Source organism: Hippocampus guttulatus, chromosome 4, assembly GCF_054856545.1.
Source record: "Hippocampus guttulatus isolate MCC_2025c chromosome 4, RoL_Hgut_1.0, whole genome shotgun sequence".
Taxonomy (NCBI): domain Eukaryota; kingdom Metazoa; phylum Chordata; class Actinopteri; order Syngnathiformes; family Syngnathidae; genus Hippocampus; species Hippocampus guttulatus.
This window is the reverse complement of record NC_141264.1, coordinates 16,651,358-16,922,052: the sequence shown is the minus strand read 5'-3', so window position 1 is coordinate 16,922,052 and position 270,695 is coordinate 16,651,358. Positions and strand designations below refer to the sequence as shown.

Genomic DNA, 270,695 nt, shown 5'->3' with positions numbered 1-270,695 from the left:
AGGTTGATGAAGCACTCTAAATTGTCCCGAGGTGTGAGTGTGAATACGGATGGTTGTATGTCTATGTGTGCCCTGCGATTGGCTGCCAACCTGTTCAGCCAGAAAATGTCCTGCATGAACCATTTGATTTTTTTTTTTTTAAACAAAATAGTGTGGGCTCAATCCCCAACCAGAGTCCAAACACCTACTGAGAGTAGTTTCATCGGGAAGGGCATCAGTGTAAAACAGTGCCCAATTAATCATGAAGGAGTTGTGGCAGGCAGGAGAAAACCCTCCACACCCCCACCCCTTCGAAAAAAAAAAGGAAGTACATTTTGGGAATCCCGGACCTTGAGCAGTGCTTTGTCCAAAAATATCTCAACGACAGAATGGCTTCCCATGATTTACATTAGTTTTGCAGAGCGGATTCATTTTTATGACTTTTCTTCCTCTAACTTGTGAACTGCTTTCAATCGTAATTGCGGGGCAATTCATCTTGTTTACAATGATACGGGAAGGAAATAGCTTGTGTATAAAACAGTAATAGTGCAGGCAAAGGCCCACTGTTTTCCCTGGTGTGTTCGAAGACTGATAACAGTCAGGTTGTTAATGTGAGGTCCTCATTAATACATTGATGAAATGTATTAATTTCAACCTGAGACGCAGAAGCCATCCCTGCGTTCTTGAGCGTTCATTAAAACCCACAAAGCGGCAAAAAGATGGCTAATTAATGTGCATAATTCAGCCGAGTGAGTGTGAGGCCACGCTGCTTCATCTAAGGCACATTAAAAACTCAATGTAAGGGTAAAAATGCTTAATTATCCTCGCTCAAAAGCAAAACAATCTACAGGTTATTCTGTAATAACATCTGAAACATGGAGAGTAAACCCATTTTTTCGCTAAACTCTCCAAACCTGTCCACAGGTATCAATGGTTATGTAAATTGAGGGGTTCGTTGTTTATAAATGGATGGCTCTACTTTAAGAAAGGGCAAAAGGTGAGATGATGCTACTATGGTGGACTTTAAGGGACAAAAGGGGGCCCTTGTGTTGTTAAAATTACAATAAGAACAGTGAGTAATAAAGAAAAATTTGCAATATTGACCATTTTGTAATCCTTAAACATGTATTTCAATAACAAACTCAGATTACCCAGATTATCTCACTATCTCACATTTGCATGAGATATTTTTCTCCTTCGCAAAGTGGAGATTGAGTGAGACGTGCTGACATTCATGAAACGTTAGCAGTGCACATGAAAATGTGACAGCCCTCTGGGGATCCGCAATGAGAGACGACTTCCATTACACTTCCCCTCAGTGCTTTATTCATGCAACACAAACACACTATTTACATTGTCTGAATAGTCCCTAATAGCCAACAAGGTCAATTATTTACGTATCACATGCAGTGCATCTACTTATTGACAAGGGCAATGTACAACTGAAATGTAGCACTTAGTTTGGCGTTCAAACAACAGTAGTCCTGGGGTAGAGGCCTCCACTGATTTGCAGTTGGCAGAAAAGCTACAGTACAGTGTTACCAAAAATCACACTTGGGGAAACAACAAATCGGTTGGACTCTTTTTTTATTCCGCTTTAGTTGAGTTGCTCGTAAAACTGGCCACTTTCAGTGTCACTTGCAGCCAGGAAGAAAAAAAAGTTCTTCAGACAAACATTTAAATAATATCAATATATTACAGAGTTGTAATCTCGGTAATGTGATACTGTAAAACTGCTGTGTGAAATCAGTGGGTGTGGTGCCCATTTTAGCAAAACAGGAGTTTACTGAGTCAACTGTATTTAATCACCCATTACCTATTGTAAATACCACAAAAAAATGGTTTAAGGTTTCCACAGGCTAATCGTTTTCCATCCATCAATGAAGACACACAATAAAGTGTTCTGATCAACTGTCAGTCCCGCAGTGATGCTGCACTGAGTGGGAACTGAGCCCACAATAGCTCCAATGACCACATAGTCTCCAACTCAGAGTCAGTCAAAGATAAAAATCTGTACTTGTTCCATTTTTTTGTACTCTCTCAGTGATCATGGAATTAATGGAGCTTCACTTTGTACTTGGCTGTTTAGCATGCTAAGTACAATGTGAAGTGTATTATTTGAACACAGCCGCCCTGCCTAATGTATTTTCCCAGGGCTTTAATGGGTAATACACCACCTACACACTTCTAACGTTGGCTTCAACTTTTAAACTTTTTTTTTTTTAACGTCAAGATGTTTCATTAGTCAAAAGGTCTATTCAGGCTTTTATTTTATTTTTTGTTTGTTTGTTTATTGAACATAAAACATATATACAGTAATAATTTGACAGAAAATAAGGTAGATAAAAAAAGTTAAAAAAAAGAAATCAATCTTCATTCAACACAGTTATTATGTTCAAGGGAGTAGGAAGAAGTAAAAAACTTATCTAGTCCTACCCCGTTATGTGATTGTATCTAATAAATCATTTTTATATCAATCAGAAAAGAAAAAAGTAAGAAGAAAGAAGTCTCCATTAAGGCTCATACTTTACCCTTAACCGTGATATTTTTACAACTTTTGGTTTGTATCGGGATTATATACTTCCACACCCTGACACTCTTGTGTCAATTTTCTCTTGTATTCATAATGGATATTTCAATACCTTTCTCTATTTATCAACTTAGTTCTGATTTATCATTATATTTAATGTTTTGAATTTATCATTTTAACTCTGATTGATGTAGGTTGTTTGTACTATTTTTTTGAATTTGTTTTTGAACTCAGCAAGCGATTTACTCATTTTCAGGTCCGTTTCGAGATTATTCCACAGATTAACACCTTTGATAGATACACTTCTTTATTGTCACGCTTAAGTGGAACAAACATGGAAATGATTGTTAGCTTCGAAGGGAAGAGTGTATTCAGCTGTGACCAGTGAGCTATAAAGGGACCCGCAAGACATTATTCACATTTCTCTACCAGCTTCAATTCAACAGTGTAAATTAGTCACGTCAGAAAATCTCAGGAGACAAAGAGAGGTGCGTGAGATGAAAATAGAGAACCGTGAGGATTCAAATTGGCTCCAAGCAAAGCATCGAGTAGGAGGTGAAATGCTCTGAGGAGATTGTTCCAAGCCATATTTCAAACCTTATTGTCATTAGAAAAGGAAATGAAACTTCATTTGTAGCTTTATGGATTTTCATGTCATGAAGAGAGCAAAACTATCAGAATCTAAACACGCTTTTCCACCCTAACAGCTGCATACCAATTAGCACTTCACGCCTGGAAACGACGGAAATGCATTGGAGGTGGTTGTAAAGAGGTCCAGGAGGAAGGTGATTTACAAGGCAGAAAACTAATTGTATTGGCCACCACTGATGATCTGCTCGATGTGTGTAAGAGGTAATGCGTTTGTTCGTTTACAACAGTGCGGATCTCTCACGGATGCTATTTGATGTTATGAAGTGGGAGCTCAATACCGGTCCTGTATGTTGACACAATGCTTGAACGTAATTGCCTTTTCCCCTCCATGTAATTGATTCTAGCCTGGCTAGAACTTGAACTGACCCTCACTAGATCGTAATGGTGCATGTCGCAGGTGGTGGATGTCTGATGCAATGGCAACAGCACGTTATCCCTTTAATGCAAAATACAAATCCCGCTCAACATCCATCCATTTTTTTGTACCTCTTGTCATCATATAGCGTAAGTGCCTGCATATCCACAAGCTGACTTTGTGTGCAGGGTGAGGGTACACACTGGACTGGTCACAAACCAATTGCAGGACATGTATAAGCAAAGAACCTTATCCGAGGTGACTTTGGGCAAGAGGGGGGCGGGTATTTTATAATTCTCAAGATTCAACATGAATACAGCGAAGACTTTGACATTGCACCTGCAGCTGCAAAACCAAGACCTTATCAGTCACAGGCTCTGGGGGGTAAGGAGAGCAAATTCGGGGGATAGGGCTGGCATCTGTGTGTTTTTTCCATCCAGGGGAAGTCCAGAAAACAACTGTTTTGGTTACATGCCCTCAGCAATTTCAGACCGCCTTGAATGTCTTATAGGATGTGACTCTCCGTGGCGTTAATCTGCCGAATTCTTGCTCAATCGGTCAATCAATTTTCCAAGACGGTTGGTTCAATTACTCTCAATCTTTTCCATTTTGCGAAGCGACTCCAACACCACATCCACTTTGCGGTTGACTTCGGTCAACGCATGCATCTGAGTGTTGATCACCTGCCTCACAGTGATCTAATTTTGATGAGCAGACACGATAATATAAAATGAATGATGAGTGAAGTTGTGTCGCTTATGTGTATTGCTTAATGATGCACAAATCTTTACTCATTGACTCTTGTTAAAGGTTTGACATGCGCAGTAGCTCTTCAATGCAGTAGAGCAGGGATGGGCAACTGGCTCCCACACTCTGAGTGGACATTTTGTTGTGTTATAGAAATAAAGATGTATTGTATTGATTAACCAAAACAATGATAATTGTGGCGGCCCGGTAGTCGAGTGGTTAGCACGTAGACTTCACAGTGCAGAGGTACCGGGTTCGATTCCAGCTCCGGCCTCCCTGTGTGGAGTTTGCATGTTCTCCCCGTGCTTGCGTGGGTTTTCTCCGGGTCCTCCGGTTTCCTCCCACATTCCAAAAACATGCATGGCAGGCTGATTGAACACTCCAAATTGTCCCTAGGTGTGGGTGTGAGTGCGAATGGTTGTTCGTTTCTGTGTGCCCTGCAATTGGCTGGCAACCGGTTCAGGGTGTCCCCCGCCTACTGCCCGAAGACGGCTGGGATAGGCTCCAGCACCCCCCGCGACCCTAGTGAGGATAAAAGCGGTTCGGAAAATGTATGTATGTATGATAATTGTTTTATTTTTATACAAACAAAAAAGGTGGGGAGAAAAGGGAGAAAAACTGAGAAAAAATCTATTTGTGGAAAAATATTGAAAAAAAAGATTTTAAAAAATCTGTGAATATGAAAAGGTTACTGGTAACTGTTTTTTTTTCACCAACTAACACTGGATGACAAATCTATCTTAGTAGCAGTTGCACTTAGACTGCTCTATACTACAACGTGAGCAGGCTTAATATATTTTTTTGCAGGCAGGACAAACATAGTACCTCATTAACAATAATAAAAAATACATTGAGTGAGTTGGTTTTTGTGAGAAAAAAAAAGTTCCTTCACATTGGTTTCTTGTTCAGCATTCTTGTGCCATCCTTAGTCCTTTTTATGCAAGAGAGTCCCTTGCACTGGCAAAATGAAATATGTGTTATTAAAAAGGAAATACGTTAAGAGCATATATTTTATGCACATTTCAAATAGCCTTTTTGTCATAAATCTGGTTAGGAAATGCACTGACCACTTTGATGATTTCAATAATAAAGAAAAATGTGTGAAATTCACTTGTCGTCTGAAGGATTTATTTATTTGAAGTTTGACGTCCCACAGTACGTCTGCAACTTTGAAGGTAAATTCACTAACATTGGTTGCAAGCTTACTCTGATGCACCCGTGATGCAAAATTTGTCTTCCTCTTTATGTCTGTTGTTTAATGTGAAACAGACATTTCATTAAGTTGTGAACTGGAATGATATCGAAGCTCCGTAGCTCCATCAGACAGTGTTGACTTGTCTTAATACATATGCAGTCAGTGTTGACTTTTGTACCCATAATCTTTGCTGTATGATGTGTCTACTTACTGGAAACTGCATCGAACCTCTGACCCATTGACTTCACCAGACTGTAGCCTTCTTTATTTGAAATGCTTTTTTTCGCTTATTTCAGTTCTTGTTTGGTCCTGGAGGTTTCCCCATACAGTCACCTCTCCTCGAGGTAAAATGATTGCTCTATTGCAGGGGTGCCCAAACATTTTGGACCGACGATCGACTTTTCGTTCAACCAACCTCCCTGGATCGCCCCTTACCGCGCACACGCACGCACACACGTGCGCACGCGCCATGATGCGAAGCCAAACACGGAAGCAAGCGATGCACTTTTGCAGCCTGTAGACTATCGTAGCTCACGCGTACCGTTTTAAAGTGCTTCCCTCAGCCCTCTAGATTCCTATTCTTTGCCCGTGCCCTCGGTGAATTGTACACGAAGCAAACTCTGAATGAGAATAATGATGATCAAAGATATAGCGCAACAGCTCTGATCACAAGCTGCAATTGCAGACTGCTGAACGCTAACAACTTCCGCTGACGTAAGTCACGCGCCACCGTAGGTTAAAGATTTACCTGCTTTATTTTATTTTTAAAATATTTTTTGGGGGAAAATGAGACTGATAGGATGATTAGTGTGCAGTGTACATTAACACAAAAAATATATTACTAACATGTACAAAGACACACAAATGTGCTTTTTTTTTCTCCTCTACACCTTTCGGATCTAATTGGGACGAGTCCTCGATCTACCGGTCGATCAGGATCGACATAATGGGCACCCCTGCTCTATTGGGGTAAGGTCCTGTGATTGGCTTGACCAATCTAAGACCTTCCACTTTCCGCCCCCTGATGAAGTCTTGTGTTGTGTTGGCAGGGTGTTTTGGGTCATTAGGATGTTGTATCACAAACCTTCTTCCCATTAGTGCATTTGTCTGCATATCTCCAGACAAAGTGGTTTTGTGGACTTGATTCTGTTGCAAGCATCATGAGTACCTCTCCATATGTACCCATCATATGTCACCGCCGTGATAGCCTCTTTATGAAATTAACTTGCATTACATAGAAAGTAATAGTGCAAAGCTGAGTATCGTAAGGACACACGAGGTAGGACATTTGAGGTCTTTGCAAGTCAGGCGTACGTTGACATGCGCCTTGAGGGCAGAGCAGCTATCAGAGATGCAGCAGGCGGGAAGAGGAGGGTTATACAATCGCATCTCATCTTTGCCAAGCGTGAACGAATCCGTTCGATGAACGTGTCCTTGACAAAGATGCAGACTCCGAGTCGCCTCTTTGCTATCAGAGCCCCCTGCTCAGATGCTCTGCGAAGAGCCAATCTGTCGTCGAAGAAAGTGGCAAGTGCAGCAGATTCCAGACAGCGTATTTGAAATGAGCGAAAACCACAGTAAAATGTTTGCATAACTTTGCAGACAGAGAGGTGGAGAGCACTTACAGGAAGAATGAGCACCTTGTTGGCGTTAACCATACTGATAGATAATGGTTTACAGAGTGCTTGTGTGTGGGGCATAGCAGAGAGGGTGTTCAAATAAAGGCCATGGTCTAGTTGGCGTCACTGCTTTAGAGTGCCTCGTTGTTGCCCGTGAATGCACAGATCTGCAGGGAAAGGCGGACATAGCAAGAAAGCGGACAGATATATATATATTTTTTTTAATCGGATTGGACACCAGCATGTTGACCGGGGCTTTTTTTTTTAATCGGATTTGACACCGTAGACCAGGGCTTGGGGCTGACATGACCCACTTTAGAGCACCTCATTGTGAGCCATGAGTGCGTGCACATTGCAGAGAGAATGTTGTTGGTTTTTTTCTCTAAAATGAAGGTCAGTGAGTGGACAGGGGCTTTGCACTGGTGTGGCCAATTTAAGATTTAATATCTCATCTTTTATGTGTTTGTCATAGATAAGACCAAGCTGAGAGGTTGTCTGCTTATATTGTAACTAACATCTTGTAAATGGAATTCCTCCATTGTGAGAAAAATAAAGGTTTTCTTATTTTATCTTAACCATATCTTGAGTTTCATAAACACAGAGACTCCTGTTCCTGTCATGTGTATGTGGCCCCGAGTAGAAAAAGTTTGGACATCCTTGTGTCAGTGGATTATTTAATTACACAGTGGCATGTGATACTGAAGCATTTCCTTTAGAACTGGCATGCACTAACAAAATTTGGATAAATAGCATCGCTGATGAAGTCATGAGGTGAGCGCAAAATAAACACAATTGCCCAGAGGCCAAGCCAAGAAGGTGGTGGTCAAAAAAAAAAAGCCGTCGCTAACCTCGTCTCACATTTCCAATGACTGTGCCAAACCAAGCCTGCCAGGTGACTCACAACCGAGGCTCCCCGCTCACCTGAGCTCACCAGCTGTTGCTATGCCAACGCATGATATAGCCACAAGGCATGACCACCCCGTGCACGCCCCTGCTCCTCACATTTGGTCCCAGCTTTTGCTCTCTCTCAACAACTATCAGACATTATGAATCATGTCGACAAAGATGCAATGCGATGAGGTTCCCACTAAAAATGACATTTTAACAGACTCACAATTGTAGACTTATACCGACAAAACAGATCAAAATACAAGAGGTGTATCACATTGCTTATCTCTTAACAAACTCAATTTCAATGAAGTTGGGACATTGTGTTAAACATGAAGAAAAACAAAATACAATGATTTGCAAATCATGTTCAACCTATAATGAATTGAATACACTGCAAAGACAACATATTTAATGTTCAAACTGATCAACTTTATTGCTTTTAGCAAATAATCATTCACTTAGAATATTATGGCTGCAACACATCAAAAAAGGTGGGACAGGTGGTAAAAAGAATATCCCACAGGTAAACAGACTAAAAACAGGTGGGTGTCATGATTGGGAATAAAAGGAGCTTCTCTGAATTCACAAGCAACGATGGGGTGAGGTTCACCTCTGTGAACAGCTGCGTGAGGAAATAGTCAAACAGTTTAAGGACAGTGTTACAATAATGTAGAAAAGAGTTTCCAAAACGTCCTGAAAGAGCTGAACCTCTTGACATTGGAATGTAAGAGGGGAAATTTGTTGTTGCTTGTGCAATTATCTCTTCAGCATTCAAACTATTAGAATGTCATGTGAAAATGGGAAAATTCAAAGTTTTTGGCTCTAGTCTATACAAACAGCCCTCAGGCTTAATAATAGATTATTCTTGTACCGTCGATGGCCAGCCGCAGACAAGGCAGGGTACAAAGGCCCGGTAAACGCGAGTTTGGAGAAATGCAATAAGGCAAGACTGCCCCCTGGTGTTGAGTTGAGGAATGTCAAGGAACGCTCCGACCCGCTACAGCGTGTCTGCAGTCTCTGGCATTGCCGTCTTGTTGTGCAGGGCGTCCAACTTCCTCCTGTCACACGTCACGTACCAGGAGGTTTCTTTCTGTTATGAACTTTGTTTCTATAATAAACTAAAAGTGGATGACTTACAGTTTTTGGTTTCCTGTGACAAAGGACTAGAACATATTGTCATGTTTAGTTATCAGTCATACATAATGACATATCACAATTAAATTATTTTTCAGACTCGTTCAGCCCTAACGTGTACTGTATGACATTACATTTTACGACGACGGAGTCCAACGTTCGCCCGACGCACAGATAATACAGTACTTGGTCGCAGTTTCCTGCGACGATTCCACGTTGTCGTTCGTTCGTGAATCTGGTTTTGTTTCTGTAGTTAGAAAGCTACTTCCGGGATGACAAACAAGGAGGCGGGACCAAAACAGTTTGAACACCTTTTTCTGCTACTCTTAAAGGGACATCTTCCTTATTTGAAACGTGTCTCAGTGCCTTTTGTCAAAAAGACACTTTCGGTTTCGTCTATTTATACGCAACAACATTTTATGTTTTCTTCTGTGTGAAATCATCTGTTGAGGCACCGGTTTTTTACCACTTTTACAGTGTACCACCTGAAAATATTCATAATTTCAACCTCCATAACAGGGGCGTGTATAGGGTGGTTGATGAGGTGGGGTGGGCTGGGGGAGAGGCAACGGGTTGATGAGTCCGAGTCAACGTTCACTGAAGCTCTCTGCTGCCCACTGAAACTGGTACGAAATTGTACTCGGCTCATTACATCACTTGACCAAACCCAGAAAAAAAAAAAATTCCTAGCAAATAATACAGGCTTTTTGACACAAAAGAAAAATGAAAACAATTATGGTTGTCATATCTAGTTTCATTTTTAAACAAACTGATGGTGTTTGACTTACGACCCAGGTTTTACGCATGATTTAAAAGAGTTATATCCAAATGCAATAATTGCTAATAAAAACACATCCTTATCATCACCGTCTTCATCGTTCCTCTTCTTTTCCCCTGCGACGTGGAATGATCTGCGGAGCGCACGGCGGACCGTGCAGCTGGTCGGATGGGCCGCGTCGCGGTCACCCCCCTTCCCATTCATCCTCCCCCTCATTACATGTTATGTCTTGTGACTTGTTGTAACTGTCATATGCTTATTTATGTGCTAGGGTCTTTCTTTTATCCTGGACTTAAATTATCCTCAGAAGAGGATAGTTCGAGCGTGGGTTTTTTTCCCCTCTCCCTACCTTGTGGTTTCCTTTCTGAACTCTGACTGTAAATTTCCCCATTGCGGGACAAATAAAGGATATCTTAATCTCTTAATCTTAAATAAATAATTGCTTTCACTGGAAGGACTGGACTTCATAACCCTTGGACTAACTATGTATTCTTTGTCTATGATGAATTGAATGGGTAACTGAGCAGCAGTTGATCATCGTGTACTCTAGTTCAAATGTGGTCCGTGGTAAATTTATTTCTTTTGTAATCTCCACAAAATTCTTGTCCTAATGGTAGTGTGTACATGTGACTTTGCTAAGACGATTGTTACTTGCCAGTGAAATGTTAAGCTTGCTTAATCTTACAGTCAAGTTTTTCCTCCTTCAAGGGAATCCTGTCGTTTCAGTGTTTTGGTAAAATTCCATATTTTATATGACACATACTTTTTATTCACAATTCAAAACAATTCACACATGTCTTTTACACAAGTCTATGGCATGCTTTCGTCAAATTACCCCAGGATCAAGAATCATAGCCCACTTTCATGTGTCTCTTTTGGCACGCAATTAAGCGACCCATTCACACGACAACCACATTCTCAGGCCTACATAAAAAGACAAAAGTGATAGAGTCAAAATCTTTATTATGTCTTGATATACATAATCTTAAAGGAATCTCTTTAATTGCTGTGAGATAACCCCTGTCTATACCTATTTACACAAGATAGGTGAAGCTAAATCCATTTCATCTCAACTTTACACATGACCCACATCATTAGATGACACTGCATCCTGTTACCCTGTTTGCACTCACCAGTTAGCTCATTTGTGAGTCAAAGCGAAACACAACCAGCTAAAGACATATTAAAATAGATACAACAGGAACATTGTGTGTGTGTGTGTGTGTGTGTGTGTGCGTGTGAATGTGTGTGTGTCTGTGTGTACTATACAATACACAAAATATGACACATTCACACAAGCTTGCACACCGGTGCTCATTCGGCCATACATTCACACAGCAGCTACACATCCTGCAACAGGCGGTCTTCTAACAACCCCATCACAGTGTAGATACTAGAGTTAAATACTAAAAACAACAGAACTGAAGCACTGTGCAAAGTTAGCTAGACGGGCATAGAAGGGATTGAGTCCCATAGCATCTTAATTTTCTGTACATACTTCAATCTACAGAGAATATTAGTTAAATGTGAACAGAGAAAGACAAATAAATGGTCCAAATCCTTTTTCGTGTCATTATTAAGCCTGTACATCAAAATGATGAAACACTGTACATGGATTCTTCTCTTGATAAATTGTGACACAGATGTTTACAGTGGAACATACAGATCATTGTCAACATAGAGTATAGTAGTAAATGGGTTGTACAGTACAGTAAGCATGTGTGTATTGGATAATGATGTGTTGGTGGTTGTTGCTGTTTGTGCTCAGTCCACCCCTGTCATTTAGTAACAGTCTGCGCCCCCGCCATGGTCCGTCAATGCAAAGGGGGTTGCATTGCAGGCTCACTGGGTTGAATGTGTATTATAGGGGCTTGGTCTAAATGTTGGAGGATGACGTAAGGGGCTGCAAGCAAAAAGGAAAGGGCAATGGCTGAGGTTTTTTTGGAGAGTGGCTGCATGGTTTCCTCTCCTCCTCCCTCCTGTCGTGTGATGTTGAAGGGATGACTCTGTGGACCATAGGAGCCTGGAAATATGACAGATCAAAACAAATTATTTAGAATGCCCCCAAAAATGTGTGGTAGAATAGCCAATACAGTACTCAAATGATCTCAAATTTTAACAAGATGTGTCGAAACTAAACTATGGTGTTAGATGTGGTCGGGGCAGACGTAAGGTTTATACCGACTTTCTGACAACAAACTGTTACACCACCAGTTACATCTCCAAAATACTTCTGCTGTGCTGGTCTGCTCAGCTTGGTTGAGGCGGGTCTGCCAAATTAGCAAACACGAGTAGCGAGACTTGCGCCGATATGAAAATCTGAATCGCAGGGCATTTTTAGGCGTGGTGCAGATAAAACAGAAAACAAAATTAGAGACTATAATCTATGCCTAATCAAAAGAATATTCAAGAGTACACCACGCCAAGCTTATTTGGCATATTTTTACATGATAAACTCAACTTGCACATGCAGTCACATTATACTTCGTGCAATTACATATGTTAATGCATGTTGTGTTCATCTGATCTTTTTTTAACAAGATGCAATTGCACGAGCGTGGTTTACAAGAAAATACTGTATTAATGTCAATACATTTTTTAAAAAGTGAGATGTATAAATAGTTCTCCATGTGAAAGTCAAAAGCTTCAAGGTAAATTGTTTGTGTTATTTTTTTGACATTACGAACACATGACTACCAAAATACCAAATGTTTGGTTACATAATGTAATAATACTTGGATCCACGTTTAAAATGATGTCTTACTCACCAAAATGTTGCTAAGCATTGCCTCCTTCTGCAAAAAAAAAAGAAGAAACAGAAACAGGGAGACAATATTAATTAAAATTCATCTGCACGTTGTCAAGGTCATGCTATTAATAGACTCCCACGTTCACACTTGGCCATAAGCATCCTTCACATTGACTGCTTGTAATGCTCACATACACCAGCAGAGGGAACCAGGGCTGAACTAATTGTACTAAACAACATCTCTTGTGCTGGCTGGCTGCTGGGTGTGAAAAGAGGAAAACAACAAAACATGACATCATCGTGAGGTTATGATGTCACTTTCACCCTTGCTCTCAGCCAGCAGCTCCTCTGTCATGAGGCCGTCCTGACGATTGCCGAGGACAAAAGCCAGGAAGGAGAGGATGAGCGCGTCCAAGATGCCCATGATGGCGAGGATGTAGGCCCAGCGCATGGAGCAGGCCCCAAGGCTGTATTTGTCCGTCTGCTCCCCGCACATCCGCCGCACTTCATCACTGTCCCAGCCATCAGGGTAGACCATACAGCCCAGTACCAGACACACACCTGCAGGGAAGGAACATGAACGTGTGAACGAAGGTCAGCATATAAGAAAAAAATCATTCAGGAGAGATGGATGTGAATTGTGTCGAGAACACTTTGTGTCATAATAAATGGAGTCAGTGATAATGACATGTTGCAAGAAAGACACAAAAAAAGGCCACTTCAAGTGTTTTTTTCATATATATATATATATATATATATATATATATAGAGAGAGAGAGAGAGAGAGAGAGAGAGAGAGAGAGAGAGAGACATATAAGGGTTCAAATCATTCACTTTACAAAAAAAAAACCATTTACATATTAATGATAAAACAAAAAAGATTTCACTTTGTTATCCCCATTGCTCTCGCTCTCACATTGAGTGTTTGGGTGTGAGGGATGAATGCTCCCGCTTTTCAACATTATCACTGATTGCTACATAGAAATTGAAAATGCATCTTTAGTGCCTGTTTACCTTCTTTGATGGACTCGTCTTTTAAATGTAAATGCAATTTCTAATTGTATTCCACCCATTTCCATCACTGTGGCTCCTCTCTGGCCCTTGGCATTTTCAATAAATTGCTCTGACCATCTATAGTAGGTCTCAACCATTGCATGCAAACGCGCTCACACACACACACACACACACACACACACACACACACACACACACACACACACACACACACACACACACACACACCCACACACACACCCACACACCCACACATTTTATCGTTCATTGAAGAAACTAAACACTGTTCTTCACAGCCTCATGCGTCAGACTGTTTTCAGAAGGTCAAGTCGGTCAACTTTACAAAACAAATTGAAAGTTTAATCGGTTGAAAATACAAATTAGATTGAGCCTATACCCTGAAAGGATGTGAACGCTTCAGAATTACAGAACCTGGATATCTGCATAAAGTGGTCATAAATTGTGATCTGATCATCTCGGTTAAAAATAAGGCACAGTCTGCTGAAGCTAATGCAAGCGCTGGAGAGTGCAGCCTACTGCAGGCTACAGTGGCCTAGAGCGCGTTGTTTGAATTTGAATTGGCGAGAACAAAAGGATTTGCCGCCGACCCAGGGGTAAATAAGTCTGAAGAGCTCGAGATGAGATAAGACGAGTCATCGCTTTTGACCAGCAATGGCGGTGCTAGCAACAGAGAAAACAAGGTCAGTGGTGGTGTGACTTTGCAGACAAATCATTTGAATACAAAGTAAAAAGCGGTGGAAAAAGCTGTCAACTGTACCAATGACATATCAATGGCAAAAAAGGAAAAACATTGTGAGGTGGATTTATAGAATCCCAGGTTTTAATAAAGACTCAATCAGGCTTGAAGTTTGCAAGAGTCCATGGATGTTTGAGAGCGTTACAGGAAAATTAATGTGCGGACAAATGAAACCAAAGTTCATTTATTTAGAAGGACCACTAAACACTAGGAGTGGAGAGAAAAAAAAAGACCCCAACCCACCAGTATCAAAACATTTCAATTCCGAGGAATGCTGGGGGAGGTCGCACAGTTTGTGACTGCTTTTCTTACACAGGGCTTGGACACATGGTGAGCAACTGTGATGTAATTTTCAGCCGACAGCAAGTGGCAAAATGGCCGCCGCTGAGATGGACGAAAACGGATTTGGATTTTACGATTTCACTCATGTTCTACAAATGCAATATAAATCAGGATGTTGTGTTAATGTCAGGTTGCAAGGTGGTGGTGGACCCCAAAAAGCAAGCAGGAGGGAGGAGCAGGGTGAATTTGACGAATTGTATTTAATAAAACACAGAGAAAACTGAATTCAAAACAAACAAAGTGCTATCAACCAAAACGAATCCAAAACAAAAACCATGACTGTGGCAAAAAACTAACAGGAACAGAACCATGACAGAAACAAACATGACAGTTGCAAGCAAACAAACAATGACCTGACACTGAGTGGTTGTGCCTGGAGTCCTTTTAAAGAATTACATAACGACATAACGACCAACAGGTGTGCAGCTGCAGGGAGAGCCCTACAGTGCCACCTGTTGGTCACAAACCGAAACATGACAGTTTAGACTAGTGGTGCTGCACAGAACATATTCTTGTAAAGAAAATTTTGGGGTTGACCTCCCCTTTAATTAATAGAATATTCATTTCGCAACACAGCAGTGCCCCAGCACAGGAAGTAGAAGAAGTAAATCAACAAGGGAATGGCATCAACAGAAGAAAATACAAACTTCTGAAATGCTGTGGCATAGAGCGATCCTCACTAGATATCCCTAAAATATTACTGTTCTGAAACAATTTTGCAAAGAGGAAGAGTTTAAAATTCCATACCTGCATTCTTGCTACTGTATATAATCCTGAATCCTGACAACAAGGGACATTTCAAGATGCTTCAGTGAGTACAAAAGGGAATGACACAGCAAGGCATGCAGGAGACAAATTTAAAAGAGCAGAGCATCCTCCTCTCGCTCCCCCATGGCTCTAACTGTCATAAGCAATTCATGTGGGCGCGCTAGTTCACAGAGCAAAGACTCAGACACTGGCTCTGATTCAGGTGGACAGCGAGCACCCTGCAAACACACCAAGAGGCATGAACACGCCATTTTCACTCCCTTTGAATCCTTAAAGTGAGGGCGGGAGCAAGCTAACTCTGGTGATTAAACAACCACAGTGAGTCGAGTGGAACCTTTGGCTGGACCTATCTTTAGTGAATGAAAAAGTGATTGCCTCCAGGTGGTACCAGACAAGACCTTTTCATTCAGGCAAGATTGAAGTCGGAGCTGACGGGCTGTGTACTTGGCCCCGTGTCACTCACTTTACTGTATCACAGCCTGCCAAACGTCCTCTAGAATCCTGTGCATGATTCTGCCCTTGGCTCAAGTCTTGACATATACAGGTTGTGACTGTGGAAATGTTGCCGTTTTAGACAGAGGTAGAGTCCACGGTGGATTATCGCCGTTGCAAAAGCCTCCTTTCACCTGTATGTGCTGTATGTTAGTGTCACTAACACACAGATACAGTGGCATTTTATTGGGTGAAGCAACAACCACTTTAATAGACTTGATCAGGGGCGTAGCTACAGCCACCACTCGCAGGTCTCTGGCCACCCCACTGGCAACGCTCATATTTAGGGGAAGTTTTGATAAATATGATTCTGGGGTGGGGATTGTTATTTTTGCTTTACTGCCATTTGCACATGGTCGCATTACACTGAGGCACTTGGATGATCCGTCACCAAACATTGACATTGACCTTCTATATGAACAAGTATTAATGCTATGGAGCTGCACAGAGAAAGTGAGCACTAATCAAGATTATTACTTTCACTCAATCAACATGTCCGAATCGGTGCATGAGATATGAACTACATGAATAAGGAATATGTACAATTTTGCAACTGCACAAGCTCAGAACTGACTCTTTCGTGTGACCTGTCCACGAGTGGTATACAGCTTGTGATTGGTGAGCTCGGGCGAATAAGTGTGCTTTGAGGGGGAAAAAAAAAATCAGCTTAAACGAGCACAAAATCGTGTTGTCTGAGCTCAACATTTCTATCTCAAAATGATGTCGTTCAGTCCTGTCCAGCAGCGAACATTTTCAAAAATTTGTAAACATCTGCTTAATTTCACATTTGCTGGATGGGCAGGCACTTCAGAGACCCATTTCTTTTATAAAACCAACTAAAAAGTCAATTTCCTACTTTGATACGTTACTTGAGGGTATTGATCAGCAATATTATTCTCATAGTAAGTATATGCAATTTATATTTTTTGTTGCAATATCGCATTCGATTGTACACGAGGACCTAATAATCTGAGTGGTGTGGGTACAGTATACAGTATTACATTTCACACCAAAAAAGTAAGCGAGGCAATATTATGGTTCTCACTGCCTCATGTTATTTTTAATAGAGTAGTAACAAGAGCTGTAACAGATCCTCCTGGGTGTCTCCTGCATGCCTTCAGTGGCATCATGAATTTTACATGACCCAAAAGGATTGAGCGGAGGCAGAGGAAGAAGAATAGTAGCCTGTCATGCAGTGATAGCATCAGGGGACCAAGTGGAGAAGAGAGCGGTAAAATATCACGGCAAGTCATAGAATGTGGTCTACATACTGTGCCACATGCCTGGTGCCTGCATGGTGGCCTCTTGTGACTCGAGTTGGAGACAAGTGGCAAGAGCATATCCACAAGCACTCTTCATGCAGTCAAACACTTTTTTTTTTAAAAATAAAATTTTAAGCCTGGAGTCAACTCATCCACAAACACAGAAGCACGCTCATTGCAGAAGTGCAGAATCCTCTTACATAACCAAGTTTAAATTCAGAGCGCTTTAACTCAACGAATGCCTCAATAGACTTTATACACCGGCAGGAAAATGACCATATCCAGCTGCCACCGATATTACCTTAGAAAGAACAAAGAAACTGTGTCTCGATTCATGACCTGCTCTTTAGCCCACCCCAAATCCAATCTTGAACCCAGTCTGCTCAATCAAAATACGAGGTAAATATAACCCAATCTGGTCATGTCAAGAGTGGTGCTACAAATATTATCGGTTGGGTTAACAGTTATCCTCCAGGCCAATAAAGGGCGCTGATATTTGGCATTTTGACGCTGATCAGCATCAGCCCAATATATTCTTCTTCTTCATTTCTTTTTTAAAATAAATCAGTCGGCCAATAAGACACCAATCTAATTTTTGTTGTTCTTGCTCTGATACAACTGTGTCTCTCTATCTGCTGTGACATCTTGGTCGGCGGGATTATCCCACTCATAGCACTACCTGGTTGGATACATGTAAACCAAGGCATGAGTAACAGCCAGTCAGTGTAGTGAAAGCCGTGAGCTGTGCATTCAGGGCTTACGCAGGTGGTGGAAAGGAGATAAACTTTTGCTCAAGGAAGGTAGAATTTTAAAACAAAGATGTCTACTGTCTACGATTAAAAAAAAAAAAAACACGGCAAAAATCAGTAAAGTTGTGTAATCAACAGATTCTTGAAGGCATTTAAATAAAGTTAAAGGGCCCATATTTAACTAAACCAAAGGCATATACTGTATGTGATTATATATGTTTGAGCTGATGGCCTCGTGCTACCTTTCTCGCTTCTCTTATCTTGAAGACATGCAGAGAGAAGACATGAGATTAGCAAGCGAAGGAGGTGGTCTAGATGGTGAGGGAATGAACTACGCATGCAGGGTGACATGCTCCATCCCTGTCTATCTGTCTGTCTGCATGCAGCCGCTGGCGAGCACCGCGCAAACATCAAGAGCACTGGACACCATATGCCGAAGCCGCCTTTAGCACTGCTATTTTAAGCTTTTCTTCACGTCTATCGTTAGCACATTCACCTCCCTTACTTGCTGCCATCCTGCAAACACTGGGATCATGCGAGTGGAAAACGGGGCGGAGAAATTCTAGAATGCTAGCAGCCGCTTATGTAAGAGGATGTAGGTAGGGCAGATGACGCTCAAACGGCGTGGCACGAGAGTCTGACAGCAGACCGGCAGATGGTACTGCAGATTTGACAGCAGCACATTGGCTCATTTGGACAAAGAGAATGGCAAATCCCATCGATAGTACAAGAAAAATCCCATTGACTTGTGAACTCTGAGCATCATTTATTCATAAGCATTGTGGTGGAGTTGCACGATGGGATTTGGCGAGACTCAGTCCGTCTGCTTCATTGCCTAAAGAAAGAAAATATCTTTTTTTTTTGTGTACGTACAGTACGTGCAAACACAAAGATGTGACAAAAAGGTTTCAGTCATTACAGGGTCAGCTCTCATATCCAGATTTTGCCACTTTGCAGATTGCTCATATCAGTATTTTCAAACTCTTTGAGCCCGTGCATTTGGCATATGTCTTTTTGATTGATTGTCCTGTTCAATAAATAGCTAAAAGTGCATCATCAACGGGGTCATTTTTTCCACTTCACTTGAATGGTGCAGAATCGACAAAAACATCCATCCATCAATCCCTCCATCCATTTTATGATCCGCTTTATCCTCACCAGGGTCACGGGGCATGCTGGAGCCTAGCCCAGCTGCCTCCGGGCAGTAGGCGGGGGACACCCTGAACCGGTTGCCAGCCAATCGCAGGCCACACGGAGACAAACAACCATCTGCGCTCACACTCACACCTCGGAACAATTTTTTGGAATGCGTGAGGAAACTGGACTACCCGTAGAAAACCGGAGAAAACCCACGCAGGCACGGGGAGAACATGCAAACTCCACACAAGAAGGCCAAAGCTGGAATCAAACCCGGTCCCTCTGCACTGTGAGGTCGATGTGCCAACCACTCGACCACCGAGCCGCCTCTATGAAGACATATAAAGCTTCCTTATAACAGGCGGATATTCAGCCAAACTCCTGCAGCTGCCATGTCATAAGCAGAGAAACTGTGTATGGGCGCTTGTTACGTAAATTAGTCAAACTGTTATATCCCAAATCACAAGATTCAGAACGGCTCGTTCAGACACATTTCCAGGAACGGGCAGATATAAGAGTCAGTTCACCGTTTGAAAAAAAAAAAGCTACTTTGTTTTCCTAACCCGCTTGATGGGTAGCTGCACATTTTTGGGCAGATTGGGTGACTACTTCACAGGAGTTTTGGGTGCTTCATTTCATACTTGATGGGTGGGCAGGACTCTTATCAACAAAACAGTCAAAGTCACTTTTCCAAATTATGTTCACTTTCACCTTCCACTGTAAATCTGTCACCTACAGGGCCTGTCAGTATGGTTGTGCTCTCCCACTCACATTTACATTAAAGAGCAGTATGCTAAAACTAAATGCACCCTCCTCTGCTCCAAATTACATTTTCATACTGTGTACACTGGTCTGTGTCAGAAAATGATTAAAACATTTGATGGAGTCCTTCCAGTATGTGTTGAAATAATGAGTCCATAGAACAAGACAGATTACCGTAATCCAATCTTTCCCATGGCTGGTCCAGGCACTAATGAAGTGTTGTACCGCTCTTCAAACTGGACAGTTAAGACTCTTATCAAGATCCAAAGACGAGCGCACAAAGTGCCAAAGAGATGGCGTAGCACCATGATATGCTTTAATTGCACTCATATAAAAGGGGCTGTTTCAAAACATCAAGAAATCCCGCATATAGCCAGACTAAGTGGGGATTTCAAGTGTGTCAGCGCTGGTAGTTTTTGGTTGATTTTGGTACTTGAAAAGAGAATCATCTATCATTTTAGAGAGTGCCACCCCACGAGCAGAGCCGATGAACCTACTGGACATTTTGTACAAGGAACATTTTCTAAATACCCTTCATTCTGCTTGACTGCAATGATGTTGTGATAATATTGCATGAGTGACTCATCAGGTGACAGAAAAAAAAATCTGCATCTAACAGCGGAGGAACAAGGAACGCATCGACCGAACGATTGAGTAATGTCTTTTAGTCACCTACACCCCGGCGGATGTACTTGTTAAATAATCCAGTTATTTAATCAATGCATAAGTCATGCAATGTCTCTCAACAAGCTTCCTTGTATAAACCAAGCAAACCACAATGCATCTGGCAATTACTGTATTGGCCCGAATATAAGATGGTGTTTTTTGCATTGAAATATGACTGAAAAAGTGGGGGTCGTCTTATATTCGGGGTCTAGACATTATACCCATTCATGACCCTAGATGGCGTTAGATATCATTGAAGCGAATGCTGAACTTGACTCCCCAGGCCAAAGTGAGCCCCTGTCAAGAAGAATAAAAATAAAAATAGCAGTAGTATGAAGAAGAAAAATAAAAAATAGCGGTAAGAAAGAAAAGAGAAGAAAATAATAGAAGAGACAACAGAAAATGGAGAAGCAGCGACAATCTGGAGAAAAGTGGGTCGAAGTTTGGCCAGGTTAACCGGCAGCTGAGGAGAAGTTATGATGTAATTTACATTTTCAAAAACCAGAAGCCATTCATTTACGAATGTGATTGCACTTTAGTTTACATATTTAAATGTTCAGATATTAAGATGATTTGAATGGCAAAAAAAACATGCTTTTTCTCTCAAATATATTGTTATAATCATTTGTTTCAGATGTACTGTAATTATTTTCTGTATAAAAAATTATTTGGTGTTCAAAAAGTCTTTTTTCAAACTTGAGTCTTGAAAAAGAGGGGGTCGTCTTATAATCAGGGCCGTCTTATATTCGGGCCAATACGGTACTGAGTTGATTATTAGAATATATTTTTTCCAAACAATTATTAACAGGAAATGGTTGCGCATTGGCACACAAAGCGGGGATGCAGTGGTGATTGGCAAGTGGGGGCGGCGGGGAGGGGGGGGGGGGGGAGTGTTCAAGTACATCCAGCTCAGAGATGGAGGGAGCCAAAGCTTACGTAACAAGTCCAGAAAGAGGTTGCAGACCTACACTCAGGATAAGCACTGGCAAGGGCAATGGGGATCAAAAGCATCTTTCAAATTTTGTGTTAATACTGGCAGGTTCAACAGACGCAAAACAGCCACAGAATTGAGAATGACTTCATTATTTGGTGATTACTGGCTTATCATTTACAGCAACAATGTGGATCAATTGTAGAATGATGGCCTCAGATCACCTACAGCCGTGTTTCCAAACCTTTATAGAGCAAAGGTACATCTTTGACATTATACACATCTCAAAGACCACCCCCAAATCAACATCTAAAAAAAAAAAAATCTGAAATAATAATGCTCTCATCTCAATTGACTCAATATATTGTTATTCTGTTGTATAAATGACAACTCATGAATACACGGGTTACCTAAAGTGCACCTCCTGATCTCTCATGACACCACTGGAGTGGAGAATCGCTGATTTAGTGGAGAGCTATAATTATTCTGCCGTTCGCTATGTGTCAATGGCACGGTAATAAAATCTTCCCACAGCACACCTAACAATATCTTACAGCACTCATGTGCTTCGGCACAATAGTTGGGAATCACAGACTTACGGTATGTTACCGAACCACCTTTCACACGGTATTCGTAAAAGTGTTTGCGGTAACATTTGGCTCATTTTCGAGCCACAACAACGATAACACAATTCTTGTGTGAAAGTGGAACATGTTGCTACTTGTTACATTCATTAATTTTCAGGAAGATAGCTTTTGGCTACCTTACACTCTTGACATTTTGTGGTCATTCATCCATTCATCCGTTCTCTTCGAGGTCGCAGTTCGCTGGTGTCTATTTGAGTTGACTGACTTAAGGTGAAAGGCAGAATACACCCTGCAGGGTGTGTGGTATTTAAGTGGTGGTATTTCGCTACGAAAATTTCATATAGTGCAAGTAAAATTTTAATCTACTTGGCATTTGCAACCAGTAATTTTGCATGCTTTTTTTTTAAATTAGTCTTGAAGATTTCTTTGTCGCTCACAGTAATGCGCCACAGTTCAGCCCATTTTATCAGTAATATAGAGAAAATGAGTGGATTGAATATTTACCCAGCAAGTCCACCTGTAATGTGCACCTCTAAAATATCAGATTAAAGGTGACTGTGCTCCCAGTAAAAAAACAAACAAAAAAAAGTCTGCAGCCCTGCTCTGAATGGTCTCCTGTTAGTCATTGTGCAAAAGACAAACTGAGGACGAGAGACTTTGTTGTTGCACTTCAGCACCTTCACGCTTGGCTTCATTTACATTCACGATTTCATCGTTCGCTTCAGAATGCAGTCCGTTTTAAAATCGAATGACATTGGTTTGAATCTGAAAATTAACTAATGAAAAGGAATTTCTATTATGTTGATTATCTTCTATAACTCGAGAGGTGCATATATTTGCATACTATCCATGATGTGTTAATTGACAGACAGAAATTGTCTCACCCTCAAAGTATCCTCTTGCGAAGCGAGGACTATTTAGGGTGAGTGAGGGACACTGCAGGGGATTCGTTTTGCTCTCATTAAAAAAAAAAGAATCTCCTTTCTACTTGTTTTTTCATACTTAATCCTGCTGAACGGGCATAGCCTATATGCGTTGCACGCACATCTTCCACATGCTGATGCCTCTCACTGCAGTAGAATTTTCCCCTAAACCATATTATTGTGTAACACTTGATACGGACTAAAAGTAAAAGGCCTGAATATGCAAAAATATCGAACTTGGTGGTGGTTTGTTTACCTCTGAGGGTTTAAAAGTTTGTTCTCTCATTTCCCCGTGGCAGAGGACGCTTCGTGCATGTGAAGACTGAAAACCCAATGCATCACGCTGTAATGGTAACAGTTTGTGCATTACATAAATCTGCCCCAGTGGGTGTATCCGACTGGATGTGATATATGAAAAAAACGCCACCATGTTCTCTTGTGTGAAGCTGCAGCGTCATTTCGAACACGACAATGCACCGTCACACAATGTGGTACAAATATTTTAAAAGGGTCTCAAGATGGCAGCCTGGTGGCCCAGTGGTTAGCGTGTCAACCTCACAGTGCAGAGGTACCGGGTTGAATTCCAGCTACGGCCTCCCTGTGTGGAGTTTGCATGTTCTCCCCGGGCCTGCGTGGGTTTTCTCCGGGTACTCGGGTTTCCTCCCACATTCCAAAAACATGCATGGCAGGCTGATTGAACAGTCAAAATTCCCACGAGGTGTGAATGTGAGCGCGGATGGTTGTTCGTCTGTGTGTGCCCTGCGATTGGCTGGCAACCGGTTCAGGGTGTCCCCCGCCTACGGCCCGAAGACGGCTGGGATAGGCTCCAACACCCCCCGCGACCCTTGGTAGGATAAGAGGATTCGAATATGGATGGATGGGTCTCAAGATGACAGCGAGCATGCCTAAAATGAATCCGAGTACGTACCTTAAAATTTTCCATCCATCCATCCATTTTCCGAACCGCTTGATCCTCACTAGGGTCGCGGGGGGTGCTGGAGCCTATCCCAGCCGTCTTCGGGCCGTAGGCGGGGGACACCCTGAATCAGTTGCCAGCCAATCGCAGGGCACACACAGACAAACAACCATCCACGCCCACACTCACACCTAGGGACAATTTAGAGCGTCCAATCAACCTGCCATGCATGTTTTTGGAATGCGGGAGGAAACCGGAGCACCCGGAGAAAACCCACGCAGGCCCGGGCCGAACATGCAAACTCCACACAGGGAGGCCGGAGCTGGAATCGAACCCGGTACCTCTGCACTGTGAAGCCGACGTGCTAACCACTGGACTACCGGGCCGCCCCCTTAAAATTTTGAGCATTACAATTATTTTGGGATTCCACTTCTATGTTGTCGGTGAAAAATTTGGGTTACCATCGTGCAGTCTGACGTTTGATCCTGGAATTGCCCGTGGGTCCATATATTACCCTGGACTCCAAAGTAGTGTAGACCGGCACACTGTAATGTGTTCCTGATATTGTGCTCCTCCAGTCGGACGAGGTAACCACTAGAAACAGACGTAAAATTGGCCAACATGTTGGTGTGGCTTCAAAGAGCACTGCAATGCGTTTGTGTACCCAGGTTGGGTGGTATGGGTTGTGGGTTTGATCCCCCGGCCCTTGTGAACACATCAAAGTGTCCTTGAAGCAAGATGCTGAACCCCAAGTTGCTCCTGATGGTGCACAAGTGCAAGGCCACGCCAAGCTTAAGATTGTTCTACCAAAAACAAAGACCTCACTGACAGTGTCAATAACAGTGTCCTATTTGAACAGAATCAGAGTCAATGAAATTGTGGACAAAAGCCAGCATAGATCCACTTATGCAGTTGAATAGACACGGGTTTGATCAATACAGTATACTAATTGTTGCTGTAATGATCTTTTGTAGAATTAGGATGCAAGTGCAGGTCTCCCCGTCGTGTATCGAATGGGGTAAATGCAGCGTTATGAGAAACGCTCACAACACAATCAGAAGTTTGGCCAATGAAGCACTACAAATGCTTGCACAGACCTGATTTGGAATGAAAGTATTCATTTGCAGCACTGAGTCTGGAGAGTGAAAGGAGAGTGGACAAGGGCCAAGACTGCAGTTATTATCCGTACCGCTTTCTCTTCAAAGTCAGAGAAGTGTTGGGTTTTTTTTCTTTTCTTTTTGGCTCATTTGAATATACCTCAGCTGAGAACCTGTTCCCAGAGATGTGGCTATTTTGAAAGACATTTAACTCCAACCCTAATTCAGGTTGCTTTACCACAATTGGAATAGTGTAAAACGATGACCCAGTGTGAATGTAAACTGACTTCAGGATGGCAGAGAATCAAGCAGCTCAGCTGAAAAATTTCCCAAATTTTCTTTTCAGTGTTTATTTGGAGATCAGGGAAACCGAGGAGGGCCTGAGGCAAAAAAATGCTCTAAGGAAAACTGTTGAAATTGCTCTCAGAAAGCTTGTTTGGGAAAAAGCGAAGTGACCTTGATGACAAACTTAAACATTCAGGATAATCAAGATAAAAGCATGACTATTTTAAATGCAACTACAGACCCACAGAAAATCCGGACACATGTAACTAAATATATGCGTCATGATATATTTGGTATTTTGTGGAATTTGTGGAAATATGTACAATACAGATAAATGTGAACAAATTCACTCTTTAGGACATATAGCTGAATGAAGCATTTTTAGTTTTTCCACATTTTATGCAAAGACAGACATAGGCTGACAGAATGAGAAAGACTGTTTTTAAACCTTCTTACTATATGAGGATATTTACAGTATAATGTATAGATCCAGCAATAATGTGTTAATCAAGTAAAGAATAGACTCACCTTGACTATTGTAGGTGCTATACTGGTAATTTTTTTCCATCTGACTGGCTAAACTGAATTGGACAGCCTGCCCATATAATTTTCATATTGACTCAAATAGGGGTTTTTTTAAAAATTTTTATTGAGAGTCCCCTTTCATATATGTGTGTGGAGTTATTCTGAAAGTATCTTGGTATTGCGTTTAGAATTGGAGCACAATAGGCAAAATGATAAATGGAGCTCCACAAATAAGTCCAATGGCTGGAAAAGGGTAACTGGGCACAAAGTTTCTGCTCTAATGTTACAAAACATTCAGTATGTCCTTTTTTCTTGCGGGTTTGACTCATCTCTGTCTGCAAAAAGGGAAATATTGACGATATGGAAAAGGCTACAAGAGAGTGTACTGTAAGAGTGTTGCGTATAACTGCAAGAATGAATTTTAAGTGACCTCACGGTAGGGCTGAACGACTTTGAAAAATAACCTCATCACATTTTTTTCTTAACATTGCGATTGCAATTTAATGTGCAATCTCTTTTTTCAAGCATCCTCCTCCTATGTAATTTTTAACAATCATTGGCAATACATGAATCTGTATTACAATAAACAATATTGCATTTATTATGCATATATGTTTTGGTCTTATATGCTAAAATGAATGCAAATGAACCATGAATTAATATAAGAAATAGTTATTTGTTTATGTTTTGCGCCTCTCATAGCCTGTAAATAAAGAGAATGGAAAGCACAGTTTGTTCTCCTGAAAGCAAGGAAGACTGAGGTTCTTTTTTTTTTTTTAAAGACGGACAGGGGCCATTGCATTGCAGGAAAATATTCTACGAGGTCAAAATGAGTGGGAGAGATGCACAGATGGGTGAAATTATACGAAAGTAATAGGAGGAGATAAGGTAAGAGGGTTTTGATGCATGGACAGAAATAGCTGCGCCAAGGCAAAGACCGCAGGTCCATCAAATGTACACGGGAGCACTCAACTTTGCACTCCCCCGCCTTCCCTTTTCGACATACGCGCAGAGAGCTCAGGTGTTTCTTGGTGGTCTGTATTTACATTAAACATTCTTATCTGAGCATCAGAGTCACAACACCCCTCCTTACGGGAGACTAGCACTCACGTGAAATGAAACACTGGAGAAAAGTGCTGTGAACCGAAGTGCATTTATCATAATACGCCATAAGGAATATTTGGGTTGAGATTTATAAAAAGCAGCTGCAGGAGGGGGCAAACCTGGCCACGATATTGCATGACCTTAACCCTGGTAATGCTTTTGGGTTAGAATCGACACAAAGAATACCACCCATAAGATGCGAAATGCATTAGTGAGAAATAAAAAAACTGAATATGATCTCCATTCATGTCCTTGAAGTGGGCATGGATAACAAGCTCGGGCCAATCATACACAGTGTATACTAACATCATTTTTAGTTTGTTTGAGACAGTTTATGTGTGCGCAAAACAAGTGAAGAGAGACAACGAAAATGATGTGACTGAGCTATGCAACCAGAAACTATTCACAAGTGCTTCACTTTTTCCATATTTTGTTACATGGACAGCATTACTGTATTCCAAAATGTAATCCACGTATGTCGATACACAATACACCATAACAACAACATGATAGCAGTTTCATCGGAAATCGTTGCAAATGTTTTGAAAATAAAAACCCAAGAAGTTGCATGCACAGTGGATATAAAAAGTCTACACACCCCTGTTGAAATGCCAGGTTTTTGTACGCTAAAAAGTAACAGGCCAAGAAGAATCGTTTCAATTTTTTTCTACCATTAATGGTATCTATAATCCGTACAACTCATTTGAAAATCTCTTTTTGAAAGGCAGAGTACAAATACGTGACATAAATGTAGTTGCGCATGTGTGCACACCCTCTTATAATTGGGATGTGGCTCGGTTCTTAGTTAAACAATTACATTCAGATTCATTTTAGATGTAAAGTGCCTCAGAATAATCCCAAAAAAAGATCAGCTATTCTAGGAGGCTTTTCCTGTCCATTTTTTTTCTGGGGTGGGGGTTAAGGCAGAAGCCTTGAAGGTTTCGTGCTAACACTGACTGGCATTTGTCTGAATGCCCCATTTCCAGCCCAAGAATATCAGCTCCAAAGCATAATCCTGGCCCCACCATTCACTTAAACTGTGATGTTCTTTTGGTGATGAGCGGTGTTGTGTATCCACCCATTTATTTCCCTTTTGGAATCATGGACAAAAAGACCAACCTCACCATAACACACTTTTCTATTTGCATTTGGGAGATTTTGTTGTGGTCCAATGAAACCGATGTAACGTAAAATGTGCAGAAAGTGATATTTTAAAAATAATAATTAGCAAAGTTAGAGTTGTCACAACACGTTTGCGCTTGACACTTAACCGTATGTTTTATCAAAAGTTCCACAAACTAGGTTGGTCACCACTCCTCCACAGAGCAGCTACGTTAAGTGATGGCAGTGGATGTTTAAGCTTCATCAAAGAGAAATGCCTCTCGACAGTGCTAAGCAGTCAGACTTGCTCATTAGACATCAGCAGCTTGTCATGGTCAGACTCTCTCCTCTCTGCTTTCTCTTTCATCTCGTTGCTGCAGCAGTGGCCTGCTCATTAAAATGCCCTTAATGCATTAATTCAGCCCATCACGCCAGACGGAGCTGGACCTGTTCCACATAATACCACTCTGCTGGCTGCCTCAATAACTCAACACTCAAATTGCATGGATGGCATTAGATGGTGACAATGACAATATCAACACACAAACACTCACACTAACTGCAAAGTGAAAACATCGGAGTCTGACGGTTACCGGTTAAAGCAGAGAACACACATTTGTATCTTAACTGATTTGCTTTGCGGGACACTCTGGATAGGGTTCGTCAGTCTTGGCAGCCCCCTCTGGCAATTCATTTAGCTAATCAGTGGACCACTCACATGGAAAGGAGTACAAGTGTTTACATACAGAGTTATTACACTGATTGTGAGGCAGACAGAAATGTAAGACTGTCGTGTACCATGGCTATCCTTGCATCTTTGGTCGTACAATGGTTTGGCAATGGAGTGGTCAGGACCAGATGACTACTTCCCAACAAATCCATGAGACCTCAGTTCAGTGAGCAGTTTTGCGCATCTTTCTTTGTCCTTTGCAGCCTCATCAAGGAGCACTACTACAAGATAAACTCAAGAATATACAGAAAATTACACTACAATGATCACAATCGTTTACAGAACTTTTGTTTATAAGATTTTTACGATTAATCACGGAGTTGTGATAACGGCAGGTTGACCCTAGAACACGTTTCAGTTTCCTTTACTTCCATCCACATCTATTTCACCGACTGATTTTTCTCCTCAGGATCCCTGGCTAACTGGGGCCTATCCCAACTGACTTCGGCGAAAAGCGACATACACCCTGGACTACTTGCCAGGCAATCAATGGTCACATAGTGAAAAACAATGGTTCACACTCAGGTTCATATCTATTACCTAACATGAGGGTTTTCGGAATGTGGAAGGAAAGAAATATTTTAAATCAAAATAGAATGGATACGCTCGTTTGTTCAGTGTGATTGGGACAGTTTTAAGTGATCCTAGGGGCTAGATTAGATTATTAGATGAAATCAGATAGATAGATAGATAGATAGATAGATAGATAGATAGATAGATAGATAGATAGATAGATAGATAGATTTTTAGTGTGGGAAAGTAAATGATCACACCAGTAATATTCAATCAAAACACTCATATAAATAAAATAGTATATCCAACAAATAATCAAAACGAACAAAAAGAGCCGCATTAAATACATTTAAATCTAATCCAAATAAGAAAAAAACCCCAACAGGAGTTTCGTGTTGGTACATGGTAAGTAATAAATAGTCTAATTATGCTATTTCCATATAGTACATTTATTGCAACTATGAAGTTTTTCTAGCGCATCCGTTTTTTTAAAGTTTCCACAATATGGATGTTACCCTGTGTTGTAATTTAGGGCTATGACGTTTCAGACTAAAATTCCACCTGTTGCTGAAGATGACTTAATTCATAATAATTACTACACATATTACAGAGTATATTATTATTACATTACTATGCAAACCTGATGTGCTAGACTCTAAAGAAAAAAGATGCGGGCAGATTAAGAATCAGAATCAGAGCAAAAAAAAAAATCTAAAATAAGGTGACTTGCATCTCTCATTGTAGCAAAGATTTGTTGACTAGTGTAATTATACCAATTGTCTACATTATCTCCCAACTGAGTTTGTTGACCGTTCTGGACGCCTTACCTGCTGCAGCCTGCATCCAGCCGCAGATCTTGTACACAGTGGAGGTGCTGAGGAGGAAGAACAGCGAGAAGCATCCGATGCAGGTGACCACCAGCATCATGGACATCCCGATGAAGAAGGAGGCAGCCTTGAAGGCTCTGGACGGGATGGCGGAGAACTCGGTGAAACTGCCTTGGCAGGCCAGCTCCCTGGAGACCCCGTCCCCGATGCAGTAGTGAAAGAGCCCGAAGTAGCCGGCCTGCGGCGTGTCCACGCCATCACCGATCCAATAGGGCTGCGAGAAGATAGTCACGTTCACGATGCCGAACAGGATGGTGAATATAGCCCATAGGAGTCCGATGACGCGGGAGTTTCGGACGTAATTGGTCTGGTACAGTTTGGCAGCTTCTGCAGACGGTAACATTGATGCGGCGCTGGCGGGTATCATTGTATGCACTAAGAAAAAAGAAGAGACGCTAAAGCTGTTTTCTCATGAAGTGAGGAGAGGGGGTGGTGGGGGGGGGGGGCGGGGTGGTCCCAATCTATGGCCGTGCAAGTGCAGCACAGCAGCATCTGTCTGGCGCGATCATCTCGTGACGTGGCATCGTCCAAACGGGCGCTGGTCCCCGTCAATGAAACTCGATGAATCCGCGATCACACCGTGCAGTCGTCGTCAGACGTATGCATCGCCAGTGTCCTTGGAATCCGAGCGACGTCCTACACGCGCCGCGGTGCCCCACACGAACAACGAATACGCGTCGGCATGCCCTTGCAATATCCAGATATGAATGGCAGGGCCTGCATGGGTGCTTCAACCGGATTTTATCTTCCGGTTTGATGACAGCATCGCCGCCGGTCAGCAGTGATGCTGGCAGCCGGAGAGGGAGGGGCATGGGCTGTTTGCACGCACATCACACACATTTCATTGGGCAGACTAACTTCTTTGTTTTTTCCCCAATGTCGGCTCATGGGCGTTGATGACATGAATAAATAACAAAAGAATGGGATGCAAAACAAAAAAAAAGACGACAACTGGGGAGCGAAATCGATATTCGGATTAATCACGCACAGCTGGCGGGGCAAGGTCAAGGAAGGTGGTGAATGACACACAGAGAGGGGTCGGGATAGAAAGCGTTCGATTATTCCAGGGGTAATTATTAATAATGACGTAACTGGATGAACGACACGTACACTTTACACAACAGTGGGCAAAATCAGCCATTTTAAATCGCAGTCGAACAGAAGAGAAAAACACGTCTCTTAGTCCAGAGATTGGTGGTAACTGAATGCTTGAGGTCAGAACTTAGAACCAAAAGCAACTTCAATAATTTTCTATGCATAAAAAAACTGTTGGAAAGATAAGTAAGCGATACAGGAACCTGAATCATGGAAATGAATGGCAATACACCACTGGTAGTGTGTGAAATAATCATTGAATTAAATGGGCACATTGTGCATATTACAGTGTGGTTATTTATGTATTTATTATTTGTTTAAATTTTTTTTGCTTCTTTTACAACACTTTGTATACAGTGGTGGTTGTTTTAAACTATAAATAGAGTTGAGTTGAGGTGAGTTAAATCCAGTGCAGATAAGTTTTTAACTTTTAGAAACAATACATTTGCATTTACTCTTTTAGAATGGTATGTTTGCAAATATTAATTCAGGTTAAAAAACAATATATATATTTTATTGAACTTTTACATTTTGATAGAATTATTATGTATCGTAATTTTAGTTTGCTGTATTTAATCACGGTCCTAATATTACGGCGGTTCATACTTTTTCATTGGTTTACAATTCGCTAAATGCAATTTTTAAGAATCAACCCCTGCATCGTTTTTGAGCCTACTACACAACTGTATTTAAATGTTGGTCGTAATTGTAGTACTTGGGAGGGCTATGTATTTTTTGAGGTGGTATTTGGTGTAAAAACAATAAATAAATAAATAAATAATGGGGTACAGCAGTCTCATCATAAAGGGTATAAAATAATGACTATCTACACGACAGTGAAGGGCTGATCTGAACAATTGAACAAGCATGAATGCATCCGCCGCACACCAGCAATTAAACTGTATTATCCTGAATATAGTAGTGTCCATCCATAATCCATACATTTTCTATGCCGCTTGTTCTCATTAGGGTCATGGATGAGCTGGAGCCAACACACACACAGTCGCCTACCAACGTATTGGAAAGGCAAAGATTTATTGGGCTCATTGTAAAATCTGGAGGTTTGACAGATTATCCTCCTGAGTTTAATGTAACAGACATTTGCATTATTAAACCCATATTAGCTGTTATGGTACACAGAAAATACTTTTTCGACCCCACTGCAGCTGTTACTAATGGCATTAAAAAGCCTTGTAGAGGAAAAGCCTTCATTAATGTGATTAGCACCACATATCTTTGCTCCTTTCATGTTTAAATAACTGAGAGGACGCATGATTGCGTATAAAAAACAGAAGCCCGTGAGCAGTAAGCGAAATCTGTTTACTATGATTTAAGCATCAAATCAGCTTTTCCCGCCAATTACCAGACCACGCCCATTCATGTCTTATCAGCCTATCAGAAACCGTTTTCTTCGATTAACGTTCGTACCACATTTAACAGTCACCTAAGCAGGTAGCTACTGCATTTACCACCCAACTGACCGAAGAAAGCGTTTTTCCCCCCGCTGGTGAAAATTATTTTGAATATTATTCCCTCCAGTTGGACATAATTATTTGCCTCTCGGGTTCTGCATCGCCGCCAGGGTTGTCAAACCGTCTTGAAATAGGTAAGTGACCAAATGGAATACAAAATAGTTTGTTGTCTGATGTTGTAGTAATATAGTTGCCCAGAAGGGGTCAGTGGAAGCTAATGTTAAAACTAGGGCGAGATGAAAATTTCCACTGGAAGAGATTGAGGGTGTTCTTTAGAGATGTTTTACCTTTAATCTAAAAGCCTTCTTCAAATCTAAATCTGTAAAAGCGTAATCTCCCCGGCACTTGTAACGACATGGGAAAAAAAAACAAGCACCATTCTTATGTATTTTACGTTGATGCCGAATTGTCTAACTAAATGAAGTCAGGAAATGAATTACCACCCAAGTTTTTTATATCAATGAGAGTAGTTTCTTCCACATTTGTACTTCTTACATATTTCCTTGTGAGGGCCAGGGCCACAGACTTGGCATGGCAAAATGCAGATTGAATTAAGGGATTTGCTCGAGCTTATTTTATTTTGTTTATTTGACAAAAAAGGAATTGGACAAAGCTCCAAAGCGGAACTGCTCAGTGTTTGCCAGACTGGAAATTTCAGATGTACTGTTGGGACTTAGAACCGAACAGTGTCTGAAAGTGTTGAAGAGGAAAAAATGGCTGGTTGAGGATGAGAGAGTTTTCCCTTCATGAATTTGGGGATGAAAGACAGGCCTGTCTAAAGATGTGTGTATGTGTGTGAGTGAATGCCAAAGAGGGAAGGGCTGCATATGTTGAGATAAGCATGGTTTCTTGTTTTTGTTTTTGTTTTTCATGGGCATAATGTGTGTTTATGTGCATGTGTTAATAACAATTGACTTTTTGTAGCATGCCAAATGTTTCTAGCAAGTTGAAGTCTGCTGAGTTCCACTAACAATCACAATTTTTTTTACCAGCTTTAAAACAGTTTGTCTAATCTACAAAGCTAAGAGATTCAAACAATTATAATTATTTTAGAAAAATTGAAACAGTGCTTCATATAGTGGCCAGGGTCAAGTTTTACTCCACAACATAGACTAACAGGACTGTATTTTGGGTAAGGAATTTAATGGGTGGGGCGCTGAATTTGTGTGTTTCTGTTTTTGTGCATTCTAATAATAATTTAGAACAAATAGTATTTCCTCAAAGGAGCAATATTTTCTATTCAGTCATTGGTTGGTTTTCTTCCTTTCATATTTGGCGATACTTCTCCCTATTTATTGGGATCTCAGAGCACAGGAAATGAAGTTCAAGCTCTTATTCAAACCCTAAAATAAATGCACTTCACTGACGTGCGGAAGTCCCATGAATTCTTTTTCTAAAGCAACCAGCTGATTAACAAAAAAATAATATTTAATTACAGTCCTAATGTATTATTCATGCTATTCATGGCAACCAAGGGATACATGGACAAACATAGTTTTACTGAACAAAGAAACCTTTGTCTGTGTATTATATCCCCCACCCCATTACAATCAACTTCAAAATTTTGTTGACACAAAATCAACCCGCTGAGTGTCCCCTGACAGCCTGAGTGTCTGAAAGGGCTTATTTCGATTGTGAGGAAGTTTCCGGACTTTTTGTTCCTCAGTTGGCACTCACTTTTGTCTTTTGTGTTGTGACTCCCACTGTGACCCACAAATCTCACAGGATTCATCACAATGCGAACACTGACTCCCAGTCTCGTCGTCAGAAAGGCTCGCAATTATGTATTTCCATAATTACACTGCCATCTACTTCCAACATGCCATTGTTTTCCCCCCTGCTATTGCTTTTCATCTACCACCATGGCTCAAACAGAGCTTCTGCCAACAATTTGCTTCCCTAAACCACAGAGAATAAAAGATGACACGAAAGACACAAACGGTCCGAATGAAAGCGCAACACAATGACTTTGCCGTTGTTGAGTAGTGGTTCGTTCTGAGCTCATGTGGGTAAATGTTCACATGCCTCCTCTTGTTTGTGAGTGTGAGGCAGGGTGTATACACACACACACGTAACGTGTCCACTGACAATGGCACTGAACTAAGCAAATGGTGTCATTGGCTTCTTTTTGTCAGATAAAATTGCCATTTGTTTGGACATTCAGATATGGTTCAAGGCCAAACATCGGTATGGTCACACTCATGCAGGTCATGTTGATTACTTTATGACCTAGGATTTATTTTTTTGAAGGTTGTTAAATGAGAGGAAGTCTGCCTCTGCTTTCCTCATTTTGATCCTTACTGTTCTTTCTCCCTCTGGAGCACTAAGGCTCCGCATCACACTAATGAGCCTTGTGTAAGTGCATGCCTGTCTGTTAGTTGAATGAACACATAAATGAGTTCATTAATGCTGACGATAAGCATTAATAAACTTGTTCGTCCTAAAATAATGGCAGGCTGGACCAGTGCTTTGTGCACTTATTGGATGGGGTTTTGTGACACCAATTGATTCCGTCTGCGACACAGGTAAACGTATTTGTTTGTTCAGTTGGGAATAAAATAACCCAAAATATTTTTTTGTGATGAAGGACGTCATGAACTGTAGTAAAATTACTGGATGGACATGAACCAGATGCCTGCTGTGGAGGTGGAATGCTGTGGAAATCTCAGACTCAATGTTTGTTTTGTAATCCGCCATTAGGTGGCACCATAAGAGAAGGACGAAGCCCTCATGACTTGGGACACATTGAGGGACATCATGACTAATTCAAGAATTTCTATTAGAGCCCCTTTAAAATATTTTTTCAGTAACATGACATGCTTTTAGGAGTCTAAACGGTTGATATCCGAGCGTCATGTGGTGGTGCCATTGAACCTTGTGGAATGTAGAAACTGGGGAACTTCAGCAGGTTGAACATTTCTCAAAAGAAATATAAAACCTTTGGAGCGATTAATTTTATTTTACAATGGTAAATAGATGCACCTAGGAGATACGTCGTGTGTGTATATTCAATGTTTGCCTCTGTGACCGGGACAGACCGGCGTGACTGTGAACAGTAATTGAGCAGTGTGCTGAGTGCGCACAAGTACCAAGACAACATATGGAAATGTTTCACACCACCTTTCGTTTCCTGAAACAGCCCTCTATAACCTTTAAGAGGGTGATTACTAATCACTAACTGTTTCTTTCCCCATTCAGACATTTGATTTGTCCATACATGCGTCACCTTTTCTGTCGGTTGCACTGTGCTGACTCTCTTTTCCAAGCAGATCTCTCATTCATTATTGAGACTTGTTTTTTTTCCGTCTCAGAATAAAGAAGGGGAACAAATCTTTTGAATGATTAATAGCACACATGAAAAATGGATCATGAGTCATTTTCAACAATATGAACGGTTAAAAAAACAAACAAAAAACAGGTCTGGCAAAAGAGGACGAGTAGGTGGGCTAACTAAGGCAATGTTGTTGCAACTTGTGAAACTGTAAATTGTCGCTGATGAGACACGGTTAGGAGAGCATTGACAGCCTGACTTCTTAGCAAATACAAAGGTATTACTAAATGAATGCATCCTTTAATAGTCTATGCCTCAAAAAGCTTGCTTCCATATATCTCTCGGGTCTTCTGACCCATCGACCCCCACGACTTGAAGCAAAGATCATGCTCCCCATCTCTTCAAACAGTATCTTGGCAAAAAACGTTATTCTGTAATGCTAAAAAAGATAAATAAATGCAAATAAATAAATACATCAAGTCTGGTTTGCACTTCCCCTCATAGTGAAACATATAATGACAGAACAGTCGATAAAGAGCAATGATGAAGAAAAAGTACCATTTGAGATTAATCATTAGAGAGCGTGAAGAAAATTCGAAAAATGCAAGCTATTTGTAATGACTGCATACCTTGCATCTCAGTCATGACACCAGACTCAAACCAGAGTCAAGCTACATGAATCAAGCATAGGACATACAACACTGTAAGCTTTCAGGATGTGGCTGACAGTTTTTGGCATCCATCTAGTTATCATGATCATAAAATTTTCCACTCTCAACACCTCCATGTTTGATCCATGCATATATTTGAGCTCGAAGCTCAGAAACACAAATAGATCAATAGCTGGAAGAGGTCATACAATATATTCATGCCACGGGCCTGCAGCATGCCATTTATATTTTATGCACTCATTTAGTTGTGCGGGTCTACAAATCAGCAATGGCTTGCCACAGCTCTTGAGTACTACCAAGCCAAATTTCTATAATAATGAATAAATTTGACATAGTAAAATAAATGACGTATTAACACACCTAAGGGAAGAACTTTTATAGCGACCGTATTGGGTGGAATAATAGTAATGAAAGATATACTGTGATTTTGAAATGTCTGCGGCGAGTGGTGGCTTTGATGCCATTTTTGACGAGTAAAGGTGAGACTCGAGGAGGAGTTGGATTCATTTGTAAGAGATTCCAGCTTTTTGTTTGGTTTTCATTTGCATCAACAGTGATTTACTTGTATTACTCTAATCTACCCTTGGCCTGCTTCTGTGTGATTGGTAGAGTGAAACAGGGAGAGAGAGAGATGGCCCGAGATCGGGAGAGAGGTGTTGTGGAGGACAGGGACAGGGACAGGGTGCGACCCAGTGCTCACAAATCTTGGCTTGTTTTGAAAGGCGGGAAGATGCTTCAAGGACCTGGCCTCATCTAATATAGGGCCACCTCTCTGTGAACTCAGGTTAGCCCGAGGTGCTGTTCTTTGGAATCAACAGCAACGTTTGAACGGACGTCATGAACGAGGTTTACACTGAAGACTTGTACGTTCAACAACCATCTTTGCCAAGTGAATGACTTTTGAAAGCATTGACGTTGTGGTCTTCAAGAAAAAAAAATAGCTATTGATTGTATGAAAATGAATGATGAATTATATTTCTTCCTCAACTTGAATCCATTTTGAGTTGAAAAATGTTGGCGGTTTTCCAAAAGATAGTAACGCAGGCAGAAAAGCAATCATTTGTCAATTCTATTGATCATAGCACTTACTGAGCATCCAATGAAATTGCTGCTACTAAAACTAAGTTAGATTTACATCGTGCCTTTCTAGGGATCCTGGTATGCTCGACCTGCTTGCCGCGCGTAAAATATGATTGGATATACTGTACATACCTGCTCTGTAGTCTTCAGCGTTTTTATTAATCTAGCGTTTGGTCCTGCTAACCGCATCAGTCAACACTCATACAGAATTTTGCAAATTTACCAATTTTAAAATAAATCTTCATGTTACCTGTAAATCACTAGTGTAACAGCGTCGGATTAAAAAAAAAAGTCATATTTTACAGTGTGTAAAGCAAGCAGGTGTTGCAAATGTGGGTTTCATGTACAATATGCAGAATGTATAGCCCACGGCTATCGACAGAAATAGAAGCAACAGCCTGTCAATGAAGTGTCAAGAGAACAAGGAGCAACACGGTTCAAATGAGGAGGAGGAGGAGGAGGAAGAGAAACGGTGCAAGAGCATCTAATGAGAGAAGGACTGAACCTGTAAAATTCCTCCATAACAACAGGAGGCAAAAAAGCCATAATTCATAATCATATCTGACAAAGTTGAATGTCTTCCATCTTCATTTAAATGCTATTCTGCCCCTCCTCCCGTAGAGATGAGATTTAATAAGGAATTGATTTTTTTCTTTTTCTTTTTTAAAGCATGACCTCCTGACCTCAGCGCTCATTGGAGGCTTTGCAGAAGACGGTCCTCATCTCGGAGAATCGATGCAGCAGACCTTCAAAAGCCACCCCGCCCCCTCGACTGATTTCACAGGCCCAAAGGTGTCATTAATGTGTCATTGAGTAAATGTCTTCGCCGGGGGCGACAGGATTGTTCCTCACCCGGACGCTCGCCGAATGAAAGGGCGGAGACCGGCATTTCCCTCCCAATTCTGTGAAATGGTGCAGAAAAAAAGAAGAAGGGACACGCCTGACGGTGTCTATCAGTCCTGACCTCCTGTGAAACGTCATCTCGCTGCCCTCATCTGTCAGTGAATGGCAAAGGAGTTAAAAGAGGAGGGGGTGCTTCCGGGATACATAATTCAGTGTTTCTCTCACAACAGCCTGAGCTTGGCAGGGCTCAGCTCCTCCAGCCATGAGGCTGGCAAGTCTGTTCATATGAAAAAGACTAGCAAACCACTCTGTTGTTCCTTCAGGCTTTCTGGCTCTGCACACTCCCAGTCATACTAGCAGAGCTATTCTGACTCCTCATCCATGGAGTGTGGCTCGGACCCCAAGGGGGGGGGTGACTTGGAAAACATTTTTGTCCTTGTCAGGATCCAGTTGCAAAAATTTGGCATAAGTAATGTGCCAGCATCACTGTTGGAGTGACACCGCAGGGGACCGCCGCTCGAGCAGTGAAAAGCAGCCCTGCCTTGGCCTCAATAAGCAACAGAAGAAAGAAATGCAGCGGGCACAGACGGGACACCTAAATTTGCAAGGCAGACGATCAGTCAGTGACTTGCAATTAAAGCCAGCTGAACGGGACTTCGCCGCTGTCACCAACGTGTGGATGGTTCTGCAACTCATCTTCATGAGTTGTCTGCTGCCTGTGTGGCCGTGATTCCAAACATCAAATCGCAAGTGAGTGACGTCGCAGCAACATCAGCCAATCAAAATAGTGGGTGCAACACCTGTGTGCGCACAAGGCAAGACCAAGATGTACCAAAATACCAAACTATATTGATCATTTCATATCGCTCGTGTCGAGGTGAAACCTCTTTAATCCAAATTTGGTGAAGTTGATATATTTTTTCCCCACAAATCCACACTATTGGTCAGTACTGATGTGTGTTATTTGTACAAATTGATGACCATTCTTATGTATTGAAAATGGATTGCTCGCTTTGGTGATGCAATTTTAATAGCTCAACAAACACAGTTTTTTTTGGTCATTCTAGAAAAATTATGGTATTGGAGATACGGGGCAAAAAAATTGGCTAAAAATTTAAAAATTATGGCGAGTCTGCCAATGCCAGATGCACAAATGTTAGTGTTCATGAGGTCAATTCATCAGGCTATCATTCCCAGAAGCCTCTCAAAGACCACCATCACCGTTGAGAGAACTAGTGGCAAGATTTAAAAAATCATCATGGAAACATAGGTGGAATTGGATCACAAGTTCCAAAGTCAAGGGCCAGAGGCCTAATCTGGCCCACCCCATCATTTTATGAGGCCCGTGAAAGCCAATAAACATGTCAACTTCCATGATCTTTCCGAATACCTGTACCAAAATGTCAAATTCTCATATGTGTAATAAATAACAGAGATCTTGCAAGGTTCCGGCCATGCACGGCCTTCCTTGTTACCCGATACAAACGCTCAGGGCATCTATATTAATGGAATGATTTAAAGTACAATATTTATAGTGCAAAGTGCATAAGGGATCTGCACTATGCTGCACTATGAAATGCAAAAAATGAAATGCCAAACCTTGTTTCATATCTGGATTGGCCTTTGGCTTTTTGTTCAGTGTTTTTTTCCCCTCTTGTGTAGATTTTTGTGTTTAGTTATGGCGACAGAAAACACAGAAGGCTATCTCCTCATGACCACCAAAGTTGCCCCGTAGGCTTCTCCAACATCACAGGCTGTGTGCAGCTCCAGGTCAAACATTGTGCTGTGATGTCAAATGTAATGAGAGAACATGATGACTTGTTTAGTAGCTTGGCGGGAAATGGTGGTGCGCAGAAGGGTGGCAGAGGTGAAAATACAAGCCTGCCGCTGAAAGCGAGCACGGGCTCATGACCATAATGTGTCAGCTTCTGCTGATGACCAGAATTGACATTCATGATTAAAATTTGCATGGAAAGTTCCCAGATGAGAAAACTGTGAAGCGTAGACAGACTATATTTTAAATAAAAACAAGTAGACCATTTATGTGAAATTCAGAATGACTCTTTTTTTAAAAATAAAGTCAAAAAGGCTCATTTTATCTATTTTTTAAAATAAAAACTTCATCCTTAAACATTACTGTTAAAAATACACTTTCAATGAAGTATTGGCAAGACTAGTTGTCATTTTTAGTTCTACTGAAAGTAACTTGTAATCTGACTTTGATTTACAGTTAACCCTTTCATGCACCCTGCAACCTGATCAGATGATAAGCTGTCCACTGTAGTAACCATTGTCCCTGAAAGGGTTCAAATCAAGTAACCAGTCAAGTAGCAAAGTTACTTTTTCAAGGTAACTGTGACAACACTGCCCATGCACACACATGCTTATACAAAGGTTTTGTTGTGCATACAGCATCACTAAACTGCAATTGTTGGACCCGCTCATTAGCTGGCCTCCATTAGCATCTTGTCTAATTGAACATTATTTACAGACTGTGATGATCTGCTGAGGTGACCTTGATCCAGCATCTGTGTAATGGTTCTGCCAGTGCAACAGAGTGTGCTTCTCCCGTTTATGCTGTTATGAACACAAATTGCAGTCAGGCCCATGTTTGGCCATAAAAGTCTGCACATCATTAGTCATAATTACACTGCTGTTGCCAGGAGCGTTGATGAGTTTCTTTGCTCTTTGTCGAATGATGCCGGAAGAGCGAAATTCATCAGAAACTGAGCCAGAGGAACAGATACCTAAAAATCCTAGCTCTCATCTTTTTTTTTCATTCCTCTTATAATTGCGCACTGTACATAAACATCTCTTATCAGATGGTGAGAAGGGCATCTGTAAATCTGAGGCGCTCAGGCGAGACAAGAAGCAAATGCACGCCGGAGGAGGAGAGTGGAGGGTGTGATGCTTGTTGCTGTGATGGATTAATGAGGCAAGGCTTGTCAGTGTAGGCTTTGTGGTTTCTGAATACAGGATAGGTGCTTGTGACTGATACAAGGCTTTTGTTGTTTATTGAATTTATTAAGACACTTTTGCATACATTAGGGCGGATGCTCTGAAAGCATATACTTGGGGCAGGACTGGAATGCAGTACATGTACTCGCGGCACAGCGTTTTTTTTTCCTCAGCATGTTTAACCTGTCAATGGGGCAAGACGATTATTGCTGTTTTATGCATAATACATTTTTCAGTTAATCGCCCGATTAATCGTTAGTATGTATTTTTTTTTCCCTGGAAAAAATCTGCATCGGCTACAAAAAAATCCATATCGGTCGGGCACTACTGAGGAGCAAAGGTGAGGGAGCGTTGGAAGAACGATGGAAGTGCGTAGGAGAGCGCCTGGAGAGGTGGGCAACCATTGAGGAAAAGCCAACCGCTGAGATGAGAGGTCATCAGATGAACTGTAGCAACAACATTTGCAGAAGTTGTTTTTATATACCTTTAAGAGAAAAAAACCCCAACTCATTCAGGCTGAGAGAAGCCAAAGATGAACGACTCATATGTGTGGAGTCCCTCTGAGCGGGCTTGTGAACATACAAAAGCACATGATTGGCAGACACATTTGCGATGGAGCCGGACAATGAGCTCAAGCTCGATGAGCACAGTCAATGGCTATTTAGAGGAGATGAAGTGAGAAATGACCGCTGGGCAAAAAAAGGGTGTGAAGGCGGTGAGTGAAAGCAAAATGCTGGGAGGATGGGGGAAGAGAGTGGGAGGTCCTATTGTAGACGGTGCTTGGATAGTTCTCTCTTGTGATCTTTGACCTGTAACGAGGTCGATGGGAGCGTGAAATAAGGTTTTGCTATATTGTACCGTCCACGAGAATACGGGTATCATTTTACATTGTACACGATGCTTAATCGATCTAAATAGGACAAGTAGTGCATTATCTGTGTCAAGGAAGTCAAGGATCCAGCACCAATCAAAACTGAAAATGAAGCGGTTCGTGGTTGGGCCCCTGCAAGCCGAACATCGGTAATTGATAAAATGTTATGGTGTCAAATGTGTTTGAGCTGCACTGCCTCACTGCGCTCTTCTCTCTGGGATTATTTTCCACGAATATTACCTTACTTAAGCACAACAAACTGTGGAATGAGTAATGAACCTGTATGAATCTGCAGTCCATCTGTTGGTTGACTGTCATGTGTCAGATTGTGCCGTGGTCTCTGCTTCTGCCAGAATTTCCTTCAGGGATCCGTCCCTGTATCTGGAGGAATACGGTAGGTGGGATGGAAGGAGATGAAGAGATGGTTGCTGTGCTTGTCTGTCTTTGTGCTTCTCGAGAATGAAACATGGATGCATGGGAGGGGAGATGAGGAGGGGTTTGAGGGGCTCTGAGCCATGGGCTCAAAATGAGATTTTCACTTATTTACAGTATATATTTAGTTGGCCTCCCAGCTCGAGGCTGTCTGCTTGCTTTTTGTTTTGTATGTTCTCTGGACCCACTGGCCCAATTTCTCCTCCCCCCCTTCTTCCTGTGTTTCGATCAGAGTGTGAGTGTGTGCTCGTGGAAATGTGTGCACAGGCTCTTTGACACTTTCTCCAACTGCGACTTGTGATTCTTAGTTTCTATACATTTCGGCCATGGCTGTCAGCGTCTGTATGACTGTGTGCGTCCTCCAGTGCGGATGAATGGCATCCTTTGAGTTAAACTTATTTTTATTATGATTGTGCCAAACATGCTGTGCATCATTACCGAGGACAATGCCTGAAAGGAGACAGAAACCGCTGTTTTGTCACATGTTCATGGCTGCACCACGCACACTAAAATCAAATTTGTATTTATGAGGTTAGAAAGCATCGCTATCCATACCATTTCTTTGTGAAACACATATTCATTGATTATGTTCGATACCAGGAAGTAATTCTTTGTAAAATAATTAAATCATACCTCAGGAACAAATTAAAAAAAACAATTTTCACTCATTCTGCATGTCATTTTTCCTCATCCTAGTTGTTTGCATGCTGGAAGCTCAATTGGGGTAAAGGCTGCTGTAATACCACAGGGCACTCGGTCTGTCTGTGCGACAATGTGGCCTTGTGTCGGTCATTTTCCTCGTTGATATTTCTCATCTTGTTCTTTCACAGCTCTTGTTACCATGACGGCAATGTGAGAGGGGGTGCTGTGGTGACAGGGAGCTCAAAATGCGGAATTTGGCATTCTGTTTCTCGCAAATGCAAAAGAGGTATGAGGCCAACCGTCTGTGCATGCTGTAGCAGCCCCGAGCGGCGCACTTTGCTATGCTCGGAGCTCGCGACGGTGACTCACAGCTGTTGAAAAATGTATCACACATAAATGGTGCCAGGCCATGTGTCTTCCCCATTTAAACGCATCTGCTGTTGGCCCTGTAGACAAAAAGGCCCGACTATTTGACTGGTATTAGAAAGCACACTTTTAGTTATACCAGTCAAGTCTCTGCAGTCACATTCGTCACTCGCTTTTTCACATTTCACTTTTCGTGGCTTCATGACATGGCATAGTTTTTATTTATTTTTATTAATCACACTTATATCGCAGATTATTCGCTATATTGCAGGCTTCTGTGGTGATTCTTTTTCCATATGGACCGTTACTGCGGAAAAGTCAGCCCAAGCCAGGAGCAAAGAGCTTGTAAAAGACGCTGTTCGAAGTGTGGGATCCTTTCACACCAAACAAAAAGTCTAAAGTGTCATATGCTACTGTGAAGTACAATCATCTTAAAGTAGACGACTTCATGACTCTGGCAAAGTCAACAACATTATCGAATTTAATATAGCCTCCCACTGGATCGCTAGCTCGTACTAAATGTAATTCTTCCAACTGAAGAGGGATAGTCACTGAAGCTGGTGTATTGCTTTACTGCTCAAAGGTAACAAAATAAACACAAGCGCGTCCAGTATTCATACACAAGTACTGTGATTGGCTAGCAATCGGTTCAGGGTGCACCCCGCCGACTGCCCGAAATCAGGTGGAATAGGCTAAACTACTCTCACGACCCTCGTGAGGATATGCGATTTGGATAATGGGTGGATGGATATGAAAAAGGATATGTGACACTTAAAATTTACATCGGAATAGACATTTCATTGGAATCGCAGTATAAATCGAGTCGACCTATGTAGTGGGCAAGTATTGTGCAATGGAAGTCACAATCGTCACAATCTCTATTCAAGGTCATCTCGCAGATGTTTGATGATGTTGAGGCTCTCCGTTTCATCCACACCACTAAAGTCATTCCTGCATGAATTTGTGGAACTTGCTTTGTGTCCTGGGACACAGCCATGCTGGAAGAGAAATGGACCTTTCTAAAACTGTTCCAGCAAAGTTGGAAGTTAGTCGCTTTGGAAGTTACAATTGTTCAGAAAATCTAAAATTAAAAATGACCGAATCAATGAATAAGTCAGTGTGAAATTAATGGGGTCAAGCATTTGGCGTCAAAATTTGATGCTCAGTATTCATTAAGTGAATTGTAGGTTTCCAAGCAGGCCTGACCACAATCAAAATTCTTCTTTTCAAATATGTTGAGTATCTAATTTAGTTATAAACCACGGTGTGAAGAAAAACATGCTCTGTCTTTTTTCATTGCCTGTGGTCACAGCAGGTCTGACAACCAGATGGAGTGGTTCCTTCTATGTCACCAGTAACTATGTGAATCAATGTGAATGGACAAGCTTGCATTCTGATGATCTAATCTTTCAATCATAATTATTATAATAGCCTTGTGCATTTTATTTGAAGGTGCCTTTCTTGGCACTCAAGGACATCGTACAATGTTAGATTATATTGAATAAATGAACAATAAAAATTGGAATTTGAGAAAAAAAACTGAGAGGGGCGGATCAAAATGACAGGTTGAGTAGGCCGTTTTAACCAAGTGCGTTTTGTGTTGTGATATGGATTGACTGAAAGAGTCTCTTCCGAATTGCCATCATTCTGTCGTGGTGTACTTGGTGCAAAGCCTGCATTTATGCTTTGCCATGTGTGCAATCAGGGAGGGGAACAGGTGCAAACTGCACTCAGATGTCAAAATTTATGAGCTTATTGAGCTGGAATGTCCTTTCGCGCAATAACCTTTGTGAATCGGATGTGAAGACGGAGTAAACTGCGGGTGCAAGTGAAGAGCAATTAACCCTTTCATGCACCCTGTAACCTGATAACAGAATAAGCTGTCCACTGTAGTAACCGCTGTCCCTGAAAGGGTTAAAGGCGCTATGAGCGCCCACAGTTCATTCTTTGTGGATCCAGCCCTGAGGTTTTAGGGGAGTCCCAGGGAGGTTTATTCACTTATGATGAGCACCCTTCTCCTTATCCATTTTTGGGGGGTGGGTACATTGCTTTTCATGGGACTAATTGAAGTGCTCAGGCCATCACAGCTGAAGTGCTCCCTCAGGGGCTCTCTTTTCTTTTTGCTTGTTTCCTCCCCTCCTCCAACACAAGTTTTTTTTATTTATTATCGTTTTCCATATCCGGTAAACAATCTGTTCGTGGAAATTAGGGTCCGGTGAGTGATGAAGCGACACATCATGACTCTCCTGCCTCCTCTGCCTCTCTCTCTTTCTTTCACTGTCATACTCCATGCATCCCTTTCAGCTCTTTCCACTTTTGTGCCCCCACCCTCTGTTTTGCCTTGTTTGGCACGCAGTCTGTATTAACAGTGGTGGTGATGATGGTGGTGGTGTGTGTGTGTGTGTGTGTGTGTGTGTGTGTGTAGGGATGCGGGCAGGGGGTCTGAAATGAAGATTGAAGTGGACAAAAAAGCCCTGGTGCAACCTGGAGGTGGAAATTAATAATGATAAAAATAATTACTGCCCCATTCCTCCCTGACCTAGTTTTCATAATGGAGAACGATTGCCCCCAGTCACACACTATGGATGTGTGTTTAAGTTTTAGTGTGTCAGTGTGTGCGCATGGCCAAGAGAATGGGTGTGGTGTCATCGGGATGGATGTAGGCCAGGACCTACTGTACATGGAGAAACTTATCACCAAAACCTGGCACACGAATGCACATAGGGAGAAAGAAGGTGGTCTCTAAGTACCCACTCCACAGCGGCCAACTTTAATTCATCCACAAATTGAATTCTTACAATTTTATTTTATTTTTTATGTACTTTGCATACACCACTCTCTGCACTGAATTTAGGGAGAATGAGGGGAGCCACTTCCCTTGGATGGCAAAAAAGTTGGCTGCGGTCTCTCCCACCACGGTGCAAACGCCCCCTTCTACCTTATCCCGTCTAGGAAAATACAAAAAGAAAAGAAAAAGTCCACCCATGCGCACAGTTAGACACTTTGCGGTACACTTGAAAAAAGTTTCTTAGCAAGTAATATAATTCCTTTGGGCAGGCCAAACCGGGTCGCCAAATTTGCCTTTCAATTCTAAACTCCTGATGAGGCAGTTTTATTGTTTCTGGTAAAAAAAAAAAGTATGGTTGTCATCTGACAGGGACGATTTGCAAAAATAATATCAAGAAATAACTACCATGTGTGAAGTCCGTTTTTTTTCTTGGCTGTTTTCTGGTCCGTTCATCCTCAACTTTCTTGTCAGCCTGTCTCGCACACATCCACTCACAAAGCTGCTCTGAATCAATATTTGGCAAAGCCGCATCACTTGGGAGAAGCTACAATGCACATAACCGATTTGTGTAGTTCCATCACAACCAGAAAGGGCTACGGCATAAGTTGTGCTCTTCGAATTGTCAGCATTTGTCAAAGGCATCCATTAGTTCTGGGTCCAGAGGAAAAGGCATTGTCATGATCACGTTCTGTTAGTGTCCAGCAGGTGGCAGAGGCATTCCCGGTTTTTCCTGGTTGTGCACCTGTCTGGCATCACAATTATTGGGATTACTTAAGGACCTCATGGACCCACATAAAGCTGTCACAGAACGTGATCATGACAGACATCCGGACCATTCAGTAATTCATGTATTTTCAAGATGGACAACACTAAGTTCAAGTCAACTTTATTGTCAAATGTGCTCTATGTGTAACATACAGCACAGATGAAATTTCTTTTCTCTCAGAGCATCATTTTGGCCATTGACCTTATCAATTGACACCCTGGTAAAACGAAAACTCAATACTGGGAGGGAGGGTCTCAAGGCTGTTGGTTTGCCATCATTCTGTCTCAGCCCGTTCTGTTCAAATTCCGAGGATCCATGGTCGCAAATATGTTGTTCTTGGCGACTTTTTACTGCAGTATACAGTTTATATTTACGACTTTATTATTTCGGCGACATTGGTATCAGAATCTTGACAGAGTCCATTTATTTCTCTCACACCCAGTCTTATATTTATACAGCAAACCAGAGCAGCAGCAGGAAGAATTTTTATCTACTCTTTTTAAATGTTCTGTTTATCATGGCAAATTCTGAACTTAAAATTCTCTGGAATGAGGCAAGCAATACTGCAGTGGTCTCAACTTAACAATGGACCTCAAATGATCACTCAAAGCAAGCGTATGCATATTTGAACATTCCCAAATTTCAGTCAAACGTATGCTCCTGGTCATTGGCACCTCTCTCTGAATCTTGATGATCAGCAAAGTGCAACACTGTAAATAAGTGGAGGATGACAACACGATCGAAAGGAATATAGTCGCTGCAAGCACATTAAAAACTTCCAGCCTGCACTCTTGAAGAAGTCCACCGTCAAGTTAATTAAAAGTGCTTAATGATCGAGAGCTTTAGGGCTGGTTGTGACTGAGATAACCGTTCACCTCACTCCTCAATCTCGGCACACTGGGCCGTCCAGCTGACCTTGTAGGACCTCTGGGATTTCACATCCTTGGAAAAGTTAATGCCTTGCTAGAACATATTCTGTTTGTTACTTTATCATCATAGCAGTCCAGTACCGATGCTCAACATGGGTTTAACAACACAGTAAAAACAAACTCTTGAAATGGTAGTGCACCTGCTCCTTGTCACGCTCTGTCTCACTTCTTTGCATCACTTCATTTAGTCTGCTGATGTCATGCAGTAAGGGCCTAGATTACGTCTGAACTTTGTATACAAATTACATGTGAAATGTGCTGCTAATGGCTGAATGGAGTTCACTTGGTCACGAAATGTGACTTCTGCATACAATCTATCACAGTCGTGAACATGGCTAACACACGCCATTAATGACTAACTAGAGCAGCTTTCAATCATTCAGTGAGCAATCGGAGAACTTAAGTTGTTCAAGGGTACCTTAGCTATGCTTGGAGGACCATGTTCTTGACCCCTTATTCACAGTTTGTATTTTTTGCATAACATACCTGTACATTATTTCAATGTTTCCTAATGAGATGTGACCCCCACGTTAGAAGCAAACGACATAGTGAGTGAGGCTTTTATAAATATTTTCTTCCCTGCCAATCTGCCAGTGTGTGTACTGGCCTGTGTTGGAGTTGGAGAAGCAGCTCGTCTGGCAGGTGAATTGCTTCACTTGAAGCGGTTAAAAAAAACAAACCCCAAAAACATTCTATGTTGTCAAGCGAAAAGAAGCAGACATCGGCAAAGTTGTAGTGTGTGGTTTGTTTGAAATTACAAATGCACTGAGCCTCTGTTTAACTACGTGAAAGCATCTGGCCTGAATGCACGACTGCTGAGGGTCAGTCAACCCGAGTGTGTGTCCAGCTTGATGCTTTGTGTGTTTGTGTGCATTTAACCACAACATACAGAGTCAGCAGACACTGACCTAATCTCACACGTAGTTCACAGGTTATCCAATCTAACATTGGGCACTGTATTTTGCTTGTTAAGAAACTTTTCATTTTGGGGTTCTTGGAAAATGTTGAACTGTATGCATGCCTACCAATTTGACACTTTCATTTTACATGATAGCGTTTCTTTGAGGTATGTTACATCATCGATCCAGTTTTACCACAGCCTAAATGTACATGGAAATGAGCTTTTAACGACCACCACCATCGCAGATGACGACATCAACAACACACAACTGTTGAGCTCAGAATCTGCCTGACTTCACCTCGATCAAATCCATCAAAATCGCGTTGCACCACTGCCACAACTTAGACCTGCTTTTACCGAGAAGTCGACTTAAATTGTCAGGTGCACCGGGGGGTGTAAAAGAAAACACCCTTGGTTCTCCAGCATGTCAAATTCCCAAACATGCTAAAATAGACTTGTCCCGGCATGAAAATCAAGATGTGTCAGTTTTCACGCTGAGCACACCATGCGCATTCTCCAAAAATGGGGCCCTCTCGTCCAAAACCGCAACCCCAAATTGAGAAAAGCTATGAAGGAAAGGACACTTTTTTCTCTCTCAATAACCATTAGAATATTTTGTTTATTTTACTTACAATAAATCTTATCTTTCAATTGATCCAGAATACATAAAATCCAACATTGTAGCCATTCAGTCAAATATTTGACAGCTGACTGATTTTGATGTTTAAGAATTGGCTTCATGGGTGCTTATTGCCGCTACTGTGATGTCTATGCACGGCCTTGAACTGCACAGATCGTTGCGTCCTCATTTAGGAGCATGCGTGTGAGGATTAAAAAGAGGAAGGGAAGATACGTTGGGTGTGTACACTGTGCATGTGAAATGCTCATCTATCAGATCCCTCGACCCAGTGGGGGTTACAAAGCAGCATAATGGCTGGTGTCTGTGGTGGAGCGATGGCTTCATCTGTAGGGGTTGGTTAAAAAAAAAAAGTTGGAGAATTCCGTGGAAAAGAAGATTCTGATGGAAAACCCATGAAAGACACAACGGAGGGTGGAAAGGAAAAACAAACAGTGCCGTTGCAGAAGAGGGGAGGAGAGATGGAGAGGTTGCAAAAGGGGGAGATTGAACGTGGGGAGCGATTATGGGAGGAAAAGAGGTGTGATAGAGGGTGGGAGAGGAGCAGACAGTCTCGTGGATGGGCAAAAAGACAAAGGGAAAGGAGACGGACGGGCATGAGAGGGATCTATCAGGGGGCTGGTTAGACTTGAACACACGAAGCTGCATGGAGATCTCAAGTCTTAAAAGAGAGTTACCGGGGTTCCAGAGCAGTGCTCTAAGTGAGCCTTGAAGACACTGTGGAGAAGACAGCACCAGGAAGGGTTTAAGGAAAAGGCAGAGTGATAGACAACTGAAGAGAAGGGAGGAGGAGAGGGGAGGCCGTCCGTCTCTTGGAGCAGCACGCGAGGAGCTGGTGTTTGAGTGAGGCGAGCGCAGAGAGGGAGGAGAGAGGGAGCCGCGCCACAGGGAGGGGGTGAGGTATTTAAATGCTGGAGAAGGACAGTGCAGCCGAAGCGCTCAACTCCCTGAGTGAAGGTAGGATAGGGAGAGGAAGCGACAGAAGAACTTGAGCTTCCTCCACACTTTTTCAGACTTTGACTCAACATCGTAGCACACACGTACTCCCCCTGCACGCACTTTTGGACTTTTGACTCATCACTGGACTCCAAAAGGTTCTCCTTGGAATCCAGCTACCTGCATCCTCCTTGCTCCCGTTCATCCAGCGCTCTCCTCAAATCCACACTCTCGCCCTCACGCTTTGAGGGCAGATGGCCGCGGCGTGGGCCTCTCTCGGGGGCGCCTTCGGCTGTGCCCTGCTGGCCCTGGTCCTGGGGAGCGGCGGCGTGGACTTCGGGGTGCCCCCCGCAAGCTTTTACCCCCGGTTCAACCCCTTTTTCTTCCTGTGCACCCATCACGCAGAGCTGGATGGAGTTGGGGTGGCTGAAGGTGGGGGTGAGGTGCTGCTCACCCTCCAGATTATGGGTAACCCCACCGTCTACACCCCAGGACAGGAATACCAAGGTGTGTCCACTTTTGTTTTTTTCTGAAAGGTGGAAAAGAACCACACTCTTTATTGTTGTAGTTTCTATGTATTCTCTTTTTCTGATTGTGAATTTTCCTTGTATTATTTAACCCTTTCATGCAACCAGATAACATGATAAACTGTCCATTGTAGTAATCGCTGTCCCTGAAGGGGTTAATGTGAGTTCATATTTTCTGTCTTTTTTTTTGTAGATAGTTTCAATTGCTCGATGACTGAAAAGTCCACCATTCTAAAACGATCAGTGAAGTTCTCATCGTAAAACTAATCAACAGTTCATTGGAGGGACGAGAGAGAAACATGAACAAACCCAAATTCAATCTCAATTGACACAGATGTTTCTAGCCAAAAATAGACATTTCAATCCCATAACTTGTACTTTTCTTTCCGTTGTTGCATGTGTGAGAGGCCCGTTTCGTTCAGATGGTTGTTGTTTGGAAGTGTTGTTTATGTAAGCGTGAACAAAAAACAATCGTGATACTGAGTTGGACTTATTCACTGTGTTGAGGAGCAGCTTTGGTGTTTGACTAACCTGTGATCTGGATGCTCCGTGCGTAGGCAGCTTCTCTACAGAATGTGAGAGAAAAACAGAGAGAGAGAGAGCGAGAGAGAGAGAAATAACTGAATGGCAATGGACAAAGAGAGAAAGGATCAGTCAAAAATGCTCACGATTTAGGTTCAGTTAAACCTTGCTTGGGGTGCAAGAGGCGACCGATTAATTAGGCTTTTCCCACAATGATGCACTGGCACCTGGTTGTGGAAAAGTGATCCCCCCCGTGATCGCCGCAACTGTGTCGCCGCTGCTCTGCACTGGCTCTCGTAACTTACTTAACACTGGGGACAGTGACCCTCACGGGTCAGCGCTGTTCTACAGAGGTCACTTTCCCATGCTACTGTCCTCTCCTCAAGAGCCCTGTGTATATAAATATGATTTATATGACTGATTTGATCTCACTCCCAAAGTAAAATAATTGACACTATTTGTGTGTTCGCCTCGAGTTTCATTTCATTTTCGTCCTCGCTCGCTTCACCATATTGTGTTATCTGAACAAACAAACTTACTCAATTCAAATCGCATCTGTTCGACACAGTTTGTTGTGAAAGACGTGGTAGAGGCCAAGAAAAGCCTGGAGGCTGGAAGAATCAGTTTTATCCTTCTGGAAATTACCCAGGGATCAAGCCTTGTGTCAAGCACCTTTTAACTGAGGGATTGGAGGGAGAGATTTGAATAACTGGCTGCTGGATGGAAGGGATGGCGCGCACAGAGCGGTTTAAATAATTAGCATTAGAAACGTGGTGGACGGGGAGGAGGGGGAGATTTAAATACGACCCTGGAGTGAAGGGGAGATTTGAATGACGATGAAAGGATCGAGCAGATAAAACAGGAGCAGCGTGGCTTACACAGGGAAAAAAACCACAGGCTTCCAAGACGCTCACTTTTCTTTTCCGGCCCGTGTTTTTGCCCCATGATGGCGACTCATTGTTAAATTTCTGCAGTTTTTCCAAGGAAGGGTGGAAGGCTGAACGGCAAATGACCAAGTGACTGGATACGAAGTCAAGAAATAACTTTGCCTCATCTTACTTGACAAGTCATATCTGTGCACACTCGTGCTTCCAGACATCCGAGTGGAAGGAAAATTGTGGTCTGAGGGGTTTCACCGGGGTCTTAAATTCACAGACATTGACTAACAACACAGTAACAATCCTTTCTGGTGACACAGTGTACATGTTAAGGCTCAATATTATGATTTCATGTTAATTTCTAGATAAATAGCTGCCATCTATTTGCCTTGGCTTGATCTGAATTCCTTTTGCGAGATCAGCGGCCCTCGCGTTTGGATTACATGTCGTTTAATCTCCTAAAAGCAACGTGTGATCTAACCAGTGAGCGAGCTTCATGAGGAAATGGTGGGAGGCAGGCATCAGAGATGCTGGCCATGTGCTTGGCGAAGGCTTGCACAACAGAATTTGAAAGAAATGCTATCGCAGGGTGTTTACAGAAGAAGTTAGACGACCAAGATGACTTGGTGAACCTTTTAATGGCCGAGACAAGAGGTGAAAATCGGACAAAACATCCCATCTTTCAGCAGCAAGCAGAAGTAAGATTCTGCGCGGCCCATTTGCTTTACTGTAATTGAGTTTCTGACCTGACCTCTCTGCCTCCTCCCGTGTTGCTTTGGAACGATAAGACTGGGATGTGTGGGCCGTGCACTGTGCCTGTGTGTGTGTGTGCTGCAGATCACTGTATTAAGTTATCAGAATGCGATGGCCAAGAAAGGTTAGTGCTTGTGCTGCCACTGTTGCCAGGATTGTGGTGGGAAAAAAATGCGGAGAGAAATAGAGTTCTTGGAGACTAAAGAGAAGAAGCAATGTAAAGATGATGCACGCTTCAGGTCTGCGCAAGACAAAAAGCAAGTGTCACTCACACATATAATCACAGTGCCTATGTTTGCCTTTATCTTCCAGAGGGCAGCGCGGTAAGTCAAGTCAAGTCAAGTCAACAGTATTTATAGAGCACTTTCAAACAGCCATCGCTGCATACAAAGTGCTGTACATGGAGCAATTTAACACGCACAATAAACAGTAAGACAAATCGGTAATAAAGGCGGTAGAAAGCACCAAACAGTAAAACCAAGAACAAATCTAAGTCATGCTGAGTCGAATGCCAAAGAATACAAGTGAGTTTTGAGGAGGGTTTTGAAGATGGGCAGCGAGGAGGCTTGCCGAATGTTCAGTGGGAGGTCATTCCAGAGAGAGGGACCAGCAACAGAAAAGGCTCGATCCCCTCTGAGCCTCAGTTTAGTTCTTGGTACTTCTAATAAGGTCTGGTCCACAGACCTGAGGCGCCGGGCAGGTGTGTAGGGGCGGATGAGCTCAGAGAGGTAAGGTGGCGCGAGATTATTCAGAGATTTGAAAACAAATAAGAGGATCTTGAAAATAACTCTAAAATGAATGGGGAGCCAGTGAAGGGATGCCAGAGTAGGAGTTATGTGCTCCCTCTTACGAGTACCAGTCAAGAGGCGAGCAGCGGCATTCTGGACCAGCTGAAGGCGCTTAATGGAGGACTGGCTGACTCCAAAGTAAAGGGCATTGCAGTAATCGAGCCGGGATGTGACAAAGGCATGAATTACTGTCTCAAAGTGTTCATGTGTTCATGTGTTCGAGTTTGAAATCACTGTCCAGTTTAAGGCCCAAGTTTGAGACTGTTGACTTAAGAGAAGGAGACAGGGGGCCCAAGTCTACAGGATGGAATGTACAAGGGCCACTGGGACCAAACAATATCACCTCTGTCTTCTTTTCATTGAATCTCAAGAAATTTTGTGCCATCCAGGTTTTGATTTCTTCCCGACAGGATAGGAGTGGTCTTAATGAGAAGGCGTCTTTCTTGCTCAGTGGGACATAGATCTGGCAGTCATCTGCATAGCAGTGGAAGGGAATACCATGTTTCCTTAAGATGGAACCCAATGGGAGCAGATACAGCGAGAACAGCAGAGGCCCCAGAATTGCGCCCTGTGGAACACCACATGACAGGGGAGCAGTGCGTGACTCAGAGCAGCCAAGGCTGACACAGAAGGTTCTGTCAGCTAAATAGGACCTAAACCACTCAAGAGCACTGCCACCAATGCCCACCAAGTGCTGCAAACGAGTCAGCAGAATACTGTGATCCACTGTATCAAATGCTGCAGTTAAGTCCAATAAAACTAGACACACGTGGTCTCCAGAGTCATTTGCCAGGAGGATGTCATTAGAAACGCGTAACAGGGCTGACTCCGTGCTATGCATCGTCTTGAAACCTGACTGGAAGACCTCCAAGATGTTATGTTCATCCAAGAAAATTTTCAACTGCATGTGCACCACTTTTTCCAGAATTTTGGAAATGAAAGGCAGTTTGGAAATGGGCCTGAAACTTGACAGCACATCTGGATCAAGACCAGATTTCTTGATCAAGGGTTGGACCACAGCATGTTTAAACTGTTGGGGAACTACACCAGAAGAGAGGCTGCTGTTGATGATATCCAAGACTGATGCGCCAACACTCGGGAGAACCTCCTGAAAGAAGTGCGGGGGAAGAGAGTCGCAAGAGGAGCCAGATGGCTTCGTCTGGCGAACTACATCCTCCAAAAGCGCCAAGGACACAGTTTCAAAAGAATTTAGCACAGCTGAACATGGAACATGGACAGAGGGGTCAGATGCGGTATTTGAGACCGGAGTCCTAGCTGTAGAGACCTTGTCAATGAAAAACTGAAGGAGTCTGTTGCACATCTCGGGTGAAGAATCCGAGCAAGTAGGCAGAGGGGGTTTGAGTACAGAATCTATCGTTTTAAATAGTGCGCGTGGGTTGTGACGGTTAGCTTGAATAAGGTCCGACAGATATGCTCTTTTGGCCTCTTTTACTGTGAGCTGGTAGTTTCGCCAGCAGTCTTTCCAAATTTGATAAGAGACATGCAATTTGTCTTTTTTCCACTTGCGTTCGGCTTTGCGACACCCCTGCCTAGCTGCGCGGGTAATGTCGTTAAACCATGGCTCGGGTTTAGGTTTTGGGAGCACAGTTTTTGAAGGAGCCACCAGATCCAGGATGGCACGGCATGATGAGTTGAACCAAGAGGTGAGTTCCTCTGTGTTAGATGAGGGTACGCAAAGGTTATTAAAGGCACCAGAGAAACTGCTAGCAGTGCGAGGGTTAAAAATTCGGCGTTTAAAACTAGGAGCGGCAGATTTCACAGCAGCATGCGATAAGACTACGTCAAATAAAACTGCCATGTGATCAGAAATCCCATTTTCAAGGACTTCCAGATTTGACACCGGTAGACCATAAGCAAGGACAAGGTCTAAAATATGACCTTGTTCATGTGTCGCGCTGGTCACATACTGCACGAAATTAAAAGAGTCGATAAGTCTTAAGAAGTCCTTTGCTAGCGTTTTTTCCGGACAGCACACATGGATATTAAAATCCCCCATTAGGAGGATATGATCATATCTCAGCCTGATTTCCGCAAGAAAGGTTGAAAAGTCGCTTAAAAAGTCTTTGTTGTATTTAGGAGGACGGTAAATGACAGCACAGAGCACCGGGAAAACACGACCGACTTCAAAGAAGGTTGCTTCAAAGCTGGTGGCCGATGTGGTGAATGTGCACCGTTTACATTTAAAATTGTTCTTAAAGATGCTCACCGTTCCTCCACCACGGCCTGATGTCTTCGGGGTATCGAGGAAACCACAGTCAGGTGGCAACAATTCAAGCAAAGCGTTGTACTCACCAGTACCTGCCCAAGTCTCCGTCAGACACAGGAAATCCAAGTCATTGGAAAGGAAATACTCCCTCAGAATATGGGTCTTGTTCGTCAGCGACCGGGCGTTTAACAACGCGATCCTTGTGGGAGTAGCAACGGGAGGGATTGCCTCTTCCGATCGCCGAGCCCGGGGGAATTCCCTCAAAAGCTTTCGCTGGATTCCTCCCCGAGAAAGGCGTGGGGGTAGAAATGCCGTGGCGCGATGGGAGAGCCAACGACTGTTAGCAAGCACGAGGCGACGGGGTCGAGGGCACACCACGCCGGAGCGATCGAAGTGTGTCTCAGATCCCGCTTTAGCTTCACGAGCTGACCGCTACGTTTGCCGCGGCGGCGGCGACGGTGGCGGCGCTTCTGTGAAGGGGCGAGCGAACGCGGAAGAGATTAGCCGGCAGGTTAGCCAAGAACGGAGGTAGCGTCTTTTCACCACCGTCTTGCCAAAACGCGGCCGAATCTCCGACGTGTTGTTGAATCAATAACAACGATCGGCGATCATAAACCAACCGAGACGCTGTTAGGGAGGTAACAAGCATTGCGAAAAGTAAAAAAAACCGAAATGGCAGGAGCGTCACCGAACACACTGGCGCACAAGCGGCCATCTTGGGCTTGTAAGGTCACGCTGGGATCTGACCTGGCCTCAAAAATAGACAACACATCGTTTGCTATACTCTGAAAGCAGATTTGCTGGTTGCATTGTCCTGTGGATGACCAGAAAATCAATTTGCAGTTCAATTTTTTGATTTTGTGCAGCTCTGGATGAAGGTGAGAGAAATTCACAGGAGACTTTTTGTTTTTTGGACATTTTGAGGCACTGTGGTGAGAACTGAAAAGTCAACCGCCCAATTTAAAAGATATTCCTCTTACATGTATAACCTCATACTGTATGTCATATTCTATTGCCATGGAAGTATGTCATTTTGGCACATTTTTGACGGAGATCTGCACTGTACTGTATCTCTTGTTTCCTATTGTGAAGACTGCAAAGATGTTGCCCATACAAAATCATGTTTGCAGGAAGCAACCAAAAACTAGACTTTAGTTGAGAGTAATTATTAGATTACATTGCCAGACTGAATTTTTTTATAATTTTTTTTGTGGCCCATCACAGTAATCAGTCATGAAAGCACAATGGAAACAATTAGTTGAGAAATGGCAGAGAGATGTCCTGCGAGTCACTAGTGAATATGCTTGAGCAAGAATGGGGCCAGTGACTTTTTGTTTTGGGGCACTTTGTTGAATGTGTTTAACATGACGTGTTTCGTCATTGTAAAAGCCGCAGTTGTGTCAGCTTTTTCAAAACCGGGATATGTCGGCACAGTACACCAATAGAATGTCACTTTTGTCTTTTGTGGCATCGAAAGAGCTAACTATCATAAAGTGGTTTGGGTCTTTTTTTTTCTAAATGTCGCTTGGCATATGGTTTTGGTGTATTTTGTTTTCATGATTCATCATGCGTAATGACATACAATGTTTGTTTCTACACATGATTTGACTTTTTTTGTCACCCATGGAAACACATTGGATTTCTTTTTAAATTTCAGTCGTCCGTCTCTCGCCACAGAAATTTCATTTTGTCCACTAGACACAGGTTTCAGTCAAGGGTTGCTCAAATATTGTGGGTTTGTAACAGAATCCAAGAACTCAATATGAGCCAAAAATGCTATCCCTTTTTCCAATTTTGGAGAAGATCATTTTTCCCCCGAGAATGAAAAGACAGACAAGAATTTCAATTGGGCTGAGCCTGATTTTGTTGAACAACTTCTAAGATATGTGCCTTATCGTAAGCAATATGAGAATCTCGGGTTTAGGCGTGTCCAATACAGCATCTCATAAGATATTCCGTTTCTGACAAGAACAACTGGGCAGCTGCACACTTCACAAATGCTGGGAAGAGCAATAAACTCTATTGTTTGTGTTCAAATCATGAACAGACCGGGCGACCACAGAATAAATCTGCGCTTACCCTGGCGACGCCTTCAAAATACAACAAAAATACAATTTCTGGTGTGTGAGAATATGTCTGGCATGGGCTTTCTCCTTATTTGTGCTAAATGTCTCGAAGCACAACAAAACTCCGGTCCAGATTCTCAGTTTTAAATTAGATAATTTTTGGCCAGTGTTTTTTGCAGTAGTCGGACTCCTCCGGAACTTCATTGCCAAGTTATTAGACTACATTACAGAATTGTGTGTTTTTCAAAAAAAAAATTCAACAATTTATTCAACTCTAACCAGTGAAAAGTATTTTCGTTACTTGGATTTTACAATATTTTTTCAAAATGCCTCTCCAGGCAACCACCTTCATTCTAAGTCTGTAGATGAACATGGCAACCATGTTGAAGTAAAGGTCAGCAGTACAAGGCCTTTTTTAGGCTTTGGAAAAGCAGATGTTATCCGAGCAGCACTTGGCCCTATCAGTAAAGCAACACAGCGATGCCATGGAAGCGCGTACTCCCATCTTTAAGTTGTCAGTTGCGACATGCCAAAATGACATTACTGTCATCTGTTGTGACTTTAGTTTCCTGTCAGATGTCATGGTCACCTAACACAGTGCCTAGCAACATTGAGAGCTGTTATGGGTCTGTTTTCAGCCCTTTTTTTCTTTTTTTTTTGGCCAGCGCTGCCTTCTTAGCATTTGCAATTTTTTTTTTCCGGGCAATTTTGCCCATCCCTTTTTCTTCCTTCCAGGTTCTCACCTCTCTGTAGCGCATGCTTACTTAAAAGAGCTGTTGCAGGAATTGGTCTGTGAACCAACAAAAGGCCTGGCCTAGTTTGCATGCAGTCATCCAATTTCGGGGAACAGGGGAGGCAGAAAGGGGGGCGAGAGAGAGGCAAGTGGAGAGGGGACAAGGGGCTAATGGTTTAATGGGGATCTCCTGTGAGCAAAGGAAAGACCAACATGCGGCACATCGTTGCACTTTAAAGTGTAGCAAACCCTTTGAATTCATTAACTTCCCAGCTCCTCAGTCACTCAGACTCCCGCTGCTTTTTCTGAATGGGTCACTTCACTGAGTCGAGGGAAGTGTGTCAAGTGCAGTACTATTTGTATGGGCGTCGTGCGTGTGTTTGGGTGTTCCCTTGATGTGGACGATGAATGATGAAGCATTGAAGGAGCACTGCTTTCGCCAAGATATGTCCGATGTTGGTTTCTTTTGTGTGGAAGGAGCAGATGGGCAAGAAATGAGAATGGATATGCATTTGGAATTTTCCCCATTGTCACACACGCACGCTTGGCCGTGCACGCAACTCTCAGCTCGTAGTGGGTGATCCATCATTACAAAGAGACACGTCAGATGTTGCGCTTGCTAAACAGATATGTCCTGATTATCAGGCTTTTAGAATTTGTTCTGTCAATGGAGCAGGAAAATGACAGGGCTTTTATTTTCCCCCTGCCCGAGTGCCAAACTGGCAGTTCATTGATATTTATGTAAAGTTGCATTCAGTTGGTTTTATTCTGAAAAAGTGGGAAAGAATCTTCTCCAATCGCTTCATTTTTTTAGTCTGTGTACTGCAGCTTGCGTGATGCAGGTTTGTTTGAAAAGTAAGAAGCCTTTCAGTGCATCTCAGTGATGAGGTGTGTTCCTCCTCCAGGCTTATTTAGGCAAGCGGCACTGAGCTCTTACATTTTTTATTGTCCGTTTCCTCAATGGATTCCATTTTTTCCCTTTCTTTCAACCAAAGCATGCAAGCTTTTAACAAGCAAATGCAAATCGTGTTTTCAGTAACTTCCATGAGTGGGCAGATGAGTGGGTGTAAGTACTCTCAGGATGTTGAAGAGCGTGTATGTCTGTTGACTTCCAAACTGGGCTGTGCTGATAGGCGCAAGGCTGCCACCACGGCTCAAGCATGCACTTGCTTCCTCTGTGACTCTTTGTGGTCCGCGAAGGATTTTTTAGGCAGCTTAGGCATCCACAAAAATTTTAGAAAACAACCCTTCTAAAACATTATTTTCCACACTTTGCAGCACATTATGGTGACTGAAAAGCAGTGCCGTTTTTCATTAAAAGTCATTCACTTCTTCACATCTTCAAATCTCCAAAATCAATATTTTTCAGCAAGCAAGCAAGCAAAAAAAAAAAAGATGCTATCATGCTAAACTCATTCCCTCCCAAAGACATATTTATGTCTTTTCACACTCCACACGTTCAACCCCAGATACTTTTTTTTTTCAATTTTTCCAAGACTTAGGGTAAAAAAAAAGGGGGGGGGTCCTAGATTTGGCTGGTACTGAATGAGTTAAGGTACCAAATGCTGCATCTTTCAAGTTAATATTATCCCAAATATTGCTATAACATAACATGAGTGTGAATAGCAACACAACACCAGCCCAAACTCATGTTCAATTTACGGAAAGTTGCAAAAAAAAAAAAAAAAAGACTGTCGTTAAATTTTTTCAAATCATCTTCCAGGACACTTTAAAAAAGGTCTTAGAGAGCCATGAGTAATGCAACAAATAAAATGATGACTTGGCGAAGCAGTTTTATAGGACTGGATCTATAAACATTTAATTTCATGCCGAACTATTTCATTCTGCACCAACGTTTTATGGCCACCCACCTTTTTAAAATAACAAAACAAGCTTCCTCAAATGTAACTAACATAAGTGTTTACTCGTTATCGAATAAAAGACATCCAAACTTAAAATCTTGAGGCGACATAATGACGCGCAGCCCCCGCAGAGTGAGGACAGTTCAGTGTTCAAGACAATTAATAGATTTTGTTCTCAAGCTTTTTTCAAAACTTGAAATCATTAATAACGTGTAAAAAATAATCGACAAGAGGATTCAGATGCCGTTTGTCATTAAACCAGAGACTGTAAGAAAGCTCACTTCTGTTGATGCGTAGACCGTCAGTTTTTTTCTTAATGTTTCCCATCATTTGTTATTTGTCAGCAAAACGTCTGTCTGTGAAATAATCACGGACCTGGCGTCAGCTCTTAAAATCACGCTTATTCCTTTTCCTTATTCCTCCTGTTGTTTTGTCACAACACACACACCACGGTGTGTCTCTGCAAACTCATGCTAATGATTACATCTTAACAATGGCTCTGTGTTCACTTTTCTCATGTCCTTTGGGTGCACTTGAATTGTGATGGATCCTTTTTAAACCATCTCCTCCCTCTTGGTCACCCCAAATGCTTGTGTGAGGGTTATTATTATTATTTTTTTTGGCGGTAGTTTCCCAGCCGCTGTTGATTTCTGTGTCAACCTTACCCATGGCCTCGTCCTCTCAGAGAATGGAGCTCCTGTTCGTGGATTGTATTCCTCTCTTTGCCACTTCTTCTCCCACTCCGGAATCTGGAACCTCCCCCTGGTGCCTTCATTGACAGCTCGGTAATCCCCGCTTGGGGGGGCAACGTGTCGTCTGTGCTGATAGCATTCAACGGGTCTTGTAGCGCCTCAGAAGACCAACTGCAGAGTAGGCAAAGTGGTGCAACTAGCAGGGTGCTGGTGACTCGGCGCGTGGCGCTGGCGGATTAGCCTTAGCCCCACACCCCCCTTTTTTCCACCACCGGCCCCCTTCAAAAAGCCTGGCCCACTCAGGCTCGACTTGGCAGGCTGGCAGAGGCAGATTACACAGCCCCTCGCATGCACAGCTCACACACATCCTCTGTCCAAAGTGACAGCATGGGTGAGGGGGTTGGTGTTTACAGGGGTCTGAAAATATCTAATTCTCCCAATACTCTCTTGTGAAATACCCCCATCCCCTCATAAATGACATATAACTCCAGACCCCACAGATTTGGGTCATAGTTAGCTTAGTACAGCTTGGTACTTTTCCTGACCAATCTTAAAGGGAATAAAATAACATTTCCATACAATACCACCTTGTAGCATCATTCATTCTGGAGGCCAACCAATTTAATACCTGCACACCGATTAAAGAATGAAGTCATATGCTAGTCATATGCTATTTATTGAATGGTCAACTGAGAATTGGAAATGGTAAAAAAGTGGTTAACATGTCTGCCTTCAGTTGAGGTTTGTGGTTCACATAGTTTGGCATTCATGTGTGGATTATATTTGTCCTCTCCGTGCATTGCGCCAGGTGCTCCGGCTTCCTCACACACTCACAAAACATGAATGTTTGGTTCAATGAATACTTTGAATGGTCTCGACTGTAAGACTGAATGTGAGTGTCAATAGTTGTTAGTCTCCTTGTGCCCTTCGATTAGCTGGCAACTCGTTCTGGATGTACTTTGGTCCAAAGTCTGCTGGGGTAGGCTTCAGCTACACCATGATCCTAATTAAGAGGCACCCATAATACAGTAAATTATGACACAGGCATGATTGTTTTTAGATTGGTGGTTCTCAGAAAGTATGGCCCAGAATGTGTGATTCCTAATGTGTGCCGTGAGAGCTCTAACGGAGTGCCGCGGGAACTTAGCAAATGTCACTTAATTGGTGAGAAAATTATTGATTAAGAACAAATAATGTATCCTTATCTATCTATCTATGCCAGCAATTTATAGTGACAGAAAGAACAAATAAATGATCTATGAGATGGCAAAAAGTATGAAACTGACACATGTATCCTCTTTTTGTGCCAATTTTGTTTGGTGGCGTTCCGTAAAAAAATGTGCCTTGCCTCAATAAATGTTGGGAATCACTGCGGTAGACGATCTAAGATCTCAGCTAGAATTTCGAAAAAAGCCTTGGAATTTACATCGCTAGACGATGGTAATTAACGCGATACTTTCCTAATTAGTCCAATTCAACTAGATATAAAGACAACGACTTTTAAATGGTTCCACCATCAGAGAAAAGTACACTTTGGTGTCTTTAATTACTCCAATTAGTGCTTGTAATCAGAAGTCAATCCCTCTTTTTCAGTTTATGCACCCCACCTCCCTTTGCATGCTCACTTCGATCTCCTAAATTTCACTCCATCCTTTCATACCTCAGAGCCATCCAGGCAAATTTACTAATGTCAATAGTTCACTCAGCTGGCCATGATTTGTAACCTCAACACCAAGAAGGAGCAGAGCAAGGGGGAAAAAAGACATGCAAAATGTCACTTCTTCCTTTCCAGCCAGCAGGATGTCTTCCACTTCCATTAAGAGCCATTCTCCTGTACAGCTTTTAGACTGAGAGAATAAAGTTGTCATCGTTTTAATGTTGAATGACATCTGTGTGCTGTCTGAAAAGTCTGAAATTCTGACTAACCACTATATAAACCAGTCACATGATGACTGGCTGAGTTATTGTTAACGGATCTTTAGTTGACATCTGTTCTTTGAGCTGCTGAGCTAACTGATTCATTGATTGGACAGAACTACAAACTATGTGATTTATATATCCATCCATCCATTCAGATGAAAATGGTGAACGCAAGTGCGGGCATAGCTAAACAACTTCTCGTAAGCCCCTGCGGCCCATGCAGGGTTGCAAATTCCGTAAAACCAAAGGCAGCAGGGATGCGTCTCAGAAAGGCTTGGAATGATAAAATGGAGTGGAATGATAGTCATAAACAATGGGAAGATTCTGTTCCCCGGGGTTCTATTTGTGGTCAACGACAAGCATGCATTGCTAGTTAACGTGTTCAACATTTCACTAATGGCATGGATTGTGGTCTTTTCCGACCTCATGATTGAATGTGTAATGTGATGTTGCAAAAGGGAATATCTTTCAAAACAATGGTGGTTGTGTCCTCGAAGAGTGACAGTAAATAAACAGCTCGAAATCATTCTTGCCATGTCCTCTAAACTGGAAACCTCAAGGATGGTGATCGGCGGTCAGTGATTTACCTCTCCTGGAATGTGGCTTGTTCCAAAACTCAGTTCCCCAGCAAAGTAATGTTCAGTGAGTGTCTGCAGTAGCGCTGATCAAACCAGTGGTGGAAAGTCCAAATAATTTCTTATGTCACTTCAGTATTTATATTCGTATTTTTCTGATGACTCCTGACCTTGTTTCTCTATGTTTGACCACAGCTAATCTGTAGTTTCTTCTTGTTACGTTGTCAAAACAGACTGGTAACCGCTACGGATGACGGTACCAGGTAAAGTCTGCTGTGGATGAGATCATGATTGATTAGTTGAGCTCTTTGGCAAGGGAAAAAAAGGACTAAGCGTTAATGACGATAACACAACAGATTTGTGGAAGACATATTCTCCATCAATGCCTTCACAAATTTTTTGTGTCTTGCAAGAGTCTAAAAACCACATACCTCTTGCATTTGAAAAAAATCTCATCTAATAAAATACAGAGAAAATTTAATTGTTAGGATGAGCCTCTCTAATCATTCGCGCTTTTTCTTAGAGTTCACTTGAGCAAAGCTATCAGAAAGGAACACCTTCTTTTGATAGCAAAAAAAAACCTTGCGCGAATGCTAGCAAGCGCTTGGTTTAAAAACAAAAAACAAAAAAAAACTTTCTTCATTGTGCCAAGTTAGCAAAAAGGGAATTGTCTCATCTTAAGCAAAGCCGTACAGTTTCCCATTAGGGATGCCAACTCCTCTCTGTCAGAGGTTGTGCGGTCACGGCTCGCTAAGTTGTGAGGTAGCGCTGCGGTAATGGGAGGTTGAGGACAGTCCAGCTGTGTTGGGGGGGGAAAAAAGAAAAGGAGGTCAAGTCGCTTCGCATCACGTAGCGGGACCTTCGCCCCTCAGTGGGAGAGAGAGGCAATGAGTTTATGCGGTTGACATCTTGGCCAGATGACCTCCAACTTCTTCCCGATCAGGGCGGCTCTTGGTGGTCATACAGGAAGGAGTAACCCTTGGTGTTAGTACATTTCAGATTTTTGTACTTCCACAACTACTTAACATGTTTTAGTTTTTCATTGATCTTGAAATAATGCTTTCAATTGGAAATGCGGCAGCAGCGATAACTCAAACGACTTGACCGAATTATCCAAAGTCAGGGGAAGGGTGAGATATAATACACAAAACCCCCACACTAGATTTAGTCAGATATCTCTGATGCTTGAATGATGGGAGTTGCTTGAATCTTAATCCAAATTCAAGCACATTTGTTATCAATGAATGTGTACAGTTTGGTGCTGATCCAAATTCCAATAAAGGATTATCGTACCAGAGGTTTGTGCTCAAGTGTTATTCCAGTTTGAATGTACTTTTTACGTGCGGTATTTCCTCATTTGTGCTGAAATGTGAATTTCCACAGAATTTGTACAGGGTTGTGGTTTCATGTCTTAAGCCAATTTGGTCCTTGACTGCGTTTGTGCATTCCTTCCGATTTTTTCTCGCCGTTGCTCATTTAAATTTCTGCAGTATGTGTGTGCCGTATGTATGTATACATATTGATTGTTTGTCTACTGATTTATGTGTCCTTGTGGCTTTTTGCAGTGACTTCGTTATATCTTGTGTAACTGAAGGGTGCATGTCAATCTGGAAATCTGAGGCCGTGTCTTGGTCTGCAGAACACATGGTGTTGATCATGAGCACAGCTCACTCTCCAGTCCTGGCAGTCACCAAGCGACAGAGGGAACAAATCATTGCGTTCCTGAACCCTAATCCAATATAACCATTTGCAACAACCGCTAATGCTGCATATTTTGCTGAAAAATATGCAGATGTTGGGGGGGGGGGGGTTATATGCAGGATATTACTGTCTCAAGTCTCTGATGTTTTGTTGCCGTTTGATTTTACAAGCACTCTGCCCCTAATTCTCATGTCATATCAGCCGGATTTAAAGCGGCCATATTTAGAATTTCTTTTTCTCAATTTTAAACAGTATTGTTGTGTCTTAATAACGTGTCTGTCACACGCTTTTGTCAAAATACCCCAAGGATAAAAAATGTCAACACTGTTTTTCCAGATGTCTTTAAGCCTCCCAGAATGCACCCTGTGCTAAAACTTTGTGAAGACTTAAAAATGAGTGCCCTTAAAGAGTGACCATCCTATTTGAGGCTAATGCTAATCTGTGCTAGTAAAACTCATTTGAGCTCTGCTCGACTTTTGGTTATGGCATCGCTTCAGGCAGCGTAACCCAGGCCTTGATCAAAAGTGGCCAGCTGTGGCACCGGTGAAGAAACTCACGGTATTCTGTAAATTAATTGCACGGTTATGTCACAATCTGACAAAATTCAGAACGCCCCGTTCACAGAAAGATTTTTAGAAATAGTCTCCTCACAAATAATTTACATGGTTGAAAAAATGACACTCTTCACGAGTGGGAAGGCACTCTGACTCGACTATTTGATTACAGACAAGTAACAAGAATATTTTCCAGAATAAGTCCGTTTTAAGCAGAAATGATGGGAACTGTAAAACTTACAAGTGTCTCCTAAATCTTTGGAGCAGAATGATGTTAAACACTTTTGCTGAGTCATGTTACAGATTCAGTTGCACAGCCTTATATGAATGCGGACAGACGCATGCATTTGCATTGTACCACGATGGAGTGTGATTGTGACACATCTTAAGTGTGAAGAACAGGATGCTTGTGACTGAACCGCACGTCTCTGTCTTCACGACTGTCGGAGGGGTGAAGTGAAGCCAAACTAAGGGAGACGGAAACATCGTTAGCCATAAAGTTATCATGCTACGACTCTACATTGAAATCTCTGGCAGCCTTTGTAAAAGCTCCTGTAAACTGCACCCCTGGGAGACACTGTTTGGGGCCTTTCGCATAAGGTGTTTGGATGTGTCGTCATTAAGCAGACCTGTAGAAACTCAGTGTCCAATAGGTTGCCTTTGATCGAATGTCTCACAGCAGATGGCTGTGCCAGCAGGCCACAATGGTGCCAGAAGGTTACGCAATGGAATGATGCTTCTAAGACCTGACTGCATCACTGCATGACGCATTCATTTGCGGGGACACACTTCACACACAGTTCGTTGACAATGTGTTAGATACAGTACATCCATCCTTAATCAAAAAATAATTTTGTGGAAGTTGCTGAAAAAAAACATTTGGGATCCTTTGGTCCTTAATGGTGCCGTGCACAGGTGACTGACAGTTGGAAGCATTTCAGGAAGTTCACAGTGAAGTGGCACCCTGACCCTGCTGCCATGGCCACAGAAACAGATGGATTTGTAGATTCCCCACGGGCCTTGTCTCCATTTCCGGGTCCTCTCTGGGCACGTGTGTGTCTGCCTGTGGGATATGGGTCAGATGGTCAGCTATCTTTATCGAAAGCGTTGCCAAGAAAAGAGCCATTCATTTGGAAACGAAAAGGGTGTTCTCTTGGCTTCTCTTTTTGTGTTTTTTCCGTCTGAGAATATTTGGGTTACTGTGTGGCTTGCTCGTACATTGCGCTCGCAGAACCTTTAGCGCGGCGTCTGCGGTGAAGCTCATGAAAGTGGGTGTGTTTGTACACAACAGCATTAAAAAAGGAACCATTCAGGCCCTGCCAAGCCCGCCAGGGGGACTTCAATGGAAGCAAGCAAGGTGGAGATGTAAATCAGTTCTTCTTACTCTCCAGCGCCGCTCTAATCCTCCGCCATGCTTATTCCTAAGAATGAGCTGATGCCAACAAGCTTTGCCAACCACAGTGGCGAGCAAGCTTTTCAATGCCATCAGAAGACGTTATTGTTGTTTTAACTTGCCAGTGGGCGATGTTAAACAGGAGCCTAAAAATGATAATTTACCCAGCATACAATAATCCATTCACATTAGTAAAGCCTTCTTTGAATATATATATAAATATATATATATACAGTCAAACCTCGTTTTTCCACGTCTCGGTTCTCAACCAATTCAGTTTTCGAGCAAAAATTTAGAGTTTTTTATGCCTCGGATGACGAACAAATTTTGGTTCTCGAACAAACTGAGCCCACTTTAATGCACCACTTGACTCCTCTTGCTTTCCTTACACGAGGAAATGACGCCTCCTCGTCTACCCGAGGAAGTGATGCTTCCCCGTGTTGCTTTCCATTGTGAACAGACAGACGTGTTCAATAAACATTTTTTTTTTTAAAGAGCGTGGTTTCGGTTTTCGAACAATTTCGTTTTTCGAACAGCGTTCTGGAACGGATTATGGACGAAAACCGAGGTTTGACTGTGTGTATATATATATATATATATATATATATATATATATATATATATATATATATATATATATATATATATATATATATTGTTAGTGGATTCAAAAGCACAGCTCTTAGAGATGAGCTGGAATGTACAGTATAATATTTTATGCAATACTCTCTCAAAAGCATCTTTTCAGAAACCTTTTACTGCAGCAATTCGCTTCCAAGTAAGGTCACATATGCACTGAACACAAAAATTAAACATGGGATGAACTTAAAAAAAAAAAAAGTACCGGTAATCCGTCAGATCCAATATTTTAGCTTGGACTCATGTCAATAATTTACTGCAACCCGAAATTTTATACTTGACAGGAAATAATTTTTTAAGGTGCAACAAAGAATAAAGGGTACTGAATTTGCGGAGATTTGTTCTCTTCTGGAGTGTTAATGTGCTGGCTGGTATTTTATGCCATAATATTACTCCTGGTGGTGTTGAAGAAATCAATACATGAGCAGCGGTGTGGTTGTGTGGCACTGTAATGAGGCATACTATATCTTATCTTCAATATTACATGCTGGCTTTGGGCCGTTGGCTCTGCTCTGTGCTGCACTCAAATATAAACTAATGCTTGACCAAGCTGACCAGGATTTATCCATCTCTTGTAGATAATTTATGATTTATCATTTTACTGATATATTAAATGATACCTACACATTTAAAACAGTTCCCAGGTTAGTTTTTTTTTTTTGATAAACGGTTCTTGACAAGCTTCAGTTAAAAGACCAAAAACATAATGGCATTACTCAGTTATAGGTAAAGGTTCTGTCTAATGTTGTTATCTGTCCCCTTTTCTCCGGTGCCGATGGGCTTTCGTTTTTGCATATGTAATCCATAAAAGTTCGACAAGCTGTCAGCTGGGGCTGACAACAAAACAAACAAACAGACAGACATATTCATAGGAATCTTTTGGACTGCAGTACTTCTTATTACTTTTACTTGAGTAATTTGTTGGAAATAACTTTTACTTTAGTACAATTGTGTTTACTCGACCAATTTATGCGATGGGTGGAGTTGCGACAATGGACATGATAAATGTGTTGTTCTATGATCTCTGTCAATTTCCAAGTGACCCACACTTCAAATTGTTCTCAAAGACATCCTGAGTAGACAATGACACTTGGTTACTGTTTTACTCAACATTTATAGTAGGCATCGGCTGTTTGTACCATGTTTAAATGATGAATGGGCAGATATTCACTCCGCATTTTTGGTTGCTTCGACTGAGCCCAGCTACTATTTGGTGAATTCCCCTGCTGCTCCAACACACGCACGTGTGCACGCACGCAACTTGCCTCTCTGTTGAATGAGATTGTTGGCTCCCACTCCTCCATTGTGGCTCCTCATTCCCTTCGGCCAAGTGAGCACTAGTCAAAAATAAAAGTGTGGATGAGAATCATAAAAGCAAGCATCAAAGGCCGCCAGCCTGCGCGTGATTTGTGTGTGTGTGTGTGTGTGTGTGTGTGCGTGTGTGTGTGTGAATAGTAGCCCCTCAAGTAACTGGACTTGATCAGATTGGCTCATTTGATCGGCTGCAAATGTGAGAGGAGTGTTGATGAGGGTATGTGTAAATAATTTAGTTCTTTCATTTGTATTGATCTGGTAGCACTACTCTGTGCAGACATCACCATTTTTTCATAGCTTTCCCCCCCCCCATTTTTTTCCTCAATGGTAACCTTCTGCTCACAGCTGCCCTTATGCCTCCACATCAAACAGAGCAGGTACTCTGCTACATGGGATAGGAAAGTGCAGAAGCTTTTTTTAAATTGCTTTATTGTTGATTTCTCAAATGAGAAATGGGTGATGAAGAAAGGGTGAAAAGAGAGGTGGAAAAATCCTTTCCATGTTTGCAAGTAACACTCTGTGTATGTAAAGACTAATGGAGTGTGTGTAACCTTGGAGGTCAATGGAAATGTAGAGATAAGCGTATTGTGTATATAGAGCCTGGTGAAACCAGGGCTGACACCGTGCATTACATCTATTCTACCACGCCATTAAATACAATATAACATGGCCTTGGATCAATGTTTGTAATGCCAATATGTCTCAGTGCACCATGGATTGCATCTGTTGAATAGATAATGTGTTGTGGGAAGCAAAAATAGTGCAAAAAAATCTAACAAACAAACATGTATACACAGCACAATGAAACTGCTTCCATGAATGAGAAGGCCGTTTTTCCACATTGAATGGATGTTGACTAATAAGATGATGCTGTTGCCAAGCAAAATAGACCGCGCTTGTCTTTGTGCTACTCATTTCGATAACCAGTCGGACTTCATTCAGACCAGACTGAGAGAGAGATTTGAGAAAGACCTCATAAAGTAATGGAGCAAAATCTGAAGTTGTGACTGAAAAGTTCATAATTGATGACACAAAAGGTATATTACAAATACCAGCTACAAGTAATACTAGTCTTCTCTGCCGCACCATCATGTACTCCTGGAAGGATTCATCGGAGATCATTGCCGCTCTTCATAGCACCCATCCTGATGTCTTTCAGGTGTTAAAAATTGATCCTCTTGAGCTTGAGAAAGAGAACAAGAAATCACACTGAGCCAGGCCAGGTGGGAGGTTGCTCAAACGCATTGCTTTCTTGACCAAAAACGGTAAGATGCTCAGGGTACAGTGAGCAGGCGCGTTGATGAAGCAGCTGCAACTTCTGCCATAGCTCTCTTCTTGTCGCGCACTGAACAAAGCTGTTGATTTTCTGCCCAGCATTAAAGAGGACAACTTGTAGTTGGGGTTTGAAATATAGTCTTGGTGACACCGGACCTGGAAAACTACTTCGTATATTAATATGCTCTCATGTGTGACTGTGAATAGTGTGGAATATCAGCTTAGGTAAACAAGGCTTGAAAGAAGTTGTTTTGCATGTCGAAACATGTTGCAGCGTCACCCGAGTCAATAATCATCATCTACATCATATTTTCTGGTATTTTAGAAAAAGAAATATGTAATTTTGAAAAATAAATACCCTTGAAGTAGAATGTACTTGTTTTTTTTTCTTCCAAATACAGGACATATGAGCTCTAGCGTCAATAATATATGAGGACAGAAGAAGAAAAGAATGAGCTGTGAGCTAAATTATTGAGGCTTTCATATGAAGGAGCGATGAGCTGAAGTCTACTCTTAAAAAAAAGGACAGAGCACATTAGATGTTCACAAAAACACAGGACACACATTCAGACCGGCACTCGCATATACAAACATTAGGCGCCTTGTGTGTGGCAAGTCTTAATGGAGTCGGCCAGACGCACAGACAGGCGGGCAGGGTGGGAGACTGGGCCACACAGTCTGCTCTGCCTGGGAGCACACATCCAAACTCAGCAAGCCTCAGAAGAAGCACCCTGAGAGCAAGCGAACATGTTGCCATTCAAAAACTGAAAACATGTCGACGCCGCGGGCATTGCTGCATTTTCTTATTCCCCGAAATGCAGAGGGGGATTCCAGAGTCCGTCACTGTTTGTTTTTCACTCCTCCTTTTGTAAAATGTATTTTTTAGGAGCGGGTTCTTCTTGAGGCCAGACTTCTCCCCCGTGTTCGGCTCCGTCTGGCTGGAAGCCGTCCAGCGGCGGCGCTGCCGGCTCTGTGGTCCCATCACTCAGGGTCTTTGTTTACAGGGTGGATCAATAGTTAACTTACGCGATGCTGTAGATCTCCACCGTTGAATAACAGACCTCTGGCAAATTTCTGCCCTGATGCCGTTTGTGGTGACCCGAAATGACTGCAACCCGAGCTTGACGATCAGGGTCACCGCCAATTAGCTGTAGTCTGTGTTGTTGGTCTTAGGTAGTGACCAAAGCATTTTTGTTTGTCTTGTTTCAAGAAAGAAACCTGAGTTATTAATAAGAGGATTTTTTTTGTCTATATGAAAACATGTATCCACTAAACAGTAATTCGTTTTTTTGGAGCCTAACCCTAATCTGAATTTGTTTTTGCGGAGGTATGTGTAGTTGGGATGAGCTGCGTTGGCTATGTAAAGTTTGCTATTGCATAACCAACTCATTAAATCATCAAAGAGGAGGCCCTTGAGAAAGGACAATAGAGTCCCTCCATTTTTGAATTGAAGGACATTTTGGGTTCTTAAAGTTCCAATGATGATGTTGACCTATAATTAGAACTGTGTCACACTTCACTTCTTAAGTACCAAATCACTTCACGTAGCTCCCAAATAGCAGGCCTTGAAAACTTGGAGCATTGATAATCAAAGGATAGAAACAACAACAACAACAAAAAAATCTATGATCAAACTGAATCTTACTCTTCTGTTTGATGAAAACTACGGTACAAGGCAGACTGTGTGTTCAAGTGTGTGCGTTTTCACACCTGCAGTCATATTTTGTTTTCCTCTCCCGCATTATTTTATTCAGTAGAAATTTTACCTTGTTGACGTGTGCTCATTATCAGCAGGATTTACAATCCCTGATCAGGAAACAAGTTAACTCTATCACGTCTACATCACACATCTAAACAGCTACACTGTGTAATCCGTTAACACAGCCTGAGATGTTTTATCAGTACAATATCAATGAAAAATTGGAATTTAGAACAAACCAAAATAACGCAATGCTCTTTTCTCCCCAGTGACCATCTCTACCAGTGTGTCATTCGACGGGCTGTTGGTGACGGGCCTCTACACCTCCACACCCGTCCAGTCTGCTCCCATCCCGGCGCCGGCAGCTTTTGGCTTCGGTAAGTCTGAGATTAAACCCGCAGTGTGACATCCTCACTTGTGATCGGAGGGCCAACGTAAGCGCTTCATTGCATGCTCAACTTAGCAGACCCTCACCAATGACTGAAATGATGAAGTTTCACAGGGTGCACGACCCAGCTCACTGATTCACATCCGTTCCCAGAATGAGGAGAAGACCACTTCCTCGCCTCGTATTGTGACAGGCTATGATATAAGAGTGGGAAAACCAAAGGAGTTTTGTGTCATCTCTGGGAGGGAGAAAGCAGGTTAAGAAGACTTGAGAGTTGAAGCACAGTGTACTAGCGGTTAGCATAGCTGTTTCACGGTTGGGAGGTTGCAGGTTTGAATCTCCACGTGTCCTGTGTCTTGAGGATGTGATACATGGAAAAAAATAACTACCACACTAGCAAAAAAAGAAATGTGTCTGAAAAGGGGGAACAGGTCAAATAATGAAAAAAAAGAAAAGAAAAAAAGATTAGTCCTAAATCAGACCTTATAAGAGATACTAGCACTACGTTGGTGAGGGTTTTTTGGTTTTCTTTCTTTCTGTACAGTAATTGAAAACAGTTCGTGGTACAAAGAAATTCAAGACTGCTGCGGTAACACATATGGTTCATTGTTATAACAAATTGTTCCAATAATACGTTCCATATTTGGACGATAACTCATTTTGTAAAACAAGATTACCAGACCAGTCTACTACAACATGCGGACAAAATATTTGTCATGATGGCTGAGAGCAGTCAGCATTCTCATTTGATGGTGTTGAGGTCAAGAGTCTGAAGTTCTTCCACACTAAGCTCATTCTAACAGGCCTTCTTATCGACCTTGCCCATTCACACTCGGAGAGACAAAAAAAAACCTTCCCCAAACAGTCCAACCAAAAATCAGTGACAAAGAATAAGGCTTTGGTGAGATATGCAGAATTAAAACAAATCAGAACGTTACCTTGATTGATTGATCAATTATTTTTTTTCTGACTGAACGGATACTCTGACTTTCATACACCTGGCCCAGTCCAACTGTATTTTTGTCAATTCTCCACCAACAATGATGGAAGACTGAAAAGTGCAAAGCGTAGTCTGCCATGATCGCTAAATCAGCTTGGAAAAGTGTGTGGGATTTTCGATCACGTGTTCACTTCATATACGACAATGTTTTCTACATTTAGTCTTGGGGATAAATGTACTTTAAATGTATATACGTAGCCAAGATGTAGCTGAGTTAAAGCCCACCTTGACCTATTTCTAGACAAACAAAGAGAATGTTCAGTCTGTCAAGTGTGAATAGATGCAGCCCTTGCGCGCATTGGAGATTTCTTGAGGCCATTTGACCAACAATGAAGAAGTCCTTGGAGAAGAAGCCGACTGGCCCAGAATAGCTGCTCGGCCGGCTCCTCTCACCCAGAGGCTTATTTTAACTCTGGCAAGTGCAATGTCTAATTTTTCGGAGATGCAATGTAACACCTTCACTCACTTAAAAAAAATGAGTGCCTGGCAATAGCCTATAAAGCTGCATTTCCAAAACCCTGTTACAATTATTATTTTTTACTCTATTTCATTACATGGGTGGGTGGGGGGGGCTTTCAGCTGTGTGCAATTTGAGTATGTGCCACATCTGGACGGAAAAAAACAAACAAACAAGTCTCCTCATAGACAATGCTTCATCAGTTTGCTTGAAGAAAGTTTCTGATGTTTAAGAGAGCCGGAGACTCTTTGAAGCTCAAGATGTGGACCAGCACTATCATGATTTGCATTGTTGTTGTGACAAGGATGTGAGGGGCCCGAGAGGGTCGTCCAGGTCAACAAAGGAGTTTTATAATGCTGATGTTAGTGTCTAGCGTCTCGGAAGGGGTGTGGCTCTAATCCCTCTTAACTGAGGCATGTGATGAACAAAGCTACACACATACAGAGACGTGCACACAGAATTCAATCAAGAAATGCACATGCACACACACTCCAGCTGTGAACATCTGTTCGAGAGGCGAATGGCAGGCGAGCATGTGGCTGACAGATGTATCGGTGCAGGAAGCAGCATGAAGCTTTGGACACGGCGACTGAAACATCTTTGCACCAGCATCATTTATCCGTGTCCTATTTTATGGTCTGACTATTATTTGTAAACGTATTACATCCTTTTATAACAATGTTAGAGACACCTTTAACATCCAATGACACCTCAAGTGGAAAATAGTTGCATTTGTGGTTCGCACGCATGCCTCATAGTCGAGAGGCTGGCTTCGTACATTACAAAAACATGCATGTGAGGTTGAGTGAATACTTGAAATTGTCCGTAGGTGTTAATGTGAGTGTGAATGGTCGTTTTACATTCATATTATATGATGATGACCAGTCCAGAGTGCAACCTTCCTCTCGCCCAATCACAGCTGGGGATGGGCTCCAGCACGTCCGCGACCCAAGTGCACACTCCAACCGCAAAGGGTGAATGAATATTCAGTACGAGGGCCGACTTGGGACAATTTCATTGGTCCGTTGTGACGTGTTTGGTAATTGCATTGCTCAGATGTGACAACACTAAAGTAAATCTAGTGACAGCTTGAAGCTCGCCAGTCAAAATTTATCGATAAACTGCATTACATTAAAAGCGGCAGGGTTCAAAGTGTCGGGGGAAAAAAGTAGCGGCCTATCGTCCGGAAAATATGGCAGTTAAATTCCTATCACTTATGACTGATACCCAACATAGCTGAAAATTGGAACAAAAATATCAGAAACACATTTCAGTATAGTTCGAGACAATTGTCAAGTCATGTCAAGTCAAGTCAACTGTATTTATAGAGCACTTTCAAACAGCCATCGCTGCATACAAAGTGCTGCACATGGAGCAATTTAACATGCACAATAAACAGTAAGACAAATCGGTAATAAAGGCGGTAGAAAGCACCAAACAGTAAAACCAAGAACAAATCTAAGTCATGCTGAGACGAATGCCAAAGAATACAAGTATACAATTGTAAAGTAAAAACGTCAATAGTAAATTGTTAGTGTCATAGATATTTCTGACACTGGTCTTAGATTGGATTTCATTCACTTATGTACCGAAAAATGTGGCCAGTGAGTGTAGCGTGCAGCAAACAAGGCATTATGGATGTTTCAACAGACGAGAAAGGGTGTGTGGAGGTTTGTGTTAGACAGTTGTTTAGTGGTTGGTGTGGTCAGACGAGCCTGTAATTCCCCAGTTCACTGTGTCACTCTTACTCAAACTCATTAAACCAGCACCATGTTGCAATGCTCTTGTTCGGTGTGCCTTTTATGTGGATTATTGGCGGGTGGTTGGGGGTGGGCTGTGTATGTCACATCCAGACGCCACAGCATGGAGGGAGTGAAAGGGAACATTTTATTGGCTTTCTTTCATTCTGAATAACAAGGCCCTTCACACTGCATTTGTAATAAAAGTGTGAGGCTTTGGGGGGGCTGACGTTTTACTGCATCAGAGCTCCTCAACACCCACTCATTGTCAAATTAGCTCAGTGGCGCAATTGGGCTGTTAGTCAGGGTAATGGGAATAATGTCACATTTGCTACTTAGAGCTTGGAGATTCACCACGAGCCGCTGGGTGGCTCACCGCAGAATTTTTAGGCTGCCGTTATTACTCAGCTATGGCGAGTGCGCAATCAGCCAAACTGGAGAAAAAAACATTGTTTGTAGGAGCCAGACGTGGTTAAGAAAGAAGTGGTGTAGAATGACTTAGGTTTTTTTTTTTTTTTAAATATACCACCTCATAAAATCGCCTGACACCGCAGTGGAACTGTTTCAGTGTGGTATTTGGGGCATTTTACAATCATAACATGCACTTGTAATGTGGGTTAGTGTATAAATTGATTCATTTTGGTCTGTTCTACTGAGCATTGGAGATGCTGTCTCAAGAGCGACGTCAGTGCGGCCTGAGTCAACTGCTGGAGAATTCCGACTGCTCCATGTTTTTCCCCCTTTTGACATTTATTCCATTTAGAGCTCTTTGTTTCCATTCCAGCCGTTTGGCTTTCCCAAACGGAATTCACGCAGTCTTCAAACCGTTTTCGATGAAGGACAACAGCAAACTGCCCTTCTTTTTATGCATCTGCGTTTTACACACCAGTTAGTTGAAGTGCTATACTACATTGATGAGATGATTAAACCCCAGAGGCAGGATTCTTGATGGAAATAATATCTCGTGGTCTAGTTGCTGCTGTAATGGCCAAATGTTTTCTATCACGTTTAAAAAAAAAAAACGCTCTTGTAAAAGTCTCCCTCAACGTTGAAATTATGGGGATGAACCAAAGTCTTGATTGCAGAGGCCCAAAATTGATGAGCAAACAAGCCAAGCAAAGTGGTGAGATTAAAGTGAAGGCAATGAGTGCAGTGTGTGTGTGTGTTTGTGTGTGGGTGGGTGGGTGGGGGGATCGATTTGGACAAAGAGTGAATGAAAAGTGGCAAACGGCGAGCGATGAGAAGCAGAGAGTAAGGAGGGGAATGAGAGAGAGCGGATGGGAGCATGATGGAATGGTGTTCCATAACACCCGGTATCTGCGTGGCTGATTGGTGTTGCCGTGCCGATGCGAAGCTTCTCGGAACACGGTCACTGATGGATGGCTCATTCATGGGGTGATGTTTATTTTGTTATTAATTTGCATATTTGTATGCATTTGCGGCACTGCTCTTCTTTTCCAGCAAGGGCCAGTCCTCATCTCAGTATGATGGAACTGGCTGACTGACAAACCGACAGCTTAGTGACAGGGACATTCAGCCCCCAGTCTGTCCTCATGACGGATGGCCTCCTGCTCACGCACGAGCTATTAGAGATGAATTTCGGCTGCACCTTGACCTGTGGAGGAGGGGACAACTAGCGTGTGTGTGGTCAAAATTGCAATCATTCTGCATGAAAACACGCACAGAAACATAGACCGGCTCACTTTCCTATTACAGTGAACCTCAGTTTCCCATTTAAACTTATTATAGCACTTATGAAAGTCTTCCTTAACACTTGTTCTCACTCTTGATGTCAAGAAATTGGAGAGTGTTGTTTGGCATCACCTTGAGGATATCAGAAGACTCTCTCACAGTTCTTCAAATAAGGCAAAGTGTTTTTGCCTCAAGCTGTTGTTTTACTCCCATTTGAGGTTTGCTGTAAAACAGACACCCAAAACAAAAGAGTAGGAAATGCTGCCACCAAAAGTCTGCTAGCTTAATGCTAACAACTACTGTCATGCAAAACACCATAGACAGGCTAACAGAAATTCGTGTAGATGTTACCCATAAATAATAATTATAAAGACTCAAACTGCTGTTTTAACACACAGGGAGTAGCAACACATACAATGATGGCTTGAGATTTGAGTGACAGAAATTTTTTCGAGCTATTCCTGATACGAGCTGTGGATCAGTTGCTGGTTTTTGCCAATCTCGGCTGAAGGCTACTATCAAACCTAACATAAAACAAACAGACTTACACGTTGCATATTTCAAGCAACCACAATGCCTCCACTGCCTTAATGCTAACATAAAATGGAAAAGTCAATAGGCACACCAACTAACAATTCGCATCTGTGTTGGCAGTGTTGACTGAAAAGGACATCAAAGATGCTCAGGGCTCAGGCAAAGACTAATCACAGATCACCTTGAGAACGTGACATGACCAAACTCTTAAACAGTTGAGTTGTGATTGGTCATGACCTGAGCCCTGAGCATCCCCCTTGAGATGGATAAAACCAAACAAACAAACAAACAAACAAACAAACAAACAGGTGCATTTTGCTCCTTAATCCATATTCCACAAACACACTTATTAATCACAATGTCGTGTTTAGACACATGAGGCAACATAATTATTGGAAAGAACAGTGGCTTGACCTCCCCTTAAAAAAAATGTCACTGTATATGCAATCATGTTTTTAAATTGCAGTTTCCACCGTCATCCATCTTATGACTGAAGGTCGGCTGTCTTCGCCCACTCACCAGCCGAGCCCGATTGAATGTCGCCTGATGAGCGATGGCGGCTCGTCATGTCGCTATTTACGCAAACGCACTCACAATGCTGAACAGAGCACCGACCTATTCTCACCCGCATCTCCCCTGAGAGTGCAAGTGTGTTTCCTCATACCCAACATACCACTCTTACAAATACACTTCTCATCATGTAGCTCCCTGCTGAGTGTGTGTGTGTGTGTGTGTGTGTGTGTGTGTGTGTGCGTGCATGTGCAGGGAAAGGAGGAATGCTGTAGTGAAAGGGTGGTGCGGGGCGAAGGAAGGGGTGAGGGAAGGCGCTCCCATGAGGGAGAGAAGCTGTCAGTCCCTGGGAGACTTCAAACACGTTGCATCCCTGTGATCAGCCTGCTTCCTGGTTCTCTGCTGACAGCTCCCTGACTGCGCCACTTACGCTTGCTCAGACACACACACTCTCACCACCGCAAGAGCCTCCGCACGCTCTAACTTATCTATTCACTCCGCAACACATCCTCACATTCAAGATGCACACATTTGCTCTGACACCCTTCATTACAATAACCTTGAACGCCGACACCAGTTCTTAAGAGTCCCAAACTGTTGATGCTTGGCTAGTAGGTGAAAAGAAGGGAAGTGAGCTGGTGCTGGCAGCAGCAGCAGCTGGAGCAGAAGTGGTGAGGATGTTAATCATTATGATGATGACTTAGCCATTACTTTTTGCCCGCTCAGAGCTGCGACGTCGCAAGGTGCACGGCTCCTCGTGACGGATTCATTAGTGTAGAAGATGAAATGAGTTGTCAGGAACAGGGCTTTATTTGTGCTCTCTGACGCACAAACTTGCCTCAGAGAGCGAGTGGAGATCAACTGGGACGGCTGGCCTCCTCCTCATGAGTCTTCTTTCCGTCTCCTTCACAATGACAAGAGGCTAAAAACAGGTTGCTCAACATTGGGCTCCTCCTCTGAATCCCAAGGACGCTTGGGTGATGATGCATCACAAGCCAAGTCCGTCCGTGTGCTAAGCTCCCCAGCCTGAGAGTTAAAAGCAAACGCACCTTCAAAGAATTCAGAAAACTGTCTCCATGATTAATTCAAGCGATATCAAGAGCAGAGTCGAGACCAGCGCATTAGCAATGGCCATACCTCCCAGCAGAATAGTTCGTTCCTCTCAGGTGAGATGGAGGTACACCTTTCACTTTCCCCCGCTGTTCACTGGACCTTCATTAGATGTGCTTGTCTTTGGTCCTGCGTGTTTGACCACAAACATGTATAAACCTTATAATACGTAAGCACATTTTAAGCTTTGCTGTGGTTCCTGCATGCAAACAAGACAGAATGGCGGCCTGTGATAGATTTCAAAGCAGCGTGCATCTGTGTACTGGCCATTTTCTAATATGTATTATTCCATTTCATTTTTTTCCCCCCGTGTTGGAAAGCAGTAGGCGTAGGCCGTTGCTCCAATGTGTGGTCTCACTTGAACTGGAGTTATTTTCTGCCACGCCGAGAGATTGGTTCCATGCCAGAAATCAGGAGCGGTAGAAATATAGATGGCATTTGAGTTCGAGACTGGTATTTCTGTGCACACAACCGGGTTTGCGTCAGTTCCAGCACAAGAGGCGAGTTGACTTTGAAGTGTGTCTTCTGTGGTGTCATGTTCCATACCTCCACATGCACCTTTCAAAATGAGTAGGCAGCTGTGGGCTCAGCGTGCAAACGCAGGAAAAGTGATTTTTCAAAGCCTTCTCGGCCTCTGAGCACTATTCATATTTAAAGTTCCCTTGCAGGGCGTGTTAAAGGAGTTGAAATGCTTTCTGCTGCATGATGAAGAGGATGTGTAGTGATTCTACAGATTTCTTCTTTCCAAAAGGACTTGATCGAATCTCTCCGTCCACTCTTTTAAAGCCTCAAAGATCCCCTCTGCCACCCAGATTCAATCTGACCCATATTTGACAGGAAAAAAAGTTCTTAACCTCCTCTGTTTTTTGCTCTCCTCCGGAACCAGACTCTGGTCATCATTAGTCCTCTGCCTCTCAGCTCCAAACCTCGTCTATATTCACAATAAATCACGCTAAAACGCAATTAGTATGTCACATGCATGATGCGAAGCAAGGGCGACATGCTTTGCTTCCCGTTGGCTTTGCACTGGCCCTTCACCTGTCGCCGTGGGTGTCGCTCATTCCCAACATGTATGTCAGCACACTGCCCGCAAGAACGCAGCCCCACCAGTTTGTTTATTTGCCGTCTGGCGCCGCACGGACGCGGGTGCTAGAAATTAGCACAAGTCAAATCAGATTAATTAATCCCCGGCTCAAACTATTAGTTCAGGAGTCGTGTTGAATTAAAAATCAAATTAACCTCGGCGCCTGCCGGTAAAGCTGCTGTGATGTGTGCCTGCCAAGCCACGGTGACACACATCCACAGAAGGCTCATGGCTGTCACTGATGGATGGACATGTAGCGGGACGGAGAGGGAAAAGTGGGTGCACAAGGACAAACGGAATGGCAACTTGGTGACTTTGCCACACCGTGTGGAAAGTTTCTCCTCGGGCTCACAGTTGGCCGACGTCCCATGGTTGTGCGTCCGCAGGCACCGGTCAGTCCACCAGCACCAAGTCTAACATGGCCTTTCAGTCGGTCCCACTCCACCCTGATGAATAATATAACACTCTCATCTTGCGCTTGACCTGGTCCAATTTAATAGTAGACTTCTGTACATAATAAAATCAGAGTGTGAGCTAAGATGATGGCAGTTAAAGTTCGTTAAAACTACTAACCTCACTGTTTGAGGGAGCAACAGTCCACCATGTTCTTACATTTGCAAAGCTTCCTGATCGAAATGTCAACTTTCCGCTTTCAGCTTCTACCATTACATGCCGTAGAACTAATGCTTGTAAAATGTTGCATTGGAACATCTGAAGTGGGACTCAATCCCTTCTGGGACACCGGTCAACTCGCCTTTATAAACCTTTTTATTAACTGCGCAGGCATTGTTGTAAGTAACGTTGCCAACTGCCATTCAAGTGTTTGGACCGAGAATCTGGGAGATCACTTGACGTGCTCTGGAGATGATTCATATGAACGACTATTTTCAACTCACTTTCTGATTGATGTTCTCTCCATTCTATTAATAATATTGTTGACTGAGCCATATTTTGCATAATGTGTGCTGTACGTTGAGCAGCCAGGGCAGATGCTGTTCTGTCAGCACACGGTCAATTGCCGGTTCTTTGATGACATTTTTTCCCCCCATCCATGCTTTTACTGTTGCCCTTCTGTGGCGGCTTCAATTAACAGAGATGTGCTAAAATCTTTGGACATGATCTGAGGTCTTGCGTGACATTTTCGCGGTTTTCTTGCAGCCCACCAAATCTTGGTGATCAGACGTCAATATTTTCATTACTGTTTACCGAGCAGTAAATGCGGCACGCTTGTGTATCTAGTTGCATGAACACATAGAAATATACAGTACATAATATATGTGCATGCGTGTTTGAGAAATGCCCTGTGAGATGGATGGTAATGGCTGCACATTAAGGTGAAAGTGTCATTCATCAAACAGGGTGCAGCTCCAAAACAACACTTTGTTTCATTCAGAACAACATTAATTTCAATGATGACACATTCAGGTGGAATATTATTAAGCCTCGCTGTGCTCCATTCATCATTTATGCTTGTAAGACTCTTGAAACATGCTCAGTGCTGCTTGTGTAGTCTATACTTTTTACTCTGGTGTTGTTTGCTATTTGACATTTTGAGAAAACTTGAAAAGGCTCATTGATGTGTGTAAGTGTGTTATAACTGTGTACTAGCTGTGAGACATGCAGGCCTAAATAAAATTATTGAATTAGAGTATTGTCCTTTCAAAATATGTGTGTATGTTAGGACAAAAGAACATTTTCACATCTTTTTATGCCTTTAAAGGAAATTGGTGGAAAACATTCAATTGTGCACAGTCAGCATCTCACCCCCAGGTGTCCCTTTCTCTTGCCCCTCCACTCACATTTTCCCACAATATGCTATACCCTTTCTTTTGCCGACCACTGGCATCTTTCACTACCCACATTAATGCACAGCTTCTTCCTGGCCATCTCCGCGGTACAAACATAGATGGATGCCAGTCCCGGCCAATGGCGGAGCGCAGTCAAGTTCACAGCCATGAGACGAAAGACTGGTTGAATGCATCACAACACACAAAGCCATACACGTATCACATTGGCTCATTCAGCAGCACAAAAGCGTACGGGGACCCTACTGGAGCTGCCAGGGCTTGTGTGATGTATCATTTAATGTCACCATTGTGTGGCCTTGTCTTCATGTTGACAGACACCTTCTGCCTCCATGTTGGCAGATTCCCATACATCCACGGCCCTTTTATATATATCGGAATGCTCCAGCAGCTTTTAAAGACTATCCCATTAATTAAGAGTTGTTTACGGGCAGGTCTGTGTTCCTGGGATATTTTTTATTTTTTTTTAGAGATGTTATCAAGTGAGAGTATTGCATGGGCACGCATCATAAACACACTAAGTGACCTTGGAGCACAAGATACATACATTTGCATCATAAAGATCAATCTGGGACTTTAAAATTAACCTCTCACTGTTAAAGGAAGGAGCGATTTTTGTAAAAAGAAAAACTTAAATGATCTGATCTGCTCACTGCACATTTAACAGGAGCTAATTAGAATGAGAAATACTTTTGAACTCCAGCATGAATAGATATTAGCTCCGAGCCAGATGCGGAATGCAGCTTACTCTATAAATAGGATTTGTGCCCACCAATTTGAAGGGTGCTTTTCTCTAACTGTGATTTCTAGTGCCAATGCGCTGGCACCTGCTGTCCTTGCAGTGTGAAGTCAGTGCCAGGATGGGCAACCAATCGTCCATCTGCTCCATCGGAAGATTCTCACTCCATTTAGTTGACTTGATTTGTGATTTGACGCTTGGCTGTGGAAAGCGGTGGCTGTTAGCTTTGCATCGTGAGAAGGCGGCGGGGGCAGACTGATGAAAATGCTGTGTCACAAAAGACAGATGCCAAAGAGGACAAAGACTGATGCGAATTTGCTGAAAGTGTTGACATATTTAAGTGAATGTACGTCCACTTAGGGGAGAAAAATGTGCAGACATCTGAAGACACCGGTGAGCACATTGCAACTACGTTGTTGACCACAATTAGTAGTAGATATTAGCACAGGGAGAAACAAATGCCACAATAATTGCCCACATTCCTCTAGAAATGAGCTCATTTTCATGTCTTTGGAGTGAATTCAAGCATGTAATTGTACATATTTATGAAAGATTGGTCCATAGCCAGGTGCACTGCGGCCGCGAGGAGGTCATATCCTTTTGCCATTAATCACTACCGGCAGCTCATGACCTGCACGGGAAAACAGTGTTGCTTTTTTTTTTTTTTGGATTGTGCCTAGCCTACTAATATTTGCATGTGTGCTAGTTGACTGAAAAAACGTGTGTCTGATAACCGAGCAAGATGGTCTTGTGGCGAGCTGCTTGTGGAGTCCTGCTTGTCCAGGGAAACTAAGACAACAAGTATTATATAAAATGAAATTTATTTAAGAAATACATAACGTATATTTGTGTCAGTTGCTACAAAGTTTGAACAAACTTCAATGTTGATCACTACTAAATTACATTTGCTTGGGTCCTTCATTTGAAAGAACTATAAAGATTCTTAATCTTTCAAGATTTTCAAAGTTCTTCACAATTCCAAAGTGACAATGAACATTTCATTATGTTTTCTCTCTGGCCTAAGTGTTAGCAATGTGTGCGTGTGTGTGTGGGGGGGGGGGGGGGGCACACGAACGATCATGGGTGGGGGGGGGGGGGCTGTCTCCCAGTGTTTCCGCTGTCAAGACTCTAGTGCCCGACAAGCGCACCACATTTAAAGGGAACGAAACAAACCGCTTTGATTGGTCATGATTGAAGGCGGCTGTGACCACTCCCACAGCGGCGCAGTTATGCCATGCAACACACACGAATCACACATTGACCTAGGTGGCCTTACAAACCCTGAAAACAAGTTAAATTTCATTTCCTAAGGTCAGCAAAAAGCCCTGAATGTTTTTCAACCCTTGCTTAAGCCTGAGTTTGGCAACAGGATTCATGTATTTCATTTTTTATTAATTTACTGAGAAACGTAGGAATGTAATCTTTCAATGTTGACAAAAGAGAGAAAAGCAATCCTCTGTTAGCATCTTTGTATGGGCCACACTTAAATGAGTAGTTTTGAGAAATGTTGAAGAAATCCAACATCAGTTGTTGAAATATGTTGCTTTGTTATTGAACAGAAGAGGAAATGAACAAGGGTATGGTCACAGGGGCTTAGCGTTTTTGTTTTATATTTGCATTTCACAGTGATGAAAGCGCCTGTGTCTCCTCCTTCGCTCACCCACCTGCGAAGAGCCAAGCGTGCCGGCTCTCCAAAGTGTATTGTCGAACTTAAACATTTGCTGTTTGGATTTCATTGAATACTAGTGATCTTTTCTCCCACTCTCTCCTCAACATGAAAGAGGGCGAGTTTGGTTATTTGCATTTTATGCCCGAGTGTATTTTTCCCAATGGGAAGAGACATTTTCTGAGTTGTCCTGGAGTGCGTTAGTACTCCTTTTCATCTTCACCTCAACTTCTCTGCAACCACTTATTTTCCTCTCCTTTCCAACGTGTCTCTCTGCGATGTGGGCATTGTTGGTGGGCATTTGTTGGAGAGCATTTGCCCAAAAATTCTCTCTGGATTGAACTCGACTTTTTTCTGGCTCGTAAGATCCCACGTTGGAGTTTTCTTTTTTGTTGTTGTTGTTTTCACAGGAGACAAATACTTCACATGTTCTCCTAGAACCCACACTTTGATGTTGTGCGTCAGCTTCTGTTGACTGTCGACTGCAATTGTGTTACTTTCCAAATAGGATTTGTGTTGAAAGCAAGTATTTTCTTCTATAGAGGTCTACAATTATTGCCTCGAGTGCACAGCCAGTTTAAAAGTAAGAAACATGCACTTGTGTTTCATTGTATGCTTCCCAGAGTGTTAAACACGTCACACTGAAGGGATCAACAATGCAAAGCCCTCAACAAAAGTGTTTGTGTTTTATTTTTTCCCTGAATGTATTCAAGAGTGACTTGTGGCCACACACTAAGGGCTTGTAACCAAGGCGATTATCTGTAAGTGTGAAATCTGTACACTGCAGTAGTGTCTTTGTTTGAGAAAAATGTTGCTTTGCCACATGCAGCATCACACACGTTATCACACGAACATTGTCGTAAGTCAAGTGGTTCTACGGGAGAAGCTTTTACGCCCACTTCTGCAGAACTGTCACCCTGTTGTCTCACTGCTCAAGCATGCTGCACATGCGTGTGAAAAGAAGTTATCGACAGTTACATGACATATCTGCCATCGGTTGGCACTAAATTCGAAATTTTGTGAGACTTTACATGTAAGGGATGTCATGACCCCGCTAAATGTTTGTGCCCGTTCAGAATTCCACAGCGATCCACTTGGTTGTCTTTACTTGTAGTTGGTAGTCTTTGCAGAGCAGTTTACAAGTTGGCGAACATTTGGCGAGCAAACGAATGAATGCAAAGGACACATACTCACGTGCAGGTGGCAGAGTTGAATTGGAAGATTTATAGTGCTGCCAACGTCGCATTATTTACATACGTAAACTGTGGGGTCAACGTTATTACAGGTGGCAACGGCTGGAATGATTTCCCTTGATGTCATTTGTTTTGAGTCGCGCGCACACACCATTTTGCATAATGTTTTGAACAGTGATATGCGGGATATGACGGTTTTGGCGTTATTAATCATTCCATGAGCATGATTATGTTCTCCGTGTGTTGAGTTACGACTGAGGGGTGCAGTGGGGAAGGGCCGAGATCATATGCACAGGCGATATAGCTCACAGTACATTTATAGTTGCAACAGACTTTTTTTTTTAACCGTCCTGTCGGCTGTGCGCGCATGCTGGCCTCCAAATGGCGACTTGGAGTTGGAGGAGGGTGATGAATTCCCAGAATTATCACACAATTATCTTTTGCATCTGAATATTTACCGCAGCTGTATATTTACCACGAGGCCCAGATACCTCTCTGCTGACACGACAGCCATCTCGTTTCAGTAAAATATTAACGCTCTCGAAATGTCTGCGTAGCTATTGATGAATCAGCCAGTACCGCGTCTTGGCCCTATGTGACATGAAGATTATGCACATGATGTAATTTCTCCGGTGCAATCAAGGGCAAACATGGATAAGAGCGATGGTTATGTCAGGTGGCACGGAACGGGAGAAAGGTTATGACACAATGAATGAGGAACGGACAAAGAAAGGTAGAGAAGGAAATATGGATTATCCGCAAGGGTGAATGAAAAAAAAATCAAATCAAATGTTGGCATACCAGAGGATGGAACAACATCACTCGGTGCAGGTCAAGCTAGACAATTTCCTCCTTGCTATGACATTATCACTTGTCTAATTCCACACAACTGTTGAAGTTGTACATTTCTTTATCATAAAAAAAAACCTTCGGTTGGAAGTTTATTGATGGCTTATACACACGATTTCTGCTCTATGCTTCTTACACATACAGCCAGAAAAGTCAACATAAGCAGACATTCTTCACACAGTGTCATCTTTGAAGTAACATAATGAGCGGTCTTAATTAACAGCAACTTCTCCCCCCCGCCCCCTCACATTCATGCTTCAGAGTCCCCGTCTGTCACTTCAGTTCATCAGTTTTCTTCTAAGGGCGGCAATGTGACCCCAGTTTGTACATTTGTACTGTTGGTCGAAACACGCTGTTGTTTTTCACTACCCTGTCTTGACGCATTAGAAATGTCATTGTTACGTAAATATTTTTCTGGAAAATAGTCCAGGGCCACACAACGAAACAATCACAATAAAATCAGTAAATACGGTGCTACGGTAGCTGAGCGTGCCTTCTTGTGCCAAATTATAATGTACTTTTACCCTGATACACAAACTACTGTAATTGATTGCGGCTTGTTAAATTTGCTTAATATTGGTTTGGGGCAATATCCAGCGATGGTGGCCTTAAAAGTTCAAAAGGCGTAATCCTGCCCTGGTGGCACAATCCAGGGCTACAGGTGCAAAGGTTTTGTTTTCGGTTGTGTTAAAACAGACAATCATTTGATCACCATCTTTGTGTGTTCTTCCAGGTGGGATGCCAGAGCATCAGTTTAGCGGCACCCAGTTTGTCTGCAGTGTGGTCGCTTCCCATGTGAGCCACCAGCCTTCAACCAGTTTCAGCTTTGTCTGGATTGCACCACCCCCTGGCACTGGCTGCGTCAACTTCTTGTGAGTCACTTTTTGTGTACTGTGTGCGTGTGTGTGTGTGTGTGTGTGTGTGTGTGTGTGTGTGTGTGTGTGTGTGTGTGTGTGTGTGTGTGTGTGTGTGTGTATGTTTTCAATGGCTGAAAGAGGTATAGCAAATGAATACCCAGGTTTGTTCAGACATGCGTATACCAACCAAGACATGCACACAGTACTATTCATCATTGCGATGTCTGGCCTTGTTTTGACCTAGCGGCTGTGGGAATACTTTATGAGCTGACAGAACGGGTGTTCTTCCCTCCGTTGGAGCAAAGACTGGATGCTAAGCAGGCTATGGAGTCAGCTGGAGGGCACTGGGCTACAAATGGCCACCTCTTATAATGTTATAAACAGGGAATCCCTGCCCAATCGTGAGTCATCATTGGCAGCTATATGCCAATTTTACTGTAGAGCAGCTATTTGCTAAAATTCCCGTATTTTATTTTATTTATATTCGATAAGCAATACTTTAATTGTTATCATATTCATTTTCACTTTTATTTCTGAAAGGTAAGACTAAGTGAATATTTCACTCTTTAGTGACAGAGGATGCTTTTGACTTCACTCTTCCACTAGATGTTCCTAATTTTGCTTTCAATGAAGCACCAAAGCTCTGAATTTGAAGCCTCAAAGCTTCATGAAACTTCACCCGCCCATCTCTACGGATCACAGTGTGATGACTCGAAGCAGAAGCTCCACCTTGTGTTCAATTACCCGCCATTATTGCAATGAGTATTCTTTGCGTCTTCTTTTATACCTTCGCTTCTTCTGGTATTTGGAGACTTCCTGTGGCTGTGCTACATCGCCGTTTCAGACTTACACATTATAGCCTTTCAACATCCTCAGCACCTTCTGGTGTTCACATACATTTCTTTAAATGAATGAGTGTTAATCAGATTTTTTTTAATGAACAATTTTGGCTCCATTTTCGTGTGGGCATGGCTTGAGAGAAAGAATTGACGAGACAACGAGGCACACCCTGACAAGACACGAGTAGCTAGAGGGAGCTGATTGCTTGCTACCAGGAATAGGGCTGACGAGAACAGGTGAAAATGAAAATCTAACAAGTACACATGAAAATAGGGCACAGGAGGTCATGACAGAGCATGAAACAGACAAAATTAAATCGACTCTTCGTGAACAAAAAGACATCGACATATAGGGCAGCATCCTCAGATCTCTGTTGCATTCTTTTTAACAATTAAATAATCTGAAAGCCAGTTATGTTTAATAATAACATTTATTTTAAAGATGATCAATAGCGTCATGAATGAGCTGGAGCCGATCCTCTGGGATTGTGGGCTTGGAGCGCCGTGCACCCTAAAATTGTTTGTCGGCCAATAGCGGAGTATCATATCATACTGTACAGTTAGTATATTTGCAATACTTTGTGTGTTCTTTTCATCATCATCATCAGATTTCTTGAATAGCATGTTTAGTCTCATATTGCTTTATTGCAAATGTGAGTGACATGTTATCTTTTGCCTTTGGTAGTCACACCAATACAAGTGGTCTTTTCCGTTCAGTAGGCGTGCTGTCAATTCAAGCCACATGCCTTTTTAGTCAGAAGCAATTAGCTAGTGCTGGAAACAAGTAGATTTAAAAAAATAGGACCAGTCAAGTGCTTCACGCAGAGTGCATTCTGTCAAATAATATAGAAGTACTCACTCAAATGAGAGAAATTTCACACAGATAAAAATTCAGTCACTTGATACACATCAACTGCTGTTTAATGTTTGAGCCTTCCTCAACGAGCACAATAAATGACTGCTTTTTTCTACTCCCCTCGGCGGGTGTCCTCTTAAAAAAAAAGGAAAACAAGCCAATTTCACTTCAGTGTTTCAGAAAAAAAAAACTGAATGAAGCATTCTGGCAGTAATCGCAAAAAGCCGAAATTAATGCACTTGTCTGACAGAGATTTTTATGGTCAGGCTGACGGAAAAAAAAAAAAAGCGGTGGACTTTGGTGTAGCCAAACAGATTTACTGGATTTCTCTCTCTGCCAGCAAACATATTTACTGTTGCACACGTCAGCTTATGAGGATGGTTGTATTTTTGTGTTGGTGTGCATTGTTTGCTGCGTGTCAGTATTTATGACAATGAAGTGATGTGTCGCCGCTGATGATGGAGGGCCACAACTGTGTCACGACAGGGGCCCCCCCACGGTTGACCTTATCAAAGTCAGTCAGTTGCACTCTAACTAACGCACGCACACGAGTTCCAATTCAGAGCCTCCATCTTCATGAATAATTGTCCCCCGCAGTGACGCCTCCCTGGTGTTCCCTCTTGGGAGGAATTCAACAGGTGACCTTGGCGGCTGCGTTGTAATTTTGTCGCTTTTTAGTTTTATTTGATATGTGGCAGCCTGATGACATGACACCTCTCTCAGGTGTAATGGCAACTTTAATCAAGCTTGAATTTGATAGTCAAGGGTGTGAGAAAATACAAGTGTCTCTGGCCATGTAGGGGTATTTTTTAAACAAGACATTTATTAGTAACTTGAGATACAAATTTAATTTGTTCTGTGATCACGCTTGCATCACAAAACAAATGGATCTCAAATCACTTTTTTCCTTTGAAATTAATGGAAATTAATTTCTTTTTTCTGTTCCATTGTTTTTTCCAAAAGGAAAAATAGCAATCTACGAAATGAGACTTTAAAAAAGATTGTTACAGCATAAATTCATATCATGTAAAGAATTTTCCAACTTTACAGTCATGATGAAGTCATTTTAGGACCTTCTGATGTACACGACTTGTGGGTGTCAGTATGATACAGTCACGGTGGCACAAACTAAGAAGAGTTTTACAACTACTCTAAGTGACTCAGGAAGTTGCAGTAATGATTGTCATTTTAAGCAGAGGATAAACAACATATGCCTCTGAGTTTTGTTTGTAATGTTTGGGTGAAATTAATGATAAATAAAAGGGTTTGTTTACTCCCATTCATTGCAACAGTGAACTTTGAACATCTGTTCAGACAAAATTGCTGTTTGACATCCTAGGATGAGAATGAGCTCAAATTGTTGAAAAAAAATAACAATTTAAAAAGTGGTGGTGGGTACCTCTGGATGTAACACAAATTACACTTGATCATGTCCTGCCCTTGCCGATAGCACTTGGTTTCTGATTGAGTGTCCACACAGCGTCCGTGAGTGTTTGAATTAAAGCCACAGACACCCAGCGTCCTTCAAAAAGGCCAAAGCCAGTCTGTCACTGCATTAAAATGTGACTGCGGCGCAGTTTTATAGCCGATATTGTGGGAAGGTTGGTGGCAGCACAGCGCTATGAGGAGCATGATGGACTGCATGGACGCAGATGGCCAAAAGAACTCATTTTCTACAGGGCTGTAATTTACCTACGGAAGGTAAGGGGAGGCCTTGGAGGAAAGGGGGGGAGATGAACAAGGTGTTCGTATACACAGAGATCAAAAACACAACTCACACTTCTGGAACTCAAACTACTTTTACAAGTCGGATGGATCTAGCACCTGATTTTAAATCCAGATGCCACCATTCTAATTTTTGTTGCATTTAGAGCGTGAGCACAAAGAAGTTGTAATCAATGTGTTTGTCCACGGTGGCGCAGTAAACACAACTGTGACCCACATTTGATTCTTTGTGCTCTGATGTGACAGTCCACGCCTCTTGATCACTTAGCGAATGCTTGGCTGCACACCTTTCAGGTAAAAATGCTTCATAGTTTCTTCTGTTGAATGCTGAGACATCTGCTGTGTCTCCTCCTTTCTGTGTGGCTTTATCCCGCAGCCAAATGATCAATTAATGTCTGTGTTCCTTTGGCCTTTCATTCAAGAGTTTTAACGTGTCAGTAATCTCCTCTATCTGCTGCCCCCATGAACACATGACAGGCTTGATAATAGACAGGTTCTGATTTCGTTCAAGGGTCAGAGTTCAGACCTCCAGCTGACAGCTGACCTATTGCACACTTAATTGCACCAGGTGATAGGCCTGTCATTGATTTCCTATATATGCTAATCAATAACCCAGTCCATATTAACAGGAAATGAGTCATTAAGGTCCTCCCCGCTTCATTAAAAGTCCTGGCCAGTGGCAATCTGACAAATCGACTGAAGATGATGTGGTAACAAACATGAGTGATGGTTTAAGGCAGGCATGTCCAGCTCCAGGCCTGTAGGGCCACTGTCCTGCCCGTTTTTCATCTCTCTGGTTGCAACACACCTGATTCATCAGCCAGCTCTGAAGCAGCATTAGAACGATCCTGATGATTTGAATCAGGTGTGTTGCTCCTGGGAGAGGCTGGAAAACAGGCAGGACAGCGGCCCTTGAGGACCGACTTTGGACACCCCTGGTTTAAGGGAATCACACGAAAGATGAAGAAAGTATGCAGGATGGTATGTAAATTGCATCATTTAAAAAAAAACATTCTCGAATATAGTCAACACCGACAGTAGATTTAGACATGTTCATACAGTGTATCATTGATGACAAAGTCTTTGTCATGCTTTAGGAATCAGTGTTATTTAAAAACAAAAAAGCCAAAGAAAAAAGCCATATTTTGACCTACTCTTTGAAATGTTTGAGTTTAGTGTGTGTGTAAACTCTACACAGGAAGGCCAGAACTGGAATCGAACCATGCACCTCTGCACTGTGAGGGCAGCATGCTAACCAATCGACCACCATGCTGCTTCTTTTGAACCCCCCCCCCCCCAAAAAAACACAGAGGATTATTTTTCTTTCAGTGTACTACAAATATTTCTACGGCGTTGTACCCGAAATATTCAGCAAATTCAGTTTTATGCGACCTCAGGGAACTTCTATTTTCCGAAGGGACTGACGCAAGACCCCAGTAATTGTTCATACACCTAAAACACACTCACATAGATCCAAGCATACTACACCTCAGTGTGGTGATCAATACTGTTGCAACGCGTCCTCATCTTATTCACACCGCATTACCGTCAAACAATCTCGCCATGGGGTCGCGTTCCCACCTGCTGGCAACTATGAATTCCAGATGAAAGAGAGTACGGAGATGGGGAATATGAACCCCCACTTCATTTTAAATGCAACAAAGTGACACATTCCACAGGGGGGAGGAATCAGCTCCACTTGAATTTTGTGTGAAATGATCCATTCTGGGATATGTTTCCCGCAAAATGGCTCCCCATTCTGAGTGACAAGATCGATAGTCACACGTTGCTGTTGTTGACCCGGCAGGGAATGGTTTTCTTTCCCCCCCACTTGTCTGAATCTGACCTCCAAGCAATGTGGGAAGGCGAAGGCTGAATCCTTCTTGATGTTTGTAGTATTTACCTTCACCTTTCCCCAATCGTGACAATTATTACCGTGACGGTAAGCTTGATGGTGCTTTTTGCGGCCTCCTTGGAGCTGTAACGCTCTAACACTCGTGTTAACAAGCAAGTAATGTGCAAAATAGCTCCCAAAGCCCTTCTTCTGATGAGCTCCATTACATTTACATGAGCTCAATTAATTTAGGGGCATAGGGACGAGAGGCCGAATTTGCACCTTCCCAACCATCGTGGTAATGATGAAATTACTGGAAATTCGCTAGAATTTTTAAGTGACTGAGCTGTTATTTCCTGAATAGAAGTAAGAAGTTTAAAATTAAAAGGGCTTTTAAAGAACAGAATTATACTCAACAGAATATGGGGTTTCCTAAAATATTATGCATATATGATTCAGCGAAATTATCAAGGTTTCACGTTGATGGTTTATTCACCCAAAAAATGTATTCAAAAACACATATTGATTTCATAAGCAATTTTGCAAAGATCCTGATTTAATTTTAATTGAATAGTGCCTAGTGTGTTGTGATTTTGTCTTTTGAAAACAAAATATTTGAGGGGAAGTCAAGTTAAAAAATATATACCCTATATTCTGCGCTGTCAAGTTTTGACAGCATGACTTTCTTTCCCATTTCAACTTGATTAGTTTATACACACCTCATGATGGACTTGGACAGACTTATATTAAATTAATGTAATGACACGACTCCAATGCAACACAATACCGTTTGGATCTAAGCCCCTCATATATGTCAGTTATACTCCATACACTGTAATTGGACCCCTTTGTTATGTTTCGGTGCCATAACCACAGCTGCTCCACAGCGTGAGAGAAAATACACGACACCAGTTCGGGTGTATGACTGTGTTTTGCTCGAGTGAGTCCAAATGCGCGCAGTTCTCATTTTAACTGCCGCAGCTCACAGTTTGGGGAATATCATTACGATGATGAATAACATTAAAGTAGACTTGTGATGAATGGAGGAAGGACAAGAGAAACGGTATTCGCATTACCCAAAATGTTCATTTCATCCCATTTGGATGCACATCTTTATGTTCTTGTAAAATGTTTACCTGCATGGGCAGCTTTAGAATAATCCCGCTGTAGTAGGCACAGTTAATGGATAGCGCGCACGTGTGTGTGTGTGTGTGTGTGTGTATGTTTGTGTGTAACTGGCAAAATGGTTCCTGGGGGATGCTTATGGCCGACAGCAACATGTAATCTTACATGGAAGACATGCTTCGTAATTACCCTCTCTCGGGTGCTCTTTGAGTGACAGGCTGTCCATCTGCATACAGTTTAAGCGCATACATGCCTTGGAGTCTGTGTGTGTGCGTGTGTGTGCTTCCATTAATTCACAGCTTTTATGTACGCTATATGTACCGTATTTGACAGCAGTCTATCGAAACCCGATCTGTTTTCTCTCAACAAATTGCAGACCTTCTCAGTCCTCCTTTGTTATCACTTTGCCCCTTACTAAATTCCGTGTTTCCTCTTTATCCTGTCTCCCTTTTCATCTCTGTGAATCTCCTTTAGTCTAATGAGCAAGGAGGATGACACTTATTTTCACAAGATGAATGATGCCCCCGTTTAAGGACGAAAAGGAAACATTTAGGCCACTAATAGCTTTTTTTCCTCCCTAGCCAAAGTCCAATTAACATTTAAATGTTCAATAGATGGTGTGTGTGCGCGCGCGTGTGTGTGTGTGTGTGTGTGTGTGTGTGTGTGTGTGTGTGTGTGTGTGTGTCTGTGTGTGTGTGTGTGTGTGTGTGTGATGAGGGACACACACCCAAGACGGTGAAGTGTGATTGCAGGGCAGACGCCAGTGTCACACTGAAACAATCACACCCATTTGGCGACGAAATGTACTCCCACTCGGAATCACTTTCATGAAACACATGAAATAAATTCCCTATTACAGTCTAATTAATCTAAATCGAAAAACTATGGTTGAGTATGGTTAAACTAGCCAGTGTTGGTCTTGTGCAAGGTAGGCAGAGCTGCATTGAATTTTGTTGGGTGCACAGATTAGCATGAACTTCTGACAATGGGTATTTACTTGATGACTCGAGTATTTGTGTGTGTGCTAATGCACACACACACACACACACACACACACACACAGAGTTTAGTGTAGTGCTTTCACAGTGACTGAACCCGTGTTTAGTACATTTTTAAGAGGCTTGTTCCTACTTTGTACATTGCAACCTACTGTCGGAAATGCATCATCTTTTATTCATAGATACCGAACTCAAATTAGTTCTCAACCAATTCTGAAATATGACTATAATTAAGTATGTTCTCCCCCGCCATACTCTGCACCAGCACAAGAGCTATTACTAAATAATGAGGGCTGTATTCATTATTCATGAGCCAAGACAAACGTAGCCATAAAAGGTCTGCACGCTGGGGCAGTTGTACATGTTGCAAAATTCCATGCAGAACATAAAAGGACGGTGAAAAACGAGCATTAACTAAGTTTAGCTGGATATCGATGATGCGTGACTGTTTCATTGCTTCGTAACCACAAATGGGACATTTTTCTCCCATGCCTCTGCAAAAAAAAAAAAAAAAAAAAAAGTAGCCCAAACCATGAAACAGCTGCCACTGGCGGTTGCAATCAAAGAAAGTCATCATAATAATTCTTAAAGCTACCGGTACATAAATGTAAGACTAAAATGCTTTCTTGATGTCAGATGGATAACTGAACATAATTTGAACTTTTCCATTGACACAAAAAAACAAGCAAAAGCACTGCTTTTGGAAAAGCTGCTCATTTGTGCTATTTTCTCTGGTTAGAGCAGGACTTCATGAGTCTACCAAATTACCTGTTTGATTTCTGCAAATAAATACAATACAATTCAATACATGCTGATTTATATAGCGCTTTCACAACAGCGGCAGCTGTAACAAAGCGCTTAACAAAACAGTTAACATAAAGTAAAATAAATAAACACAACACATAACATAAGTCAAGTCAAGTCAAGTCAACAGTATTTATAGAGCACTTTCAAACAGCCATCGCTGCATACAAAGTGCTGTACATGGAGCAATTTAACATGCACAATAAACAGTAAGACAAATCGGTAATAAAGGCGGTAGAAAGCACCAAACAGTAAAACCAAGAACAAATCTAAGTCATGCTGAGTCGAATGCCAAAGAATACAAGTGAGTTTTGAGGAGGGTTTTGAAGATGGGCAGCGAGGAGGCTTGCCGAATGTTTAGTGGGAGGTCATTCCAGAGAGAGGGACCAGCAACAGAAAAGGCTCGATCCCCTCTGAGCCTGAGTTTAGTTCTTGGTACTTCTAATAATGTCTGGTCCACAGACCTGAGGCGCCGGGCAGGTGTGTAGGGGCGGATGAGCTCAGAGAGGTAAGGTGGCGCGAGATTATTCAGAGATTTGAAAACAAATAAGAGGATCTTGAAAATAACTCTAAAATGAATGGGGAGCCAGTGAAGGGATGCCAGAGTAGGAGTTATGTGCTCCCTCTTACGAGTACCAGTCAAGAGGCGAGCGGCGGCATTCTGGACCAGCTGAAGGCGCTTAATGGAGGACTGGCTGACTCCAAAGTAAAGGGCATTGCAGTAATCGAGCCGGGATGTGACAAAGGCATGAATTACCGTCTCAAAGTGTTCATGAGAGAGGAGAGGTTTTATTTTGGCCAGTTGTCTAAGGTGAAAGAAGCTGGATTTAACAACGGCACCAATTTGCCGATCGAGTTTGAAATCACTGTCCAGTTTAAGGCCCAAGTTTGAGACTGTTGACTTAAGATAAGGAGACAGGGGGCCCAAGTCTACAGGATGGAATGTACAAGGGCCACTGGGACCAAACAATATCACCTCTGTCTTCTTTTCATTGAATCTCAAGAAATTTTGTGCCATCCAGGTTTTGATTTCTTCCAGACAGGATAGGAGTGGCCTCAATGAGAAGGCGTCTTTCTTGCTCAGTGGGACATAGATCTGGCAGTCATCTGCATAGCAGTGGAAGGGAATACCATGTTTCCTTAAGATGGAACCCAATGGGAGCAGATACAGCGAGAACAGCAGAGGCCCCAGAATTGAGCCCTGTGGAACACCACATGACAGGGGAGCAGTGCGTGACTCAGAGCAGCCAAGGCTGACACAGAAGGTTCTGTCAGCTAAATAAAACACAGACAGTATGGACAGCACTTCACATCAATTGTGACACATTCCAGAAGTTACACAATTCGAGTGGTTCAACTTTTGGCATTCAATGTTACTATGTCGCAAACATTTTACAATCTCTGTAACATTTTCAAGAAACATTGACTCACTGTTTTTCAAACAATCTGATTATCTCAGTTGCCATGTGTTTTTCTTTTCCGCTGTAGCCGTTCAAGTCCCGCATTTCTTCACGGTCTAACGGTTCGATAATTTTTTTTTAGATGTTTCTGCTGCAATCCTCGGGCGCTATGTGTGTCATTCAGTTGACGAGTTAAATCAATATATGCAACACAAGATTACAGTTTGTACAAGTTCACGTATTTGTAGGAGACTGTAGCAGCTGGCAAGTAAATGGTATGTATTCTTTCTTGGTTTGTTTTCATAAACTGAATACAAATCATTATTAAGTACTAAGCCATTCTTGTTTCATTGTTCTGGAAGAGGAGGTGTCAAAGCAGACCAGGAAAAACCTTTAAACGAGTTGTAATTATTAATGACTTTTGATGCTTTCGTGCGGAAAAACGCATATATGTAAAGAGATCTTTATAGCTTCATATTTATAAATAATGCACTTCATGTGCGTGCCGGGGGGAGTCTTATTGTATTCCACACATGCATCATATGTCCAGGACAATCAGCTTTCTTGATCATGCAACGATTCAGCAATGTAGTGCAGGGAATCTGACACGAGAAAATGTTTTATCCTCTGCACATATTTCTACCTCAGCACCACAAACACATTGCAATGATGTAATCATTAAGGATGTATGAAAGCACGTTTATATGAAATTGTGTTGCGATGTCAAACTGATTTGTTTTTTGTGTTTTCAACAATGAAAAAAAACTGACGAAAGGACGATTTACTTTTTTGTGGAATTTATGCTTGATGACTGCATAAATAAACATACTAGGTGATAACAAATTTTGTTCAAATTCAATTCATTCTTCTGATTTTTTTTCTCCCAAAATTTTAGAGCGACAGCCACACACCGAGGACAGATCCTGTTCAAGGATGCTCTGGCCCAGCAACTCTGTGAACAGGGAGGTGAGTACACACTGTACCCCCCCCCTCGCACACACACATATTAACACACCCACGCATATGGGGTCCAATATGATTTTTGAAGTGAAATGATTCATTTTTGTTGGATTCAGTGGGAATACGATTTTATCCAATATGGTACTCAAATTTGCAAATTTCCCTAGTGTGGGACGAATAAAGGTTATTTATATATATGTATTGATAGATATGTTAATACGTATAATTCAGTCCATTTACAATTTTAAAAATAAAAGCTGATTTACTACTCCACTGATATGTCAAAATAAAATCTGGAAATATTCACATATAATTATTATTATTATTATTCTTTTTTGTCAATGTAACGAACTATATGGACATGTATAATCCATCCAGAGGAATCGCTCCAAATGTCAAATTCTGTGTAAACAATGTGTCAATAACAAGTGCATTTATTTTCATCTTTGAGTCTTGTGAAAGCAGTCAGTCATATTGTTCCCCTTCTTGAGTACATATTGTTAAAGGGTATAAGGATTCCACTTCTTCATTCCAAAGGCACAGCATTACAGCGACACAGCTGAAGCTCAAGAATCCTAGAGGCGCTATATTGCCAGCTTAATTTCAGCTTATGCTCAAGTTAGCTTTTTAACCCTCTCCCTTGTTCTCCCTTGCTGTCAAGAGATTTCTACTTTGTGGCAGACACCGCGTATACGGTATCCACTTGCTGTGACAGCCTTAAGTAGCAATTGACAGACAGCACAGTCCAATTTCGCATGCTGAGTGAGTATAATCGCTTGTTTACAGGGAAGAACCCCTTTGCTTACTCGCAGGCTCCTCCTCACAGTGTAAATTTCAGAGGTGCAGTCATTTCACTCTTCATGCCTTTTTGGAGACAGGTTGGGGTGGGAAATGAAAGAAGATATTCTCTCAAGGACACGCCTATTGAAGTATTCCATCTTATGCGTGTTACCTCCTTGCCCGAGAGATCGAACACCTCACCACTATCTGCTCGCTGATTGTTTTATAATGCCCTAAAAGTCGTACAATTTGGAGGAATGTCGCCCCCACCCCCCCACAAAAAAAATCCTGGAAACATATACTCTATCTCTAAAGCCAAATAAAACTTCACAAAGCTTCCTATTCGATGCTATCGAAGTGACCAGGGGTTTCGATTTTTTGGAGACACGTCGTTCAGCCAATTTTTTTGCTTTGGCCTGCGACTTGTAACTTGCTTCACAAAAAGCAGCAGTTCAGCAGATAGGGAGCAATTCTTCAAAAACAGGACCCAAAACAAAGACAATGACATGTTGTATATATAAAACAACGCTACGGCTGCCTTATTTCAGTCTTTCGACCACAGGTGTCAAAGTCAAGGCCCGGGGGCCAGATCTGGCCCGCCACATCATTTTATGTGGCCCGCGAAAGCAAATCAAGCATGTCAAGTTCCATGATGCTTGCTAAAGTCTGAACCAAAAATTCAAATTGTCATATGTAATCCACAATAACAGTCATTATTCTTGACTTCTGATTTAGTGACTTCTGAACTAGTTATCCATCAATTTGTTGTCAACAAGTCAAGTCAAGTCAACAGCATTTATAGAGCACTTTCAAACAGCCATCGCTGCATACAAAGTGCTGTACATGGAGCAATTTAACATGCACAATAAACAGTAAGACAAATCGGTAATAAAGGCGGTAGAAAGCACCAAACAGTAAAACCAAGAAATCTGTGCACTGTGTATGTAATAAGGGGAGGTGATTAAACATTTATATGGTGGCCCTTGGCAAAAATGAGTTTGACACCCCTGCTTTAGACCATCTGAAAAAAAAATCTTCCATTTGAAAATGCAGACACTGACCTGTTTCATATAATATAGATTACCCTTTAACAATACTATATCACAATAATGTACCAGTTATAGCAAAGAAAAAAGGTGCAGTCATAAACTTGAGAATGCTGAAATGTTACTAAAACATCGTCTTATGTTCATGCTTTATTATGGCGACAGGGTGACTTTACACAGTTTCTTATTGGGAAAATGAGTTTTGAATTGGAAGTCTACCCCAACAACACGGTAGTGGATTGTGTCGGACATTAACGAAAGGCACAGCGGACAAGTCGCAAGGATTTCAACCACAAGGTCTGAAAATGTCGTAAGTGGCAGCAGAGCAGCAAGCAGTGACGTATCCATGATGATCTGTAGTAAACAAATCCAAGTGTGACACTGATAATCGGGCGGGGGCCATGAAGGAGGGATGCAGAGCTGGAAATAATCGCTCACAGGGATGACAGCTTTTCCCGACAGGAAAGATGACAAAGTCAACATCATCTGCACAAATCAGACTGTGCTGGCATTTTAGTGATGACCTCTCACATCTGACAGGATCATATTTTCAATTGCTCCTCCAGTATGTGGCCCGCTCAGAGCCCCAAGTTACTTGAAATCTCAAGATTAATATTCAAAGTGGAATCATCATTTCCGAAAAAAGAAATATGAAGCCAGCCCGAGCCTCTTCTTATGCTTAAGACTGACGCTTTGAAGAACCGCAGAAATGAAAGCGATGTAAAGCAGGGTGATGATCCTTGGAGGAGGGAGGAAGAAAAGTGAAAAGAAAAGTTGGAGGGAGATGCATCTATGGGTTGAAAAACACATATTCAGATTCGTCAGGTGAAAAGTTGAAGAGAAAGCGAAGGTTTAGGTGCCGAAACCGTTTGGGCATAGAGAGCAGTGATGACATTTTTATGTAAAATAATGTGTCAGCAGCCAACAATATCTACTTTATTGAGTTTCAGACTATAAACAACAACTTTATTCCCTTTACTCGCCAAAGATGCAACTTAATGGATTTTCCAATCCCAGTAATATCATGTTTTTATCTACTCTTAGCTTCTCTTTCATTCACCAAAATCCTTTTTACAGTGCATGAAGTTTTCAACGGGCGCCATGTCGTCGTGTTAACTCTTCATGTGTTTAAATCAAATCGGCACACGACGAAGCATTTAGATGGGTGTTGAAATCTTCGCTCAAGCTCACGCCCTCATCGTGTTGAAAACTTTCCTACAGTCAGGTGGGCCCTTCTTGTTTTCGTTCATGTTTTATTGGTGCAATATGAATGTTTGGCTCTCTAGACCGAATTTTAAGCTTGAGTCAACCCCAGCCTATTTGTGAGCCGCTGTTCATGAGTTCACATACGGACACTTTTTTTCTGTGGAGTTTGTCCTCAAAAAAAACATATTCTTGGTTTTATTCAAAATTTATCCAAAAGAGGGCACCAAAAAAAGCCTTAGCTAATAGGACACTTGTAATTTGTGTCTAGGTAGTAAGTTGAAAAGATACTGTACATCTCCACTCAAGCTAAATTTACCCCCACTGAGTTCCGACAAAGTAATCCAGATGAGAGAAGTTCATGGCAAGAGATGAGGAGGACTGCGCTGTCGGCTGAGGGCTCAAGTGTTTGTGCCTGTGGAGCCAACCGGCCGTCCATCAGCTCCACTTCCTGACAGCAGGCCAGCGGTCCCGGCGTTCTGCCCGCCATCATTTGGGGTCCTCATTTCCAGTCGGGAAATAAATCTGGTGTTTATGAGCCCGGACCAGTACACCGCAACCCAGATGGATTATCACGGGGATTTATAACTCATAGAGGCCACTGCTCCCTGAGGGACGCTTGTACGCGGCGCAAAAGAGAAGTAATGGAGGGCCGCATATCTCTCGTCACCTCACTCCCACCCGCCCTGCGTGTTCACCTTCAGCAAAGCTGAAATGAACCCTGTCCACTATTTGTGACTGAAATCCTTACAAAATGAGAAGGTAAACTTTTCCCACTCATGATCAAAATTACAAATTTGCTTCCTCCCGACAACTGGAATGTATTGCCAACATGTCATCAGATTGCATCCGTTTTCCACAACACTTGTCCTCGTTAGGGTTGCAGGGCCTTTCCCAGGGTGAGTTTCGGCGAGAGGCGGGTACACCCTAGACCGGTCGTGAGCCAATCGCAGACACATGGAGACACTTTCAATTACCCTAAAATGCATGGTGAAGTAAGCCAAACCTTAGAATTGTGAAGCACACCACTTGCCCATCTTCCTGCCCAGCTCTAGATCAAATTACAAATTTGGGTTGCTCCTTGGAACTCACATTCTCCCACGGAAAATAAAGATGCCCAGCTATCATCAGATTACATTATATAAATATACTGTATAATGTGGATCAACATTATGCCTACTAATAAGGAACACAACTGGGAGATATTCCCTAAAATAAATCCTAAAGCCATTTCCTCCAAAAAAAAATGTGCAATCGAAATATTGTCACTTGACCTGGGACACATATTGGGTCCCGACCCAGTAAAATGCTGTCGTAAAAGGACTATTTGTAAGTGAACATCAGTCTGTCTTGTCCTCTAAAACCACTTGACAAGTCAAAGAGTCAAAACAAAATCAATTTAATGTTTTCATGTGACAAAATAATGATAACAAATGAGCAAGACAGCCCAAAGCAGTTGAAGTACATTGTGGGTAACATGATTAGATCCCATTCTTCTTCCCAAAGGTGAGTTTCATTCAAGAACTGTTTATATTTGTCTTTTTGATTATTATTTTTTTATCAGATAAATACCATAGTTTATAACTTACCTACGCTACAAAGTAGTAGTCATAAGTCCAGCAACTAGTATTACAACAAAGTTGCAGGCCACCAATATAAAACCTTAAAATGTAAAATGACAAGTCTGCCGCTAACTTACATACTTAGCCTACCTTCTTGTGCCGTTCGTGACCTGGAACCTTTGCATGTTCTGTACTTCCACCCTTACACTTTTACCCTCATGCCCATTAAGGAGGGCAGCCGTGTAAGGAGTTATGCAGTTCTATTTGTATCTCACTTGGGAGATCTTTACTGGCATGTGATACTCCAGCAATAGAGGGTGCTGCAACTACTTGAGCTTCTTGACAGAGAAAACTCATTTTTCTCATGGCAAAAATAATCCCTGAATATATTTCCTCCTAAAAGCAATTTGCAAATTTTGTAACCGTGGCCAAAGCTTGTTTCGCTCTGTCGTGTTATCACAGCATTAGTTTCACCCATTTGGAACATTTGAAATGGGAATGTGGTTGTGAATGGTTTTTAGTTGAAAAAGGCACCCTGTCTGCCCATAAATAGAGAAACCACTGACACGTATTCTGATCCTGCGAGAAATTCACAAAACACTGATGGCAGCAGTGGGATTCGAACCCACGCCCCCGAAGAGACTGGAGCCTTAATCCAGCGCCTTAGACCGCTCGGCCATGCTACCGGTATCCTGCAAGCCTGTTAATATCTGACGCAAGCAGTCTAAAGTACGCTCAACCTGAAGGAGTAAATCTCTTTTTCCAACTGCACTGAAAACTCCTACTGGGGAAAATCAGGATAAAACGGGAAAGTATTAGTGTCTTCGAGTGGCTTCTTGCTTACCTCCACTCACCTATATGATTACTATAATGATGCCAATTGAAATCCAAACGGCGGCCCTCCTTTTTGTAGTGCGGGGTGGAGTGGCCTACAATCCGACCCCGGAGGATCGTCTCATCTCAGTAATTCATTGAAGCTCAAACAACAGCATCCTGAGTCCCGGGGATAACATAATTGCGACCGCCAGTTAGTGCGACTTCAAACGCGGCTCACCTCGTCGAGGATGTGAGTCAGACGAAGTTAAAAAGAGCAAACTGGAGGGGGGCGAGCAGGGCGGATGGCATTTACGGAGTGGCGAGAAAAAGCCAAGAGAGAGGGGAGATTAGAGAAAGGATCGGACTGAAAGTGGAAGAGGGAGAGAAGATTTAATATGACTTGTGCCCTGCTCCATTTGTGTGCAGATGTCTAAGTCTGCCAAAGCTTATGCTCATGACAATCATTCAACCCCCAAAAATACTCATCAGCACTGCTCCACTTTTAGTGCAACTTTTTTTTTGGTATTTTCCTGTTGATGGGTGCTTGGGAAAATCAGCAAAAAACAACAACAAGGCATTCAGGATTGCGCGTGCGTGCCGCTGTGTGTGCTCGATTATAAACCCTCGCTTGGAAGATACAGGCATTAGCAGAGATGAGCTGCTAATAGAAGATGCAGTAATTGAAGTCTTTAAGGAAGTGAGAGGGGATTAATCCTAGTGAAATGAGCACCACTGTCTGGTCCGGAAGCGCAGAGGGTGAAGTGGCTCTGCGTGATATAAGACAGCGAGACAGAGTTTGATGAAGCATAGAGAACGAAAACAGTAAATGAGGATTACCTACTCCAAAAAAAGAAAAGAAAAAGATTCTGTGCCTCTCTGCAGCCAGCTGGACTCAGTAGCAAGACCAAATGCAATTCGGGAGGGTTGTTGAAGAGAGCACAGTATCAACATAGCTTGTGCGTTACAGGGCTTTGAGTGCGTGGATTTGTGGGAATTTCTCTTTGCGCGCTTTTGTAAACTGTTTACACAACTATTTATCCCCTTCTTATAACACTTTAGGAAGGGCGCAAACAAGTCGCACAAAGAATGCACGGCTTGCACACATCAGGAATCCTACATAGCTGCCTTGAGTGTGTTTTGAATCAGGAGACGTTGAAGGATTAGAAGCGGAGAACAAGAAGTGCTCGGGAGGCCTTTGATATGCTTTTCATGGGCTTCATTGTCCCTGTGAAGCTGAGCAGCAAAGGAATGCCAGAGCAGCACCGACTGAATCACCCTGCATGAAACTTTAGGACTACTGGGTGATTCTATAAATCCTTTCCTAATTGGCATTCAGAATTGCAAACAACAATGTTGTCGAAACCAAAAATACTTGCCGAGCGCTCACTATATTAAGGCACGTTGTTTGTCGCACTGATTTCGGACTCACTCGATTATAACCCGTTTTGAATGACTGACTGAAGTAGCATAGTTACTTAACTTTAGATCCCACAGTTGCATGTGTTTTATCAGATGGGTTGGCTCATCCTGGATTGAAACTACGGAGGCAGATTATCCCTCTCTCCAGTCTCGAGAACGATGGCTTTATATGAGAGCCGCGCAAAGAAGCTCAACTGGTTTCAAGGGTGGCATTGTTCAAGAGGTCAAAGGCGATGTCACACTTAGAGAGATCTCACTTTTGGGCCCTCAAACCCTCATTCAAGAATATACAGTGCATATAGATGGTTAATTTGCACAAAACACAACTGGTGTTATGTGTTATGGATCAGCGTACAGACAAAATGTCCAGTTAGAAGACTGCCATCACCCTGAAACTGAGCTGCAAGACCAGATGGTCACAACGTCTTCACACACAGTTCCACTCAGACTGAAGCTTGCCATGGTCGACCAACGTAGTTGAGTGCACATGCTCAGCATTCTAACCAATAGTCTTTGGAAAATAAACGTGTGAGTAATGTCAGCATTGCTGCAGAGGCGAAAGAGGTGAGGCTCACCCTGTTGCTTCTCAGACCATATACTTCTACACCTAATCAAATTGGACTTGTAGGAGAAGGAGCCCTCTTCTCAAGATGATGGACCAGAAAGCAGGCCAAGTACATGGTTTATTGGAACCATGTCCTGTGGTCTGATGAGACAAAGATAAACTCATTGGTTAAGATGGTGTAAGTTGTGTTGTAGTTGTAATCAGGCAAGGAGCACAAAGACAAAGTGTGTCTTGCCGACAGTCAAGCATAGTAGTAGGAGTGTCGTGGATGGGTACAGCGGTGTGGGCTGCCGGCACTGAAAAGCTATAATTCATTGAGGGAACCTTGGAGGCAGACATGCTAACCACAAGTTCACCATGCTGCTCTACTAAAACCGTGCTTACATATAATTTAATGCTCTTACAGGCGACTAAATTAAGTAGCACAAATCAACGATTCTTCGTGCTCGGCAATTGCAAAGTAAAGAAAATAATTCAGAATCTTATATTACCCCGTCACCAATCCATCCTGAATTCTAAACACAACCTCTTCAGTTCCATAATTTGCAACTGCCTCAGCTTTGAAGCACAAAGGTCGCATATATGCTCTGTAACTTCAAGACCATGCAAAATGGCAGACTGTATGTTTTAATGGTGTTTTTAAATCATCATATTTGATTCATTAAGTCCTAATACTTTTCTGCTGCGGTACATCCCGAAGGAGACTGATGCTTTAGAATGTTCGCTTGGCCTTGGCCGCAGATTGCTGCATTCGAGCAAGCTGTCGCCTCCGGGGTGGACAGCAGTTAATTGGCAGTGAACCGTTAATCATGGCTGCCCGGCCCTTCGTGACTGAAAGGAATTAACATCAGCGGCCAGGAGACCACAGCTGCGGCCAGCCAGGACACCACCAAAGTTTGTTCTGCCACCACATGATTGACGATGAGGCCCACAAAAATGTATGCACTTAGTGACTGCTTGTACACACAGAGCATATTTGCCTGTCTGGAGTATTATGCAGCATTAAGCACTTCCAGGACGATTGTTGAGCAACTTTTAGTAGAAGCGTAACGACATATTAAATACATATATCTTAAGTACAGTACATTTGTTGTATCCCGCTGTGGGAAACCCGGGGATACTATAGTTCATAGCCGTCATCCGTCTGGATTTTTGCATGTGTGGAGCATCGCTCACAGTTTGATTTGGATCAGGTTCAAATTTTGTTACAGTGCTTGAACAGTCCATCTTTCTTCAGTTTTGATCCAGTTATGACATTTTTTGCTAGTTGTAGTGTTGTTGAAAGCTTCGGTTTTGCTGAACAACTTTGTTGCCCATTGAATGCGGTATTATGTATGCACATTACAAATGCTGACCGGCATACAAGGTGATTGAGATTCTATTGAACATTTGCATGTATAGGCATCTGCAAAAGAATAATTTAATGGTCCACTCCAAAGCCCAAGTCTTGACAAATAATTGACTGCCCCCCCACTGGGTGAACTCCATGCATTTAATCTAAAGACTAGAACATTTTAGACTACATAGATTATAAGCATTTTCCATGCTAAATACGTGCTGGCGGTGCTAACTGCAACATTTTGCAATGTGAGTCAGTTACAAAACAATTTTAACAATTTAAAGGAAGAAATGTACCATTTGCCACAGACTTTCATGTTTATTTCTGATTTGTTTTGTTTCTGATATTGACTTTTCTGTCTGTTTCAGCTCCAACAGAGTCTCCACTTAGACCAAGTCTGTGTGAGTCTGCATTTCAGCATATGGCTTTTCTTGTATTTAAGGTTACAAACATACAGGGAAGTGCAAATAGTGTTTAAAATTGAGCTTATGGTATGTGTGTGCACATGTAGTGGAGGTCCATGCTAACCATGCTGTGCTGCGTGACAACTTTGATTCAAACTTGCAAGGGGAGTTGGACCCAACCGTCTGGTATGTAACCGAACCTGTTGTGATCCTCAAATTCATGCATTGTCTTGATCGCCCTGTCTTTTTGATGATTGCTGTGCAGGTCTGAGTGCGCAAACTGTGTGCTGGGCGAGCAGTGTGGGGTCCTGATGCATGGCAGAGCAGTCACTTTCTGCGAGCCCCTTGGAGAGCGGGAGTTGGTAAGTGCCATTTGTGAACACTCTTGGACAGCTTTGCACCCCTTTTTTTGTTGTTGTTGATGTTTTTCCGCTCAAGCTGTCCTGTGTGGAGTTTGCATGTTTTCTCAGCATACTCTGCCTATCGATCGCGTTCTAAAGACATGCATGTTAGGTTCATTGAAGTCTATACATCATTCACAGGTGTGAATGATTGTTTGTCTATATGTGCCCTTTTAATTGACTCCATCTCTCATCCATTGTCAGCTAGGATAGGTCGCAATTCATCCACAAACCTAATTAGGACAAGCAATATTGAATGGATGAAACAATGTTTTGGTGGTTTAAAGGGAAAAAAATGGAATTTAGAGATTCATAGTTTGATTGTGATGCGCGAATGTCCTTCACCACCCTTTCTCTTTGCCCTATAGACAACTGTCCCTCTCAACGCCAGCACAGCATCCGTCCTTCAGTTTGCTCTGGGTGAGTATTAATGCAACTAAGGATTTGGGGCCCCTTTAAAAAAAAAAAAAAAAAACACTTCAGGAACCACCACTTCAATGTCACAAATTCAGATGATTCTTCAATGCATTTTCTTTGACCACAGCAAGTCATGGGCCTTTTGTATGATTACCAATATGATCATCACTTCTCTGCCTCTTACAGAACCCATTCATGCACGTTAACAAAATATGACATTAAACCACATTTAGTATTGAACAAGCTAATGTGAAAAACCTTTTATCATTGTCCGAACACCGAAGATACTTCATGCGTCAATCTAATCCAATCTGGAACAATACCTGTGTAGCTCCAGCAAATAGACATCTTTTGCGCTCGCCTGTCACTCCGCCAGCTTGTACGCAATACAGTTCTGCTCATCTCTCGCTCTCTCTGGTCTGCATTGCTTATTAATCTTTTACACGAGGCACCCAGAAGGCCATGGTAGAGTTTTTAGAGATGTTCTATTTTTCATGACCATTATATGCATCCGGAGGTTCTCATGGGAAGGCGCAACTGAACGGACCATTCCCATTTTCCTCTTCCTCTTTCTCTTATTGTCTTATTTACTACTGTTTTGTCATACATGTGAGTTTGTACAGCCAAAGCTGTACAGTTAAGTGGTGGCTGCTTCATGCTTGGTTGTATCCAAGCGGGGAGGGAGCAGTGCAGTAGTTTGACAAAACATGGATGCTACACCATCATGGGGGGTATAGCAGTTGAGGATGCAGGCATTGGGATCTTCCATTAATGACCTTTGAACCCACCGTGACCGCAAGCATCCACACAAACACATTACATACACACAGTGGTCTCACATAAAGGTTTTAAAGATGAATTTTACCTCTGGAAGATGGAAAGCCATTTCAATGGGGGTGTAAAAGTGTTTTATAATTATGAAAAACTCTGATCAATCATATATAATCCTTATTTGTGTTTCAAAAACGATCAGACAAGAAAATACAAGATGCCATGAATTTTTGAAATATTTCCTTTCACCAAACCCCAATTCAATCCTTGAACACCATTCTCATGTCACTTAATCCCATAATGACACCATTCAACATTATTTTCCACATGGGCAAAGTAATTTAAAGGCACTAAGTTATGCCTTTGTGCATTCTTGGAAAAAATGATCGTTTTCCAGCTAGTCTGGTTCATCTGATGTAAAAGAACCTTCAAAATAATGTACATTTGACACATAATTCATTCAAAAGTCATTGTATGTCCTTTGTGTTGCCTAGGTTCCGGCTCCTGTCGTTTCAGTTACTCAGACCCCAGCATCATCGTATCATACAGCCTCAGTGGAAATGCCAATACCTCGGACTGGATCACACTGGAGAAGATCAGGTCTCTCGCAATCCCTTCCTTTTTTATAAAATTCCTCTCTTTTTTTTAAAGTAGGCTCTCCACACAACTCTATCAAAACCTCAACACTGTGTGCCTCCAGAGCTCCTACCAACAGCAGCACCTTCGTCCACCTTCTGCCAATGCCACCGAGGTCCAGGGCCGAGAACATTCATCTTCGCTGGTCTCAGGAAGCACCTCAAGGACCAGAAGGCTACGAGTCCTGCTGGGGCTTGGACAATGTGCTGCTGCTCAACGCTGCTCATAAAACTCCCCTGATGGAGGACAACCTCGACCCCCCAGACACGGCCAACTGGCTCTTTTTTCCCGGTGCGACAGTCAAGGTACATGTTTACATGAACTAAGGCTCTGTATGACTTTCTCATGTATGATCATCGAGCACAATACACTGTGTTTTACAGCATGCTTGCCAGTCAGAAGGCAACTCTCTGTATTTCCATGGTGGTGAGGCAGTCGGTCACAACTTTGCCTCCAGCAGAGACATTGACCTGCACCGTGAGGAGGGAAGAAGTTACTGGGAGGAGGATTTTGAGAGCCCACCCTCAAAGTAAGTCAATCTAATCATATGGAACCGCCACTATCAGCTGATGTGTAGAGTGTCCCAAAAAAAAGAAAAAAAAAGACATGATTTCTTAGTCTAGGAAAACCCAGATTCCTCGTCCAACTCTTTGGCGTGTAGCAAGGAAAAGCATGGTAATGATGCCCTAAAAGTTCTTGTTTGTTTGTTTGTTTATTGAACATAAAAACATATACAGTAATAAATTGACAGAAAGTAAGGTAAGTAAAATAGTAAAAGGAAAGAGAAATCAGTCATCATTCAACACAATTATTATGTTCAAGGGAGTAGGAAGAAGTAAAGAACTTATCTAGTCCTACTCCGTGTTATGTGTTTATATATAAATAAACACATAACACGAAGAAGTTGTAAAAAACATTTACATTTGGCAAAGTCAACAAGTCAGAAACTTGTAGATACTCAGATATTCATATTTCAAATGATGTCAATTTTGTTGGAATGCCCTGCACATTAGAAAACACAAATGACTTCATTGGTGGCTTTCATTGCTATGCACAGTACTTTTTATGGTTTGTGTTTTTCACAATGCATTAATTCACACCACGACTGAACTTAAATATATTTTGTGACAGCCTTTGGTAACTCAACAGAAGAGCCGACAAGTAGTTTGAATCGTTACTTTGATATTGTTTAACTTTTGACAATGTAACTTTACTGACTTGAATCCATTCTTTGCTGCTTAGTGGAAATCCCACGACAGCAAATAGCAAGTTCTGTTTTGATAAAAAGCCATTAAAGTATCCGATATAATTCTGAAAAGCAATTGTATGACAAATACCATGATCAGAGATTATTTTACACAGCTAAACCACTTTACAGCTTTAAAAGTAATCTTTAGGACCTGAGGAGCACTGCCGGATGATCATTCCTGCCTTCCTGGTTTAATTCTAGCTTGGAATTTTCTGTCGCTCACTGTGATAAAAGTACAATGAGTCAAAAAGCACGCTGAGCTCTACTTAGCTTAAGACCTCATTGTGTTTGATGAGCACCACATCGATATGGGTGGAAAGTAAGACGAGTCTTAACTGATGGCTGTGCAGGAGAAAAAGACCGAGTTGATATTATGGATGAACAAGGATGCCTTGTGCACATGTAGCTGTCATGTGGCATGACAAGCAGGTGCATGCCATGCCACTGACGGCTTCACAGACAGCAGTCCATCTGTTCACAGTGATGCGCTGTGCGTACACTAACACAACACCGTCCAGGAGACAACTGTCATTGGCCCTTCGCTAATTGAGCACAGCGAAAAATAGAGATGATAGATGTGTTACTCGCGGACAACAATTATCGAGGTTTGCTTTTTTTTTTTTTGCCATCATTGAGGCAAGCATGACACTAAGTGGGGCTTTCCACCATCATGCTGCATGGCATCATGCCGGGCTTGTCACAAGCGTCAGGTGTCGCGGGATGTCAGGTGTCATGGGATGCCTTGTGTGTCGGCTGTGCAGGCAGAATTTTTATGGTAATGATACCCACCACCATTATTATTTACCTCAACATGGTGACTGTGACAACAACACACACACCGACCCGCATGAAATTTCTTCCATATCCGTAAAGGGATAAGGACACCCTGGAGAGGGTTGACACACTGAGTTAACTTCTGTCAGTGCTAATGAGGATCCTCCCTCTACTGTACACAAAAATGTCTGCATGTATTGTACGCTATCTTCCAGGTGATTTATACGCTGCAATCCATGACAAACAAAGCTTCACAGATTTTCCTACTTTCCAACTATCCTCACCTAACCGGCCATTTGTTTGGTTTCCCTCAGCTGGGACATACAGGGAGCCGTATACGGGACCCAGTGTGGTGAGATTGAGTCGGGCTCGGCATTGGTGTTTGAGATGGACGGTCGGAGGAGAATGTGCACGCCCTACATCGACAGCACCTCATATGGAAACCTGCGCTTCCACTTCTCGATGGGTACTGAAAACAAGCATTGATGATATCATAGAGCTTTAAATGTTACGCTCCATACATGTGACTGAAAGTAGCATTCTTCCTCAGGTGGTGGTGAATGTGATCCCGGGGAGTCACATGATCACAATGTAATTCTGTTTGGAAGGTCGGAAGGCCGGAGGGAACGTGTCATCCTAGATACCCTTCCATATTCTTCTTACAGGGTGAGATACATCCACAAATTTGATTTGAAAACGACTATAATGTCTGACCATGGGGTGGTTTTTCAACCTTGATATTGTAGTTTTTTTTCTGGTGGGTAGATATCGTTTAGTTAGTGCAAATACACAATTGCCCCTACAATTAGTTATTTTGTTAACATTAAAGTGATAATTATGTAAAAAAGTACTGTATTGCCCAGTTTATATTAAAGCAGTATTACATGGGAGAAACTGCTTGTAATATCTGTTAAAAGTGAATGAAAATTGCAAATTCGGGGAACGTTTTCTGCTCAAATGAAAAGAAAAAAAATCAGCAAGGAACATAAAGTACAAACACTTTATTTGCTTTAGTGGACCTCATAAAATGTTCTTGGATGGCCAAATTTGGCCTCTAGGCCTTGAGTTTGACACCTTTGCAGGGGTGGATCGGGATGAAACCCTAATTTTACCTGTTGAGCACCAACATCATGATTGTCTTCTATGTTTAAAAGTTGGTTCTCTACAGGCCCCATAGTTGTCGTCCTCAACATTCCAAAATAAATAATTTACAAATCACCTCTAGTAACCCTCTACTCCTTATCGCTCCCTCCATCTCTTCCCTCTTAGACCCCTGCAGTGGTTTCAGTGGCGCTGCCCTCTGAGCTGCAAACACCAGTCACCCAGTTCTGCTTGGAGCAGCACTCGCACGGAGGGGCCAACCGCCATGTGTGGGCCGTGGACTTTATGCAGCTGCTGCCCGTGCTGCCTGGCACACACACGCACGTTGTTCAGTTCTCCATCAACCTCGGCTGCGGCTCCTACCAGCCCTCTAACAGGTGGGGCCCATCTGGAAAATAAGCTCGAACAGTGTTTTTACACCAAGTACAACCTAAAAAAATTAGTACACCATTATGTCCAACATCAAAATAGAGTTGCAAATTAGGACGACGGGATGTGCTCATCACAAATAAGGCAGATGTTTTACTACTCACAAGTATATTTGTGATTTTTTAAACCCACTGTATCATTATGCGCAGTTTAAACATTTAAGATGTGCTTAGACATGGGGACATAAATAACTTTCAAATGTATTGTTCATGAATGTTAAAAAGAATTGTAGCTAAATAAATGTTTAAAACAGTTCTTCAAGAAATGCAAATGTAGCGAACTTACAAGTTAAATACAACTGAACTGTACTTAAGTAGTTGGTTTTTTTGCATATCACTAGAGGGAGGGAAATGGAAATAAATGTGACCGCAGTCATTTGTATCTTTTTTGTTTTAATCTGTTCCCTGCAGTGATCCAACCGTTTTTTTAGTTTAATAAATCACGCTTTAGCAGCATGTTCAGTGTGATTTGCAATTTAAAAAAAATTACCTGGTTAAAAATGATCTAATTGTTGTTAAATTGAGACATAAATGGAATATTGTGGAGACACACAGTATATGTCACTCATCGTGGCATAACTACAAATATGTTTCCTACTGTTTCAGTGTCAGTCTAGAGTTTTCCACAAATCATGGTCGTTCCTGGTCTTTGCTCCACACTGAGTGTCTACCGGAGCTTTGTGCAGGACCCCACCTACCTCACAGCACCATCTACTCCTCTGACAACTACAGCGGGTAGGACTCACCACCCAGTTGAAAGAGTGAAGACTCCACGTACAGTGAGAACATGCATCACCTCGAACCTTGTTTTTCATTTCGGCAGATGGACGAGGATTTCTATCCCTCTGCCCAATGCTGCCCTGACAGAGACCACACGCTTTCGCTGGAAACAGTCTGGCACCGGATTGGGAAACATGTGGGCCATTGACAACGGTCAGAATTAAATGCACTATTTATTGTTTCCCACGAGTGGTGAAATAACCATACGATACGCTTTTCGATTTCCTTTTATGACTACAGTCAAGACACAAATGAGTGTCGTAAAACACCTTTCAATTTCCATGTGTGTTCTTCAGTTTATATCGGTCCAGCCTGTCTGCGCTTCTGCTCTGGGAGAGGACATTGTTCCCGCACAGGCTGCAAGTAAGACCTTCTTCCTGTCTAGACGACAAAATGTAGCATCCCATTACCGACATCAAGCTTTGGATCACCATTTAGAATTATAGAAATGTATTATCTTTATCAATTAGTCTTCATTGATTGAACTTGCTTCTACTCAGATGTGACCCAGGTTTCAGTGGTCCAGCCTGTGAGCTCGCCTCCCAGACTTTCCCAGCCTTCCTGTCCGAGGGTTTCTCCAGCCCACGCCTTTCCTCCTACCACAGTTTTTCCTCCCTCCGCGGAGCGGAGGTCAGCTTTGGCTGCGGGGTTCTGGCAAGCGGCAAGGCGCTGGTCTTCAACAGGGACAGCAGGAGACACCTAGTCACTGCACCGCTGGATAGCTCTCAGGCCAGGTAACTGATGAATCGGCTCTCAGTATTGCGCAGGCCTCCTCCAAGGAAGAACAATTCTACTGCACGATCACTATCGGACACCTAATTTCTCGGGTGTTTTCACTTGTGATTGATCCAACAGATGCTCGAGCCATTCGGCATCCACTCTCCCGTCACGCCCTCTTTCAGTCATATTTATTGTGCTCAGTGGGGGATGGAGAGAAAGATTGTGATTATAGGATGGTCTACAGATGAGAGAGCTGGCAGGAGAGGATGAGAGAAAACGTTTGATCATGATGAAGTCAGAAATGGCATCTGTATTAGATTGATTATGCCTGTTGCGTCTCTCTTGCGTGCCACCTGATGGCCGTTTTTAATGCCAATTTTGTGACTCACTGAGTAAGCAGCTGGCTAAAAGAACAATCAACTCTGCTAATGAAAGTCCAGATCAGCCAAGGACAGAGAGGTGAAGGATTACTCTGTTGGCTTTCGAGTGAAGATTAGATATTATAGTAAATATTACCTCATTGCATGATTATTATCTCTGCTCAAATGGGAACTTCAGCCTCACATAAATATTCACACTAACCGTGGGTGCACTCATATGAACTTTCTCACTTTAGACTCTTCCCTTTACATTCACTATAGCTCCTTTGATTTAAGTCCTCATTTATTTAATCATCTCATCCATCATTTCGGGGCCCCACACAATCTCTGACTTGGTGTTTCTGTAACCTCCTCCTCCTCCCTGAGCACACTCCATCTTCAACACCTTTTTCCTTTCCTGCCATTTATCAACTTGACTTTGTCACTATTTGTGAATTTTTCCTTCAAGTGTTGCATGTGCGTGTGCTCTCATCTGCACAGATACCTCCAGTTCACCCTCCGACTCGGCAGCCGAAGTACTCTGAGCTCCTGCCCAGCTCCAGACCAGGCAGGAGAGGGTGTCCTGTTGCATTATTCCACAGACAACGGCATAACCTGGACTCTGTTGCAGCACTACGCTTACCAAGGATTCCATGAGCCAAGGTTTGTGTGTTTGTTTAGCATCCCAGTGGGAAGCAAAGACTTTATTAGCACTCATATCCGCATTACTGATGGTGTGCCGACTGTGTGGGCTACCGGGACTCAGAGAGGCAGTTAGTGCCATCTCTGTTTGCAATGAAGACAAAATAGGGCACTGAAACGGCCAGACACGGGCAAGTGTGTCTGATTGATGTGTGTCGTGGAAACAAACAGGCAAGTTAAGGCTCTTACTGCAAGATTAAAAACAGCAAATTCAAGAACCATGAACCCCAAATATATGTGGAATTAGTATGGCTCCTTGTGAACTGTGTCATTGGTATTCCTTACATTAGTGTTGTCACCATGGCTCATTCCCTAGAAGAGCAAGAAAATATCGAGAATTACAACACACTATGTTTCCCTCTCTTAGGATCGTGTCTGTCGAGCTCCCAGCTGGTGCTCGAAAGTTCGGTGTGCAGTTCCGCTGGTGGCAGCCTTACCATTCCGGCCGCGGTCACGATGTCTGGGCGCTGGATGAAATCAGCATGACGTCCGTGCTGTTCAACACCATAAGTCTGGACTTCAGCAACGTGTTGGATGTTACACAGAGTCTTGGTTTTTACCTTGGTCATGTCCAGCCCTACTGCCACCATGATTGGACGCTCAGGTGGGTCGGGAGTTTTCCTGAGATCACCTTGTAACCAGTCAGCCCCCCCAAAAAAAGGCTTATGAAAGTTATCTGTTTTCTTTCATGTTGTCCTACAGTTTCTCTGGTGAGCCCAGCCCTGGTTCCAGTAATCGCTATGTGGAGACTCAGTCAATGCAGATTGGCGCCTCCTATAGTCTGCAGTTCTCGCTGGTTATGGGCTGCGGTCGCGAGTCGTCCCCTCACATTGACACTCAGGTCCGCCTGGAGTTCTCCACCAATCACGGCCTCACTTGGCACCTGGTCAAAGAGGTAAGAAGGAGGAGTTGTGTCCACCCTCAATGTCATGACATTTCAGTAAATTGTTCGTTTTCAGAGTTGTTACTGTTTGGTATCGGAAGTTGTAGTTCTTCATTTACCTGACTCCCCGTGACCCTGAACAGGATCAGCGGGATAGAAAATGGATGGATGGGCTTTGTAAAAGCCTATAGCAGTATCTTCGAGGAGCAAGGAAATATATAATGTATTCATGATAATGGGTTTCTCTCATAAAGCTCCTTAATATTGTTTAGATAATGCTTAAAATGCAGCGCTTGGTGTCATCAAGAAATAATAGCAATGACTTTTAACCACTCTGCTTTCAGCAAATACAGAGGAAGACTTTAATCTTTAGGAAGTTTATCTTCTTACAATGCAGACAGATATTTTTGTATGATCACAATTGATTCATAAATATTCTAGAAGATAAAAATGTGCTGAGCGGGTTCAATACACGTGTGTGTGTGTGTGTATTGAACTGGTGTCCCAGGCAAATCCTTAACATGTAGTTTGATTGCTACACAGAGGTTAAAATGAACCAAAATGCAGAGAACAATTGATCTTGACGGTGCTGTCTCTTCAGAATAGTTGTGTCCTCTCTTCTCATCTCTTGTTCTCCATCACTTAGGCTTGTCTGCCTGGCATGCCAAGCTGCTCTGAGTTTACGGCTCCCAGCGTGTACCACCCATCAGAGTTCGCAAAATGGAGACGCATTACTCTATCTCTGCCTCAGAAGACATGGTAACAGAACTCACACACTACTAAAAATAATAGTAGAAGTAGTTGAAGTAGCGGTTCTTTCTGCTTAATCTTTGGAGTCTATATTCCCTAGAAAATATCCCTAAATTCCCATTTGTATTTATCCCACTTTACTCTTCATTCACTTGTTTTATAATCAATATTGGTAAATAAAGCAAATAATTACTTGATTACGACAGTCTCATTTTCAATAATGATGTGACCAAAATATGATTAAAGCAACAAATCATTTCGTGACAATCAAAAAGATTAAATATTTAACCACAACAAAACTTAAAAGTATCTGCACGGAATATTAATACAGGAATCCTGCGCTTTTAATCCTGACAATAATTTCAGGGTTATGTTTATATGTTGACCTAGCAAAGCGTGCCACTTCTTTTTACTAAAACTCAGTATCTCACCTTTTTTTGTTTCATTGGTCACATCTCCTTTGTATGATGTCACACTAAATGTTATGATCTCCTTTTGTCATACTTTTTTGTTATAATCAGTATTCTATTCACAAATTCGGCTTTGGGGACTTTCAGCTTGTCCCATAAGGGTGACTCACTCAATTGGAGTTTAAAAAAAAAAACGGATCAGAATATACAGTATTTGTAGGTGTTATTAACAGGACACAAGAGCCTCCTTTGACCCTGTATATAACATAGCCCACAAAGCATTCCATTATTCACAGAGTTGACATTGCCAAACGCATTGGCATTATGAACCTGTCATCTCTCCGGACATATGATGATTGCCTGCCGCATCAGCCATAGGTTGCACGTACATCAACACACATAAAGCAGGACACAGATCACTCTGACCTTCAAACCATTCTTACTTCTTACTTATAGATAAGCATCCTCTAATCTCCTGCAGTGTGGTGACAGGTCAACCGGGTCATGGCTGTAATTTGGTCAGGAGTGGTCAGGAGTGGGTCCGAGGTGATTTTAGGGTCATTTGTCACGGCTGTGCAGCTGCACAGGCAAGCACAATATTTATCCCTCACTATCAAGGTTGTCGACATGTGATCATGTTCTGCCGTAAAGATCAATTCCATGAAAACATGTTGATGTACTTGACATCAAAGACAGTTTCTATCGCAAATTTTGAATTTTTGTGCCATGTGAAGCATGTGCTTGTACCATCTGTGTTCAGGTCCAGTGCCACACGCTTCCGATGGATCCAAAACTACTACGGAGAGCAGGACGAGTGGGCCTTAGATGACATTTATATTGGCCAACAATGTCCGAACATGTGCCACGGACACGGCTGGTGTGACCACGGACACTGCAGGTCAGCATTCGAGGTCACCGAAATTGAGATCAATTGGACTTGTTTGTATTTTTGATACAAATGAAGCGCTCCTTTGGCAGGTGTGACGACAGCTTCTCTGGTACAGACTGCTTGCCATACTCCCCGCTCTCGTCCAGTGTCCTCTCAGACTTCGAGTCCCAGGATGCACTGCTGGCCACTTGGCAGGAAGTGATAGGCGGAGAGGTGGTCAACCCTGATGTCGGCTGTGGGGTGGTTTCATCTGGCTCCTCCCTGTACTTCAGCAAGGTAGAGAATAGCCTAAGATTATTTTCGACCACTTCCAAATACTTAATTTGGTTCTAAAAAAATATTATTATTAAATACATACTGTAGCTTATGTAGAAGTAGTTTGATGTTTGGAATACAGTACCAACATATCCCTCTGTTCCTCTTGTTATTTAAAAGAGACGCTATTTGTAATCTTGAGAATGCAATTGAATTTCGATGGCCACTCACTTCCCCCCAAAATTTAAAAATGCATAATATTTCTGGTTTAGATGTTCCGTGGTTACAAATAATCATCTGACATGGTAAATTTTTGTGTGACATCAGGCTGGCCTGCGGCAGCTGGTGAGTTGGGACCTAGACACGGAATGGGCGGAGTTTGTGCAGTTCTACCTGCGTGTGGGTGGAGACTGGGCAGATTGCAACCAGGCTGACAGCAGGGAGGAGGGAGTATTGCTGCAGTATAGCAATGATGGAGGCATCAGCTGGGGCCTCATCGCCGAGATGTACTTCACAGACTTTACCAAGCCTCGGTGAGATCAGCAGCGCTTATGTTTAACACAACTGGTAATTTCAAACCAATAATTTTAATCTTTTCCTGAACAGTTTTGTCCACTATGAGCTTCCTTTGGCCTCAAAGACACCCTGCACTAGATTTCGCTGGTGGCAGCCTCTTCACTCTGGGGAGGGCTATGACCAGTGGGCAATAGATGATGTCATCATTTTATCTGAGAGGGAGAAGCACATCATCCCCATAGCCAGTCCTACTTTGCCACAGGTGCATTACTACATTTGTATTAAAAAGGAGTTATTCGTCTCCAATCGAGTCTGTAACATAAAACGTGGAAAAAAATGAAGTGTTGGGAATGCTTTCGTTACATGACATGTTTCCACTAACAACTAAACCCCATCTGTTAGAACTTCTATGAGAAGCCGGCTTTCGACTACCCGCTGAACCAGATGAGTGTGTGGCTGATGCTGGGTAACGAAGGCATGGAGAGGGACAGCAACAGCAGCTTCTGTGCTCCGACCGCATCTTCCATGGTGTTCGGGCGCTCCGATGGGGACAGGGTGGCGGTCACCAGGGACCTTGCCCTTCGCCCTGGCTACACCCTCCAGTTTAAGGTGAAAACTCGGAAACTAAACCTACCCACAGTCCAAGACCACCTTACCGAGACTGGTTTGTTTGTACAATGCTGTTAACTGTTAATCGCTCATTTTGTTTCCCTCTACTAGTTAAACATAGGTTGTGAGCCAGAATTCAGTGCGTCTGCCCCCATCCTGCTGCAGTACTCCCATGATGCAGGTCGCACTTGGGCTTTGGTAAAGGAGGGTTGTTACCCTGGATCCCCCGGAGCAGGCAACTGTGAAGGCAGTGGGCGGGAGCTTCGAGAACCCACCGTGTACAACACCGGGGACTATGAAGAGTGGACCAGGGTCACAGTGGTCATTCCACGCAACGTTGCAGCCAGGTAGCTATGGTAACAGCCATCCAGTAGGATCTCTTGTAGGGCATGGCCTATGTATGGCCCCAAGGAGGTGTTACATTGTCAAGAGTCCTGTAATGTTTTTGCACAACTTTTTCCCCCCCCTAACTTTTAATTTAACAAATTAATAATTGCAAATAATGTAAAATATTAGAAAAAGAATCAATTTTACACATGCATTTGTATTTGTTTCACAAAATAACTTATGCCTAATTCTAATTACGTTGACTTTAAAAAATACAATTAAGGAAAGAGAATGAATAATAATGTATTATAACATTGACTATCTTCCAAAATGTACATAATGCATCAAAACTGTTTTTTTTTCATCTTTGCCTGGCCCATTTGTTGTTTTATAAATCAAATGTGGCCCTTGAACCCAAAAGTTTGGCTTATTCCTGATCCATGCTGTAAAGGTAACTTTTCACACATATACTACATTCATAGAAGCCTTGGTGTGCTCTTAATCAAGACAACGGAACAGTTTGAGGACGGCCTTTTTGATCCAATCTGCACCGATCCCGCCTCTACCATTTTCTATTTCATGCAGTTTTGACAGACTTTATGCATATCGCTGTTACCTCTATGGATTTCTCTTATTGAGCGTTTCTTCCATTCCTCCAGTAAAACACGGTTCCGCTGGTTCCAGGAGAGCAGCATTTACAGAGATGCTCCAGCTTTTGCACTGGATGGAGTGTACATCTCTGAGCCATGTCCGAATCATTGTGGCGGACATGGTGATTGCATTTCCGGAGTCTGCTTCTGTGACATGGGATACACAGGTAAGGTGACTGATTGAGACAGCGAAGTTGAAGTGTTTGTGTCTGTATGTAGTAAACCATAGTTCTTTTTTTTTCTCTCCATAGTGGAACAGGACAGCTGTGTCCCATCCGTAGCAGGTCCCACTGAGCTGAGTGAGGGTTTTGAGGGCAAACTAAGTCCACTTTGGCAGAGCCTAAGTGGAGGCCAAATAGGAGGTGGTTGTGGCATAATCAGTGAGGGCAAGGCACTTTACTTTAGCAGCCCTGGAAGGAGGGAGGCTCGCACAGTGCCCCTGGACACCACCAACACTCGGTGGGTGGATTTCACTCTTGTTCCTTCAAGTTTTTGAGTCAAGTCATTCCACGCGAGAGAGTGATTTCAAATCTTCTCATGTGAACAGGTTGGTGCAATTCTACATTCGAATAGGCAGTAAAAGTTTGGGACCCACTTGCACCAGGCCACGTTCACGCAATGAAGGTGCACTGCTATTATCCCAGGACTCAAAATTGTATTCATTGGAGACCCTATCTTTCTGCGTCATTTGGATTATTCTATCGTGATCTACTTTTTTCATTTATATTTGTCTTCAGGTGTCCTTGTGCAGTTTTCCACCAACAATGGCGTCCAGTGGCAATTCCTGCGGGAACTGGACTTCAGCTCTTTCTTGGAGCCTCAAGTAGTGACCATTGAATTGCCACCACATGCCAAATCCCCTTACACGGTGTTTCGGTGGTGGCAGCCCCAACAAGGTTAGTGCAATTGTTACATTAATTCTAAAACTACTCTCTTTTTTCTTTGATTTATTGTGTTTTGTTTTTTTTTCCAGGGAAACACTCATCCCAGTGGGCTCTGGATGATGTCCTAGTTGGTATGAACGACAGCTCCAGAACTGGTTTCCATGACAAGTTTGATGGCACCACACCTCTGAGGCACAACTGGTACCGCATTCAGGGTGGGGAGGTGACTGTGGACTGTTTGTCTCTGGACACGGCTCTGACCTTCAACTCTGAAGCCATCGATAGTGAGTCACACAAACAAACTCAAACCAACTTCCGCACATGCATTAAGAGGACTTTCCAATTCCATTTTCTATTTATACAGCAGAGGGGGAGAACAGTAGTGCAAAGGCTTGAGAGCAACATAACTCACAACAGGCTGAAACCGAATCACCCATTTACTGTGGCGCCATGAACGGCGCATTATAAATGAGGGCAAACTTGATTGAACATCCTGCCTGTTTTTATATGAGAGCACCAAGCTGTGAGCGCATTTACTTTCCGTAAATAATGCTTTCAAAGTGTACTTGTTCTTCCAAAGTGCACAGCATGAGTTATTTGACAACATCTATACACACGAAGACCCTGGAAGTACCCAGGAAGCATTTGAATGTCACCTTTGATGGCAGTTTCCTTCAGCATTTTTCAAAAAAAATTGCACTTGGTCTGACTTTTTGCTTTCTTTGTTTACCTGAGTATAAAGATGCCCATAGAGATGTGTTCACCATTTGAACAAAATTCTTACACAAACAAGATATGGAAGGTGATGTTTCCATGCTTTGCAGAGAAACCAAGGTATGCCGAGAGCTGGGACTTTGAGGTTTCAGGTTCTTCCTTCCTGCAGTTCGAGCTGAGTATGGGCTGCAGCAAGTCCACCTCCTTTTCCCACGGTGTGCGCCTGGAATACTCCACAGACTGTGGACGTCATTGGTCCCTAATTACCCCGGAGTGTGTTCCCCCAGCGATCGGTTGCGCTGCCTACACTCAGAGCTCCATCTATACGTCGACACAGTACAAACACTGGAGAAGGATAACTGTGTACCTGCCAAGTGCTGCCAAGTATGCACTATACACAACCTCTTATTACAATTCCTTTTACATCAGTACAGTATATTTGTTAATGCTGTATTCTGGCTCTTGGTACCTCAGGTCGCCAAGGACACGATTCCGTTGGATCCAAACCCATTTTACTCCAGGGGCTGAGGGTTGGGCTCTGGATAATGTGTTGCTTGCCCCCGGTTGCCCTTGGATGTGCTCTGGTCATGGTTTGTGTGAAAATGGACGCTGTGTGTAAGTCAGACAAGAATGTTGAGTTAGATGTGTTCGCTCTATGTCGCTACATTTATGTTGAGACGTTCTCATCCTGTCTAAGGTGTGACAAAGGTTATGAGGGTGCACACTGTGTGCCCTCGGCGCCCCTCCCGTCTGTTTTGAGGGAAGACTTCAATGAGCACCTGCAGCAGGAGACCTGGCCTGAGGTTTATGGAGCTGAGAGGGGAACTCTGAGTGGGGATCCCCTTAAATCTGGAACCGCCCTCATCTTTAAAGGGGTACGTCTCTCTTCAAAGTCAGTTTTGCTACTTTACAGTCGAAAGGCTTTTCTCATCTGAAAATGTTTTCCCCCTTTGCAGGATGGTCTGCGTATGATAGTGTCAAGGGATCTGGATTGTACAAACACGCTCTACATTCAGTTCTCCTTCAAGTTCATCACAAAAGGTATTTGATTGTTTTGTCCTGTTTGTTTCATGTTAATTCGTAATGTTGCTGTTTTTTTGTGTAGGTGTACCTGAGCGCTCCCACTCAGTGCTGCTGCAGTACTCGGTGAATGGGGGTATCAGCTGGCTACTGTTGGATGAATTTTATTTCCCAGCTTCCACGGACACTCTGTTCCTCCACCTGCCGCTGCCCGCCAGCGCTCAAACCAATGCCACCCGCTTCAGACTCTGGCAGCCTTACAACAGTGGTGAAAATTTCATGTCGAAATTCATTCAATATTTTCAAATATTATAGATATATGTGGACAAAATGTCTGAGAAAGACCTGGGGGTTAATTTGTTTCATGTTTAATAATAATCTCTTTCCTTGTCCATCAGGTAAGAAGGAGGAGGTGTGGGTGATAGATGATCTCATCATTGATGGCAGCTCCCTGCATAACCCTGTAGTGGTGAGAGACAGCTTTGAAGAAGGCCCGAATGAGTCCAACTGGCTATTCTACCCAGGGGGCAACACCGGCCTCTACTGCCCCTACCAGAAGACTGGCTTGTAAGAAAAGTGTTTCACTTTGAATGTTTACAAAGACAAAATCTCATTTTGCATATTCCTGTTTTCGATCAGTAATCAGTGAACCCAAGGGTGATATGATCTCCAAAATGGATGTTTTTAACCTTGACTAATCATTTGCTTTGTGTGTCTCTATTACAGAGAAGAGGATGAGTCAGCTATGGTGTTTGTCTCCAGTGAGCTGGGGGAGCACTCCATCACCACTAGGGACATTGACGTGAATGAGAACACAATCATCCAATTTGAGGTACACAAACAGTCTTGATGACTTCTTTCCCCAAAGTAACAATCGGCACACTCATTGAAGGCATGAATCACGGTGGGCAATCCGGGCTGATGTCTTGTTTTCTCCACAGATAAATGTCGGCTGCACGGCTGAAAGCTCTTCGGCCCATCCGGTGCGACTTGAGTTCTCCAGGGACTTTGGAGCAACGTGGCACCTTTTGGTGCCGCTTTGTGCAGGTGGGCCACAGCCGTCTTCGCTGTGCTCCACCGAGCTCCACCCGGGAAGTGTCTATTTCCCGGGCACCACACAGGGCTGGAGGCGAGAGGTCATCCACTTTGGCAAGCTGCGTCTCTGCGGGTGAGCACTAGCGCATCGTCACCAGCTACGCTTCTCTCGCGCTCTCTTTTTTTATATCTGTATCCCCTTCCCATCTATTTGTCCCTGTACTTTGTCCCTACAGGTCTGTGAGGTTCCGTTGGTATCAGGGCTTCTTTTCAACTGGGTCCGCTCCTCCTACATGGGCTCTAGACAATGTCTACATTGGCCCTCAGTGTCAGGACATGTGCAGTGGCCATGGAGCTTGTGTAGGGGGCACACATTGTATGTGTGACCCTGGCTACTCCGGAAGCGACTGCTCTGTGCCAGATATTCCCAACCCCGACTTCCTCAAAGAAGACTTTGAAGGTACAATGCGGGCGGAATAGCAACAGTATCTCAGGAGTTGCGTTGTAATTATGTCACATTAAAAAAAAATTGTTTGTATTTAGACGGAGCAGTGGATATAGACCTTTTTAAACAGCTGAGTGGTGGCAAACCATCCAGAAAATGTGGTATCATGTCCAGTGGGAACCATCTGTTCTTCAGTGAAGATGGACTGCGTATGTTGGTCACCAATGAATTGGACTTGTCTAATGCCAGGTATTGTTAGCATTGTCTTAAAATATCGCCATTTTGTTACTTGGAAGTCGATGTGCTGAAATTGGAAGGACTGTAATCATGACTTTCAATGGCACCAGGTTTGTTCAGTTCTTTCTCCGTCTTGGCTGTGGGAAGGCAGCACCGGACCCTCGCTCTCAGCCAGTTCTGCTGCAGTACTCCCTGAATGGAGGTCTCACGTGGGGTCTCCTCCAGGAATTTCTCTTCAGTAACAGCAGTAACCAGGCTCGGCTGGTGGCCCTGGAGATCCCACTGCGCGTTCGCACTTCTTCCACTCTCCTGCGCTGGTGGCAGCCCTCTGAGAGCGGACAGTTTTATAGTCCATGGGTGATCGATCAGGTACTGTGAGGCAAGAGGCGGACCATCAATGACTGTGCCTCAATCAACCAAACACAACGTTACATTTCATGTATTCTAACTTTCTTCAAATATCAGGTGGTGGTTGGTGGTAGTGCCAGCGGCTGGGGACCACTGGAAGATGATTTCTCCTCGATCGATACACGCTCATGGCTCCTCCACCCAGGAGGAACCAGAATGCCAGTTTGTGGCTCGGATGGACCCGCCTTTGCTTTCATAGAGAAGTCCAACACTCGCTACGCAGTCACCACTGACATCAGTTTGGGACAGGATGCCTTCATCCAGTTTGATTTTTCCGCATCCTGCTCTGTAACCAACTCCTGTTACTGTAAGCAACAAGATGATTTGAAGATTTGAATATTCTTTGCCTGAAAAAGTAAGCCTCAACAGTTGTTGCTGTTTCTTGAATGTCTTTTTAGCTGTGGAGCTGGAGTACTCTCTGGATTTAGGTCTGACGTGGCAACCTGTTGTCAGAGATTGTTTACCGACAAGCCCTGACTGCTCCTCCTACACCTTGCAGAGGCTGCTCGTTTCTGATACATACAACAAATGGGGTCGGGTGACTCTACATGTCCCATCATATGCAAGGTCAGGGCTGCTCCTTTCGAGTGTACAGTACGATAATGCCACAAATGGCAAAAAAAAAAAAAAAAGACTATTGAAACTGCAAAATCTGTTTGGAACTTTTTCTTGTATTTTAATCTGCAACGTATGCTTGTCCTCCATCACTTGCCGTAGCCCAAGCGGGTGTGTAGGAATGTAGCATTGGTTGAGAGAACAGTCGGTCATGGAAGCCAAGTGAGGCCAGCAGAGCGATGGAATAAAAGAATCTCCAAGAAAGCATCTTTATTTAACGTAACGCAGAATATTAGACTTTTTACTGCAGTAGGAGCCAAAGATGGCCATCTTCTCCTTGTAATCTGTTGGATGTTGCTGCGCCATGGTCATCCTTGCAGGATGGATAGATGGCGCCGTTTCATAAAACAAAAGCACCAAGCACCATGGATTAGTTGATCTTGAATTCTCTCGCGCCTGCTTGATTCCTATAGTCCTCCACGTAACTGATAGCTTGCAGTTAAAACTGTGCTTTGTAAGAGTGTCTTTTCGTCTGTGCCATTTTCCGGATGTTGTTTTGCACAATGCATATACTAGCACCGCATGCTTTTCGCGTCCTCTTTCACGCCCACCCTTATGTTTGTAGGTCTCCAGCAACAAGATTCCGTTGGTTCCAGCAGGCTCCATTTGACAAGCAGCAGACCTGGGCTCTGGATAACCTCTATATTGGAGATGGCTGTCCAGATATGTGTTCTGGACATGGAAGGTGTCAACAGAGCACCTGTGTGTAAGTAACACACACCAGTGTTTCTTAGGATGTATTTACACTGCATGGTTTAAGTGGCACAATTCAGATATTCTTCATTATCAAAACTCATGACAATGTATAGGGAAAAAAAATGCATGGAATCGGATATCTTCAGATCATTCTCAGGCCTCTCCTAAATGTGAATAAAAATCTGATATGTATCCAATGGAAAGGCAGTGTAAGCACAGATGAGCTTGACACCAATCTGAACATGACGTCATGAAAATACACCGATTGGTGATGTATACACAACCGTGTCTGCCCAAACAACACAGACACATTAAAAGTATGTACAGCCTTGGCTTAGTCAATTAAATATGCTCTAAATATTGGACCATCCATTTTCTGAGCAGGCTTTATCCACACCAGGGTCTGCTGAAGCCTATCACAGCAGTAGGCAGGTTACACGATGAATTGGTTGCCAGCCAATCACAGGGTAGGGCACACAAAGTCAAACAACCATTCGCACTCATAATCACACCTAGGGACAATCGAGAGTGTTCAAGTAACCGACGATGCATGGTTTGGGGATGTGGAAGGAAACCAGAGTACCTTTTTGAGAGGGGAAGTACAAAATGAATAGCTCAAATAATATGCTCAAGTGTGCATGCCCTCCTACAACTGGGATATGGCTGTGTTCCGGATTACCCAGTGAATCACGTTCCAACTCATGCTAAATGAGAGCCTGCACACAATAGCCACAAGTTCCCATGGCTAACCCCAGATAAATTTCAGATGTTCTTGTAGGCTTTTGCTGATATTTGATTTGCTTTGTAGCAGAAGTCTCAAAGTTATGTATTAACACTGGCTTCTTTTTCAAACTGTTTATAATTCCCTCCCTCTTGATGAATCACATGTGGTATCCACACCAGGTGTGATCCAGAGTGGGGTGGTGACTACTGTGATGAGCCGGTAGCTAAGCTCCCCTCCCAGCTGAAGGACAGCTTCAGTCGGGCTCCTTCTCTTGGTCACTGGCACACACTCACTGGTGGGAAACTCAGCACCGTGTGTGGAGCTGTGGCATCTGGCGCCGCTCTGCACTTCAGTGGTGTAAGTATTTTCTGTCTCTGTTATGGTTTTCTTCATTTAGCATCGATATTGTTTGTTGTGTGCCTCTACAGAGTTGCAGTCGTCAGTTGGTGACAGTGGACCTCAACCTAACCAACGCCGAATTCATCCAATTCTACTTCATGTATGGCTGCATGATCCCGCCTAGCAACCGTAACCAGGGGGTGCTCCTGGAGTACAGCTTGAATGGAGGAATCCACTGGCATCTGCTGACAGAGATTTTCTATGATCTGTACACAAAGCCAGGGTGAGTGCCTTTACAGCAAGTGATTTCGATGAATGGAGCTGCAGGAACCATGTTTAGCAAGTTGGTACTTTGTTTTAAAAGTCAGCATTTGACATCATGTGTTCAGGTTTGTGAATGTTCTGCTGCCTCCTACTGCCCGACAAGAAGGTGTGCGTGTGCGCTGGTGGCAGCCGCAGCATGACGGAGTGGACCAGAGTGACTGGGCTCTTGATAACGTCCTCATCGCGGGTTCAGACATGCGGGCACAGATTTCCGACACATTCGGCGGTGTGGCACTGCCAAACCATGAGAGAGCTCCTGCTGATGAAACCTCAGAACCAAACAGTGACCTGGGCGAGCTTGAGGAAACTCCAATCGGTAAAGCACAGTTGGTTGAAAAACTCAATCAAAACTTCATTCTAACGAACAAGAAAAGACAATGGCAGCATGTTGCTTTGTTTTGTTGGCAGTGAGTGACCATTGGTTGTTCTCCGAGGACTGCTCAGTGCAGCGTTTCTGCAGCTCCCCTGATGGCGTGATGGCGTGCGGCAATGCTGATGGAAGAGAGGTTTACGCTGTCACGCATGATATAATCCCTGAAAAGGGTTGGGTCATGCAGTTCAAGGTGATTCGTGAGCAAAGAATACACACGCTTACTTTGCGGCAGGGTCTGGCACACTTCTGTGTACCTTTGTGTAAAATAGATTATTTTTAAAAACATGCACTCTCCTTTTATTAGTATGATTATAATTTGATTATCATTTCATTGTAATCAATTAACAAAAATAAGATAATTGAAACCTCATTAATAAAATAAGAATAATGAATGTCAACATGTGTACGACACCCCTGCTTATTTGCACTAAATATATTAAATAAATAGACAATCATGGAATGTATATTTAAAATATTTATTTTTGTGTATTTATAATATTCTTTGCAATAAATCAAGTAACCAGTTCATACTTTAATGCACCAAATATCGCCGGACTTTGATGGGCCGAATTAAAGGCTGAAGCGGGTCATTTGTGGCCCGCAACCCATGCTTGGTTACTAATTCTTCAATATCACCAAAATGAGGAAAAATTCTGGAGGCCCGATGATCCAGTGGTTAGCACATCGGCCTCACAGTGCAGTGATACCGGGTTCAATTCCATCCCTGTGTGCAGTTTGCATGTTCTACCCTGTGTTGGTTTTCTCCGGGTACTCCGGTTTCCTCCCACATTCCAAAAACATGCATGGCAGGCTGATTCAACACTCTAAATTGTCCCTAGGAGTGAGTGTGAGTGTGGATGGTTGTTCGTCTGTGTGTGCCCTGCGATTGGCTGGCAACCAGTTCAGGGTGTCCCCCGCCTACTGCCCGAGGATAGCTGGGATAGGCTCTAGCACCCCCCGCGACCCTTGTGAGGATAAGCGGATTGGAAAATGGATGGATGCATGAATGGGAAAAATTCTCATTATATTTTACAAATGTTCAAATATCCTTCGTCCCGAGCGCCGTTCAGAGGTACATGGTTTAAATTTCAGCTCTGGCCTCCCTGCACATTCGGGTAATTGACTTGACATTTTCCATAGCTGCAAATGTAAGTGTCAAAATTTGCCATGCATTTAACTAGCCACGAGTGCAGGGTGTACCCCACCTCTCACCCAAAGTCAGCTGAGGTAGGCTCTGGCTCAACCCATGACCCTGATGACGACAAGCACAATGGATATCATTTCCTTGTGCAGGTGTACCAAATAGTATAGCTGTTCTGTGCATATTCACTTCCCTGCACCAATCAACAACATTTCAAACTTGTGTCCTATAGATTGCGGTCGGCTGCGTGGTTCCAGATCGTGCTGCGGACAGACAGGTCCACGTTCAGTACTCTGCAGACTACGGTGTGACGTGGAAATACCTGCTTCCTCAGTGTCTGCCCGCTGATCCCCGTTGCGGAGGACACGTCTCGCAGCCGTCAGTCTTCTTCCCCGCAGAGGGATGGAAGCGGGCTGTCTATCCCCTACCCGACGGCCTCGCTGGCGTGTAGGTCAACATATTTCTAAACATGCAGCGCTCTTAATATTTCATTGGCCGTCACGCATGAGCTACATTATTGATAGATCTATTTATTGTTACAACATCAATGATTTAAACTTTTGTCATTTAAATCTTGGAAAAGGCAGATGTATGTTCAGCTAAACTCTTTACATGACCCAAAGGATTCAGCCTGCTTCTCCTGGTCTTTAGTTCAGTGCGCTTCAGGTTCTACCAGCAGCACTCAGATGTTCAGTGGGGTGTGGAGAACTTTTATATCGGGCCAGCGTGTAAGAGCCATTGTGGCGGGCATGGTGACTGTTTGGATCAGCGCTGCCTCTGTGACCCAGGATTCACCGGACCAAACTGTTACGCCAGTGCAGCGCTGAAGGTAGCATTTTGCTTTTGAGATGCTTCTCTTACATTCAAACTATTGCGTCTTTTCCACCTAACAAAATAAGAACATTCTGTTCCTCTGAAAATGCTGGCTTTCAAGTGATGCCAACAGCGAGCAGCAGTGCACTATAATCCCAAACCGTAAAGCCATGCTAGAAATCAGATGCACGGAAAAAAAAAGGAATGGCACAATAGCTAATAATAAAACGGTGAAAGGTAGTGTTCACACTTGAAGACATGTTTGCTTGAGTATACAGGTGCATCTCAGTCGACAAGAATATAGTGGAAGTAAGTTGTCATTCATTTTGGTATTTCATTTCAAAAGGTTTAATTATGTGACATACAGACAGCCTGAAATGTTTCATGATTAGGGGTTTTTTGTCATTCTGATGATTAGTGCTTAGAGAAACCCAAAAATCATAATTTCAAGGGATTACAATATTACCGGTACATTAAAAACAGTGTCAATTATTAATACAGAATTTAAACAGAAATTGGGTTTCTGAAGAATATTTTCCTGTGTTTAAGATAATATGAGTTTCACATGTCACATGTAAAACTGGACACCAGTTCACAAAAACATATCAACAAGCCAGTATTGACTATGATTTGGAGTTTTCCAAAAAGTATGCTTTGAGCGATCTAAAATGGTTTGTGTGTGGACTATGCAAAAACAAGAAGATGTGTGATGAAAAAAATTCAGAAATACTGGTTTTTACGCAATCTTTTCCCCTGTAGGCATCTTTGAAGGAACGTTTTGACTGGGAAGGAGCGGCTGGGCCTCAGTGGCACGTTCTTGAGGGAGGTCGACCCTGCACAGACTGTGGTGTGTTGGTCGAGGGTACAGCCCTGTATTTTGGAGGAGCTGACGCCAGACAAGCTATAACCACTGACCTGGACCTTCGGGGAGCTAAGTCAGTATTTGGTCATTTTTCACAAGTTGCACACAACACAACAAGTTGCAACTTTATTTGTTTCTGACAAAAGCATAAGCTTCAGAACATGTCCTAATATGCTATTGTTCCGCTTAATTTCACAATCACATTCCACGCACACACCTCGACTCTGCCCTCATCGACGTTGCCCACACGCCTAAGGGTTTAAATTGTCACAATCTGTTCTGTGGCCAAAGGTTTGTGGAGTACTGGGCCAGGATTGGAAGTGAAAATAACATGTCCATGTGTCACCGTCCAACTTGTCGAAAAGAAGGAGTGCTGTTAGACTACTCTACCGACGGAGGTGCGCTTTAAAACATGTTCTATCACTGTCACCTTTTTGCCTCCCGCTCTGCAAATCTGTCCGTGTGCTCCTCAGGTGTGTCGTGGATCCTACTGCATGAGATGGACTATCTCAAATACGTGTCTGTGAGGAGAGATTACATCGTCCTGCCAGAGGGAGCCCTGACCAACGCTACTCGCCTACGTTGGTGGCAACCTTTTACTGTTTACTCTGGCTTGGCCTCTCCCAGCCTGGAACGAGCCCAGTGGGCCATAGACAACATCCTAGTAGGCGGGTCAGACATCAATCCGTCAAGCCTGCTTGACACCTTTGACGATGGTAAGTCTATGGAAAAAGAAAAGTGCATTGGTCAAGAGGTAAGCAAACCCCTTTATGTTTTGTCTTGTTTTCCAGAAGGTGTATCTCACGAGGAAAGTTGGAGCTTCTACCCGAATGCCGTGCGAACTGCGGGCTTTTGTGGAAACCCCTCGTTCCACCTTTACTGGCCCAACAAGAAACAAGACCGGACACATAACATCCTCGCCACTCGAGAACTTATAGTGCAGCCTGGATACATTTTACAGTTCATGGTATTAAAGCGATTCAAAATTTCTATCAGCAACTCTTATATGTATGTTGCGTTCGTTTGATGTTGATCGTCTCACTGTTTTAGATAGTAGTTGGCTGTGAGGCAGACACATGTCAGGACCATCATTCTGTCCTGCTGCAGTACAGGAAAGATGCAAGGTAGATCCTACTTCATAGCAATGGCCATGTTTGATATGGAATTGAACATTTGTCACGTGACTCTTTCAGGTCTGACTCGTGGCAGTTGGTACAATCTGAGTGCCTCCCCTCGTCAGTCAACAACGTGGGCTGCTCTCCCTTCCAGTTCCACGAGTCCACCATCTTCAGTCCTGTCAACAGCTCAACATGGACCAGGGTCACTGTTCAACTGCCTGACCACGTCTCTTCAGGGTAGCACTGGGCAATTCAATCCACTGAATAAAATGGCTGCAAACAGAGAGGAGCTACAGTAGTGTATAAAAACACACGTCAATATTGTCCCAGAATGGAAAAATGTAAAGCTTGTTTTGAATAATGTCATAGTCCTAATCTGTAAATATTACAAATCAGATTTTTCTGAAACAAATGAGATTTGATTTCAAAGCCGCGCCATGCAGCCATACTTCATTTTTTGTGTTGCATTTGTCTTGTAACTCGTCAACAATGTAGTTTTGTGTGCCATTTGTGGCGTGTTGTCCATTTCCAGGGCGACTCAGTTCCGCTGGATTCAAAAAGAGGGGGCGGGAGAGCGTCAGAGCTGGGGAGTAGACCGCGTTTACATCGGCGAAGCCTGCCCAGGACTCTGCAGTGGACACGGCTACTGCACAAGTGGAGTGGTCTGCATCTGTGATGAGGGATATCACGGTGAGTCACAAACAGTGGAAACTGATAAATACAGATTCAATTCTTTATGACTTTTAACAGAGCTACATGACTGGTGTCAACTCTGCTCAGAAAAGATGCAGCTTTTTATTTTATTTTGCAATATGATCACAACAAGCTAACCAATTTCCATCATTGTGCCCACATTGTTGCTTCTCCTCCCACCTGAACAGGTGATGACTGCTCCCTCTCTAGCAGAGACTTGCCAAGTTCCATTAAGGACAACTTTGAGTCGGGCAGCGTGTCCCCGGAGAGCTGGCAGCTGATTCAGGGTGGAGGAGTGGGCAGTGGGTGTGGACAGCTGTCACCGCATGCACATGGAGACTCTCTCTATTTTAATGGCTGTAAGATGAGGCAGGCTGTTACTAAACCGCTGGACCTCACTCGAGCCAGGTACAGGTACAGCCAAAACACAAATCTCAGGGTTTTTTTGCCTATTCATCACACTTAAACGTTTCATCTGAACAAGTTGTCCAGTATTGAATTGGCAAAGTAGCCACTGACATCACACTGCCCAAATCATATTTTTCTGTCAGTATGATGTTTGTTTTAACAAATGCTGTGTCATGCCAGACTGTACCGTCGAAAATATTTTCCCAAAAGGTTTGAGACTCATTAAGATATTTTTACAACAATGTGAGAAAAGCCTATATTTTATTTTATTTTATTTTATTTTTGTCTTAGCGGTGGTTTTTAGCTTTGAACTCTCCCACGGAGGTCATATGGTTAAGCAACATATTTACTTGTTGTCCTTGTGAGATATTAATATTTCTGATCCAAAATGTTTAAGTGTGATTAATACGCAAGTGAAATCTTAAATCAGGAAGGGGACAAAAACATAAAGTGTTTCTTAGAGATGCTATAATAAATGGAGCGAAAACTTGACGTGTCCCGCTAACCTTTGCCATCCCTTCTGTGTCTCCCCGCAGTAAGATCATGTTTGTGCTGCAGATTGGTAGCGTCGCACAGACAGACAGTTGTAACATTGCTCTGGACCGGGCTGACACGGTCGACCGAGCAGTACTGCTACAGTACAGCGTCACCAATGGAGTCAGCTGGCACGTCATCGCCCAGCACCAACCCAAAGACTTCATAAAGGCCCAGAGAGTTTCCTACAACATCCCACTGTAAGTGACTCCCACCAAAGCATTATTATCTTTTCAAATGTCATTTGATTGTGAGAGCTCTTATAATCTCATTGAATTATGCAGCTGTATCGAAGAACTGTCACGTGTTTATGGAGGTGTTATAATAATAATTTAACCAATACTCCAGCTGTCCTTTACAATACACACAGAATAAGTAATATGATTCTGAATACAGTGTATGCCTGCGTTCCCCAGGGAAGCGAGAGTTAAAGGGGTGATGCTGCGATGGTGGCAGCCACGCCACGACGGTGCAGGACATGACCAGTGGGCGCTGGACCACGTGGAAGTAGTTCTGTGAGTACCCAAATTCCCGGCCAGATGCTGGCCTACAACCCCACCAGAGCCCAAATCTGCCCTTGTCTGATCCCGCATCACCTGTAGATGACCCCCCTCCCCTTTTAATCCAAACATACACAGGAAGCGTGCACACAGATCGTAAGCGCATCGCCACACTTGCGTACACCGAACAGTGAAGTTCAACACTGCTTCTGCTGTCAGGCAAGCAGGAACGTTACTGCAGTTTGCTTTGCTTTGGAGGGATCTGTTTGTGGATAGATTCCTGCATGTTGCTCGAGATCTTGCTCTCTGCCAAAATGGGCACTTGTTGTTTATTCAAAACTAAACCCGACGCATTAGAAGCTGCTAACAACCAATTACGCACTTTTGCCCTGTTTCCTTTAAACAGTACAGTGCAGTTCAGTTGAGCAAAAACAGTACAATAAAGTACAATAATAGTTTCCCAATTTAGAATGAGCCAAGGTGGATGTTTTAGAAAAATTCTCAGGGCTAAACGCCAAACAAAAATGTCTTTTAAAGTATGAAGACTCTCAAGTTACTCACAAATATACATAATAAGTGTGAAATCTGTGCCTGGTGGATACACAGGTTGCCTTCTGCCGTCTCGCTGGAGAACGTGTGACTCTGAAGATACATGTTTTATTTTGTGCAATTTGATGACTTTCCATGGGTCCATATCACATTTCGGCGTCAGGGTGGAGCTGGTTCACTGATTGGTCAAAATTGGATTCATTTCTTGGCATGCTCCAGGTCGCATTCTTCTTAGCTGTAGCATTCATTACTAGGTGCGCACAGCTATGATGTCCCACCGTTGACGTCACAGCTTGCACCATCGCGCCGACATGAGTCACGTCAACTGAACTGTACTGTAGCTTTTGGTGGGAACCTGCTTTTTAGTGCCTAAACCTGAGCTGCCCCCTGGTCTCTGTGGCCGTGACCCCCTCCCCGCTACCTGTGCACGGCGTTCAACAGTGTCTGCTGACAAGCGTGACCATGATGCTCACACTCTTGTTTATTTCTCTCTGTTCAACACTTGTCCCCTCCTCCACACCCAATTTCCTTTTTCTTTTGCTCCCCTCCCCACTACCTTGCCGCTTCATGTGCTGCCTCGGATCCACCCTCATCTTCCACATCCATGCCCTCTGATTCTGATTTATGACTCCTCAACTTCCCGCCCCCATCACTGCCATTAATTCCATTTGTTCTCACTCTTTCTCTTCTCCTCCTCTTCCTACTCCTGGGGGCCCCTGCCCCATCCCTCCCCCAGGCCTGGGCTCCCACCCCCTCTCACCTTTCTGCGAGACAGCAGTCCCCCTCGCCTGCCCCTCCCCTCTCGCGCTCTAACCTCTGCTCTCTTCTGTATTCTGCTCCCTCTGGCATGGCTGTAGCGTCAGGTAAGTTCACCGCCTCTTCCCGAACAAACCCCCATCCTTCTCCCTCCTCTCTTTTTTGCCAGCCTCACTGCTCCTCACACAGCACACTCACCCCCGGTTTCACCCAACACTGTAAGCCTCGCTCATCATCACCGCAGTCATCTCCACGACCTCGCTTTTTCTCTCGGGTCCCCCGCAGACCAGCTGCTCACACAGTCCAGGTGGAAGCTCCGTAACGTGAGAGTCACTGAAACAAAACCAAATGAAATGGGCTCACTGTATGACAGAAAATGAGCGATAGCCATACCAATTTTTTCAATACGAAGACGACAAAAGTAACACAAATGTCAGTGCGGTGTGTTGGTGTGTACGGTATGTGTGACGTACTCGATTACAACACTTTTATCTGTTTTGTATGACCTGGCTGCTTATTTTGCTGGCTGTCTTTTGTGTTTCAAGTGGCTTTAAATGTTGGGTTTCAGGTTCAGCGTTTGTCGTTGAGTCCCTGGAACATTCTTTTTTCGTTTGAGTTCACGCACCAAACTCAGCTTTTACTTCCAGTATCAAACATCTGGCTGGAGCACTTCATCTGCATGGCTCAACGTATTGGGTCGATCTCATTCCCTTAATTGCAAACTCCGGTGTCTTCGATCCTCTGCTTTATTTTATTTTAGCAAGACCATCAAACTACTGCGCCAATGACGAGTTTGGGCCAGGGTGGAGCTAGCCATGGCTGCACTTCGGCCTTATTTTCCCATGTGCTTAAGTCAAAATGCCGAACAGCTATGCACTTTTCTGGCTGTGTGGACTCTACCATCCACTTAAATCTGACTTTTACTAATATTCATGCTAGATTGGCACATAGGGTGGAGAAGCTTTAGAATGTAGCCGTTTACTATCGCAATATGGTCATTCGAGCGTTCTTCCATCGACTCGTAAGTCTCGCGTCCCAGGAAGGTGTAACTTGAAGTTTAAATTCAGTTGCGGCATAGCCCTCCACATATTTAAGTGACTTTGGGAAAGCGACAACTTTTTGTGTTGTCTTCTAGTTGAGTAGATCAAACACAGGCTGTGAATCACCTGCCGAGCATTTTATTCGTTGACTTTCCTATTTATTGGCAGAGAATATTGGTGCCAAGGGACTTTTTTTTAACCCCATGTGCAACTGTGACCAGCAATTCTACTTCAAAGAGGGTGCCAGTGGCAAACATTAAATGACAAATGGACAAACCTTATTTAAAGGCCTGGTGTTTTTTTCTCGTGGATTTAACTGCCTTCCACAAGTCTCAAGAAAAACTCTGTGCCCCATGATTTACAGCCATCTTTGGAATTCAATGAATCTTGTAGTGTTTGTGCACTCATTCATTTGTCTCACATCCAGACAAGAGAATACACGATGAGAAATGCAGGCTCGTAAATAATGACTGACACAAGTACGTACATCCGCGCCGCGTCAACAACTTCAACGAGCGCTCAAGTATTTACCCTTTCTCAGACACTGTTAGCCATTAGCTGCAAGGTAATAGTAATCGATGCATCCAGCAAAAGTCATGCAGCTCTGCTTACCTTTTAGCTTTGATGTAGTCTTTCATCACTCCACGTCCAGATCGCAAAGGAATGGCGCTGGTGTAAAATGGACTAAATTTAACCAAAGACAGCTAAGTGACCAATGACTGAACCAACTGTTGTAGATCCTTTTCCGGCTCGCTGAGGAAGCATGGAGGACTGCAGGGGCATGCAAATAAGACAAATGAGATGGACCCATTGGCGTCTTTGTCATGGAGGGACCTCCCCTTTTTCCGTGGCCGTTGGCTGTTTTTCCGTCCATAGCCGACATGCGCTCAACCCTCCATCAAGCATCCAACCTTCCACCCCTCCCACAGCCTCTCCGCTTTGCAGAAGCGCCCCAGTTGCACAGCTGGCTCACTGGCATCACCCTACTGGACAGAAGAGGCAATGAACAGGCTAAGCGAGAGCGACGCGCCACCATCTCGTTTCGACCGCTTGTCTGCTCAAAACCATGCACTTTGTGTCGATTTTCTTTCCTCCCACTCTTTACTCTGACCTCAAATTCTCAGTGTCAGAGCGTGTGTGTGCGTGTGTGTCCCATGTCTTGTCTTGTAGGTTAGTGAAAATCTGGGTCGCGTTTCTTCTTTCCATTTTCAATTGGTAATGAAAATCGAAAAGTGACTGATAATTTATTTTTTTAATTTCACACACATAAAAACAAAAAGATGAGTTTGATTGATTCATTGGAGGCCCAAATAAAAAATACAACATAACCCCCCCCCCCCCCCCCCCCAGATCACTGGACTAAGTTTGATTTCAATATTTAATTGCTTGGGTTTATGAACCCAGAGGTTTGTTAATGGGCATTATTAAAGTTGCATTAGCTTTTTTCAGTCCAACAAGATACTGTCTACACAGAGTTCCTCGCGTATCATTGCACAATAGTTGCCCCAAGTCTACTATCGTCCTCATGCGGTGTACCCTTTGCATATGAAAGAGTGAAAAACAATGCGTGGAATGCAGGAAGCCAATTGCAGTCGCACTTCAAACTTGTTTGTTGTTGCTATGCAGTAATATGGCTGATGGATAATTCAGTGTATTGTGACAAGTAACAAGCTAATGTTTCTTGACTTATATTCATGACCAAACTTCCAGGTCATGTGAACACGAAGAATTGAGTATTAGAATCAAATTCAGTCCCCTGGCCTGTTTTTCTGTTTTATTCTTTTATTCTGATGTGAAAATTACAGTCTGAAAACTCTGTATCTTCAGTTTATTTGTGGTGGGTTAAAAACAAATGTGGAAACGTGATGTCATTTCTTATTTGTTTGTCTTTCAATTTCCATGGGCTCTTAATGGGTTCATTGTCGTGACATCACATCCATTGCGGATCATAGAGTTGATTTACCCAATTCCGTATTTATAGTGTTGAGTAAAAATGCCATGAACATTGTTGCGTTTGAATGTGCAAAGCGTTTTAAACTGCCACCAATGTTGAACTCACTCATGATTACGTGTGTCGCGCTGTCCCATAACTTGCTTTCCTGGACACAAAAACATATTGAAAATAGAAATAGACTTATAAAAGGAAGAAAAGCCAGGAAATACAAGTTAACTACATTTGAATTTCAAAAATCCGCAGTGCCTGATTTGACATTTGATCCGACACATTGAAGGTCATATGGGGAAAAGCTGTCCAGAATATTAAGCATCCCTACTTTTACTCTACGCTGTGAACTTAATTTGTCTATTTGGTAATTACCCTACACAGAACACAACGTGATATATTTTCTGTTTGAATAACGGGAATTGTTCATACCACACGCATTTTCCATCACCAACAGACAGAGTTTATTTGCACATTAAAAAAAGCTATATTTACTGTAGCCACAAGATTAGGAAAAATATTGACTTTAAGTCCTTTTTTTTAACCCTTTCGGGGACAGCGGTTACTGCAGTGGACAGTTTACCATCTTATCAGGTTACAGGCTGCATGAAAGGGCTAATTTGCTGCTCCTCGCTGCTTTGAGGGAGGACTTTGAAAGTTGATAGTTAGTTTAGTTTCGCACCGCCTATAACAATGCGTGTTTCTAGACCGTAATGGAAAGAGTCAATTGAAAACGGAAAGAAGGAATGGTCCACACATCCACATAGTTGTGGCACCATGTCCTTTGCAGAACATCAACAAATGCCCTTTTGTTGAGCAGCACGACTGGGTGCCAGAGTCGAGCGGCAGCATCGCAGCGACATCACCGCGTGTGCGCGCATGAATGAACCTGTGTGTGTGGAAACTTTGCACTTTCACTAATCACACATGTCCCTCCTTCCCTCTTTCACTGTGTTTGTATCCCTCCAGCACCCGTAAACAAAACTACATGATGAACTTTGCCAGACAAAGCGGCTTGCGTCACTACTACAGCCGCAAGCGACGGGCACTGCAGCGGCGTGCCTGAGCCTCCGGAGATGGGATTTTGCCTCCCCCCTTTGACCCGCCAATCACACACTGAGCCGTCCGCATTCATCCCTTTTGTCTCCTGACGACGTCATCACCAATTCAAGTTCGCGCTCTCGCCAAAATCTGTCCCATGTCGCGCCCGCGATGCTTTGCCGTTGGATGAAGATCGAAGACAGGAGTGTCGTGGCCATTTTGTTTACTTTCTACCATGGACGGTCAGGGTTTTGCTGTGGTTCCTCTTCCCACTAGGCTCCATCTCCTGCCACACAGAGCCTCCCCCCCCCACCCCTCCTTCATCCCCCCCCCCCCCATCCTCCTTTTCCAACCACACTGTGAAATTGAGAGATATCACTGCTGAACTGACCAGCCAATTTGAAGACGAGCCTCCCAATTCCACTGAGCTGCCGGGGGAGGATGTCTCCAAGGTGCCAGCCTGTACGCCAGGAGAAAGACCACCACTATGATACAGACCATGAGGAGGAACCAACGGTTTTGAAAGCGTTGGGTGGGAGTGGGTGAAAAAATATATATAATTCTTGCTGTTCTTGTGTGTCTGTGGGTTCTTTTGTGCTGAATTGACTGTGGTGTTTGTTCATTTGTTTGTTTTCTACTCATTCATATACTTTTAAGAGGTGGCAGGGGGCTCTGGGTTCTGCTTCCCTTTTCCCCAATTTTCCGGATCGGGCCGTTGTGGGCAGAGTGGAAATTCCACAGGACAGAACGAAAGATGGGGGGGGGAAAAAAACATTTTTTTAAAATGATGGACTGAACGTTTGTGCGTGTGTGAGTGTGTATGTTCATTGAAAAAAAAATCATTTTATATGTGTTGGCTCCCACAAAAATAGATATTTATGGTATATGGCTCTTCATGTGACCTATTTAAGATGCACTGTGCGTGAATTGTATGTTATTTTTCAAGTTGTTAAGTTATTAGGCAATCCAGTCCAGTCAAGTGTTCTACTGCATCTTCTCCCCCTCTTCTCTTGTGCTGTTCCCCCTTTTGCTCCATTCCTCTCTTCTGATTCCTGATACCTGGAGGTGAGGCTATTTACGTGTTGTTTTTTGAAGTCTGTGTAATATGCACCCTCTGCCCTCAGTGTACCCCCCGTCGAGCAAACTCCTGTACATACATGTATATCCATTTTGGGGAGACCCAGCAGCCTTATAAAAGGGAAATAAAAAAACTGCCTAAACCTCATCCTGTCCACCTTGCCTCAACCTCTTCATTGACCCTCTGCCAAACATTTAAATCATCTTACATTTGCAGGGCTGTAAAACTGGCTTTCATCGCAGGCCACTTCAGAGATACTGGAGTTGAAGTAGCGAAGCCACAAAAATATCTTGAGTAAGACTGCTGCATTGGTTGGAAGATATTTTCTTACAAAAATTCCAGTACAAGTTCCCGTGAACAAGTTTGTGCAGCTCAATAATTTGAGATAACACTGAAATTGAGTTTCTGCTTAGATCACTATTTTGATACAGAAAGAGCTGGCCGTGGTGGAAGGATGTTCAAATCCCATCAGGTTTCCTGAATTAAGAGAACCAAAGAAAAACACGAAGCCAAAAGAATTCGTCCACTCAAACTCAGTAGGGCAGCATTACTCCGTTCCTTTCGTCTGTTTTAAATGGGGCACAAGAATATCTGATCTATGTTGAACTCATTTTCACCAACACAGCACACCAAAGACATCCATCCATCCATTATCTGAACCGCTTTCTCCTCACGAGGGTCGCAAGCATGCTGGAGCCTCTCAGCTGTCTTCGGGCAGTAGGCGAGGTACCCCCTGAACTGGTCGCCAGCCAATCGCAGGGCACACATTGCCAAACAACAACAGTACACGCTCACAATCACACCTAGGGACAATTTGGAGTGCCCAATCAACCTACCCTGCATGTTTTTTCTGGAACGTAGGAGGAAACCGGAGTACCCGGAGAAAACCCACGCAGGCACGGGGGAGAACATGGAAACTCCATCACTTCTGCACCGTGAGGCGGACGTGTCGTAGTACCAGAACTAACCTGAAGGCTGAAAGGCAGCATGGATCCACAAAAAATACAAAGTGTCTCTGACAAAAAACAAAACAAAGCTCGGCTACCTGCTGCTTCTTGGTCAAGTGTTCATTCCTACAATCTCTTAGTGTCATTTATATAAGGTGAATGATTAAAAACATTGTTACATTTGACATCGCAAGCTCCCTAGATTGGCAGATAACACATTTTTGCCCCATTAACACAGAATTTGTGGATGTTTTTGAATGCGTGGTATGAAGTGAAACAAGTCATGGTTTATTAAAAGCTTTCATTTCTTGGAAATACTAATATTCAAAAATCAGTTATGTTAGAATATTTTTAAAACACCTTAAAACTATACAGTTCAATGTCTTTGGAGCATCCGCCACATAAATCCATGCTGAAAATTTCCCTCTTAACCCTGAGCGCTTGCTGTTCATCCGACATCACCTTCCGATCATTCCAGCAACAGTTACAAGTGTTACGGTGATGACAAAGGTGTTGGCAAAGAGGCCCGCACACGCGTTGCAATACGGCCGGTCACAGCAAGAGTAGCTCATTGTGTAGACGACTCCTTGGTAGGAGAGATCGTGCTGCAGGCCGCAGACCCTCCTCGGCATGCAGCCACTTGCGGACAGGGCGCTGAAATTGCCGTAGCGACCCTCCGCTTTGTAGCACACCTCACCCCGGGGACACTCGGTCACGATGGGCTGAAACTCGTACTCCTTCTCCAAGATGGGCCTGTAGAGGCAGCGCAGGTTGCCGCACAGCGTATAGGGCACCAAATGGAAGACAAAGAACGCAGTGACTTGCAGGACTTGCCAGATGCTCGCCCTGCAACAAAACCAGATGAGGCTTTCACAACGCAGCATTGTTTTTGTTACATTCTGGAATTTATTTTATTATACAAGATTAACTTAATTTCTCCAACTTGAAGAATGCTTTGTTAATAAAGACACAAACATACCAATGTTCGTTTATTTCATACACCTTCAACTTCAATACTTCAAATTGTCCATACGTGTGAATGTTAGAATGTGCGATTGGCTGGCCTCAAAGGCATGTATGGACAGGCTCCAGCTCACCTGCAAATCTAACGAGGACATGCCTGAAAAAAAAATGAATCGATGGACTTCTACATTACACTCGAAAAGTGAACACCTCAAGGCCCACGGCCGATGACGTGTGGAGTGTTGCTGTCACTGATAGGTACGAGCGCAGTCAGTGAATTGGGCGATTATTGACAAAAGCCCCACACTATTGGCTTATTTCGTACCGTGATTCCTCTCTTTGTAGCTACAACGATCGATTTACTTTTCCCCCTTACAATCACATCATGTTGTTTGTAGTTAAAAAAACAAAAACAATAGTGTCACAATAATACCACTAGGGGTCGTGGTTTTTCCTTTGTACTGAGTTGGTATGTGTGGGAGGCACAATCGCCGAGTGTGTGGCTGTCAGTTGTCATCAGATTTTTTTCGTTATTGTCAAGTTTAAGACCAAACCAAAGTGGCACTCCGTAGAATAAAGTCATGACCAAACTTAAGGAAATCTGTACTTCCCGGTTTTTCATGTACTGAATTGAAATAAATTACACAAAAGTGACACTGCAGGGATCGACAACAGAGGACACCTGCCCTCGCTTTCGTGAGTGTGGTGCATTATGGGATTTGTAGTACTAGTAATGCGTAGTGGCCATTTATCCATTCAGTTTCTATAGCCATTGTCCTTATTATGAGCCCTTCCGAACTATCAGTGGCGTATAACACACACACACACACACCTTCAATGACTTTAGCATGCATGAGTGCACATAAAATAATCCCCCCCACAAGCAGAGCATGAAGATACAAACACCACACAAGACTCCAGACCCAGGTGTTAAATAACAAAGCTCAAAAATGTGCGGCAGACAACTCAAATGACTTTTTTTAACCTTACCTTAACATGTTAAATGTTTTCAATTCTTATTATTACTTGGTCCAGTGTGAACATTTTCTTCAAAATGAATCCCATCACACCAGACCAAGTAATCCATTTGAGCATTCGTGAGTAAAAGCAATGAAGTCCATTAATCATGTGTAGGACAAACAGGTTTGATGCTTCCCATGAAGTCTCGCTTTCAGCCTGTTAATTTGCACAGTGATTTCATCTTTTCATACGTACAGTCATGCACATTAAATCAAAACTTACATGGTGGCCACCTTCGATGTGGAACTTGAGTTGGGAAAGCAAAGCCTCGCAGAGCTCGTCCCTGTCAGTCCTGGCTGCACTGCATCATCTTCGTAGAGAGGCCACACCTTCACTTTCACACACACCTGCTTGAATTGAAGTTTCTTTACAATTTAAAAAAAAAGTGATGAAAAGCAATTGGTGAGGTATGTCAATTAGATATATTGTACGTACTCAGTTTTAATGATATTGCATTAGAGTACAAGTGTCAAACTCAAGGCCAAATGAGATTGTTCTTTTTTCATTTGGCAGAAAATATTTATAAAATTGCAATGTCCTTCAAATTTAACAGATATAGCGAGTATTTCGTTTTCATGTAAATGTAAATTAAGCTATGGAGAATGAGGGTGGGCGAACCCCATTTTGTCATGTTGAGTTTAAGAAATGAACAGAGAAACCTGGTAGTTTTAGTTTTCACATATAGACAGTCCTTCATTACTTTTTTTTTCTAGCTTGGGTGCAGTTGTTAGTTCAAGTGACAGATGTTTGTACTTTGACCACTCGATCACTAAACCTTTCCTGGCAGCTAAATGCAGAATCACTCCTGCAAAATGAGAGAAATGAAGTTAGCCCAATCTAGTTCTCTGTGGCTCAAATGAATGATCGTTGGAGACTTATATGGGGGCCACAATTTTTGTCTTCTAACTTCAAACTTGATTTGTTAATCACATATTGAAGACTCCGTTTCTGGGTAAGCTGTGTTTAGTATATCTAATATGATTCGACAGTCACATAATGAAAGGCCCCGTCAGGGAAACCATAGCTATGATGACAAAAATGAGTTTGATTGTCAAATACTAGAGTTTATCAGGTACACAGTTGATGAAACAGGTTGTTAAATTGTTAAAAGGTTGCCATAAAAAAATGATTTTTTTTTTTTTAAAGAATATCCATATCCAAACTCGGCAAAACAGGAGACCATTTGTGCATTGTGCATGGCAAAAGAAATTTACAGCATGTCGGTGTCAAAACGAGGAGGGATAATCATCTTTTAAGAGCCAACTTAAATCTACTCATTTTAATTATCTGCAATCTTTTTTTTGTGTGATCAGTGTCATTCTCATAACATAGTTGCCCAAGTTATATTTGAATGTTTACACAGATGTCTGTCCTGTTGCCTCAATTCAACCTTTGTCTATTCCGATGACCTGAATGACAAAAATCGACATTTCCCCCCCCCCCCCCCCCAAACACATTCCTGGGGTTTTTTTCCATATCGTGACAACTTAAAACGACTTTGGCAGTGATGCCATTTAGTTTACAGATTTCAAACTCATGGCCCAGGGACCAGATCTGGCCTACCACATCATTTTATGGCCTGTGACAACAAATCAAGTCCATCAATTTATTGAGTATATGCGGTAATGTGCGATTCAACATTTACATGGATTGTCACGGTCCCGAGGAAAATCATAATTCCATTACGCTTGGAAAAAATATATATATATATATATATGTATAGACAACCAAGATATGTTAAATAGTCAAAAGACTTGATAGACATCTCGTATTGATTGACACCATTAACAACAAAGCGGAAGGTTCAAGAGTCTTTTATTCGTTTTCTAATCCAGGAGGAGGGTTGTCAAATCCACCTTTTCTTTTTCTCTCTGGAGCAATACACATCACGATTGTGATTCCTGCCAGACAATCACTTCATGATGATGCGATAAAACAGTTGAGCGCCCATGGCTACCTGGCCTCTTCTTCAGTCACGCACACCGCAAACACATCTACGACACAAAGGCCAAAGGTTCAGGGCTACCGGGATCATCTCCACAAGACCCCCAGAGCTTCTCCCTGAGAGCGCGAGTCGCATTGCCGTTCTCCCCCTTCTCTGCCAGAACTCCCAGCAGCATCTTCAGTACGTCTTGGGACGTGGGCGTCATGTTGCACTTGTCCTTACAGCAGCAGCTGTGCCTCAGCCGGTACTCCACCCCCATGTGAGAGACAGCCAGGCGGTTGCCGCACAACCGGGCGTCCACACAGCCCTGGGAGGACAGCACGTGGACGACGCCGTAGTAGGCCCTGGAGGTGGCGCAGCGCTGGCCCGGCATGCACTCTGTGCTGAGGTTGGTGCAGGGGGACTCTTTGGGCTGCAGGGGGCAGAAGTGACACAGGAGGCTCGTGGGATGGACCAAGGCTGGGAGGAGCAGCACTGCTGCCATCATGATGCAAATCAGAGTCAGGCTACAGGAAGAAAAAAAAAAAAGCACTGTGGTTGGAATCACAAAAATTAAAATAAGAGACCATGCAGAAGTGATCACCTTCTCTCGAGTACATTTGTAGGCATGTTTGAGTACTAGTTTTTCATATTGACAACATAACTCCCAAATTTATTGTCATTCAGTCTGAAGCTTTATTTGCAGGTAATGAAAAATGATCAAAAGCACAGCTGCAACTCATGACTATTTGAACATTTTAATCAGTTGATTAAAACATGTAATTTCCATCCCTTGACTGAAAAAAAGACATTTTGAATTGACAACATAGAAAATTAACAAATATATGTCAGGAAAAAAAGGAACAATGTTTAAAGCAGTTATTTGCAAATGTCCGTTTGATTCAACACATGGATATAAATCAGATGGCTTTCACGTAAGACAATAGAAATCTGACACTTCCCGTTAAAGGGTCGAAATGCCCAGCATTGAGACAATTTTAACTTAATCTCTCAACAATTAATCGACCAACAAAATAGTATTTTAATTTGAATATTTACTATCATATTTACACTTCATAAAAATTCCCCATCAAGCTTATTGGGGAGTTGGGAGTGAGTGAACAGAATCATTCACTCATTCCCTTCTCTCTGATTGCTAGATTTTTAAATTAGTTTTCTTTTTGCCCTTTAATACAGTGGATTAGATCGTTCACATTCGATCACTTTTCATTTATGGATTACCTCTGCTTTCTTTGCGCTGCCATCTTAGCATCAGAGGTCCTCGATGAAAATGCTGCAACTGCTGCTCCTCCTGCTGATGGTGACGATGATGAAGACATGCAGCCTTCGAAGATTATACACCTTGTGATTGCCAAGTAGCGACAGGTGTGCTTCACAGCTTTCAGACACGTGCCAGATCATTTGCGGACGAAGTGTGGCAAATAGGTAAGTCTTTATTTTGATGATCAAATAACAATTAGCATGTGTGCATGTATGTATTTTTTAAATTCTTTTAATTGCGATTCACAAATTCATACCAAAAAAAAGAAATCAACAAATGTTTACGAACTGTTTAGCTGACAGATTCCATTCACAAAATATTTATTGACAATTGTTAGGATGAAAGAATACAAACTAGTTAAAAAAAAACAACCTTCATTTTAAATATTCAATAAAACATAAATGTATGAGCAAAGTTGATTTGGGTTTTTTTTCCGGACCGGTTGACCGTTTCAAATTGGGCATTCATATCATATGCTAATGTCGCCATCTGGTGTATGTTTCTGAAAATGCATTAGATGGACAAAGTGTCATCTAGAAGACCATTTGTCATACCTGTCACCTCATACGGTTTAGCCATTGTTCATACGGATTTTGTGGTGAATCTTACGTATATGGCCGTATCGCACAAATCATACGGATTCTGAAAATTTCCGTTATTCCCCCCGCCCCCCTAACAGGTAGTTCCGTTTGCTTTTGCCCAGAATGGTGCGAGTCTACTCGAATGCTTTCATTTCCGGTAACTTTCCAGTAAATCACGTGGTTCCTAGTTGAAAACAGCAGAGTATTCATTGCATACTTCGGCCAGACATTGTATTATGGAGATCTACAATAAATATCATTGAAAATTTCGTGGGTTTTTTTCTGCCGTTATTTTGACATATAAAATGCTTTGGTATGTTATAAGGATTTTTTGCTCTTTATAAGGATTGTTTTGGTAGTTTATACAGGTTGGCGCTCCGAAAAGTTGACAGGTATGATTTGTCATGTGACTCATGTCATACTGAAACAATCCTTCATCCTAAAAAAAAGTGATTATTATTTTTTAATTTTTTTTGTATTAATGGTGTATTGGCAGCACGGTGTGCAACTGGTTAGCATTTGCGCTTCACAGTGCAGAGGGGCAAGGTTCGATTCCGGCTTTGGGCTTCCCTGTGTGGAGTTTGCATGTTCTCCCCGGGCCTACGTGGGTTTTCTCTGGGTACTCTGGTTTCCTCCCACATTCGAAAAACATGTACCCTAGGTTAATTGAACACTTCCTGATTGTGACTGTGAGAGCCAATGGTTGTTCGTCTATGTGTGCCCTGCGATTGGCTGGCAACCAGTTCAGGGTGTACCCCGCCTTCAGCTGGGATAGGCTCCAGCACGCGCCTGACCCTTGGGAGGATAAACCTACTTAGAAAATTCATGGTTAATGGTGAGTTCTTTCACAGCCAAATTATTCAATCCAAGTATTCATTCTTGACCTTGTTCATGCTGGGACACAGAAATCGTCTTCAACCCAGAGAGGCTTTAAAACATTATGTTAAAAAAAAAAATTGGTATTTCACAGATTTCGCCAATCGCGGGTTATTTTTGGAACATTACACCCGCGATAAACGAGGGACCACTACATACATATTAAAATGATATATTGAATAAATGGCTAAGATTGTGCTGTAAAAAATGTTTTTAATCAACTAATCTGGTATTTTCATAACTAGTCCCAATCAGCCTGTCCATATTGCCTGGTTGATTCAGAGGTGTGATGTTGAAGCAATCCAACAGTTGACACATTTGACCTTTTGCCTTTGGTTTTAACAAAACACATTGTTTATTATTGATGTTACGAACTATCATTTACGTATTTCACACTCAATCGCCTCAATTTACAGTAAATGAAGTTGTCCTTCCTTGTACAGTGGTTCCTGTAAGAGAAACATATTTAACATGAGCTCATGTATTCAGACCACTTCATTAAGTACACTTGCCCAACGTCCAATAAAAAAGCTGTCTCATTAAATTCTCTTTCAAAGATAATTATGTTTCATTGACACTGTCAGATGGATCATAATGTCCCTAAAGTTATATTATGTAGTTTAAAATATGTTTTTTTTCCTATTAACTGGAATAGGTGAACTGTAAAGGCAGAATTTTTGACGCAGCTCTTATATTAAATCTCATTTGATGCAAATGGCCCCAATGTTGTGAATACATGATGTTGCCCTTTGTGAGATTGCGTCCATACTTTCGACTCTTCGTCAATCTCCAGCTGACCATCCACCCAGCGGTGATCTTCCTCTGCAGGGTCGTAGCTGTACACAGGAATCAGCTGGTGGCGCAGCTCATCTAATCTAACACAACAACCCACAGAATGAGAAATAAAAATTCAAACTAGTAAAAAGAAAAAACAAACGAGGAGCTTGAATTTAAAAAAAAAGTCTGACCTCATTCTCTTCTTGATAAACACAACCTGAGGGTGAGCACATCTGAAGTCATGTGACTGACAAAGAGAAGACGAAAAAAAATGTCGAAGCCTTCTTACCAAGGCTGCCACACTCACGAGCAGTGTGAGGAGGACGAAAGGGACAAGAGCATAGTAGCCAACAAATCCTCTATCAGCGTTTTCAGATGAAACGTGAGGAGCACTTTGGTTGTAACACATTTTGATCTGCTCACTTTCTTCCCGGGCGGCCTCACATGGCACCTTTGTGACACATTCAGTGGTGCGCCTGTCGCTTCTGTGCCACTGTAGTATATCAGGGCAGGGTCACCGACCTTGATGAGAGCTGAGAGCTACTTATTGGGAACTCATTCATAAGATAAGATCAGATAAGAAAACCTTTATCAGTCATGCAAAGGGCTATCAGTTTCGTACACACCCCTGAAAGGAAAAAAAACTTTCATTATCACGAGCAAGCAGGATAACATAAAAAAGCAGGGGTGAGCAACATCGTGCATGTATTGGGGAGTTGAATGAAAACAATGCAGGATCACTACGGAGTGCAGATCATCCCATTGAGAGAAGTAGTGTCATGTCAAAACATTGCATTTACTTTAAACCTGTTTAATAACATTCCTGGGGAGGGAGTGGGATCAGGCAGCCACCTGATTTGTTTATTTACACACACAAAGGAAGTTTCTGGCGTGTGCCAGTGCAGGATTTTTTTCCACTTTTATTGACCGTTTCAATTTCCCTTCCCATCAAGGTTGAATCGTACAACTGTTTAAAATAAACAGAATCAAGCTTGTTTTCCCGGCACAGGTTCCAACATGAGGTACTTTGGACATCGTTATCCAAAATGATAATATCCATCCATTTTCCGATCCACTTATCCTCACAAGGATCGTGGGGGGTGCTGGAGCCTATCCCAGCTGTCTTCGGGCAGTAGGCGGGGGACACCCTGAACCGGTTGCCAGACAATCGCAGGGCACACACAGACAAAAAAAAAAACATCCATGCTCACACTCACATCTAGGGACACTTTAGAGTGAGTGTTCAACCAGCCCGCCATGCATGTATTTGGAATGGGGGTTTCTGGTACCCGCAGAAACCCCCCGTGGGCCCGGATAGAACATGCAAATTTCACACAGGGAGTCCGGAGCTGAAATTGAACCCGGTACCTCTGCACTGTGAGGTCGACGCGCAAATCACTGGACCACCGGGCCCCCCAGAATGATAATAATAACATATATTTACTTATTATTATTATTGTCATTATAAATACTGTAATGTGATCGACACTGTCACAAATATAGCACTGACAGATCGAGGAAGTCCTTCCTTATGCCACACAGCTTTTTAATTTCATCCTGAGACGAAAATGCTAATATTGTCAGTATCCTGAAATATTCACTTTCTTCTGTCTGTTCACACCCACAGGAATGATGACTGTTATTTTATTCTATTAAGAAGGAGACTTGTAGAGATGCGGTCGTTTGCAAACCTAGCTAGCTAGCGAGCTAGCTTGCAAGTACCCTTGTATGGAGTCACGGAAAGCCTAGTATTTGGAAGTTTTTACAGGTTGTTATTTCCGAGCTTTTCTGAGCTTTTTTTTTTTTTAATCGACTGAGGCCTTGTAATTGCTGACTTTCTTTTTTGTTTTACCAACTAATTAGACATTTTGAAGGTTTAAACCATGGGTCGTGTTGGAGGATGATCAAGCAGGTGGAAGCGCGTTGTTGTCGACACGGCGGGATCCCTTGACCGTTCTCCACTTCCCCAGGTCCTCCGCGTGTTCGTTTGATTCGGGCTGAGTTGATGTGCAAAAGTCAGAGGCTGGAAATGGAGAAGTTCTTGCAAGATGTTTTACTGCACATTCAGGGCACAACACGAATCGATTCGGGCTCCTGTGAGTCTCAGATTTCATCAGGAAGCCCCGAGCAACTACAGTCACACGTACATATAGGCATAGTATGTTAATTATATTAATTAGGGGCGGGCAGTCCTTCCCCTTATGTAAAAATCAGAAACAAAGAAAGGTCAATGTAGTTCAATCTTGGCATTTTGACAAAGTACAGACCATATCTGCTGGTCCATAAATCTCGAGACAAGAGTTCCTCCTCTAGGGAACTTGACAGCCTTCAGGAACTTTCCCAAGGTGGGAGACGCAAAAGAAAACACTTGGGGGGCTGTTAATTACTCAAGGGGAAATAGGACCCCAGCTTCACACTACATTCTTTGTTTTAAGTAGCGGATGTTCAGGACAGAGACCTAATAGTCAAGGTCGACCTGTCTATGATACAAAGTTTTAAGCTAAACATATAACATAGGTGATATCTTCAATCGCCAGTAATGGGATTTTCTCTGAATGTCATAGAAGCGGTCACTTGAAAATGTAAACTCTGGCAGAGAGTCATATGAGTAACGTGTCATATTTAACACACATCAAGATCAGTGTCTTCACAAAACTGAATATCATTCATTTTAATTGAAGTGGAGCAAATTTGTTATTTCATTACTCTGTGTCAAACTGGTAGCCCTTCACACAATCAGCACCGCAGAAGTAGATGTCAGTTTCAAAAAGGTTCGTGAATGATCACCCCTGACTTAAACCTTCCCTAATTTTTTGTGTTCATTATTTGTGTTGTAGTTTTGACCCTCAACAACTCTTTTTTGGAAATCATAGCAAGCAAACTAAGTAGACCAACGGAATAGTGTCAAGAATCAGTGTGAAAAGACACATAATGAGTTTACTTTTTACTTTTTTGATCTTCCCGGATTGTCCCCACTTCTGGGTCACAGTTTTGGCTGAAGTTATGGTCTAGGTTTTACAGACTGATGCCCCTCCCAACTCCAACCGTCTGTGATTGGGACAGAGTTGTCCTGGCTGGCCCGCCAAGGCTAGATTTTCATTATTAATTCAATACATTGTTTATTTTGCTTTAATCATGAGACAACTGAATTCTCCCAATAAGGCAGTCGAAACATTGTATCTTCTTCTCCCAGCCAATAAGTGAAAAAGGTAATAAATGAAAATCTTTCAGTATAAAATTTCAATATGAACGTAACATCCCTGTGATAATGTGTTTCCTCCAGCAGAGAGCGTGTCATCGGTGTTGTAGACCAAGTGAGCGAAGAAAAGGAAAGTGCATCCAGTGGGAGGAGTAAACACATGAGTGTCACCAGCAAGTGTTCAGGTCTAACCCGCTGAGCATGATGGCTTGAAAATGGGACCACAAACAATACCTCTGATGGTAGGTCACTAGCAACTCGGTCTACTTTCATTTTATTTGCAATTAAGGAGTATTTGGATTATTTTTTTAAAACCTGCTGATAAATATCATAAATCTGTGGAGATATTTGAATTACATTTGGGAGTTGAAGTAAACGTCCTCCTTTGAAGCAAATGGCCCAATGTTGTGGCTCCTGTGTTTTTCAGTAAGCTTATCATGTTTTGGCTTGTGAAGCTTAGAGGTCCCGAGAAATTGTGGAGCAGTGCAGCATTTCCTGTTAAGATTTGAAAAGCTGTTAATGATTAGACTCAACCCTTAAGCTTCGGTGACACTCAAAAAGTTCGGGATAGTCAGCCCTTAGGTTGAATTTTAGGATGAACCTAAAATGCATTACAACCTTTACAGATGAACTTAATTTGACTTCTGAATACTCATGTCCAACTGTTCAATGCTTCCGTAGTTTTAGCAATAACTTTCTGGTTGCTAACATAGAGCTGAATGGCACAACATGTTGGATCCAGGAATCACCCAACACATTTCCTGGTTCAATTCGAATCTATATTCAAGCAGTCCTCCTCAGCCTGATGCTCGCCTTTTCACATCACAATTTATCATCAGCATGTTGTGACAGAGATCGAGCGACACTGAAACAGTCACCGAAAGGACGTGTAATGATTTTCCTGTCATTTGATGCAGCGTGCCCCACTGTGACCTGACATACTGCGCCATCAAGACGCACTCGAGTTACAATGTGATGGATCCTGCTGGACCGCAACCAGGACCACCCCCTATACCAGCACGTAGACTGCTCCACAGACAAAACGCAAAGCGTGACCACCCCGCATCTGTGACAGAAACTGAATTTGCGTCTCATGTTTACGAGGAGATCGATATTAATGTCGAAAGTTATCAAGTACCAAGAGTCATACCCCCGCCTCTTCCGAAATCTCGGCCTGAATCCCAGACTCAAGGCCGAGGACGTACCCAAGGTGCTCAGCAAGAGGGATATGTGGCTCTCCGACCCCGCCGTGCCGCCCCACCGGTCCCGAGTGCAAAGGCTCCAAGTGGACAAGACCACATTTCCCCACCTGTACCCCCCAGGAAGCACGCGCCGCTCGGCCACAACAGAACCAGGTTCTCCTGTGATCTGACTGTCCCCGTCCACAAATTGGTCCGGTCCAACACACAAATAGATGACCTGGTGAGTAACTGATAGCGTTTTTCTGCCTTGACCAGGATTTAAAATTGACAGCGTGAAGGCCTAAACGATTGTCTTTCACATTAGGATAAATGGCTCATCAAACTGACCGACGCTCCAGAAGGCAGCACAACAGTGATGGCTGCATTCTGTCAGGCCACATCCAGGTAAGATGTCACCTGATATGCAAGGCATAAAAAAGTATTGGCTTTGTTGTTTTATTGCACATAATTTCTGGACAAATACAATTAGATTATGAAATGACCATATTTTGTTGATGACCTGAATCGGTTTTAGATTCAGGAACTTTGCATTTTGACTCAATATGGCAACAATGGAACAGAATCATAATGGCATGGATTAGCAAATGCTTTGACTGTTTTATTTCGTCCACTTAAAGTCCACAGAATGCGCTGAAACCATGCATGCGCCAGTTGTCTATTAAGCACTTCCACTCTGACCTGAAAATATGGATGCTACTTCTACATAAGTACAGGATATGTTTAATCTAGGAAAATCTATCCATTTAAAGCCTCTGCCTTTCTCACCACGACATGCACACACCCACAATGAGGCGCTCTAAAATAGGCGTGCCCGTAGATTACCCAAAGCATTTATAATGGGTGTCGCCTGAGCAAATCTAGCTAACTGCACATCACTATGCGCCGGAAAACCAAACAAAGGTGCTGTTATAGATTTTAAAGGGCACATTTCCGGAAATTATCTTAAAACATGTGTCAGGTATTTCGAAACAAATCTCTGAATTCACTTTACAGGGTCTTTAGGGTTTTTTGGTGGAGATCTATTAACTGTAGTCGTGTATTACAGTATATCATTGCTAAAGTAGCAAGTTTAATGTTTGGCCTTTTTGAACCTGATCATCTGCAGTAATTTCCCAAATAAAATCTGAGTCAGGTGAAAAGAATGTCTTTGTTTTGCAAGTCTGGGTTTCGATTTGACAGGCTGCTGTCACGCTACAAGCACACGCAAGTGGCTCACAACACAGGTGCGGTGTGTGCTCGAGTGTCACGCGTCCATCCCGCGCTGCTGCAGCAGGTCGAGCTGATTGTCAACGTGGCCATCGAAAATAAAAGTCACCAGCTTCCAATCCCAACCACAGGTACAGTATCGTCCATCAGTCAAGATGCTACACATGCACACACACTCACACATGCGCACACTCTCTTACAAAAGGCAAAAATAAATCGGTCACTTTTTGTGAGTACATACAGCATATGCAGGGTTGAATTCGTATCATTTGTCCAGTGAACAGGACAGTGCAAAGTTTCATCGATGAGATCTTCCAGCTGTTCGAGTTCGCTCGCAAACCCACCGGCCATTATGTTCTCAAGTTGTGCAATTCGGAGGAGTATCTCCACAAGTAAGTCGTTTCATTGAGCAAACTTTTTATTTCCTCCACTTCATACTGACACATCGGCGCCGCATCGTCAACAGTGACGAGCTGCTGGGTGTGCACGAGGTCGTTCAAACACACTGCAAGTTCAACATGGACCTTCCCCTCCGACTGCTCCACTCCAGCAGCCGAAGACGCAGCCTGGCCAGGGATGTGAGTCACCACCCACTGTCTCAAAGGTTAACCATTGACCAGCAATGAGGCCTGCCCTGCAAACTGATTATCAGGGTTGGTGTGGCTGTGAAAACACTACCTGCTTTGATTCTTTAAAAAAAAATGTTTTTTAACTTTGTTCTGTATACAACTCACATACTGGCTGCTGGCATTTGCGTGACAGATGGAGAAAAAAAAACACTCTGATCTATTACATGGTAATGTGTTGGGATGAACAATTAATTGAATTCATATCATTCGTTCATCTCTATTATTTTATTTTTTATTTTTTCCCCTCATACATCATAAAAATTGTAAAAAATGTTCCAATGCGGAACTGTCACGATAATGATTTAAAAATATTCATAATATGGACAAGGTTTTAAGTAACATTTTAATGTTCATCTTTAGGATAAACCAGAACAGATATCGTATACTTAACCAAAGATTAATGGGCATCAATTCATAATATAACTTTTTTTTTTCCCCTTGAGGAAGGGGACGACAAACCTTCGGGTCATGTCTACGAGCTGGTGAGACCCGTCTGCGTCTTCAACGCTTGCAAGTAAGATACCGAGCAGTCACTCCCTTCACCGGGCTTTGCTCGGCGTCTAAATACTACTCTCATGATGACATCTCACCGGGTCACAAGCTTTGTGTGTTTACAGGAAATATTGAATAAAGAAGATGTGTGCGTACGTGTGTGTTTCACCTCTTAGCTTTGTATTTCTCAGGTTGAGTCTGCAGAATGTGCTCTTAAGCTACAGCAGGGAGGAGGTCATGCTGATGAGAAATAAAGTGAGTCGAGACAGCTCACTGTTCACGTGTAAAAATAGATGTGAATCAAGCGTTCCAAAATATCTTGATGTGTACAGTCAGGGATGAACGTTAACGTCATGGTGACCCACGTTCGCACCGTTACCGATCTCCTGTGCGGCCTCTCAGGCGAGGAGCTGGAGGACGCCATTGGCCGGCTCAACAGAGTCAACCCCATACCTCTAGTAAGGGGGCACGTCCATGTCATGCAGCCTCATTTTTCAAAAATCACAATCCTGCTCGATGTTTGTATTTTTTCACATCACGTCTTTCATTTTCCATGACTCTGATGCATGTATTATATGTGTCCTCGCCTCTTGTTGCAGAGCTATGAGGAAATGTCAGAATGTGAGAGTGGTGAGTAGATGTCTTTAAACACACAATATATGGATATATATATCAAATATATGGATATAATTGCATGTCATAACAAACATATGTTGTGTACGGTATTCCTTGACTAAACCTTTTATCATTCAGCTATCATTCAAAACAAGTCACATTTTTGCCCTATGTACGCTCTAAATTCATATCAAGACGATGACTGTCACTGAAAATCATTGTGTATCTTGCAGCCATGCGGGTGCTGCACGATTCCCTGCTGAAAGTCATGCAGAGCTTCTTTGCAAACTTCCTGTCCAACTTCAGAACTCTGGACATGGCCAGCAAACCTCAGACTCGTGATGTGGAGGATAACGGTGAACTCTTACGGTTCAACGTGGCCGCGCTCTATAAACTGCAACCCAGCTGGCTGGCAACGTATGACATTAGCTGTGCAATGAGCACAACATCACACTAAAAACACGATCTTTATTCATTGTTGTTGGTTTTTTTTTTTCTAGATTTGACTGCTTTTCAATTTCCTGTGAGCTGACCTATGGGGAAATTCAGATTTGCTCAGCCGTGGTTTCTGAAAACATCAGCACTACTTTATCATTTGAGAAGAAAATACGTTGTAACCGCATGTGAGTTCACTTTCCACTTTTGTTTGACGGTCCGGTACAATGGAGCCTTTAACTCATTCACTCCTAAAGACGTTTTTAAACGTCTTTTCAGACTTGGTCTAGAATTGGCTGGTACTGAATGAGTTAAGTGACAATCAAGTCAAAAGTGTTGTGAGCGACTGGCTGAGACATCAGTCCAAAGATTTTTACGTTGAGGGAATATGGAAGCTAGTGCACAGATGGGAAAAGTGTGTGACAGTGTCAGTAGACTATGTTGGAAAAAAAACAAAAAGGAAAAAGTAAGATTCTTTCTGTATTACCAGTCCTAATACCAAAAAATTCACCTTATTTATTGGATGTCCCTCGTAGATATATATTCATAAGATGTGCTTTCAACTGTTCTTGTTATTAATATATTGTTTTATTTTTTTTGTGTGTGTGTGTGTAGTGTGTTTCCATTGCAACAAAGAGACAAAAGCAAGACTAATTTGATTTACGTGTATGCAACATAACTGTCTGCTGTAGGGTCCTGCAATGGCCATTAGGAAAAAAAATTATTGAAATAAACATCATAGGGAAAAACCTTCTCACGTTTCAATTAAAAAAAAAAACATTTTCAGTACTAGGCAGTTTTAAGGGAGCTCCTGACCACCCAAATGTAACTCTTTGACTCCAAACGTTCTGTAAATGCAAACACAAATAGTCACAGTTGTGTATTTGGCTGTCAGGATGGCGTTTCCTGTCCCAGTAAAGCAGTTGCCCTACGAGAGCATGCTGACCTTCCAGCTGATGGGCTCAAAGCGAGGAAAGAGCCCCGAGCTGCTGGCATGGGCTGTTCTACCTCTTTACAGCAACAGGTATTGGGGCATCTTCAACACACCACACAGATACGATATTCCATTTTTTCTTTAAGGAACAGTTCCCACCATTTTCCATTATGCAACAGAGCGAATGTTGACTAAATCGTGTGTGTAGAACCCTAGCCAGAGGGACCATCCTGCTCAGTTTGTCCATGTTGGCCATGCTGTCTTCTCCCCCCTCCCCGGCCCTTTTTGACAGCCACCGACAAACAGTGGGGGTCATCCTGCAGGTGGGGAGTCTCCAAAAAACTCTGGTAGCAAAAACAAACAAAATCAACAGCGTCACTCATCATCTCTTCCATGCAGGTTGAGTTTCCAGATGAGGTCACCTGGACGTATCAGAGGCCTGTTGCGCTCCCCGGGTCCTTCATATTCTCTGCGCCTTGTGAAGATCTGGAAAAGAAAATGTCACAAGTATCCAAGAAGCTCTGCCTTTGCTTGTGAGTCGGAATAAAAAAATATATATATATATCAGATGTATCTTTCAAATACATTGCAGAATTTCAAATAAATTGATGATAATGAATGATTTTACATTTCCATCCCGTATGGCTAAATGTAAGCGGGGCGCCCGTGTCACAGAGATTGAAACTCATTCGTCAACTCATTTCTTTCTGCGTCCAGTCTTTCAGAAAATGAGAAGAGCTTCCTGTGGAGTAAACGTCACAGCTGTGACAAAGCAAGCACCTTCCTCCACCTGGTGTTAGGTGGCGCCCCCAAGTGGCAGTCCGAGGACCTGACAGAGATCTACACAGTTGTGGACCGCTGGGCCATCCACCTTCCCGAGGAAGCCCTCTTCCTGCTCACCGATAAGTAGGCAGCAGCTCTCATCCCTGCCATGATTCCGCATTGCTAGTTTACTTAATTGAAGAAAACGAAAATTGTGTTTCTTTTGTCCAGTTTTCCGGACCAGACAGTGCGTGAGACCTCTGTGCAGTATTTTGTGCAAATACCCGATGATGAGCTGGAGCTGTTTTTGCCGCAGTTGGTCCAGGTTAGCACCGTAACAAGCACATCTCATCATTCCCTACTTCCGATCCGATCCTGGGCAATCGGCCCCCGTCAGGGACTTGCCCCCCCTCCCGGGTCCCACACCCGGCACGAATCCCGTTGGTGTCTTGCAAGGTTCCCCGCCAACATTTCCTTCCCACACCTCCCGCAAGCCACCCTTCTCCCTCCGCGACCCCCATTCGCCCTTCGTTTCCCCCCAGCCCCCCCCTCCACGCGCCCCGCCCGCTCCCTCCCTTCTCCCTCCTCCCTTCTCCCCCTCATTCTCTCCGTCCACTCTTTCACAGCCTCTCACGTGTCTGGCATAGTTTGCTTTCGTCACCCACCTTTCACACCCTCCGCACTGTCTCCTTTCTCCCTTCTCCTCATACGCCCCTCCCGTGCAACTCCTTTCGTGACTTATTTTCTTCCCTTTCGACCCAAACCTCCTCCCACACTTCCCACACTCAAACTCCACCTGTTCCTCGTTCCTGCGGTGTATGCGTTTTTCGTGCATGGTTAGACCAGCTCTACTCCTGCATACTTTTCCGCACCCCTCATACCTACATACCAACCCGTCATTCACTCTCCTAACATTCCTTCCCAGTCTCTCCTCGTTCCTACCCACCTCATATCTGTGACCCTTCTGATTTTCCCATTTATACAGGTGATCCATTCGCTCGCTCACTCTCCGCTTCCATCCTTCCCTATCACTCGTCAATCTTTCCACCTCCGTCCAGTCCATTCCTGCATTCCTCATCACTCTCTTCCAATACAACACCGTCTTCCTTTTGTGCCCCATCTTCTTCCCTCTTCCTTCCAATTCCTCCCACCATCCCAATACCATAGCTTTTGTTAGTCTTTCAATCCCCATACGCATCACATGTCCGATTCTCTGCAACACTCTCCTCTCAATTTTCCATTCAACGGATTTTACTCCCAACATTTTCCTCACATCATACATATTCACTCCCCTTTCTTGCATTTGCCTCAGTGGTTCTCCATTTCTATCACTCCACACATACCTATAGCACCTATCCATCCACTTCTGTAGTTTCCCCACATCCCTCTTCAACCACGTTCTTACCTGACAGTACCAATCCAGCTTCCTAACACTCTAATCTCCTCCCCCTCTATCGTTCCAAACTCCAGCACCTCCTCCTTCTCCTCATTGTTCCTCTCTTCTCACTGCGTCATCACACTTTTCACCCTCCTTACACTCTCGTGTATCTCTCCTTTCGTTCCCACTATAGTAGTGTCATCTGCAAACAAAGCGCTCGATACCCGCACTTCTTTTGTTTCCGAGCTCCCTCTCTCCCAGCCATGTTCACCTGCGAATGACCCTCCTGGTATCCACCTCCACACCACCATTTTCTCCTCCCTGCCATCTCGGTTCCTCGCCGCCAGTGCCTGCCTCATCACCGCCTGATGGTAGATATTAAAGAGGATCGGCGATGTAGAGCATCCTTCTCGCAGCCCTCTTGCTGGCATCCATCCTCCACTCAAACCCTCCCTTCCCCTCACCTTGTACTCTGTCGTCTCATGCAGGTCCATAATGGTATCCAGACATTTGCCCTTTAGCCCATACTGTTCCAGCAACAACCACAACGCTGGTTTACTCACTCTCGGATACGCCTTTTTCAGATCTAACAGTCTTGCACATGGCCAGTCGTCATCCTTCACATCCTTCACCCCTTCCTGAGTCACTCTTCTCTTACAATCTTTTACATCCTCCTGTATGCGTACCATCATCTGCGTCACATCTGCTGTGGACCTCCCTTTCCTAAAGCCCGCTTGGTTTTCGTCAAGGAGCCTCAGGTGTTCGGCCCACCAACTCAGTCGCTTCGCTAACACTCTTCCTAACACCCTGCTGCACATACTCAGCAGGCACACTCCCCTGTAGTTGTTTCTGTCATTCCTGTCCCCCTTCTTATGTAACGGTACCATCAGTCCCACTTTTACACTTCTATCCCACTGGTCCGCCCTCTGCTCAAACATCTCCCTCACTATCTTAATCCCTCTTTCTAACACTTCCTCACACGCATTCCGTAAATATCCTATTCTCACCCCATCCTCTCCCGGTGCCGACTCTCGTATCTCCCACATAGCCTCCATGATTTCCTCCCTATCTGGCACCTCATTCATGATCTTATTTGCTTCGCTCGCCCTACTATCGTCCCTGAGATCTACGGCTCCTCGAACCGCCTCCTCAATCACTCTTGGTTCTTCCTCATACCTCTCTCTCGACACACTTTCAAAATGCTCCCTAAACTCATTTGCTGTCACAGTCGTGCTCCGAGCGGCCGGTTTATCCCTCTTTCCTATCTTCCTCAAACATTTGTACATTTCGCCAATCCTCCCTCTAGAACATGCTTCCTGACAGTCCTCAATCACTCCTTCCCACCAGTCTCTTTCCAGCCTCCTCAGCAACTTCTTCGATTCCTTTCGCGCTTCCTTCACTTCCGCTTTTAGTCTGGTGAGCTCTTCTTCCATCTCCCCCACTCCTCTCCCTCCTCCCCTCACTCTTAGCCTTCTCCTCGCATTCAGTGTCTCCATTATCTTATTCCTTCTGTCTACCCTCTCCCATACCCTCTTCTTTATCTCTTCTATCTCCTCCTCTCTCCCTACCGTCCACGGGTTGGATATTTCTCTTCTCTCCCTTCCACATACCTCCACTGCTGTTTCCACCATTATTTTCGCCAGCTCCGTCCACCCGCCCTCCTTTACCAGTCCTTCCTTGTTCAACTCCCCCAATTTCTCTCTTGTCCTCTTCTCATATTCTCTTTTCTTCTCCTCCACTTTCAACCCCTCCCACTTCGCTTGCACCACTCTCCTCTGGATCCTCTCTTCTGTCCTCCATCTCTTCCACTTCCCATTCACCTGCATACACACCGGCCTGTGATCTGACAGTTCATACTCACTCATAGTCCACATCCTTTTCACCATGCGGTGTCTCTCATTCCCTTTCACCAGAAATCCATCCAACTCATACCATTTTCCACTCGCCATGTGTCGCCACGTCCCCCTCCTTCTAAACCTCCTATAGCTATTCACATATGCCAGATCGTGCTCCTGGCACCATTCTATTAGGCCCCTTCCGGCTTCATTCATCCTCCCCAACCCATGCCCCCCACACACTCCTCCTATCTTCACATTCGTTCCCACACTTGCATTGAAGTCTCCTCCAATCACCAGTCTTTCACTCCCTCCCATCGCCACCTGACTCCCCATATCTCGTCGGCATCTCTCCATTTCTCGTTCATCCGTTCCCCAGCTCGGTTGGTAGACTGATACCAGCCTGAGCCCTCCCAGCACCACCGCCACCACTCTCTCTCCCAGCCACTTCTGTTGTCCTTCCTCAATGCCGTTCCCCTCAACATCACTCCGGCTTTCCTCCCATGAACAAGCGCTACCTGTTCCTCCTCCTCACCCAACCACACCACCCCAGCTTCTTCTGCCTTTAGTTCCGTCATCAGTACCACTTCCCATTTTTCCTTGTTGACTCTTTCTGCCACTCTCCTCAACCTCTTTCTAAATGTCTCTCTCACGCTCAGTCGCCTCACATTCCATGTGACTATCACTCGTTCTTCATTCTTACCCCGAACTTCCAGTCTGTTGCCCCTCTCCCGTCCCACCCTTCCTTTCCTCCTGTCTCCCCTCCTTTCATTCCTCTCCCTTCTTTTATCGTCCCTGCTCCTCGCTCCCCTCTTCCTGCCAGGGCCTGGATGGGGGTGAATCCCCACCAGTCTGTCTTTCACCCATCCTCCCACATGTCTTTCGTCCATCCCGCCCTGCTTACGCTTCCTTCTCACCATCCCCATCTCACCCCCTGGGGAACCTTTTTCCCCCCTCGTCGCGCCACGTGCGGGTCCTGAAAGGGCCCTCGCCTGACTTTTGTTTAAGGAGGGTTGTGGGGCGGCTACTCCCACTTCCCTCCGTTCCGGCGGGGCGAGCATCGGGTGTCTCTCCTTCCGGTGAGGTCCCTTCTCCTTCCCCGTCAGCTGGTAGGTCTTTAGCCGCAGCAGGGGCTCGAGACCCCCGGCGTTCCCCCTCGCGCCACGTGGAGGCATCCCACCATTCCCTACTTCACCGCTATTTAGTTCATCATCATCATCATCATCATCATTGCTGCTGTAAATTGGGAATTTCTCCATTGTGAGACAAATAAAGGTTTTCTTATCTTATCATCATCATCTTGTTGTGCAGGCTCTGAAGAGCGAATGGGAGCTAGATGGAGCTCTAGTCATGCTGTTGTTGGAGAGATCTATAAAAAACATTCGGATTGCCCATCAACTCTTCTGGTGAGTAACCAAACTCAACCATGAATGTGTGTTTTTATCCCCTTAAAGTTGCCGAAAATAAAACTTGTCAACACGCAATACACACTGTCAAATTAGGTCATGTAAAAATGCAGCTGGGCAGTGGCAGGCATCACAAATAGTAAGAGAATAGGAAGTGGAAGTAAGAAATATTATTAAAATATACGAGGGCTGAAGGATTTTGAAAAATAATTTAATTGTAATTTCCTACTCCATTTTGCAATAGTGATTTAATATGTTTTTTTTCAAGGAACTCTACCTGTGTATTTTTGAACAAACAAGTTCTCTGCTGGAACAATCTCAAGCTTGACAAAATTTTACAGCCACTTTTAAAAATGCGCATACAGTTCGGAAGCTAAACTCACCTTTTAAACCCAATTTTGAAAATTTGTTTTTAAACCAGAGGTCATCCAATCTTACATTCAATTTTTTTCTCAATTTTCTCAACACCGTTAAAAATCAAGACCCTGCATGGAAGCCGAGCTCTCCTTTGAATCCTTGTCTGCTTTAAAAACCTGATGTCACAAATCCAGAGAGCTGAATTTTTCGTATATATTTTGGGATAGCTGTAAAAAAATCGCATGAATTTTGAAACCTTAAACACACCTTTCAAAGCCCTACTGATCAATTGCTGCAGCTGTCTCTTCTTTTTTTTTTAATATGTGAATGTTAGGCTTAAGATAAAATAAAGGCAAATGAACCATGAATTGATATAAAAGACAATATATCTATTTCAAGGAAAGTTGTTAACTTACGAAAAACTTTGGGTCGCATATTCATGCTGATCACAAGTTGAGCACAAAGCGCAATCTAACTGTGCGCATGAGTTTTCTTTGCTTTGCTATTTTGCTCGACTTTACACCTGTAGAATTGGGCTGTGTTTGGGAAGTCGTCTTTTCCAGCACACCATCGCATCGTCCTTCATTTGCATCAGAATCAGGGCGTTCTGAGCGCAGTGCGCCGAGTCCGCTGAGTTTGACATTGCGTAAACAGAAATAGATTCGCTGATTCCCATACATGATGTTGGCAGGTAGGATCTCCCCTTGCGGATGATGTAGTCGGCGTGACGTGGGCAATTGCAGATTGATTTGCATCCCCGATCGCGCGCCTTTGTGTGACACCAACACCCCCCACAGTCCACCCACACACGCGCTACAAATGAATTTCAGTGTTACTGGCCATTTCTGCTTATGTGGCCAGGCTGCTGGAGGACGCTTGCACAGAGCCGCACTACCAGAGCTGGTACAGTAAAGTGCACGCGGCCCTGCGCTTCTGCTGCGGTCGAGCACTGCGGGAAGAGCTGGATCGAGAGACCCACTTGCTGTCGGCACTCGTGCAGGTGGCAGAGAAGGTCCGGACGTCGGAGAAGACGCGACGGAAGGTCTTTTAAACTCATTCGCAGGCTCGGACTCAGCAGCAAGTCAAATATTCTGTCAGCGTGTTGTTTCTCTTGCAGACCGTTCTAAACAAAGAAAAGATGAAGATTGAGAAGTTCTTCAGTGATGGGGGAAGCTGCCGTCTCCCTCTGGATGTTGCGGTCCACATCAAGGGGGTGGACCTGGATGTAAATGCTCCACAGCATCATCACAATCCAAACCACACATCTATAGACGAATGTTTACAATGTGAGCCTTTTTTTTCCAGGCCTGTAAGTTTTACAACTCCAATACCTCTCCTCTGGGGCTGTCCTTCATTTGCACTGACCCACTGGCTAAGAACATCGCTGTGATCTGCAAGGTTGGTCATAAAGTAGCACTTTATTGATACTTGTTGGCTCTGTAGTTGTGACCCATTAAGGAGAACTGTGAGCTGAAGCTTTTTTTTTTCCATCATTCATTTGGAAGTGCTCTCTTCAGACAGGAGATAGCCTGCGCCAAGACATGCTAGTACTGCAGATGGTTCGTATGATGGACAGGGTGTGGCTCCAAGAAGGGCTGGACTTGCGAATGGTCACCTACAGATGTCTCTCTACTGGCACAACTCAGGGTGACTTGATCAAATCAATACATTACTTCAGATAGGATTTCCAATATAGTCATTTCCAAATCCTGTGCCTCAGCACATTAGTGTCAATCAGGTGTGTTGCAGGGAAATTATTCGATTCCGCATAATCCACTTGATGCCTTTGCTTTAATTTGTGAATGATGACTTGACATAGATGTGTTTGCATTGTGGCGGCCAACTCAATTCAACTCACTCGAAACTGCTAGCAAGATTTGAATGAAGCCTCACTTTTAATTCATGATGCAGCGTTGCCAAAAATGAAATGTTACTGGCTTAAATATTTTTTATCCTCTCCAGAAATAACAAACATAAATAAAAATTTTAAAAAACAGAAAGAAAAAACAAGTATGCTGAGGTAGTGTCATCTTTTTTTTTAATACTGCTGAAAAAAATAGTACCTTTCAGATGAGGATTGCATCCGTGCCACTCATGTTTCATTATTTGTTCATATATGCCGGCTGACAGGCCTCATAGAGGTGGTTCCTGAGGCGGTGACGCTAGGGAAGATTCAGCAGGAGTGGGGTCTCGGTGGCACCCTTCGACAGGACACCCTGGAGAAGTGGTTCCACATGTGGAACAAAACCAAGGATGATTACGAAAAGGTCAGCAGACGTCCCGAATTCCTGATAAAAGTCGTCCTCTGGGACTAATTGTTAACCTCCACTCCTTTTTTTTTTTTAACACTTGTTTTCAGGCTGTGATGAACTTCATTCACTCATGTGCAGGTTGGTGCGTGGCCACCTTCATCCTGGGGATCTGCGACCGCCACAACGACAACATCATGTTGAAGCACAGCGGGCACATGTTCCACATCGACTTTGGCAAGATCATGGGCAATGCACAGAAGATCGCAAACTTTAAAAGGCAATTCAACGTTTGAAACAGTCACTTGGGAAGAAATCCAAAATGCTCGAACAACCTTTACCACCTTTTTTTTTTTTTGGAACAACGCAGGGACCGATCACCGTTCATCTTTACGTCGGAGATGCAGCATTTCATCACAGGCGGTGGGCAGAAGCCTCAGCGCTTGCATCGCTTTGTGGAACTCTGCTGTGAAGCTTACAACATCATCAGACACCGATCTGGCCTCATACTCAGCCTGCTGGAGCTCGTAAGGCCAAACATTTTGTCTTCACGACTGTGTTATACTGCCCCTCAGTGGCCAAGTTGCGCACAACAGAAGAAGATAATGCCCTAACTATTGACTTTTAAAAATTCGATTTAATTATTATTATATGCTTTTGGTAGACATAATAAATTACACTTGAATCCCATTGTTTTTTTTGGGTGTATGTGTTTGCATTATCCCCAGATGACCAACGCAGGAATGCCCGAACTGAAGGACTATCATGATCTGCAGTACGTCCAGAGAAACCTCAGACCGCACGACACTGACCTGGAAGCCACATCCTACTTCACAAAGTAACTTAAAACACACTCATAAGTCATATTTCCTTCAAATAAATTGCTAACAACAAATAAATGTACCTAGCTATCCTCACAATTTAGTGTTAAGAGTGCCTCTGGACGAGCCAGTTCTGTCCCTTTGCTCTATGCAATGCAGCCCATTTACACTTGATATAATATAATTAGATAAAATAGAATTTAATGGAACCCTCCATCCATTTTATATAACTGTATTTCCCGCACTATCAGGCACACTTAAAATCATTAAATTTTCTCAAAAGTCGAGAGTGCCTTCTCATCTGATACACCTTATATACGGATCAATATTCTGATTTCTTGGACATAGTATTTTAAAATGGTCTGTAAAGCGCTTTGTTACAGATGGAGCTGTTGTGAAAGCACTATCAATAAAGCTGAATTGTATTGTAGTCCCTTCAGTGTAACTCCATCTAGTGGATGCATAATGTCACCACAGTCACTATTGTAGCTTCTTTTAATGTGGTGCGCCCTATATATGAAAACAGTGTTAAAATAGGCCATTCATTGAATGTGCGCCTTATACTCCGAAGTGCTTTGTAGTGTGGAAAATACGGTACTGAGCAAATTTCCCCAGTGTGGGACTAATAAAGGATATCTTATTTTTTGTCATGGGTGAGCTCGAGCAATATATGCCACGTTTTGACAAGTGGCAGTGAATACCATTGCCCGGTCACCGGTCAATCACAGAATTTTTTTTTAAACTTGAGATGTTGCCAAAGTCCTGGCTGAAGGGAAAGTGATAATTGGTGTCAAGAAAGCATGTTGAAGTGATGCATTTTCAACGACTCTCAAATCGTTTTAAGTCTGGGAAGCTGAATTCAGCCTGTGTTGTTCATGGAAGTTGTGGAGAGTGTTCACTGTGTGTGTGCGTGTGTATTTCGCTGCTGAGTGTCTGCTAAACAACTTATGCTCATTAATGACAGATGTCAGTTTATTGGTTGACGGTTGCAACAGGTTGCCAACAGTCAGTGGTGTGGTGGCGTGTCAAGTGTATGCGGTCGATCAGCGCGTGCCATTGTGTCTTTTGTTCAGGAAGATCAAGGAGAGCATGGGTTCTGTCGCGGTTAAGCTAAACTTCCTGACACACAGCATGGCCCAAGGGAAGAAAGCAGCGGCGCCCATCCGTGATGCCGTTCCTGCTCCGAGCACCAACATTCAAGACGCCGTCATCCAGGACTTTAGCATCAAGGACAAAGTTGCAGTGAGACCAAGTTTAATTGTCATTATTGTTATTATTATTTTTGTGTCCAACTTAAAACTGAAAAATCATAATGCACGAACAACACTGGCTTTTGTCACCTCTGCCTCGTGTCGGTGTTGAGAAAGTGTCCAAAATCCAATCAGACTGTTTTGTTTTTGTTTTTTTTAATTCATTGCTCCTTTTTAATTGTCAGATCTACGACCTGAGATTGACCATTGACGATGGCTATTGGTACAACGAAATGACATTTGAGGACTTAGAGCTGATCCATAAGCAACTGCAGAAACATTTCATCGAATCCGCGATTCCTCAGTGAGCCCACAGACAAGCATCCATCGCACTCTCCCTGTATCCTAGCACGTTGTCTTCTTTTCGTTTCCAGATTCCCGTCCTGGTATATGATGTCATTCAACCCCAATAGGAAAATGTCTCGACTGAATAAATACCTCAAACAGCTTTTTGAGGGACCTTGCAAGGGAGTATGTTTGCTTGATAATGTCCAATTTCTTTTTGTCGTTTTTGTTTTTTTGAGCTTTAACTCATATGACTATATCTGCTCTTCAGAATGAATTTGTGTGCAGCTTGTTCTTGGATGGGCCCAAAGTGGTGAAAGAATATGTGGTAAAAGGTAAATATCCACTCATTAGCCACAGCATTTGGTACACCAACACAATTGAGTAAGCCTGAATGCAAGAGCTCCATCAGAAATTTGAACAACGTTGACTGTAAATTCTAGCTTGCATCATAATGGGGTGTTGTTTTTTTAAAAAAATATATTTCTGTCACCTTACGAGACAAAATATCAGAAATCAAACTTGGACAATATTGTCTTCAGAATCTCTAATGCAGCTCTTGAACGGGGCTCTCACCCAGTTGTGCTTGTGTACCTCATTAAGCATCTAGTATGACGAACCGGGTGTCGTGAAGTGTCAACTTGTGATTTCCCATTCCAGAAGCTTGTCCTCAAATCCAGCTGTGCATTTCTTACAAGGGCTGTAAGCTCTCAGTCTTGGTAAAACACCTCAAGAACATTGTGAGCTTGCCACACGGAAGGAAAAACATCTCATGTTCTTTCTTATGAATTTAAAAACCTTTATTTTTTTTTTCCTTTCTACAGAAGATGCCCAATGGCTCCAACCCTGATGCCTATGTGATCACGTGTCTGAGACCGGATCCCCAGCGGAAGTCCAAGAGGAAGACTAAAGTGGTGCGAAATAATGACAGCCCCACATTCAACGAACTGGTACAATGATTTTATTTCTTATACGTTAAATAGTAACAATATAGTGTTTTACAAAGGGAAATGTACATTATCACTGTGCATTAAATACAATAATTACATATAAAAACAGGATGTTGTAGGATGGCAGAAGAAAGTTGGATAAAATATACGGTGAAAGTTTTGCAAAATTCCAATTTGACATGCAGAGCTGCTCGACTTGACTTGTCCCAAAATGTTTTGTGACGTTCACAGCTGGAGTGGTCTAACGTCCCCCTGCTTTACGGGATGGTGCTGGAGGTGAGCGTGAAGAGCAAAAAGACGTTTGTCGCTGCCGCCAACATCAAACTGGACGAGGAGCTGCTCAACAAGGAGACTTGGTTCACATTGGGAAACTCGGCACTCTGACCTGACTTGTTGCACTGCGGGCCTGTAGCCGACAGGGGGCGCAACCCCAATATCTTTTGTCTCAACTACAATGTAGTGATCGACCGCGGATGAAGTTGTAACTGAAAAAAAACCTAATGAAGTACACTGTTATGTATATGAACTGCAGTAACTGAACACACTCAGTAGTTGTGGTTTTTAAATGCCAATGAATTGTTGAAATCATGAAGATAAAAATTATCCCGTACATTTTCCCCCCCCCCAGTAGATTTCTGTGGATGGACTAAAAATATTTGGACACGTTTGTAGGAAAAATTTGCACACACCATCCCTTGACCGTGACCCCATGAAGTAATTTTTGGCTGCCCTTTTTTTTCCAGACAATGCTATGGCCTGACTAAATGAAACTCCTCACCCTACTTCAACATAGTTGAAGATGCCACTAGATGGAACCAAAGCAATAATTATATTTTACATACGGCGAGTATGAATGGGGGCGGGGGGCTTTAAATGTATCGGGAGGGGTGTAAGGTGTGCAAAAAAAAAATCTCAGTTTTGTACTTTGTACGTCTTTTGGTGTGAAGTTCACGCAATAGACGACAGCAAGAGAACAAAATTGGCTTTTTGTTTATGCCAGTGATTGTCAAAACTTTTAATATCAGTACATTTGTCTTTGTTTTTAAACGTTTGTTTAGGCGAAATTTTTATTTACATTTTTGTGCCCAGTGAAAACTTCGCTTAGTTTTTTTCTCGGTGGTACTTGGTTTAAAATCTTTGAGAACCACTGGTTTAAACACGACCACATTTAAGGACATTTACAATCTAACAGCAAAAGCTTCAACGTTTTTTTTTCACAATGTCCAACAACTTCAGCTCTGTCCAAAAATGGCGTAAGAGACTGTTTGAATATCGCCGTAAGTCACATTTGTAACTCATACTGCGCTGACATCACCTTTTTCTGTGATGCAATTCTAAATTTGTTAACAAGGTTGTACAATCATGTGGACGGCGGCACCAGGCCTGAGGGACTCAAGTTTGACACCTTTGCCAATTTGTGTGTCTGTGTGTGAGAATAAGATGTTATTTAAAAAGAAAAAAAAGAAAACACCTTTGCCCATTATGAGTGGGTAAGACCCCCTCCCACAATACCCCTCACCGGTCACGTAGTTCCTTCTGTTATCTTAATGGCATCCTCCTGCTGACAGCTCTTCTCTCACCACCTCATTTATTGGATTTGGTGATGAAGCCAGGCTGAAATAGACTTTTCTTCACTGCATATACTTCAATAATGTATACCTGTGTGCATGCTATTTATACGATTCCCTTTTGGATTCTGCACGTGGGAGGGAAGGAGTGTTGCTTGGGGCGGGTTAAAAAAAAAAAGCCTTTTTTCAGGGTAGAGGCCATGGAGCGTTACTGTGACCTGGCATCTTTCATTAGGTCTCAGCCACAGCAAAAGCGTCGGATTTATTGCTCTGAGAGGGATAACAACTTTGCTGGCATTAACCGAACTCACATCAAATATTAATTTTGTCACACGAAGCTACAATCTCACATGAGGGATTTTGCCCTTCATTTCGGTTTGTACAAGCTGCAAACAGATTTTCGCAGGGCCGCTTGTTGGAGTGTTCTGTTTTTTTTCCCCCCTCGTGCAACACTGGCAGGAATATAGCACATCTATTTTCACACAATAAAACTGATATTTATAACTGAGGAAATGCAATTGCTTTGATTTATTTGCATCCTTTTGTTGCTGCTCCGCCACACTCGTCTCTGTTGGCGGCGTGTGTGTGTTTTGCTATAGGTACGTGTGAGTACGGTTTAGGAATACCAGACAAAAACGAAAAGAGAGGCTGGATCCAAGTTGCACCCGTCTCGGGACCGAAGAGGTACCCAGCGATAGCCTGGAGGTATTAAAAAAAAAAAGAATGTGTGTGGGGAGGAACAATGTTTAAATAGATAAAATGCAACAGACAAACCGTCTCGACAAACCTTTCTTCAGGCTGCTGAAGGGCAGCGTGTACTGACCCACGAAGTCACTCGACAGAAAGCCGGTCTGGTCTCGAACACAAAAGCGGATGAGACACAGGTCGGGAATGCTGATGCGGAAGTTCATGTCCGTATCCCAGAAAGGATTCAAAGCTGCAATAGTCATCAACTTCTTCACTCAGCTTTGCTGGAAAGTGCACTTGCTTCATTCATTCATTCATTCATTCATTCATTCCAGCACGTCACTGGGGCCAGGTGAGGAAGATGTATGGGTGCATCAAAACATATATACTATATACTGTATGTGTGTGCATACATATTTGGAACTACATATAATTATGGTAACCAGTCCAGGGTTTCCCTGTTTTCCATGAGAAACATGGCAAAAAAAAATCTAGAATATTCCAAAACATTGAAAAAAAAATCCACCAAGAGGGGAATCCACAGGCGCCAGGGGAATCCATGACACTCCACTGCAGGAGCCAGAGCCACCCTACAAAATGGCCACTGGGCCAGTTACTACATTTCCCAGCACGCCTCCCAATCTAAACGGGTGTGGCCACTTAAGCCACCTGATGAAAATGGTCTGGCGGAGAGGAGAACAAAGAAGTAGAGGCATAATGAAGAGGTAAGTGCAAAGACCTGGGGATAGCTAAGAGGAAGACATTTGGAGGAAAGTAATTTTTGATTTGCTGAAGAAGAAATTGTATATTTGGTATAGCAGTGTGGCTGGACTGGATTTTTAATTTCATTCAGCCAACCTGTGACACTGATTGTACTACAGTTTAGATTTTGTTTTTTGTTTGTTTTGTGGAATCTTTTGCATCAGTGGATTCTTCCTGCTTTGGTGCATTTCTCTTGATGTCGCAATACATAAAATATAATTGCAGGGTACGCCCTTCTCAAAACTGAAGTTTCTTATTTTGAATTTGTTTCATCGAGCAAAACTCGAAATCCTTTGATACTTTTGTGAAGTGTGTGGAGGTCTCGGACATGACGCTGGTGATCCATGTCTTAAAAGAAGTAGTGCCAAAAAGCCAACAAAAAAGCCACCCACCCAAAGTTAATACCGTAATGCTCCCAAAGTGAGGTCTCAAGTAATTTTCATGACCTTTTGGTGTGTATTTTTCTGTCAATTTTAGTATGATTTTAAAATCTTCTCTGCACATTACAGGTGAGCAGCATGGTGAGTTGTAGTTAGCATGTCTGTCTCACAGGCTATATAGATCACTGGTGTCAAAGTCAAGGCCCGGGGGCCAGATCCGGCCCGCTACATCATTTTATGTGGCCTGCGAAAGCAAATCATGTGTCAACTTGCTTATACAACATGATCCTTGCTTATATCGGTACCGAAATCTCAAACTGTCATCCGTAATAAATAACGTAACATTTTGCAATACGTTTGTTCCCCTGTTTACACTCACTTGAGCAATAACTGCACAAATACCTGACTGATTTCAAAACTAGTGAGACATCATTTGTTTTTGTGTACTAGTAAAAATACGATGTGATGATTAAACATTTATTCGGTTTCACTGTCGTAACGGCCCTCCGAGGGAAGATGTAACTCCCAAGTGGTCCATGACAAAAATGAGTTTGACACCCCCTGCTATAGATCCTTGCCCCTGAGCTAAATCTCTCCTGTGCAGAGATGCTGGTTCCAAAAACATGCATGTTACATAATTCAAGACTCTTAATCGTCCATAGTGTGAATATGAGTGTAAATGGCTGAAATGCTCTTTTTGACAATGAATAAATGTAAATGTTTTTTTGGTTTCTTGAAAAGTGAAACATTTTAAATATGCAAGGTTTAAAAAGATGTGTGCCTTGCAACGGGGCCGGCAACCAGTCCAGGGTTTCCCTGTCTCACGCCCGAAGTCACCTGAGAGAGGCTCCAGCATTTCCGTGATCCGTATGAGGACAAGCGCTTATAGAAAATGGATGGACCTTAGAGGTCTACGAAATTTCAACTGAGATTTGTGTTTGCACTGGGGGGGGGGGGGGGGTTGTTGACATTCTCAAAACATGCCACATTGCATTGATTGATTGAATTCTGTTCAGGTAAAAGTTAATGTTGAAAATTCTTGCATGATTTGCGATTTTAATTTTGTGAACCGTCCACAATTCTGTCTTTTCAAGCACGACTGAAATCAATCAAAACATTGGAAGAAGCACAGAGTGCATAAATGAGACGTGACGCTCTCAGGAGAATCTCGCAGAGCTTGTCCTCAGTCTTAAAATGAATGTCAACACTGGCAAAGTGATGAGTCATTCAAGTTGTGACTTAAGCCCCCCAACCTCTCCACACACACACACACACACACACAAGCATGTTGGCACTAAAGTACTTACAGTTGTTTTTGACCGTGTTTGTGTTTTTTTTGTTGCAGTCGGATCCAATCCCGTGAATATCAACTCTGACGAAAGGATTGAGAGCCTTGCCACTTCTAGGAATTGGTAGGTTGGACCCACAGATCACCTGTTGCCAAGCATATGGAATGTACATAGTTCCAGTTGGGATTGAATTTCTGGCCATTAAAAAACAAAAAAAAAAAAAAAAAAAAAAAAAAACGGGCATCAAGTTGCCAATTTCATGCTTAAAAACAGGCAAGCAAGCACAAAAGAAGATAGTTTTCCTTCGCACATGAATAATATACAAGTTTGTATCACTCAGTATGTTAACACAACGTTGAATCGGTCGACCACGGCAAGGTTTTTGCTGAAATGATCAAATAAATGGTGACAATGTGAATAAAGGTGATGCTCCTCCATCCTAGGAGAGAATGCAGCGCATTTATATTTCATCCATGCAGCCGGGAAGCTTTCCTCTTTGTGCAAGCTTTGCTATGAAAAATGGTCTCTCACTGTGTATGTGTGTGTGTGTGGAGGGAGGGGGGGGGGCACAATGTCATGAATGGAGATGAACTCTTTCATGTACCCTGTAACCCGATAACAAGATGCCCACTATAGTGACTGCTGTCCCCGAAAGGGTTAATTGGAGCAAGGAACTGATGGCAATTGCACCTTAGACATCAAAACAGTTGGTAATGCACCGCACCATAAAGAACTGGAACATAGGAGTTCCTGAATCAGTCCCACTGCTCAAAAAGACACAAAAATTGGCCATTGAACATCTAAATCACTCATAGAAAATTCTGTGGTCAGACGAGACAAAGCGCCGACAACCCAAATTAAAATCCACAAAACACGCACGCTGATATTATTCTTTAATCCATCTCGAGTGGGTCGGTTGCGTGTTGCCAAATAGGTAATAATACCTTGAGCAGCAAGTGTGTTGGTGGAACGCCGCGTTGACTGCAGCTTGGATCAAAGCTCCTTTCACGAGACATGAGCACGGCAGGCTTAAGGACGTAGCCGCAGCCGCCGTTGTCTTGGAAACGGCCATCATTAAGGTCCATGGGCAATCCCGACGACTGGAAATTGAGTGCCACTGCAAAGTACAATGGGGCATTCGTTAGTTGGATAATCAAAAGAACACATAAAATGTATGCTTTTGATTTTCGAAACACTCTTGGAGGACGAAGCGACTTGCAGCAATACTGCATGTTGCATCGGGGAGCCATTCAAGAGCCCCAAATTTGCAAGAAGTGCAATTCCCTTGCTTCTGTCTGCTTCATGCAAAATGTCCCGAGTCGTTGCGGATGAGAGCCAGAAAAACAGATGTGATCTTTTTGAGAAACTTTCTAGCACGTCATAATTCTAATCGCCAGCGGTAACCATCCGTCTGCATCACTTGAGAGAATTTTCTGCTGATTCAATGGTGATTGATCCATTCCAGCCTGTCTGGCACTGCGGCGTCTTTCAGCATAGCAAAATATCACCATCTGCACAGTCTGTGGGGCATCATGTCAGGCTCACAAGCAAGGCGGCAGACAGAACAACAAAAATAAGTCGCACCGATTCAGTGGCTGTGACTTTTTCGCCAGTGAGCAATCGGGCACTACCGGAATCCAGAATGAAAATTGACATTAACAAAAAAAAAAAGGACCAGAGGTTTTGCAAGGCTCCGGGAAACATTGATTGCCATGCTGTGGACTGCAAAGAAATGTTCTTTTCGTCGCTAATTAATACAATTCCCTTTTGATTTTGGACAAAGTAACTCACCGAACAAAACTTTTCCACCTTTTGATCCACACACAATAAGAGCTAACCCCTCAACTTGCCACTAATATTTCTTAGCTATTTAATATGGAATTCGCTTTTCAGATATTCTATGCGCTGATGAGTTTATTATGGGTTCACGGATGCATGTTGTCGCTGTCAAAACAATATGTAAACAATATGTAAATGTAGCCAAACTCTTAGGCATATATTCTTTATCCTCTGCATGAAAAAACCTTAATAGATGGGTTCGCTGAGGGCGGCCCCGGGGTCGACTGGTTAGCGCGTTGACCTCACAGTGCAGAGATGCATGGTTCGATTTAGGCTCAGGCCTTCCTGTATGCAGTTTGCATGTTCACCCTGTGCCTGCGTGGGTTTTCTCCGGGTATTCCGGTTTCCTCCCACATTCCAAAAACATGCATGGCAGGCTGAGTGAACACTCTAAATTGTCCTTGAGTGTAAGTGTGAGAGTGGATGGTTGTTCGTGTGTGCCCTGCTGTTGGCTGGCAACCGGTTCAGGGTGTACCCGCCTACTGCCCGAAGACAGCTGGGATAGGCTCCAGCATCCCCCCCCCCCGCACCTTTGCGAGGATAATCGGATCAGAAAATGGATGGATGGATGGGTTCACTGAGTCACTTGCAGTAGTTGCTTGTCCATTAGTGCCCACCTGACTGTATTGCACTGCCCCTGGTGGCCATGTAACACACACCAAATGTGTGTTTAATTCTTTACATTCTATTTGGAGACAATTTGTTTCATAAAGTACAAGATGATAAAGAGAGAATTTTTGGATTGGTTTGGGAAAAGGTTAAGACAGATTAACGGCATAACCATGCAATGGGGAAATAATTACGGATACAAGCACGGTTATGGAACAAATGAGTCGTATCTCAAGGCACTGTAAGTTCTGTTTCTCAGGCACCCACAACATGTGGGTTCTTGTCCTTTTGTCTCCAGTCGGATTGTCTCTTTGACCCACCGAGCTGTGAGCCGACATTCCAGAACTCTTGAGGGTTGTAGTTGGACGATGACGTCCTGGAGCCTGCTGGATAAATCCTGCTGAGGAATCTCTGGTTGTGCAGAACAAAGTCTTTACCTGAAGACAAAGCGCGCACCACATTCAATAAGATGAAACAACATTTATTATACTAAAATGCTGACAGTGGCTAGCATGCAAATATCCTGCAAAGGTGTACTGTATATTCTAAGAACGGGTACCAGTACCAGGTTCTTGGTATCATGCAAATACCAGTTTTTTTTAAAGGTATCGAGTAATTGTGGATGTTGCTGATGCCAACCACCAATACTCGGCAAAAAAAAAAAAGCAGTAGTTGGTGTTATATTGCAGACATTTTAAATATCAGTGAATCATCATCTGTGTCAGAAAGGCCTTTGTGAGATTTTTTTTGTCATTGTGTTGTTTTTATTTGTCAAAGGCACTTGAGGTACCGGTACTTGGTATCAGTGAGTAGTGAAGAGTGAATTCTTGTCCTGGTATCAGTCTGGAAAAAACAACAACAACAACAACAAAAAAAACATTCCAAATACATTCGGTCCATTTGCCAATGTGGCTAAAACACTTGCTATCAGTTTGGTAACACTTGTCACCGCGACTGCAAATTGACAAAACATCTCACGTCGTAGCTGCAGCAAAATTTTCTTGTAAACAACTGCACACCAGGCAGTGGCGGTGCCGACAGTTGAAATGACGGATGAATAAGAGCCAGCGTGGACTCATTTCACTTCCATGACAATGACGAGGCCAACTTTTTCCCTTTTTTTTTTTTTTTATCCCTAGTGGACTCTCAGTAATATATGCCGTGTTCAATATGCTCTTTGGAGAACTATGACCAAAGATTAATGCTTTCGCACACCGAAAAGACTCCTGCGGGGATTTCTCTTTGAGCTCGGAGTGCTTGTAAATCATTCAAATCTGCTGCTCTCCACGAAACGACACCTCACAGTCAAGCTTGGCTTCCTTTTTATGTGTGACTCTACCTGAAACTTTGGCCAGCTTGCGGGCTTTTTTCTCCGCCATGGACGTGTTCTCACACGAGTTCTGACTGTCTTGGGAGTGACCGAAGCTGATGAACTTGACAGACACGGTGTATATGACGAGGTCGGACAGAGCGTCCGCCACCACCACCCTCTTCTTCTACTCATTGCGTTCAGATGGGACAGAGACAAGAGAGCAACAAGAGTGGATGTCAGATATATATATATATATATATATATACATAAGAGTTTTTTTTTTGTCTGAACAGCATCTTGGTTTTTTAAGATCAGCCGCAGCCTACAACCTGTTTCAACGGCCCTGACTCACTTTCTTTTTTGAGCCTGCCTTTCTAGGAGACCAGAACCTTGATCTCCTCGGTTGATCCTCCTCTTCCTCCTCCTCCTCCTCTTCCTCCTCCTCCCAGCCCTCATCTGCACTGTCCTCTGTCCCCGATGCTCCATCTATCTTAGCGCGAGGCTTTAGCTTTTTATTCTTGATCAGGATCTTATACTTGAGGTCCTGCGTGACCATTGACACACACACACACACACACACACACACACGTAACTCCAAACTGTCTTCAGTGGGGCTCAAGTGGTTTCGACCAATGCCTCAATGGCATGGTTTTTGTCAGTATGGCTTTTTTCCAAGTATTCTTCTTACATTCGGGCTGGGGAGGTCACCCGTGGTTGGGTGATCCAAGCGTAGGTCAAGCAGCTTGTCCCCGAGTATGGAGGTGAGGTAGAGGGCCATGACTTCCTGCTGCTCCTTGGAACAATGGTTCTCCAGCGACAAGATTACCGGGTATACAGAAACCTGCCGGAAAACAATTTCATTGACAAAGTGGCACTCAAAGACAAATGACAATTTTAAATGAAGCTCCTCTAGCTCATTGGGCGGTGGGGGGCAATGGGGAAACAATAGGAACACACCAGAGGTTCGACTCTACTTCATCCTACTGAGCGTTACCTCAAAGGCATACTGTGACACAGTTGAGATGACGTCCTTGAAGAGAATTTTTGTGGTCAGGGTATAACCGTGGTAGACGATAGGCTCCATCCCTGGCCCATCCCAACAGTCAATCTCCAGACAGCGGCAACCTTTCCTCAGAGCACTGAGAGTGCAAACATGTATTAACATACAATACCCAGTGCATTGAGAAACTTCTGTACTAAATTAGGTTTAGTACTTTTTTTTTTTCTTTTTTTTTTGGTGGGGTGGCCTTTCAGAGGTCACCAGCCCTTATTAGCAGGACATGTGGCTGACTATTGATTAGCATTAAATGTTACTATCCACCCATCCATTTTCGACCACTCGTCTTGTTCAGTGTTATGTGAGATACAGAAAGAGACTGACTACATTCTGGACCAGTTGCCAGTAAACCACATGACTTACAGAACATGGACAAACAACCATTCACACTCACATACATGCACAAAGTGGTTTAACCCTTTCCTGGACAGCGGTTACTCCAGTGGACAGCTTATGTTTTCAGGTTACAGGGTGCATGAAAGGGTTAATGACTTTGCTTTTTGTTTTGGGGAAAAACCGACACATGCACGCAGTAAGGTCCAAGTTAAGCTTATTGAGGACCCACAAAATTTAACATATCTGGCATTGTGCTTTACTCAAAATCCCAAGACACCTTTTCAAGTAGAATCTATGCTTTCACTTAAAAAAAAAAAAGTAAAAGGTCAGAGCAGGGGAAGAAAGTGGCCGCAAAGGAGATTAGTGGTGCAGTCTCCCAGAAAAGTGAAATGGCTAGAGTTTTATTAAGACTAAAGAAAGGCACCGGTGACTTGTCTTGATAGTAAAAATGGTTTTAACGTTTTCTCATGAAAAACAGGGTGCCTGTTAGTTTACGCCATGTCTAGTATGTGATGAGACGTGTTAATCACTCGGTTAGCGTCCTGCCTGACTTGCAATCGGTTGATAGCAAATCATATTCAGTTTTCAAATTCCAGCTCTTTCCCAGGTGAATTTGTGAAACCATTTCACGTATCTCGACGGTATGACACGCTTACCAAACATAGGCGTCCAGGTGGCTTTCGCCTATTAGTTGGTCTCCTGTCAAGTAGGTGTTGTGTGAGGAAGAAATGAAGTAGCTGCTGAGCGGCTGGTCCATGTCTTGGTACACAGACTTGTGGGTCTGATCGAAGATGCAACAGTCTTTGGACTCCATGTAGCGCAGGAAGCCTTCAAATGTCATACACTGACTTTCTATGGCTGCAAGAGCATGTGCCAGCAGGGTCACAATTCGTTCAGCCATTTTCTGTACTGTCAGTCAATCGCAAGGCCCAGAGAGACATCAATATATCCATTTTCACTTGCATTCATTGAGTGGGAAGTGAACGCACGCTGCTCACACAGAAGTAAGGCTTTGAAATAGTTTTACAAGATTGTAAAAACTACACTAGCAACTGTTCTTTTCACATTACAGTTAGCACTCTAATTTCGTGAGCAGTGCAAATCTGGTGCGATGCGCCATCTATCTAGAGAGAGGTGTGTAAGGCTGAATGTTGGTTATTTTGCAGGTGCGTGCAATCCGGCGTATTTAAAAACGAACAAAAAAAGGTGGTTTCCGCCATTGAGGGTGTGAACACAGCCAACCTCAGTCACTTTATTTGATTTGCATTTTCAATTTTAGGTCTGTGACAGATTTCTCTCGTGGCCATGACGTTGCCTGAATTTGTCCTTAAGTCAGACGTCGTGGTAGTGCGATCAGTAAGATAGATAATTAATACAATAAGTTACAATTACAGTAATTTCTTACCAAAAATGTATGATGAGTCACTTCAAAACATCAAAATCACGTTACTTTGGAAAATCGGACGGCAACAGATTGTTTGACGTCAGAACTGTGAATGCTTTTACGAGATCACGTTGTACGCGTGTGCTGAATCTTATGATGAGCGAAGTGTCAAGATGATGTGGTTTACAGCAAAGCTTCCCAAGCCATATTTCTATCACGGGGGTCAGTTTTCTCCCCACTCACCTGCCTCCTCAATTTCATATCTCTCGATCAAACTCTCGGCCGTGCCCTCATCGGCAGCGAGCTCCAGCTGCTCCTTGTGGAGGAAGCTGAGCAGGGAGCAAGCAGGTAGCGTGGTCTGGCCTGACGCGTAATTGTTGAAGAGGTTCTGGATCTCTCCTCTCCTGGTGGACTGGGTCTTGCTTTTTCTCATTTTGATCTGCAAACAGCCATTTGGACTCTTCGAAACCCCACCTGAGCCTTTTCTACTTTTATGATGCCACTCTAAAAACTCCCAAAAGTCATGATTTTTGGATACGCACCGGTGACTTTCCCCTGTGCTTGTCATTCTTATCAGTCATTGAGATGCGTTTCCTATTTTTTTGCATCTCACCCTCCCTACCTTTTATCCTGAGTTTTGCAGCCCCCCACAGTTGTGACAGTGGCTCAAACTAAAACGGTTCATGGGTACCCAGCAACAGACAGTCCCGTTCGGTGCATCTGTTCACCACGCAGTGCACATAAAAGAACAGAATCAGCTCTCATCTTCATTCACACACCGGGCATCTGTGCCTTCAGTGCACATGAAGGAACATCCTCTGCTGTTCAAATAAAAGCATCGAATTTGCCATTTTAGAAACTGCAGCCATGTGGAAGGCTGTCTGGTCAATGTAATTACATGAGAATACTCAAGTGGTTGGACACATTTTCGTGTCACTACCACACCGTCCCTTTTAGTGATGAGAACTTTTCTCCAAATGTGCAGTATGCCGTATAACAATTAAGGCTTGAATGATCATCGCCAGCTCCAAGTGTTTATCATACCTGCAGCAGTCCCTCGGCTTGAACGAACAAGCACAGAAGTTATTGACATCTTCGTTCCTTCAGACTCTGTGAACCCTAAGGATTTATGAAAATAACTGTGTGTCACGAGTTCGAGTTGTCAGTGTGTTGCACATGATGTAGTACAACACACCCTTATGTTTGTTGGTTGCCAAATACCGCTTTCAACTTACCCAGGGTGCTGATTGAAATATTTCCTCAGTTCTGCGCAGTTTCCATTTCGATTCCTTTTCCCCCCCACAATTTTCATTTTTTTCTTTTTTTTTTTTAACTCGCATGACATGTAGCTCAATACTGTACGACATCACCTTTCAAGTGTTCTCTTGTTGACATCATCATAAAGTTGACATCATATGAAGGAGTTCTCCACCGATTCCTGTGAAAAGGCCCCAAAATAATGACACAAGATTCCTCAATTCAAATGACTTGAGATTGAGTATTTACTGGGACAGTTTTGCCAATGACATATTTGCAAATGCATTGCATACCTCTGGACACACAAACATCGCCGTGCTGAACAGAGCAAGAATAAACTAGAGCCGTAGGCGGTACTGGGGAAGCACTTGCTGCATGGCAAATGATGGTAATTGACATTTACAAGTTCCAAGTTCTGATATGCAACATTTTGACTGTGCTTCGGCTGGCCACTTGAGCAAAAGATTGTTCCTTTGGATTTGTAAGTTTGCATACTTTAGGGCTAGTGAGTCGTTATCATCCATCATGGGCAACAAAAGCTCAACTCAAAGCTATTCAGAAGATATTCACTGCAGCACTTGTAAACTTCTTCTTCATCAGTCTTTTTTGAATGACAGCTTTTCTTGCTTTTCTTCCCATGTCAGGATCTTTTGGCTTCATTTCTGATAGCTGCGTTGCCTTTCGAAGCAGGTATTGTGTTCAAGGAAGTGTTTCAAAGGTGACTTGATCTTGGGTGACACCCCCCTGAGATTCGCTGCTGCAACCTGCGTCAAAAGTAGAGTCCTGCATATAATATTGTCATCTAGTCATGTTCACTTAAGGGTATACAGGCGGAATTATATTTACCTTTTGACCAGGTTGTCCCCGAATAAACCACATTCGGTGTTTGACTGATCTTCCTCGTGACATTTAAGGTATCTTTAATTTACATTTTTCAGAGGCAGTCTTTGAACGTCTCTTGAGCCGACTCGAGCAGAGGGGGCACGTCGTCGTGGAAGAGAGATGTGCTTGTATTTTTTTCGGGGGCGGAGTTTGGAAAATAATACAGTAATCCCTCGTTTATTGCGGTTAATGGTGACCAAAACTACCCGCGATAAACGAAAATCCGCGAAGTAGCGGCCAATTAACATATACAGGTAAAAAAAATAAAAAATAAGTCTGCAAACAGTCCGTGAGAAGCTGCAAAACAGCGAGTCACATAGAGCAACATATACAGTACTCTACTCCATGTATATGGAATTTTCATTATTATTTTTTAAATGAATATGTCTGAAAAAATCCGCGATGAACCGAACCGCGAAATAGCGAGGGATCACTGTATAACTGCTTAAAAGACAACAAGGTAGCTCTTTGTGTCTCAGAGCTGCAACAGATAAATATCTCGAACACATAAAAACAGTTGGAGTAAAGCAGTCCAGCTGCAATAGCAATTAAACAGTAGCCAAATAAAGGAGGGTTTGCATACCTTGTCCTTACTTGCCAGACACAGCCAAGTTCAAATTGAATCTCATTGCCTCAGCCTAGTGCTCCATTCCCCAAAAAAGCGCTGCAACACTATTCTATATGACATCACCTTGAAACTTTTGGAAGCCTTTACATCACCGAACAGTGTTAGCATAGTCCAAAAGGATGTTCCAATCTATCGTAATTTCGAACCCAAACCATCAAAATATTCTTACATTGCATAATCTGAAATACTTTATAGTGACACTCATTCTGCATTGTAATAAATACATTCTAATAGGTGCAGAACAATTGGATTGTATGCATCTGACTTTTTAACCAGGCTCGTGGGAACACCATTCAGTCGTTACCATAGCGACGACCATTCCTCCTCCAAAGCTGTTTGAAGCAGCAGTTCATGTTAAATGTTGGACAACTATATCACGAGGTATTACCATAACAATGTGTTCATGGTTGTGGTTGAGAGCTTTTATTTTTATCACCAATTACTACGAAAGAAGCATATTGTTAGTGCCTCTTTAACAGGATCATTGCGCCTCTAAGGGCAGACAAGTTCACTGCTGTATCTCATTAAGTCATGCAGGAAAACGTAATGCTTTGACTGTGGAGTGTAGACAGCAGATGAAGTTTAATGACATTGACCATACATCTCATCTTTTCAACATGCTTGGTAGTCAAACATAGAAACATTTGACTCTGAAGAAAGATGTAACGCCTTTATCCTGCCAAGTCGCCGCAAAGCTAAATGGACATACAATTGCTGATTTTTATTTATTTATTTTTACGACATTCTAAATGTTTTTGGGGGCTTCTTTCTGATCTAAAAATGATTTTGTTGAATCTCCTTGCCACATGCTGCCAGTTTGACAGCACACAGCTTTTCTTTTTCCATGCGCTGTGATTTGGATGAGATTAGTGCACATTCTACACGAAGCCTACACAAGTCTTTTAGTGGGTGGGAGTTGGAATAATATGTCCAAAGGTAAACCCAACTTTGTTTTTTTTCACTCAAATGAATTTAGGATGCATTTGGCAACAGTGTGTTTACAAATTTATCTGACAAGGTGTTAGTAGTAGTAAGCACAGTTACATTACAGTATAGACGCCTCCCATTCAACTCTCACCTGCCCTAATGAGCACAAACTACAAAAAGTACATGGTTCGAAGTTTATTTTGGTAAAATCGATAATATTGAGTTGTAGCGTGTGTTTAAGTGATTGTTACATTATATTTGCTTCAGTCCAGAGAAAATTATTGGTGCAAACTGTACTACCAGTACAGTAAGACAAAAAAAAAAAAAACTTGGATTTTGTACGTTGTAATGAAATGCAATTCTAGCTCTTTCTCTCTCACTCACATTCACACACCCAATCGGAGTTTCAATGATAGTCAGCCAGTTAGCTAGTCAGTAGCGTCTTGGTTTCATGAACCTACATTTGCATGCCCAAAAGTGTGCTTATCTCATTGCAACTCAAAAAGGACAGTCGTACTATCTGACCACCTGTAATGTTTGCTAGCAAGAAAAATGCATTGGTAATGCACTTGCGCCGGTCTTGAAGCTCAGTGAAGACAAGGCGGGACAGATGGATCAAACCATTTGTGGCTCCAAAAGGTGGGCGGGGGTTACGCTATTTCTATTGATCAAATATGTTTCTACCAACTACGAATGGTTTTAACACTTATCATACTTGTTAAAGGACATACAGTGAGTAAAATATTAAGAGCTCTCAAATTTTGGGAGGATTTGTATTTACTTTCCGGTTGCTTCAGCAACCCCGAAAATGGATTTGACACTCCTATGAATCCAGACAATTGTGCATATATATGTCATTGAGAGTGCTGTCTGTCGGCTTTTATGAGCATAGTAAGTGCTGCAGACTGCACTGAAATAGTTGTTGCGGTGATGCAGCGCGACGTTCATAATAAATGAATAAATAAATAGATAGATAATCCTCATTTAATGCATCTCGAAGCCAGCGCTGATGACAAGCCAAACAAACCACAAGCGCTCATGTGTGCAAATGTCAGCGAAGCTTCAACAACAGATGATCGCTGACTAACTGTTGTTTGTTGATTCAGCATGCTCGCCAAGAACTTCCTTCCGCGGTTTGTCTGTCAAGCCGAATGTTATTGGTGTGGTGGGAAATCACTGGTGCACAACGCTGGTCACAGAGCTCGCTTTACAAGCGGGCTGCAATGGCTCAGCTCCAAGCCTGTCGCAACCATTGGCCGTGCATGTTTGATGAGAAAATTCCCAGCCAGCGAACATGAAGCTGGGGTCTGGCCTCTGTCTCTGCATCAGTGCACCGCCGTCCGCAGCGGAGCAGTGTGCACGTTATGTACTCTTTGCTACCGCGTGCATCTGTGTGCATCGCGGTCCAGATGTGCTTTCGTGAGCGCTTTCGATACATATGTGGAGTTTACGTGCGGCTCGGTGCATCCGTGCTCGTCGTTTGAACTCCGCTTGTTTGCGATGAAATGAGCTCATCCACCGGTTCATTTCCGTTTTCGAAGTGGACATGGGGTCAGGCTGTGTTTGTGAATTATAACGAGCTCATTTGTCACACGACTCATTGGAGATGTGAGTCAGGCGTGCAGCCAAATGACGGCGGCAATGGCTGATGTTGGATAGTCACTTGTGAGTAACTCTGGGTGTGTGTTGACAACCACAACTCTGCATGGTGTCGACAATTGCGTAACACCACCGCCCTTTTCAGTCAGGTCTCCTTAAAAAGTGAACTACTGTATATTTTAATGCAGCAATTTGTTCCTCAAATGAGTCGATCGTGATGAACAATTAAAGGATTTCCCACGTTTTCATCAGAACGTAACCATAGTAATGACTTCAAATTTAAAAGTTTGCGTTTGGTATTAGGAGGCTGCATGTTTGTCAAATTCCCGGGCTGTTTGGTATTGTTATTCTGCTCCACGGTTATTGCCTTAGCAAGGGTCCGATAGCCATCAACACAAGAAAATCAAAGTCCAGCAGCAAACGCGTTTTTGAAGCATCACAGCCTTCATTTTCTGATATTCTGTTGTTGGTGAGGAAGGCCGTCTTAGTGATTGGGGAGATAGCTCAGCTCGGGGAAATGACTGAGTTAAGTGTGACAGCGAGAGATATTCCTTTGTTATTCAACCCAGACTGGATAGAGGAGACATTGATCTGCCGTGCGCAGCCATTTTAAAGAACGTACAATAAAACAAATACACGCAAAAGGCTTCCTCATGTGAAAGGTCCTTTACATCATCTCAATTGCTTTAAGACACATTTGCTAGTTCCTCAGGCATACATAACAGAACATCCCAGTGCTAGGAACACAATAGAGCGAGATTACGGGACACCCCCATTGGCAGCTCCAAAATAAAACAACCGGTCTTTTTTTTTTTTTTTTTTTTTCCCAGTGACTGTAATTATAACTTTTGTCACTATTTTGGCAGGAGACACATGCAGTAACGGATTTGCTGATGAGCCATTGTTATTTTCTTTCACCTCATTATCTTTCGGTGCACTTATCAAAATACAGCAAAGCTACTTGCGTTGAGCTTCTATGAATGAACGGATCAGAACAATGTGATAGAAAATGCAGTGTGGCTATAATTAGAATGCCATGCTAATTTCGTGTGTTGCAGCACAATCAACAAAACTTGCTGACGACTGGTTTAATTATGGTTGACTTGAGGCAATGTGCCGAAATCTTCTGGAAAAACGAATCCTCCCATATGTCTCAATGCTTTTTTTTTCCAGTGCCATCCCATAATTATCAGTGCAGTAGATTTAACGCTGTATTTGAGCGTAATGTGCCAGCCTCAAAATGTTCCACAGATCTGAATGTGAGTGTGATAAATTGTCTAGGTGAGACCTGTGTTGACTGACAATCAGTCCAGAATGTTAAGCAACCTGGACTCTTGAACGCCAGAGTCTTCGTCAGCCGAGTGGATGGGCCTATAAGGTAAAGCGTATGGGAATATAATTAATATATTGATATGAGTCGTGCGGTCGACTGCTTAGTGCATCTGCCTCACAGTGTAGAGGTGCAGGGTTCAATTCCAGCTCCGGGTTTTCTGTGTGGAGTTTGCATGCTCTCCGTGGGTTTTCTCCGGGCACTGCGGTTTCCTCCCACAGTCCAAAAACACGCATGGCAGGTTCATGGAACATTCGAAAAATTATCCCGGGGTGTGATTGTGAGTGTGAATGTTTCTTTGAGTGCCCTGCGATTGGCTGATAAGAAAATGAATGAATGGGTGTTGTTTGATATGATATGAGATTAAATAACTTCAGTACTCCTACAAGGTGGACAATTACATCATTTCACCAGAAATCTGTATACAAGAAAGAGAAAAAGGACATTGCACTAAATAGAAACCAACATTGTCAATCCAATGTATCAACAGTTATTTGTTTGCAAAATGGAATGCTCAGTGTTGATTTTGACATTTAAGATGATTAATCTGATGTAATTAAATTGAAAAAACTCACTTTCTTTACTACAGAAAACTGAATCAACAAAGGCTAATTTATCCATCGGTGGATATTTTTAAAGTTGGTACCCTGAAATACTTTTGATTCAGGCTGCAGTTCCGGCTACCATGACAGGGTTGATGCAATACACACATCACCATAACAAATTATTGTGTTGTAAAATTGAACAGTATGCATAATTCATTTTACAGAGTACATAATATGCTGCATAACCACCCCACTTTAATGACCTTGACAAAATGGGAAAAGAAGTATATGGAAATGAGTCCAAATGGTTATGGACGTGAATTTCTGTAGTTTGGCAGATGCGAGAACTCCAGTAAGGTGCTCCAGCTGCTAAATATTTTGAGAACCTATGCTAACTCTTTAAAACCCGCCTCAAAACTCACTTGTATTCTTTGGCATTTGACTCGGCATGACTCAGATTTGATCTGAGTTTTACTGTTTGGTGCTTTCTACCGCCTTTGTTACTGATTTATTGCTTCACTGTTGTATATGTTAGTTGCTCCATGTACAGCACTTTGTATGCAGCGATGGCTATTTGAAAGTGCTCGATAAATACAGTTGAGTAACTCGTGTATCTTGCAATTGTAAAATGTGAAAATGCTCTATTTTCAGCTTTCCTAGAAAAAGCCGGGTTCACTAGACTTTAAGCATTTGGTAAAAGCAGCTTGTCAACAAACTCTTCAAAAACATGTTTCACTGACTGATTTTTTTTTTTTTTTAATAACAAACCTTAATAAGAGCGTACATGAATACACATGAGCAGACACGGATAAATCAATACACTTAAGTGTGACTGGCTTCCCCCCCAGAATTTTTTTTTATCACTCTGACTATACAATTACAACAGCAAATAAAACAGCCACACATTTCACAGTTTCATAAGGCATGTTACATTCATTAAAAACTCTAAATTGGGCCTCAATGTGAATGCACAGTAGGTATAAATGTTTATTTATCCAAATGTGCCCCGAAATTGGCTGGCAACCGGTTGCCCCCAAATTCAGGTGGCCTGGTACTCACCACCATGATCCAATGTCCTTCAAATGGACCAACCATTGGAATGGAACATTCCAGACCATTTGCGGAAGCTGACCCGTTGGCTTCTCGCAAACACTTCTGTACGTACGTTTGCAGTTGCAAGTGCTACTTGTGTTTTCTCCTCCCTGCCCACTCATGTCACAAGCTGTGACAGCTCTTTAAATCCCTCCCTTTCCAAATCGCATCAATTTCACCGCGGCTCAGCAACGCCTGCTGTACGCCGCTGCGTCGCACTAGGGAGAAAAAACATTCAGCGTGGCTATTTCTGACAAGCACTGATATATTGAAGGCAAACTCTCAGCCTGTAAACACTTGTTCTGCCAATACTTTGAGTGACGGAAAGACGGATGGAAGTGAAGTTGAAGTCATTGTGCAGCCCATCAAGCCTGCTGTAACTACCTGGCAGCAGCAATGAGCTTTGACAAGGACATTTGCATATTCAGGCAGCCTTTGCGCGACAACGTTTCAACCCGAGTCTTTAGTTCCGTCTTCTCCCCCTGTCAGTACATCAAATCATATTCTGTTTTGCGTGGGGACGCCCTGGCTCGCAAGACACGAACATGAGATACCGCACGACTTGGGGGCTTTTTCATTGTTTCCTCTTTCAATCACTCTTTCGAAAACTGTTAATAATTGGAGGTTTCTCCAGTTATTCGCTAACAAGCAAACAGACGCTCGTTGTCTGTGTTCGCCTTGGGACACACTTAACACCTTCGTAGTGGCATGTGATCCCTGAGTGAGTTTCAATTGTATTGAAGGCATTCTGTTCATCCCGCATCTTAATTTCGTTGCTTCGACTGTGCCTTTTCCCAAACTGCCACGGACACAAAACCATTGACTTCCTAAAGTCGGAATTAAGTGTTGTTTGTTGACCTGTTGGCGTGCTAAGGGGACCTCATTCATCTCGGCTCAGCAAATTAGGCAGCAATCCATTAATTGAATTTCACAGCAATCAGGATCTGCACATTAGGACCTGAGGAATTCATTTAGTGCGCACCATAGTAATTGCTTGGTTGTTACAAATGCAATTAGTGTGTAGGCCTCTTATCCCTGTATGCCTCAAATATTGTTTCGGGGGTTTTATGGGGCATTCTGTAAAAGCACAAGTGCAGAGTAAGATTTTATTCTCCACCTTAAGTGAAATGCAAGAAAATGTTTTGAAGTGTACAGTAATGCTATTTAAATGTCCCATTTTGGTGCTTTTTTTTTCTCTAAAACTCAATCTATTGGAGACCGGAGATTAAATAGTGTATCTAAATGCAAACAGCTGAGAAAATAAGTCCTTTTTGGGTGTTTAACCCTCTCATGCACCCTGTAACCTGATAACATAAGCTGTCCACTGTAGCTTTGACAACCCTTTGACTGTTCGCTGTCAGTCAAAGGGTTAAATGCTTGTACTCGACACGTTTCTCTTTTCAGTCTACTGTACATGCACCATTGGGGCTTTTGTGTCATCCTGACTCTTGCCCCATCATTCCATTAATCATATATCTATTCACTTCCCATTCATACACCTATCTGGATCTATCACCTGTTTTAGATCACAACTTGCCTTTATTCTTTTCATCACTTTTAATAGTACAATAGCACAGTCGTTCTTTTGATATTAAAAATCAGTCAACGATATGACAGATAACTGCACATTTTGTAGATGGGTAGGTCATGGACCCAAAAAAGGAGCTCATTAAATCGCTGAAGATCTGGATAAAGGTGTCAAAAAATGAATTGAGTTTCATCCTATGAGGTGACTAAGACCTCAATTGAATCATTTACTCGACGGAGTCATAATGACACGGTGCCCTTATGATTTTGCTTGCCACCTATCATCTGTTCATCCTCCTCCAGGGAGTATCAGAATCGTCGTCAATGAGAAGTATGTACTGTATGTTAAAACACAATGTGTTTTTCTAGTAGTTGGGGCTTCTCTAGTACTACAACAGAATCATCACTCTAAGAACAGTAGAACGCGATTGAAACAAATATTTGCAAAGTAAAAATTACAGTTGGTGACTATTTGCTGCAAATCAAGCAATCGAGCACTGTATCTACCGGAATGCTGCTACAGAAAACGTATGCTCCAGTCATGAATTTGTGAAGCTTCATTGACAATATGCTGGACAATATAATTCCTCGTTGAACCACAAGCACATGATGCGACTGTCAAGGAAGAAGCAGATTACCCCCAAGACAGGAAACGGGCAACAAGGACAGGAACTATTTTGAGAGGCCGTTGGCAATGATCGGTTGCCCCATTCAGTGACTGCACCCGTCCATTTTGGTGACGGAGACTCCTCACAATTGGCTTTCTAGACGCAGGTACATACTATGTGAACATACATTTATATTGAGTATTTTTGTAAAACACATTTTTAGGAAGGCCTAAAAAATTTACAACATAAAACCACTGTTCAACATTTAAAAAGTAATTTAGCAAACGTGTACAGTATAATGAAGTCTTATTCCAATTTACAAATAGAAAGTTGACAGACAAGAACAATACAGCGGTCCACAATTTTTTATGTCCCACTTTTGCTAACAGCTTGGCCTTGGCGAAGGTTTCCTGAGTTACATTCCAGTTATGTGGTTCTTCCAATAAATCTACTGGTGGCCAAAGATGTTTGCACAGTACTGTGTAAGCACCCATCGATCCAGTTATGCATCCATCTATCATTGCATCTCCTCCACCCATGAAACTGTCATTTTTAAGGGTTTAGTTAGCCCCCTTCTCGTTGCTTTGCTCAGCTCACCAATTACAGTACATGAGTGTGAACCATCCAAGCTAGAAAGCACTGATTAATTGTATGTCTGCAATTAGATGTCATGAGAGAGGAAAAGAGCCGGAGCTTTTCGGTGGTCGTGGTTGCTGAGGAGGATGGGTGGGCTAAAACTGATCAATGCAGAGAGACAGGTCCACTAAGGAAGGGACTACATTTTCCCTCAAGTCAAGTTGTTTAAGACTGTTTAACCTTGGTTTTCACATCACAGTCCTTACTCGGCTGACATCCGTTCCTGGTGTTGCCGCGGCTGCAGTAGAGCGCTTGTCTGACACCTCATCAGCTGGGCTGCCTTTGAGATAAGTCAGCAATCAATACTTATTGATTTCATGGAGTGGCCACAAGATTGTCTCCCCCCCCCCCCCACCCCCTTCCTCCCTGCCGTTTTTACCTCTATGTCCCAGCACAGGCAGCAGATGGCCTTGTGTACTCAGTGGTGTGCAGCACATGGATGTGTTTAGTGGCCCAGGGACAACTTCTCCACAGGACTCAGCTGTCTTTTCCAACAGAGCTATTGATTCTTGTCCAAACACACATGCACCCGTCAGTGAATGTGCTACTGGGCATACTGTACAGGTGCCTTTCTCAACCTAAAAATAGAATCCACAGACTAATTATAAACATTCCTTCAACATTTATTAGATTAGAACGGCTGCGATGCAAACTTGGTGGATTCTGTTTTCCTCTTCTAATTGTGTGGGCGATTCCAAGAGTATCCTATCGTTTTGGGTAAGGTTGCTGTTTAATTCAATGTTAGAAGGCCCAAGGAGTTGATATTCTAATGTCAAAGTAAACATAACAGCGAGTGCAATACACTTTAGGTCCTGACATTGTCACATTTGAATTTGATCTCACTATACATCCTCGTAACGATTCCTTTTGTCTTTATTTGGCACAAGAATGCCAAAACAGTCATTTAACAGTCACCCAAATCACTCAATCAATAAAACTTTATTCACAACGCACTTTTCAGGTCGGGAATTGCAACTCAAAGATTAGATAATTCAAATCAATTGCCTCCCACCACTCGAATGAACACAGAAGCTCTTGTGAAACTGAAAAATGACGTGTGAGGTCGAGCCTCAGGATTGCACAATCGCTTTTCAAGGAATTCAAACAAGGATGTGAGTGTAGCAACAATGCTACTTAGATTTTATGAAGTGTGTAAACAGCTCATGCGCGTGCGTGCATGCGTGCATGTGTGTGTGTGACCTTGAATGGTAAAAAATATGCTTACCCAAAATAGCCACAGCAACAGATGTTCATACATAAATATATGTACTATGATGTCAAAGAGCAGGTTGCGTCGTTTCTTTGTTTTTTTTTCAGAGAGAGCAACAGAAAAAATGCACTTTAAGGATAAATGAATGTTATTTACCGTTAAACTTGCTGCATCCCACATTTCCCACCAGGCGGTTCATTCAACAAGTTACTGTCATTTTGGGAATACTGTAACTAAGGAAAAAAAAAACTATAGCTGCTGTGTGAGATCAAGATGAGGGTCTTTGGTCTACTGTTGGCACCCCGTCAACCTTTCTTTTAATGCTGTGAACTCCTTGCAGAACAGACCAATTTATTTCACCAAGTAACCCCGTGTACTCCATTCTCCCAAACAGAGTCCCTTTGCAAATATCCCATGAGGATTTCTTGTGTTGCTCAAGTAAAAAGATGAATGTCTGACCACAGCCTGCCTTACTGTTGCTCACATGACCCCGGGCTGCTCTTGAAGAAGATGGTCATGACCCATCTGTCACACAGCTTTGCTTTCCCATCAGACACAGGATGTGTGCATCAACAAGGGAGGACTGCATGGGGGAGAAAAGATGAGCAGATGTTGGAATTTCACTTTAGACCAGGGGTGTCAAACTCATTTTTGTTGTGGGCCACTTTGGAGGTACGTCTTTCTTTGGAGGGCCTTTCTGACAGTGGAGCCACAAAAAAGTTTACCCGTCTCATAGCATGATTACTTGTACACAACAAATTAATGGATTTCTAGTTTTGAAATCAGTCAACTGTCATAGTTTGTCAGTTATTCTTCAAGTGAGTGTAAACAGCGTAACAAAATGATTGCAAAATCTCAATGTTATTGATCACACCTGAGAATTTGACATTACGGTACAGATTTTAGCAAGGTCATGCGAGTTGATGCACATGATTGTCTTTCGGAGGGCCACATAAGACGACATGATGGGCCGGATCTGGCCCCCGGGCCTTGAGTTTGACATGCAGCCGTTCTCCCCCTTTTCAGCCCATATCCTTTGGACATCCCTTCTATTTTATACATTTAACAGGTACGCATTGGAATGGCATGACCTAATACCCTACAAATTGATTTCTCATCTGCTACTAAGCGTAGACACTACAGGGCGGAGGCATATACTTACAGTATGTTCATAAAAATAGTGGGTGGTGAGCACTGGAATTTGTCATGTCAGCAGAAAGGAAAACATGCATGATCACTACGTATTAAAGAGTCTTACTCATATGCAACATTGTCCTGCTTAATTTTTTTTGCCCACATGTTGGAGCTGGTCGGACCCGGGCAAGGTCAGGGAGTTGTTTACAGTATTTGTGGATATCATTTGTGGTCATAAGTGGAATGGTGAAAGCCAAATTAAGTGAGCAACCCATTTACTCACTCGCTGTAAAAATGGATTTGCATAGTATCGCATTGCAAAAAGTAGTACTTACTGTGCAGTCATTTATAAAGCAGAGAGCTTAATGGAAACTTAATTATTTTGCTAGTGATGTAAGATATTCATGTGATTCAGTAATGGGAAATGCAGGCAACCTTGTGATTATCATACTGTTATGTAATTCCTGACCTAACTTGGGAAACAAAATAGTCAATCTGTTTGGTTGTTGAGTGCTGGTTTATCCATCCAGTGTCTCCTGCTTTTCCCCGTTCAGGGTTATGAGAAAGGTGGAGTCTTTCCCAGCTGACTTTTTGTGAGAGGTGGGCTCTCTTTCTCAGTCAATCACAGGGTACAGAGACAAACAACCATTCACACTCACATTCACGCCTACACTCGAGTTGCAGCCTTTAATTAACCTCACTCGGATGCTTTTGGGAAACTCACACGGGCACGAGTAGAATGTGCAAAGTTGGCGAAGCCTGAGCTAAGGTTCAAAAAAACCGAGAGCCTCTTAAATGTGAGGCAGATGTGCTGAGCACATGTGGCACTATGCTGCTTGATGGGTGATACAACCCCAAACCTGTCACTTCAGAATTAAACATTGCTGACAAAATCATCTCTAAAGTTGCGCAACCGCCTCCATGTATGACAGAATGAAAGAGACCTTTGCATTACAGTATGTCACTTTTTTAGACATGAATGAAGTGTATTAATGAATTGATGGCAATACTAGCGTCTCTGTCCTGGTTGGTCAGTAAAGCAAATGGTTGAAAATTTTATATGAACCCTTTCATCCACCAATAACGATAACCTGTAACCCGACAACATGATAAGCTGTCCACTGTAGTAAGCGCTGTCCCCAAAAGGGATCAAATAAGAGCAGGCCACTACGACTTTTAACGTGGTTAACATGGTTAAAAAAATCGCTGTCCTGGTTGCTCAGTACAATAAGGCCAAGACAGACATGAGTAGACAATGATAACAAAAGAAGAATAATTGAATGTACACTGCATAGTGAGCTGTGCAATTTTTGTTGTTGTCGTCAGAGACGCGTATTCACTCTAATTTGCAAAACTGGGTGGGTGTTACATCTTATTGTCAATGGTGGAAAACTTATTTTTTCACTAATATGACAGAAGAAAGTTACAATGTTCTGCTTTCATAGCTATATCATATTCTACAATGGCAACAGTTTGACTTAGTTCCATTGCTTTCTAAGAGGCAAAATATTTTGAACTCTGAATACACCACCGAGCGCCTGCGAACACATTGTTTGACCTTCGAGGCGTCATTGTACTTTTTAATCGGCTGAACCACAACAAAGTAGTTGTGGGCGCAATCGTTCGGTGTTTGTCATGGCCACACCACAGCTGCAAAACATTTCGGGTCACAATCAACTGACTCATGCTACACACATCGTCCTCGAATTCCACAAAGGATACCAACACATTCAGACATCATGACACTTAAAACGAAAAACCAAAGTGTTTTGACAGCACTCAAAAACACTATGGATCCTATGATGTCATCGCTGTGGTCGACGAACCTGATGAACGGACCACAGAGGTCCATTTGTGGGTTGTCGGGTTTCGACTAGCGACGGTTCAGGCGTGTTGAGTGAGAACAATAAGAGTCCTTTTAACAAATATTTCCCTAAACTAGTGCTCTTCACCGCTTATTTCAGCTTCCTGTGTTCCTGATGCCAATTAGCCTGTGGCTTTTTCTTGTTGGTCAAATGACACCGTGTGTCGGAGCGCAGATGACCTCATCCAGGGCAATCCGTGAGGTATTTGCTGAACACGACAGTAAGGTTAGTGCCGCCATGCGCTGGCTCTAGTGCGGTTGAACCTGTAGATCAGCTGCTATTGTTGTTCAGCTCATCCCAACATTGCAACGTTCTCGCAGGATCAGTTCCATTGCTCCCACTTACAATCGGAATCGCTCTCAATTCACAAAATAGAGTCTGCCGGACGCCTCTGTCTCAAGGATCTTAATGCCGAGCAGATGAGAGCTGCACGGATGCCAAGTTGCTCCTCCGGTCTAAAGTGGCGAACGTGTCCTCTTCCAAAGTGCAGATGTGCACATGGTTACTTCTGGGCTTGCACCAGAACAAAGCAATTGCTTGATGATGTGCAATCATCAATTACATTCTGATGGTGCGAGTGTGCTCCGTATAACCGAGCAGAGAAGCGTGCATTAACTGAGCGTGAAGACAATTATGTAAGAATGGCTTCTGCTAAGTGAATCAGGCGCAAGACTCTTGTGTTTTTGTCGTGTCTCAGCATTTTTAAACCGATGCTTGCGTCGTGTTGATTCGGTTTGAGATATGACTGTTTTTTACATGAGACACAGTAAGTAAACATCACGGGTTTATGACGCAGCAGTTCCAAATGTGATTGGTTGTCCTTCCTATTTCTGTAATTGGGCATTTCAAGACCACAAATCCACCTTCGCATTGACAGTTTGCCACTGCTTTGACCCACTCTCATTGACTCTCGCACTTAACCTAAATAGTATTGGGTTGCTTCTGCGATGATGGAAAGATCTGAACCGTGTCATGTATCATTCATGTCGGCGAGTAAAAAAGGTTTGGCTGCATTTAAAAGATGAACTGAACTGACTTCATATTGATGTTTGGATTTCCCCCATCCTCACGTGGTTTTTCTGCCGTTAAAGAAAAAGGAAGGATGGGCTAACATTGTGGTTGTCCAATGCTGATTCTAGATTTTCTGTTAAGAATGTGAATGACAATGAAACAGGGTTGCAGACATTACCTCCTTTCAGATCCCACGAATATACAGCTACAGGTATCAGGCCCTAATCCAATTATTTCCAGGCTATTGGACCTACTGAATTGATCTTTTAAGTAAGAATAAACAGCAAGACACAAACAGAAAAAAAGGTTTTATTGTATAGATTGTCAAAATGTATCCCAAGGTTGGGCCAACAGTTTGGAAAATCAATGTATAACACTGCCTGTGCAACTCTGATCAGTATACAGGTAAGGTTAATTAGAGAGACATTTGTGAGAAAATTGTGATGTCGCACTTTACTGGCCTGAGGCAAAAGGGAGCGGTATTTTGTTTGTACAATCAGTTTGCTCATTGCTTTTTCTCTTCTGACTAGACGTCAGTGCCCTTGGTTCCCCTCTGTTTAGGGTTATTCTCTGAAGCAGATGACTTAGCATTTGGTAGCTATACCCCTTCCCCTTCACCAAGCTCCATGTCCACCCCCACCCCCCACTCCCTGCCCCGCTTACAGCAGTGAGGTAACATGTTCAGCACACAATAGAATACAATGGGAACAAACAGGCGGGGGACAGAGGTGTTAGATGACTTTGTTTGGTGTGAAAGGCTGATGCGACACTTTCACAGCTGAATGACAGAAGATGGCTGACACTAACCTAAAGGAAGAGTAAGTTGAAAGAGTGTCTGTGCACTGTGTGTGTGTGTGTGTATGTGTATGTGTATGTGTGTGTGTGTGTGTCTCAGTCGGTCTAAGTGTGAGCGAATGCCATGAGATCACTCATCACATCTCTCAAGGGCTTTGGTGGGTCCTGCACATCGTGTCGTTGAAGACTAGGGTCTATTATTGTGACTGGCGTAAATCCTGCACAGCGTGTGATGTAACTTTGTATGGAGGCGAGTTGGATAAGATGTTGGTCATTTTGTAGAAGCGCAGGCCGGTGGATCTGAGATGGAGTATTTTGCTGTTGTAGGAGTGGTCCCAGACAACTTCAGTTATGGACAAATAAAGCGACTGCGCCGCTGTGGGAGTGGTCATAGCTGACTTCAATTGTGGCCAATCAACGTGGCTCCTTTCATTGGGCACCATGCTAGTCGTACATGAAAGTCAGAAGATCATCTGCGCCGTGAAGGACATTCCCCCGGCACCCGGATCGATCATGCATGTGCCATCTCAGACCCAGGTGCCCAGTGGGATGAGCTAATAAATATAAAACAATGATTTAGAAGGTTTGAACCCAGCTGCTCACATATTTATAACCAGAATACCTGTACATCGTATTAAACTGACCGTGTAAGACATGGACTGAGCAGGCGTTTAGACTTTCTGCCACCAAATTTTCACTCTGCCAGGCATTTCCAAGAGATTCCGTCGGCTGCGCCAGCCTGTGCAGCTTGGCGGCGACCACTCTGCCAAATGGCAAACATGCGCATCAAGCCTTGCGCTGTTACAAACATCAGGATCCGCTGGCTTTTTCGACACAATGCAGTTGCGCTACCTATGACAACAGAGCCTTCAGTGTTAGAGTAGCAAATATTAAATTTTCTTCTCCTTTGATGTCCAGCATACTCACTATTCTACGTAGTCTAGCCTTTTTTTTTTCTTCAAAATTACACTGCCTTGAAGTTGGACTCAACCAAAGATCAGCGCTGCTCAAATCTTGAATTAACCATACTTGTGTATCAGTGGCGTATTATGTCAGACAGCTCACTTGGGATAGAAAGTGAGAGCTTTTTCCAATTTTATATTGGATTCGGGCAAAGGAGGGCTATTTCGACAACACATTCAAGAAATATGAGTAAATGGTCAAAATCTAATTTTCAGTTTTGACAAGCATCAGGAGGGACAGAGAATAGATTTCATTTTGAGCTCTCATTTCCTCTGGGTTTGGGGGGGGGGGACCCTCCACTTTTGAGAACATTTGAACAGCGATGGATGGATAACTTCAACATTTTTTCTATTAGCATTCGAATAAATTAATTCCCCCCTCAAAAGTCAACATCATATGCCGACAAAAAAATGTTGTTTCCTTCCCAACTAAGTAAAAAATAAAGCTAAACACAGCTTTTGCTTAATACTCTGTTGATGCACAATTGGCAGCAATTACGGCCTCAAGTCTTTTTAAATATGATGCCACAGACTTTGCACACTCATCTTCCTTTGCAACAGGTCTCAAAACTTCATACTGTAAAGCAGGGGTGTCAAACTCATTTCACATGGTAGGCCACATACGGCCTCGGTAGATGTCAAGTGGGCCGGACCATTAAAATGAAACCATACTTTGCTATAAATAACCAAAACAATATGTATTTCCTTTGTTTTGGTACAAAGAAGCACAAGAACATTAGGAAAATGTTGAAATTTAATGAACATATCTTTTACAAAACATTTCACGAAGCACCTTACATTTCCTTCAACAAATGTGCAATTTACTTTTATCATTCACATATATGCATTGCAGCTGATCCCACTGATTGTACAAACTTTAACAAGTAATTGGTATTGAAAAATACAGTAATGCACTTTAAGATTAAACGAGATTTATGAAGAAAAGGATTTTTAAGCCATTTACACATGCATAAAAAATCTAAATGTAATCCCTGCCTACACCTTTCAAACTAAGGAGAGTGCTATTAAATGTGTAAATGTGAGAGTGCTATTGATAGCGTCTGCTGTCATGGGTCTGTTTCAGTGACGGACTGAGGCTGCTGTTGTCTTCTTCTCTGATCAAAACAGTATCTCTTAGCGGATACTCAATGTCTTGCACCTTATTAAAAATATTAATTCTGTGTCTTTTATGCATTTTTTTCACTTTTAAATTATCCTGCGGGCCTGATTGAACCTCCTTGCGGGCCGATTCCGGCCCGTGGGCCGTATGTTTGACACCACTGCTGTAAAGCATCCAGCCATTTTTAGATCTCTCCCGGATTCAAGTTCAAGACTCTCAAGTTAGACTCAAGTCTCCTCCAAGATTCAAGGACATTCACAGGGTTGTCTTGAAGTCACTCCTCTGATATCTTGACTTTGTGTCTGTTGTGGTTGCAAAATGTAAATACTGTAAGCATTATTTTCAGAGGTTGAAGTGGGCACAAGTAGTGATGTGCACGTGCATTTTGGTGACTATTCACAGCAGTTTCCTAACATTAGCGATGTTAAGCTTTTGTAAGCTTATGTTATATTATTAATGATCATTTTATGTTTGAGCATCATATTATTTCATGTTAAGCATACCTAAATTATATTCTGTTGTTTAATAATTGCTTAGACATTTTTTTCCTTTTCTTTCTCCTTCTAAACTGCATTAACTCATTCACTCCCAAAGACGTGTTTAAACGTCTTTTCAGACTTGGTCCAGAATTGGCTGGTACCGAATGAGTTAAAGGATTCCATCTCTCCATCTGTCATTTGTAAAGAAGAGCCATCCACTGAAAAACAACTTACACTTTTTTTACGAGTACAATAAGCGACGATCCCCCGTTTTCAGTCGACAGCAGGTGGCATAATGGCAGCCCCCTGCGATTAACCAGAATACCGCGTTTAGACTAGTGGGGGCGCACAGAACATATTGCAAAGAACATTTTTGAAGGCAAAGGGCATTGTAACCAAGCGGCGTCTCACATATTTCTGCCACTTCGAAAACTTGGGAAGACAACCGTATTCGCACTTGAGAAGAGCCATCGCAAGTGCGATCCGTGACCCTTGTGTTTATCCTTTGACAGGTCCGACTGTCACTTCTAAAGCCCCCGCCCCCCCCGTCCGATCAATGCTGTCCCAGGGCGTCACGGTTGGGTCATCTGGCCCTGCCCCTTTGGTCGATCACGCACTGAGCTGGCTGGGCTGTGACAACAATAACACCCGGCAGAGCGGAACGGAATTGCGAAAGTGATTCCGGACAACTTTCAAACATGCCACGTCAGAGAGTGGGCACGTCGTGAAGCGTACCTGGCGGCTGCCATCCGCCGTTGCCAAGGTTTCCGTGTACGCGCCGCTTTGCCTGCTCGCCTGCGCGCGCGCTTCTCTCCATTGGCAGACATGGCGGCGGACCTCCAGCCCGAGTGGATTTCTGGTCTGTCTTCTTCCTGGAGTTATGGACTTACTCGTGACGGACGCGTCTTCTTCGTCAAGTAAGTGTGTGTGTGTTGATCATTACGGTTACGCCGTTGCACGAATGATGATGGTGAGCGCTAACGTCATGCGTCTCGCTCCGTCGCCTCAGCGAAGAAGCCAAGAGTACAACCTGGCTGCATCCCCTGAGCGGCGAGGCGGTCATAACCGGACACAGGAAAACTCCAGGTGAGGCGTCCGTTACTTTGCGTCGCTGGTCTCTCTAAAAGCGTCGTCATGGCTGCTTCTTGCCCACAGCGGCGGCGACACTGCGCCGCGTGTCTGTTTAATGGGCTGTGACAAAGTGGGCGCTCCCATATGCCAACCTTTCACTGGGTCGTGACACTTCTATCCCCGGGTGGCTAACCACTCATTTTGTTATGGCCGTCCACTTAATTACATTTCACTTTCAATACAGGTAAAAAGACTTCTGGCCTTGCTGAGTTAACTGGCAGTCTACTTGTAAAGGCACAGCTAGCTGCTCCCAAAGCACCTGCTCGTTAATGGATCGTTGCTATTCTATTGCTGTGATTGCTGATGAATGTTTTTTTTTGCTACTTGTACTCCTGCAGCGTTGCAATGTATTACATCAAGCCAACCTTTCCCCTTTTATTTCTTTTGTTGATTCCTTTGCAGATTGCATTGATGACTCATTAGGTGTTGATCTGGGCAACATGAAATGTTTGAAATGTTTCTATGTCTGCACTGCTGTGACAAACATTGTTTTAGACCGGTGCAGTGCAGTTCAGTTGTATTAACTTTGAAGTAAAATTCAGTTGCCTTGAATTACGAAAATTTGTACAATTTTAAATGAAACAACTCCTCTAAAAATATTATCAATTATCCCTACCATTTTCCCAGTAACGGCATTTATTTAACTTGTTTTATGCAATCATTATTTAAATTAATAATTTTCTGATCATATATTTAAGCCGAATGTTAATGTTTACAGTGTTGGTTTCCACTGTGCGTAGTGTGAGAACAGCTGACAGTAATATTTTATAAATTTTCAGTCATAAAGCCTCTGTCTTGTTTGGAGCAATTAGGCCTTTTGTGTTACTGTATTTTAATGTTGTTCATGATGGTGGCACAAGTATTTTCTTGAACTGGAACTTGGTGTAAAAAAAATGAGAACCACTTTCCGAAAGGATGAATTACAATAAGAATGTATTTCAAAACATTTGGAAACCTCGTATTGTTTATTTATTTATTTTTAATCCCAAAATGTTCTTGATTAATATGAAAACAAATGACAAGAACCAATTATTCAAGACATTGTTGCAGCGGATGCATGTGCCACAGATTTAGCTGTTATGGTTTGTTCTACAGTCTGTTTGTCTTCATTATTCTTCAAGAACACTCAGTTGTTGATCAGTGATGGGAAGCTCATCTCAAAATGGCTTGCCTTTCCTTCACAGATCTACCCATTGGATGGGAAGAAGGATATACGTTTGAGGGTGCACGATGCTTCATCAAGTGAGTGACGCAACCGTGCCACTATTAGGGCTGGGCAAGAAACAGGATCATGATTATAATGAGATATAGAATTGAACATCAGGGTGCCCGAAGACTGCTGGGATAGGCTCCAGTAGATGGATGGATATTAAGACGATACCAGTCAACTATGTGGACTTTCTCGCCAGTCCAGCGAGCTTTGCCTTTCAACTTATTCACACTTTCCTCTTTCTGATCGCCCACGTTTTATTTCCGTAGCCAGCTTTGTGTTCCTTGACTGACACTTGATCTTTTTATGAATTAAAAAAAAAAAAATGATGGACCGCATCATATTCGATGGGTTATAATGTGATATAGGCTGAAACAGTTCATATCGCAAGGAGCTCACACATTAAATCACCCAATGTGTGGCGGTGAGTGGCCAACTTGGATTTTTTTTTTGCAGTGGTCTGGTGCAAGTCAGGTCGGAAGCATCTTGCCCTGAGCGATTGGTCTTAGCACTAAAGCTACCTAATGCTTCAAGCCACATATGCACGGACAAGTTGACAACATAAAATTATTTATCATTAACGTATAGTTTTGCAACAATGTGAATTGAATTATTTTTCATTTACTGCAGAAATTCATTGAACCAATTGTGTGTGTGTGTGTGTGTGTGTGTGTGTATATATATATATATATATATATATATATATAAAATGTGTGGGTGTGGGTGGGTGGCTGGGTCTGTGGAAAGACTTGACCAAACACAAAATAATTTTCATGTGGGCTTTATTCCCGACTGAACATAGAAAATGCACAGCGTTAATAAGATAAAAAACTGAGATGTGTCATTTGGAGATCAAGAAATCAAAGAAAAGTATTTAAAAGAGGTCAAAGAAAGTATCTAAGAGATCAAAGAAGTATACAACAATAGACAACAGCTTGATAGGGAAACAGAAATAAAAAGACATTTGCTCGCCACAACACTCATTGAAACTTTAAAGTGCAGAGCGACTAAACATTACGGTCCAATGTGATGAGAGGCGGACACATTTACCGAACACTTTCCGTCATGTTGGGTGCACACGAGATATGCGGAAAGACACAAATAATCTCCCCTCTAAAGTACACACAAAACAGTGCATGTCATTTCACAGTCAGAAAAACATATTTACATCTTGTGAAATCGAGAACACTTAGGCTGCACGGCTGTTCACACGACACGCCACACGGCAGCATTCAAGCGCCCAAACCACGATGTTGTACTCTACAAATATCGTTCAAATAATCAATCATCCGTCCAAATATAACACCCGATCTCCTTCATGGTAAAAGTTACCGATTCCCTGAATGTCGCCTGATTTACAATGACGAAGTCGGGTATATCAAGTTGGAAAAGCTGTGTGTGTGTGTGTGTGTGTGTGTGTGTGTGTGTGTGTGTCTGTGTGTATATATATTTATATTTGAAGTTATTTCCGTATTTCCTGCACGTCCACGTGATTTGGAACAACTGCACTCCATATCTGTACCCAAGCGGCCTGTCAAAAGTTAATGATTACGCACAGGAAGATTGTGCAAGTCCATGGCAGGCATGGGCAAAGTGTGGCTGTTGCCTTTGAGTGGATTTTATTGATTCAGTCTTACCCCCAAGTCCACTTAAGAGTTTGAGTCGCATAATCAAGTCTGTTTTCCTTCTGCATTTTGAGTGTATTTGATTTGCTCGCACTTTAACACGCCACTTGTCTTAAATAGATGAAAAACATTTCCCAGGTTTGTGCCAGCCTGCAGCATTACAGGAATTTGAAGAGCTTCATGTTCACTTTGCTCGGCTCGAAGACTTGGATATACATAAATTATTTCACTTGCTGGCTCTAGTCACGTTTCCAACCAAATGGTTCACTCATCTTAAATCCATTTTGAGGAAATCTGCAGAACACAATGCAAATGTACAGGTGTTTCCGCATTCTTCTCTTTCATTTATTTGTCATCAAACTGACGGAGTTTGAGGGGTTCTAAAACTACTTTTGTTCTGCCATCAAACTTAGTTTGAGGTGTCCGAACACTACTTTTGTCCATTGCGGCAAATCTTTAGCAAGAAATGCTCCTACTACTTGAGGAATCTTGTTTATTTATTCATTTTTATGTTGATCTCAAGCGACACAGGAGATGCATTCTCCATAGACACTAGTGGTTTAACTTTTTATCGTGAGCTACTCTTTGAAGCCGGACACAGTTACAAGTTACTGTGCAACAGCAATACAAAGTGCATGATAAAACTGACCACCCCCAAAGAAAAAAAAAAAAAAAGATGCGGCCTAAGGGCATATTGTGCCACGCAGACCATACAGACCCGAGTATCATTTGATCGCTACTGCCCACTATTGTTTAATAGTTGTTTCTCATCAAATAAAAGGACACCATCAATAATGATAAGAATTGAAATATTTTGTGACCTTTTTCAGTGGGTTTCTTTTGTGAAATGAAGGTGGGACCCCGGGAGGATGGGTTTGCATTGCAGAGGATGCAAGAGCGTCATGTCACCATGAATTCACTCTCCCACGTTGACTTCGACATGAATTTGAGCTGCTCCATATGGCACGCTGTCAGGCAGTCAAGCTGAAAGTCAGTCACTTTATAGCCGAGTGTTTTGTCACTTTGAACACTCAGCATATCGCTCAGTTGAAAACAAAGCCACTAGCACAATTGCTGTGACCGGACTATTTCCCCAATGATTGTTTAGGAATTAGTAAAAAGTTTACCTCAGTTTAATTAGTGATTGATTTTCAAATGTGTGTGTATCATATTTTACAGTCAGAGGATGGTTATCGATTATTTGACAAGTAGCACAATTTATGTGCGCTGATCTTGCTGTGTGGCTCCGTGCAGCAATCCTTAAGCGACGCGTGTGGATGCTTCAGTCGGATGCAATTAAAATAGCCATATAACTCATTCAGAGCTCATCCAATTGACACATTTTCCGACTTGCAGGCAACATTCTGCTTCGGTACGTGATGGCTATGACTGCTTTGCTTGAAATGGCCCAAAGTGTCTTTAAAATGTGACAACATGCACCTGCTCTTCAGTACAAGAAGCCCCTCATCTTCCTCTTCGTTTTCTGGCTGTGTGCTCTTCTGCAGCCTGTTGACAGTGTTGACACTTCAAATTTTCTGGTTGTGGGCGATTGTGGATGTTGCACGGTGGGGAAAAAAGGCTGATCCGTGTTACCAGCCTTGTAGTCCACTTGGCAAACGACAGCTCTGTTATAGGTTGTCCAGCCATTTTGCTGCATTACCGTATTTTCCGCAATATAAGGCACAACTAAATCCTCAAAGTCAATTGCATTGTAAATCACCTCAACAGAACAAACGACAAAAAAAAAACCCTTCTGCATGGTACACAAAAATAAACTGGTATTTTGGTGGATTGTCAAATAAATTTTACACAGCAAATCTGTACAAACGTCCTGGCAAAACATCTCCATTTGAGAACAAAGAACCAATTCATGGAGAAACTCAGATCTAGCCACTCCGTGTTAATTAAACTTAATGATTGTTAAAGTGGCCTCCCCAATATGTATCACTTTAAAAATGCACAATGCCAAATATGTAGTTACAACCGTCTCTTTATTTTTCAATTTGCAATAGCGCGATGAGGAGAGAGGAATGGGTCAATCGTTCCCAATTACTCATTAGCAGTAATGTCTTCGAGTTTTTAAATCCAGCAGCTTATGGCTATTCTCCCAATGTGATAAATCAAAGAAGAGAAATCCATCCCGGTATTAAGCGGTATTGGCACGTCTTCAGCCATTAGAGAAGAGAGGTTCCGAAAGCAGCTACTTTTTACATTCAGCATTTTTCATGGCCAAAACTTCAACTGTATTAATGAGGTTTAGTAAACCTAGTACCGTATTTTCCGCACTAAAATGCGCACCTAAAAGCCTTCCATTTTCTTCGACGGTCACAGCGCGCCTTAAAATCCGACGTGCCTTGTGTATGGTCATTACCGTAATATTTCGACCCCAAAATGGCTCCTTGCTCGAGACATGCTGACAACAGAGTTCAAACGTATGGTGATCGTTTACGCAGTTGAACATGGAAATAAAGCAGCGGCAAAAGAGTTCAACGTTAACGAGTCAATGTTATAACTTGCTGTTGGTTAAGTGAACAGTGTCACGGCTTTATTAACTAAGTTTTACTGACATCTGATCGTTCTGTTGGTGTTTCCTTGAGCGTAGCTCCATCTAGTTGATGCATTGTAGATTGTGTCTTATAATGCGGTGCGCCCAATGTATGAAAAAAATGACAAAATAGGCCATTCATCTAAGGTGCGCCTCATAATCCAGTGCGCCTTTTAGTGTGGAAAATACGGTAGACTTCTTGCATGGAATAGAATACTTATTCTCAGAAACACTTGACAGTATGCAAGCATTTTATGATTATTCCTTATTATTATAATTATTTTTTGTCTTTAGACGACTATGACGCCATAGGTAGCACATGCAAACCTTACTGTTCTCTGTGGCCAAAACATACCTTTTGATCGGACTTGCCCAAAACCTGCGCGGTTGCTTGCTGCCTAAGCTCAGTACCTTATAAATGTATGAGACACTGGACTTCATTTTTTATTTTATTATTATATTTTTTCAACATTTCTATTGCAGAATATTTTTGTTTGTGCCAGAGCATTTTTGTCAGTTATGCACGAGAGAAGGTTTATAACACCTGCTTAGGTTGTGACAAGCTGTCCTATCCATCGATTTAATTTCTATGAATTCATCTCACAGTGTTCACTTTGTATGTGGGTGGTGAAGAAAATTTGTGTATCACATTTTTGGGTTATCGTTGCCATCTGTCCATTTCTATTCCTCCTGTACCGTTAAGGGTCACCGAGAAGTGGTCACCCAACCCAGATGACTTGGGCCAATGCTTTCCAACCAAGGTGCCATTGGCACACTCGTGTCTTGTGAGAGATCGTCTGGGATATTATCTAATTTCACTTACTTTGTCTGGAAATTATTTATTTATTTATTAACCATATAGTGTATGTACCATTGTTCAACTATCTACGCCAGTGACGTGTAGTGATAGGCAGAACAATGAAATGCTCTTTCACCAGATGGTAGAAAGTACAATCAACCTGCAAATTTGCCTGGTGCCATTCATACAAAGTCATCTGAGTTGAATTAAACATTGCCAGATTTTGCACCAAGTACTTATGTGAGTAAATTGAGACGGAACCTTCAGTATGTATATATTTGAAGAGATTATTCCAGAGTAAAATAAGTACCTTAGCTTTGGTTCTTAAAAACAAAGCTTTGAAAAACTCTGGCCAGGGTTTTCAACATTCTGTCATGTGGACGGACAGATAGTTTTGAAACAGCTGTTGAGAGAGTATACTGCATGTTTTTTGACCCTAAAGGTAAAATGATAGATTGAGAGATTAGATATGTACTTGGACTGATCACCAGTCAATCGCACAGGTGACACATTGAGACCATTGGCACTCACATTCACGTCCCTTGCAATGTAGTCTTCAATTCAACCTAAAATCTATTTTTAGGCTTTGGGAGGAAGCTGGAGCAGTCCGAACTCAGCAACCACCGCAGGTTGATTATTACTTAGGATGCCCCATGTCTACATTACAGTTTCAATACATTTAACTCAATAGGCAACGGAACTTTATACTGCCAGTTGTCAAATAATTTCCTGTCAACCTTTTTCAGGATGAAGTTAAACAGTTGTTTGACTCATTGATGCTGAATATTTATATCACTCGTGTTTACGAAAAGTCAGAAATGTCCTGTCTTTGGTCACCAACGATGTATTTTTTTTAAATGATTAAGTTTTGGAATGTAGCTAATTGCGCTTGGTTCTGATTTCATTCCAAAAAAAAAGGACGAATGAGGAACTGCAGAACCTTACAAAGCTTTAGGCCAGTCGACTTGAATTAGATTCCATTCTTTATGTCTCATTCGAGGATATTTTTGTCAGCGTCCTTTGTGGGCAATTTGCAGTAGCATCAACATGAAACGCAACATAAAATCTGAAATAATGTTAGACTGTACTCTGCAGTCACTGCTTTCGTAAGGCTGCTCACTTGTTCTCTTGTATTATTCATCAAGCAGAGCCGAGGAAGAAAGAGCTAGTCAAGTTGAACTTCGGCCAATTATAAAAATTGCTGTTAAGCTTCTGGGTCAATTGTGCAATGAAGGTCATTTAAGCAGGAGAAAATGATTACTCTTTTATTTATATATATACTGTAACCCGGTAGTCCAGTGGTTAGCACGTCGGCTTCACAGTGCAGAGGTACCGGGTTCGATTCCAGCTCCGGCCTCCCTGTGTGGAGTTTGCATGTTCTCCCCGGGCCTGCGTGGGTTTTCTCCGGGTGCTCCAGGTTTCCTCCCACATTCCAAAAACATGCATGTCAGGCTGATTGGATGCTCTAAATTGTCCCTAGGTGTGAGTGTGGGCGTGGATGGTTGTTCGTCTCTGTGTGCCCTGCGATTGGCTGGCAACTGATTCAGGGTGTCCCCCGCCTACTGCCCGGAGATGGCTGGGATAGGCTCCAGCACCCCCCGCGACCCTAGTGAGGATCAAGCGGTTCGGAAAATGGATGGATGGATGGATGGATGTATATATATATATATATATATATATATATATACACGCAGTATATATCTTGATTGGATACAAGTGTCAAGTGTAACTCTCGACTGAGTTTGCCATGGACTTGAGAATAAATCAAGTATAGTAACATCACAATGTCAGAAAAAGTAATGCAGCACATTTTTTTTATTGAACGAAATACAGAAGAGAGCAACGTTGTCCATTTATGAATAATGTGGCCAAGTTACAGAAAATCGATTTTCACTGCAATGGCAATTTTCATTTTATTTTTCCTCATCATTTATTGAATCTTGCCGACACTTCACTGACACTCAAATGCATCACTACAACAAAACATTTTATTACAGACATGAAGAATGGATTCATTTGTCACACTCTTAAAAGATAATTGCCTGTTTCTTTGTTAAATCAGTAAAATTGAATGCATATCTTCAGCACTCATGGAAGACATTCTCCCAATAAATAATGAGAAGAGCAGCAGTATATGTCATTGGCAAAAGTTTTAATTTCTCTTGAAGACATATTCCAAGAACGGAAATCACATTATTCTTGTGGGATCTAGATTGACCTTTAGAGGGCTCATCACAAATTGTTAAAATCATTCACTTGAAATGCAAGGAGATGAATATGCAGGCTCCAAGATGGTGGTTTTCTGCATGGATATGTATAGACCCATTGCTGGAGCCCAGCCTTAATGGGGGGAGGGGGCACATTTGCATTTATTTGCAGTTAAGATTAGCCATCAATCAAACAAAAGTCAAATGTTTCTATATTTTTATGTCTTTGTGATAAGGTCTCAACATTAGTATTTCACAGCACAAAGAGGGCTACCTTTTTTAAAAAGAAAAAAAAAGAGCATCTTGGTGGGTGGGCACGGCCCCTTGTGGTCCACCCGTGGCGACGGGTTTGGATATGTAATATAATACTGTAGGTGAGTTGACTTCTCTAACCCTTTCAGGGACAGCGGTTACTACAGTGGACAGTTTATCATGTTATCAGGTTACAGGTTGCCTGAAAGGGTTAATATCATCAAATGTACTTTGGGCAGATTTGTAGTTTCATAAGTGGAACTCAAACTGGGAGCCCTTCACATTAATCAGTACCCAAGAAGTACAGTATTGTAGGTCTCAGATGGTGACCCCTGAACTAAAGTGTTTCAATACATTGAGTAATTCCCGAGTAATGTGTTTGCAATGCTGAACAGAAAGACATAAAAAACACATTTACTTTTATTTATAAGGTGTCCTATATGCACTTCATGCAGCCGTTACATGCCGGCGGCTGCACGAAATGCAAGCCAACATTCATGACACGACCGAACCAGACTGACACGGAAATGCAACGAGTTAGCTGCACAAAATTCGAAGAATCCCTGACTGTGACAATTAGTTGAATATGGATAAAGTGCATTTTCATTTATAAAAGCAACATTATAGGATAAAGCGCACAACACAAACAGAATATGAATACCTAATTAGCAACTATTCCGGATCATTAAAGAAACACGACTCAACAGAGCGCATGCAGAGCTGAGTGGGCGATCTGACATGCAAAGCTCTGTGCTTGCCGAATCCTCCGTTCGTCGGCCGAGAGGAGGTCATTCATTTTGCAGACCTTAATTTTCAGTCACCTCAAAGTGTTGTCTCTCTATTCTGAAGGTAACTTCACACAGCTGACGCGACTCCTAATTCTGTGGTATCGGGTGTCGGTGTATCATATTGTTTTTATGATTACTGATTGGTTTTGGTGGCTCTGAATGGCATGGTTTCGTTGACTGATAAAAGGAATAAAAAATCCCTGCTTTTTACTTGTTTAGCAATATGGCTTTCTTTGTTGCTCATAAATGCTGAGCTTTCCTAAATTAATCTGACATTGGCAGAACAGTTAGCTAGAAGTTAGCGGTTTTGCCTTGGGGTTCGAATTTCAGCTTTGCTGACCCTAACGAGGACATGCGATATAGAAAATGGATTGCATGAATATAAAATATTGCAGGTATATATTAGTACTGAGAGGATAAACAGTACTTTACCTTGTAAGTATGATGCTCCACCATAATTGAATCCAAGGGCATGTTTATGACGAGATGTTGGGACTGCGTTGATGCTACAACCTTGAAAATCGAGTCCAGTTGCACTTGTAATAATTTTATCACATTCAGAAGAAACCAGCGTGACTATTTCGTGAGCCCAAATGAAATATTGACCACACATTTTTAGAGGCACCCCGGTTATCCAGATGCAGTGCTTCCCACTGCAAGAAACATGTGTTCTCACTTGCTAGTGTTTATTTCAGTTGCTCTGTTATAGAATCCTCTGTCTTCTCAAAACACGATTGCAGCTTCGGTCACAAATATTTACAGTTAACCTTCAGTTTAATGGAGCCAGGGAGCAATTACAGTATTTTATATTGGGGGTATTGCAAATTGCTGTCACTATTCAGAACAGAATGTATCGTCGCAATCAAGAGTTGATCGGATTAGCCTCTTGCATCACTTCAATACTGTATTTTCCGCACTGTAAGGCGCACCTAAAAGCATTCAATTTTCTCCAAAGCACGCCTTATAATCCGATACGCCTTATATCAATATTCTAGTCTTTCAAATGTTCTGGAAAGTGCTTTGTTATAGCTGCAGCAGTTGTAAAAGCTCTATATCAGGGGTGCCCAAACCTTTTGGACCAAAGATCTACTTTTCGATCAACTAACCTCCCGGGATCTACCCTTACCGACACACACACACACACACACACACACACACACACACACACACACACACACACACACACACACACACACACACACACACACACACAGGCACGCCATGATGAGAAACAGCCTGAAACTGAGGCATGCGATGCACTTTTGCAGCCTATTAACTATCGTAGCTCACACGTAACGTTTTAAAGTGCTTCCCTAGGCCCTCCTAGATTCCTATTCTTTGCCCGTGCCCTCGGTGAATTGTACACGAAGCAAACTCTTTAATGAGAATAATGACGATAATAGATAGCAATAGATAGCAACAGCTCTGATCACAAGCTGCAATTGCAGACTGCTGAGCCTTAACAACTTCCGGTGACGTAATCACGTGCCACCGTAAATTCAAGATTTACCTGCTTTATTTTATTTTTTAAATATTTTTTTGTGAAAATGAGACTTTGTGAAAATGAGACTGATAGGATGATTAGGGTGCAGCGTACATTAAAACAAAAAATATATTTCTAACATGTACAAAGACACACAAATGGTTGTTTGTTTGTTTTTTCTCCTTGACACTCCTGGGATCTACTTGGGACCTATCTTAGATCTACCGGTAGATCAGGATCGACGTAATGGGCACCCTTGCTCTATATAACTAAAGCTGTATTGTATTGTATTCCCTTTAGCGTAGCTCCATCTAGTGGATGCATAACACAACCGCAGCCACTATTGTACTTTCTATTCTATGCGCCTTATAATGCAGTGCACCGTATATATGAAAACATTTAAATTTTTTGAAATAGGCCGTTCGTTGATAGTGCACCTTATACTCCGAAGTGCCTTATAATGCGGAAAATACGGTATATAGTAAAATATAATGAAAATTCCTTCTTTATGGAATGGGCCATTTAGCCCATAGAATGTGGACATCGAGTGTGTCAAAAAGTAAAAAGGGTTAAGTAACGAGAGGTTAATAATCATGAAGCTTATTTTAAACGCCTCTGTGACATCCGTGTCTAATGTTGTGTAACTGGATACCCACAAATAAAGAGACACATTTTTTCTCTAGCTGCCATCTGCGTGCACTGGGAGAGAAACAGTTTTAATTGTTTGGCTGCTGTGTGTGTGAACATATGTCTCAGAGATCGTTTGATGCCAGTGGTTGCTTCCAGCCATGATTAAGGCCATTTTGTCTGTAAAAAAAGAAAAAAAAATCATCCATCTTAGTTTTGCTTATATGTGGTCGAAGTATTTAGTGAATAGTTACTGATACGGCAGTACATTTGCCTGACTTTGGTTCAGGCAGTATGGGTTCAGTTCCCACTCACTAATGGTGTGATTGTGACTACAAATAGGTGTCCGTTTTGTGTGCCCTGCAATTGACTGTGTGTAGTCCGCATTTGACCTGAAATCAGATGTGATAATTTCCAGCACTTCGTGTCTCTGGACTGGATGAGTGCTGTATAGGATGGAAGGTCTCGCACATTGTGATACTGAGTATTTGACCCGAGTGATAAGTATATGTATAGTACGTTCATGCTCATCTGTCTCACTTACATGACTGGCTATAAGTGATTGAAGTTGCAGCCTTCAGGCAATGTACGTACATTGCTTCCTCCTCACAGAGATTAGCATCAGAATGTACTGAAAGTTCAATTTTACTACTTGATGCTCCCTTAAATAATTTAGTGATTGAATTAGTACACACACACACACACGCAGTATGTGTGTGTGTATTTTTATGTATGCAAATATATGTACAGGTATGTATACTGTATATATGTGTGTATGTATGTAGATCATTTTTTTTACCACTTTGATATGATAAATGGTCACTATACTACACTTGAGTCTGTTAATGTTGCACAAAGCATTTTTGTCATCACAGAAACTTACTCCCTCGCAAAATGCTTCGTTCATGTGTGTTGCGTCTCATAGGTTGCTCCTCGCGTTTCAGTTTGCAATGAATGAACATGAACATTTAATCTTTACAACTATGAATCTGGCAATCGATGGTAGGCCCATTTCTGAGGTTTCGAAGGGAAACATTTAGCCGATGCTAATTTTTTCATCCCAAAGCCTCTTAGATGTGTGCCATCTCGTATTTAATGCTGAGAGAGCATCGAGTAATCCCCGTAGTAATCTGCAGTGATCTGCCCTTTGCTGATGTGGTGCCAGGTTGAATCGAGGGACAGCTGCTGTCGTGGGGCTCTTGCTGTTGCTTGACTGGCATTTCCCCTGAATTTCATTTTTATTAATAAAGAATGTGATCGAATTGGCTCCATACATGTCATTCCTAAAGAGTAATGTTGCAATGGGCCAGAAGAATGGTGTGCTGTGCCCTCTACTTTAATCAAAGTGTGTGTGTGTGTGTGTGTGTGTGTGTGTGTGTGTGTGTGTGTGTGTGTGTGTGTGTGTGTGTGTGAATCTGATATTATGTCATTTGTTTGCTTCTGTAACATACTTTAAACATCCACACTGACTGCATGGATAGAAAGCACCGTCATGTGGATGTTGATGATTTTTCTTTTCTTTTTTTTTTTTTTTTAAGTTCCAAGCATCTGCTCTGTCATCTGGGTAACGAATGTCTCTTAACCTAACTACAGCTGTCCTATTTTGCCTTGACAGCCAAGAATGTTTTCACTTCCTCTTTCTCTTCCATGTTTGCCTCCATCCAGTAGACAGTGCACGGGCTCGTTGTTTTCCAGATGGTTTGTGTTGATTAGGCAGCTTTTGGAAGCCGTCACTCTGCCCAAACACTCCACAGCTGTGAACTCTTGGAACACGGTGGCGAATTGTGCACAGAGCGATTCGGAGCAGTCAACTGTTTCCTGAAACAAATTGCTCCAAATTCAGCTTTTTATATCATATTTGTTTTTGATCCGCATTGGAACCTGCTGTTTTGACAGTTTTGAAGATTCACTGATTGGTATGCATAAGAAGGCGTTATGTACAGACTGTCCCCAGACCTCAGCCTTTTTAGGGGGCCCACATGAAATTCATTACGTTATCAGGATTCTGGGGCTAATCTCTGATCAGTGAGTTTGAAAAAAAGAAAAAAAACGATAATCGATTACCAATCCGATCAGAAGATGGAGCAACATATCGATTTAAACACACTGTTTATTTACTTTACAGTTGACCGCCAGGTTAGCTGAAGCCTATCCCAACGACTTCGGGCAAGACGGTGTACCCCCAAGGTTGGTCACCTGTCAATCGCATTGTGCTGAAAGACAAATGAATTGACTCAACTGAACTGGTACAAGTACATGCCTGAAATCGTTCATTCTTGCAACGCATCTGAGGTGGATTTCAGGTTATGGTTTTACAGCTGCAAGAGAACAACTCTGTGTGCATAATGCTTGTAAGAGGCTCCTCATTACATGAGTGCAGGGTATAGTTTGCTGCTTGACACATACATATCTATCTAGTTAGCTAGCTCGATATCTAGCTACATAGCTATCTAGCTATCTGTATGTATATGTGTGTATATACCGGTATGTATACAGTGTGTAGTGTGTAAATGGTTCTTTGCTACTCTCAAGTGCTACAAATAAAATTTTAACCCCCTCAGGGACAGTGGTTACCACAGTGGACAGCTTATCGTGTTATCAGGTTACTTGATGGATGAAAGGGTTAAATCGTTGACATTAGAAGCATTACAGCTCATGAAAATAAATGAGGAGACAAATCAGCATGCATCGTGACAATACTGGTGAGTGATTTAATTGCGTTTATGGGTGACAGGGAGGCATTCTGCATTTTATTTCTTTGCGTTTATTGCCCAGCTGTGGGCTATTTCTCTGCTGTGAGAGTCTTCTCCCACGCTCTGTCCTCAGCTCTGGATGTCCCTGGCTGTACAAATATTTGAACTGTGCAAGCCCGTGTTTTTACTGAATAATGTATATGGCCTGTGATTGATATTACACTTTTGTTTCTCGCTGTGGCATCACCAACGGTTACAAAAAGAATGCGTGAACAGAAATGGATTCCCCGAGAATCAACGCCATAAGTACATGAACTGGAGGAAAAAAGAAAAAGAAAAAAAGAAAGAAATGTGCATCATATGGGCTGGGTTATATTAATTTCTTCATCTTGGGATTACATTCAGTGCAGATAGGTAACTTGTTAAGTGGATTCGACTTTCTCTGTCAGTCACCCACCTTATAATCTTCAACCTGTTGTACTAGTTTTGCTGTTTAGAAACTATTTGGTGATTTTTTTCCACTTATTTTAATTGAAGTCATCGCCTACATATTTACTCTGCTCTTTACATTTTGATATATCAACTTTATAAAAGATATTGGTTCAGCATTCGGTGCCTGTTCCGCAATGTTTGATGCCGATAAGCCACTGAGATGTCAGCATTTAATAAATAAATGTCTTTGTCATTGTACCAGGTGAATTCTTCTGAATGCTGTCAAAAATATGCAAATATGACACATAATTATACAAACTCACACAGTAAATAACAAGATCGGATCCTGGTTGGAAATAAAGTATCTCGGAGTTCTGCCAGGTGCTGTGCAAAAAAGAATAAAAGGAATGTCACATTCCTTGTAAACATAAAGTAGGTTATGGCACTTTGGCGGTGTTCCGTGCAGTCACAACTCCTGCATAAAAACAGTTTCTTAGTCGAGTGATTCCTGCTTTTAAGACGCTGAACCATCTGCCATGGGGTAACAATTGAAACCGCGAGTGTCCATGACGGCTCTGCGCCCCGAAAAATGTACGTTGCCTTCCTTATTGCCTCTTTTGTTGTAGTGGTTTGAAACCACTGGTTTCCACCCTCACGGAGTCAACTCTCACGTTTCATAAGAATGAAAGATGAAAACCCAATGGAAATAGGACAAATGTTAGGAATAGAAAACATAATTGCCTCTATTGATAGTTTAAAAGTTCATAAACATGTATTGCGCTCTTTCGAAGCAGTGTATCAATAATTAATCTGATTTGTGATTACCTCACCTTGTGCCTTACTTTCCAGGCATGGCTGACTGACTTATGCTATATCTAACTTCTATGATTATAAAAACAGCTCAGATATATATAGTGTCTTTCAAGGGACACCAAATAAAAAAAATAATATATATATATATATATATATATATATATTTATATATATGTGCAAATTTTTATTGATCATAGCAAAAAATAAAAACAAACAACAACAAAAAAGACCATCATAAACTGTACAATTTAAATTTTGCATGTAAAATGTTCCGATGCTGATATTTCTGTCAGTTCTCCTAAGATTGAGTTGCCACTCTTGTCCATGTAACCACTTACACAATCTTTTTTTAATTATTTTTTATTTTATATCAATAAGACATTTTAGATCTGGAATTTCTGTTTGCATGCGCTCAGTCTTTTGGGCTACTTGCAGAATTGCATTGTATTGCAAGTCTGCAATCCTCCAAAGTCACACCAATGCGCCAGTGCCCTGCAGCTGATCACTGTAGAGTTTAGTTAGCATGGTTTGTTTAAAAACAAAACAAAACAAAACAAAAAAAACATGAATTGACATTAGACCAGAGCGTGCTTAGTGTTTGCATGCGTGCGTCCGTGCGTGCGCGCGTGCGTGCATGTATGTGGCGTGAGCAGATCGGGTGGTCCGTAACTGAAGCTGTTCTTAGCTGCTCGTGGCAATCACCTGACAACCTCCAGATATATCAAGATGCAGATTATTAGAACTGCCTCTGCAAGAATAAAAGAATCCCTCTCACCCCTATGCTGCGCTTCACAAATCAGTGTGTGTGCTTGCATACCGCCTGTCTTGATCTGAAGGAACCCACTTACTCTCAGACCCCCTGCTGGTGTTTCTAATAAATGCACCCTCAACTTTGACGTGATGATTGCGATGTTGCTGCTGTGTGCTCCATTGAGTCACATGACTATATTCTGTCCGATCGCTTTATTACCTGGCACTCAACTAATTTGCATGGGTAAGTGTTGACCTGGCTAATGTCACTTCTTAAACGAGAGCTGATATGAATTTCACGACACAGCAACCCAGCCCAACTGACACACCCAATGCCCTCTGAGGATGACTCTGGCCAAATGCGTTTTATGTGCTTTCAGCCGTTTGTGTGACAGAGTGTAATATTCATCATTTTGTGATGTCATTAAATCTGAAAGGACAGATAATCGACTTTCATAAATATCCTATTAACTGTGAGACACATTTCATTTTGAAATGCTTCATAAATTAGGTCTGTCATCTCAAGTCACACGTCATTTGAAACATGATCACGTGTGCTAAGTATGTTGATGGAAAATGTGTGTGTGGGGTGGGGGGGGCTTACGACGAGCAATCAGTGCACTTGCGCATTGATAGAAGCGTCAAATGTGTGACTCTTGGTTTTACTGTTTGGTGCTTTCTACCACCTTTATTACTGATTTGTCTTACTCTTTATTGTGCATGTTAAATTGCTCCACGTACAGCACTTTGTATGCAGCGATGGCTGTTTGAAAGTGCTCTATAAATACAGTTGACTTGACTTTTCCAAATCACAGAGCAATATTACACACACACACACACAAAAGCAATAAAATCGAGTGACTATTTGTGAAGTTAGAGGTAACTTTTCGAGTCTATAAGACTCACCAAATCAGATTTTCCCCACTCCCCGATGGCCGGCTGGATGGATGGATGGGTGAGCCAACTATTTGCATACAAACATTTAAAATGCCAATTTCCCTTCCTAAATCCCATTTCCATCCTCCCAAGAGCCTCCAACATAGCTCCATCAGAGCTGTGACAAATTCAATAATGACCCTTTTGACACAAAACCCAGCAAAAAGATATTTCTGCAACTTGGTGTGCTTTCACACAGTGATGCGGCATCCCGCAGTCAGATAATTACATGCACGATGACATCAGCATCAGCGTCCGGTGTGAAACTGATTGTCAGCCTGCGACTATACTCGCAGGACAACGGTTTAAAAGAAGTGAGTGCCGAGCGGGAAACGCCACACCCATCCTGGCATGATGTTATTCCAGTCTGCACGCTGTCCAGTGTCTGTTAAGCTCTGATACAACCTGCTGAAGTGAAATTTCGGTGTGATGACTTTATCTTCCACCTTTGATTTCAGTTCAGTTTAATCCGAAAACAGCGACACGGAAAAAGGTGGATGGGTCTCGACTTTAGCAGGGTGTGGAAAAGAGGCTTTTTCTTGCCTCTGTGCTCGTGTGTTTTTCATGTTTATTTACGGAGGTGGGAGGCTCATTAGTCATTCACAGAGGCAATGCTAATATGTACACAAGATGTTTGCTCTTTGCCAAGAAGGTTGCTCATTGACAAACTTTAAAAGGGTGAGGACATTATCTACACTCAGCAAAAAATGTCCCAGATCTCTTCTTGCCAGGTCAAATATTCCTTGGACTTGACATTGAGCAGATCGAGGTCAAGTCTTTTGGATAGTGTTGTATTTTCACAGCGTAAACACCCGCAATTGAAATAACATCTTGAAGAACACTTTTCTTCACAAGAGGCTTTATTCCACAATCCGGGAGGCAACTCAAAGGGTTTTTCATGTGAAAATCTCCTCACTCTTTAGTCGTAATTTGTTCCCATAAGAACCAAGGCTCATCTGCTTTGCTTTGCTTTTGAGGCAGATTAAATGTGTTAACTGCCAAAAGGCCATTCCAATCTTTGGCAGCATATTCATTTGTAATTCCTAATACTAAATAGACGATGAAGCATCTTGAATTATGTGTGTTGAAAACAGCTAAAGCATGTTTTGGAACATGCTTGAATGTTCATCGCTTCCTTGGTTCTTCTTTTGGAGGAAGTATATCTTATCGTGAATCACACGACCCCGCAACAAGGCAAATGCCACAGGATCTCTTTGTAGATGTACTTGTTGACCATCTGGCCCACAGTGAAGGAGAAGACTCATACAGCAGTTTGTAATACTCTAAAGACAACTTGCTGCTGTTGTGTTAAATATGCATCATATATATATATATATATATATATATATATATATATATATATATATATATATATACTTTTTTTTTTATGAGTAATGTTATGATCACAGTAGCTTACTAGTAGACGTTACAATTAAGCAATGTTATTAAAATCAGAATTCAATGCAGGTCAAACAAGATGAAAATGCTCAACACAGGGCAGCATTTCAACACTTTGAATCTGCCATTCAATCAATGAAATACAGCAGCAGTACGACAGAATTCTTTTATTTGGGTGTTGAATGTCACTTGAGGAGCGGAATTAGGACCCGAAAGCAGACATGACACGGAAGTTGAAAAGTAAAAGTTACTCGAAGCAAATGCAAAGCAACTACAGAGAGCAGGGCTGGGATGGAGAAGACATAGTAGAGAGCTGGCACTCTGACTGGGAGAATGTTCAACGTATTGACAGTTCACTGTGTAATCCAAGTTTATATACTGTGAGACATCAAGCCGTTCCGACAGAATAAAAGATGCAAATCATAAAAGAGCCACGGCTACTGCACAGTAACTGAATCATTGAGGAACAAACAATCACAAGATTAAATTTATTACATAACGCAGTATGTGCTCCTTTGTGTTGAACATGACTCAATAAGTCGATGTAAATTCATGGTTGTGAAAAACAGCCAACATACTTGACCCCAAATCACAATATTATCCATTCTATTATTTCTTGAATAATTGTTTTATTAGCAGTGCGTATATTATTGAGACACTGTCAGTGCATCAATACGTGTCTTATTTTTTTCAAATGAGAATTGATTTTTTAAAATGTTTGTATATATGTTAACAGGCTGTATTGAAATTGTTGTTAAGACGTGTCAGGTTAAGTGATTTGTCCGCCCATCTTGATTCTGGATATGCAGTCGAATCAAACTGTAGTGCCCCACAATCGCCATAGGAGGGCAGTATTGTAATAAGGCCAAACATTTCATGGAAGAGAGTTCATTAAATATCTGGTATGCTCTCAAATTAATCACTGAGTTTATGGGCCAGCTCCTATCTTTCTAATGTCACTTTTAACCCAAACCACTCTCTCCCCACTTCACCAGCTTTTTTGTATGTTTCATTATTGCACTAGATAAACTCTACTGCAGTGCATTTTACATTTGGAAGATAAAAAGCCTTGGGTTTCACAGCAGTGGGAGGATGGAAGATGTTCACAGAGGTGTGGGTGTCCAACAAGGAGGACTTCTTCCTTCCTACTTTCTTCCTGTACACTTACTGCAGATCCATCTTGTACTTGTAAACAAGCTTTCACGAAATCATTACTATTGGTTTTATCTACTTAGCATTGTGGATAAATTACATTTGAGCGCTGTGTTGGTCCTGTCACAGTTGTGATGCTCAGTTTGTGACACACTGGAGCAGCATCCATGGAACGTTTTTGTTTTTCAACTTACAATAATGATAATTATGAGTGATAAGTGAAAGATTATAGTTTCAATGATTGATTTTGACAAAAACTTCATTTACTGTACAAATGTATAGAGAGCCATTTTTTTGTTGACATTTTCATTTCCCGTTACTTTGTAGGCTGCGAGCTCCCTGTGCTTTTTGTTAGATATTCTAAACAATGGTGTCTATTTTGTAAGATTGGGGGGGATGCTTTGAAAAAACATTGAGGTCCATCCAATGTCACAGAAGGCATCAACATATTTTTGTCATGCATACAGTACATCTCGGCTTCAGTGAGCATCTGGATTAAGAGAAAAAGTATGCCTACCAGCGATCTATAAATAGAACATAATATAGACAAGCGGTTTGCATGTCTCTGTCCTGGCTGCTCTGTACACATTTCTATAGCTGAAGCGGCGATCACGTGACATCAATATTAAAGTTGCACTGAACACACCAAAACATGGAGCAAGCACATCTGCCTCACATTCGAGTAGTCCCTCGTTCGAATCCCTCCTATTACAATCCTGTGAGGAGTCTGCATGTTCTCTGGCTTCCTCCCACATTCCAAAAACATCAATGTGAGGTTAGTGGACGACTCCAAATAGCCCGATAGGTGTAAAAACTGTGAGTGTGGATCTTCGGTTCTGGGTGTAACCCTATTAAGAACAAGTAGGGTAGAAAACAGATACATGGATGATTTCTTGTGTGGAATGCAAACAGTGTGGATCATTGATTGTAGAAATGGCCTCCCCCCCGAGTGGTATACTGTATTGACTTTGTAACCCCCTCCCCAAATCCTGTATGCTGCAATTTATCAAAGGGCAGTAACCTTGAAATTCATAACCGAACGTGCAGCTTGTTTACATGGGGGTAATAGCATCTCTCTTCTTTATCATTAAAAAGATGGATTTGCCTGCTGGGAGTAGGCGTGCTAAACCGCAAGCGAACATGATTCGATGACAAGAAAAAAATTGTTTTTCTTTTTCTCAGCGGACAGGAACGATGTAGCTGCACCTCCAAAAACAGCAGTGGGCGACCTAAGAACAGACACTCCCTTGGAAAACGAACCAAATGTGGCTTTGTGCTCCAATGAAGCATGAAAATAGAGAGCCTAATTTTGGCATGCCAAGCTAGGCTCCACTATTGGGCCCCGACGCTTTTCTTTCGTCCTCGGTGTCATAATATGTCAAACTTGATGGAAATGTGGAATCTACTGTCGAGGCGGATGTCACAACAAAAGATAGAAGAACGTGCCACGCTCCCTCTGTGGCTCCCACACTGGCTTGAGTTACTCACTGGCCCGCTCGGAAAGCTGCCCTCAATTTGTCAGCTGCGCATTCCTCGATCAGCGCTGAGCGCTTGTTGTAGCATGGCATTGATTGCCCCAGTTTCAAATATGGATTAACTGGAACAACATATCAAATCATGATGTTCAAAAACACTGTCATGGCACTTCAGGCTAAATGTGAATTTATTGTCTTCAAAATAGAATGTTAACCAAGTTCACAAACTTTTCATTTCATTGGATATGCTGCCAAGGAGAAATAAATTACTGCAGTGTGGGTTAGTCCTAAGTGGTTCTGCATTACGGCTACTGAGCAGTTTAACTGACGGGTTTGATGTTGCTGAATGAGTATGAGCCTTACACTCGAATACACTCTGGGGAAAACCATTTAGTAGATTGCTTTGTTTCTTCCATTTCTTCTTCATTTAAAGTTATATTGGCTGACTCCATTCGTCCTATTTGACTTGTATTCCGAGTGATTTTGGTTAGTATTGTGAAAACCACAGAAAATGGCAAGATACCAACTCTTAATGAACCTATTATGAGCTATTTCTTGATGTCCTTTTGTCGAAGCAAGTCTTAAAAATCAACAAGGGTGGTCTCATAATTTTTCCGTGACAATTCATTTGAATGTAACTTCCGAAAGCCAAGCTGCTCATAACTGTTCTTTGGTGTCATGCAAACATTCCACCGGTTTTTTCAAGACGGTTTATTTTTTCAAGACGGTTTATCTGCTGTTTTCCGACACGACAAGAGTTGACAGTTTCCTGCCACTGAAAATGTTTGGGCATCTTCATGAAAAGACGCATGTAGGTGGTCCAGTGGTTTGCGCGTCGACCTCACAGTGCAGAGGTCGTGGGTTCGATCCTGGCTCCAGCCTTCTTATGTGGAGTTTTCATGTTCTCCCCGGGGCTGCGTGGGTTTTCTCCGGGTACTCCGGTTTCCTCCCACATTCCAAAAACATGCATGGCAGGCTGATTGAACACTCGAAATTGTCCCGAGGTGTGTGTGAGCATGGCTGGTTGTTGGTCTTTGCGTGCCCTGCGATTGGCTGGCCGGTTCATGGTGTTCCCCGCCTACTGCCCGAAGACGGCTGGGATCGGCTCCAGCACCCCCCGCGACCCTTGTGAGGGCAAAGCAGATTAGAAAATGAATGGATGAAAATGTTTGAAACTCAAACATGATTTCCATTGTAAAGTCCTCTTGGTTATTACGTTTTCTGATGTACTGTAGTTGACTCTTATTTTCACATGCTTCCATGGTCACACGGTTAGCCTAGCATAACGCGATGTGTGTCCCCACTCATTGTTGACCCATTTCTGACGGTCATCTTTTTGTCAGTTGAGTCAGTGTACGCAAAGGTGACCTGCCATGACACTAACTAACAAGGCCTGGGGTCTCGACGAACTAGAGCTTAACAGATCCTCTGTTGCTTTTTTTTGCATTGAAGCGTTTGCTTCTTTTTCTTCAGCGACATTTATGTTTTGCTCTTTCATTAACCACATTGTGCCTGTGTCTTAGCTTTTGTTAAAAAAATGTAGCTAAGAGATGGATCGGTGGCGTCATTCACAAGGGGAAATGTGTGTTTGTTTAAAGCTGCGGTTGATGAAATTGTGGCGTGCTCCTCGATTGAGTCCGCACAAGCGTTTCATGCCATTACTGACACACACACGCACACGCACACACACACACACACACACACACACACACACACACACACACACACACACACACACACACACACACACACACACACACACACACACACACTCACTATAAAGACAGTTTCCATGACATTATGTTTGTGAGAAGTAGGCCAAAGCCAGACCCGGCCGGGTCCTCTGGCAGGCCAACTGAGCACAATCATCACTGCCAAAGGCAAGTAGTGGATCAAAATGTCACTCTCCTTTCTCCACTGTGAGTTCACTACAGCAGTATTTTTATTTATTTATTTTATTAGATAATTACAAGTGTCTTTTCCTTGAGGGGAAAAAAATGCTTAGTTCATAAAATATTTTGCAAGTAAGTAAATAGTATCCTGCAGCGGTCTCAAAAGCTTTTTTTCTTTGCACCACTGGTTTCACACAAAACAATTTTACCCAGGCTGAACCGTCCAACGCCAGCGCTGGGTTTGTTTTCTATTTGGCAAAGTGGTTTTGTGTGGCATTTTTTGATACCACATAATGAGCAACCAGCATATGAATCACAAGATGTGATAAAGCTGGAATTTAAGTAGGAGGCTTTACTTACTTGAAATGTTTTTTTTTTTAACTCATTATAGCAGGATAACGTTTATTGACCAAAATTTTATCTTGCACGTAATGTGTCTGATACATGTGAGAAAAATGTACTTCAAGAAGTAATGAAGAGATGAGGGAGAAACCTCTTTGGGGGGTGCGGGCGGGGGGGGGGGGGGGCATGCAACCTATGTACAGTATTGTGTTCTGTTATTTCTCTTGCACATGTAATGGTCAAAAATTGTGTTTACTGCAACATAAGTCAAGGGAAGCCTTCAGTCTATACGTCTATTTGCATTGCAATGCGGTTGCTGTGCCTTTCTTGCATCTCTTCTATTTTTGTAGCAGCGTTTGGGACTTCAAATATAAACATTTTCATCTCTCCTTCGTGGTTACGTTCTTCTTTTGATTCTCACTCTCTCGTCTTTCTCATTCTCACCCATGCACAAACATCTCAAAAATGCCACGAATTCTCCAGCTCTCCCCTTCTCTGACCTTTGTTACGCGGGTCACATTTAAGCAAATATGTGCACCTGCTGAAGCCATTCCTGAGTTCTGGCCGTCTGACTCTCAGGCATTCTTTAGGTTGCCAATCCAAACGTGTTTTAGTGAGGGACGTTTGTAATTTTAGACAGTGAAGTGTTCCGCTGAACACATTTCAGAAACTTGGTAAATGAGGAAGTAGTACTGCAAGGGTGTGGGCGTCGTACAATGGAAATCTGAAAAGATTTTTGCAGAAAGATCACTGTTAACAGAGAAGAAAGTTGAACTTCACTTCTTTGGAAAGAGATTACGGAAATTGATTCCTTCGCTTCATAATCAGACTGAATCGAACAAATGAATGCCCAGAGGCTTATAGCTGACGGTGTTTTGTTCACCACAGTTAAGCGCCTCCATTGCTGCCTACAATCTTCATTTTTTTTGTAGCCGCACCATGCAGGGTTCACGGCTGGCTTTCCCCTTGTCACATCAATCGCATAATCTACATCGAACTCATTACAGACGAAAACAAGAGTTGATGAGTCACTGGGCACAAAGAGCATCTGATCATGCGTCATATGTCAAATTTGAAAATGACTGAGGTCTGGCTTGCGAGCGCCCTTTAACAAGAGGAAGTGTATTGATATGTAGGTGGATGTGAAAGTTGGGCGAATAGTTCATACGAATGAGTAGTTCCCCATGTAGTAACAAATACACCCAGTGTGTTTCTCACAGTTTAAACTCAAAATAACCTGGGTGTACATTCCACTTCGCCTTCCCCTATCGTTATTATGCCGCATTGCAGGAAATTGCGTCGTCTGAAATTTCCGACCTCTGGCCAGGAAAAAAGTACAGTGGAAATCTCTGACAAGGTACCATAATACACTGTGACTCATCTTGAAGTACACCCCGGACTGGTTGCCGGTCAGAAACCATTTTCCCTCACATACACAACACAACAGAAACACAGTCGAAGCACTTTATTTGGGATTAACCCAAAACAGAAAGTTACTCGAAAGTAACTGTAGTTTCACTGAAAATGAAGTACCGGTAGTGTAAATCTTATATAAAATAGAAATGAGTTGAATGGCGCATTGATGCTCGGGAAAACAAAAATTATATGAAAAACGAGCAGATGTACGAAAACTGGAACTCAATTTCGACCCAAAAAGTCGTCAAAAACCGACTCGTAAAAAAACTATGGAGGAACTGTAGGAAGTCATACAAACTGTAAACAAAAAGGTCTTGGCTGAGATTTGAACCCTGCGCCAAGCTGCCCTATTCGGTAAAATGTATTTTCAGACATGCTGTCAAGGAGATGATGTTGGTTGTTCGGATTGCTCACATAATGGGAGTTTGGCACACAGAGCAAATGCTATCTGATCACAGTTGTCAGCTATATATACAGTATATATTTTGTTTACGTTTCACTGCGGCACTTTGAGGTGGTAAAATCGCTTCGTAGGATGTTTGTAACTTTCTAGCAGTGTCAAATGCAGACTAAAACCTAGGAGGAAAAACTTTTTATCAAGTTCTGTCTCCAGTTTTTTTTAAAGTTGTGGCTGTGCTTAAAGCTTAATGGAACACAACCCACGTTTGAATTCAATCTCTGGCTCAGTCCACGTCAGGATGAACAATTACTGACTCGAGTTACATGCACCACAATGTGTTTGAAAAAGCTGATATTTACTTGAAAATTGTTCTGGAAGCCTATAGCTACATTTATAAAGAAATCTTAGTTTGAGTCACAGGCTTAGGCTGTGCTTATGTTGTGATTTCACAATGAAATATATTTGATATGTGGAAAATACATTTAGTTATTTCCTTTTTTTTTTTTTAACCCTATTGGGTACACCAGCCTTGTAAACATTCCACCGACAGCCGCATGCTTTCATCCCTTTTCATGTGTTTAGCGCAAATGTTGGCTTTGGAGCCCTTGTAGCCTTTGCAACTTTAATGGGGAAAGATAAAAGCAAGGCTGATCAGCAAACGGACAAGGGTTGGCTAAGATGAGTTAGCTTGTGGTTCAGGGGGGCTGCGAGGGTAAAGGCTGATGCAAAAGTGAATCTGTGGGGGTGTTTGGCATGCAAAATTTGGAATTTGGAACAGTGAGTGAAGCCCAGGCTTAAAAACCAGGCTCGGCTATAAAGTGAGGCTGTCTGACATGTCCTCTTGATGACCTCTGGTGATGTCACTCACTTGGATTAGTGTGCTTGAAAACAACTCAATGATCAGTCATCTGCTGCTCCTGTCTGTGTCTGTTCACATTTGGCTCTTTTGGGACTACAGTACCTTTTGTTCAACTACGTGACTCCACATTTACTATGCTTCCAGCTCGTTTTTCTGCTCTAGTATCATGCCTCGGTGTGATACAAATCCTCAATACCGGCCACTGATTTTCAATGAGTCATGAACACAGGGATTTTTCGCCGGAGCGTGTAATTATTGTCAGCGGGGTGTTGAGCTAGCCCAAATGTCCGAGCAGCCGGGGTCTTGCTCGACTCTGACTCCCTCATTGATTGTTCCAATTAATTGGCTTGTGGAAAAAAAATAGCTACATTCCTTTTCATCTTCTAATTAGCTTGTCAGCAGACATCTTTTCCTAGCGTTATATCCTCTCAAAAAAAAAACAGATGGATGCAACTCTAATGGTGTGTGGGCTTTCCACATTAGAGGCACCGCAACAAAAATGGAAAGTGCAGTTGTTCATGTTGACTATTTGACAACTTTATAGGCCGGCAGCTGTTGGAAGTAAAACATAACCGTTTGTGTTTCATGGAAACGGGTAACATAGTTCTTATGGATTGGGGAAAAGTTTGTTTTGTACTCTCATGAGTACAAATGTGCATCATCATCAAATAATTGATTACCCCAAATTTGGCCAATTGCTCATGAATATACTGTCTTGAGGCGAAATTGAATGAACTACCGCTTACCAGCAGAGGCATTGTCACTTCATCCACAAATGGTTTGTGTTCCAAATAGCATATTTCACATGAGTCGAAAATAATCTTCTGACAATTTAATGGCAAAGACATAATCCTCCATGACTTCTAGTGTGCGCTGATCGGGTAACTCTGTTGGTGCCAATCCAGGATTGTGCAGACCGTTTCCACCCTTACTAAAAAGTGTAGCAACTAACCTGGAAAGATTGCTTGATTCTTGACTGTTCCTCTGATCAGCATGATTCCGAGTCATTCTTTTCGGGCATCATTGCATGCATTGTGTGTTCAGCAGAGACAATAAGAAAAAGCAACAATGCCTTTCATTTCTCTGGTAGCTCATAATGTAGAATGTAGCTTTCTGTCCCCGTTTATAAGCAGAGGTGCACATTTTCATCCCTGCAGTTTTTGCATGATATGAAAATGAACTGTATCTCCATTGAAGACACTTGAAACAACTCTGGGGCTCTTTGCTTCATGAAATGGTTATTCCCTCCAACATGAAATGTATTCTTGGAAAAAATGGAATGATCCAGTTGAGTTACAATTAGTTTGAAAGTTTATGGTTCACGGTGACCCTTGTGATTTTATTATGAAGGCGCTGTCTTAAATCCATGTTGTTGTTTTTCCCCCCCAGTGATTTTAATCAACCCCCCCCCCCCCCCCACACCTCCAACTAGATGTGACAGATGACAGACACCACAAACCTATAATTACAGGAGCAATTATTTGCCTCCAACCAACACACCCAGAGAGTGGTCACATCAGTCCATCTTGTCGCTGGCTTCCTGACGACAAGCTAATCATGGGATAATTGTAGCGTTCTGTATTCTTTAGCCATCACTCGGTAGGACCGGATGCCCCAACATAGCGCCGGCCGATGCTAATTCGGATGAATTCATGCTGTCCGTTTCATGGTGACGCTTCTGCTGCAGCCACAATGTCTGCGGCTGTTCTTCACCATCAGCAGGTATAACAACCTGCTCCCTACTTGCAAAGAAAGAGCACCTGGGAGTGTATGTAGGTGGATGAGGTAAGAGCCGGCGTCCCGAATAAGCGAGTAGGTAGAAAGGGTCCGCTGAGAGTAGATAAACATGAGAACACTTAGGCAGTACCTTTTTATGACTGTGTGTGGGTAGTTAATGAGTCTGAAAGCTTCTCCGGTGCATCTGTCACTGATAACCGGATGAAGCCTCTATTGCAGCTGAAACGGAACATGCCATTGCTCATTGATAATTGCCTCAGAGGAGAGCTCCTCTTCTGCCACATATCCAGTCTGCTTTTTGCATAATGCTTGTAAGTGTTGAATATCGCCTCATGATAACTACATTCACTGTTGGACAAGTTCGACTTCATAAAATCTGAGATTCTATGTGTTCGTGTGCATGAACTGTTAAAACGAGGTACACGTGGCACCAAAGCTTTGCTTTGTTTATCGGACGGGGCTTTAGCCTCGCTAAGGGGAAGCTTTTCCCGTCACTTCAACATCATTCCTTGGAATCTTCTGCTTTTTCAGGAAGAGCACAAAAACAGCAAGTACTGTCTGTAAGACTTTCAACAAAGACTAGTTTCCAAAATTGGCTTTGATTAGGGGAAAATCAAGCTCTTGGCAGTTATCTGTTCATCATCGGAAGCAGATTCTGTATGCCCTCTTTCTGACCCTGACATTTCCGACGTCGGCTGAAACTTTTCAAAACATTAAGTGACCACACAAAGCATACGGTGATGTCAGTGAAAATATTGATTTGTGTTCATGCCGCTTTTTGTCAAAGAATAGTTGTCGTGTTTTTGTTAAGTCTTTGGCTGTCGATCAATCAGCTGTGTCTTGGGTCTTGGAAAACAAAATCAAAAAGAAGTCACTTGCAGTTCTCCACATGAATTAAACCCACTGCATTTATGGCACACAATTTTTTAATGTGTTTTTTATCATCATCCCCGCCAAAAAGTTTGATTCATTCTGTGCTATTACACAGTCCGTACACAAATATGCTTTTTCTTCAGTAAACTCGTCTTTTTATCACAGTCACAAATTAAAAAGATACAAGATGAAATCCTGGATGACGCCCATTGTTGTGAATGTTAAACGTGTTGTGTTCCTCTCATTTGTTGAATTCTTAGATTTCACTGTAGCTGGTATAACCATTTATGTAACTGATGCAGCAAACCCACCTACACGCCCTGTGGTCAAAACACAAACCCGATCATTGCGTTTGTGCCTATTTCGAGAAATGACTTCATCATTACCATTGTTTCAGACTGAAATATGATGCCGAGATGTTGCTTTTGTCCTACCTTTATTCATACTTTTTTTTTCCCCTGGCTTGAGCCAGGTGGAGTCTTGGAGCCGAACCACTTTGCACTGATACCATCGACTAGCATGACTATCATGAAGCCCAATGGCGCATAGCCACAAAATACAGAAGTAGTTAACTTTAAGTTGAAGATGAGAAAGACCGAGTTTGTTACAGGCAAAACCTTTCTGAAAATATGTGTGGAGCAGTATTCACACTGATGACTCAAGAAGCGCCATCTTGGAACGGTGTTTCCATATACCGGTACTCCCATGTGTCTAAGTCAGATAAGGTACGCTTTTCATGTTTTTCTCATGCCAGATACGGAAAAATGTGGCCGTTACCTGTCAAACCTGGCTCACAATTTTCCATATTATATTTTCATATTTAAAGTGGGTTATATTTTGCTCATAGATTTCAATGACATTCACAAGTCTCGGGAAAACACCCTGCTTCTTGATTTATGGCCAGCCTAAAAATTCAATAACTACGCCTTTTTGTACTTTGGTATTTGGGCACTCATTCTCAGGCTATGGGGGGTGTATCTGAAGTCTGGAGGTGAAAATACGCGCAGATTAAAATATGCGCAAGCGCAGCTACGTTAAAAAAGACTGCAAGTTTCCAACCAGATAGGGCTGAACGATTTTAGAATCAGATTGAATACCAATATTCGGATTTTGATTCAATTAACAATTTTCTTTAAATCAAGCTTCAGGGCAATATTCACTACGTACAGTAACATTTACAACCATGACATAAAATGACACCATACCATCAAAATCTTAAGGGGGAAGTCAGTTAAAAAAAAAATTATCTTTACAATATGTTCTATGTGCCCCCACTAGTCTAAACGTGGTATTCTGATTAATATTGCATTTGTGGAATCTGAATTCAGCAGCAAACTACACCTGATTTATCTATCCCAGGAGACGGCCATTTTTTTCGCTTGCTCTGACCTGAAAATGACATCACAGTTGCTCAGGGATCAGGTAGCGACCAATCACGGCTTACCTGAGTTTAGTCATGTGATGTTTGCAAGCTGAGCAAATTCTTCCTCTACTTCATGCCAAAATACAGTCAGTATTGGACACTCCCAGAAGACTTGTGTGAGATGACCAATCTTTCCACAATTCCTCCAACAAAGTTGAGTCTTTTCAGCATGTTGAAATTACCAAAGGGGTCAGAAAAAAAAAAAAATCCTACTCAAATTATTTCCATCAGTTACTTGTGATACCTTACTGACAATTCAAACACATCTTCACATTTTCTGTTCTGTCGAAAAAGGAGACATTGGTTTGGGTGCTATTGTGAACAGAGTGTAACTTGGAGAATGATTTCAATTCCTTCCATTCAAATAATTGATCAATTGTTCTCGAACCCTTGCAATCCCACCCTACCACCTCTTATTCAAGATTCAAGAATCATTCATGTTTGTAGAATGAATGGACTGGAAGACAATGATTGTCATCTTTTTACCTGTAGCATCCATGGTGAGATTTGAAAGCAACACAAAGGGCTTGTGAGAAAAAAAATGGTAGACTGGTGGTTGATTTGAGCAATAATAGCAACCAAGGATTTCGCTGTCCTTGATCGAAAGATCTTCTCTCTCGAGGCAAGACAAGTACGGTACTTCAACAGATGGCCAAACAGCTTGCTTTGACTTTCCCCTCTGACACCTTTTTCCCGTGTGCGGTGGAACACAAGTTCCCTTTGCGATGGATGCTTCTTTGATGGAGCCCGTCACTGAATATCATACCATATATCAGGGGTGGCCAACCAGCCAGAGACTAAGAGCCAATTTTTTTTACTGTGTTACTCCAAAGAGCCGCATCATACCCTTCCTCGCGCGCGCGCACACACACGCACATGCGCACACACACACACGCGCATGCACACTTTTTTGCCCAAAGGTCGACTTTTGAAGCGACCAACTTCCTACGATCGACCCGATCGCGCACGTGCAAGCACAGACACACACACACACACACACACACACGCTCACACGCACGCACGTGGGTGCCCACCCGTGCACTCGTACACATATGCACATACGCCACGATGAGCAACAGTCGGAACGGGCTGAAAATGAACGAAAGCTAAAGACACAAACATATCTTTTTTTCCCACCCATTTCTTCCTCCCACCCCTTGCGGTCGACTTGGAAGCAGTTCGTTGGCTCCCAGTCGATTGCGATCGACATATTTGGCACCCCTGCCTTAAAATCAGAGGTAATTTGCTGACTAGCTTAGCGCCGTTGTTTGCGCATGAGCGGTGATGCAGTCATGTGATTGGTTGCCCTCTATGTCAATCAAGTAACGGGATTGATGATAGGTTGACGTAGTACGTTCTGTGTATTTAGCGCCTTTGTTTGAATGGCGTCGCCACTGCCAAGGCGTTTTCGACGCTTGTTGTGTGAAAGCTAAACTAGCTAAAGAGCTGCATGCGACTCGCGAACCGCGGGTTGGTCACCCCTGCCATATATCCTCCAGATAAGGTGTCCATTCTGTGTCCCAAAGGTAGCTCAATCCCATGTCTCCCATTCTTCCCTGGAGAAGCAATGAAAGCAGAAGGACTGACTTTGTAATGGATATCTGGTGCATTATTGATGTCGTGAAGCTGGTCGAGGTGGCTCACGTGTTGCTGATGGCGTTAATGGCGTCATACGTAAGTTACTTTTTTGCCGTTTATGTTGAAAGGGTAAAAGCAGGTAAGCGTGGGAGGAAAGCAGCCTTGAAGAGTGCCTTGACTGGCTGGAGATGTCTTTGTGCTGCATTGACGCAAATAGCAGGTTGATGAGTGGAAGAGCTACTTTGACGACCGGGCAGGGGAAGAGGTCATTCTCTGAGCTTTCATCTCTTCAATGGCTGCAGGCTTCTTCTATGAACTTATTGAACATGGATTTCCATTTCCCACTTGCCAGTTAATGTCTCTGCAGTATTTATAAAGGAGACTGCACGGCACCACATTTGGTACGCTCACGCAATTTAATGAGATGTGATATAAGGGCAGTCAAGTTCAACACGCTCCAGTAAAAATATAAAATAAAACAAAACTAACCGTCATATCTTTGTTAAAGCAGTTTAATTTTGCATCACTACATCTGAAAATGTCGACACTGTTTAACTGCCGCCAGCAGTTGCATTCATTGTATAACATTCACGTTTGCATGATTCACTTTCAGTTGAACGAACGAGTCTGACGTTCTGCCAAGTGCATGTCATAAGCCCAATGATGTCTGTTAGTCAGACGCTGAGCTGCACTGTATATGTTGATGTATGTGTGGCTACCTCTTAAGGCAGTTTCAACTTCTCGTTCCTTACCACTTTTCAGTGTGCAAGCCCTAAAAATCCTCTACATTATATTACATGACTGGCCCAGATTTTGATGATCACATTTATAATTAATAGTTATTGAATAGAGGTCAAGGAAAATTTGAGGCAAGCTTTGATGAGTTTGACAGATGTGGCCTTGAGCATTGTAATCCATTATACACTTTTGTGTCCAACAGTGATTGCAGTGACTGTGAACAATTTTGGATGTCGACGTTTTTGTCAAAATAAAAAAAGTCCTAAAAATATTATAATGCCTTGGTATGTGGTTGAAGGATGACACAGTTCCTGATGCTCTTCAATCACTTTATTCCCACAAGTAGGTAACACAATACACATTCATTCAAGAGCTGCTATCAGCTACAGCTCACACCCAGTCACTGCACACACTGACTGCTTCACTTCAGCCAACCAGTGAGTTCACTGTAGCACTCCTAATCTTGCACCTGGATGTTCCTTTGATCCTTTGCCTTCCATCTCCACAGACATCATCACCTACACACTTATGACAAAACAAATAGAGCCACTTTTAACTTAATACAACTACACACAAGCATGCGTAGCTTCGTCATCACTACAATAAGAGCAAATATCAGTCCAATGCGTTTTAAATGTCATTAAAAAAAGTTGAAAGAGTCTAACGTTTGTCTGACATCATTAGTTTCCATTCATGTGTGCAAAAACAAAACGACAGTATTACGACTTGTCATGCTGTGAGTGTGTCTCCTAATCAGCCCCATGCTCTACCGTGAAATGATACTGCACCTTGCTACACATCCGGCCTGTGACGTCACCGCTCCTCGGGTTTCACTACTGTGTTCTTTGCGTGCGCGCCCTCGTGCGTACGTGTGTGTGTGTGCGCGCGCGCGGGCGTGCGTCCGTGCCTCCAGTCCTGTCGCGCTGCTCGTCAGTCGGCACGAGGACGACGTCTGGATAGGACATCTGCGAAGCGAACAAGCACCGCCGCGTCTAATTCGGAGCAAGAAACCAACTACAGTACCGATCTTGTTTTTTTTTCCACCGGATAAAAGAAGTCCACGTTGGTCTACTTTTTTTTAGCCTTCCTGTTACCTACGCAGACGTTACGGGGGCTAATGTACTGTAAGTAAAACAAATAAATAAACAAAAAAAAACATTGAAAACTCGAAGCAGTTCGTGATGAGAATTGTGTTGGAAAGGTGATGGCTCATTGCATGTGCTGGCAATTGCTCAAGACGCTTGTTCCAGTCTTCTTTGAAGTTAACGACCGTGCTTCCAAAGTCAGATGGGGTCGGTCGGCTTCAGCTCATAAGATAGCCTCTATTGATGAAGTTTCAACTGTCTTCCCCCGCAAATTTGAGCTTACCATGCTAATTATGTACTACTGTACACCATATTTGTGGTTCTTTGTTTTTGTTTTTTTTAAACTCCAAGCAGTCAGTTATAAGCCGTAGTTTTCACACAGGAGACTTGCATGCGATGGTAGTTATTTCTGGTTATGCCTTTTGGTCGGTTAATTACGGTTTTATTTAGTCTAGAATTAAACCACTCGCTCTTTCTACAACACACAACCCGCATCAACACGGCATCACTATGTTATCAAGTGTCGTAAGTGAGACACTCCCCACAGTGTTTTCTTTGTTGGATAGTGTTAGCAGTTTTGCATGATTTTATTGGAACCATGCCAGTGTTTACATACTTGATATTACCAGCTTGTTACCAAGCTGATCATCATACAGTATAAACCCGTGTCCAAGCAGTATAATGTGACTACACATCACATTTTGCCTGGATCCAATGTGTTGTGTTTGCATGTGAAAACAGATGTCTGTCTTGTCCCTGAAGGTGCCCTCAGAATTTCTCACTCTCTATGCATTGACCCAAATGTAGTTAAAAGACGGTCAATAAAGGAAGTAAAAAAAAAAAAAAAAAAAAAGTCATTTGAGTTCACTGTACTGTCAACGTTGGAAACATTGATGGTGGTCTGTGTGGAGCTTGGGGGCGGGGCACTTTGTCATTGAAGATTGGGCCATAACATCAGCCAATGTGTCCATTGAGGAAATTGAGCTGTTTAGATGGGGTACTCAAATGAATAAAATTATTTGCGGCTGTGGCCTCATTAACCAGCGGATTAGCAGCCATGCAGATGTACAGGAGGGTTGCACCGCTAATTGCTTGGCCAGCTTTCCGGACCGAACACATCAATCGCAGCGGGGGGGGGGGGGGGGACGTCTGATTTGATTTTAGGCTTTGAGTCATGAGAGGATAAACAGCGACAGCTCCATTTCATCCAATCATCTGTTTGTCAAGTAGAAGTTCTCCTATGACCTTATTTACCACACTGCTCCAGTCAAGTTTCAGTTTGAAGCAAGAATGTTGTTTTCTTGTCGCTCACGTTACAGTAATACACTTCTAAATGACACTGTGGTATCCCAGCCTCAGTCTTCATATATTTCTTTAAGGGGTTGACCTTGATTAGATAGTTCTGAATACTATTTAGTGTATCACAAGACCGTACGTATTTTATTTTGTCTATGTCCCAATACAGCACAGTACAAAAAAGTGTGTTACACACAGTAAAAGACTTAATTTGTTGAACTGCTTTTTTTTCTGTGTTGTAGTCCCCATGAAAAAAAAATCCCTTTTTCTTTCAGATAGATTTTCTTTCAGAAAATCGCCTGTTCAGCTGTGTCACCTTGACATCGTTTTAACACAGTCACAACTGCCTCAGGAGAGTGACTAATTGAATTATTTGGACATTAAAAAAATCGGATTTGTAGCCTGAATGAACAGCTGTTTTCTATGGTTAAGTGGAAAGGTTGAAAGGTGAAAGTCAAAGCTTGAATAGCCCGTGGTAACGTGCAGTGGGGGTTTCCCACGTTTTCAAGATACTCAGAAATATCATCTGTACATGGTGTTGCAGTTTGATGGCAGCATTTTAGGTGGCCGCTCCCGAAGGGCTGCAGAGCTGTTTTGTCTTTTTGGCCTTTTCTTCTGTTGCCCCCCACATGCCCTCATCCAAACCGCCTATTCTGCTTATTCAGCCCAGCTTTTGTGAGGAAGGCTATTCATACCTCTTGTCAATGTCCATGTGGTATTGAGGAGTTTCTCTGCAGTTAAACTCTTTTCATTGGTAGTTCAGGGCAGTTACCTGGTGGCATGGCACTATCTTATGTCCCCTCATGTTTAATAGGGTTAGATTTATGGGCTTTTACAAGTAAATGTGTCACCACTGAAAGACCATGAACCAGCTGAGACCTTCCACCTGTCAATGAATGTGGCTAGTTGAGTTGAATGCTCATGAGGTTATTTTCGGATATCCATCGTACACACTGGTGCCATGCATAATATCATGAGATGTCAGAATATCATGAAAGACCTCACAAAATCTCAGGAGACCTCTAATATGCAAGCGGCAAATGATTGGCAACGGGTTTGAAGTCAATGTTACTGATTTGTACATCCATTATTTCCTATGGGATGTTTTTTTTTTTAATTGCCTCCCTCTCCACCCCGTGGGGAGAAAAATAGCGGCCGAAAAGCATTTTGAAACATATTACGTTCAAACTTAGAGGTTACATAGTAACACTTATTAATGATAATGTGTCACCTTCATTTAGATTCACACAAGCAGTGTGATTTGGGTGATTAGGCAATAAATGCCTCCCAGCCGACGTGAATGGAGAGCTGAGTGTGGCTTGTTCGGATAGGAAAAAAGGTTATGGTGTGAGGAGCCTGGCTTCTCTATCGTGTGGACTTAATTTAATAAGGTCATACAATTTGACCATCGCAGCGCGCTGCCAGAAGATGCGATCCTACCGGGCACTGTGAGAACTGGTAATTAAAGCAACCAATCCAGGTAGTTGCTGTCCTGAGAGGATGTCCTAAGCGAGGCAGGCAGGATGCCCTGACTGGCACCGAAAAGCAGCAGTTGTCTTGAAGCAGCTCTCATCTTACGATGCCTTTGTGTTATTCAACTATACTATAAAACTTCAAATAGGATCAGGTGATCAGTTAAAAATGTCCAAGTGGTGGGTGATCATGTTTTTCCATTTTAGCTCAAGCATTCGGAATTCCCCTCTCATTGCCCAGAAGGCATGTAAAGCAACAATTCCAGTTTTAGCTTGATTTTCAACTTAAATAATTCCACAAAGAATCTGCCAGTAGGGCCCCCACACTCTGTTAAAAAAACAAAAACATGATATGCTGTTAGGGCACTTCCAAGTGTGGTGAGTGTTTAGTTGTTAGTGCTTGACATAGTAGAGGGAGAGAAGTTACGGATCAAAGACCCAGCCAGAACAATAAAACCAAGTCCTGTGAGGTGCTGACCCTAGACCTCAAGATCCCCATTACTGCAGTTCACTGCTCATTATTATGGACAAGACGGTCCGGAACCCAAGAGGCTGCCCCGCCCTCCCCACTGTGAGGCAGTCAGCTCGTCATGCTTGGCCAAGTTCTCCACCTCTTTTACAGCTGATGCCAAAAGGTGTCTTTCGGCCAGCTCCGTAGCCAACTTCTTCCGCTTGAAAACAACAATAAATAACAAAAAGTGAAGACCATGTTGTGTTTTTGCTCTTTGTGAAGCGCAAAAATGTTACCATATGTTGCCTTTGGTGAAGTAACTTCCCAACCTAATGCTGACTGTGGGGACCACAGACCACATCCCTCATCACATGTGCGACCATTTTAAATGACGTTGTTGCTAAGTTTAGTCACGAGATGTGATTTGGAAAAAATATACATATTTTACCAATCTACATTAAGGCATGAATTTTACTATCCTCTTTCAATTTTTTGTAATTGTAACTTTTGTCACAAGTGGCCTAATATTAGCAATGTGTCCCTCGGCCACTTGTGTTGTGTATGTACATGTTTACTGTTTGTTGGACTGGTCAATGCTCGGCGAAAAACAAATGAAGACTACTTGGGACATTATGGCAAAGATGAGCAATTATTTGCCACATTGCTGCTGAGTCAGAGTGCAGATTGACACATGCACTTATTTGCTAAAATATCCCATTCTTTCTTTTCCGGCCCCACACGACACAATACTTCCAGTATAAGCTGTATAATATTTGCCACGGAGGCTTAGCACCCGTCCTTGTTCGGAATGTTGCGGACCTCCTCAAATAGCTTCGTTCTATGTGAATATTGACTTTGTGCTGCTACACGGCTCCTCGTAAAAACACTCACCCTTCCATGCATGCCTGTATACACATTTACCAGTCTTTCCTTATTTATTTCACGGAACTTTATTGGTAAAATGACATGCTGGTTGCAACTCGTGGGCAAGGTTAGTCTGAAGTTGAAAGCTCACAGAAAATGGGAAGTTTCAAAAGGCAGATCTTTCCTACATGTTTTTCTTTTCATTTACCCCTAAAGGTAAGAAGCAGGGGGTGAGTTATATCGTTGTGGTTGAGATGCTATAGAACTCATATTGAGGGAGTGGGATTAAACATAACAAATAGACTTAAAATGTTCCACTGTTCTCCAAAGTGCATAATCTGGCAATGAGAAACCCGCAGACTTGGCAAACTCATTTACATCAAGGTCATTGCAATTTTCGGTCAATCCCGCAACGCTATATCAAGTTCAAGTATTTGTCGTAACCATAGAGACGGAGCAATGTGGTCACACAGTTCAAGCCTGGAACGGAGGAAGAAAATGCTCTTTGTCGGCTTGCTATTGCTGCGTTTTGTACTGCTTTTCAGATAAAGTTCTTATCAATCTGTTTTTTCATGGGCTGAACAATGGACAATTGGCGCATGTTCTCAAATGTCATTTGTGGCCCTTTGGTCTCAAGCAAAAGGTCTGATAAACCATGAGCAAAGTTTAAAGGAGCCGCAAATGCCCAAGAAAGACATTTGAAGTGGCCAATATACATTTTGACAGAAATTAGCTGGACTCATCCCCATATTCTGTTTGTCTTCTGCTAAATGCACCGATTCATGCGAAATGTTTAAATGTGCTGTATTCGGGTTAGCCAATTTAAAATCTTACTTTTGTGCTTCTAAGACTGTCCATCAATATATTCTTTCAAGAGCCAGTTAACCTATGAGCCATACGGTACGCATGAAGGGGTACTAGTGAATAATGGTGCCATTTGTCTGTCCCCAGACTGCACATGGAGCTCTGCAGCCAACAGTGCCTCCTGTAATTATGGACCCGAACTGTGGAGACTATTACTCTCCATGCTAAACTGAAACCAAACCCTCTATTTCACTCTTGGTATTTGCTCTTTTCAGCACACGAGAAGCATGTGTTTAAAGGCTGTGTTATTTTTGGGCTGCAGCTTGACTGCCTTCTGTTGATGGTGCAGCACGAGTGAGTTGAAATGTAAAAGCACATGGAGGAGGCCACAGGCTCATCAACGGTTGTTGACATTGCTTCTCTTCACTTATGTGGTGTGAATTCTTGTTTAATTACTCCGGCACCCTCTCACGTCGGGCGTGACTTTATATTGACAACCTTCTTAAGTTACGAAACTACCATGACCGAAATGCAAAGCAGTGACACTTAACGCTACAGTGTGTATACGCTATGTTGAGCCGAGGCTCGGTATTAAATCAGTTATGCATACTTGTCATAATTCCAAATTTGACTGTTAAGAACCTGAATTATGAGTGACAGTGAAGCGTGGTGATGCTAGTTGTTCCTATGTATGTCTTTCTCGATCTCACACACTCTTCTTCAAACAACTTTGGCAAGGAAATCGAGGGGGGGGTTGGTGTTTTTTTTTTGATGGGGACCCTTTAATATTTTATGAATAAATGCCCCCCCCCCCCCCCCCCCTTACAGAAAGTGTTCGGAACAGTTTTCACCTTTTCTATTTAGATTCCATTCTTGAAATGCAAACTGCGGAGCTGAGTTGTACATTGGTATTGTTTCACCTGAAGGAAATCTACTCATCATCATTACTATTATCAGGTTCTCACAGATGCAGTAAAAAATAGGCCCCAACTGATATCGATTTTTGTTTAATAGGCCCACACCGATTCCGATATTTGGCAGAATTAAATTCTGATAACTGATTAATTGGTTGATTACAAATATGTGTGTGTGTGTGTGTGTGTGTGTGTGTGTGTGTGTATATATATATATATAATTTAAACAACTTATTTTTTGCTCCCTTAATGCTCACACCAATAAAGATATGATTGATAGGCAGAATATTTGACTGTTTTGCAATACTTTGTCCCCGAGTATTGAACTTCACAACTAGTAAAAAAAAGATCAAAATAAATCGGGTTTTTTATGACCACTGGAAGGCACTGAAGCTTACAGCTTTACAAGGCATATAAAATGTCCACGCTGCTGTCCAATATAGATGACACTTTCTCACCTTTTCTATCTCCTTTCCACTCTGTTTCACAGCCATAATGAGCGAAAGGTGACCTGCAAGCATCCCGTCTCAGGCTCGCCCTCTCAAGACAACTGCATCTTTGTCATCAACGAACAGTAAGTCTTTTATTTTTATTTTTTTCTTTCCCCAGAAAGTCACTGGGTTGCATTTCCAGCACCGCTTGCATTCTGTCGAAAGTTCCGATGCCGTTCCACCCCTGCCTCTAATTGCAACTTTGCCCTCATCAGTCAAAGGTTGTTCTTCCCAGCGCTAAGCACGCGTGCCAATTATTTATAAGATAAGGGATGAAACTAAAACGGCCTTTGTATTGCGTACACATCACTCAGTCGGAATGTGATCGTCCACATTGCAGTCCCTCTCGACCCTGGACAAGTTGGTGACCTTTGCTGAAGTCATACTGTAAGTATCCCCTTCCAATGTTCCGTTCATATGATTAGACTAGTTCAGCAAAACGGCTGATTACCGCTGCTCCCTTGCGGGATGGAATTGCGTAGCCCGCTAGCCTGTTTTAAGTTACGCTCACAAGTGATGAGATATTTTGATTACCTCGGAAATTGAAGTGATCTTATGACAATGTAAACTTGTCGGAAAAAGTGTTCCTGCATATTGACATTTTTCTATTTCCTAATTATTGTGACAAACTGTGATCAGTGTCTTCACATAAATCAATTATAAGATTTGATCATAACACTATTGAAGATAATTTGAGTAAATTTCTTATTTCAGAAGTGAGTATTAAGCTGGTATCCCTTTGCATTAATCAGTCCCCAAGAAGTAACTCTCAGTGTTATAAATCTTCAGTGTAAGTCTGTAGTACTGTATTTCAGCAATCTATTTGGTGTCACCACATTCCCCAGAGTCATTTAGTTTAGCAGAAATGGATTGAATGCTCGCTTGTGAGGCTTCTTGTCATACGAGAAGCGTCACACTGCACTCTCTCGTCATATTTCTCCCCTCGCTGTGTTACTCTCACTTCTCTGCTGCTTTTGACATAAATAGGCACAACATGCTGGTGCAAAATGTCATATCAATTGGAAACAAGCCTCCCTCACACACCCCCAACATCAAGTACAAACCTTGCATTTTACTCTTAGAAAAAAACAAAAAATCCCAAAATGGAAAACATCCAGCATTTAAGCTTTCACCACATCCTACTCTCAGAGGCCATCAGAAACTATTTCGATCAAGTAAAAAAGAGGCCCACTATCACAAGTGACCTGACATCAGAAGCGCTTTATCATTTGTTATTCTCAAAGTTTCTTCAAGGGTTCAGAGCAGGCTGTTCTCCTGATTAACTTCCTTGTCACTGCGGTTGCTAATATGTCTTGTGTGTCAGCTGTTGGTGCGATGCCACTTTCTGTTCCTAATGTTGCTTCTGAGTGTTAAGACAGCTTTATGTCATAAACATCTTTCACTTCTGATTTGCGCTTCCTGCTTTGCTGCTCATGCTGAGGTGTCCAACGGACTTGACCCACCGCAAACAAAGACGTTCTCAGCATTCTGTCTTCACTGTACATGTTTCAACCTGTTTTTAGTCATCCACATGATCATGTGCATGCTTACAGCAAATATTTGGACATCTCTCTCACTGTCATTTGGTTTTAACTTTTACTAATGGTTAGCTAAATTGTTTCACAGTACATGCTAGCAATTTACTTAAAAGTTCAGTCACAGACAATTTTTCTTCTTTGAGGTTCCACTATACAGTACCTTGTTCATGCGAAAATCACCATACTGCCAATAACTGACTTAAAGGACAGAGACTCAACACACTTTTCTTTCCTCTGTTTTGTAGTGTGTATTGTGGAAAAATGTTTCATCCAGCGCGTAGCAGGTAAAACACCGTTGGCTGCTAGCATACCATGAACATGTGTGTTTATGTAAAGCACTTGAGCGTGTCGGTGTGATGAGACGCCTTGTTGATGCACACTAACACTCAGTGAGTGATTTGAATGCCGCCTTGCCTGATAACCTGTTCTGCATTTACATTACAAAGTCAAGTCTGTTGTGTTCATCCAAGTCTTCACTAACAGCTAGCAGAACGTAAGGAGCTGGAAAATTTCTTAGGACACAGGCAGTATTAGCTTTTTGAAAAAAAAATACAAATAAATGAATAATAAAGCTGCTAGATAAATCTCTCTTATCACTACCATACAATCCATAGTATTGACTGTTTTCCACGGGAACACCAAATCCAGTCCTGCTCTGACTCTGCAAAGGTTGCTTGATAACATACCAGTTGGATTGCACATTGTGGTTCTGTGCCGAAGAAGCGTGTTGCTATAAGCGTAAGTTCGCCTTGTTGCTTACTTGGACAGAACAGAGACACAGTCATGCGCTCAGGCTTGTTGAGCTCTCCAAATATCTGGAAATTGTGCTTCACCGCTTAGTTCGACAGCATGTTCTGATCCCAGGGTCTTTTGTTCACCAAAAAGAAAAGAAAAAAAAAGGTCTGGTCCAATACCAAACAAAGGTGGTCGTTCCTTCTTTAGAAACGCTGTGTGGACATTTTAAAATGCACCCTCAGCCAGTCTCAGTCCAGTTCCCCCCCCGACTAGCGCCCACACATCACTGTACGCAGGGCACCAAGGCTCATTGGCACTGTTATCTTTCCTGACCCTAATAGACACACGTGCACACACGCACACTAATGCAGTGACCAGTGATCTAAAGGAACAAGCCTCGTGGGCATAAGTGATAGTTTGCTTTGTTAATGACAGGCCACACAGCAGCAGAGCAGTTTAAAGCACACGGTTTCAATAGCGCAATCTGCTTTTCATCATATTTTAATTTGGCTTTCTCTCTTTACAGTTGGAAACCTTTCAGAAAGATTTAAAGTCCCAGTGCTTCTAATGCTGCTTGTTTCATTTATTTTGGGAAAATTATAAGATGATTTTTCTTTTCTTTTTATTTTTTTTCATTTGGGGTTTGTTTTTGAAAGAGATGCAAAGTTGATCTACACCTTACTTAACCTAGTACGGTTTGGAGGTTTTCTGGAAAAGGTAGCGGAAAGCTCAGTGCGGGGACGCAAAGAAAGTCCTGGAAAATGTAGTCACTGAGCTTGTTCCATCCTTTAATCAGAGCATTTGTCATATTAATGAATTACACTGTAACACTAACCTGTGTAGGAGTGAGACATCTTTTTTCACCTTTGTGATTGGCATGCGTGTCTGTGACTTAAAGTACATTTGAAAAGAAGCCTGCGTATGCAACACGGCCCGACTGCAACGTGCCTCATGTTTGAGATGAAGGAAATGCTTGGGAATGACGTTACGGGGGGCCTCAAAGTATTGTCGAAAACAACTTGGTTGCGTCCACTATAATTCTGACAACCAAGTACAATGTAGCCAATGTCTTTGGCTTTAGAATGGACCCTTATAAGGTTGAAGAAAATCCACTCTGAAGCTACTTGAACAGTCGTTTGACCATCTTTAATGTCACCTTCTAAATGTCAATGGAAGTCAAGTGGTCTCTAGTTGTAAAACAATTTTAATGGCCATAAACCAACACAGTGGCAAACACAAGGAAGATGGCTTCACGTTTGAGCCGCTATACTCTCGTGTATACTCTCTCGTATATAGTCTGTTTGATGTTACCATTCTATGGAGGCACCACAAATAAAAGCAAAAAACAAAAAGAAAAACTTCTCCTTTGTTAATTTTGGGAGTCCCACTGTACTTTAATGCTTTCGGTTTTGCTCAGTCCACTGTAATAAAAATATGTATAGCTCCTGGGAGGGATGTTAAAAAATCGTTTCCTCACCTTCTACTAGCAATCATACAACACCAGAATGTTTCTATTTCACTGCATTGTCATTGATTACAGTGGCCTAAACGATTATCTCCGAAGCACGACACAAGAAGCTGATGGGAAATGAGCATCAAATACCCCTTTTCCACTAAAACAAACTTGGTGCTCGTTCGGCGCCGGGGCCAATGCTGTGCTTCGTTGGTGTTCAACAAGTTCCTACGAAGAATGTGTTTCCATCAGCAAAGAGCCAAGTCGGAGCTACGTAATTACATCATCGTAAACCATCCAAACGTCACTGCTTATGTCGACATTTACCCACGAGCGCCTGCGCTATTAATAATAATAATAATAATAATGCGCTATTAGCATCTGCTAGGCAACATAGCGTAGCATCGATTATACTTGTATGTAATATATAATAGTCAGGGACATGTAATCAGCAAACACTGATATCCTTCCTAATCATTGTAGATGATCACGAGGGTGGCTGCGAGTCGGAGATCGCATGCTATCTGGGCACATCCGCGATTGCTCTTTTGATGGGACACAATCGTACCGGCGTTCACCGCTCAACAGTTAATCTAAAACTTTCGTGTGTCCAGGCAGTCAATCCTCTACATCTGCGATCGTCATGATAAGCCCGCCCACTGCCCCTTGACGTACAGTCTGGCCTAACAAATAATTGGGGCCATCTTAAGCACCAGTTTCAAGCACCAGAGCTAAGAGCTAGAGCCAATTTCGGTGGTGGAACAAGAAAGAACTTTTGCTAACCTGGGCACTGGCCCGGAACTAGCGCTAGCACGAGTGCGGTGGAAAAGAGCCAAAAGAGAGCGACATCATTATCGGCATGCCACATTCTAAAGATTTAAAAAGTAAACATCTAAAGTTCTTAACGATAGGAGAAAAACTTAATCATCGACATAAGTTTTTTTCCCTTTTGTTGTTTTTAAATACATGAATAAAATACATTTCACAGTGCCTCTTCCCTTGATGGCCCTTCCGCTGTGTTTTTATGGTCAGTTGACACATCATTGATTGTGGGTCATTTTTCACTGCTAGTGCAGCAAATCCTCTGAGCTCATTAACCCGAGGAGGCAAACCTCAGTGGCCACTCATCACTTTTCACAGGAAATTATTTTCGGGTTGGAAATTGTGTCCACTGTGTTTCAAAGGAGCATTAGTCAGCTGCTTTGTCAATCACAGGACTTCAACTCTGAATAGAACTGAATTTATTATTCATTCCCCTGACACAGCAATCTTTTGATAATAAAGGGTAATCTAAAAGAGTGGTCATGAAGTGGTTATGTCATCTTTTTAATGAAAAAAAAAATGTCACTGCATCTTGTGACGAACAAAGCCAAACAGTAACATCTTCTCGAAATACAGGTAAGCAAATATCAGCAGATTGTTTTGAATCTGTAATTGTACGTGTTAAACATGTTGCCGTGCTGCATGAGATTAAGTATCGTGTGGGTGGTGCCTGCATCTATTTATTTATTTATTTATTTGAAATTATTTATTTATTTTTAACCGAGACGATGTCATTCCATGTTATAGTCTCTCCTGTGTGTGCACCTTGACAATGACAGCATGGAATCCGAGTGTCTTTGCCCCTGTAATAGTCTCGGGCTCCCGCGTAACCTAGGAAATCAGCGATGGGATGAATGGAAAAGTATTCCTCGGCTCCTTTTCATGCATGATGCCATGCAATCGGAAGTCTTTGGGGTCACCAGCATCAAATGAGCAAGTTTGTCTTGTGAAACGGAGTTAGCAGCGTACGAGGTCGCCGACCCAAACTGCTGTCAGCGTTTCAGTGCTTCTGCTGCACTGTGGTGTCATGTTTCCACGAGATTACAACGTTGTTCCCCACCTAAAGAATGTAGGACATCCCCATGGGCCAGACACAACTTGATTTACATGGCGTTCAACCCGATGACAGGCTTTCTGAAAGTGCGATGAGATTCATATAACAGGCATTCTGGTGTGATTTACCTCAACTACGGCTGGATTTCGCTACGTCAGCATTCTCAAACCACTGGAATTTTTTTTTTTCCCTCAAGTGACCGTTGGTGGAATTGGCTTTATTCTTTGTTCTAAGCTGAGATCTCATCACAAACGTTTGTACTGTAGTGGGCTGATGGGTCATTAGAAAATCGAGGCCGCCCTGCTTCTATTCGCTACCTTTTTACTGGGGTTGCAAAATTGGACCTCACGTGCTCTTGCTTGGCTTGTGTGCACGTTTAGATCTGCCGGCAAAGTGCCAGTGAATGAAAAAAAGGAACAGCCAAGAAGCACCATGAGCGAGGCTTCCAACAACACGGGCGGCTCGGACTGTGCCGCAAACCAATCCGGCGCAGCAGCAAGGGTGAGTAACATACACAACGGGGCAACTCTGACCAGAAAATAGAACTAGGTGAAATTTTGATGTCTTTTAACACGGTCTTTTTGGAAAATAACAGCTGACATATACATTGCATTTGTAGGCATCAAGACCGCCTAAAAAACTTCATAATTTTGGAAAGAGATCAAATTCTATCAGGAGGAATCCCAGCGCTCCCGTTATAAAGAGGGACTGGCTCTATAAACAGGTAAACAAAACGCTTTTGTTTGTGCGAGTTATTTTCTGTGCACTGATTCTGATGGTGTTCATTTAGAAGTAACGTTTTCATGGTCTTTCGCAAAAACTGCACCATAATGGCCTTGGGGCTTTGTTTTTATTGCTCGATAGAGAAATGTTGGAAAAGTCATAAAAAAAATCAGCAGAGTATTTATTCCCTTTCAGATTTACAGTGGCGATAGAAAGACACACCACAGTTCAAAGTTTTTGTTGTATGAAAACATTATTTAAATAATGGCGGGCGTGTGCTGACATCCGTTAAACACGTGTTTGAATGCGATTGCAAAATTCTGAGCACAGCCACATCCCTAGTTATAACATGTTCACACCTCTGCAACGACATTGTCAGTTAATTTTTTACTTATCCTCTCAAAGTTTTTTTTTTTTTACATTTTTCAGTTATTTTGGATAGGTTATAGATCACGTGAATAGTTTTGAAATCATTTTTCCACCAAAACATGGAATTTGAAAGATAAGATAAGAAAACCTTTATTAGTCTCGCAATGGAGAAATTCCCAATTCACAGCAGCAAAGTTATGAAAGGAAGAAGTAGAACAACAAAATATAGGAGCTGCTGGAAAGGCAGCCACTCTCGCGGCGCCATTTTGAAGTCAAAATAACAAAAATAACACAACACAACACATAGGGCACAGACAGTCGTGCAATCTTCACCACTTTTCTGCATACACTTTGTCTGAAGCAGTTCTAGATGAAAGAGGAGAGGATCAAAGTGTCCTTTCACCAGTGGATCAGAGACGTCATGCTGAAAATGTGCACACGTCTGCTACAAGCTAAGTTTTGAAAGCAAACACAAAGCTGTAGCGTCCATTGACGAAAAGAGATGAGTTCACTTCTCCTGTCCCACGTAATCGGCTTCAAACTCCAAGCCGCGACTCCCAGATCCATATCCGCATCGGCGCTGCGCTCTAACGCTCCTTTCTTCTCATCGTCGGCTCCTCAAGCCTTACATCCATCCAGCCGCAGACCGTTCAACAGCACCGATCTCTCCGCTGAACAAAGCGGGGCTGTGAAAAATGCTGCCCATTACAGGCGCAAGACACAAGCGCCCCGGACTGTCCAGCAACGACAGTCAAATGGCGCCGACATTCCTCCCAGTCAAAAACAGTGCTGGTATACCCATGCTGCCGAGAAGGCGCAACCACCGAGCACGGAGTCTCCTCCTTGATGAATGTCGTGGCCAAAAAATGCTGAAAAAAGTCCACATCAGGTCCACACGACGTAAACAACACAAAGTGACAAAACAAACGCAAAAACAACAAAAAAAAGCAAGGCTCATGAGAGCACTTGCTGACGGCTGCCTACTCGGGCACCATCTTGACTTGAAAGGGGGGGTGTAGACTTTTTATATGCATGATAAACTATCAGGTATAAGATATGTATTTGATGCCATAGAAGATTGGATTTATTAGTACACTTTTGCTGCTTATATCTACATAACTGTTTGAATAGCGGTCCTTCATCAGGGCTCCTGCTTGCAGCAGCCGGGGTGAAAAGGGGATGCTCGAGGCGCTCGTTTGCCAGAAAGGACTCTCAGGCGTCAGTGGCAGACTCATTTAGCTTTGATTGCAGCCTCCCGGCCGCGTCCTTTCAATGCACGAAGGCTTCCTTTGGTTGTGCTGCCAGCTGCTGTTTCTTTAGGAGCTCAATCAGGGTGATGGAGATCAAGCTCAACAACTCAGCGACGCTGAATAAAAGCTGAATCTTCACGTATTTTCCTGCCTCTGTGAAACTGAGAAGCAATTGAAGTCCTTTTAAGTCTGTTGAAGGAAACATCTAAACCCTTCAGCGATTTCATTGGTGACATATAAGTGTCCCTTTGAGGGGACAGTGAAATACTTATTTTTGAATTCAGTCCAGTGAAGGCACCGATGTCAAAGTCAAGGCCCGGGGCCAGATTCGTCCCACCACATCATTTTATGTGGCCCGCTGGAGCAAATCATCTGCGTCAACTTTCATGATCCTTGCTAAAATCTGTACCGAAATGTCAAATTGTCATGGGCAAGAAATAACGTTCCCTCCGAGGGAAGCCGTAACTCTGAAGTGGCCCGCGACAAAAAATGAGTTTGACACCCCTGAGTTAAAGTCTGAACGTTGTCTCAAGCTTCTGCTGGAACATTTTAAGAACAGCTTGGCGGAGCACATTTTTCAATATCTTGTCGAGACTTTGACTAATTTCTTTTGAAAAGTATTTCATTGTTATCCTGAAAGACTTATCTTTAATTTCACCTACCAACCTAAACCACTGCTATGGCAACCCTCCAGGCATTATTCTTCTGCTCAACATCTATTGCGTTGAAACAGGATTTCAGACCATTCGGTGAAAATTTCTCTCTATTAAAAACAAAACAATGTTTTAAAAGCCATTCATTTTCTACTTTATTACTCAAGAAAAATGTAGTCAAATGCCGAGTCATATCCCATCATAATTAAGTGAGAACCTTAAATGCTCTCTCCAATTGAAATAATATTTTTTTTTTTTGGTAGCCAACTATGTATCTGAGACTCTTCTGATGTCTTTGCAGGACAGCACCGGGATGAAGCTGTGGAAAAAGAGGTGGTTTGTGCTGTCAGACTTGTGTCTCTTCTATTACAGAGGTGAGTCATTCCAACTAAACGCATCTTTCAATGCTACTGCTTGCAGCAACTGTGCCCTGCAGTCTCTCCTTAAGCCATGCCCCGGGCCACTTCTGTTTAGCTGGACTCAATCCCTGTGCTTGTACAAGATCCAAAGAGACCGTTGGAATGGCTATGTAAGAAACATGGCTTGGATTATGCCTTCCAAACATGGTTTTGACAAAAGGAGCTAAGCTGGAAAATGGCTTTCACACCGATTTAGAGTTGTGAAACGAGTTTCCAGGAATCAGCCAGGCTCCTCTCACATTGCGGTTCCCCTGTCATGAATCCTTAAATTTTCCCGACGACATTTACAGACGCCCTTGTAATCCCAACAAGCGACCAAAAGCGTGCACCCTATCTCTGCCAATGTTTGATCAGACTTTTTTTTTTGTTTCTTTGTTAGCGGCATTACTATCCAACCAATGGATTTAGATCCAGATTGATGATTCTCATCGTGACTATTTCTGCTCCCAAGCTGTCGGTTGGAAAGATGTTGAGGCTGATAATGAGTCACCATTACTACACAGGATTGGAACGTCTGAAATATTGATACTTTTGGAACGAGTGATTATATTGTGTCTAGTTAAGTCCTTAAGTGTAGTCCACATGAAAGTTAATAACTCCAAGGAGATAAATAAACTGTCTTTCATATTTATTAATAGTTCGTTTGGCTTTATTTTAGCAGACGCCTCACCTTTAATACAAAACCTTTTTGATATCGATTAATTTATATTTATTACTTTTTTAGTCTGGATTAGCTGTTCTATTAAATCACTTTTTCCCCAGCTCCTTTGTTGCAGGATTGCTGTTAGGCAGCTGATTCACAGAATCTCCTATTCCGCTGTTGCTGATTCTGCTTGCTCAATTAATGCAGACCCGGTCATTCCGCTAATCAGGATGACATCGAGTCTGTGTTGTTTCTGCTGTCTGACAGTGCCATTGCCTTCTTTCCGCCCACTGACTGACAAAAGCCATAGACAGAAGGACTGGCCCCAAAGGATTTACACAGATGGGCATGTTGAGAAATTGTATCCATCAGCAGAGAGTGGGTAGGAAGTGTGGTCATGCTCTCTCCTATCATCAAACCAAAACCAACAGCTCTCGATCGTGTTTATCAGCCAATTAAACTTGACTTTCGATCCTGTGCAGTATCAGTTTATGGCCGGTAATTGTATGCCCTTGTGTGTTGAAAAGAAATTTGATTTACTACTGTTGTCGAATATGCTCTGAATGTTTGTACATGACCACAAACCAACCGGAGATCAATTGTTTTACAAAAATCATCATTCACAATTTCAGATGGTATTTTTTTCCCCCCTTTCTTGGAAAAAAGTTCGACAAATACATTTCCCTGGTCACTTAAGGTGATTTATGAAACAGGCCAAGTAAATGACAATTCGGAGGTGCTGATGTTTTACTTTCCTGCGCGCGTTCTGCTGTTTGCAGAGGTATTGCAAGTATCAAGATGGGAGTTTAGGTTCTTGCTTAAAACGCACAACTCAATGTTAATCCCCCCTGTGGAGTGCGCTCTATCGTCAATATGGAACCACGTCTGTAAACTTAATGAGGATGAAAGCAGTGTGGAACTTTGAATCAATGCACATCTTTTCCACAACCTGCAGAATGTAACTGCAATGTGACCCCTGGGTAAATTTGTGTCCCCCCTTAAGTTGATCCAAATCGCTATTCTTCGACCTTGTTTAAAAACGCCTTTTTTTTTCTTTTTTTTTTTGCCTTGCAGATGAAAAAGAGGAAGGGATACTTGGCAGCATCCTGCTTCCAAGCTTTCATATATCCATGCTGTCTGTTGATGATCACATCACCAGAAAGTACGCCTTCAAGGTCAGTGCTTTCAACCATCAAACAATTAATGAGGTTTTGAGGCAAACAAACACATTTCTGAGGAAAAGCAAAACATGAACAAAGGAGGGGCCTTAAGTCCAAAATGTACTTTGCTGTGATTACTGTTATCCAGAAAGTGGCAACAAGTCCTTTCTTTGTCATTGACATTTGAAGAGCAATAATGCAATGTCCATCGCAAGCCGAAACATTCAGAGATATGGGAAATCTGCGTTGCTGCAGGGCAGTGGTCACATAAAATGGGTTCACAGTAGCGTGTACGGTTATGATTTTGGGTCTTTCCTAAACCCTGAAAGTCAACAAGTACTCCTGCCAAGCACAACTAAGACACAGACAGCAAGGAGTCAGCCCACTTCTTTTCCAACCTGGTCACATGCGTTAAGAGAGGCAGTTGAGGTAACGAGGCAAATGCAAGAGCAGGACATGACCAGCTGCTGTTTCTTTGCTCTAAATCTTCCGCATCGTGTTTTGGGTAATGGGGTATTTTTTTCAGAAACTGGCAAGCAGGGAATTGGGGGTTGTCCGATAACCATTCTATTTCTCTGTCACACTTGAATGTTTTGCTTTGCTGGCTGGGAGGCATCATTGGAAGCATGCAGCAACATGTCTGCAATAAGATTCACGGCCCGGTAAGTATGATTTTAGCAAATCTGCTGCTCTAATCTTGCAAGTGCGTTTTCAAATTCTCAGTTGTCTCTTTCAGAAACCTTGTCACGCAGGCAACACATCCCAACATGCGAACATACTACTTTTGCACGGACACAGCCAAAGACATGGAGTCCTGGATGAAAGTGATGACGGATGCCGCACTTGTGCATTCCGACCCTGTCAAAAGGTTTGTAAGTCATCGGTGATTGCGCAACACATTCAAAACTGCCTATTTTGTCCCTTTGGAGTATTCCTTCATTTTTGTGTCACGCACGTGTGCTGAAATCTGAATGTAAGATGCTTGGCAACGGTTCACCACCGACATTTGGCTTTTCTATTTTTTGTGTTCGAGAAAGAAGCATTGACCTTGAAGGTCACTTCACTATATGGGCGATGTCATTTGATGGGTAGCGTGTAAACAAATGTTTGCTTCAGGCCTATGAACACAGTGAGCAGTACATCTAACACTGGGCACAGCTTTCATCAGTAGCGATGATAGTCTTTGCCATTTTGTGTTAAATGCCATTTTGTGTTAAATGTTATTCAGCTGCCTGTCCGCGTAATGCCCTTTAAGCATGGGTGAGCAGAGGCGTAATGAAGTACTTTGTAGCTACGCGGTGCTGCTCAGCCTAAAATCCAGCAAATGGCGCTGAGAAAAGTGTAATGCTGCTAAAAGGCAGTCAAGTATAGCGACACTACTGTGTAGTAACTGCAGAAGTGCATGATTACTGCACTTTTTTTTATGGGCTCCATGTGATTTCAGGTAGGTAGGTTAAGGCTTTATAAGAGATGAGGCGACTGTGGTAGCTCTTTAAATGGGTTCAAGCGCAATCTCGGAAGGAAATGCCCCTCCAAACGCTTTTGTTGCTGACCCACTAAACCGGCCTGATAAGAGGAATTTGCTCATCGTTGAAGCGATGACCTTGAGTCCATCTAAGGCCAAGGAGCGGCGGTGTCAATTACCTCCAGAGACCTCCCAATGAAGTAGAGATTTGCGGTGAACTGCAAATGGATTTCTAGCTGCTGAGCACCACCTTTCAGACATGCCCTGGCAGAGGCATTTTTTTTTTCTCTCCCTGGAGATATCACATTTCAGTTTACATACCTGGTGTCCTCTGGCAGCTGGAATATTGTGCATTGTGCAGCTCATCTTCATGCTTTCTCATTGTTTCAAAGCAATAGCAGAGTGCCCCGTGAGTAAATTAAGACGAGCGCATCATACTTTTAGCACTTAATATTTTTTGTGACATTTTTTATGGTGGTGTGCTGTGAGATTTTTCTTATGTAAAATGGGTGCCTTGGATCAATAAAAATTGGGAAACACTGGAAATGCAGATGTCTTATCAATGTCACGTGTCAGTGCGGACGAGTTCATTTGTATTTGTTCCCTTGTCATTATCAGGTTGGACAAACTAAAAGTGGAACAGTGTGGCCCTCAGGAGGTTAATCACGTGGCCAATCACAAGCCACCGTTAACACAGCCCGAAATTGAGAACAACGAGCGCAACCGCGAGGCGGACCGCGGGCATATGCCGGAAGAGGACAGGAAGCAGCGAGATGCCGAGCGCTATGGCTTCCAGAAAGATGGCGCCGACCCCAATCGCCCCCTCACCAAGATCAACAGTATCAAAATGCAGCCAGCCCAAACACCAGCGATCACAGTCAAGCTCGCAATGCCACGCAGCTCGACAGAGATTGATGGCTCACACCAGAGCCCCCAAGTCAACGGAGCTGGTGAACCCAGGCCACCTGACTACCCTGGAGTTCCTCCTCAACGAAGTCCAAACTACGAGCCGGAACGGACTTTGAGTCGGACAAGCTCGATGCAGCAACTGGAGCAGTGGGTTCGCACGCAAAGAGGACGCGCCCCGGATGATGACACCAGGAGGTTTGTGTCATTTAGTTGTATTAATCTCGTGCTGACTGGGTGTATGTAGTTCAATAAAATGTTAACCAAATGCACCTGGTCGAACATTTCCAAATGTTTTTCACCATACGTCTTCCCAATGTCTATATACAGTATATCAGTGCTTTTTGCCATATTTGAAAATCAGTTCAGATAATTGATGGTCTTTAAAAAGCACACCCTGTGGAACGTTGAATCGTTTCTAAGCCGCCCATGCCTTCTTTAATCTCATTAAGTGATACAGACCAGAATACACAAATGCCAAGTTTTGACAGGAAGCTTGCATGGAAACTCTCTTATTGCCAGCTGTACTCTCTTTGAACCCACGTTAAGCAATGTTTTTGTTGTCTCTGGAAAGGTGTAGCATGTCCAGTGGTGGTCTTTCAGGTTTCTGTTTACTGACTAAATGCACATGGAAACACATAACCTTGTTGGCTACTGCTCAGTCAAATTCCATTAACGTGAGATGGTTATGTCCAAAAGGAAGAGATATGTCATCTGCACTTTATTTGGTTGTCGATAATAATTGCCAACAGACCTGTGAACAAGATGAATCAGTGAAGATTGTAGCTATCTGCAGATAGGCAGCATCCAAACAGCTCCCAGTTCATTACAGAGAAGTGATAGACGTCAGATGGAAAATATGCACTCGTCGGTTTACTTTCCTTCACAAATTTCTCTGTGGTTATTCACTATATTTATTTATTTTTGCTTTGAAGAAGCTGAAGGCACTCTGAATCGGCGCATCCTAATTCACTACATGGCTCAGTGACTGAGTCACACCTCATCTATGATATTGCAATGATTACTCTTCTAATATTCTGGGAGGCCATTTGGCTGTGATGAGTGTAGCTTGCTTTCTTTTCCAAGAGACCAAAAGTGTGGGTTTTTGTTTCTTTTTTTTTTTTGTATTGGGGCCCTCCCACTTAACTATGCATTTACTATAAAACAAAGTATGGTTTTAATCTCAATCTTAAATTGACTAGAGATACCATAAAAACCAAGTGATGCGTTTTGTGTTTTTATTTTAGGATCCTGATTATTTATGTCTATGAACAAAAACAGCTCTATTTGTTTTGCTTTATTGCTATGACTAAAAGAAAAAAAAGTATGTTTTATGATTGAATCAATGCAACATGTTAATTCAGGATTTGATCGCTTATTTTCCTTCCGCAGCATCGCGTCGTACCAGACACTCCCTAGAAAAATGCCAAATCATCGGATGCCCCATGTGCCTCATTATGGCGACGGTTACCGCAGCATGCCCAGAAATAGCATGGCACAGCGGGACAGCATCTGCAGCATGTCGCCGTCGTTGTACGACCAAACCTTGGGGCCCGCGATGGCTGACCAGTGCCGCTCCGTGCGCTCGGACACCATGTGGCAGCTATACGAGTGGCAGCAACGACAGGCCTACGCCAGACCGCCGGGGATGTACGGCCACATGGCCAGCCCCAAAACCATGATCAACCTTTCAGAGCATGCTGCGCCGACCTACTCCATCCCACCTTCGCCTTCCCACGGTTCACTGTCAATGTATGGCGGTTACTCTCAACCGCGATCATACAACATGAGCAGTGCCCGGTCCGAGATCGCTTCTCCCATCTACCAAAGGGAGATGAGTATGGACAGGCGGCACAGGCACCAAATCCCAAAGGTTAGTCAAGAACTGAATGAGGTGTTGATAGGTGTAGCAAAACTTCTAATTATCGTTTATTCTCTCCGCAAGGGTTGTTTCCGCACCGTGAGTTGATTATTATTATTTTTTTTTTTTGTTGCAGTGAACAGTTTCTGATATATACTACCCTGTTTGTAGTAGATCTTCTTCCAAGCCTGCTCAGTTATTTTGAATTTGATGTCACAGAAAGTCACTATTTCAAGTGATCGCTATGTTTGAAAACTATGTCTCTCTCTCTCTCTCTCTCTTACACACACAGTGTATTGTCAATAATGAGATATCGAATGTGTGGGATTGTTTGATCATCACCATTAAAAACAATATTCTTTTTTTTTTCCTCCCATTAGTCTGCCTAGGAAATTTCATGGTTGGATGTACATACACCTCTGTTAAATTTCATCCAATGAGATTTCCTGTAATGTTCACGAGGGATGGTTTTTTTTGGCGGGGGGCTTTTTATTTTGCACCCTTGTTATACAGAAGAAATTCTGGTTCTAAATTTACTTGGTGTAATTTTTTTCCCCCCAAATAGTGAAAATAATTGTGTTAATGAATGTGTTGCCCATCTCTTTCAGTATGCCTATCCACCTGATAGGAGGTCAATGCCTGCACGAATTCCAGTCCAGACGATCACTGCTCAGTCTCTCCAAGGCAAAAGTGTAAGTCTTACTGTGGATTTAATTGGTCTGTTAGCTATGTGTGAGTAAGTTGTCAAAATGCATTATGATGCCATATTCTCAAATGTGCTTGGTTGTCGAAACAATTATACCCTTCCTTGACTGACTGTCTGTGACTTGTGTCCATGATGACCTTGTGACAAAACAAAGACGGAGTCAAAATCAGTTTTCCTTTCTGCAAGTGATCGGATTAAGTCTCTGCCGACTTTAGACGCTCTTCAGAGTCGCTTCGCGCCAGCATTGATTTAAAAACGCTGTCAGTCTCAACTCTCTAAGCCAGCTCAGGAATGTATGTCAAAGTCACTGTTGCTAGTGTGCGAGCTGCTTTCCGTTATCGATGCAAAACGGCTCCTCTCTCTTGGGTTCAAGTTGGGAGTTTGCATGCTGCCAACACCTTGGCTAATGTCATTGTTGTGATCTGCATGAAAACTCACTAGCTGGGAGCATTGATGCATCTCCTATCCTGGTGTGTTCTCTCCTTTTTTCCTCCTCCCCCTACGGTGTCCCTGCTTGATAATGGCTGTACACGTCCCACAACCTCACCTCCTTTGCAGCCTGAGGAACTGACTTTGCGTCTGATAAAGCTGCGTCGGCAGCAGGCAGAGCTAAACAGTGTCCGGGAGCACACTCTCGCACAGCTTACGCAACTTAACATGGATGGCGACAACCCAAAGGTCAGCCCCCCCGACCCCACCCCTTCCTCCGCCCCAAAGATTTTCCTCTGGAGGCATGTTAGTTATTGTGCAGTGTGTATGCCATCCATCCCCCACCTCAGCTATCTATCCTGATGTACAATAAGGTCTGTTTTTCCTAACGGGGGACATCAGCTACTCTGCTTCAAAATCTAATCAAACATTAGATTCATTTTAGTGGGTTAGCAGTAGATGATTGTTCTCTAAAGATTCCAGACAGATGTTAGCAGTGAACGAAACTTAAAACCATTGGCAAGCTTCAAGTGGTTTGGGTGACTGCCACGTGTAATACAGTTAAATCAGGATTCCCTCTTTTAAGATGTCCGAGTAGAGATTTGGATATTTTAGGTCAGCAGGGTGTGGGATGAGGGTCTGCCATCACTTCAGACTAAATGTTCCAGCCAGTTTAAACTGCTGGGACACAAGCTCAGCCCAGCTGTCGTGTGTCAATTTCATCTGTAGCGTATACCCTGTCTCAACTTTCTTCTGCCTCTGTGTACATGATGACATCCTTGAAAATGTGAGCAAATTGAATACAGAATGCCCCTCATTTGGTCTCCATATTCTTCTTCTTCGTCTTCTTCTTGCTGCTGCTGCTCACACTAGAATGATGCTCTGTCCCATCATCTCCAAAGGACTCTAATGTATTTGGACAATCAGGTGGGGTAATGCATGGTTGCCTGGCCCTTGCTTTTGAAATGTTTTTATATATTATATATATATACACACACACACCTGTATATAATATTGGTCATAAACCTGGTATGGTTATTTTGATAACACTGCACTTTATTATGGCTGTATACACACTATCATGTCTATAATAATGGAATTGCCTTTAGAAACATGGTGTTATAAACAGGGCATAAAAAAAGCTGAGTTTATTGGTTATTTGATAATATACTTACAGTATAACCGGACATGCGGGAAAATGTTAAATGTCAAAAATATTGTTAATCATGTTAAAAAGTCAAAATCCAGCAAAGTGGAGAGAGAGAATTTCCAGACGGCAATGCTACACGTAAAACATTTCAAATGATGCATTCAAGCCTGTCGTGACTTACTGTAGATGTGTAGCTTTTTACTATCGCTCATTGTCTGCTTCACTTCTGCATTGGAAGAATGTCTTCCTGTTGGTTAGCTTCATTTTGTAGCGCTGTGTCCATCTCTGGATGAACATGTCTATGCCAATGCGTAAAATGATGGTATAGAGCAATCAAGAGCTTTGTAAGTGTTGTGTTTGAAGTGCAGCACTGCTGTAAACTGACTCCACTGCTCCTCTTCACGTTGGACTAGATGAAGGAAAATGACCCTTTAATCGTCATGACTCACACTTTGATTGAGAACTCGGCCCCGAGGCCTCAACTTTACCAGCAAGTAAGGCCAACTTAAAGGCTTTGCTCCGCCTCATCCTCTCACGTTGGCTGCTTTTGATTGTTTTCTTTTGTTTGTTTGTTTAGTCTTTCGCAACACTCCGCCTGTGTCTAAGACTTCATGACATATGAAGACTGGTCTCTCTGTATTATGTTGTACTGCCAGTGCCAACCCATTCGTTGCTTTGACTGTTGTCATGTTGAGAAGTCATGGCAATAAGTACATGGCTTGGAAAAGAGAAGTATAATGTGGTCTTCCCCATAGTCTGAATCATGTGTGGGCCGTTTACTGTTAAATTTACAATTCCCTGTTATGGGCAGGGGAGGGCGTGGGGGGGGGGGGAGACAATCATCGGTGTCGCTATGTGGTTGTGTCCGAAGAGATTGGAAGGGCTGATCACTGCAGCTACACAGTGCCCCGACACCCTGTCTCTCACCCAGTTTACATTCATTCGTATATTGGCCTAGCCAACAGCTGCATTGTCACCTGTTCAGCTGCGAGCAATTTGTCACACTTGTCACCCTGCAACCCGCCACTTCATGTGACAGTCTGCATGTTCTATGAGGTATATTCTCACATCCTGGTTTATCTGCCGCTCGTGATCCAACCAAGTGAGAACTGTGACTTACTTGAGTGGAAATATTAGCGTGGAATTGATTTGAAATACAGTACTGTGGGTATTTCGGAGTTTGAACTCCCTCAGCCACCACAGTGGATTAATTGGAACGCTCTTGGAATTTGACATGACCAATTTATGATCCTATCAATGTCTGCGAGAGTTTAAATGGCCTCATGATAGTTGGAACTAAATGTAAATAGAAAATTGGCTGTTGTTTATATAGTGCATGAATGATACCATGCAAAAGCTTTATTGAACTCTCCTCAGGATGTATTTCTGACCAGCCAGATGTCACACCTGTTTGTAGGAATAATACCATATAAGCACTAAACAAATAACACAAATGTATTGCTTGGATCATCGCTGTCTTTGCGGTTTATTCATTAGGATTGTCAACATGCCATCACCGTATGATTCTAATAAACCACTGCTGTGTTGTGCTGAGGGAGACAAATGGCTGTTATTCAATGGGTAACGTCTGATTCACCAAAATTCTGAGTTCCAACTCTAAAAATATATGGCCCAATGAGACGACTAATAACGCTACATTGGCGTTTTAGACAGTATTGCCTACTGCATGATAAGACTGTGACTAATGTTCCTTTTTACTTCACAGCTAAGTCCAGAAGACCCTAAAGAACACACCTACATGCCAGAAGAGGGGGACATTGATGTATGCTCAATTTTACCCCAAATGATATGCCGTGTTCGGCGACACATGAAGGGTCACGACCTTTGTATCATTTTCTCCTCAGACCAAACTTAGCCGATTGTGTGAGCAGGATAAAGTGGTGAGGACACACGAGGACAACCTGCAGCAGCTGTATAGAGAAAAGGTGACTCACTGCTGAATGACTCGATATGGCTTTTTTTTTACCCTTGTGAAAGAAAGAGACGGTTCTGTGGTTTTTTTGTCCAATATTTAAGGCAAATAGAGAGCAGTGGAATAATTTCAATGTGATACTTTTATTTGAACAAAATTGGGGAATAAAAAAAATTCCACACATGAATTTATGCAAAGCCCTTGACACTTGGGACCGTATGTTCTATTTGGTCTGTGTGGGGGGGAAGAGATGAAAAGACACGACTCCGGAGGACAAACGCATCCAAGTTGGAATTAATGTCAGCAACCTTTCATTAGTGATCAGTGAATGAATGACATGCAAAAAGGTTTAACGTGTAAAATAAACAATTTCATACTGTTGCATATTCATCCCATTGAAATGCACGTGTGAGCTGAGTCTCCTTGTCGAATAGCAAATGTACATTGTTCTAAACATGCACTGAACTAAATATGTCAACACACTGCTTATATTGTAACGTACATGTAAATGTACGATAACGACCGCGAATAAGATTTGTTCTGTTACCGTCCAACTTTTCCAAATATAGCTCATCTACACGACAGGTCTTGTAATTGATGACTTGTGTCTTCCTTGCAGCATACTTTGGAGACAGCGCTGCTGTCGGCCAGCCAGGAGATAGAATTGGGCTCAGACGACCCGGCTGCCATGCAGAGTGTCATCCAACAGAGAGACTTACTGCAGAGCGGCTTGCTCAGCACCTGCAGAGAGCTCACCCGCGTCACAACTGTGAGGCCGTCAATGCTATCCTAAATCCTTTCTAATATGTTTTTCTGAGCGGGGGGGCGGTAAACATTTTCTTTTCCAAACCAGGAGTTGGAGCGGTCATGGCGCGAGTATGACCACTTAGAAGGAGCTGTCATTCTTGCAAAAAGCAACCTGCTGGAGCAGCTCGAAGCACTGGGAAGCCCACAGGTAGGATTTTTCTGACTGAAGCGTCACCTCTTTATTCTCCAAAATAAATATCTCTGTTCCACCACCATCACCGCTAGACGTAACTCGGAGAGGAAAGATTGATGAGTGGTGTGATGCTGGAGTCTTTTGTCTTCCCACGTTTATTCTTGGCTCAACCTGACTCTGTTCATTTGCTAATTAGGAAGTGAGGGCCAAGAGGGAGCATCAACAGCTCCTTATCGAGCACCGTGTCACACAATCTGTCCCGCTGACAGACAGTAAAAGTAGAACTTCCTGAACTTATTCATCAGTCAATAACCTTGACTCATCTGCTGGGCCCAATTCTGGCCTCATATTTTCTCACTGTTTTCACAGACTGAACCTCCCAGCCAGCAGCACGTGCGCATCCAGAAAGAGCTGTGGCGGATCCAAGATGTAATGGAGGTCCTCAATAAACATAAAGAGCAGAGAAACACTGATGGCTCCATGACCTTGTATGGGCCCAACCTCGGCATGCAGAAAACAGAGGTGAGCTATTATGAAAAGAACACACTAAAGGAAGTGGTGCAAATGAAATGCAATATGCAAATGGTCCTCAGTTTACGATGGTGCCAACATGACATTTGACATTTTAATACATAATAATTCACAGTTGCATAACTCGGTGAACTCAAAGAAGACAAACCAAACAACAAATATTTTCAAATAGTGGGGGGGAAAAAATTTCACCAATATACAGGTCTGCGTGTGGTGACTTTTAGTATTCAGGAGTCAACTGTACTGTTAATTTCAAAAGACAACAGTACGAATCAAAGTTTTGACTGTTACTGTGATTTGTTGAGTACTTATAAATTCAGATTTAAACAAGCTTTGAAAACCCAAGTACAAAATATAATTATGAAAGGGCATTTGTGCAAATAAAGGCAGTCTCAAATGAGCACCGGAGTTCGTAGGACGGTGTCGCTCACGCGACGAGAGAATGCGGCATTCTCGTAAGTTAATGAAAGGAGCCTGGACCGGATGGAGGGTCACCCAGCCCGTGCATGGCGGCGTCCAGTGTCACCTTGCTGCCTGTCATGCCTTGTATAATCCCCAGGAGGACTCTGTACCCCCACGGCCACCTTTGCCCCAGTCATATGAGCCCAACCCCCCCGCAATTCCCCCTCATGCCGGAGTTCGCTCAGCATCCCTCCACAGACCAGAAGACAGGAAGACCAATCAGAAGAATGGCACACACAGCGTAAGCTTGTTGACCCGCTGACTGCCTGCAGCTGTGTCACCGCCTGCTGTGTAGATGTTTTTTTTCTCTTTTATTTTGAGTCGATCCTTATTTTTTGTTGGATAACATCCTCTTTTGATTTCGCAATTCCATTTTTTGAGGAGAGATCTAGTTTAAGGAAGCTTGATTTCTCATTGTGTTGCAGCTTTCTTTTTTCATAACATTGACAGCTTTTCTTGTCATCTCTTTGGTTGCAAGTCACCCTGGGTTGAATGTGTCCGCAGGATGCTGTACAACATTGTGTCCGTCTGATAGAACATGGAATTGTTTCCTGTAAATTATATAAAAGACTGCTTACAGGTCAAAAGTGAAGTAAACTTGGCCAACCATCTTTGAGTAATACTGAGAGCTAAAATTATTTTAAACGCAATTTACAGCACGGCACAGCATCGAATCCCCCTCAGATAAGTTTCAAATGTCCTTTCCGAATAGATTTCTGACTGGCTTTGTACACTTTCCATCGAGAACCCCGCTATTCTTGTCTGAGTGATGTCACACTTTTGGGTTTGTCGGCAGGATCACACTTTGGGAAAACGTTTACCTTGTCGGAGTTAAGAAAAAAATGTTTTTCCTGCTTTACTTAATGTATTTTGTTAAATTATGTGTGGCATCATTTGGGATTTCATCAAATTACTTCACAGTTGACCTTTAAATGACTGTGTCGCAGAGCAGCATCAAGGATCTTAATTGTCCCCATCTTGGAAGCCATTCCATGGAAGAAAATTGCCATTTTTCCTTTGCTTTGGAACTTGTCGTGACTTTGACAAAGCCTTTGCATTCTCAATTGGTATTGAAGCAGCCGTTTATAAATCATTGACAGGGGCCAGACTACCGACTGTACAAGAGTGAACCAGAGCTCACCACGGTAGCTGAAGTGGATGAGAGCAATGGAGAGGACAGGACTGAACACCCACCTGACCATCCCGCAAACAAAGGTATGGTGCTGTATCACGCCGCACTTAAGACCAAAGACAGCAACCAATTGATATCATAATTAGATGACATTTAGCCTAAAAAAAAAAAAACAAGTCCATCTCACTGGCCCTTCTTACGGTCGTCTTTGGTTTTACATAAGTAGCACTTGACAGTGAAGATTAAAAAAAAATAACTCAGGCCTTCTCATGACAAGCTGAGTCGGCAACATTTGAGATGTGCTCCTATGTCTCCTGTTGGATTTTGTACATTGGACTGAATATACAATATAGAAACCAAATATTATTGAATTATTTGCAATGTTGTCATTATTGAACTGTTTACCAGCTGTATGTTGCCCCACATTTTCTGTGTTCAGACAGTTTATAGGAGTTTACTGCATTATTGAAGCTCGTATGTTTGTACTTTGGCCACACATTTATTCGTCTCGTCTTCTGCTCTCCAGGGCTGTCCTACCCAGTAGGCATTGTTCCACCTAGAACCAAATCCCCAGTGCCTGAATCATCCTCCATCGCCTCATATGTTACTCTAAGGAAGAGTAAGAAGCCTGACTCCAGAATGGTAAGTCTAAAAATGTTTAAACTGTTACTGGGTAACTCTATATTTTCTGCATATTTTTGTATGCACAAAAACAAGTAATAGAAAATATTATTGAATCATTTTGGCTTTGATAATGGTTTTTTTCCCTCTCTGAGCCTCTGTGCCCCTTGATGATTTACAATAGCCTCTTAACTGCCCGCTGTGGTCATCAAGCCGTAGGTTGAAAGCTTGTGCGTGGCAAGTAGGGCACTCAACACATGGCCTGGGTGTGACCAGCCCACTCCAAAACAACCTCTTGTAAAATGAATGAGAAGCTCGGTTTATATAGTTTCCACCCACTATCCAATATACCAACTGTGTTATTTAGTGTGCCACATGGCAGGGTGTGTCCTCCTTTTGTGCCTACTGTGTTTCTACATATCTGTTTGGAAAAATGAAGACCGGCTTTTAATAGAAATGTAAAATAGATTGTCTTTGTAAATTGTCTGCTGCCCACTGTCTAGGCTTTGTTCTAGTTAAAAATATAGCCTGCAGTGGTAAGAGAGTTCCTCGCAGAGTTCAACTCAGGCCCTTGGGTACCAGCCCCTTGGACAGTCGCTGCGGCATCCTGGAGCGCTGGATGGAATCCAGATTTAGCAGCTCCCTCTAGCGTGGCGCGGAGCACAGAGTGAACAACTCCACATTGTCAGCCTCTCATGCTCAGGCTTTAAATGGCCCTTCGGGTTCTATGAGTGCACACCCTTGTGCCAGTAGAAGTGTGCCAGTGCATAGCAGCCGTTCATTCAGGTTGCTTCCAAAGCACTCATTCCCGTCTGCATGAGTGGACATTGAAGACCCATTAGCCACCATTACTGTGGATATTTTTTTTTGTTACCTGAACTTCATGCTCAGCAAATGTATTGAGACACATCTCAATTAACTGCTTTATCATCCAAATTTCAGTGCTTTGAAAAAGTAAGCAACCCCACATCATGATGTTGGCACTGCCCCGTTTCACAGTGGGGACGGGGTGTTGAGGGTGACCAGCGATGTTAGTTTCCATCACGCCAAAATTGCCCTTTGCGTTTTGGCCATAAACTTTGGTCTCATTTGGCCAAAGCAACTTCTTCCAAGTTTGCGGTGTCCCCTACATGACTTGTGGCAAACTGCAATCATAAATATGCATAAATGAATGATTAAATCCACACTACATCAGCACCAGTGTCTGTGAGATAACTGACTATGCTACAGCTCTGATACAACCTCCCCTATCCAAAATATTGATGGAATTAGCAGAGAGTGAAAAGGGGGGGTGGGGGGGTGGCTCCCAATCCATCGTGTGATGACGTTCTATCTGAAGAGTTTTGTTCATGACTATTATGCTTGATAACTACAAACTGTTTTTACACCCTCAACAATGTGCATCCATGCTCATGGTTGTAATTTGCGGTGAGCAGGAGCGTCCTCACAGCGCCATGGAGCATCAGCTGGAGAGCGGCCGGCCCAGGATGAGCGTGGAGGAGCAGCTGGAGAGGATTCGCCGCCACCAGCAGGGTGCCCTCAAGGAGAAGAAAAAGGGCGTTCGCATTCGCGGTAGCAGCGAGGAGAACGTGCTGTCCCGCAGCAATTCGTTTACTAAGGACAACCATTCACGCAATGTGCAGGTACGATACAGAAACGAGCACAGCGGATCAATGCTTGGTTCATTTTTTATTCCTTTTTTTTTTTGTGATGTGTTCTTTTCTGAATATTTTGCAGTCTCAAATGAGGCGTAGAGAAGATGTGATGAGCACAGACATCCTGGAGCTCGAGGCCTCACTCAGGCAGCAAGAGGTGGTGAGGGAGCAGGAGACGCCCGCCGAGGAAATCGCACGTCTCAAAGAGGCCTCAAATTCAGACCGCTTTAATGTGGTTCGGGAAGTAAGGCTGAATCACTCTGGCGCTTTATAACCTCCACAGCCAAATGCTTGGAAATCACTGACAGACGCATCACACGTGCGTGTCTCTCTCTCGCTGCTTGCTGCAGTTGTCTGTGCCTGACAAAGTGCTGATACCTGAACGCTATGTGGAGTCGGACCCGGAGGAGGCGCTTAGCCCGGAGAAGGAGGCTGACAAGCAGAGGAAAGTTGACCGCATCAAAGCTCTCATAGCCAAAAACAGGTAAATACAAAATTCCTCACTGTGGAGAGTTCTGCTTGAACTTTTTCACATTACATTCAGTTCCTCTGTTCAATTTGCCTGTGATTCCTGCACGTAGAAGTTAGCCTCTCATTTCCTTCACAATCAGTTTTCATGTTATTGTTGTACATTTAACACATAGCATGCAGAACACGATGCCTGCCGTAGCGTTAAGCCCAGTGGAGATTGAGGAGGAGATTACCATCCAAGAGAAAGAGAAGATGATCAATATCTCTTACGAGCTTGCAGCAGAGGCCTCCAAACGTAGCAAGCTGGTGGCAGGTAGGCTGCAAACAGAAGACGACATGAGGAGGGTGTCGAATCATGAGTGGATATTAATTGTCTCATTACCATCCTCATTGTTCACATTTATCATCCATAAATCTGGCTGGTCGATGAACAGCATGTTACATTTGTGGGGGTATTCCTTGAGTAGACTAACGAATGTAGTTTTGGATGATTTCTGGATAGAAACGACTTTTCCATTTCAATATACGGTACATGCCGTCTTGACTTGGAATGACCACTTCAGCCCAGCATGACCGCGGCGTCACAGCTGCCCACTTGAAAGCATCCGCGCATCAATGGCTATAAGCGGCATTCCATCACTCATGTTTTTCCGGGCCGTGGTCCGACCCGTAGCTGTGATTAGTGCTGGAAGCGGTAGATGATAAATACGTAAAGGGGATCTCTGAGATGGACGAGGGATGCAGATGCGAAACAAATGTGGAGTCAGCTACAAATACATTGAGAGCTTGAACACCCAGACACACGTGATCCTCTATCACGTGTGCTTTGGCCCAATAGTTGCCAATGCACATCTGTGTTAACTGGTAAAAACAGCCCATTCAGTGTGGCTGAAGTGTTCATGGAAAAGTCGCCACTAGGAGCTGTAGATTGGCTGCTATCATCGACTGCACGACAGATAAATTGACAAAAGTATCGGCACACCTGGGACCAACCCATAGTGAAGGTGAAGACTGAAGCAAATGTGAAGTTGGAGTCATTTATAATTTGAGCACGTGTTACTGGAAGTGTTCCCCCCCATTTGTGAATTCAATTACCACTGAAGGTGTTGCCACAAAGTTGCAAGCAAAGTCCTGTCATCCAGGCCTTTGCTGACATTGGTCAGAGGACAGGAAAAATGCTCAAATTGGGCTAGATTCACCGTATATGCACCCGACTTTAGGAAACCAACCCAACACCTAATGTGTGTGTCAATGCTTTTGTCATTTTTGTTCAGAAGAAATATTTTGTCACTTACTCATTTGAATTAACTAAAATTCTACACTATAATATAGTCCACTATATTAATCCACTAAATATCCATATAATCCACTAAAAATATAGTGGAGTTATTTTGTTGTTGATGTGATGTGCATGTGGTTTGACTGTTTAGTCTCAAGCTTTCATAGCATGTTCTGTCCTTTTTTTTGTGGGGAGCGGGGGCGGGGGGGGGGGCGTGTTGTGGTGTTGAACATATTGCTGTGTTTTGTTGCAGTGAAAAGCCCGTCGCCATCTTCCCCAACCCTCCCGCCATCTCCTAACACCCCGCCTCAGCTCGCTGACGGTTCTCACTTCATGTGTGTGTAGTAGCACCAGTAAGGGCCTTCATCACCTGTTGTTTTTTGTCCACACTCATTACGCTCGAGTGTCCTCAGTGTTGTTTTCACCGTTAGCCACGTCGTGTTGTTTGTCTTTTTGGAGTAACTAGGAAGCTGACATTTAGAAATTCTGCATTCACGTCAAGTTTGACTTAACCTTTTCTTTCTCTCCACAGCACAAGCTCTGGCATCAGTCAAAACATACACATGAAGGAAATAATGGTGGACACGTTCCCACGGCCACACGAAATCTTAACCTGATGTGTGTGTGTGTGTGTGTGTGTGTGTGTGTGTGTGTGTGTGTGTGTGTGTGTGTGTGTGTGTGTGTGTGTGTGTGTGTGTGTGTGTGTGTGTGTGTGTGTGTGTGTGTGTGTGTGTGTGTGTGTGTGTGTGTGTGTGTGTGCGATAATCGTGACATCTGAAGCACCCTTATGTGACCACCACGACAACATTTCAATTCTTTGGTACTCACACTTTGCTTTGTTGTTCTGAACCTTGGAAAGTTTTTACCCTATTGTAAAATTATTTATAGAGTTTAACAGGCATTCGTCACTCTTTTGGTTGATCTGTTATTATTTAAGCATTTACTGGGGAAACATTTTTTGTTGTTGTTTGTTTTTTAAGGGGAGCGTATAAAAATAAAAGATGAAGGGAAGCCCCACTTTGGTACTTCTGACTAATGCGATTCATTTTTCTCAAAAGTTGTAATTCTTTAAAATGACAGCCTGCAGTCCGTGTTAAAATACTGACAACTTTTTGTCTGAATGTTATGGTCTAAGTCTCTCAAGACTTTTCTTGTTTCTTTGTAATTGCTGAGAGTTATATTTAAAGAGAGATTTTTCAAAAATCTACGTTTGATTCTATTTTATAACGTAGGTTTTTGTAGGCCTAGAACTAAAAGAAGATATTAGCACATTAAAAAGCAATAATTAACCCCAAAGTTTGTGGATACTGGTTTAATATTTCTCAGTTGTACAAAGTGTAATTAAGAGGCTGAATATGTATATAATGTTCTTGGTACAGCAGGATGGGAGCATGTATCCAACATGTGATTACAGACTAGATTTAATTGACGAATGTTCATATCCCATCTGTTTTATATCATAAAATAAATGTTTTTCTTCTTAAAAAATGGTTTCTGTTCTGTTTGTTTTCTTTCCACTTACTACCTGATGGACGAGCTTTACCCCAGGCTGCAGCTCTGGAGTCAATATTTTCAGGGACTGCAGGATGGCAGACATGGTATTTTCTATAGCACTTATCCTCAGTCACTTGTGAACACAAGCCTATTCCTGCTGAATTTGGGCCATATGTGGGCTATGCCCTGGATTGGTTGCCAGTTAATCGCAACCATTCACACTCAGATTTTTATTTTATTTTTTATATATATATATATATATACACACACACACTGTATATATGAGCAATTTACTTTTCAATCAACCTGACTTTTTGCAAACCGGAGGAAACTGGGGACTCATGAAAGCACAGGGAGAACATCGAAACACAGTAAGGCATGAGTAAAAGTGTTAATCATTAATCAGGTAGTTATCATTAAGTTATTATTTTTAAATATATGACAAGTGGACTGTCATATCTTAAAAGTATTGAGTAAACCAATTCACAAATTCCATTGCGCCACTGAGCAAACCGATCA

The 270,695-nt window shown here is 42.6% G+C and overlaps 8 protein-coding genes, 1 long non-coding RNA gene and 1 other non-coding gene across 23 annotated transcripts; 4 read left to right on the top strand and 6 right to left on the bottom strand.

Annotated features, from left to right (window-relative positions):
* Window positions 1-10,825: 10,825 nt before the first annotated feature.
* Window positions 10,826-30,965, bottom strand: LOC147206141 (LHFPL tetraspan subfamily member 3 protein-like). The gene is made up of 4 exons (XM_086109854.1): window positions 30,117-30,965; window positions 12,953-13,189; window positions 12,648-12,674; window positions 10,826-11,902 (listed from the first exon to the last, which is right to left on the bottom strand). The coding sequence occupies exons 1-3, from the start codon at window positions 30,541-30,543 to the stop codon at window positions 12,658-12,660; spliced, it is 681 nt and encodes a 226-aa protein (XP_085965980.1). The 5' UTR covers window positions 30,544-30,965; the 3' UTR covers window positions 10,826-11,902; window positions 12,648-12,657.
* Window positions 30,966-50,818: 19,853 nt separating this feature from the next.
* reln (reelin) lies at window positions 50,819-141,037 on the top strand. 2 transcript variants are annotated; one of them, XM_086109449.1, is made up of 65 exons: window positions 50,819-51,341; window positions 73,222-73,329; window positions 88,452-88,590; window positions 99,052-99,122; window positions 108,215-108,247; window positions 108,358-108,436; window positions 108,516-108,612; window positions 109,020-109,071; window positions 110,334-110,439; window positions 110,540-110,780; window positions 110,859-111,004; window positions 112,813-112,964; window positions 113,049-113,164; window positions 113,768-113,976; window positions 114,634-114,762; window positions 114,851-114,960; window positions 115,104-115,170; window positions 115,308-115,541; window positions 116,388-116,549; window positions 116,956-117,192; window positions 117,291-117,483; window positions 118,118-118,230; window positions 119,392-119,529; window positions 119,610-119,796; window positions 120,103-120,308; window positions 120,382-120,553; window positions 120,694-120,900; window positions 121,012-121,247; window positions 121,887-122,044; window positions 122,129-122,336; window positions 122,425-122,501; window positions 122,615-122,773; window positions 122,851-123,045; window positions 123,586-123,859; window positions 123,950-124,090; window positions 124,173-124,350; window positions 124,432-124,516; window positions 124,581-124,763; window positions 124,894-125,062; window positions 125,222-125,327; window positions 125,437-125,663; window positions 125,767-125,990; window positions 126,074-126,224; window positions 126,323-126,581; window positions 126,678-126,927; window positions 127,019-127,187; window positions 127,801-127,941; window positions 128,835-129,012; window positions 129,084-129,277; window positions 129,384-129,634; window positions 129,727-129,881; window positions 131,065-131,279; window positions 131,484-131,661; window positions 132,405-132,580; window positions 132,799-132,905; window positions 132,981-133,223; window positions 133,299-133,474; window positions 133,558-133,631; window positions 133,701-133,862; window positions 134,158-134,315; window positions 134,507-134,726; window positions 135,263-135,460; window positions 135,677-135,775; window positions 137,046-137,172; window positions 141,017-141,037. In XM_086109449.1, the coding sequence occupies exons 1-64, from the start codon at window positions 51,089-51,091 to the stop codon at window positions 137,164-137,166; spliced, it is 10,452 nt and encodes a 3,483-aa protein (XP_085965575.1). In that variant the 5' UTR covers window positions 50,819-51,088; the 3' UTR covers window positions 137,167-137,172; window positions 141,017-141,037. The 2 variants fall into 2 exon arrangements, with proteins under 2 accessions (XP_085965575.1, XP_085965573.1); XM_086109447.1 differs by having other exon boundaries at window positions 134,507-134,732.
* trnal-aag (transfer RNA leucine (anticodon AAG)) lies at window positions 104,312-104,393 on the bottom strand. The gene has a single exon. It is a non-coding gene; the product is annotated as a tRNA-Leu (tRNA).
* Window positions 141,038-143,571: 2,534 nt separating the features above from the next.
* On the bottom strand, window positions 143,572-144,787 carry LOC147206138 (protein Bouncer-like). The gene is made up of 2 exons (XM_086108505.1): window positions 144,759-144,787; window positions 143,572-143,959 (listed from the first exon to the last, which is right to left on the bottom strand). Exons 1-2 carry the CDS (start codon window positions 144,785-144,787, stop codon window positions 143,572-143,574), a joined length of 417 nt encoding a protein of 138 aa, XP_085964631.1.
* Window positions 144,788-145,916: 1,129 nt separating this feature from the next.
* Window positions 145,917-148,828, top strand: LOC147206136 (uncharacterized). Its single transcript, XR_015100760.1, has 3 exons — window positions 145,917-146,048; window positions 147,266-147,429; window positions 148,291-148,828. It is a non-coding gene; the product is annotated as an uncharacterized LOC147206136 (long non-coding RNA).
* Window positions 147,008-148,285, bottom strand: LOC147206137 (protein Bouncer-like). The gene is made up of 2 exons (XM_086109734.1): window positions 148,263-148,285; window positions 147,008-147,547 (listed from the first exon to the last, which is right to left on the bottom strand). The coding sequence occupies exons 1-2, from the start codon at window positions 148,283-148,285 to the stop codon at window positions 147,091-147,093; spliced, it is 480 nt and encodes a 159-aa protein (XP_085965860.1). The 3' UTR covers window positions 147,008-147,090.
* Window positions 148,829-150,169: 1,341 nt separating the features above from the next.
* On the bottom strand, window positions 150,170-150,945 carry LOC147206135 (small integral membrane protein 29-like). Its single transcript, XM_086108504.1, has 4 exons — window positions 150,826-150,945; window positions 150,728-150,753; window positions 150,529-150,634; window positions 150,170-150,208 (listed from the first exon to the last, which is right to left on the bottom strand). Exons 1-4 carry the CDS (start codon window positions 150,943-150,945, stop codon window positions 150,170-150,172), a joined length of 291 nt encoding a protein of 96 aa, XP_085964630.1.
* Window positions 150,946-153,728: 2,783 nt separating this feature from the next.
* Window positions 153,729-172,622, top strand: pik3c2g (phosphatidylinositol-4-phosphate 3-kinase catalytic subunit type 2 gamma). 2 transcript variants are annotated; one of them, XM_086109108.1, is made up of 33 exons: window positions 153,748-153,977; window positions 154,653-155,157; window positions 155,242-155,321; window positions 156,117-156,274; window positions 156,421-156,535; window positions 156,610-156,721; window positions 157,216-157,286; window positions 157,456-157,519; window positions 157,597-157,722; window positions 157,864-157,894; window positions 158,113-158,296; window positions 158,380-158,502; window positions 159,210-159,338; window positions 159,457-159,571; window positions 159,648-159,781; window positions 159,966-160,154; window positions 160,242-160,335; window positions 164,535-164,629; window positions 165,848-166,028; window positions 166,104-166,211; window positions 166,292-166,384; window positions 166,504-166,633; window positions 167,117-167,253; window positions 167,346-167,515; window positions 167,606-167,762; window positions 167,964-168,073; window positions 169,130-169,298; window positions 169,492-169,610; window positions 169,681-169,777; window positions 169,863-169,926; window positions 170,252-170,331; window positions 170,416-170,541; window positions 170,773-172,622. In XM_086109108.1, exons 2-33 carry the CDS (start codon window positions 154,711-154,713, stop codon window positions 170,923-170,925), a joined length of 4,161 nt encoding a protein of 1,386 aa, XP_085965234.1. In that variant the 5' UTR covers window positions 153,748-153,977; window positions 154,653-154,710; the 3' UTR covers window positions 170,926-172,622. The 2 variants fall into 2 exon arrangements, 1 of the variants encoding a protein (XP_085965234.1); XR_015100698.1 differs by lacking the exons at window positions 170,416-170,541; window positions 170,773-172,622 and having other exon boundaries at window positions 153,729-153,977; window positions 169,656-169,777.
* Window positions 172,623-172,725: 103 nt separating this feature from the next.
* LOC147206133 (1-phosphatidylinositol 4,5-bisphosphate phosphodiesterase zeta-1-like) lies at window positions 172,726-182,197 on the bottom strand. The gene is made up of 11 exons (XM_086109110.1): window positions 182,008-182,197; window positions 181,037-181,238; window positions 179,982-180,126; window positions 179,676-179,828; window positions 179,340-179,531; window positions 179,015-179,171; window positions 177,996-178,112; window positions 176,172-176,344; window positions 175,246-175,372; window positions 172,897-173,046; window positions 172,726-172,808 (listed from the first exon to the last, which is right to left on the bottom strand). Exons 1-11 carry the CDS (start codon window positions 182,195-182,197, stop codon window positions 172,726-172,728), a joined length of 1,689 nt encoding a protein of 562 aa, XP_085965236.1.
* Window positions 182,198-202,013: 19,816 nt separating this feature from the next.
* Window positions 202,014-270,172, top strand: LOC147206132 (pleckstrin homology domain-containing family A member 5-like). 12 transcript variants are annotated; one of them, XM_086108815.1, is made up of 29 exons: window positions 202,014-202,288; window positions 202,381-202,457; window positions 203,687-203,744; window positions 242,322-242,405; window positions 248,305-248,425; window positions 248,544-248,648; window positions 251,221-251,293; window positions 253,056-253,156; window positions 253,894-254,009; window positions 255,225-255,710; window positions 256,905-257,385; window positions 257,982-258,065; window positions 258,638-258,757; window positions 259,382-259,435; window positions 260,072-260,152; window positions 261,385-261,441; window positions 261,524-261,604; window positions 262,211-262,360; window positions 262,445-262,546; window positions 262,901-263,053; window positions 263,622-263,765; window positions 264,625-264,739; window positions 265,183-265,298; window positions 266,714-266,920; window positions 267,015-267,176; window positions 267,283-267,416; window positions 267,577-267,716; window positions 268,936-269,035; window positions 269,215-270,172. In XM_086108815.1, exons 1-28 carry the CDS (start codon window positions 202,197-202,199, stop codon window positions 269,025-269,027), a joined length of 3,786 nt encoding a protein of 1,261 aa, XP_085964941.1. In that variant the 5' UTR covers window positions 202,014-202,196; the 3' UTR covers window positions 269,028-269,035; window positions 269,215-270,172. The 12 variants fall into 12 exon arrangements, with proteins under 12 accessions (XP_085964941.1, XP_085964944.1, XP_085964943.1 ...); XM_086108818.1 differs by lacking the exon at window positions 258,638-258,757; XM_086108817.1 differs by lacking the exon at window positions 260,072-260,152.
* The last annotated feature ends 523 nt before the right edge of the window (window positions 270,173-270,695 follow it).

Excerpts from the sequence above, each read along its gene's own strand:
- LOC147206141 (XM_086109854.1), bottom strand. The coding sequence starts at position 30,543 with ATGATACCCGCCAGCGCCGCATCAATGTTACCGTCTGCAGAAGCTGCC. Across the intron at positions 13,190-30,116 it reads CTGGATGCAGGCTGCAGCAG|GTGTGTGTCTGGTACTGGGC; the intron begins GTAAGGCGTCCA and ends CCTTCCCTGCAG.
- reln (XM_086109447.1), top strand. The coding sequence starts at position 51,089 with ATGGCCGCGGCGTGGGCCTCTCTCGGGGGCGCCTTCGGCTGTGCCCTG. Across the intron at positions 129,013-129,083 it reads CCGCTCTGCACTTCAGTGGT|AGTTGCAGTCGTCAGTTGGT; the intron begins GTAAGTATTTTC and ends GTGCCTCTACAG. Across the intron at positions 133,632-133,700 it reads CAGTACAGGAAAGATGCAAG|GTCTGACTCGTGGCAGTTGG; the intron begins GTAGATCCTACT and ends TGACTCTTTCAG.
- LOC147206138 (XM_086108505.1), bottom strand. The coding sequence starts at position 144,787 with ATGCACCACACTCACGAAAGCGAGGGCAG. Across the intron at positions 143,960-144,758 it reads ACTCACGAAAGCGAGGGCAG|GGCGAGCATCTGGCAAGTCC; the intron begins GTGTCCTCTGTT and ends GTTTTGTTGCAG.
- LOC147206137 (XM_086109734.1), bottom strand. The coding sequence starts at position 148,285 with ATGGCAGCGCAAAGAAAGCAGAG. Across the intron at positions 147,548-148,262 it reads GCAGCGCAAAGAAAGCAGAG|CCTGACTCTGATTTGCATCA; the intron begins GTAATCCATAAA and ends TTCTTCCTGTAG.
- LOC147206135 (XM_086108504.1), bottom strand. The coding sequence starts at position 150,945 with ATGTGTTACAACCAAAGTGCTCCTCACGTTTCATCTGAAAACGCTGAT. Across the intron at positions 150,754-150,825 it reads TCGTGAGTGTGGCAGCCTTG|GTTGTGTTTATCAAGAAGAG; the intron begins GTAAGAAGGCTT and ends GCTCACCCTCAG. Across the intron at positions 150,635-150,727 it reads TTTATCAAGAAGAGAATGAG|ATTAGATGAGCTGCGCCACC; the intron begins GTCAGACTTTTT and ends TTGTTGTGTTAG.
- pik3c2g (XM_086109108.1), top strand. The coding sequence starts at position 154,711 with ATGGATCCTGCTGGACCGCAACCAGGACCACCCCCTATACCAGCACGT. Across the intron at positions 166,212-166,291 it reads TCAAGGGGGTGGACCTGGAT|GCCTGTAAGTTTTACAACTC; the intron begins GTAAATGCTCCA and ends TTTTTTTTCCAG. Across the intron at positions 167,516-167,605 it reads AAGATCGCAAACTTTAAAAG|GGACCGATCACCGTTCATCT; the intron begins GCAATTCAACGT and ends GGAACAACGCAG.
- LOC147206133 (XM_086109110.1), bottom strand. The coding sequence starts at position 182,197 with ATGAGAAAAAGCAAGACCCAGTCCACCAGGAGAGGAGAGATCCAGAAC. Across the intron at positions 178,113-179,014 it reads CAAGCTGGCCAAAGTTTCAG|GTAAAGACTTTGTTCTGCAC; the intron begins GTAGAGTCACAC and ends CTTTGTCTTCAG. Across the intron at positions 173,047-175,245 it reads AAACACGGTCAAAAACAACT|CTTTGAATCCTTTCTGGGAT; the intron begins GTAAGTACTTTA and ends TGACTATTGCAG.
- LOC147206132 (XM_086108815.1), top strand. The coding sequence starts at position 202,197 with ATGGCGGCGGACCTCCAGCCCGAGTGGATTTCTGGTCTGTCTTCTTCC. Across the intron at positions 254,010-255,224 it reads CATTCCGACCCTGTCAAAAG|GTTGGACAAACTAAAAGTGG; the intron begins GTTTGTAAGTCA and ends TGTCATTATCAG. Across the intron at positions 261,605-262,210 it reads AGCAGCTGTATAGAGAAAAG|CATACTTTGGAGACAGCGCT; the intron begins GTGACTCACTGC and ends TCTTCCTTGCAG.